Source organism: Centruroides vittatus, unplaced genomic scaffold (assembly GCF_030686945.1).
Source record: "Centruroides vittatus isolate TY-2023 unplaced genomic scaffold, ASM3068694v2 contig_749, whole genome shotgun sequence".
In the NCBI taxonomy this organism is placed as follows: Eukaryota; Metazoa; Arthropoda; class Arachnida; order Scorpiones; family Buthidae; genus Centruroides; species Centruroides vittatus.
Genome location: NW_027122485.1, coordinates 219,582 through 507,939, shown reverse-complemented (window position 1 = coordinate 507,939; position 288,358 = coordinate 219,582). Strand labels below are relative to the sequence as shown.

Below are 288,358 nucleotides of genomic sequence, written 5' to 3'. Positions count from 1 at the left end.
CTGGACCCTATTTAGGTGAAGAAAACTCGGAAAACTGCCCGTGGTCAACCCGTTTGCCATACCTGAACCCCCGACTAAATAATTACCAGAGTTCGGTGGTTTTATGCACTCGACTACTGGAGGGCGCTTATTAGAAAAAATTAAAAAATCCCGATGCTGTTGAAAAATGAAAAATCCCGAGTCGTTAGATGTGGAAAATTAAATACATATAGATTTTTCACAGGGTAACACTTTGATTGCACGCTGGAAAGTGCTATATGCTACCTGTCGCAATAATTATATAGCGCGTCTATTTTGCACTATATTATTATCGCAGTAATTAAGTGAATATAATATATATATTTTAAAATTATACTCTTTTTATAAGAATTATATTTAGTTTATTATTTTGTTAATATTTTTGTGAATAGGTGACGCTACGTGTAAATCAGCAAATCTGATGCAAGTCAGTTAATTTCTATTAATTGATTTACAGAAATCCAGTAAATATTTTGGGGTGGGATATTATCTAAGTTGGGATTATATAAACGTAACCGCCGAGTTTCATAGCAATTGGTCGAACGGCCTAGGAGTGTATAACAAACAAACAAACATTCTCGTTTATATATATAGATATAAGATATATACAGTGGTGCCTCGTATAACGTACGCCTCGAATAACGGACGCTGCGAACAACGGACTTTCCGTTCGGCAGTTACGTGAGGCGAACAACGGACTTTCTGTGAACAAGTGTGAATGATGTTTCCACTCTTTTGCCATTGCCAATGACAATCTACTATTTTTAAATGTTTTCCGTTTCTTGGCTCTCCAGAATAGCTTCTTGATATAGGTATATTGGGAGCCTTTGAAAACAGTTTCTCTTTGGCTGCAGAAGAGTAAGCTGTTTTTTTTTTTTTTTTTTTTTTTTTTTTTTCCTTCTTCACGAGTAGCCCCGACGGTCGAGCTCCCTCGCCCCCTGAAGTACAGAGCTCCCGTTGGGATTCGGCTTGCTCCCTTGTTTATTACGTACGGGGGTGGTTTTTTAGGTTCAAGAAAAGGTGTGAAATCCACAGCATGATCATGCATGGCAAGGCTGGCAGTAGTGACAAGGAAGAAGCAGAGAAGTTCTCTGTTGATTTTCAACAATTTCTCAAGAATGAAGGATACCGCCCGCAACAAGTTTTTAATGCTGACAAAACTGGTCTTTTCTGGAAGAAGATGCCCAACAGGACCTTCATTACCAAGGAGGAAAAGACTTTGCCTGGACACAAGCCCATGAAGGACAGGCTGACACTCTTGTTTGTAGCCAATGCCAGCAGAGACCTGAAGATCACACCCCTGTTGGTTTACCATTCTGAAAATCCCAGAGTTTTCAAGAATAACCGCATTGTCAAGTCCAAACTGTCTGTCCATTGGAAGTCTAACCAAAAAGCCTAAGTGACCCAGGTCGTCTTCAAGGAATGGATCCTGAAAACCGTTGCTCCTGCTGTAAAGAAATACCTGCTTGTCCAGTATCAACAGGGCTTTGAACTTCCGCTCAAAGCCCTGCTGATACTGGACAATGCCCCTGGTCACCCAAAAGACCCGGAGGAGATTTTGGAAGAAAGCTATCTTTTCATCAAGGTGCAGTATCTGTCAGAAAACACCACTGCCATCCTTCAGCCAATGGATCAGCGTCATTGCCAACTTCAAAAAACTGTACACGAAGATGTTTGAAGAATGTCAGCTTTGTGGAGACATGACTGTCTGAAAGTTTTGGAAAGAGAAGTTTGATGTTCTTGTAGCAATCAGACTGATCCAGAAGACCTGGGGAAAAGTCATGCAGAAGACCCTCAATTCAGCCTGGAAGAGTCTTGTTCCTGAATGGACCCAGGAAGAACCAGCTGAGGATACAGAAGTGGTGCAGGAGATCATCTCGACAGCCCGAGAGTTGGAATTGGAGGTGGAGGAGTAGAGGAGCTCATTGAAGAACACCAAGAAGAGTTGACAACTGAAGACCTCCAAGCACTTCTGGCCCAGGAACATGATGAAGCTCAAAGGGAAGCTTCACCTGACGAGGAGGAGGAGCAATCCAATCAACCAATTTCAACTGTTGCCATCAAGGACTTCCTTGTCAAATGGGGAGAGGTTCAGGAATTTACCAACACTCACTATCCAAACACAGCTGAGGCCAACAGGATCAATGATCGCTACAATGACGCCCTTGCTCGTCATTTCCGACAGGTGTTGAAGAACAGAGAGAAACAGACCACCTTGGACATGTTTTTCAAGAAGCCAGCTGCCAAAATACAAAGGATGGAACAAGAGGAGTTGACCCTGCAAGCATGGCCGGATCATCGCGTAGACAAATGAGACAAATGTCTAGGTCCCGGTATTTTCAAGAGCCCGGTCAAACTATCTATTTTGAAAAGATATGTAAATAAGATTATTTAAGAATTCAGAAAAGTAAACTAAGTTTATTCATTAATTATTATGCCTTTTTGTCTTTTTAACTCTATTTAAAATTTATTTTGTATACTAGTACTTTCTATATATTAACAGGACTTATTATACTGGAAATTATGGATGCAGATATTTAGTCTTACAGATCAAAAATAATGTTTTTTATTTAGTTCACCTGAACACATACACTTTAAACATGTGTTTCGGACTTGTTCGTCCCTTCTCAGCAGGCCTTTAAACGACACTTTCTACAATTAACAATAAAAACATTTCTTGGTACAATTATAACTAAAATTAGTTAAAAACACAAACATTTCCCGACAATAAATTTAAAAATTCTTACAATTTCTGTATTTCCCATCTTCTCTACATTTCCACTTAAACTCACGATCCACAGCAACCATACAATTTTACACATTCTTAATTTTTATACATTAAAATCAGTTTAAAACGATAAATTTAATTATTATCTAAATTATTATTATTTCAATTAACTTACTTCTTTTTGTTTATTCGTTTCTACTTAATTTCGATTAGAATCGAAATGAAGTAGTTTTCACATAGAAAAAAGAAACGTAAGACACGAGTGTATGATCTATGTGAGGGGGTTGAAAAGTATTCATATTATACTTTTAATTTTTTAATAATTATTTGTTAATAAAGTAATATTTTTATTTTATTTGTTTTTGTACAAATTATTTGCTGTTCATCGCTGTCTGTAATGTTCTAAATTTTATTTAATTTTGTTGATTTATCTAAAAATAGGAAAGAAAATAACAATGTTAACAAATCTCATTTAAGTTTTTTAAGTTTAAACAAACAAAAGTTTTTTTAAAGGAAACAAAATACATACATATATCCAAGTAATATTATTATATAGAAAATTAATTAGATGTTTTATAATACCATTATTTTTTGGTCTAAAATACAGTCAAACCTGTTTTTATGCGCTCTTTTTATGTGCGATTTTTATTTGTGCGATTTTTTTAATGCGAATTTTTAATTTATGGGGTTTTTTTGTGCGATTTTTTATTTGTGCGGTATAGTTGGCGACTAGTTTCGTGCGATTCGTCATGTCTCACGTTGACTTATTATAGCTAAATAAACTTATTATAGCATAAATGCACTTATTATAGTAATATTATTGCATGAATATGCGAAAAATGAAATAAGTTACTTTTTAAGTCAACAAAACACCACCTGGACAAAAATATGTAAAACAGACGATAGACCAGACGATGCAGTCAAGTGCTGACATCTGTTGTCAATAAATTCTATTTCGTACGGTTTTGAGTTATTTTCTATGTGAGACTTTTTTTATGCGGTCCCTGTTGACCGCATAAAAAAATATTTTTTAATTGTGTTGCGAAAACTATTATTTACAGCCATTCGTGAAGTTTCGTGCGATTTTTTTTAATGCGGTCCCTATCCCCCGCATAAAAACAGGATTGACTATATAACATTTAATAAATTTTTTAAACTGATGATATTTTGAATTAAATTAAACAACTTGTGATATAAAACAATTCGAACGTCACACGATTTTTAAGCGAGATATTGCGGTTTAAAAAAAACCTAAAATTAACATAACACAAAATATTCTGGCAGATACACAGAATCAATCTGGTAGGCTAAAAGGGGCACCATTTAGAACTTTGTTCCTATTTTTCTTGATAAGAAGAAATTCGTTTAACGTTACCTGTCAATAATTTACCTAGAATTCCTGGGAAAAAAAAGCATGTAAACAATTGGAAAATGGATTATTTTATTTCAAATTCAATTTTAGTAAAGGGATATGAGAGGATGTAAGGCAATGTAATTATTTCGGATAAGTGATGGAAGACTCATTGGGTCAACACGTTTGTACACAAAATTCGTTAGTGATTAAAGATAAAAGAGAATGAATATTGTGTAAACAAACATGTTTATATAAACGTGGGTTTGAATTTGGTATAAGTAAATAGTTGAGTGCATAAGATAACTTACTAATAAAATAAGAAATCCCTTTAAAATATTTTATCACTATCAAGTGAAATTAGCAATTTATGAAACCGATTATTCTCTTGTTTGTAGAGAGTACACGGAAAATAATCCTGTTTAAAACTGACAACGTTAATTTTAGTTAAAGTAATCATTTTTAAACGATTAAAAACCTACATATTAGGTGCTAAACCAGGAAGCGCCATTTTCCTTTCAATTCAGCGCGCCATCTAAAGGAAAAAGTTTATTTACATATTTAAGTTTTTTTTTTATTTATAAAATTAAAATATTTACCTTTAATTTTATTTTATTAAGTTTTAATTAATATTAATGTAAAAATATAACACGAATTTTTCTATATTTAATTATAATACGCTTAATAATTAATAATTAAGATTTAAAATTTATTAAGGAAATTATATAAGCCTGGTAACTTTGAGATAATTTTGGCATGAATCTTGAATTCCGAATTTTCCTGATTTTTGACCACTTTTTTGTAAAGTTATATATATATTTTTTTTTACGAGAAAAATATTGATAATTTTTGTACAAAAATTTCAGTAAATAAATTTTTTCCTCAAAGTAGACTTTTTGGTGTTGAATTTACTAACCTATTTAACGGTTTACACATACACGCGAGAAATGTAAAACGATAACATAATTATCATAATTATAGAGCCAATTCGATGTTTAAATAAATAAAGTATTTATATCAACCGAACAGTTAAAATAAATATATTTTTAGATTTAAACAATTATATATATATACTAGCTGACCCGGCCACGCGTTGTTGTGGCTCAAAATGTATCTATTATAAATTTATAACACTTCCCCCGTGGGGGGAATTTCAAAAAATCCCTTCTTAGTGTACATTCTCTTGACGTACCCTATTAAAACGCAATCAAAAACGCATCTAAAATAGTATAATAAAAGCCGAGTTCTTCACAGTAAGCTTTAATCCCGACCATCTCCCCCCACTGGGGAGAATTTCGACATGTATATTATATAAAAACACGTGCGTACTCGAATGCAACGTTGTGTCAAAATTTCAAAGGAATCGGTAGGAACAAACGAACATTATATTTTATTTATATAGATAGATAGAAAATAATCTGCTTCAGTCCATTCTCACAGAAAAGCATAATGCCGCACAGAAAAGCAAACTTAGGTCGTCGGAAGTTAGCGCCATCTGTTGGACATAAAAGCCTTAATCCATATATAAATATATTTTTGAAAGGGGGAAAATGGTGTAGGGGTATGAAAAATAGATAGTAGCCGATTCTCAGACCTACTGAATATGCATATAAAATTTGGTAAAAATCAGTAAAGCCGTTTCGGAGGAGTAAGGTAACTAACATTGTGACACGAGAATTTTACATATAAGACTAGCTGACCCGGCAAACGTTGTTTTGCCATATAAATTATTTCTAGGTAATTTCTAGCTGACCCGGCCACGCGTTGCTGTGGCTCAAAATGTATCTATTATAAATGTATAACACTTCCCCGTGGGGGGAATTTCAAAAAATCCCTTCTTAGTGTACATTCTCTTGACGTACCCTATTAAAACGCAATCAAAAACGCATCTAAAATAGTATAATAAAAGCCGAGTTCTTCACAGTAAGCCTTAATCCCGTCACTTTTCCCGCTGGGGAATATCGAAAAATCCCTTTTTAGTGTATATTCTGTTGACGTAACCTATTAAAACGCAATTAAAAACGCAAAAAACCGCATGTAAAATAGTATAATAAAAGCCGAGTTCTTCACGGTAAGCCTTAATCCCGTCCATCTCCCCCACTGGGGGGAATTTCGACATGTATATTATATAAAAACACGTGCGTATTCGAATGCAACGTTGTCAAAATTTCAAAGGAATCGGTAGGAACAAACGAACGTTATATTTTATTTATATAGATAGATAGAAAATGATCTGCTTCAGTCCATTCTCACAGAAAAGCATAATGCCGCACAGAAAAGCAAACGTAGGTCGTCGGAAGTTAGCGCCATCTGTTGGACATAAAAGCCTTAATCCATATATAAATATATTTTTGAAAGGGGGAAATGGTGTAGGGGTATGAAAAATAGATAGTAGCCGATTCTCAGACCTACTGAATATGCATATGAAATTTGGTAAAAATCGGTAAAGCCGTTTCGGAGGAGTAAGGTAACTAACATTGTGACACGAGAATTTTATATATAAGATTATGTTGGATCAACTTTCAGTAAATTTACAAGTCTTTCATGTAAGCAAGAAAAACGAATTTTTTTTAAAATAAGTACAAGATACAAGCAATTGAAAAATATACCAAACAAAACTACTAATACTTGCATATTAGCAATATTTTTTTCATACTTCTATTATAATAATTTGATTTTATACGAATTTTTAAAATAATACTAGTACATTGACCTTGATGACCTTAACATGAAATGGTCACAGATACTTGAGACCACGCCCCCGTGATCTTAGGGGGATATACATATGAAAAAATATAGTTATAGAATTTGTTTAAAAACATACAAAAATATAAAATTAAAAATTGCACGAAAAGTTGTAAAATTGTTGAAAAATTATTTATTATAGTACAAAAATTATATACCCTATTTTTCATCAAAACTGCATTTCTTGCAATAACATTAAATAAAAGAGAATATTGGGCAAAATATATCGTCGCTGGCATATATTCGAGCCCGGGCATTTTGGCTGTCTTAGTTCGTTCAAATATATTCGAGCGCAGCCGTTAAATGGTTGAGTATACAAAAATTAAAGGAAAATTGTTTTTTAATGAGGCGGATGTGCTTGCTTTTTACTGTATAACAAACTAAATCTTGGTGCAATGTTTGACACTGCTGGACGTAAAATCTCTTCAACATTTTTTAGTGAGGAACGATATTGGGATTTGATATGTGTTAAAGCTGAAAAAGTAATTTCACATAAATATGTGGTGTTGAATGGCAGAAGAACATTTTCAAACTCTCACAAATTATTTTCAATATTTTGCATTAAAATCTCGCGACCCCAAGATTTCGCTAAGCGAAGCCAAATGGGATCGCGACCCATAGTTTAAGAAGCCCTGACCTGCTCTAGATTAAGGAAGGACAGAATGACAGACAGTGGGAATGTATAGGTCTAGAATTTGAAAATTGCAGCCCAATAAGACATAGTCTCTCCTTGTTTTAGAAGTGATGAAATATTAGAAAATATAATAAATAAATAAATAAATCATATCAAATTGCTTCAAAACCGAAGAAAAATTTAATTTAAATAATGTAATGTTCAATTCATTAAAAGAGAAAGAAATATAAAAAAAAAAAAAAAAAATAAAAGTTTTGGTGTCCTTTTCTTGGAAAAAACATAGATATTAAAATTTAAATAAATTTAGTAATTTAATACATTCATAATGAGTGAATAAGTAAATGTATTCAACTTTAGCTGTCTATAATAATAAAATAAATATATATATTTTTTGTTTGTGTAAGTGTTCCATTTTTTCTCAATCATTAAATGTTTCAAGAAGGAAAAAACATAAGATAATCATCTACTTAAAATTCTCAACACGCATCCTTAAATTTCTTTGCAAGTAGTAAAAACAATAGTAGATAAAAAGAATATTATGTAAAATAATCTAAAATAACTTCTACGAATGTGTTTGCATTTTTCGAACTCCCAGCAATACAAATACATTTATAACCCTGTACAATGATTATTGTTGAATTTTTTTAATAAATAAATAAAACTGATTTTTTGCAACCTTTAACATTGTTTCCAACCTTTATTCTCCATCTCATGTGATAGGGAAGAAATGTTAGAGGTTGCAAACAGGATCCAATAAGAATAATGCTAACAGAACTTTTTCTAGAAGTCTAATTCATATAATTTGCATTCACCATACTTTCAACTTTTTTCAAATAATTGCACGAAATATCGGCAGTAGCAACACGTAAGACATCATTTAATGTTAATATAAACAAACTTGCCCTGTTCGCGACCTCCATTTTAAATATGTACAGCATCCTGTAGGCCAGTGGTTCCCAACCGGTGTTCCGCGCTACACTGGTGTTCCGTAAGCATCTTCCAAGTGTTCCGCAGATTTAGTCGCAAATCGGAAAGTGTACAATCGTATTCGAGCCGCCGAATATCAAAAAATTAAAATCATAAAATTTTCATAAACTTAAATATATATGTACGACTCGTACTTATGGAGTGTACTACTGTTTCGAATAAGATAAAGGCAATGATAAAAACTGAAGGAAATATGTAAAAAACATCAGACACAAGTTTCCCATTAAAGTTATTTAGGTATATTTTTTTCCTGTCTTAGAATTGGCGTTAATAATATGAGTAGAGATTTTGAATTATAACTGCTCAATTCTAATAAAATAACTGATGACAAGCTTACGTATTTCATATTAACTTAGGTAAGTGTTCCGCTAAAGAAAATTGCTCACAAAAGTGTTCCGCATCCTAGAAAAAGTTGGGAACCACTGCTGTAGGCAATAGTCTGTTGGAATAGCCAAGCTTAAGTGCATTTCCATTTCTATCTTTATAGTTGCATTTAAATCTATTGTCCGTGCATTTTGATGTAAGTGTATTTAAGTAAGTATAATGTCTGTACATTTTATTTAAGGTTAAATGAGCCATGCGTGGAAATACAAAAGTACAACCTGTTATATGATTGTCTTATTTTCAAGAATTTACGTTTCCATTATTTCATCTATAAATAATATCATGTGATATAATTTATGTTTTGCGGAATTAAATTGTCTTTATTCATTTACAAAATATATTAATACTTTTATCGTGCAAATAAATCGTAATTAGCAACGACACTCACGAGATATTTGAGGAAAATGACAATTTTATCTGAATTATGTTCTTTAAACAGGATGACTGCTATTTTTACTATTTCATCTATTTTCATCTTTTTTCATACACAATTCTTCCTGTTTTCATAAAAAAAATTTATGTGTATGAAAAAAAGAAAGCTCTCTTAAAAAACTCGAATTTTCCAAATAGTGTAATGTTTGCCTGCAAATTAAGAGAATTGGAAGGTCCTCTATCAAATATGGACTGCAGGAGCTTCAGTATTACAACTTCAAAATAAATTATATTTGCTTTACATAGGTATTGTTTGAAAAAAGTAAGGAAGAAAAATAAAGAATTAAGTAAATTCTAGAAGAGACAATTCTCTCTCTTGGAGAGTATCTAAATTGGACAGTAACATTATACAAATTATAGTCTACACTATTTTAAATTGCCATGAATGATCGATTGACCAGAAGAAATAAATTTATAAAAATGTGATCTATTGTCATTAATACTAAATCATCGATATAGAACCATATAATAAAAATAATAATAATAAATAAAAAAAGTCGAATTATACGAAAGTTTATTTTAATTCATAAATTTATTGATTCTGAAAAATAATTTGATATTACTCAAATTATTTTTAAAAGTATTACTATATGCCTGTATTAATTAATAAGCTATACAAAGGTTTATTTAAATAACAATTATATTTTTTAAACAATAGTGAATAATGAATCTAAGATTTGCAGAAATTTTTAAAATGATCAAATTTCTATAGGAATTTATAGGATTTTTATAGATTTCTATAGGATTTATAAAATTTTAAAATTAAAGATTAGAATAAATAGTGAAACTAAGGTATTCTGTTTCTTAATATAATAATAAAATTTTAATGCTATTTTTTCCTCTTATAATAATAATATAAATATAATTTAACATTAATGAAATTAAAGAGTTTGTTGTGAATGGAAATAAACATTTTTAAAGACTGTGAATTTCTGTAATGATAAGAAGCTTTTGTTTTTCCTGAAAAAATTACAAAATAATGTTTATTATGAAAATATATTTTAATGTTAAGGAAAAAACATCGAAAATAAAATAATTTGAAAAATCAAAACAGAAAATATACGAACAAATAATAAAAAATTTATGTTTAATTTTTTGGATAATGTTTTCATAGTAATCAATCTTTACAAATTCCAAAAGTGTAATAAATAAAGAAGAAATGCTGTAATATATTCAATCTTAAATACTATAATGAAACTTAGCACTAAACTTAATCTAGGTTTGAATTTAGAGAAAAGCATCTTATAATTAATCTAAATCAGTGTTTTATTAGGACTTCAAATACTTACCGATTAAAAAGCTGGCAGGGAAAACGAAAGAATAAATTTATTTTCTTCGACAAAATTACAATACTCAAAAGCTTAGTAATTTCTTGAATATCTTTTTAATATATTATTTATAGTTCTGTTTTCATTTCATTTAGTCGAGGCACTAAATATTATTTTGTTATTCTTAGTCATTTTCCTTCTATTTATCACGTGTTTGTAACATAACGACGTTTCGTTTTTATTTTACGGACGCATTTTCCTATTGGAGGAGCAGAACATTCATTTGTTTTTATCCGTAACTATGCACCAATAATCTTCAGTGGCGCAATCAGGGGAGAGAGAAAGTGGTGTGTGTCTACTAAAAATAATTTTAAAAAATATCAAATTTCAAAAGAAAATAAAAAATAAGAATAATAAACCGATGCATAAGCTTGGTTATTCTTGTATAAATGTGCTTAAATTTACAATACTTATAAATTATAGTATTGTAAAATAAACCAGCAACGATTTGTTCAACTTTCCCGGCAACATTTAAAATTTTGGTGGCGCAATCTGTTATCATATTTTACTAAAAAACAAACTTTTTATATTTTTAACTATTCTAAAATGACAAAAACTTAATTTTGAGGATAGGGTGAGTTTTATAATAAAAAAAGAAAAAAAATTGTAAATGCTAATAATGAGTAAAATCGTCATTAAGTCCCACCCTACTGGAGATACACACCATCCCATTATCTCTCCCACCGCTCGACCTTTAACCACTAACATCAACCCTTCTAATTAACAAACTGCCCTGCAAAGTTTCAGAAATTTTCGTAAATGACACAGAAATTATTAAGATTCAAAGAGGGTGAACAAATCACGCACCCCACACACACATACTAACATCCATATATACGGAAATTATCCCCGACTTTTTGTTTAAACCAAGTCCAAAAATGTAAAAATCTTGGGGAAGGTCATTTTTTGATCGATCGCCCTACTTTCCCTCTGCTATATAAACAGCGACAAAGTTAAAAGTAATTATTTGTAATATATATCTTATAATAAAACACCGCAAAAAAATTTGCCCCTATTGAAAGTTTCTGATTACGTTACTGATTTTCTTTGTCTTTTATTTTAAAATTTATGTCATTTCTAAAATTATATATTCCAAAAACTAAATTTCACAATATATAATTTATTAGCAAACCACACGTCTTTCTACCTTCGTTTTTACATTCATTACATTGTTATATACAGTTAGTAATATAATTTTAATGGATAATTTAGTGTATGATTATGTTATTTTTACGCAATCCGTTTTACACCTACAGGTTCTACAACACCGTTAAATGTTTCTGTATATACTTATGCCACTGAGTATTATTTGATATGTTTTAATTTATCATATTAACCATATTAAAATTTTAATAAGTTTTATTTTATGATAAAATTTCACTTCAAAAATTTATCATTATCTTGAATAATCAATCGAATTGATCGTACCTAGTCATTAATTGCAGTTCGTTAATAGTTGATCTGGAGATGGTCAGCACTGTGTAAAAAACATCCAAATTACACTACTGTAGTTTACCTTGACGAATAAGATATTACCAAGACATGAGACATAACAATAAATTTCTATATACAAATGACATAAAACGATTGTTCTTACTTCGGTAGCTACAGTCTTACCGCATATTTCTCATCATTGTTGCTGAATGGTGTTCCTTTAAGCCTATCTAAAATGTTTATTATATTAATCTCGTCTATTTTGTACGTTTTTCACGCATCATTTCTTTTCTTTCATTTTGAGTCCACAGTATGTTTTATTTTTAATTCTTTCCACTCTGTGGGCTTCGGTCAGACCCTTAATGAGATCAGACCCATAATAGAGTGAAAATCAGGGCCGAGTTCATAAGTATTGGAACTGAAAAGAAATAGTACGAATGGCACATTATTTTGCATGTTACTAATGTACTTTGGCTTATGGAAAACTAATAGTTTCTATAACATTTGACCTTGGCTTACGTGGAGCGATTAACTTTACAAATAGCCCTATCAGGATGCCAGTGGAATAATTGAAAAATCACCAAATCTGGCCCTGAACAGTTGCCAGTTTCGATGGATATCATTTTTAAAGTCATGTCGTCTTAAAGTGAATGTCGTTTTTAAAGTCATTTTAAGGTATTTAACATTTTTATAAAACGGCATTAGAAAATATTTTGATTGATTTATTTTTTAGTTTATGTTATCAAATAAGTATAATTATACAAGTTGAGCTTCTTATCTGTGCGCTATGCTGGCTATGGTTCCGAACGATTGCAGTTATAGTTATGAAAAATAAACGTTAAACTTGGCTATAGCTTCTGAATCTTACCTAGGTAAGATATAAAAGCAAATAAACAGAACAGAAAATTGGGGATGCAATTATTTTTAATTAGAGATCATGTGTCTACTTGTATGACAAAATTATTTATTATTACAAAAAGTGTTTAGTTTGCTGAATTCTCATTCAATTAAATATTTAGCAAGCCTGTGCGAACATCACTTTTTTCATTTCGAGTCGAATTCGAATAACTAAAAATAAAGCACAGAATTCGAGTCGTGGTATTACTAAAGTTTAAAACCTTTTTCGCACTTCCTTGGAGATTTTAATTAGTAATTATAAGCCTCGTATTATTTTTTAATAAAAAAATTAATTTTAACGCTGCAACTTTGTTTTTATTAACATTTTTTCGAAAAAAAAAAGATTTAAAGCGTACATATTTTTCGACTACAGACATAAATTTATTATATACTTTTTAAAATTATTTAATCTGTAGTACGTCTATCTGTTTACGATCTGAAATAATTCCTCCAGTTTTCACATCAACATCACAACTTTTACAGTTTTTGAAAGATATTCGTAGGCTTTTGTGAATTCTTCTATAAAATACAATAGAATGGGTTCGTAAGAAATTATATAAATTAAAAGAAAGATAAATTTCCGAAAAATGTCGAGAAAAGAATTCAACGACACCGCTAATCCGCATACAAGAATTTCTACAAAGATTTCGCACAGAAAGAAATGATCAAAGTTGTATTATCGGTGTGCACAGTTATTTTTCGTTCTGTGAGACCGCTGCATTTGCATATCATTAAGTAGAAGTAAGGTGTTTTTGTCTGTGCTTGGTTGATTTACTTTGGCCCTCCTTTTGGCGTTGTGGGAGACCTTGCTGGATCTCACCTAGGTATGCCATATATCTATACTGAATATTGCATCCGAATGCAGCCTCAGGGGAAATAGTTAAATAGTTCCGCATGAGCCTATGACAATTGCACTTCCCCACGTTTTCGTATTCCCTAAAAATTATTGCCATTCGGTACAAGTAAGAATACCCTAAACTCCGCCAGCGGAGGTTCATATAACCATACTATTCTCACCCACGGCTATCAAGTGACACTAGTGAAATGTAAACAATATCTTTGATAACGCGTGTGAATAAAGTTTCTCAATTTAAGCTGTGACTGACTTATTTGACTTACTAGATATTATATATATAAGACACGTTGAAAATGATATTTCAATGTTTTAGTTTTATTTCTATTTTCGTTATTTTTAAAATAAATTTTAGTAATTCACAAACCTACTTCCAGCCTTTTACAAAAGTATATTACTTTTATTCGAGCAAGCTTTTTAATTTTTTACAATCACAGGTAAGTAATATTGAAATCAAAACATGTGAAGCACGTTTATTAACTTTGATGATGACAATTTCTTCATCAAAACTTGAAAAGACAAAAATAACATTCCTGCAGACCTAATATTATATTTTGAATTTGAGTTTCTTTGTAATATAGTATGCCCGTATCTAATTAACAGTAACAAATTTTATTACACAAGATCAGTTTTATATGAATTCTTTATAATTCGTCATGCTAGTAAAGTTATTTAACAGTTAAACAGATACCTTTTATTTTTGGAGATTTGAGGAGCTAGTTTAGTTAAGATTAAGTAAATATACGTTACCTACTTAATCTTTACTAAACCAGGCAAGTAGTAGGTAGCAAAGCAAGCTTTTAGATTAATAACAGACCATAAATGATAACTGATAAACTATTTATGACAGTTTTCATTGCCAAAACGGGTAAAAAGTAAAAATTGTTACATCCATTTGTGACTAATTATCTAAACATTCAAATGTAGATTATCTAGGAGATAAATGTGCAATTCACTTCTCTATTATAGTTTCAGTAAATGAAAGACTAACAAACTTATGAACTGTTACATTGGCTGCCCGACAAGATTCACTTGCATTAGGCTGCCATTGATAACTCATTAAGAAAAGTAAAAATTATTATGAATATCATTTATCAAATAGCAATGTGCAAAATCCGTGACAAAAAGCTTAAAATAATTAAATAAAAAGTATGGCCAAGATAAGAGCACCAGCGACAACGGGTGGCTTTACTTTGTAGAGAATTATGGTGTTCACCACATGCTTGCTTCAGTGAATATCGTAATATTCTACGTTTATACGCTACGGTAACTACAAAAACACCTTACACATTATAATATTTATTCTTATCTTTAGTACAGTCTTTAAAAGTATTATCCGTAATTTCATAAACGAGCAAATTTTAACTTCGACAAAACATAGTTAACTTACTTGAATAGCGTCAACAGTTAAACAATCTCTTTTTTCAATGTTCCTATTTTACTCACTAGGAGACTAGGTTAGTGCTTCCTGTGGATGACAATAACGACGGGGCCCACCAGTAGCCAAGCGGTTCCGTTCCCTGAACACTAGGAGTTCGGTCGTCGGTCGGGCTCGCCTAGACGAGCTGACCACATAGAGTTTTCCGGGTTTTTCTCCACGTCTGTAACGCCTGAATAGGAGTCAGCAGTTATCCTTAAAAGATCTTCCAGAATCCCCGCGTAACGACCATCATAAACGTATACTACCACTATTATGTGACAATTACATCACACTTTACCACGGGGCGATATAGCCTAGAAGCTCATGCCCAACTAGCTGATACAAGACAAGACAATAACGACAAGTACGAGGTATATCCACGAAGCGCAAAAGTCTAATACTTGCTACTACCCAAGTATTAGCAGTGGGAGCATGGCTTACAACTACCGTACTGTATTTTTCACAAAGGAAAGCGAAGTAAAGAATAAAAGAAGTCGATATATCATTAATATTATGTAATGATTATTTCTACATTTAAATGATAAGAAAAATATCTTTTCAACAATTGTTTTAAATTTTTGATATTAGGCTACTGTAGACATAAAGTATATTGACATTCTTGATCACTCTAATTGCAGTTGAACTTCAGTCTCCGTTTTTTTCTATAGCTGTATGATTCATTTCTGGGTTCCTTCGTTTGAAAGCTGCTAATTTTGTTAGTTTTAAATTGTGCTTAATAAGAAAATGAAAAACATGCGAATGAGTTGCTTTTTACCTTTGTTGATTCATATGCATATAAAACTTTTCTTGCATATTTTTAATTTGTTACGAATGGGTGCATGAAATACTCATAAAGTTTTTGTCATAACTGGACAAAAATAATATAAAGTTTATGTTAAATTTATCACATACATAGTATGCATCATCTGATAGTCACAGTAAAATTTAATTGTTAAGTTACATGGTCGTAATCACTGTCATATTTCGGATTCATTGTAAGAGGACATAGAGATTTAATATGTGATCTTCAGAACCCTAGAATTGGTAGACAACGGGTTTAGAAGGATTGGGAAGGATTCACAAATAGTTGAAATTGTTTCGATAAATATTCCATTTTAATGGCTTACTTGTAAAATATACTTTTTCAAACTTGGACACTTGTAATGATTACAGAATCGCCTTCTATAAATTCGGTTAATACAGTTTATATACTCATACACTATAACAAAAATATTTGTATTTTTAAACTCGCAAAATTTAAATTGTGTTAAAAATAAAATTTTAAGTAATTCTATAAAAGAAAATCTAAAACTAAAAAGTACGTACTTACTGAAATAAGGTAAATTGTTTTTTTCTGTAATTTTATAACAAATAAAAAAAATTATTTTTATATGAAATTTTAAAACGAAATGTTCATGCTTCAATGATTATTAAATTAAAACGTGTTGATAATGCACTTTTTAATTAATAAAATCAAATAATAATTAAATACGTAGTATATTGTAACTAATGTGTGAAGACGGAGGGGATGATGGAATTATAGAACATGATTATAGACCTGCAATAGATATACGAACAGCTAATTTTCTAAAAATACGTTATATCGCGCCTCATTATATCCCGGATTAGAATATATCGCACTCTTTTATTTTAAATTTTTATACAGTAATAACTTATTTTGCTTTTTAGAGAATTTTTACTCTGTAATTTTATAAGTTTTGGTGTTTATTATGTTCAATATTTATTTATTTTTAAATTTTCAATTACTGTATTTATAATTTTTATTGAAAAATGTATATTACACGAATTTTTAATGAGCGATTTATTATGAAGTATAGTGCTGTATAATAAAATGGCACTGATATTTTGTTTTTCTTTTTTATCGACAGTATTTGTATTTAATGTAATTCAAGAAACAATAGGTAATAACAAACAATAAGTTTTGGAATATTAAAAGATGTGATTATAAAATCATTAGCTATTTAACTATTGTACAAATATCCTTTATTATACTTTTTATTATCAATATTATTTAATTTTTATTTAACATTATTATATTTATCATTGAATTTTTGTAACAATGGATTTCTATTTTAAACTTTCAGATAGATAGAGTAGATGTAATTGAACATATATATTAATTTTATATTTGATTCAAATTCTGAAAATTTGCAGATACTAAGAGAGGTTATTACCTTATTAAATGGAGCAATTGTTAATTAGCAGAAATTAAATTTATTTACACTTTGTATTTGGGATATTTTTCTTACGTATGAATTAAATTTTTTTTTCTTTTTTCTTGTATATATTTTTGTACAGAAGCGATCGATACCTTGTAGGAAATAAACACTTTTATTATTATCATCAATACGACTTCTAACATAAATTAATATACATTTTAAAAATTCTATGGAAAGATGAAAAATTCTATGAAAAAATTCTTATGAAAATGATAATTTTTTTATACTGTTTCTAAATTATTTCTCAATTGTTTTATTGGATTATTGCTATTAACATTAATTGGATTAGTGGACGCACTAATGATAAAATGTAAACGATTCATATAAGTTTTAATCTGAATTTCGAATTTTAAGCCAAGATAATATCTAAAATTATATACATATACATTATTTTAATTCTCAATTGCTGAAAAATATTTTAAAAATTGGCAACAGTTGACTTGTTTATTCTAATTTACAGCTCATTTCACTCACCGGGATAGCAATATCTTTTAAACAAACAATTCATTATATGAAAACAATAGATAAATTATAGAATAGTTTAATATAAATTACCTTTTCAAATAGCCTACTGTTGTTTTTTACAGAGCATTGACAAGGCTAACAGAATAGATCGGGGGAAGATGCCAAATTTCTTATAATTTCAACAAAGACCGCCAAGCGCGCTGGTGCTTAAGTTCTCTGAATCAGTACTGTGCTGGAGGGAGCGGAAGTGATCGGGATCCCGATCGAAATCTCAACTAATAATTGTCACAAAGTACGTGTTTTTGAGTGGGTCGTAGGGTGAAAGTGATTTATTTTCTTAAGTATAAATGAATTGAAACTTAAAAATTATGAACATAACGGCTAATCAGTTAATCGTTAAAATTTTTCGGATTGTTTTAACAATAAAAATCACCACCGCGTGCCATAATGTATTGATTGTATTTCATTTTTGTAAAGAGTAAAAGTTAGTAGAAATAAGCCCAGTGAGCCAAAAGCTCTAATTTGAAAGTTCGTTTTCATTCATTGTTTAAAAGCGATTTTCACAAAACTAAAACTGTTAATTAATTTAATTTGCATAATATGTAAAATGTCAATAAATTTTCATATAAAATTGCCGACTAATGAATTTGCTCGTGTAGCTGTTATTGACACGGTCATCTTGCCAGTGGAGAGGAAACTGACCAGCCAAATTAAAGGTAAAATATCAAATAATTTTAAGGTACACTGATGTTAATTTATGTTTCACTTTTATATTTAATTATGAGCCGAGTTAATGAACGTCTTGATGTTGAAATTACATCTCTCGGTTTGAATGACAATGATGGGAGAATAGAGTGGGAATCTCTGTTTAACTCATTTTTTGGTGAGAGGCACTGTTGTAATAATTTTGTAAATAAATAATATTTGTCTGTAAAATAATTTTTTTATGTATTGCTAATAACCACTAATATAAATATTTACTAATGCATATTTTATGAGTTTTAATTGCTCATACTCCTATATGAATGAGTCTTTGCCAATGAAATTTGAATGTTGATAGAACTCTTTATAAAAATAAAATACTATCAGTAGCTTAGGACCAGAACCTAGTTATGATTTTGATTTTGTTGAAGAAAAATTTGAGTTCTAACGTGGTTGACCTTAAATGCATTTTTCACAAATAAAAAGTGGTTTATAGAGCTATATATGTACAGACAAAATATTATGTTAGTAGATAATACGTCAAGACATAATACTATATGGGCTAATCGATTTTTACAAAACTAACTTTGTTTATTTTATTCAGAAAACAGATTATTAAACCGACAATTAAACACTTGTAAACTTTTTATGTTCTTTTCGCTGAAGCTATACAAAACTGTCAATAGAAAGTCCCTGAGATCTACAAAAATGTATTTATAAACAATAACAGTAACGTGCTTCGATTTTGTCGACATTTTGATTGTGTAGGAATTTTAATTTGTTGAGATTCCGATCGTGTAGGGATTTTTATCATGTAGGGATTCTGGTATAACACAACCGCACGAATAAACTGCACCCAAATTTCCATCAAAAGCAGAGTTAGTCATCTTTACCCAATAATACTTTTAAAATAATTTTTGAAATTATTTTGCTAAGTTTAGTAGGCTAATAATTAAGAATATACATAGTAAAATTTCAGAAGAGAAACTTCTGAAATTTTACTAGGTATATTCTTATCTGAAAACTTGTAATTGAGTTAAAACTTTTAACTCAATTACAAGTTTTCTGTCAAAATATGAGGTTTACAAAATCTTGTATGAAATAAAGTTAATTAAGACAAAATTACAAAATGGTTTATTTAGTGTAAACAGTGTCGATCTTTAAATAAATTAAAGAAAAACGAAATATCTCAACTAAATAGTATTTACATAAACAAACATCACAAAACCCGATAAATTTGTAAAGCCAAACAACCATGGGATTACATATGGCTACTTTTCCCAGTGGCGTAGCTAGCATGACACCCGGTGCGCTTATCGTGGCGTCACCCTTTGTAACTCTTTTATAAAACACTGTTGAATTGTAATATCTTCGCACTCCAGCAACTTGAACTCTATATTGAATATGCGATGTCGCGACGTCGCGACGTATGAGTTTAAATTTATAGAATAAATCACAGTAAGATTTTCAGCTGGTGCGAGCTCTCGTGGCGTCTCCTCATGGCGAAGAAATTGTCATGGGAGGCTTTTTTTTTAAGGTACAGGCCTACCGGGTGTCACCGCTACACGGGTGACACCGGGAGCGGGCCGCCCCCACCGCCCTCCCCTAGCTACGCCTATGACTTTTCCGCTATTATATTTAATTAATTACTAAATAATTTGTCACTAGAGGGAGGCGTTAGGCGTCATCTCTTATTAAATTAATATTAATTAAATAATTTATAATATTCTGGAAGAAAAGAATCGGCCCGCAGCTAGACTCGAGCCCGCAACTCCCGACGCATCCGCACGATAAGCAGGAGTTACCCTTAGCTTCCATATCTGTTCCCGACTTTCGTCTATCTAACTCCGTTCTCGAGATTAAGGAAAGACAGACGGACATACGCACGGACGACAGTGGAAATTTATAGGTCTACAATTTTTTCAAATTGCAGCCCAATAAGTATTTTAATCACAAGAATTAACGAGAATGAAAACAAGGATAAATTAAGTAGAATTAAAACAATAGGTTGTAAATAAATACGAATTAATTGTTGTATAGTGCAATTAATAAAATGTGAACAATCTTTTTATAAAAAAGACTTCCTATTTTATTAAATGTAAATTTTACTTTTTACCTTATGGAAAAAGTAAAATTTTACCTTACTTTTTAACAATGGAAAAGGTAATGCTGATGATAAAGTTGATTTCGTGGAACGAGTTTTTATACAGTTTAATTTTACATTGGAATTTATAAATCAAACTATAAAAGTTAAATAATGTTGAATAATTACAAAAAAAAGCGTTCGAAAAGGGTAAAATTAATGAATGATTCAAAATTTTAAATAATAAATAAAAATAAGAACTTGTTATTTATATACACTGTTTTTTATGTTTAATGATATGCGCAGATGGTAGATGCGTAGATTATAATTATTATTATAATAAATAATTATTATTTGCTACGGTTCATATAAATATTAACGTAAAAATTTAGAAAATATTTTTTATTTCAATTTGACAAAACAATAATAAATAAAAAAATTACTTATTTTTGAATTTTTTATGTTTCAGATAAATGTTTATTTAATATAAATAATCATATTCTTACATACATTTGTTACTGATGGTTTTATCGGAATGGTTTTCATAATTGAGTCCAAGAATTTTCAATTGGCTTCCCATAGTTAACTTCTTTGCATTTTTTATTGTTAAAACAGCGGCGCCTTATTATTTATTGCGCGAGGTGTCCCGATTCAATGCTTACCCCGCTTTTCGTCTAGCCAGGATCGCCGCAAGCGACGTGTAGTGTGTGCAACGCATACGGGAGCCAATTAAGTGCCCAATTTGAATTATAAAATGACGAAGAGGAAAAAATATATAAAATACATAGCAAATATTGTGTTGAAAGAGTAAAATTGCCAGCTTCGACGATTCAAGTGTCAACGCTTGCGTTATGTATTTATCTATATATATAAAAACGAATGTATGTCTGTGTGTGAGTGTGTGTGTGTGTGTGTGTGTTTGTCCTTCATGCATTACCACACCATTTATCCGATTGCCATGAAACTTTGGGAAGTTGTTTAATACATTCCCGCGAAGGTTTGTGGCATATGTGAAGATCACCATTTCCCCCTTTCAAAAATATATTTATATATGGATTAAGGCTTTTATGTCCAACAGATGGCGCTAACTTCAGACGACCTAAGTTTGCTTTTCTGTGAGGCATTATGCTTTTCTGTGAGAATGGACCTAAGCAGATCATTTTCTACCTACCTAAATAAATAAAATACAACGTTTGTTTGTTCCTACCGATTCCTTTGAAATTTTGACACAACGTTGCATTCGAATATGCGCGTGTTTTTATATAATAAACATGTCGAAATTCGCCCTACGGGGGGGAGATGGACGGGATTAAGGCTTACTGTGAAGAACTCGGCTTCTATTTATACTATTTTACATGCGGTTTTTTGCATTTTTAATTGCGTTTTAATAGGTGACGTCAACAGAATATACACTACAAAGGAATTTTTTGTAATTCCCCCCACGGGGGAAGTGTTACACATTTATAATAGATACATTTTGAGCCACAACAACGCGTGGCCGGGTCAGCTAGTATGCTATACAAGCTAAACTTGTAAGGATTAGTATATAACAACGTTGCCAGATCCAAACTCAATTCAAAGGAGTTTTGATGAGAATCAAAAAATAAGAATTCACGGTATATCTGCACTACCCTAGTGACGTTGTGGCATCTATCTTCGCTCCTAATTAAATAATTAAATAATTAGTATTTAAATCAGTAAAATTCTTTTTTTTAGCTAAATTCATGCAATTTCTTAAATTTTTAACACTAAAATGAGGTTGATATCATTACACATTACACAATACATTAAGCGTGACATTATGTATTTCATATAGTTATGCTTACAATTTTTTCAATTTTATTATTATTAATACGTCACTTTAACAATTTTTAATTTATAAATTAAAGTGCTATTATTTAAAAAATTAAAAATTGAAGCTTTGTTTCGGTTTTTAAGGAAATAATTAACTGTCTATTATCAGAATAAAACAAAATAAATCATCAAAATACTTGATTTATTTAGCCATTGTTTTAACAACACATGATAGAAAATTACCCGATTATCTAATATAATTTTCCCCAACAAAAATAAATAGCGTTTTTTGTGAACGAAATTGACTTTTTGGTACAAAATTTCGATTTGGTATAATACTTAAGCAATTTTTCTCTTTATTTTAAGACCAAAATATGCTTTTTTGGTATATTTTAATCTTAAGATAAAGAAATATAGATAAAGAGTACAACGTAATTTTACTCTTTATCTATTTTTATATACGTAATAATCGAAGGATCTACTTTAATGAATCCACCACTATAAATATAACATAGTGTTAAAATACTAGTGATACACGCGGACGAATAATAGGTTTTCTCATGCCTTATACTATAAATAGCGTATAGATAATTATTGATTACATAAGTTATACAGTACATAAATAAACAATATCAAAAGTTTTACAAAAAGTCCAAAAAATAAATAATTCTTTCACTTATTTTGTCAAATTTGCTTGAATGTTTTATAATTTTTTTAAAATTTTGTATAATACTATTTTAAAAAAAATTATTTTAATTCTTAACTTGTGTGAACCATAGCAAATAAAAACACCTACACATACTTATTATCAAAGTTTAGAAACATCCCTGAGAATAGCCACCTACTAAAACTTATTACTATTTTTAATATTAAAAATATTCTCTACCAAAAACTTGTAAATAAAAAGAAAAATTTTGTTAAATGCTGGTTTAATGTAGAAAAAGTTTTCATAGATATCGAATTAATAATATACAACTTCAGCTTCCATTACGGAAAATTTCTATTTAGAATGAAAGTTATGCGTAATTTTCATATGCAGCCATATCTTTACTCAATAAAACAATCCGAGAACAGAAAAAGGGAAATATTAAAATTGAGAAAATCTAGCTGATTAACAGAAAAATTCTAAAATTCGCTTTGAAAAGTTTAGAAATTAATTTCTAATAAATTTTCGACAATTATCGGAAATATAACAATACAATTATCATTAAGATGAAATTATTTTTCGTGATTATTACTGTTAATATATAAAAAAATATATTATTTTATTGTTGATTGTAATAATATATATATAATTATAATTATATTCCACGAACAATACGCAGTTCATAATTTGAAATTCTTTGAAGACATTTTCCTTAGAATGAGGAAAGTGAAGTTGAATTATTCTTATTGTTTAAATAATTTAAAATACTTAATTTGCGTCACTCGAAACTCTCCCCCCCCCAAAAAAAAATACAACATTCTATGATTATCTCGTAAAAACAATTAAAAAATTAAAACGAAATTTCATTCCTTATAGATTAATATCAAGGTTAACAAATCTATTTCTTATCGTTTATATTATATTTATATATTATATAATGTATTTTATATATGACTATATAATGCACAAAAAAATATTAATGAACAATAAAAAAAATAGTCACGTAAATCGTATTAACGTCCATTTTTCTTTTTTTTTCATTTATGTGCTTTAAAATAACTGTTTTTCGCTGTATAAAATCAAATAATTTATTAATTAAAACTACATTCAGACATGTCTTAAACTTACGAGTTAGTTAAATTACTTTCTTACAACAGAGGTAATGCAGTAAACCACTGGTTTTCAATCGAGTACCGCGAAATAGTGCTGAGCAGCACCAAGACACTTCTTACGGGGTGTCACTATTAAAAAAAAGGCTGAAAAAACTAGCGGTAGAATTTCGATTTAATAAATTTCGGATATAACGGACAAAAAACGGTCCTAAAAAAAATTTACAATTTTTTTCTTTTTATTCGCAGGTAGAACATGCCAACGATGAGTCAATGAATATGAATTACTTAATTTACTGTACAGTACATTATAATAATAATTCATACAGTACTTATAATAAGGTCATTTTCGTATATTTTATAAGATGTAAGTTATATTCTATGCAAGTTCTATATATGTTTTTAAAACGTATTCGATTTAACAGACTTTCGGCAATAGTGGGCATTCCTTCATCTAATTAGTTCGTTAAATCGAGAGTCTACTTTATATGAAAAGGAAACTAATATAAATATAATATTGAAAATGTACTATAAATTTCTTGAAATAATGTACATTTTCACATAAAATTATCAATTAATGATATCAAAGATGAAATATATATAAATTTCATGTCGTGTGTTCGCACAATCTGAATGAGAAAAGAACAAACGTGTAGAGAAATAGATTCTAAATTCTAAGAATTTCGTCTCCAAGACAGACATAAATAACACAGATAATAGCTTAGCTACTATTAAATCATGTTTTTTCCTGTAACGGAAAGCCGAACCATTCAGAAGTTCGTATGCTCGGGTCAATTCCAAGGTAATGGGGTTAAATTCACATATATTATTTTTAAAATTCATATAAAATCAAATTTTTATAATAGAAATATGAAAAAATAATGCTAATATACAAGTATATGTAGTTTTATTTGGTATATTTTTTATTCACTTGTATCTTGTATTTTTTTCACAAAAAAATTCGTATATTTTTGCTTACGTTAATGACTTGTAAAACAATCGCAATTTTATCTAATTTAATTTAATTTTTAGTGTAATTAATGTACCGTTTGACAGTATACTATTAATTCTTTATTATATATAAGTATTAGTATATTACAATTATTGTAAATTATTTTAATCTTAATTTTAAATTATTATTTTAAGAGTTCTTTGTTGTGAAACTATCGAATCAACCGTGCTGCCACTATACGTATATATTTACATTTACGTAAATTCTTTCGTATACATTAGGATTATTATAATATATAATTAGTTTATATAATTAATTGGAAGATATTAATAATATATAAATTGCAGATTTTAAGCAATATTATAATTTTTTTGTTTTAAATTTTATTTGTATTAAATTTATTTATATATTTTATTTAATATGTTTTCATTTTAAAGTATTATTAAATTGAAATTTTTATTTTATTACAAAAAGTTTTAAAATTATAACAGTGTGTTTGAAATTTTCTTTGTCCTTTTAAATGAGAGATTTAAACGTTACTGGTCAAACTAGTCCTGACGTAGGGGAAGTTCTGTTCACGTGACTGGGTTGGCGTCATGTTTCGTTCACGTCATTATAAAGATATTATATTCTTCCATAAATGTTTCAAATGATTTATTTCTTAACAAACAAACAAGTTATTATATGTTTGTATTAAAGTATATTAAAAACGCTTTGATTTATTTTATTTTCGATAAAAATGTCGTTTTTAATATAAATACTTTAATTATTTAAACATGGAATTGGCTGTATAATTATAGTAATTTTGTTTTATTGTTATTTTGTAAAAATGTAAGCAATTTTCTTATAAAAAATAAATTTTGTTTAAGACTTTCCGAAATACGTTTAAATAATTCAAAATTTTTGCGATAGATGGCGGTCATTACACTTACAGAAAGATTCAAAAAATACTTTTATAAATTCTATTTTAAACGAAAGATGGCGTTGCAGTTTGAACTAAAAAATTCAAGCTTACATATAAAATATTATTTTTGTGGAACGTAGTTTTAGACAAATATTTGATGTTATATTAATTGAAATACATTTTTAACATTTATTAATTATTTTTATTATATATATATAATTGTTTAAATATAAAAATACAATCAGATGAGCCCGGTGTTGCTCTGAAAAAAAATAACAATAGCAGAGATTAAGATTATTAGATTATTTTATACTTCTAACCTTTCTACTATATTATATTATAGTATTTGATTTATATTTACGAACGTTATCTTACGCAAGGGTTTATCACACAGAATGCCCAATCTAACACATTAAAAATTCTGTAAATTATGTACAGTAGAGGAATAAAGAATTTTTAAAATGTGTTACATTGGTCATTCGGTGTGATAAACTCTTATGTAAGATAACCTTTATAGTTATATAGCCGATCTTACCCGTTTTCATCGGATGCAAGAATTATGTCTCCTCGCTTCCGAGACTGATTAAAGAATTTTTAGATGCGTCTGAAAATATGTTCGACTCTTTGCAAAACGCAAAAAAAAAACGCATCTAAAATAGTACGGTAAAGCGGAGTTCTTTAAGATAATCCACTCTCCCTCTCCCTCTCCTCCGTGGGGAGGAATTTCGAAAAGTCCCTTCTTAGTGTGCGTTCTCATGATGTACCCTAACTGTGTACCCGTACCGTATTTCAACTTTCAAATTATAATCGTTTGGGCTCTGCGCTTATTATTATTATTATTTTCAACCCATCTGTATTATATTATAAAATTACGTCTTGTTACCTACAAATCTTACTAGCTTTGCAACTCATTTCTATCGTTATTTTATTTACCCTGTTTCAATAGCATGATAAGCATCATCATATTTAATCATTTTCAATGACCACCTTCGGTCTTTGCGAAGGACTGTGAATTTTTATTTAATATTTTTTGCCCTCGCATTATTTGAGTGTTGAGCAATGGTGAAGTCGTTGAGAGAAGTTGGTTGATTTATTGTTACAAACGACACTGTTGTTTGCTATTATATTTTATTTGATAATTTGTCCGGTATTAGTGACTGGCACAAAAAAAACTGTTCTGACTGGGGAAATCTTCCAAGAGCCCCCACAATGCACGAAAAGTCTGTAAATCATAGAAATGCTTTTAGAGCTTGGAAAGAATTGGACATTCGATTAAAACAGAAAAAAAAAAAACTATTGACGCTGAATATCGACGAATTATGGATATAGAAATTTAGCATTGGAAAAGGAGTCAAGCAGTATAGATGCGTTAAAACCTTTACGATTTTAACTTTGCGAAATATATGATGCATTATTCCAAATAATATTGATAGAAGACGTCAACAGAAATGTAGAAACTAAAGTTAAAGCAAAAAAAGTTAGCAAAAAAATTAATAAAAATAAAAAATTGCAAGTTTATATGCGATGTAATTCACTGGAATGATATTTTATTTGAAATAAATTCAGATTCGAAGCTATTGCAATCTGTAACTATAAATTTGTCAGATTGTGTAAGGATGTTATCAGAAACCATACAAAAAGTGAAAAGTTATAGACAATTTGGATACAATCAGATGAAAATTGCTGCTAATAAGATTGCAGAGGATCTCGAATGCAGTACAGAATTTCCTGCCGAAACTGAAGTTAAAGCCAGAAGGAAAAAAGCATCAATTTGACTATGAAGAAGCTGTCGATGAACCCGTAACAGAAGAGAGTAAATTTAAAATAAATTTTTCAATTATAGTCTGGACATTATCCTTAATTCTCGGAATAAACGATTCTTCTGGAAACCCATAGAGGAAATTTTCAGTATTTATATGACATTTTAAATACTACCATATTTTATGAAACTTTTGATGTTTAAATAATTTGTGTCAAAATAACTTAATTACTTTGTATCCGAATACTGTTGTAGCTCTGAGAACTTTATTAACACCCCCTGTCTCTGTAGCTAGTGGGGATAGAAGATTTTTCAAATTAAGATTAATAAAACACTATTTAAAAAGTTCAATAAGCCAAGCAAAACTTAGAAATCTATCATTAATTTCAATTGAATCTACATCATTGGCTGCCACTCTAGATTACACATCCCTAATTAACGAATTTGCTAAATTTAAAGGCAGAAGGGTAAAACTATAGTAAATTGTTATGGTTTGTTGATACTTGATATCATTATTTTAAAGTAGTTTATATTTTCAAAATAAAAATTGTATTCGTACAATTTATGCAGATTCTTTGAATCACAATCGAAGGTTATTTTAAGAAAATCTATGGCACGACCCTAAGAGCCGGTTCAGGTAAATCCCGAGGGTCGCTGATAATGGTTGTTATTGTCAATACCTCTGTTGTTCCATTACTAATCACTAACTAGTTACCAGTGCCTACCTACCTACCTAGTTACCTATGCACCCAGTCGTGAAGTAAACAATAAGGAAACACGACACGGTTTCAGAATAAGTGAAGAAAATTCGAATCAACATACAGACAGAATATTCTTGTTAGAATCATAAAGTCATATTACTTTTATAGATAACAGACAGCAGTATGTTTTACATTATCTATATATATAAAAACGAATGTATGTCTGTGTGTCTGTCCTTCATGCATTACCACACCATTTATCCGATTGCCATGAAACTTTGGGAAGTTGTTTAATACACTCCCGCGAAGGTTTGTGGCATATGTGGAGACCACCATTTCCCCCCTTTCAAAAATATATTTATATATGGATTAAGGCTTTTATGTCAAACACATGGCGCTAACTTCCGACGACCTAAGTTTGCTTTCCTGTGAGGTATTATGCTTTTTTTTTGAGAATGGACTAAAGCACATCATTTTCTATCTATCTATATAAATAAAATATAACGTTCGTTTGTTCCTACAGATTCCTTTGAAATTTTGACACAACGTTCCATTCGAATACGCACGTGTTTTTATATAATATACATGTCGAAATTTCCCCCACTGGGGGGAGATGGACGGGATTAAGGCTTACCGTGAAGAACTCGGCTTCTATTATACTATTTTACATGCGGTTTTTTGCGTTTTTGATTGCGTTTTAATAGGGTACGTCAAGAGAATGTACACTAAGAAGGGATTTTTTGAAATTCTCCCACGGGGGAAGTGTTATACATTTATAATAGATACATTTTGAGTTTCAACAACGCGTGGCCCGGTCAGCTAGTTAGAAATAAATAACAGTTTTGTTTTAAAAAAAAAAAAGCATGAATAAGACATTAGAAAAACATCCGATATTTGAAAAGAAAAGAAATAAATAAAAATAATTAATTTTTTTAAATTAAAAAAATTGATAACTTTTCTCTATTTTTATATTCACACAAAAAGTTATTTCATGTTTACTTAAACTTAAGCCAATAAAATAAATTTTATTTATAGTGACTTTTAAATTTTGTAAAACACTTTTATGAGCTTTTTGGAGTCAGTCATTTCTGTAGCAATAAAAATGTTTTATCCTAACATTTTAATTTTTAAATAATGTAATTTGAAGTCAAGATATTTAAGTCAAATACAATATATTAGTCCAGTGTTCGCGACGTTAAAAATTTAAAACTACAGTCTAATATTATTAATACTGTACTTTAAATTTTTTCTCTCGATATATTTTTAATAGTTCGAATATAAACCATGCATGCAACCTATAGAAAATTTGTTTCCAGAGCTTTGTTGTAGTTACAATCTTTACTACAAAAGTTACAAATTCCGAGCAAATGTGTCAATGTAATTCGTTTTTATAGATGTACAGTACAGCATCGATTATTCGATCCCCGATTAACCGACTTATCGGTTAACCGACCGCGTTCTAGTCGGCAAATTCGAATGTCCGCTAGTGATGTGGCGCTACAATATTTGGTTATGTCTTGGCTACTTCAGTATTATTTTTGTTAAATTTTTGCATGTTTTAGCTTACCAGCTAAACCATGAAAGGGAGGCTAGTATTTAAACCAGGCCTAATACACTACACTAATAATGTATTTTTTCATACTTTTCGGTTATCCGACCGAATCCCCAGTCCTCAATTAAGTCGGATAATTGATGCTCTACTGTATTTATTATTTCGGATCTCTTCTTGTGCATTATTTTTTAAAGATATTAAACACGTAGACTAATTGTTCTTGTCTGTTGCTAATCGACAAACTTTAGCTACTTCTAAATCAATTAAACGAAGGAAGATAATCAAAACACCTTTTAAAAGTTTGGAAAATGTCGTTTTATAACTGCAAATTTTCAATTCAATAATAAATGAACCTTAATTTAAAACCTGAATATGATCATTAGTTTAACCAGAATTCTGTTCGTATTTAAATATTAATACGCAATAAACAGCAAGATTCATTTTATAATACAGCAAAAAAACATTTAATAATATACAGAAGCTTTATACGATTGCCACATTTTTTAACTTGGGACATATTTATATCAACTCTAATAGTTGATTAGTGACGTGAATAAGTCTTTTCTTTATATAAATATTATTAAATAACGATATATAACAAACACTAAAATTTATAAAAATATATATTGTTTTGGTATTTGTAAAAAGAGTTCCTTAATAATATCAGTGGCGTGCCGTGACATTTGATGACAGGGAAACTGTGTTTCTGTAAGAAGCCGACTTCCAGGGGCAATCAGTTAATTGCACGTGACGTGCAATTAACTGATATCTAGTAGGCAGGCGGCTAACAGCCCAGAACCTGTCCGGAATATAAAATTGGTCTAGGGTTCATTCATATTCATTTGTTCGATAAGCCAGTAAAAACTGTAGCCTTCTCTAAATGTATTTTTAATATCACAATTATATTCCGAATCGCTAGCCACGCTATACCGACTAAAATTAAAAATAAATTATAAAAACTTACTCGGTGAAATAAAATGTGCGCTGGATATACATACCTGGTACAATATATTGTTCAATTGTATTAATATACTTTTAAAGAAAATTATAATTAAATGTAGCTTTGTAAAAAAAAAGTACATAAAAATAACACAAAATATTCTTTACTTTTTAAATTTTAAAACAAATCCACTTAGTCCAATAGCTCGATACGAGTTGCTAATGAATGGAATCGGAGACGGCTCAGGTAGGTGTGCAGTGTTTACATGCCAAATCTCGAGGGTGCCGATACTGGTCAATGTCAAATGCCTCTTAAATCGAATCACTAGTGCACCTCAAAGAACGCGACAGGGTTGTTGTAAATTTTAAACATTTCTCACCATAGCTGTAAAAATCTAAATATGTTAAACTTAATACTAAGTAGATTGTTCGTCATTTGCTTTCTAACTAATTCGTTTTAGGACCAGTGTCCACGAAAATTTCCAAAATTTACAACTTTTCAGTCACTCTCATTGAACTGGAAAAATTTCTGTTTTTATTATCTAATATTACGAAGAAATCAGTCCCGACTGTACTCGGCTAGAGATTGGTTGGGTTAAGCTTTTGTTTAAAATTCTGGCTCTTTTGGCAGGGTTTTATTTATGTCCCCAATTCCCTAATCTCTTAATTATTTAATTACTTTTTAAGTAGAAATAAGTTGAAACCAGTTACTTTGTACCTGAATATTTGTAGTCTTGGGAAAACAGTGGAAAGACAATTTTTATGACAACGGATACATAAATCGTAAATTTAAGGAAAATAAATTCTAGAGCTTTTTTTGTATCTTGTACAGTACGTCTCATTCATTAAATTTGGTTGTAAATGATGCTGCCAAAGTAACAGTTAACTTTTTAATATTATACAAGAATTGTACACGTTTTTTCTGCATCCTCTTACAGATGGGACATACTAAATAGTAATATCACCGGTTTAACATTGAAATCCATAAGTAATATAAGATGGGAGAGCAGAATAAACATATCAAATGTTTTAATGGATTATTTTTAACTCCTGTCAACTATACAGAACTATCATAAAAACATGCCAGTAAACTCCTATCGGTCGGGTTAAGTTATAAATCTAGTCTACTCATAATTCACATAATCGGGCAAGGGCGGCCAATTATCTAGTAGGCAGGCGGCTAACAGCCCAGAACCTGTCCGGAATATAAAATTGGAAGTTTTATACGTATATAGCTTCCACCAGCTAAACCGTGAGGTTGGTGCTCTGTAAAGCGCATGTGCCAATGCCTATAGTCTGGCTGCTTGGAAGCTGACCCAGTTTCGACATTCCTTCCGCCACTGATATTCGAATATACAATAGCAATCTTATCGTTTTTTTCACATGTAGTATAGAAATTTGTAATAAGATACATAATGCAGTTATAATAAAATATTAATTTTAATTAATTTAAAGTACGTTAAAATATGAAAATTTATATTTTAGAAAATACAAGGGAAGGTCATTGGAAGGTGGAAGCGGCGCTTTCACCGCTTCCAATGACGGCACGCCACTGAATAATATACATTATCAGTTTTGCAATCTTAATATATTTACGATTGAATGGTTGAATATATAGTTTATTATAAAGTAAAGAAAAAATATTTTATTGAAAATTATTAAGTTAGCATTTTAAAACTGTTACTAACTTCCTCCTTTCAAAATGTCACATTAATACAAGTTCAATATTTGATTACATTTTAAATATGTGAGAATAAATATAACATTAAATACACAATAGAAACTCAAAACAGAATTTATTTTGAAAATCAAATATTTTTATTAATAAACAATTTATCATTTGGTTTTCGATAATAATATATTATTATTAGTCTATGAATGTATACGTTACGATTTGCATGGATGTTACTGATATAGTGCATTAGTTATTGACACATTTGGATGGACGAAAACAGGAGTAGAGATTTGAAAGAAATTTTTCAGTGATGAACTGGCAACTGATTGAGATATGGGGACAAACATGTTAAATCGAACTGGTTAAAGTAATGAGAGAGAGAAAGAGAATAAACTTTTACATTTTACTTTACCGGCTGTTATAGAATATAACGTAGAAAAAATACGGTGATTGGTCAAATTCTGGTCCCCTTTTTTGCATTTATCAACGTTTGACAGTTAGAACCCAAAAATGTAAAATAAAGCCTCACAAAATTGTGTGTACAAGTTTATTTTGCATTATATTCCAAGATTAGATGAACCAAAACTTTTGAAATTTGGTAAGATTATATTCTATATATGGGCATTGCTGCTATTAAATATTGATGGTTAAAGGTCAAGAGGTGGAAAGATAGAAGGGTCATGTCATCTAGAGTGAAGTACTTAATGAAAATTTATATAATTTACGATAATTGACACCAAGACAAGAAATTTTGCCTTTTTATAATAATCGAATAATTTAAAAATTATTTCTTTAGTGTCCCCGTAAAACAGATGATGCCGCACACAACTTTTACTTTCCTGGTTCTGTTATTCCAGTAGCCACAAATTTTCATAGAAAGTTCGTGTATTTTTCCCATACTGTAGCGCCGCCATTACGACACTGCAGAAACTATGGAACTGAAGAACTATAGAACTGAGAATATAGTCGATTTTGAAATGACTAATAGAAATTCGTTCATAATGCCCATTTTGTTAGTAATTGCAATGGTTTTTATATTTTAAGTTATAAAAAGAGTAATCGTTTTTACACAAGTTTAAATTTTTTCTAATGTAAAGAAAAAAGCGCGCCTTGTGCATCGTGGGGGAAACATCTTTAAAACTGATAAAAATTAAAAGTAAAATTAAGAAAACATATATCTTTTTTTTATTTCTGGAAAATAATTGGGATTATACATGCATGGCTGGTTTCCCCTTCTCTTCTTAAATTTTATCACGTGAAAATGAATGTAACTGGAATGGTTGAATACATGGACAATATCGATGCATTATGTTTCATGTATTAATACATCGCATACAGATTCAAGTCACTTATAAAGAACTTTTTGGCCATTATGGCAACCAACCACTGCGCAATATATACATGAACTGGTTTAATACGGCATGTCGCCAATCAAACACTAAAAATTGTAAGCCTACACTACCATCTAGCAGTATCATAATGGCTTCCGAGACATGCACCCTCATGTAGCAGAATTCAAAAACACGTTCTAAAAATTTGTGGCTATAACAGAGGGAAAGTATGGCGATCGGTCAAAAAATGTTCCTTCGAGGTTTTTTACATTTTTGGACTCGACACCTTGAAACGTCGAAAAATGCAAAAGAATTTGAGGTTTTTTCTGTATGTATGGATGTTAATGTATGTGTGTGTGTGTGCACGCCCCTATACGACTTTGTTCACCCTTTTTAAAGAGCTTAATATAGAGTAATAAAATATTTACGGACCACCTATCGCTCTAGGAGACCGGGTTCGAATCAAGACAGACAACTCCAGGTATGTCGGGTCCCTAAAATTTTCCTTTTTCTTAAGGTGAGATAATAATTGTTTAATTTGCTGCAGAATTTCGTATAGACAAATAATATTCACAAAATTTTAAATATTAAAATCCGACCGACATTGTATATTTAAAATTGACAAATTTTATTATTGCCATTTTGAAAGCTTGTGAATTTTTGTTTACGATGTAAATGGACTGTAACACTAAATCACAAATATTTCAACAGTAAAACGGTCTATATTAATCTAACTCACGTCGTACGCAGGCTACACGGGTGGAATCAGATACCACCGAGGTCCTAGAACCTTGGGCAACGACAGGGTCAAAGCGCCCTCTCACAGCAAAAATAAAATACAAGTCTTCCCGTACAATAATAAATAATAGTTTACACATTTTTGATTAAGCAATAAATATTTGTAAGATATTATACATAGAATTGACATCACATATTAATAAAAATATGAAAATGTTTACATCTAGTAATAAATCGTAATCACTTAAATATAATAATATGAAAAAGTTGATAACAGATTCGTGTGGAACAATTTCTTAATGCCAATAACTCAGATTTCAAGAACAATTGTCGAAAGAAAAATGCCATCTCTCGAAAAATCATCACCCACGCGAAAGAGATGGTCTTATTCAGTGATTTGGTGGCTTCTTTCAGAAGATCGTATGTACCAAACGGATGCTATATTTTACATTCGTATTGATCATTTGTTACCTTCAAGCAAGATTTGTAGACATAAGAGGGTAGATAATTTATGCTTGAAGCAGGCAGGAAATCCTCCAATTTTCAAATTGCTACGGAATTCCTAACGACGCTTACTGTTAAAGAAGTGATAAGAGCACAGCTACGGCGATCTTCGTGCGATTCATTGTCGTGCTCACCTTTAAAACGACTTTTTTTCTTTACAATTAAAATCTACGTTCATTTTGCAATAATAAAGTGTAATTGTTAAAATCTATTGTAAACAAGTTAATATATTTTAACAGACTAAAATATGAATTAAAAATTATTCAGACATTCTGAAAGCTAAAAATCACAAGTTTAAAAAGCGTTTAATAATCTTATTTGAAACTAGTTGTTACTCGCGACTTCGCCCGCGCGGATTTTACAAGCAAATACCATTTATATGCAGTATTTCAACAACATTTGGTTAAAAAATCGAAATATATAAAAATATTTATAACAATGTCTGAAATGTTATCAATTTAATACACGTAAGTACAATGAAGACAACGTAGTTGAAAACAAAAAAATCGCATCTGAAATAGTACAGTAAAAGCCGTTCTTCAAGTTAAGCCTTAATGCTCTCCCCCTTCCCCACGGGGGAATTTCGAAAAATCCCTTCTTAGTGTGCATTCTCATGGCGTACACTACTAAAACGCAGTTAAAAACAAAAAATTGCGTCTGAAATACCGTATATAATAATAATAATAATAGTTTATTTGACATATAGTTCGATACAATATCAAAGGGGGGAAGAACAAAACAATAAATTCTCTTAACTCAAACCATCTAATTTCTTTAACATCTTGTTAAATTTTAACAAATCCACGAAATTGGAGTTAGAACCACCACGCAACATTCTTAAGCATTCCCCGTACATATCATTTCCACAATTACTAAACATATGGAAGCACCATTCACTATAACTACAAATCTGGTTGCAAATTATGCACACCAAAGAGGCACTTCTTGACATAAAACAGTTTAACCGCAGTTTCGCAATCTGTTTTTTCACCGCAATAGAGATTCCAACGTCTCTTAAATATCCTGCCATGCCAAAATCAGGTTTAACCAGACAATAATATCGTAGCAACCCAGAACTATTCAGCACATTTTTCATTTCCTGTAATTCTAGTTCTATACATCTCAATACTATGGACGGTACCGTTCTTTCCATCTATCAATTTGTTTCTCAATAACCATATCACCGAATCCCAGCCGTTCCAGCCAATTTTTAAAATCCAGCCACCATGAATTACTCTCCGCTTTCATCCACATTCTTTCGATGCTGATTCTAGGTAGCCTATCCCTAGGTAATTCCAATATTCTTACATAATATTTTAGAACTGCTTTAATAAAAAAAATTTTCAGTGGTACTCGTCCAGTTTCCCACAAAACAGCCACATTCGATGCGTAAAATCTGAGGTCCAGCATTTTCTTCAAAAATTCTCTATGAATTAACTCAAAATTATTGACATTAGCCAATCCCCAGACCTGAGCATCATACGACATAACAGATTTAACTGTTGAATCAAACAACCTAAAATGTGGAGCATACGAGGCTAACCCTGGGATATTAACGGTTTTAGATAATTTCACCAAAGCACCTTTTGCTTTTCCCGCAGTAATCTCAAAGTGGTCTCTCATGCTAAGATTATATTTGAACCAAAGGCCCAGGTACTTATATTTTTCCACTATTTCAATCTCTTGTTTATCCAAAAACCATTTAAGCTTACTTCATCTTTTACTACCATTTTGGAAAACCATTATTTTAGTTTTTTTATTATTAATCTGTAAGTCCATCTCAGTTGAGAAACTCATAAGACCATCAATTGCCAGCTGTAATTCAAACGGGCTATCAGCCATAATCACCACATCATCTGCATACAACAGAACCTTGATATAAGTATTATTGCCCAACCATAGGCCATTAAATCTTGGTATCTCATTCAGTCTATTAACCATCGATATATAAAGAAAACAGTAATGGACTTAGCGGACATCCCTGCCGAACTCCTTTGTTACAGTGGAAGGGTTCAGTAGTAGTACCATTAACCATCAAAAATGCTGACATATTCGTGTACATCGATCGCAATAAATTTAATATTTTATGACTTAACCTCAAATCAGCAAGCCTCCTCCATAATTTCAGATGATTCACTGAGTCAAATGCAGCCCGGAAATCCACAAAACACGTATATACTTTTCGGCGTTTTTTGATTAGCCTTTCTTTTAATAAATTCCACAAAACAAAAATATGGTCCACTGTGGAATACCCTTGACGAAAACCCGCTTGCATCTCTGATATAATATGCTCACTCTCTACCCAAAATATCAGTCTTTTACATAGGATCGTTGAAAAAATTTTACTAACAGTATTTAACAATGAGATTCCTCTGTAGTTGCTTGTATTGTTTATATCTCCTGATTTAAAAATGGGAAATATTCTCGCCAATTTCCAACCATCAGGGTAAATTCCGGTTGCCAGAACTTCATTAAAAATATCCAACAGCTTCTGTCGCAATCGCTCATCTACCAGTTTCCAACATTCCATCGGAATACCATCCGGGCCAGCTGCTTTACCTGACCTTGCCTCTCTCAAAGCAATGTCTAATTCTTCGAGAGAAATATGCCTGTCAAGATAACCTACCGTTATCATCTCCAAACAAACAATTTCTTTATCTAGGTTATCACTAAACAGTAAGCTTTTAAAATGCACAAGCAATTCAGTTTTAATCTCCTCCGGTATACGAAATTTACTTCTACCTTGTAATTTACGAATGCAATCCCAAAACATTTGACTTGACTTACACTTTGAAAGCAGTTGATTAAAACTGGTCAAATATTCCTGTTTCTTACTTTTACATAGCGCTCTGAAATTTTGTTTCGATAATAAATATTCTTCCAATCTCCAATCCTCTCCAAGTCTCCTCCATCTCCTGAGCCTATTTTTCACATCAGCCTTTTGTTCTACGCACTCATCATCAAACCACTCCGAATTACTCCTAGAGAAGTGTCTAACTCCTTTTTGTCTATATCTAAATTTATCCATTATACCAGACACCATATCAGTAAGATTATTTAATTTGCTCATACTATCATCAAATTGCCTGTCCCAACAGATACCTTGAATTTCGCTTACAAACGCCTCCTGCCATTCTTTCTTCCATCGTGTATTAAACTGGACCGATTGTCTAGAGTAGCCCTTTTTTTCCAACCCTTTGACAGAAACTTCAAGATGCAGCATCATATGATCAGACTCAATACAGTCATCTATACTAAAGTACAGTAATTTCTCAGCTGCCAAACCATTTATACACAGATAGTCAATTACACTTTTACCCAAGTGTGAGAAAAAAGTATATTTTCCCTGTACATCCTCTTTAACTCGGCCATTCACAATCATCAACCCTTTTGCTTGACACAATTCCAGTAACTTCAAACCTATCTTATTGATGCATTTATCTTGCGAGTTCCGATACACGCTATAATCCAATGATGGGAAAACACTACCTCCCCACTCCATTTCATTCAAAGTTCCAATTCTGCCATTAAAATCGCCCAATAAATATATTTCTTCATTTTGAAAAGAATCAAACAATGACTCAAGTAACTTATAACATTTAACATAAACTTCCACTCTAATATAAACAAAAATTAACTTAATATTTTCCCAGTGTACTTCAAACAACCAATCTTCAACGGGACGAACCACCACCTCTTTCAATTCTTTATCAATCATCAACACCATCCCACCTCTTTTTCGTCCTTTATCAAATATACTAGTAGCGTTAATCTTATAAAATTCGTATCTGTCGGTGGCTTTCTTGAATCTAATTCACCCAACCAGGTTTCCATCCAACAGATGATATGAAACTTTCTCACAATGCTCCAATACTCCATTTCATATTCCTTCTTCCATCCGTTCATGTTCCAACTGAGAACTTTTAATGCATCATGCTTACTCCTAAAAAAGAATCACTAACACAGCTATCCTCATCTTTATCCCTGTCAACCCTGCGAATGTTTCCACCTATCACCAATTTATCGCCTTTGAAATATGCAATTTTTCCCTCCTTTCTGGCTTGTCTTAAATTATCCATCTGTTGTTTTCTCTTCTCTCTACATTCAGCGGAAAGGTCCTCCCTTATGCGCACTGCCTTCCTCCAGTCAGAAACATCCAATTTGGTACAATTACTCTTCCAGCTGCTCAATATATCTCTTTTCGCTTGCATGGAAATGCAGGTAACCAAAACCATCGTATTATTTCTGGTATTTTTTGTAAGTCTGACACAGTCACAAAGGACATTTGATAAACCAACAACATCCCGAACCAACTTCGATACTGTATCAAAAAGATTTTCTCCCTCATTCAACTTCACATTAAACAATACAAAATTTCTTTTCCTTAGATTGCTTTCTAGTATGTTAACTCTTTTGGTTAGAGTAGTGTTAATTTGCATATTGTTACAGTCATTTCCGCAGTCGTGCACGGATTCTAATTTATTGATTCTCTCCGTCAGTATATTAATCTTATCGTTCATTTGCACAAAATTATCTTTTACTAAACGTAATTCCGTCTCTATTTTTAATTCTATAGCATCCTTCATTTCACTCAACATACCTCTTATCTCCTCCAAGAATAATTCTTGATCCAAATTCTTTCTGGTGTCTCTCGCTTTAACAGCACTTCCAGTGGAACAGGACCGCAAACGTTTACCTGGTGGTGTTCTTAATATCCTTGCGCTCTTCTCAAAAGCTGCTTCCCTTTCTTTGGCACTATCCCGATCCACATACTCTTTAGATTTAACAAATTTATCCATAATTAAAAGCAATTACGAAAACTTAGCCGCAACAGGTACAACTTCACTTCGAAACACGCCAACAGCCTCAGCGACTATAGCGCCCCCCCTCAAATACCGTATATTTCCGCGGATAAGACGACCTTCAGATAAGACGAGGTATAAATTTTCGGCAAAGTTTTATAGTTTTAGCATATATCTGTCCTATAAGACGACCTCCAAACTATCAACGGCCTATGAATTTAGTTTAGATCAGCGATCATCTTCTGGATAATAATACTGTATAGCGTATACGGAATTATGTCCTATTCCGTAATTTTTCGAATGAACAAATTTTATTTTCTGCCTTGCTATTGTTGCAAACGTTCGCACTGATTCGGGCATTCGGGTAATGACCTCGACTATTCACAAAAACGTCGTACGGGCTATTATATTTTGTGGACATGCCCTACTCTCTACTAGTAAATAATTACGGTTTGTCCGTTTTTTTAATAATTGTTTTAATTTATATAAATTTCAATCTAATTTTTTTGTATCTGTCCTATAAGACGACCCCAGATTTTCGGGGTCTTTTTTTATAATTCAACTATCGTCTTATCCGCGGAAATATACGGTAGTATAGTAGAAGCCGTTCATCAGGTTAAGCCTCGATCCTTTCCCTCTCCCGCTGCGGGAGAATTTCCAAAAATCCCTTCTTAGTGTGAGTTTTCATGACGTACCCTGTGTACCAAATTTCACCTCTTTAGGTTCAGCGGTTTGATCTGAGCGATGATGAATCAATCATCGCCCAGTCAGTCAGGACAAGTAATTTTATATATTTAGATATATGAAATTGAAATTATAAAAACGTAACAGTGTATTTAATTTTTAACTGTGCTCCGTGGGCTCTAAGAGAATTTTTATATCATACCCACCGTGTGCCTGAATTCGGCTAAGCAACTCCCTTTGTGCCTGGCCAAAGACCGACGTATACGGGCAGAATGTCCATGAAAGAATTCCTTGAGTCTTCCTACTGTCCGAATAGTCTCCCAGATCTCGACAGCAGTAGGCTGACATAAAGCTTTCGATCAGAGGTTCGTCAAAAATTTTTGACCGTCGAATCTTTTATAGATTCCTCCATCTTTCATCGACCTCTTCTTTTTGTTAATAATATCATGATGGGTACGGAAAAAAAACATTTATGCGCAAATTACTTTTGAAGCTTTGCTAATATATTAGACTTTTTTACTTTCCCAGCTGTTACATAAAACAGAAGGGAAAGTACGGCCATCGGTCAAAAATGACCCCCCAACATTTTTACATTTTTGGACAAAGGACACCCTAAAACGTCGAGAAATGCAAAAGAATTCGGGGTACTTTTCGTATGTATAGATGTTAGATATGTATAGATGTATAGATGCGGAGGCTGTTCGCCCTCTTTGAAGCTTAATTCCTGTGCTTTTTGTAGAAAATTTCTGAAATTTTGCAGAGAGGTTTTGCGTATCAGGGTGTTAATTAGGCTTACCAGACGTCCCGTTTTGACCGGGATTGTCCCGGTTTGACGATGTTATCGCAGCGTCCCGGCCAGTTTGTCATTTTGTCCCGATTATTTGGTAAAATTTTAAAAGTGTCGAATATACAAGTAAAAATAGTGCAGCCTCGGGTAAAATACCAATTTGGCAATTACCCCTCTGTTACACTCACTATTGCCAATCTAAATATTTCGTATCTAGATCTAAGTACTGTTAATGCTGTCTAGATGTTTTCCCCAAAATTTATAGCATATGGCCTAATGAATTTAGATGTTCTATTTTTTCACAGAATTTATAATAGCACGTAGCCTATGAGATCCAGATATTTTTATATCATTTTTTTTAGATATTTTGTTTCAATTATAGTTGGCAATACTTACACTGGCCACGTCATTGCTGCGCATGTCATATCTTAGTCGAGTTCAAATTCCTGGTTGGCATTTGTGATTATTTTGTACTGTACTATACATTAAATTCATTTAATCTCTAAAATGCCAAAAAGAAACCATGTTTTTAATGATGATTGAAAAAGTCTGGATCGTATTGACCAAGTGAAATATGAACTGTGCTTTTCAGAATTTTCAGTAACTCAAGATGGGCGTTCAAACATTAAATATCACTTGAAATGCGCAAAACATAAGGCAAGCAATAGGAACGTCTTCAAATGTAGTCGTATTTTAAATGTACCGATTTAAGTGACAAAGAATTTTTTTAAAAGTTCACACTAGTGATAAATATTAATAACTTCTTAATAATATGATATGTTTAGTTCAGTTATTAAAAATTGCTTTAACTCGTTGTTTTTGTTAACAACTACTTTATTTAGCCTTTTCAATCATGGGTACTTATCCTAGTAGGCTTAATTTTCTGTTGCGAGTATTTTCTCAAAATTGTCCCGGTTTGAGAAAAAAAATATTACGGTAAGCCTATGATTAATGCTATTAAATTTTGGTGATTAAAGGTCGACAGGTTGTGGAGATAAAAAGAATCGTGTGTCGTATCTCGAATAGGGTCGGACTTAATGACGACTTTACTCGTTATTTGCATTTACAATTCTTTTTATAAAACCCATTCCTACCCTCGAAATTAAGCTTTTTGCCATTTTATAAAAATTATAAATATAAAAACTTTTTAATAATAAAATATCGTAATAGATGGTGCCACACACGCAGTTTTAAATGTTGCCGGGTAAGTTAAGCAACTTAGAAAATCAGAAACAACCAAACACCTTAAGTTGCTGAGAAAATTTAATAAATAACAAACGTTTTCAGCCAAATCTGTTGGCCATCATCAGGCTAAACACATTCGAATACAAACACAAAATGGAACAAAAAATTTAAATACAAACAAATAAAATAACGGATAAAATATGCATATAAGAAAGTAAAAAATAAATATAAATAACAAAAAAATATAAAAAATATGTATAGGTTAAATAAATAAATATTAATAAACTACATGAAACTCTAATAAATGCAAGACATGCATTTATCAATAAATTATATGAAATTCTGACAAATATAAGATATGCAGTGATAACAAAATCAAGGCATTAAATTAAGAGCTATCAAACCTCTTAATTAAATATTTCCATGCCGAAGGCAACCCTTCAGCATCCCTGGCATTAATGCAGGCATTATGTAATCTGCTCTTAAATATTTCAATTTTTTCGGCGCAAAACGCTAAAGTCGGTGAATGTACAGGTTTAATAATGTCTGCTTCACCCCACTTGACTACCGAGCCTTCAACCTGCGCCATCTGAGATAGAATTGTGGCGTTAGATCTTTTGCTGATGTTGTATTTGTGCTCCCTCAATCTAATCCCTAAGTTTCTATTAGTAACTCCAATGTAGTTTTTATTAATGCCTAGTTCTTGGTTTTCATAAGGAATTTTGTACACTCCAGCCATTCTTTCTTTATCAATGTGGTCTTTGTCGTTCCTTAATAATTTGTACAGGTTGGGAGCCCTCTTGAAAATTAACTTGGTATTTTTGCGGGCTGAGATTTCCTTCATGATAGCTTCTTTCTTTCTGTCATACGTGAACTTTGTGAATTTGCGGACATCCCCTCTTTGAGCTTTTGTTTTGTTAATCTTGTAGTTTTTGATTAGTGCGGTTATCATATCCGCCCTGTACCCTAGAGTTCTAGCGATATGCGATATCCTGTAGATTTCTTTTTGTCTATCAACCACACTACTGCAGTAAAGAAAAGCCCTGTGAACAAGGGCACGGAAAGCAGCCATTTTGTATTGATAAGGATCATTCGAACGCGACGGAATGTACAAAGGGCTATGCGTTGGTTTTACGTACACTTTAGTGATCAAATGTCCTTCCTTGAATTCAATGTCAATGTCTAAAAAATGTATCCGTGAGGAACACGTCTGTTCAATCTTTAGCATGAGGCCGTCATCGTTGCTGTTTGATTCTATTAATAAATTCCTCGATTTTCTGGTCATTTTTCCATATTACAAGGACATCGTCCACGTATCTTTTAAAATACATAATGTCATTCATGAAGCCACAAATAACACTCTTTTCTAACCTTCTCAATAGAAGTTCACACAACAAACCTGACATAGGACTTCCCATTGGGACTCTCCTTTTTTGTTTGTATTGACGGCCATTAAAGGCGAAAAAAGATTCATAGCAGACAAGGTTAGCTAGCTCTATCAAATCATTATTGTAATTTGCCAAATCTGGGCTCTTGCTGTGCATGAAATCCAAAAGCACTACCTTGCATGACTCAATTTTTATAGACGGGTATAAGCTCTCGTAGTCCATTACGGTTCCAACCTCATTATCCATTAAAATTAGATCCTGTATCTCATTAACCACATCCCTGGGATCCTTTGCCACATATATGTTATTCTCGAGCTGAGAGGTGAGAAACTTATGTAATCTCTTTTCAAGAAAAAAGGTTGGTCCTCTGCATCTTTCAACTATGGGTCTTACTTCCTTGCCCTCTTTATGGGTTTTGGCAAACGCAAATAATCTCGGCATACCTGGCCTAGGATTCCGACAATTTTTGAGAAAAGGTAATAAATTAGTGATTTTAGCTTTTTCAAGTTTCTTAACTCTTCTGTCGACGCTATCGATAATCTTTTCGTCAACACGCTCGCATTCGGTTTTCTTAATATAGTCATCCAAAGCGTCATTATACGTTTGCCTTTTCATGATGTTTTGCTCTTGTCCGCTCTAGTAGTAACCAAATTTTCTCTAAGCCAGCATTTAGTAAGTTTGATGTATTTACCGGCATCACATCCTTTTTTCCAAGCCATCTGGTCTTTAATGACAGTTTTCCATCGGAGGTATTCTTTTTCTAAAGGATCTAGCCCAGATATTCCTCTTTCTATTTCTTGATATTGACGAGATGCGTCAGGTATGCCATAGAGTTTGAACTTTCGCCGTGTGCCATAGAACCCATTCACGCGCGGCAAGGAAGTAAGACCCATAGTTGAAAGATGCCAGAGGACCAACCTTTTTTCTTGAAAAGAGATTACATAAGTTTCTCACCTCTCAGCTCGAGAATAACATATATGTGGCAAAGGATCCCAGGGATGTGGTTAATGAGATACAGGATCTAATTTTAATGGATAATGAGGTTGGAACCGTAATGGACTACGAGAGCTTATACCCGTCTATAAAAATTGAGTCATGCAAGGTAGTGCTTTTGGATTTCATGCACAGCAAGAGCCCAGATTTGACAAATTACAATAATGATTTGATAGAGCTAGCTAACCTTGTCTGCTATGAATCTTTTTTCGCCTTTAATGGCCGTCAATACAAACAAAAAAGGAGAGTCCCAATGGGAAGTCCTATGTCAGGATTGTTGTGTGAACTTGTATTGAGAAGGTTAGAAAAGAGTGTTATTTGTGGCTTCATGAATGACATTATGTATTTTAAAAGATACGTGGACGATGTCCTTGTAATATGGAAAAATGACCAGAAAATCGAGGAATTTATTAATAGAATCAACAGCAACGATGACGGCCTCATGCTAAAGATTGAACAGACGTGTTCCTCACGGATACATTTTTTAGACATTGACATTGAATTCAAGGAAGGACATTTGATCACTAAAGTGTACGTAAAACCAACGCATAGCCCTTTGTACATTCCGTCGCGTTCGAATGATCCTTATCAATACAAAATGGCTGCTTTCCGTGCCCTTGTTCACAGGGCTTTTCTTTACTGCAGTAGTGTGGTTGATAGACAAAAAGAAATCTACAGGATATCGCATATCGCTAGAACTCTAGGGTACAGGGCGGATATGATAACCGCACTAATCAAAAACTACAAGATTAACAAAACAAAAGCTCAAAGAGGGGATGTCCGCAAATTCACAAAGTTCACGTATGACAGAAAGAAAGAAGCTATCATGAAGGAAATCTCAGCCCGCAAAAATACCAAGTTAATTTTCAAGAGGGCTCCCAACCTGTACAAATTATTAAGGAACGACAAAGACCACATTGATAAAGAAAGAATGGCTGGAGTGTACAAAATTCCTTATGAAAACCAAGAACTAGGCATTAATAAAAACTACATTGGAGTTACTAATAGAAACTTAGGGATTAGATTGAGGGAGCGCAAATACAACATCAGCAAAAGATCTAACGCCACAATTCTATCTCAGATGGCGCAGGTTGAAGGCTCGGTAGTCAAGTGGGGTGAAGCAGACATTATTAAACCTGTACATTCACCGACTTTAGCGTTTTGCGCCGAAAAAATTGAAATATTTAAGAGCAGATTACATAATGCCTGCATTAATGCCAGGGATGCTGAAGGGTTGCCTTCGGCATGGAAATATTTAATTAAGAGGTTTGATAGCTCTTAATTTAATGCCTTGATTTTGTTATCACTGCATATCTTATATTTGTCAGAATTTCATATAATTTATTGATAAATGCATGTCTTGCATTTATTAGAGTTTCATGTAGTTTATTAATATTTATTTATTTAACCTATACATATTTTTTATATTTTTTTGTTATTTATATTTATTTTTTACTTTCTTATATGCATATTTTATCCGTTATTTTATTTGTTTGTATTTAAATTTTTTGTTCCATTTTGTGTTTGTATTCGAATGTGTTTAGCCTGATGATGGCCAACAGATTTGGCTGAAAACGTTTGTTATTTATTAAATTTTCTCAGCAACTTAAGGTGTTTGGTTGTTTCTGATTTAATTTTGCTGAGTGAGTTCACTTCAATGTTAAGCAACTTGTTGATGGATTTTTTTAAATAGTAGTTAAATTTAAGTAATTTATACCCAAATAACGATATACGCTTCATGAATTTGGAATGTCTGAAACCCGTAAGAACACTACATAACATCTACATATTAGAGAATTAAGAAATGAACGTCGATCCACTAAACCACAGAGTACGAACAAAAAAGCTAAATATTATTATTATTAATTCCATTTATGATATTCTTAATTTATAAATAAAGAATAAATTTACGAAGATAAATTTAATAGCCATTTCAATAACCATTTGTGGTTAGTGAATGACTTTCAACACACACAAGTAGGTAAACACTCACACACAATATGAAACTGGAAAGAATATGGCACAGCCAATCAGAAACAGTCTGTCATGACCACACTATATCTAACCTTCTAGCGACTACTCGCGACTAAGTCATTCCACGTAGTTACTATACATTACGCCTATTTAAGTGTAAGTTCGCCGACCTTTAGGGGGGAATCGTTAATCCCGCGACAGGATGGTCTAGGGTCGTTCGCGTGTGAGTGTGAGGGAGGATGACACAGACAGTAAGTGTCTCACAAAGAAACCCGTTTATTTAAATATAAAACAACTCACACTATGCACAGATCGTTACAAGGGTGAACGTTCGAACGTTTTTGTGCCGATGTGTTTCCTATCGTCGCTCGATAGAAGGCCCCGGGGCAGCGGCAGGTGCAGCGACTCGTCGGTTGGCGTCGGCGGACCTTTCGATGGACACCTTGGAACACCTCTTGTCTCCCTTGAAACCTCTCGGAAAAGTCTCTTGTCTTTCCAATTCGGCGATTACTTCAATCTCCCTTTTTCGTATTGTTCATGTTGATTGGCTCCACGTCCTTCCTTTCTCTCTTCTCGATTGGTCCCTCGCTTGTTTCCAAGCGAAAAACGACCCCTGTTCGAGTCACGAGAAAGAACCGCCTATACAAATCTACTTGACACCCTCCGTTTACTCAGGATGGAAAGAATTGATGGAACTTTGAAACTTGCGCTCATATTTTCCCTATTGTCGTCTAGTCTGAGAGATTTTTGAAATTCAATGCTTTGATATGAAGTTCCTTTTTATTGAAAACTTTTCCCTTTTTCGAATATTAATTGATCTAAATTTCGTATACGAGCGACTTGTCAAAGGTCCATCTATACTGGAGGACATTCGTCTACAATCATTACTCATTACAATTATTGCGTTTTATTTTACATTAGGCTCTTTTTGCCTTTCGACATCTTTCTCTTTTTTTTCATGCGTCGCGGTTTCAAATGACTAACGCGTCTAATACGATCTTTGATCGGCTTTTGTCCCTTTTAATAATGGACGATTTTCTACATTCGTTTTAACAATTTTCTAATATAAATAATTAATGTTAACCCGTTTTTGGGACTTCACATAAGCTCGTAAAGAAACCAAAACTTCTATATTAAGCGTGACTAGATGACCAACTTCAAGCGTTCAATATTGTTATCCACTTACTATTAAAGTTATTTTTTACTTTTGCTATCACCTACAAAATTCTTGTTACATAAATTAAAATTTTAATCTTTAATTTCTACGTATTTTACAATATACTTCCATTATTACAAGAACTATGTAATAAAGTTTTTAAAATAACTTAAAAAGTTTTCAGATTAATTTTTTTGAACTTATATTTTTCATTATAAAATCTTATAAATTATTCATGTAATCGATTGAATTATTCAGTGATTACTATAAATTTATACGAATATAATCTTACGGATGATCTAAACACAACATATATAACGTAACGTTATGAAAGATGGAATAATAAGTTACTTAATAAGTTTTATTTTCCTGGCTGTTATGTTTACATAATAAGGAAACGTTTTGGAATCGTGTTAAATTTTGATCCTCAGAGTTTGAGACGACCTGAACCCAAAAGTCAAAAATGGGGGGAATTTTGTGGATATGTGTGCGTGCGTGCGTGAATGTGTTATCTATTTCGTTTAACTGGCACAGTAGCTTTGTGTGTAAGGGACATTAATGCTGTTAAACTTTGATAGTTAAAGGTCGAGGGGCTGGGGAGATAGAGGGGTGTGATGTGTCATATTTCGTGAGCGGTCGGACTTATGAAGATTATACTTGTTATTAGCATTTACAATTTATATATATAAAACTGTTTATATTATATAACACACATTATATAAGTTTATATTAGAAAAGTGATCACTACCATCAAAATTAAAGCTTTTTGCTATTTTACAATAATTAATAATATAAAAGTTTTTTAAAACAAAATCTCATAACAGGAAAGTTATGAAACTCGTTGCTAGCTTTTTTTCTATGAATTTTGTGCAAAATAAAGAATAAAATCTTTTACATGCGTCATTTCTTTAACTTTTGCTTCATCTCTGCATTACGATATCATTGAAAAGGGAGGTTAGGAGGCGGAGTTTCTCAGTTTCCACCCACCGCTGTTTCTAGCTTTATGAGGATTAAGCATGTCCACTCCTTATACTATAACCTCCCTTTAATGGTGCACGTTACTGTGAAAATACTTTTTGAATATTGTAGTTGATTAAAATTTTCACAAGTATGCCAATTTTCAAATAAATCAAAACATTAGAAATGTTTTGCCTGCAAGTTAGATAAATCCTTTTAAAATAATTTAAATAATAATTACAGTTTTTCTTTTTCAAACAGAATTGTTCCGAATTTTTATTTATTTTTAAATTCATATCAAAATATTACAGAAAGCTTTGTTATTAATTTTGTAAACATTGTATATTTCAAAAATAACAAAAATATACAAAATTTGTGTTAATATATACGAGGATTTATATAATAATTTAACAAAAAATTTAAATATGTAACATTTATAAAAATGTAAAAAGACTAGTTTCAATATATATCAATATAACAACTTGATTACATATAATGTATGTAAATATCTATTTATATATAGGGTTTTCGTAAGTCACACGCTATAGGAGATTATGCGGAAAAGCATCAGGAGATTGTAGGCAAAGCAAGTATACAGTATACATCATTTCAGGTCTGCAATAATGTCAAACGGAATTTAAATGTACAAAATTCATGCGTGGTCGAATCACTTTCAACTAATATAAGCCCAGCTGTTTAGTTCTATAATTAACCAGTGTGAAGATTGAATTTCTTTTCAATACTCAATATGCAGATGATAACAAAAGCACTACACATTACCAGTTTTTTAATGTTATTTTTAATTTTATTTAAATAAAGTTAAACATAACAAAAAACCAGTAATGTTTCATGTATTAAACAAAACAAGTTTCACAACACAACACTACTGGTTAATTACAAAACTATGCAGCTGGGTCTACGTTACTTGAAAGTGATTTAACCACCTATGAATTTTGTGCATTTAATTTCCGTTTGACAGAATCGCAGACCTGAAATGATGCATCTTATAACCAGTATACTGTATACTTGTCCCTGATGCTTTGCCTACAATCTTCTGATGCTTTTCTGCATAATCTCGTATGGCATGTGACTTATGAAAAACTTTGTATTAAATTTAAACATGTTCAATAAATTGAAATCACTTTTAACATTCTGCAGATTGATTAAATAATCAATCTACAGAAAATTTCTATTTGTTCCATTAGTTCTATCTGTTAACCTTGATTAGGTTCAACATCATATTTTCTCCTCCTGATCCCTAAAAGAATTAGTAATGACCAAAAAAAATAAATTTACAAGTAATTTTTAATAATTTCTAATAATTATAAAATTATTTAATATATATTCATATAAGATTAAATTTATTATCTAAAATAAATTAATAATTAAATAAACACTTTATTTTTAATCTTAAGAAATAATGAAACAAAAGTATTCTTAAAATTAAATATATATAGAAATTTTATATCTTTCAAATTACATATATTTAGAAAAATTGATATAATTATTTGTATATTTTTTACAAAACATATTATAATATGGTATATTTCACTTAGAACATTTTATCTTCATCACACAATTATCAAACTTAATCTTATTTATTGTAGAAAGGACAAATAGAATAAAATAAAATATATGCATTTCTTAATGTATATTTAAGACCTCACTAATTTGGCCTAGGTTTTCTTTCCCTAATTACTCCAAATTAGCGAGGTTATGTTGTTCATATATTATTTTTTAAATATATACAGTGTTTTTCACTTAAACATCTAGCCCAAGGTAAAAGAGATCTTCCAGTATTGCACATGAATGCATGTAGTACATGCATTCACTTGCTTGTTCCAGCACTAAAATAATCAAAGAAAATCAGTTTCAAATGATTTAGCACAAAAATGAAAATAATCTCTGAATCTAGCCTTCCTTTAAAGTTGAAATTGCAGAAATTGATACAAAAGAGAGCTTTATTTTTTTAGAGAATATGTTCAAAACAATTGCCTTCTGTGGCAATACAAAATGTAAGCAGTCAAGTGTGGTGTTATAAACAACACAACAGTGTTGTGTTGTCCTCTCTAATAGTTATTATATAATGCTATCTAGTGGGTTCCAATCTGCAAGTCACTGATGCATGTCTGTATAGGAATGAGTTGGCATGCTAATTTGCTGATAATAAAGCAGCAGTTTGGTATCAGCAAATTTGCATGTCACCACACCAATGGAAAGTCATTGAGCTATTTGTCCACAGTTATGTTTAGGATGTTCACATATTGGCCATTACTAAAAGTGTCACAAATAATACAGGACCAACAAGCTGTTCATCCCAAATTTCACACCAGGCATTTAAAGTAAAATGTGCTTGGTGTCATATATGTTGCATAAACTGTTAATACATACTTTGCCCAGTGGTGCACATTATGTCAGTTATACACTCCATTTTCGGAAAACAGTACTTCATTAGCCCATAAAATATGCTGAAGGAGTTTTAGTTCATCATGCTATAAATTTAACATCATGTTGCATCATTAAAATTGCTGTATGGCATCCTCTGCATGCTATACTGGTTGCAGATAGCAGCAGAATAGGTGCATGTCATGGTAATGTACATTCAGTGTATTTGTGTCTGCTGCAGTCTTTAACCTAATCTAACCTACGCTGGAAAAATTATTTTGCCCCTGAACAGTAAATGTTTAAGTGGACACCCTTTTCATTTCAAAATATTTAAGTATATAAACTTATATAATATATAAATTTTGAGAATGTTAAATGTGATATAAAGCATTAAAAAATACAGAAATTCCTTTTAATTTGTAAAGATTGTTATATATAAAATACAAAAATGCATTAATATTTATACTTTCTTAAATACAAAACATACAAAACAATTTCATTCTAAATTTAGTTAAAAAAATCAAAAAAAAAAAAAATATGAGTGAAAAACTTAAAAAAACATATTAATTAGAATACATACTTATTTAAACTTTTAAATAAATTATTATCATGAATATATTTGATTACACTATCTTGAACCAAATATTTTATGCTTTCCCCTCTTCGAATAGCTCTCCTATGAAAGAATATGTTATTTTGCATCTTTTATATCAATTTATATATCATTAATATAGTATTTACCTGATACGTGTAGAGCTTATTTCATTTGCTATCCATTCAGTCACGATGTGAATATTTTTCTATTTGGAAAAAGGTTTAAATTGTTTAAAAAAAATCATCTTTTCATACCAATAATTATAAAACTTATTTTCAGTTTGCTTGAATGGAAATTTAAGTTGTTTTATTTACTTTAAGTTTTAAAACTGAAAATCATATAAACTAACTAATTTTTGAAACTGTGTTCATAAGGTCACTAACAGTAAAAAACATTTTATGTATATAAATGTACAATATTTTCTAATTTCAAAATCCTAACTTAAAATTAAAAAATGCAAGTCTTTATAGTCCTATTAGTATTAAGAGGGTCTATTTTCGTACCCATTATAGGTATGGTCAGGTCTGCAATAAAGTGGTAGATCGGTAGAGACATTTTTATACATAGGCAAAGTAGGTAAATGCCTATGGTGGCAAATATTGAGGGACAGCAAATTATAGCACTATGAGATACATTTTATATTATAAATACTTTCTTGCATATTTTAAGGATGTATTCATAGAATATTCAGTATAAAAAGGGAAAAAATTGCTATAACTAAGAATGATTTTTATCTTATGTATAATCAAAGTATATACAAATGAGCAATTATTTATCGTCACATCATCATAATGCTTAGCTGCAATTTTTAATCCTATTTTTCATTTATTTAATTTTAAAAAATTGCTCAGACGAATTTACTTTTACAAAAATATATATTTCTTGAGACTATACATACAGGATGAGTCAATTTCATTTGGTCCCTTCACACACTGTTGAGGTAATAACAATTCCTTGGCTGAGTCGACCTTTTATTGTAGGTTACTCGTCCACCATCCAATGCAAAAAAGTTAAAATAGTCTTCTAGCGGTGGCACAATAATAAAATTAATAAATACATTTTAAAAAAGGGTGAAGGGACCGAATGAAATTGACTTGTCCTGTATGAATAATCTCCAGAAATATATTAATTTATTTAATTTAAAATATATGCTCTTCATCTCAAATTAGTAGTGGCTTGCCCCTATACATCATACTTTTCCTTTAACAATAGTCATGCCAGTCATCTATCTAACACTTTTCATGGAAAAATTTTTGAATTGAATATGACTTCCAGTTTTCATTGGAAGTTTTTATATAGTTAATTGGGGCAATGAGCTAACACATTTGTCTAATGGGAACAAATCGTATTCAAAACATAATGATCACATTGTCTGCTACCATCTAAAAGTGTAAAGCAGCATGTTCAATGGTTATATACAGTGTATACTTTGGAACAGTGGCATGCCGTGACATTTAATGACAGGGAAGCTGCGTTTCTGTAAGAAGCCGACTTCCAGGGGCAATCAGTTAATTGCGTGTCAGTGATGGTCTAGGGCAGGAATGGGCAACCTGCAGCCCTTGGGCCGCATGCGACCCGCATTCATATATTTTGCGGCCCGCGATGCATAAAATGTGAATAAATATATCAATTTCCCACCTTCAGGAAGTATGCAGCAAAAATTCAAATGTTATTTTTACAACTTATGTATGTGAATAGTTTTTCCATCAATGAATTTAGTAAAAATTAAAACAAGAAACCAGCTAACACACACATCGAAACTAATTTAAAACTAGCAGTGACGAATATTTAACTAAATATTTCCAATATATTATGTTTACATCAGTTCCAGAAGCTAAATTAAGTATACCTATGCTAATTTATAATTATATATGAATAAATAATTCTGATTTACCAACATTTTTTTTCTCTTTCTCTTGTATGCAGCCTGCATCAGTTCAAAAGTCTTAAAATGCGGCCCTTACATAGAAAAAGGTTGCCCATCCCTGATCTAGGGTCCATTCGTATTCATTTGTTCGATAAGCCAGTAAAAACTGTAGACTTCTCTAAATGTATTTTTAATATCACAATTACATTCTAAATCGCTAGCCACAATATAAGGGCTAAAATTAAAAATAAATTATAAAAACTTACTCAGTGAAATAAAATGTGCAGTGGCTATACATACCTGGTACAATATATTGTTCAATTGTATTAATATACTTTTAAAGAAAATTATAATTAAATGTAGCTTTGTAAAGAAACGTACATAAAATTAACATAAAATATTCTTTACTTTTTAAATTTTAAAACAATTCACTTAGTCAAATAGCTTGATACGAGTGGCTAATGATGGAATCAGAGACGGCTTAGGTAGGTGTGCAGTGTGTGCATGCCAAATCCCGAGTGTGCCAGTACCGGTCAATGTCAAATGCCTCTTGTCGCATCACTAGTGTACCTCAAAGAATGCGACAGGGTTGTTGTAAATTTTAAACGTTTCTCACCATAGCTGTAAAAATCTAAATATGTTAAACTTAATACTAAGTAGATTGTCCATCATTTGTTTTCTAATTAATTCGTTTTAGGACCAGTGTCCATGAAAATTTCCAAAATTTACAACTTTTTAGTCACTCTCATTGAACTGGAAAAATTTCTGTCTTTATTATCTAATATTACGAAGAAATCAGTGCCCCTGTACTGGGCTAGAGATTGGTTCAGTTCAGCTTTTGTTTAAGTAAAATTCTGGCTCTTTATTTATGTCCCCAATTCCCTAATCTCTTAATTATTTAATTATTTCTTAAGTAGAAATAAGTTGAAACCAGTTACTTTGTACATGAATATTTGTAGTCTTGGGAAAAAAGTGGAAAGACAAATTTTAATGATAACAGATATACAAATCGTAAATTTAAGGAAAATAAATTCTGGAGCTTTTTTGTACTTTGTGCATCTCATTCATTAAATTTGGTTGTAAATGATGCTGCCAAAGTAACAGTTAATTTTTTAACATTGTACAAGAATTGTACACGTTTTTTTCTACATACCCTTATAGATGGGACATACAAAATCGTAATATCACTGGTTTAACATTGAAATCTGTAAGTAATATAAGATGGGAGAGCAAAATAAAATATCAAATATTTTAATGGATTTTTTTTTAACTTTTATCGACTATACAGAACTATCATAAAAACATACAAGTAAATTCCTATTGGTTGGGTTAAGTTATAAATGTACTTATGATTCACATAATCGGGCGAGGACAGCTAACAGCCCAGAACCAGTTCTAGATAGAAACATCGGAAGCATTATATGTGTATAGCTTCCATCAGCTAAACTGTGTGAGGTTGGTGCTCTGTAAAGCGCATGCGTCAATGCCTATAATCTGGCTGCTTAGAAGCTGACCCAGTTTTGACAATACAGCGCTTCCATTTCACCACTGATATTCAAATATACAATAGCAATCTTATCATTTATTTCACATGTAGTATAGAAATTTGTAATAAGATACATAATGCAATTATAATAAAATATTAATTTTAATTAATTCAAGCTACGTTAAAATATGAAAATTTATATTTTAGAAAATACAAAAGAAGTGGCGCTTCCACCGCTTCCAATGACAGCACGCCACTGCTTTGGAATATTATGCACCTGACGTGCTATACTGTCCTTAAGGTCTGAGAGCAATGTTATGGGATCACAATAGACCAAGTCTAAAAATCACATGGATTTAAGTCTGGGGATCTGGGAGATCAATATGTCACCATCTGTACGTTTCTATATTCAATGGTTGACTCAATGGTGAGAAAACATTTCTAAATGGATCATTGAGTTCTCCATTGAGAATAGTGACATCAGTGCTGTTTCACCATCGAGCTCAACGATCTCAATGACCTGAAAGACCATTAAGTATTCAACAAACTAACATGGCAGCTTCCATGAAACAAGTAAATTTCACTTATAAAAACTATCAATTCACTCTTGCTGTGGATGTTATAATAGCAAACAGATTAATGAAGAATCTGTATATGATAAAACATGTGATTGCACAATTTTGTTGGATAATTTGGTCAATATTAAAATATTAAACTTTTTTTCAGAAACAACCTCCACGAAAAATTGATTACAACCAATATTTAGCCCTCTTTCAGTCTTCCTAATGATATAAATATCCAAGAAATTCAAATTATTAAAGAAAGACTCAGTATAGAAGAAAATGATAGAGATAAGGGTTCATTTGAATAAAAGGATTTATTTAAATAATGGTTAAGTGAGTTACTTTAATTATTTAGCAAAACAGTCACAATCTCCTTAATTAAGTCGTCCATCATGAAAGTGCCCTTTCAACGGAAACATTTCTTCTTTCTACAAAACGTGATGTCAGATCATTCAATGGAGGGACTCAATGGCAAACTCACCAGTGATATAAATGTTGAATTTAGAAACGTATGGTATTTCAGCTTGAAAAACGCCCTCTAGCGGTGGTTTTTAAAACTAACTTTTCTTTCCTCTAGAAAAAATTCCCCATTATCTCATTACAGCATTCCCAAACTTCACGACTCTCTGATGAATAGTTTTTGCTGTAGCCAGCTGGAAAATGTCATGTTTAATTTTGAACAACTGTAAGAAGTCAAAGTCCAATAGTTATTTTATATCTTGGGCATTATTTTTAGTTATAGTTATTTTCTTTTCAGGGTCTTTTTATTGAGGATAGAAACTCCTGAGAACACTCAATGTGCTAAATTTCAAAAACAAAGGCAAAAGATACTAATTTGCATCAGTGACTGATCCTGTGACACGAATGAAAGTAAGTAAGGCAGTGCAGAGCTACATGGAGACCAGATAAATGACGACACATACATCCAGCAGTGTGGTGTAGCTCCTGACAGCAACCGTTATAGAAGCGATTTGTCTGGCATTCTTAATAAACGATCAGCATAATAAACTTATACTTTGTTTGAGTACTTTTTGGGTGGAGATTTGATTTTGATTTGATTTGATATATATATGAAAAGAATTTCTTTGATTGTTGTTTATTTTTGTTACTTGACTTTTTCAACATTTGAAATATATACTAATTCTTGTTATAATTAATCATTGTTGTTATTAATTTCATTACTGATCAATTTAATAAATATTTATTGTGGGTTTGTACTTATAAGTGTTTTGGATTATTATATTTTGTTCCCATAGAGTCCAGGCCTGGTACTTAAATTGAACCTTAACTTGTGTAACCCCACCTTTTGCAGTATGCTACACAACCCTGTATAGTACAATTGAAATAATACAAACCTGATACTTGTAGAGAACATCTGATTCATATATAAATTGATGAGGATTTGATCCTTCTCTTGTTATTACTACCAGACCATATTTTTCAACAATTTCTTTAATCTATTAAACACATAAACTAAGTTAGTTTTAAAATTTAAGTACAGTACATTTAAATCTAATCAATAACTAAATCTTATAAGATTTAATTAACAGAAATAACATTTAAAATCATTGTAAGTTCCATACTTTTAAATGTAAACACACATTTTTAATGCATGTTGATTAATGCTATATGATCATATATCATAGGAAAATAGAGAAGAAATACTTACATCATTTTGCTTCCATATTTTAGCATTACCAAATGATTCTAGTAAATCTGCACCACATAACAGTTTTACTTGAATAGGATAATCATCATCAAAAATACAAGATTGGTTATTTGCAGAAATATCTACAAAAAATTTATAATATTGTATTTTATTTTATATTAATAATAATAATTTTATTAATATGATTTATTATAATTATTTAAATTCATTAAAACACCAAAATTATCTGGATAAATCCTATCTAGAGACTTAGAAACTTGGACTTTTTAATATAAAATTATAAGGCCAGATAGCCAAGTGATCAAGGTGGCAGTCTACTGCTCTGGGAGACCAGTAGCAAATCTGAATGGTCAAAAAACACCAGGAATTTTTCAGGTGGTGGTCTGTTCAGATATGTTGGGCCTCATCCCTCACCATCCTGCTACCCCATTGTGGGCCTGGCCAAACCATAATAGGGCTAAAACAGGCCATTTTAGTGCCCAAAGAGCTGAAAGAGTTTAAGGAAAAAAAATATATATATATATATAAAATCACAATCAATATTAAAAATAATGTTGCCAGCTTCTTTAAACAAGTAATAATTATAAACCAGAATTTTAGGTGCTAAAAAGTGCATTTTAGGTGCATATTATATGCTCTAGAAACCTCAAAATACGCACTAAATACCTCAAAATATGCATTTCCTTTTCTACCACATTTTCTTCATCACATCATCATGATTCATGAATACTTCATATATATATATATATATATATATATATACATACATACATACATACATACATACAGATACATCTATATGAAAACTAATTAAGCATCAGCTGAGTTATTGTAACATTGTTTACTTCTTCAAGTATTTTCATATTCAAGAGTTTAGGCACCTTATATTCATCTTCAAGAAGAGCTCCAGCTAAAATGGCAGTACCCATTTTTTGTTGCTCATCTGGTTTCATCCACCACCAAGTATATCTGTTCATTTTCAGACTCATTTTGTAACTTTTCCAGCTTTGTCAGAAACACATCTTCCCTGTAGGATTTTCTCAATGTTCATTAGGAATTGTCCTATGCATGTATTTCTCCAGAAATAATTTAACTGTTGGGCATGATAGTTTGGAAAATGGATTTCTGTTTCACACATCACTTCACAAAATTCAAAATTGAAGTTATTGTTTGGCACAGAATCAATCCTATTTTTCTGCGATTGCAATATAAATAATTGTTTACGCTTACACTCAGCATTTTCCCGCAGTTTCACATTCTTGTGTTTAGCTGTTTGCACATGCTGTTGAATTTGAGATTTCCTGTTGCAAACAATATGCGCATCACAATCATCACAATGCAGAACCTTCCCATCGGTGCTAAATATTTCAGGCCCTCCAAATTCAGCAATATAGGACCACAAAAGAGATGATTTCGATAATGATACTTTTGACATTTTCAATCTGTATCCAATAATGTAGACCTAACTTAAGTCTATAGCTGCATGTTGCAAACTAACAAAATGAAAGTGACCCCACTGTGTACATATTTTTTAGGAAGAAGAAGGAGGAGAGGCGTCGCCTGGATAACAAAGTCTTAGGTTAAATACCTTTTGGTATTTTTCTGTCAGTGTCTAATGGGTAGCAACAGGATGTTAATCATTCAATCATAAAACAAACCAATGAGAACCAGTTTGAAAAACGGGAGACTGCTGGGGATTGAAGATGGGAGATTAACCAGAGAAATATGTCAAATTTAGGTTCTTTTTATACCAAAATATTCTCAAATACGCATTTTAGACTTTATTACCAAAATATGCATTTTAGGTTTTATAACACGACCCCAGATACCCATATCAATGAAATAATTGCAAATTTGGAACTTTCAATGCAAGGCCATCATGCAAAAAAAATATATGAAAACCTAAAAATCTGGTTTTTAGTTATAATTATATTTAATATATTTAACTTCTATACTACTAGATTTGGGTAACTTACTACATTTTGAACTACTTTAAAAATTATTTGAGCTACATTTTGAGAATTCTGCTTTACTTTTATAAAACCTATCCGGCAAATTTTGAGGTTCTCATAGGATGCATGCTGTTTATATGCAGATTATAATACTGTATTAATAATACTTATTATATAAACTTCTAACCAAATACTGGAAGCAAATACTAATACTTATTACTTAATGAAAGTAGCATTTTCTATACATAGCCATATTCCATTTGCTTAATAAATTACATCAGTTACATGGTATTTGGCATAATGTATAAAAATATGTACACTCAAATCTGTTTTTGTACGGTCTTTTTTTGTGCAATTTGTTTTGTGCGGTATACCAATTTGATTGAAATTCATATACTGCACAATAAAAATCACACAAAACAAATTGCACAAATAAAAAATCGCACAAAAAAAGACCGCACAAAAACAGGTTTGAGTGTATATCTCAGATAATTTGAAATCACAATTATTTTGTCCCTTGGATTTCAAATTAATGAAGATTTCCTGTATTTATATGATGTTTTTTAATAGTATTTTTGTGTACTCTTTTACTTTTAAAATTGTTAATTTGTTTAATTTTCATATATTCTTACTATATTTAAACTTCTAAAGATGGGTTAGAAATCTTAATGATTTATTAATCATAATAATACATAAATTTACCATTTTAAAACTAACAGTTCACTGATTTTCATAATATCTAACTTATGAATAATCAAAAGGCTACACAATCTTGTAAAATTGGAGATAATGATTATTATTGATGAAATATAATTTAAGTTTATGGAAATTAAATGAAAAACAAAACATATTAGTAATCTTATTAAAAAAAATTCTTGCATAAATATCAAATTTATAGAATATGTACCAAGTGAATAAAATTTCCATGCAGAGTAAAAAAATATGTCATGCATCTTTACAAGTACAAAATTAACACATTACATACCTGAAAATGACATATATATATATATCTCATACACAATTAGTATTAATATCCTACTGCATAGGTAGATAATAACTCATCAATATATAACTTTAGTTGTTTAATTTAGATTTAGCTACACTTGCTAGAGACTTATCAGAGATGACGTTAATCTTTACAAATGTCTCTTTTACTATATTTATTAATGCTGTTGATAACCAGTCTTCTTCAATGATTTGTATAATCAGTTAATTTCTGTTAAGTTTACAAATCTGGAAAACCAAATATTTAATTACCAATGCTCTGAAATTTTTTTTGTTAACAGTATATAGCAATAGAGCTTTATAATTTTTTTGTTTTATTTTAAATTTGTATACTATTTTCTAATTTACTTACATCAATAATTTCTATAGATATTTTATTGTACTTTATAATATTAGTTTAATAATTATATATTTTAAAAAAGGAAGACATTTGAACATATTTCATATTTATTTTTTATTCTTTCTTTTATTAGAATATTAATGAAAAAATACTTTTAAATTTATATTACCAGAACTTTGTCCATGCTTTAGATTCTGAATCAGTTGAAAAAAATATTTGCTGTCTTTTGAGTTTACTTTCTTGTAATGATGATCTAATACTTTTACTGTTTCCGTCCAAGATTCTTTTTTACTCTCCCAAGTATCTAATCTATTTCAAAAATATCAAGAAGTATTAGTTTATTTACATTTAATTATAATTAAAAAAAAAACATAAAATTTTTTCACTAATTTCTACAATTACAAAATAAAGAATAAATAAATCAATGAGAGAACAGATTAAAAATTTAAAACAAATTAATATTAAAAAATATATTTGATCTATACATATATTTTTGAAAGTATGTGTGGTGTGTGTCTAGATGTTTGCTACAGAAATTAAGGTGTTTATAAATGGTGATATTCCCAACAAGCCATTTGCTAAAACATTGCATTATTTAATAGCAAATTATAAAAAGTAAAATTTAGAAACAATGACACATATTGCTAATTAATTACTTTTGAAGCTTAAACTTTTACACACACTACTTTTTATTTAAATGATTATTTTTATTTAGACAATTCAAAATTTAATTAATTTTCTATACTTACATGATCCAATCACTTGACTGTAGAGCCAAATCTACCATAGCACATCTATGTTTAGCTTCAATCAATCCTGTTTTGTTATAACCATCATTCACAGGTGAGATGATGCCTCCAATTACTATAAATTGCCCAGTACTGTGGAGATAATCTCTGGCCAATTCTAAATATGAGAAAAATTTTTAAATAAAAACTTTCTACATAAACAACAAATTGTAAAGATTTTATTTTTGTTGGATATCATTGAGTATTAAGACTAAGTATTTTGTTTGATAGTACTTGTATTAAGTATTAACTTGTAATTTATCCCCATAACAGGAAAACCCTAAAAATAATTGTACATTTAGAAACAAACTTTTGTATGATATTGAGCTGCAAAATTTTTCTTATATTCCTTTTAGTTTGAACAGATGCATCTTTGTTTTTTTTTTCAAAGATTTCTTTCAACTATTTGCTGAAAAAATAAAGTTTTTTTTCAGCAAATCTGTATTTCTATAAACTACGTAAAATGAATTCTGTATATTAACTATGTGTAAATAAATAACTTTACATTGTCAATAAACTTCACACCAGAACACCAGATAAACATTTTTAATTTCATTCTTATTAAGAGAAAAATAGTAATTTTAAATATTGCTTTGAAATATTGTCCCATTTGTTTTATTTTAAATCGTTGTTATCTATGATTTACAGTTAGCCAACAAATATTTATAATGAATGATTTATCTCTTATGCTTCTATTCCATTTTTTTAAATCTCAATATGTAATTGATTTAAACACCATTATTTTCTAGGAATTATCACATCCACAGACTCCAGTTGTGGATTGGATAGAATTTTTGGAGACTACAGATGTGATAATTCCTAGAAAATAACAATGTTTGAACCAATTACATATTGAGATTTATAACAAACTTTATATATATTCGCCACTGTACAATGTCAGCACATCATGATTTTCTGAACAAAAAAGTTGGTAACCCTAGTGTGACATGACCAAGCTGCTGATTCAATGATTTTGGCACTAAATCTAGTGTTTTTGGTTTTTTTTCTTATTTCTTTCTTTCCTGTGAGCACTAAGAGAACCTCTTTTAGCAAGCCCATCATGAGTTTGGCATGCCCACAATGGGGCAGCCAGGTGGTGAGGGACGAGGCCTGACATATCCAGACAGACCACCCCTCGAAAAATTCCTGGGGATTTCTTTGACCTATCCGGATTTAATCCCTGGTCTCCCAGAGTGGTAGGCTGACACCTTGACTGCTCAGCCATGTTGCTTATTGTCATGTTTGTAAAATTTAGCTGTGTGTGAATTTTGGTGTTTTTTGATAATATTTGGTGCTTTTGTGGTACTTTTTGATAGTACCATTTATTACTTTTAAAAAATCAGATAATGTGGATGCCATTATTGTCAATTTCTTACAATGTCCTCAAAGTCTTTTACTACTACGAATAAATTTGTATTTAATAGATTTGGCAATAGGAAAATTAATAAAAATAGTTGGGACTTATGGTTTCTAAGTCTCCCAGAATTACTAGGAGACTAAAATTTGACAAAAAATTTTAAATTTCATACTCCTAAATTAAAACCTATTCTTCCTGTATTTAACTTTTGGGTTATATACTAAAGCATAATCAAGAATATGCAACAATGTTTTGAAGGTTTCTGAGAGTAAAAAAAACATTAAATTCCCCATAATTTTCACTTCTAAAATGAAAAATTTCCAGAATCAACTCTTTGGGAGTTGGCAAGGGCAAGCTTATTGGATTGAACCTTATTGGTTTAAGTATTAAACATATGAACCCATAACCAACTACTAATGTTCGGTGGTCTTAGCCACTCAGCCACAGGTGGACAGCAAAATTATTGGAACTACAATCTGATTTTTTGTAGTTCCAATAATCTTACTGAAGACAGATCATTTTTTTCTTCTTACTCTTTATGCCTTGTGGACACTAAGTGGACTTGTTATTTTGAAAATGTCATGTGTCACGCTGAGAGTTTTGTTGTTTTAATGCTATTGTTGTGTACTAGAAAAACATTTTTATCATTAATATTACCAAATAAATTTGTTTTTTAAGTAACAAAAAATCTGGTGCTTTTCTGATGTTTTTAATATTTTAAAAATTCAGCCCTTTGCTAAGTAACTATTGACAACACTAGACATATCTAAAATATTCATGGAAATGGAGGTACAATTATACCCCTGAACGAGATGGTTCGACCTTACAAGAGCTGTAAACCATACCCATAGAAGCAAAGAAAAAGTCAAAGGAATACATGCGACCTTCACGAGATACAGCACTCCAAAATCAGCCTACTTCTAGGATTACATGATTGGGAGTCACATTCTGCACTTTGCTAAGATTTTCGCATTTAACTAATTTGCCCAGGCGACCATGCCAGCTTTGAGTAGACCAATTGACCATTTGCAGAGTACTTGATATTATTTAAGAGGTATGGGGACTTGCCCCCACGTAGGCACTTCAATTTGAGCAACAGCAAGCACCAAAGCACACGACTATATGTGGAGCATCGGTCAAGGCTCACCATCACTTGCCTTGACTGACATAGAGCTTGGAGAATAGGTAGTAGTAGTACTGGTTCACAGTAAAAACTGACCTTTGGAGGCACGTATGTCACAAAGGGTCATATCTACAGGTATGGTTTCATTAACTTTTTTTGTTCATAACAGGATCTACAATTCTGGGGATGGTTTATTTATTTATTTTGTTAAGTTACAGCAATGCAACACTTGGGGATACCTTCCAGGAGGTCTTTTTAAGGGTAACTGGTCTCTATTCAGGCATTACAGAGGTGGAGAAAACCCAGAAAACTCTCCGTCCTGGCAAGGCACAAACCCACAACTGAATTCCCAGTGTTCAGGGTATGGAACTCCTTGGCCACTGGTGGGCTCCGGGGATGGCAAATCCTTCATTCAGAGTTCACATCTTACCAAAATGGAAGCACTTAGGTAATCAAACTGGAGTAATGTTGCCACCTTTTCAAAATTGCCGGCCTGGATGGCAGGTCAGGTTTGTTCGAACAGAAGTCATTGACGCAAGCGCAATGTTATTTTACCATGCAAGGAATAACATGCTAACCAGTTCTAAACCAGTTAGGGATTTGTGTAGGAGCAACTTAAATTAAAAAATGAAATAACTTAGCTTTAAAGAGCTAAGAAGCAAAAAAAAGGTCGACAGGTTGCGACATACTTGGCATAAGATGGCGAATTAACTTTCGGTGAGAGTATGAAGTCTTTCACTGTTAAAATAAAGTAAATTTATAAAAATATTTGCTAGTACTTTGTTTCATCATAATTTCACAATTTCTATGAAATCCCGGACAAAATTGTTAATCCAGACAATGAATTAAAAACCAGACGGGTGGTAACACTACACTAGGAATATGCTGGATTGGCAAGTGCATTGTATTTAGATTCTTTTTTGTAAGCAGTATAACATCTATTAGAAATTAACCAGTGTGATTATAAATTAGGCCAGAGTTTATTACTGATAGAAGAATTTTAACAATGAATCAAACTATAAAATCATTTCTTAAATTGTATAAATTTATACAAGAAAAAAGCGATAAAGATAAAATATACCGAACATCCTCAGATGCATATTCGTAATAGGGTTGTAGGATCCACATGCTAAAAGCACAACCCAATAAGGGGGAGGCATCTCAAGCAGACAACTTCTACTGCAACGCCACCTTTCGGATATATTAAGAACAATTAAATCATTATTTTAGTTAAATATAAATTATACAAAGATAACGAGTCTTATAAAATGCAATTTGTTTATTTTATTTTCATTTTACGTTTTTCTTGAAAATATGTTAGAATTTTTATCGTTGGAAAATTTTTGGAGATTCAAAATTTTTTTGCATCTGGACCCTTTTCTGGGGAATGCCGGCCTTTCATCCTGTCACCGTAAAGCATCTAGAACATGGTTACTAGCTGCTATTGTTTTCACCCAAGGACTAAATAATATATGTAGTATAACGGCCGGATGGCCGAGCGTGATAGTCTACCGCTCTGGGAACCGGAGATCGAAAATCCGAATGGGTCGGAAAATCCCCGGCAAATTTTTCGGGGGTGATCTGTCCGGATATGTCGAGCCCCGTCTCTCACCACCCGGCCGCTCCATTGTGGGCCTGACCGAACCCATAATGGGCTTGCAAAAAGAGGCTCTCTTAGCGCCCACAGGACAGAGAGAGTTAAAAAAAAAAAAAAACACTAAAAACCGATTAAGTACAGCGCATACTTCAGATTGAAGCGGTCTCCACACAATCAAAATGATAATAGCGAGGTTGAGGCCGAAGGTTTAAACGCGAAAACGTGTACGTCGGACGTTCAGCACCGCTTTCCTGTAAGCCTAGAAGTTTGACAATGACGTTTGGAAAATCAGTGGAATCATGCTCGACATTCCAAACGTCATTGTCAAACTTCTAGGCTTACAGGAAAGCGGTGCTGAACGTCCGACGTACACGTTTTCGCGTTTAAAACTTCAGCCTCAATCTCGCTAATGAAGGGGATATGAATTTTGCGCAAATTTATTTTCTTGATGTCCTTTACATTGTTTTGGAATAGGTACTGTACAATTCTTTGTTTTTATATCGCAACGCGGCACATGAATGATGTCTCCGTAAGGAGTTTCAATTGGAAATTGATCCCTAATTAGATGTTAAGGAGCTCTTTGATTTTACAATATTCTGCTTCATTCTGTGTGTGAGAAGTACCGATGTCATTCAAAGCTAAAACAACACATTTTTTTAAGTGTACAAATCTTTCTATCGTTTTTCCGTTGTTACAAGATTTTTCTCTATTGTAGGGAGAATTGGACACCAATACCAGAGGTCACCGCTTTTGTTTTTGAAGTTAGTTTTATAAATCTTAGTATTTAACAATATAAACTTTTTATGCTAGAGACGACTTTGTGTCAAAATGTTGATATTTTTAATCAAATAATTAATTAATTCTTATGTTTAAGTCTAAGTTTAAAAATGGTTTTTTAGTTGAGAAAACCTGGTTTTCAAATTATGTAAATTTCTTCGGTTTTTAAAAACCGACAAACCCTACATTATACAGCTTTCATGAGCTGAATAAAAAAAATTCTAAGCTACTATCTTTCCTTGCAACATTTGAAACAATATTTTTCGTTCTTGTTCCAATTACTATTAAATCCTTGAAAATATTTTTCTAAAAGTACCAGTACAAGGGTCTATAAACAATATCTTATAAACAGCTTTATAGTGATTATTCCATTGATATGACTTGCAATTTCAATATTAAAATAATGTAATTGACATTATGATAACATTTATAATCTACTCATTTAGAAAATCATCTATAAAATCTTTCATATTTTGTTATAAGCTCTAATGGCCTTTTAACATTTTATAATACAAAGGGTCATTATAGTTTATTATAAAGTATGAAAGTATAAAAAGTTAAAGAAATTCAATGCTAAAAGTTCTCGAATAATGGAATAAGCTAGTATAAAATAAGTAATAAAGCAATGAAGTTTATTGCATTCTGAGCTTAAAATTCTCTTCAAACAATACCAGAGGTCACCAATTGATAAAAATGTGTACATACACTGAAATCTCATTCTGTATCAATTATGTAATAATCTATTATTTAAGCTACTCTATTTTATAGCAAGATAATTGAGGTCTTTTATTTTCATTTCTTTCTTTAAATTACTGTTTCTAATTCTTTTATCAATAAAATTATGGTTCCATAATTATTTTTGGATTTACTAAGAAACAAATTTTTCATGTTCATTTATAAATACCTGCATAAATTTTTTCATTATTTGAAAATAAAACCTATATACTGGTTAATGCCAAATATGAATCACCACTATAATTTCTTTTTTAATATTTAAATGTTTCAATTATTTTTATTGATTCTCATATGTAACTCATTTGACTGGAATTTAATATTCTCCACTAATGTCTGTATTCACAACCAAAGAGCAAGAAGATGAGTTAGAAGTTAACCAATAAGTAATCACATACTTATATTAAAGTGAATGGAAATTAGATTACTACTAACTATAGATCTATGGTTGCAAAAACAGCTGTAGGACTTAGTTCATTATTGTTGAAACCAATCTTGCAATTTTTATTTCATACAATTATTTATTTTACAAACTAGATAGTTAATTATATATATAAAAAAACTAATAAATACATAAAATTGAACTTCACAATTGTAAAATACTGAGTTAATTCCCATTCTTTGATGTAGCAAATTTAAATTATATTTGTATGATTAACTGAAATACTTTAGAATTTTAGATTTATTCATTCATTTTATAAAATTAATTTGAAACTGCCAGTCAAAGAAATTATACAGCTACAAAACTTTAACAAATTTGTTGTAATAAAATGCTTAACTTCTTTGTAAAATATATTAATAAAATTCATCTTCAAAAATAATATTACATGTAAATATTGATTTGCATAAATATTTAATTGTGTAATCTGATTATGAATACATTAAAATGAGAAATTTTATATGAACAAATGAAATGAAAATATTTAAAATTTAAGAATAAATATATATCTTTTTATATTAATTTAAATTTGTTATGTATTTACATATTTATATTCTTTACAAGAATGCTGATACCAACTGTAGTCATTTCTTGTACACAAAGCAATGATTAACTATCTGAAAAGGGTGCTGCAGAATATTTTAAAAAGAGAAAAGATACATCAATGCTTGTAATAAATTATTATTAAAGACAATTCACACTGTATTACTTCATACAGTAAGTGCAGATTAGGTCAAAAGAACATTTGACTTATTTGTCACAATTTTTTTTTTTTTTAACTTTTACATTGGAACACATCCTGCAACAGTTGTATGGACGAAAATGATGGTCCTTATTTTGTCTTTTAATTAATCAGATGATATAGCAATTGTTGTTGTTGTTGTTCTTGGTGAAAAAATTACTGCTGCATCATTATTTAAATTATACAATATAATGATTTTAAATGAATTATACAAAATTTCCTAATTCCCTAAATTTTTATGAACTGGTTACAATAGTAAAGAAAAATTTTGATTCTGCAATAATTTCATGTTTAAAATCACAATGAAAATAACACACTGCACTTATATATCCTTGTTATAAACTTGGTAAGAAAGGGAAAAAAGGAATTTGATTGCAAGCATTTTTCATTTTACTTTGTTATCAATATATTTTATTACATATCTACAATTATACATTATAATATTCTAGAATTTGATTTCTGCATAAAAATATTTTCTTTGGAAGTGTCTACTTTTTAATATTCATATAATAGGAGTGTAGTTAACTTTCCTTTGATAAATTATTATTATTTTTTCTTATTAACATACCAATAGGAGAGATAAATAATGTAAATGGTGCAAATTTGATCTGAAATCTTAATTTTACAGCTGCCACTATGCAACAAACACTAAACATTTCTATTTCAAATGAAATCAGATAAAAATCTTTCTCATTAGCTATACTATTGTTTTGTATACTAGTTAACAAAACATGATCAATTTTTTTTATACCTACAAATTTTTATGAAATCTTATGTAAATAATTGTATATTGCAAATTTGTACAATATTCAGTAACAAAAAACAAAACTCTTCTACACCCTTGTGACAATGTCAAACAAGATCTAGTGGGATGTATTAATTTATATAATTTACTAAAAACAAATGGATTAAAAAAAACTGACATTGTTAAAATTTCAGCTTATATAATGTTGCTAGCTTTTGTTATCACAATAAACAGTAAATAAAACAAATATTCAGATATGGAAGCTAGCAAAATATAATTACTATTATAAATAAGGAAATGACAAGCTCTGAGATGATGGTAAGATGTGAACAAGTACATTTTAAATAATGTCCGTATAGTATGATGAATTTATAATGCACAACTCATCAATATAATTACATTTCATTTTTTCTTCTGAAAAATCATTCTTCTTCAGAAACCAATTCTTTTATCTATTTACAGTTTTATCTATACATTAAATGTTCAAATTTCATATCTACACATTGTTAAATAAGTTCAAGGTTTCTTTTAACTTCTGGACGGGTTACTTGGCTTTGGTAACATCAAGCTATTGGAAGATAAACATAAATTAGTTATAACTTAATATCATTGTTAATACTTTTTTTATCTACAGTCTTTATAATTTTACAAATTAGGGATATATATATATACATATAAATTTATAAACAAAGTTTATCAAATGACTTAATATCTTACATATTTATTCTTGATCCGAATCACCATCGCTCGAGTAACCTTGTGTATGAGAATCTGGAGAGGGAGGTGAAGAAAGTGGTCTATGAGTCAGAGTGCGGTAGAAATCCAACCACTTTTCAAGCATCTGTGCAACCAACAGTGGTCTTTTAGGTATTTTTTGCTGGGCCACAAGAATACCACCTTCTGTTACACAGCAATCTAACCACTGTCGCATTATCTCCTCTTCACGTCCTACCTATTAATAGATAAATTATTAAAGAAAACGCTTTTGTTTTAAATTAAAATTTTGTAATAATTCAGTTTTACTTATTTTATTATAAATAATTATATACTATTTATAATTATTTACTATAAACAATTTAATAGAGAACAAATATATGATATGATTCTTATTTAAAAACTTTGACAAATTTTTTATTATTATAATAAATTAAACAAATTAATTGTATTATTACAGATATTTCTTAAATTTTGATGTATTTTGATTTTTTTATTTCTGGTAAAATAATTTATTCAAAATAAAATTAGTAACGTAAGAAATATAATCATCTATTGTTGATAACTTATTTTGGTAGCTATAAATATTATTTAATTAAAACTTAATCAATAAAAATATACTGCTTTATGTATCTCACAAGAATTTTAACAGTATTACAGTGTATGTAATGGGGGTCATTTTATGCAAAACTGATACTGAAACTAAAATTTGTTTTTTCATAAATGGCAAATAGTCAGGTTAATCAACTCATAGTGCCACTGAATTTGATTCTTACATCAGCAAATCTTTCCTCTCCAACTTCTGACATTCAAAACATGAAAACTACTATGCTATTCACAGTGGTTTGCACATAAATATTTTACTTATGTTTTTACTATAATGAATAACAATTATTCATCATGGTAAAAACATAAGTAAATTTTTTTATCATAATATGACATTAAGTTGTAACAAATAAAAACATGACTTACATAAAGCTTCCATAGAATGATTTTTTTATGAACAATAGTTTTAAACAATTCAAATGCCAACAAACAATTTAGCTGTTGTTTGTTGACAGCTTAAAACTGGAGTAATGAAGAGAAAATGCTACAAGTTTGAAATTATAATGATGTTCTATGAAAGCTTTATGTAAATTGTATTATTTTTGTTTTATTTGTTACAACTGAAGAGGGGTATTTACAGCAGAAATGCATTTTGTAACAACAAATGGAATAATAAATACATGTATTGCTAAAATAGTGAAGTAAAATTTTTAATTTGTTGCTGGAATCACACTGGACTTATTAGAAATGGACTTAATGGCTATAGAAAGAGAAACCCTGGCAGAGACCTATTTAATACAGTAGTATTATGATAAAATGATATTTACTTAGTCACCTATAGAAAAGACTACTGTATTTTCATAGAATGACTGGCATGCTGGTCTATCCAGGGAGACCTTGAAATCAGTTATTTCCATATGGTAAAAGCCAGCATGCCTGTTTATCCTGGGAAATGCCAACACGCTGGATTAAGTGAGATTATACATCCCTCTTCAGAAGATGCATAAAAAAAAAACGAATAAGTTAAGTCATGTAAAAACAAACAAGTTTTTATCCTAAAACTGTAAAATTGTCAGCATTACAATCAAAAACTACAATTTTATGTTTAATTTCTTTGTCTTGTCTTCTTTCTAATGACATAAAATACTCTTGGAATACTGAAAGTGTTTTTTTTTATATGTATTTTATTGTTAGTTGATTCAAACATGCAAAAATAAACATATTAAATTTAAGAAACTGGCTGTAAATTATCTCAGCTTACATTAATTAACCTCCACTTTGTGTGAAATTTGAGAAGGTATTATTTTTAAGATCAGGGTAGAACCAGTCAGTCAGTGTAGCCCACACTAACTGACTAACTACTACTAATACTAATAATAATTTCAATAAGTCATTAATTGTTTTATTGTTTTGTAAACGAAAACTGTCTTCCGATTTTAAGTCGATCAAATTACAATGTTGTTATTTTATTGTACTCCAAAGAATGTTTTCTTTAATGTTTAATTAACAACTAGTTTTGTTAGATCCGATTAATTTTATATTTTAGTCAAAGTTTAACTGGCATGCCAGGTAACCCTGGGGTTTCCAGCATGCTGCTCTCCCCACTTTTATGTGGCATGCTGGTCTTATATGGTGTAAGTCTTATTATTATTTTCAAAAGTAAAATGTTTTAAACACATTTAGAATTAATAGAAAATTGTTAGAATGATTTCATAAGTGTCTAAGCAATAATCTGAGAACTTATATGGCAAAATAAAATAATGGTTTATATATATAATTATAATAGTTTCTAAAAATGTAAAAATACTGTTATATTTATGTTTCTGAAAAGAATAATCATATTAGGTTTCTAGGAGTTATAGAGTTATATTCAATTATACAGTATGCACAGAGGACATTTACACATTTAGATATATATATATATGTGGTGCCCCCCACGCTGATATGATTTGGTTGAGTCCGGTGTTGTGTGCAGGCGGGAAAAAAGACAAACTGTTAGAGTTAGGAAAAAAAAGCAACAACGTTTCTGCTTCAAGACGATTAATATCCATTTAATGATTAGTATCAAGATGATTTGTTTACTGTTTAGTGTTATTCGTTTTGTAATGTTTTCTGTATCGTATTAAAATATATGTCATTATATGTCATAAGAAGCTCTTCGTATTCTTTCTTAAACTGCGTTCTGCATATGCTAACGCCCAGCCCAGCCATCTATAGACACCATATATATATATATATATATATATATCCAAAAGTCCTATGTGCATACTGTATAGCAGTATTTTTACAATTTTTATAAACTATCATTATCAAACAATTTAAGCTTTGGCTTCAGTTTCATCTAACACACATTTATTTCATTGTAGCAATACTAGTTTTAAAATAAATTAATCCAATAAATAAGATCATCAGAAAGTAACAAACGATGGTGAACTATATATGAAAATGAAATAAGAAAAAACTAGAGAGAGACATTTATTACATTATTAGATTGAAGATTTTGAATCTAAAAGAAATGAGCAATTATTTACTATGACATCATCACAATGTCAGGCTGCAATTTTTAATCATACTGTATTTTTAATTTATTTAATTGAAAATATATGCTCTCCATCTCAAATTAGTAGTAGCTTACCCCTGCACATCATACTTTTCCTTTAACAGTAGAGTTGTACCAATCATCTATCCAACACCTTTAAGGGAAAAATTTTTGAATTGAAATAACATGACTTCCAGTTTGCATCTGAAGTTTATACATAATTAATAGGGGCCTACTGTCCCTAAGCTTTCCATATCTGGTCTCATCTTTCAAATGAAAGATCAGATGTGGGACTCTGTTCTTGGGATTAAATAAAGACAGACAAATGACAATGGAAATTTATAGGTGTACAAGTTTTTTAAATTGCAGCCCAATAATAATTAACTTAAATTGAGTAGCATTGTAATTATTATTATTGTAATCTGCAGTTACTGGGCTACAATTTGAAAAATTGTATAGTCCTATAAATTCCCATTGTCATGTGTCTGGCTGATCTTCCTTCCTTAATCTCAAGAACAGAGTTAGATATATGAAAGTTGGTTCCAGGTGTAGAAGCTTAGGGGCAGGAAGCACCAATTAACTAAATATGAACTTCCGGTTTGCATTGGAAGTCACATTATTTCAATTCAAAAATTTTCCCCTGAAATGAGTTAGATAGATAACCAACACAACCAAACAACAATACTTTTCTTGTTACAATAGTTGTTATTGTAACAAGAAAAGTATGATATACAGGGACAAGACACTACTAATTTGAGATGGAAAGCTTATATTTTTAAGTAAATAAAATAAAAATATGATTAAACATTACAGCCTAGCATTGTGACGAGGTCACAATAAAATAATTGCTCATTCCATGATTAATGTATCATCATCAATTTTATTTTGCAATGTTAGCAATAAATAAAGAATAAATGAAATTAAATCAATAATTTTATTTATGTCACAAATCAAATCTTAATTTTAACATAATAATTGTTAATTTTTCCAACTTAACAGAATTATTCAACACTAAAACATTAAAATATCTTGAACTAACCTCATTTTGTGTAAGAAAATGCAAAGGTAATAACTGGTGATCAGCAGTCATCAATGGTAAGAAAACAACCTGTAAGTCATCACTGGTACGAATATTAGCACCTGCACCAAGCATATCACCAGAATCAGGTTCCATTGGTACTAAAGCTGAAAAGTGACCTCGAGTATAACCTAGAGAAATTGGAGATTTCCAGCAAAAGCTAGGTTCCCAAAGTAATGGAAGATATATACCTAAATTAAAAAAAATATATAAATAAAACTCCTGAAATAAGCATATACATAAAAATTTGTTTACAATTATCTTTTTCATCATAATTGTTGTTAATTATTATCAGAAAATATATATTTCATAAATCTTTTTCCTTACTTAAAGATTCTTAAATAGAATTCATAAAGTTTGTATATACTTTATAAGAATCTTAATTTTTCTTCAAAAATCTATTTTTTAAATTTTTCATTCATTAAAAACTGAGCTTTTGAAAACTGATGTAATTCTAATATATTAAATTAAAATCTATTTAATTGAAACAGATTATTCCTGATATCATTAGAAAATGTAGAATATAATGAGTGGTTTCAAATATATACATATTTGAAATCACTCATTTTATGTAGTAGAAAGATCAATTCTGTACAGTCAAATTAATTTTCCAACATGATTATCTACTATTTATTTAAATATAAATAAAAATATTTATGTTTGTTCATACTAATTAAAATGTTCTTGATAATAGAAACTGTGAGTCAGATGATCTATAACAAAAAAATAATCCAAAACAAAAAATGTAGAAAAACAGAGGAGAAGAAGAGAAAATCTAATGTATATAATGATCTATTTAAATCATGAAATAAGTGATATAAAGTTTTAATGTACATGATATTACAATGTAATTATTATTTTATTTCATGTTTGGGTGTGCAATCTCATAATTTATTGTAATATTTCTAAAATGTGAAATTCCAATAACTAAGAATTTAAATTTACAGATATAATACTCATTTTATTGTTAATGATTTATTTATTTGGATGATGGTAATTTGATTCTACATAGGAATACCTCATTTGATGGATTTAGCAGAGGATCTGCTATAATGTGATTTCAAATAGACACAAGGGATTCAATTAACCACTTAACCCTCACTCCTATCTGTTATCTTTTGGTATTGCACAATTTGGATTTCTTTTAGGTATATTTTTAAAAAGATCTACTTCTTGCATAATTTTGAATAATCGCCAGGAAAAAACACACACAGAGTGTATCTCTTCATTTCATCTTTTTGTATTTATGGTATTATCAAGCCTGTTTTAATTATGTTTTAAACAAAAAAAAATCCTTTTTAAACAAATTTCATTCTTCCCATAAAATATATACCTCCATTAGTGTGAGTTCACTTAGTGCAATAATTTTCTGGAGCACATTAATCTCTCTGAGCAAGTATTGTTGTATATCATTATAAATTGATAACTTTTTAATAATAAGACAAACCTTCAAATCGTGCAAATCCTAAGGCTTCACCTCGAAAACTTTTGACATATTTTACTCCATAAACAATTATCGGACGTCTCAAAATATGTGCAAGAGTAAAAACATGCATTTGCTCTAAAGCAGAGCCTGGCTGTGTGGCTAAGGACAAAAGCATAGCCCAATCTTCTTGCCACTGTGCTTCATCTAGTGAAAATTGTAGTAAATTTGCTTGCAAAGTTTCAGCTTCTTTCCATCTAGGATATAATCTAACAAATAAAATATGATATTAAATGTAACAAGAAAAACTTTATCAATCATTTTAATAAGAATATTTGCAATTCTAATTCTTAAAATTTGAGTACATAACAAGTATTACTCTTACATTGATGCAGCTTCACATAAACTGTCTCCTAAAGATCTCCTTAAAGTATTATCACGATCAAATACTCCCCAAGTAGCTTGAAGAGCAGAATCTAACAAACAATCACCAGCACTTCTATTCCACAAAGCATAAAGCCGTGAACCTAGCCTTTCCGTAAGCTCAAGACTCCAATTAATAATAGGTGACTCTTCTTCTAACTCTAAAAGATTTATTATTATTATTATTAAATATTTTTCTTTAGTTAATTTGTTACATAAATATGTAAATCTACCTTTTTGTACATCTCTATCTAAAAGTTCATCAAATAATGTTTGCTGTACAGGAGGTGAAAAATCTTCAATTTCTATTAAAAATTGAAAATCACATTAATATTTTGCATTTTCAAAATGGGGAAAAAAATTCTATTTAAGATTCAATATTTTAAAACAATTATTATTATTATTGAGTTTAGGGAGTTATACTCAGTTGACACCTGTGGCTGTGTACTATGCCAGACCATATGAGTCAAGGCATAGCAACCAAAACAAAACTAAAATTAAGTAAGTGTGTCAGTGTCAGTGTCAGTATTCAGGAATTTCCTAACAATATGGCATGTATTCAATATAGTGGCCTTCTGTAGTGTGATGTATGTGCTTCTATTCAATTGTAATGTTCCCAGGCTTTTGTGTAGTGTGTGTGGTATCACACCCGTACAGGAGAGAATGACAGGTACAATAAGCACTCTATCCATCCTCCACAGATGCCTTATTTCCTGGGCAAGTTCTGGGTACTTGCTGATTTTTCCAGTGAATATGTTTTGTACATTGTGAGTGTTTGGAATGGCTATGTCTATAATGTATGTGATTTTATTGTGTTTGTCAATGAGTATGATGTCTGTTATGTTAAGTGAGATATACTCGGTTAACACCGGTGGCTGTGTACTATGCCGGACCAGAGTCAAGGCATAGTAACCAAAACAGAAATTAAAGAAGTGTATCAGTGTGTGTGTCTGTATTCAGGAATTTTCTCACAATATGACATGTATTCAATATAGTGGCTTTCTGCAGTGTGATGTATGTGTTTCTATTCAATTCCAATGTGCCCATGGCTTTTGTGTAGTATGTGTGGTATGACACCTGTAGAGGAGAGAACAACAGGTACAATAAGCACCCTATCCATCCTCCACAGATGCCTTATTTCCTGGGCGAGTTCTGTGTACTTGCTAATTTTTTCAGTGCATGCGTTTTGTATATTGTGAGTGTTTGGAATGGATATGTCTATAATGTATGTGATTTTATTGTGTTTGTCAATGAGTGTGATGTCTGGTCTGTTGTGGTAAATTGTTTTATCTGTGATTATGGCTCTGTCGTAGTACATTTTGTGCGTGTTGTTTTCCAATACTGTCTGTGGGATGTATTTGTAGTATGGTTCGTGGATGTCTAATAATTTGTGTTTCTTTGCAAGCTCTTGGAGTATTATATTTGCTACTTGATTATGTCTGTGTAAATAATCTGTCTGTGCCAAATTGTAGTTGAAAAATTTTATGGGATGAGGCAATTTTATTAATCTCAATTATCATGAAAAATATTGAAACAATATTTTCAAATGAATATTAGAGTATAGTAATAACATTAATCTATTTATAGTTTAATTTTATAAGTTTTGTTTAATTTTTATATTATATAATTTTTCTTTGACATTTTGCCAATCAACTTTTCTTAAACAATCCCTAAACTGATAATGAAATTCTATTCTACCACTTGGTTATGTGTTAATTTCATGAAAATATTAAGGACATATTTAACATAATTATTGTTATCCAGGAAGAAAAAGAGAAATTAGTTATAGTGAATACTTTTTCCATATAATAAATTAAATACATCTTGTGTTAATTCTAATATAGTAGTTAAAAGTTCATTGCCTTCCATAAAAGTACTTGTATTTAAAAAGAGTGTGACATCAATATATATCATTGATATATAAGCAACAAAAAAATCTGTAATTTAAAAAAAATTATTTATAATCATGTGTATCGAAATCTAATTGTATTTACTAATTTTCACATCATTACTCAGAAATATAATTTTGTTGCTAGTGTTACTGTGTTTTTGCTTAAGGATATGTAACATCTGATTTATAATTTACTTTGCAAAAAAATAAATCATTGCTAGAGCTATTTACACTTTATTGCAAACTATCTGTAAAGACATCACTCCCAGACTCTTTCATTTTAAAATAACTAAATTGCTGAGAGAAAGTATATATCTAATATTATAACAATAATAATGTCACATGATTTTAAATATCTATTCATTTCTCCACATATAACACTGAAGTACTTTACTTTATACAGAATGCTGCAGAAGTTTACAGACAAGTATAATATAATCATAAACATGATATCCAGTCCACACTAAAATGCTTCAAAAGTACTTTTGTTTAGAAAGCAAGCAAATTTTTATATGATGCAAAAAGAATAAAAATTGTTTAATTTTGTCTTGTATTATAACACAAATAGAAGCTACTAGCATATTGGGAAGTATAATGAATAGCATCCTTCTGTGATAAATGGCGATAAATGTGTTAATTAAAAATGAAAATACTGGTTATAGAAATTCATTTATTATTGCATATCATATCTAATTTCAGTATATTCAAAAAACTTATTTCAGATTTAATTTTAAAAATTATTAATGAACTTAGTTCTTAAACAATTTCAAGAAATCATCAATTTAATAACAAAATTATAATACCTGCTGGAAGAGCAAAAGTAACAAATTCAGTTACAAAATAACATGAAAAGTCTCCTTTTCGCTGCTTTAAAGAAGCACTTATATGTCGTCTAATATCAGCTGCAATGTCTTTACTCATGTCAGATGGTACTCGTTTGGCTATAGGATGTGAAACACCCGAATTGGAAAGAAGAATTGGCAACAAATCTTCTCTCTTTAGAAGTATATATAAAATTTTAATTTGTTAAATTAAAAAAAAAAAAACAATTTTTAAATGCAAAATTTTTTACCTGAAATCTAATAGCAAGATGAATGAGAGTATGACCAACATCAAAAGCTGATGGTCTTCCTAATAATGAAACTTCACTAGCTGTCAACTGACGTGTGGGATCACCACTCAATGATAAATATTGTATCACAGGTTCTGCATCACCATCAACAACACCAGTACAGGCATTTAACCAAGCCCAGTCAATCTCCCTTGCCTTCCTGCGTAATTGGCGTAATCTACGTTCCTCTAAATAATTATTAGGAGTATGACTACTAGAGGTAGATGATAACTAAAAATATACATATAAACAAACATATATTATCTTTCATTCAATTCAAAACATATATATTTACTTTCATTTATTTTCAGTAATATGAAGTTAAAATTACATATATATAAAATAATCTGCAAAATAAAGAAGACATACAAGATAAAAGATTCAATAAACTTTTTCTACTTTATTATTCTTGTTGAGCCATCCACAAACCAAAATTAACTCCCTTACTTATGCAAAAAATGTAAAAACAGTATATCCTTGAAATAATCTTTATATTTTATATGTCATTAGATCAGAGGTTTCCAATTTATTTTTATCACAGAACCCTTTTCACATGATTTTAAATATCTATTCATTTCTAATAAAAAAATGTTGGAACCCTGAAGATATCAAGGAATTAAAGCATACTAGGTATTACACAGAAACTGAAAATAAAACTATAAAAATGAAATCAAAATTAATTAATTAAAATTGAAATCAAATATATTGAAAATTAAAACAATGTTTTTAAAAACTGCTTAAAAGTTGTTTTGAAATTTTCAAATTGTAAATCAAATCTATTTTTAAATTTACATAATTTGCATGTAGTGGTGACAGAACAATTCACTTTTAATATATATACAGATTTGACAGTTGTATTTTTATTTATATATTGGATCGTTTTTAAGATTGATTTTTTGAATGATTTTCTAGCTTTATGTTTTACTGTTTTTATGGTTTCCATTACCAATAAATAAGTCCCCACTGTTTATAAAGCTATAAATAAGTTTAGCATGTACAGTACATAGTCTCGAATCAAGTCCTCATATTGTCATACAAGGACTCAATCTGAGACTAGAACAATTACACCTCATGTTCCAAATCTGCATTGGCACATTCATACATAACTAGACTCAACAGATTTTATTGTGAAACCCCATATTTTTACCATACTCTTCCACAGAACACAAGTTGGGAACCCCTGCGCATTAGATAAAACCTACATCTGTAATAATACATTTTAAATGTTTATTTAAACTTAAATTTTTAAAGGAATTTTAAAAAAAAATGTATATTGTTTTATCAATTTCTCTACTCTTTGTTTTGTGAAGTTAATTGATTTGGCAAATGGCAAATATATGAACAGTAGAACTGCTCCAAATTTATTGACTACAATTAATTCAAAAATTTCTATCTTATATTAAGAAAATGTAGTAAGACCTAACATTAAAATAAATAAAAATTAGCATAAAATTTAAAATTTAAATTTGAGACTGCTTATTACCATAGAGAAAGTATATTTGTTTCCAAACTAGAAAAAAACTTTTTATAAGATTTTTTTTCTTTATTTCTGTATTTTTATACTGTATTTAAAGTTATATGAAAATATGAAATAATGATTTCCAAACTGGTTAATAATATTTAATGAAAGTATTTGAAAAATATTTCTCATTTTTCATTTTATTTGCAAATATATTATATTTATAACATACTAATAATAATAATAATTTGTGTTTTAAGTTACTATCTTTTTTCCAATTCTTTTTGTCCTGTGGAAACTAAGAAGAGTCAAACAAGTCAATCATGGTTTCAGGTAGACCCTCAATGAAAGTGACCACTTGGTGAAGGACAAGACCTAACATATCCAGCACAAACTGTCTATGAAAAATTTGAACATAGGACTTGCTAGAACAGCAGGCTGATACCTTACCTCTTCAGTCATCTTGGTCATCATTCATGCTAAGCAATAAGGATACATATGTCCAAACAATGCTTGATAAATATTTTTCCAGAAAATAGCAAATCAATTTTCACTTGTTTTGTACTCATTTCATTAATAATTTTTAGTCTACTTGCTTTTCATTATTCTTTATATTTCTAAATATGTAGTTAAAATATATTTTAAAGGTAAAAATTAAGTCTCTTGACAAATATTCCAAAATTTCATGAATAAACATTATAATTTTTCTGATTACTTTAAAACATCAAACCTTATATATATATAATATATATATATCTTTGCAAGTACTCTTTGTGAAATAATCAGAAAAATAAATTTCTGTTATCAATAAATTTATTTTTTACATATATATAAAAAAATTGGAATATATCTGATATATGAAAAAATATTTATAGTAAAAAACAGACTAATCAAAAACTGGTATCATTCTATTAAGATATTTTATAATGTATAAATTATAGCAGATTAAATAAATTGATATTTAATTAAATATTTTTATAAGAAGAATCAAACTATTCTGAATTTAAAGACTGCCTCCAATTCTGTTTATTGTGTAAGAATCAAATCACGCATTAACAAAAAAAATATAAACTTTGTAAATTTCATTATAATCAATTTTTAAAATTTACTAACTTGTCTTTCAGTTGCTTCAGTACATCTAATATTTCGGCGATTGCCATTATTAGTATTACTACAGGTACTTAATGTTCCTGGTGGAGATAAGTGCTGATTATTATCGTTATATAAGATATGAGTTCTGCCTTTGTTTTCGTCATCAGGAGAAATGTGTCTTGATGTAGTTGAATCTATTTTAGGACGATTAGTATGGCATAATATACACTGAAAATAAAATTAGAATTTAATTGAAATATTTGTAAAAATCACTGTTAATAAAAATATGCAGAAAATTTAACAATGATATAATCAGAGACTTGCAATTAACTATTCTAAAACAACACTTACAACTACAAAACAATTACAAACAAATTAACATTTTAAAATATATTTGGATTATAAAATAAGTTTAGATAAAACAGAAATTAAAGTACATAGAAAAGAAATTTTATATCAACTTATAATTACTTCAAACCAAAAGTATCATTTACATTTAAAATGATCATATTTAGATTCAAGATCAAAAAAGCAAAACTACAGAATATCAACTCAGATCTAAATAATACTTTCCTATATATGGAAAATAGCTGCTGAATTTTGATATAAACTCAGGATCATTGAAAAAAATTATGAAATATTAGTTCACTCTATTTCAAGACTTTTTTGAAAACAAGCTCCAAATGTTTCTTTTGTTGTAATGTTTCTTGTTCTAAGGTTTGTTTGTTCTGAAATTAATAGTTATTTAAGTTTGGTTTATTTAATTTATTGAACAAACATCATCCCTATTCATAAAGCATTATCTGTTGCTGTGTGGATTTATTAATAATTAATAAATAAATAATTAAACTGATCATCAGGTTATTTGCTTATTTATATGTATGTATATATACATACATACATACAAACAAACAATTCAATAATCAGTTTAATTCAACTATTCAAACTTGTTATAAATAAATAAGCCACTACACCCACAACCAATATCCAGCAAGAAAATACAAAACTATTTGAAAACAATGTTTTAATTTGTGTTGAATGGTAATTGTCAGGGTAACTGCAGTTTGCCTGACAATGACTGTTCACAACACAGATGAAAATGTTTGCTTTCATATAGATTTGTATTTTCTTGCTGGATATTGGTTATACATATGGTGTTTATCAATTTAATTATTAATTTAGATATAACAATACTGATTATTTCTAAATTAATTGATCTTGAAGAGCATAGATCAAACAGAGGTTATGGTAGCATAACTGGTAGCATAACAATCTGCATAGTAAGCAGGAGTTGCAAGTTCAAGAAACATTCTGGACCAACTTTTTCCTCCATAAATTCTAAATTAAATTAATTAATTTATTTCTAATTATTAAATTAACATAAAATGACAGCTTAACTGTCTAGCTCCAACCAAAGTATTTAATTCCTTAATAGTTTTAAGTTATTAGCTATTATGTAGTCCAATAAAATTCCAGTAGTTTGTTTGAATAATTTATACACATATATACTGCATATGTACAGTACATGCCATGGCCTAATATCTCAAGACAAAAGAACTGAACTGAACCGCTTGAGAGAAAAGAATAAATCAACAGAAAATGGTGTTAAAGGGCTTTTAATTCTTTTCATAGTGCTTTTGATATTCATATAAACATTGTCATCAGGCAACACTCAAATTGAACACTTTTTCAGAACAAAACTTTTGACATAAAGAATTAGAACAATGTTAATCGAATAAAATACAAAATTTTGAACATATGTAATGAGGTGTTGCTGGTTCCCTTCTACAACTACACAGGGGAGCCTATTCCTTCCAAAGTTTACTGGATGTTACAGCAGGGACCTAAGTTCATGCCCCTCCTCATGGTTCAGGCACCTCGGAGTTAGTTCCAGCATCTCTAGTGGCATTCAGGAACTGTCAAGCAGAGTCCAAGTACCCACAAATGAAATTCTCAGTTATCTTGACACTGGCCATTGTGAAACAACCTTCCATCAGTTCCAAAAATCGAGCAAATGGTCGATCTGTGAATTGTTACTTTTTTGCTGCCAATACGAGGCTCTTACTGTGTTTCCCTGAAAATAAGACCTAGTACAGGTTTTGCTGAATTGCTAAATATAAGGCCTCCCTGGAAAGTAAGACCTAGCAAAGTTTTCGTTTGGAAGCATGACTGCCAAACAGAACACCAGAGCATGCAGCTGTGATTCTTTTTAGCCTGCTGCCGTTATCCCCTACCTTCACTATCAGAGCAGCTGTATGCAGGACATGATGATATCCCCTACCTTCACTATCAGAGCAGCTGTATGCAGGACATGATGACTGTCACCTACCACCAACCCGGATAGTCCCTTCTGCAGTCGTCACTTGTAAATGTGCAGGCAAGGCATCAAGAGGTCCGTTGCCTGCCGCCATACCGTACGCTGTCCCTGCTGTGCTATACAAGTGTGCTGTGGTGAGCTCCGCCTGGTGGCCGGAAGCTGTCATACCACAGGAAAAAATATGACATCCCCTGAAAATAAGACCTAGCGTATCTTTGGGAGCAAAAATTAAATTAATATAAGACATTGTCTTATTTTCGGGGAAACAGGGTAGTCTCAGACAAGGATAAATGGTTTATGCTGTGTAAGGAGGAGGATTTTCTTCACAGAACTGCCAAATTCCTGGACCAGTCTCACACTGTGATTCTAAGAGAGGATCCAACGTCAGCTGTTTTAAGGAAGACAAGGAAAATAGTGACTCTTCTGGGATTTAACTACAATTCTTTCGAGGCAATTGGACCCTCCCTCCAATGTTGCTTGCCCAGGCCATTCTTTGATGGTAAGACACTCAAAACAAGCTGGTTTTTAAGGCCACTGGTCAACAAGAGGTCCACCCCACCCACTACCTAGAAAAAAGACTTGCCAAGCTGCTTGGTGGGCTTCTTCCTCCTTCCCCTTATGTCACACCTTCGTCTATCATGGCCAAGGCGGAAATAACCACAACCCTTTGTGCTTTGTCCCAAATACTTACAACCTATATATGGAAGTCATTGTATTATATCCTTCTGTGCCTCACTTCGATGCAGTCATGCATGCTAACTCGTTACTTATCAAGGAGGTTTCACTGCATAATAAGTTCTGGAGATCTGTGAGGCTTTGCTCTTTATCACAGAGAATAATTACTTCCATTTCAGTGGAAGGATATACCTCCTAAAACAGGGTGTCCCAATAGGTTCACTATTGTCTCATCTTAGCAGAATTAATTATGAGGCATATTGAACACAGGGTTTTGACTTCCTGTTTTCCATATTGCACCCATTGTTATATCTGAGGTACGTGGATAACATCCTGTTAGCACGGTAGAACACAGAGGACGCATTTCTAGCATTAGAACATTGTCTTGCTAGTATATACTCCTCCATCAATTTCACCTGGGAGAAAGAGATCCGGGAAAAATCTCATTTCTAGATCTAGACATCTTCAGGTCACAGGAGGGGTTGGTTTTCTGTTTTCCACAAATTTGGCAGTATTCTCCCTGTAACCCCTGCCACAGCATTCCAACCTCTTCAATATATCAATGTGGCTTTAGCTCCCTTTATCAGAGAAGCTTTCTTAATACCCTCTACTCAAGTTATTACCAATATTGAGCCTGATTCCATCCATTCAGCAGTATGTGTGGCAGGTTACAGTATTGCCAAGTACAACAACGTCCTAAACAGGGTCAAAAGGTCACTCTTCCCCACACCAATTTGCAGAACAGAAGGGAATAGACTGTAGTCCAGCCTTCTTTACCATATTTTGGACACCTGTCAGCCCGTATAGCTCATATCTTCAGACAAAATTCCTTGTAATTACCCATCTCACCGTGCCCAACTCTACGGAGACTATTTTGCAATAATAGGAATGCACTTTCACACCTGGAAAAGCCAGGAATGTATTTGGTTCCATTACAAAATACAACTGAGGCACACACCTGCTACATAGGGCTACCATCAAAATGCTGGCATCTCAATTAGCTGAGCAGCAGCATTCCAATGGTTCAAGGTGTGACACTGAATTTGTGGCATGGTTCCATGGTTCAAGATGTGGTAAGGTGTGACACTGAATTGTCCAAGATGATCTTACAGCAATAGTCACACCCCACTTTGGGAATGCTCTATATTACTTAGAAGCTGTGGTGAAAGGAGCCTAGTGTTCATTTGGGAGTCTCTCTTCACCACATTATTGGCCCTGTGCAACTTCAAGTTTCCTGATATTTGGGTTAATTTGTACAAGCATATAAATAACAACTGACTGCTTGTCTCCACTTCCCTACATTTTTCTGTGGTTGTCTCCACATCTCTAAGTGTATGCACATAGATACTATGTGATTTTTAAAAAATGTTTTATGTTAAAAATTTTGTATTCTATTCAACTAAAGTTGTTCCAATTCTGTACTTCAATAGTTTTGTTCTGAAAAAGCATTTGATTTGAGTGATTGCCTGATGACGATGTTTATATGAATATTGAGAGCACTAGCAAAAGAATTAAAAGCCCCTTAATGCTGTTTTCTGTTGATTTATTCTTTTCTCTCAAGTAAATATGTTGGCATGACTTCAAAACTACATTTTTTTGTTATTTTATGAGATGAACTAAACTGCTACTGGCTTTTATGAAAAGGAGGTGTCCTTTTCTACCCCCTCATCTAGCCTGCCCTTGAACAATGTTTACAATGCTGCAGGTACAGGTGTTTCATTCAATAATATATATATATATATATGGGTGGGAAGATTATATATATATATATATATCATATTTATTGAATGCAAGATGTAAATTTTTTTCAGGCATTAGTCTGTGAAAACTGAATGTGTCTTAGATTCAATGCCATCTTAGATTCGAGGTATAGATCATATTAGCAAACTCTAGTGCCATGCATCCTATTTCTCTGCCACTAATTCCCATTGTATCATTTTCATGATTTTATTAGACCAATATTCATAACAGTAAATACTTAAGAGGACAACTTAGCTCATTCTAGTTAGTCTATTATAGTAACATCATAAATACTTTAATAAAAATTATTTTATAAAAAAAAAAACTAAGTATTTTCTAGGAACATGAAACTAAACTCTGTAACATAGAAATTTAAAACTGCAAAAAAGGGTTTAAAACTGCTCTAAATCTAAAATAAAAATTCATTTGAGAGAGCAAACTGACAGAAATCAAAAACTCAACTGACATGTAGCACCCGACCAGATTGCAAATGGCAGCTAGCACACAAACTTTATATGATGAATTTTGACCACAAATACCTTGGCCCTGCCGAGTTATATATACAGTCAAACCTGTTTTTGTGCAGTCTTTTTCTGGAGCGATTTGTTTTGTGCGATTTTTTTTTTGTGCGGTATATGAAAATTTCAATCAAATTGAAACATAATTGACTCCTGTAAAATTTTTAAAAACTCTATTGGTTGTTTTCTATGACATCAGCAGGTTTTTTCATTTTTTATTCAGTAAAATTTTTTTCTCATACGTTTATTTCGGTCCCCTCTTATTTTAATAGCATAAAAACCATAAATATTATGTTATATTTGAACAGATGCAGGTAAGTTAGCTTCCCTCCAGCTTTAGACTGCAGGTGTGAAATTTCACGCCTTGTTAAATGAAATAACACTTCCTGCAGCTATATTTATCAAATAAAATCATTATTTAACAATTATTTTTAACTTTTTAATGTTAGATTCTTATTTAAGTGGAAATAATTAATTAATATAAAAATTAAAATTCTTAGAGGATTTTTTTCCCATTAGGTGTTGCAGAAAAAGGCCCAAGGAGTTAAAAAAGCAATTCCTAGTTATTTTGTACGGTTTCGAGTATTTTCTACGTGAGACTTTTTTTATGCGGTCCCTATTCACCGCATAAAAAAATATTTTTTTATTGTGTTGCGAAAACTATTTTTTTATAGCCACTCGTGAAGTTTTGCACGATTTTTTTTTATGCATTTTCTTTTATGTGGTCCCTAATCCCCCGCATAAAAATAGGTTTGACTGTATTTTAAAAAAATCTTGTTTAGTGATTGTGCAGTTGACTTTACACTTTGATCAAAGACAAAATGCTTTCTGACTTATAGAGCTCCACTCAATAAAACAGTAAAAATTAATTTCTACATACAGTCAAGATCATTTCAAAGTTGACATAGCCTGTTTTTTTGATCTTTTGAGTTTATCATCATCTTATCAATATGTAGAAATGGAATTAATTCTTCTACTTAACCTTAATTCTACTTGTCAGACTTAATTTTTTATTAAATCCAACAAAAACTTTTGAAGAAAATATTATGTATGTTTTACGAATTGTAAATTTTTGTTGTATGGCAAAACCATTTCAAAGTTGACACGAAATAAAACATTGAAAAAGAGTCAAATCAGAACTTTGTTGGACCACCTTTGGCCTGAATGACATGAAGAAGTTGACTTTGCATACTGTTAATTAATTTATCAATGATATCCTGCCGCAATTTCTGACCTAACCTTAAATAATTCTTCTTTGTACAACAATAAAGATTTTCTATGGCTAAGAGGAATACAGCGGTCTAATTGTCGTCCCACAGATATTCTATTAAATTTAAGTCTGGTGACTGCAATGGCCATATCAAAAACTTTGATATCATTTTCTTTGAAATATTTTCTGAGAAGTAATGCTGTATGTTTGGGATCATTGACTTGTTGAAAGACAATTTCATTTTCAATCCCCATTTTCCTTGCTGATAGCACCTAAATTGTCTTCAAGTATCTGTTTGTAATCTACTGCTTTTATGTGATCATAAATTTGAACGATATTGCCCATTCCAAATCCTGAAAAACACCCCCAAACCATTATGTATGGTGAGTGTTTTATTGTTTCCACAGTTTTATTATTCTCAAATGCTTCATTTTTATTCCTCCAAATAAATTTTTGTCATTTAGCATCCTGCAACTCTCATTTTCACTCATCATTCCAAATAACATGCTTCCAAAACTGTAGGGGCTTGTCCACAAATTTTTTGGAAAAAGCTAGCCTTTTCTTCTGACTCAGTGCTGAAATCACTGGTTTTCTACGAGCCACTCTTCCGTGGAGACCCTTTTCATTTAATCTTCTCTTAATAATTGAAACACTGGCTTCAAGAGTAAGCTGTTTTTTTATTTCTTTAGCTGTTATAAAAAAGTTTTTGGTGGCCTCATGGTAAATCATTGCATCTTCTCTTGATTTTCTGGCCTTAGGGCGGTGTCCTCATGGTAAATTTCTCACTGTATTGTTATTTAATTATTTGACCACTATTTTTCTGACACCTTTTCATGATATTTAATGTTTTTTGCAATGATAGCAAGAGAATATCTATTTTTACACTCATGTACAATCTGCACTCTTTCTTCACGATTCAATTCTTTCATCTTTGGCATACTTTCTTATTGATACTAAAAAACTATTTAATTGACAATTCTGGAATTAAATTTTGTGTTATACCCAATTTGAAATTAATTTCTTACTGTACTTACAATATTTTCTTTGTTGTCAACTTTCAATTGATATAACAATACTTCACTTGTCACTCTTCAATTATTTATTGGTGAAACAAACTAATCAGTTATCTATTGCTTTTATGCAAATTAGCAAGGCTATTGCAATATGCAAAGTAGTTAACAGACCAAAAATGCATTTTTTTCCTTAAAATGTTAAAAAAACCACAATTTTTTCAGTTGTCATCTTTGAAATGATCTTGACCATATGTTTTTAATGTTGTTAACAGTCAGATTTTAATATTATTATCACTTAGGTTTATGACAATTTAGCTAAAAAAAAAAGTCAAATACTGCACAAGAAATATGCAGGATACAAAAACTGCATTCAGTTTAAAAAGTGCAAAATCGCACAAATAAAGACCGCACAAATAAAAAATCGCACAAAAAAAGACCACATAAAAACAGGTTTGACTGTAGTTTTTAATCTATTTATGATATATTTGATATGATATACTGTGGTGACTTTTAATTACAACATTTTATGTAAAATTTAACTATTGTATAAAATGTTAAGTTTTAACTATATCAATCTGCATATTAATTTTACAAAACTAATTTCTGTTTGATTCTTAGTCAGTTTTACATTCATCTCTTATTATGCTTGCTTAACTTAATACCTAAGATTCATTAGCTTTAGATATAAGATGGTCAACAATTTTAAACACCCAGGATCCCTGTTTACTTGAAAATTTACTGCTTATGAAGTTCAAACAAGTCCCTTCAGTCTAACGGCCCTTCCTTATTTTAATTGTACCATATAGTTCCCACTGCATTGTCAGCTGTATCCAGTACTTTTGTTCATGGGCTATCAATCCTGTTTGTCAATTTTTAAGTTTTCTAAATTTATAAGGAATTTGTTTTTTTTTTTTAGAATTTATATATTTAAAAATTTTTTTTTAAATTTAAGACTTCTAAAAATAGTAAATACAAATAGTTGATCTGCAATCATTCAAAAATTGTTTAATCTGATGCTCTTCAGTAACAGATCATTTTTCAACTTTTTTGAGATAAAACTGTTCTCAAGAAAGAACAAAAACATTTCTCAATAAAACTTTTAGTATACTGATTATTTCAGGATACCACTTGTTTTCTCTTTATAAAATTTTGATTCAAGTAAACAAAATTAAAGTTAAAACATTTCTTGAAATCTCATGCTAATATAAAAATAGAAAAATTTTTTAAATATATAATTTTAATGATAAAATCTGAAGTTTAAGTTTATATAGAGACAAACAATTAATATGGAGACTGAAAACTTCTGAAGTAGCAATCAAGAACATAAATAATGAACAAGTGAAGACAATGAAGGACTTACTAATATGTAATTTTATAAGATAATCAAATAGAATAATATTCATTTATCAGTGATTATTTTTCTCTCAATATCAGACATTTTGGCAAAATTTTAGATATCCTAGATAAATATCCAATATATTTAAATGATTGATCTTAAAAAGAAAATAACTGTGGAGAATACGAACATTCCTTGAAAGCAAGTCATTTTGAGTCTGTCAACAAAAAAAATATATTCATGATATTAGCTATGAAAAACACACATTTTTAAAATTTATTCAATTTTTATCTAACATTATTATAAAACAAAACTGAAGTTATAAAAAAACAGCTGAGAATGATAAAAAAATAAAATTTTTTATTAATAATCTATTGCCACAAGACTTTTCCTAATGTAATTGAAATAAATAAATAAAGTTTTTATTTCATAAATTTAAACATATTAGAACAGCGTTTCTCAAAGTGAGCGATAACACCCCCTTCTGGGCGGTGAGTAAATCTAGGGGGCGCTGGAGGCAGGGTACTGAATGGTGACCAAAGGCAAACGTTGGGGTCACTGACAGCCGTTCCCTTTCCTCTGTTAAACTGATAAGAGGAAACGTTGCGTTTAATGGTTTCCAGATGTTGAGAACAATGTATGGTAAGGGCACAAAGTGTGAGATTCATAGGAAGGTTTTCCTAAGAATATTTCCAATCTTTTCTCACACAAGAGAAAATGGGTTAGGGGGAATTGGGTATAACTTTATGGAACAAAGGGGGTGGTGGATCAAAAAATTTGAGAATCACTGTATTAGAGGTTTGCATATAGTTTGTGAGAGAGTTATACTTATAACATGACATAATGTTATGACTGTTCATAATGTTTTGAGTATAAACAAAGTCTCCTATTATAAGTTTACATAAAATAAACTAATTCCAGTAAGCATTTATTTATTTGTTTATGAGCTTACATTATAAAGTTTTAATGGTAACCAATCAGAGTAGCTTAAAATGGGACCAATAAAGCATACAAAATACCTCATTACTTTTTCAAACATACTGAGGAAGAGAAGGACACAACTTCATTTTTCTGACACAAAAATCTATCAATTATAATCTGAATATATATATCTGAAAATAATGTTTGAAACATTTTTGATATTAAATCTATTAATTTGATATAAGCATTCCAGTTCCTTAGCACTTTTCTGCATAAATTTATATAGGCCTACATAGTAATTTTCCAATTCTTCTAGATCAAAGATTTCCAAGACTTGAATGATATTCAGATTACTGTAAGAAATTCTGTAATGATCACTGAATGATCATTACAATCTTTCTTAGTTAATAATATAATTTTTGTTTTGTTACTTACTTAATTTGAAGTTATAACTATCATCTGTAAAAAGCCTCTATTTTCAAAATGTATCATCATAAGTATAATGTGTACTCATACAAATGTCCTCTATAACATTTAATATTACACTATATATAAACTTGTAAAACATGAAAAAAATATCATTGCACAAACTCTCTATTGAAATAAATAGCTCAATAAAATATGTTTAATTTATTCACATTTCAGGGAGTTACTTCTGCTTTATAAATAAAACCATAGTAAGGCCTCTGTAAATTTTTTAAAATTTTAACTACAGTCCTGGATAACTGAACATTCTGCAAAACTCATCATGTTGTTAAAAAAAAAAAATAAGTGATCTAATTTCTAACTCTATAACTAAACACCAGGATCAAATAAGTTATCATTATTCACTGGCATCACTTGAAAATAGCATCAATTTTTCATATTAAAGCATATACTGTAGATACTCAAGCTATTGTTTTTGGCAGAACTTGGGGAAAAAATGATTGATGCAGGAAAACAATTGACACGGGAAATTTATGATATTGATGTTTTATTGTTTATCTCACATGAAATGTGTATTTTCCAGTGATAGACGTATGTGATGACTTTCTGTAATACTAAACAATATGGAGCATTTGCACAGACATTTGTTTATTCTATATTTTAAAAAAATTGTTAATACTGAAATTTGTTCTATTTTCTTTTGGTAAAAATACAGTGGGTGATTGGTTAACAAACACTTTCATGAAAGATTTTTATGTTCAAATAACAAACACCTCACAGAACAAACACAAGAAGAAATGATGTAAAATAATGAATACTGATTAGTCTTCCCTTTTCTCCAGGCAACAATTCAGAACTTTTCGGAGAAGGAACAATGACATTGATGCTCATATATATAATAATATATATGATGCCCGGTATATAATGATTGGATAGTATTCCTCCGAACTTTGAAACTCTTCCTTGTAATTCAAGCCTTTTATTTTTCTGACAGAAACAACTCTTTTATAGTATTCGCGAGACTGTCAGGCGGGCACTCATTAAGTTTTGTGTTGATTTTTATTTTCAAAAGGTGGGAGTATAATAGAGTGGGCAGAAGATGTCTGATGTTGCTGGGCGGTATGGCTTGAACAGGTCTACAGTAAGCCATAGTTCAATCTTACCTAAAAAAAATACAGTATAATCAAGAAGACTCAAGCAACTAAAGGAGTAACAAAACTCACATCTGAGAAATAAAGAACATTGAAGAGCTCATAATGGAACCTGAAACTGATATGACGACAGAAGAACACCAAGAACTCTTGAATGAAGAATGCCAAGAATGCTTGAATGAAGAACACCAAGAAACTCGTCGAGATATGTTTTCTTCTGAAAAAGAGGATTAATACCAATATCTGCTATTAAAGATCTTTTGAAAAAGTGGGAGGATATCAGAACAACAGTCTTAGAATGGCATTCAAATCTTGAGGTTACTAGGCTCTAGGGATCTCTACAATTACAATGCTATTAATTACTTCTGAAAAATCCTGAAGAAGAGAGGAAAAGCAATGGACATTAGACAGATTCTTTAACCCACAAATGGAAAAAACATAACTAATAAAAATGCAAGACTGTGTATATATGTATTTTTATTATTACATATAAATAAATGTAGCAAGAAAGTATATATTTATTTTTTGGGGTCTCCAGAACGGATTAATCAAATCCCCATAAAAACCTATGGTAAATCGATAATTGGTTAACGAACAATTCGAATAGAGAACAAAGTCTTGGAATGACCACCCACTATACTTAATGTATTGACTCTTTTCTTGCACTTGAAGATGATACCATAGAAGTGTTGAAAATATTAGTGAAATTATAAATTTTTGTCACTTATGATGTGTTGATTCTCTTACAGAAAAGGGTTCTGAACTTTTCTCACTTGTCCAGACATGATCTCCCCTACCTCAAGACAATGCAGTGTTGCCAATCTTACAGGAAAAAATCATTGTATTTCCTATTACCTTGAAATTATTGTATTTCACTTAAATTTATTGTACATCCATCTTGATCCTTTATACTTGCACCCTTTATCCATAGAAATATTATCAAGGTTCTCCCTATGTCAGAATCTCGTAAACTTTTCATCTGCAATCCCTTCTTACAACAAAAAAGTTTTTAGACCCCATTTAGCAATGAAGTTTTCATGACTCTCCCTTATAATATATGATGCAAAACAAACCTCTGAATGAACATAGCTAAAATTTACATTTTTTCATACAATTTCAACATACCAAACATTAACAGATTATTACTAACAAATATGTAACACATTCCTTTATATACTGTACTTATTTCACATGCATAAACCTTAGTTTTCAAAATTTTTGTGACTGTCTAAAATTTTTACTATCGCAACTCTCTATGCTAAAAAAGTTTTAGTTCTAGACAATTCACTAGATGTAAACTACTCTATAGATACTACATTAATACATTTTATTACATTTTGTACAAGTAGAAGCATAATGGCATTTCAAGAGAATGTTTATTTGCACAAATTTTATTTTCATATCAATTTGAGTATTTTATCAGTAGGTGTAAAAGTATAGCAGTTAGTGGTCTCGAAAAGTATAACAAAGGTGCACCTTAGAATCAAGAATATATGATAATAGCCAATCTAAAAACTTCCAAAAATTTAGTAGCCCTCTGGCAGCAAAAAAAAGTCACAAAATATCAATGAAAACGTGATATGTATAAAAAGTGATTGCAAATTGGTTATTTCAATAATTAACAGTTGTTTTTGGAGTAAAGCATATTACATTTGAAGATGGCTTATTCTATTAAGTTGAAAACATTAGTGTTTTGTTCAATAAACAATTCTCAGCAACAGAAGGTGTACTGATAGTTCATTACATATTTAAAAAGCTGAATTTGATATTTGGTTAGTAATATAGCAGCACTGGCCAAGAATTATAAGCAGTATAGGAAATTGGCATTGAAGATCGTAAAGGTAAAGCATATTTATGAAATTATCGTACAAAATCCTATTATCATTCAGACATTATCATACATCATATGGTACCCAAAATAATTCTACATATATGATAATTATCATACAGATGACAACCCTGAGATAATGTGTTAATTTTACCAGTATTGCCAGGCTTTAAGAGTAAATGTCACCAATAAAGAACTATTTTGTAAGTAGTAGACAAAAAATAGGCAAAAATCACAATAAAAACTAGTTAGCTGTAGTCAACGGGTTTAAATTTTAAATTTGATACGTTTTTATTTTTAGTACATAAAAATCTGTATTTCAATTTAACGCCCTCTATTGTGAGTAAAAAAACTGACGTGGGATATCATTTTCCTTTCAGTTAAAATACAGAACAAACATTGCAGGAATGAAGAATATGGGAAAAATTAACATTATGTATGTGAGTCCTTATTTGGGAATGAGAAAACAACCAGTAGTTGCAGGAAAACAATTGGTATGGAAATGATAGCTCGAAAATCCACTGTAATCCTTTTTCCAAGATACCACTGCAAAATGCACATGGCAAATGTCACTAACTTAAAAGTAGCCAGTAAATAGCCAAAAATTTTTAAAATTAAAATTTAACTACAAGTAGAAAAAGTCACTATTGATATGTAGTTAATGTGTATATGAATTTTCAAAAATAAAATACTTTTACAAAAATTCTGCTATTTAGAATAACAAAATCACTATGCCATAAAACCTGTCATTTTTCATAACTTGTTACCTTCTCAGTCTACATTAAATTGAGTTTGCAAGACTCTACTATATATCATTCTGATGTTAAAAATGAATTTTTCTATTAGAAGTACAGTACTTTCAATAAAGAAAACAATTGCAAAAAGTCATGATATCACTATAATCATATTGAATTAAATTTTGAAACATGGAAATAATTTAAAGTTTCATTTAAAAAGTAAATTTTAAAATCATAATAAAATACCTTTTGAGATTTTGGCCAATTTTCATAAGTACATGTTGCACACGTCCATTTTATAGATCTAGTCCATGATTTATTTCTATCATTATGATAACTATCAGATAAAGTAGATTTAGGAGATATTAAACCATCATCTGTAAGTGTCTGCCCAACCATCGAACTTTCTGCCTCTACATTAAAAATCATAGATGTTGGGCTTGTTGGAGAAATCCCATTGCGAGCTGTGAGGCACTGAGTACACTTGGTTGCACGAGGCCAGTTCAAATAAGTGCACCCTGGACATGCCCATTTATTGTAGGGATTGTTAGAACTGAAGGCACTACTGCTGTCTTGTTCATTCTGATTAGATTTATTTTCAGATTCTGTTATAAGAGGTGCCATCTGCAAAAAGATATGTTAGAAACTTTTTATTTTATTTAAAAATATTACTGTTTTATTATGCTACTTATTAACAAGAAAAACATGGCAACTTACTTAACACATCTTAATAAAAATTAAAGCAATATACATTAATAATACATTCAAGAATTTTAAAAAACTGGTAATAAAAACTTTTGTAAACTTTCTGACAAGAAAAAATATGTAACAATGGATTATAGAAGCTTGAATGCTTAATATAAAAGTAAAAATAAATTTTTATATTAATTAATGGAATATTAATATAAATTAATAAAACTTATGTTAATATATTAACAAAATAAGTTTAATGTAAATATGAATAAATAAATAAAAATTTAGGTTTTCACAGAATTAAACTTGAATTAAATTTATTCTGCAAAAAATACTGGGGCCAAAATCAAACAGAAACATTGTAAATTCTACCTCAGATGATAAAAATTTATCATTCAACACTAATACTAACGTGTAAATATCTAAATATTAATATTCAATACCAATACCTAAAAAAGTTTGAGAAAAATTGAATTATCAATAGATCATATAGATTATGGTCTCCAACCGTTTTCTGGAAAGGTCCATATGAGCTCTAAAAGACAAGTCTGGAGCCAAGTATGAAAGATAATATGCTAGTCAGAGATTAAAACTAAGACATTTTTACTTCTGAAAAACAATGGACATAGATTAATGTAAAATATGCAACTGTTTTTTCAAGGAGATGGTATCAAAAATGAGAATAAATTTTGTGGCACCCAATATTAAAATCTCCTTTGATATTCATTCAGTAGTGATGTTTAATTTTATACATTTCATTTTTGAAAAGATTTGTTTGCAAAAATACATTAAAGCAAAAATAAAAAATATCTCCCATGAAAACTTCTTAAGATTTAAAATTCTCTGGCAGAGGATTTGTAAAACTGTAGAATTTTTAGAAATTTAACAAACTCCTTTAAACAGGTTTTTATAAAAATCATTTGCAGAAAGATCTATTAATTCTATTTGGCATTTAAAAATTTGTGTGTTTTGAACTAGTTCAAATGTTGATAAAACATGACTGAAAACAAACTATGCTGATAAATGTGAGTTGGATAAATATGCTTTGGGGCCATAGATCTATATTTTTGATTAAGGCTTGTCTTGGTCAAAGAGTGAGTGAGTTAATACAACAAATCAATTGAAGCAGTAGTAGTAGTATTTCAGTAAGTCGACTCCCAGTAATCAGCTGTTCTGAACTTCTGCTGCCCTCTACAATGTGATTGGTAACCATTACACACCGATTTATTCTGGTGACAGTTTTACTGCTACATAGCCAATCAGAATCAAAGTTTCATCTATGGCACATGATCTATATTCTGTCAACCATACAAGTCCAGGACTGTTGAGGGAGAGCTGGGGACTTTTCTCCTGGACCAGAGAAAACTTAATAGTGATTTCAAATCCTCTAAAATTAACATTATTTTTACTAACAAAAAAAAATATATACAGTCAAACCTGTTTTTATGCGGGGGATAGGGACCGCATTAAAAAAAACGCATAAAAAAAATCTCACGAAACTTCACGAATGGCTGTAAATAATAGTTTTCGCAACACAATTAAAAAATATTTTTTTTTATGCGGTCAACAGGGACCGCATAAAAGAAGTCTCACATAGAAAATAACTCAAAACCGTATGAAATAGAATTTATTGACAACAGATGTCAGCACTTGACTGCATCGTCTGGTCTATCGTCTGTTTTACATATTTTTGTCCAGTTGGTGTTTTGTTGACTTAAAAAGTAAATTATTTCATTTTTCGCATATTCATGCAATAATATTACTATAATAAGTGCATTTATGCTATAATAAGTTTATTTAGCTATAATAAGTCAACGTAAGACATGACGAATCGCACGAGACTAGTCGCCAACTATACCGCACAAATTAAAAATTCGCATTAAAAAAATCGCACAAATAAAAAATCGCACATAAAAAGAGCGCATAAAAACAGGTTTGACTGTATATATTTTAAGACTGCTTTTTATTAATAAAGAAATATTCTATGAATTTCATCTATTCAAAAAGCAAACGGCTAAAGGAACCCACTTTATGATGGGTCACATTTAAGCTCTCAAGTCTCGACAGGCCTTTTTTGTATAACTATAGTCGAACCCCATTTATACATTTCTCAGTAGCATGTTTTTTGCAATTATACATCAGAGCTTTCATTTACTTGCATTTTTACATTTTAAATTTAATATTTCTACGACTTTGACTCTCAGACATTTTCACTAGCAAGTCAGTTTGTGACTCACCAAAATTTGATGTTGCAACTATCAGCATGCTGTATCTGGTATATGAGAATACAGAATCGAGAATGCAAATATCATATGACATAGTGGCCAACAATCTAACCAAAGTTAGGCTGTACTCCATTGGGTAAAGAAGTAATAGGGTAAAGGGGTAAAACCATAGGGTAAAGGAGTAAAACATGCATGACTTGAAAAAGTATAGGCTTATCAGATTGATCCTGCAAATTCATAACCTCATCAACAGGTAGGAAAGCCTGAAGGGCATGAGTCTTATCAAGACTGTCAGATAGACATATAGATGCCTAAATTTCTAAATTCTAGGCAAATAATGACAAGCTTATACATACAAAAATTTATTTTTTACACTCAGAGCAATTATGGGCAAATTTTCACTTTTCTGAAAAATATGGCTAAAATTGCAAAAATTAACATATATATATGAGAATTTAGCCACAAGTTTTCCAAAATATAGTGTAAAATGTGCATAACAGAACACATTTTTGGGCATGGAACAATGAAAAAAATCTGACTTTCCTGAGTCTTATTTATAAGTATGTACCAGCACTTTATTTCTTAACAGTTGTAATACCTGCAATATATTTCAACTCAATGTTGTAGAAAGTACACAAGAAATGTTTTTTTCAAAACTGACTGATATGACTCATGGATTACTTAATGTTTATCTTTCCAGTAATGCTTGTGAGTAACGTTTTTATTTGAAACTATTAATAATATCTATATTAAACTAGTAATAATATTTGAAACTATTGTTTTTAATAAACAACTAAAAGCTGAAGTAGCTAATATAAAGGTGCAGCTTATCTATTGATCAGGTTACAACAATGACCTATATTTACCAGTGGCTTATATCCAGGTACAGCTTATACTCCAAAAATTACAGCATTTCATTTCATTAAATTTAACAATATGTCAAGCATGTAATACATTTATAATTTATCAGTAGTTTCAAATTTAATTTTAACTTTTTAACTTAAACTTATAATATGTAAGTTGAAGTAAGCCCTGAAATGCACATTACTTAACATGATGGAATTACTAAACTAATGGAACATTATTATTAGATTTGAAAAAAATCAATAATAAATTTTAAATTGATATAGTGATAAACAAAGTATGTATGATTTTAAAATAATAAATATGGAGTCATCAACTGACAGAATATAAACAAAACTAAAATAACTTAATGGGTCAATGGGTGCATCTGTGTCCACTCAAACCATTTGCAACAGGTTGTATGAAGTCAGGCTGCATCTACAACTGAAAATGGAGGTGCCATTAATCATTGGACAAAGTGTGTAAGTTAGGGCTGCATGCCTAGTGTAGTGTTATCATTGCAACTGGACCACTGAATGGCATCAGGTATTATTTACAGATGAATTCTGCTTCTGTCTGTGGAAGAATGACAGCCTTGGACGAGTGTGATGGTATCCCAGGGAACACTATGTGCCAGCCCTTTTTGCTGAGTGTCACACTGGCCATCATAGGAAAACACCATGTTCAATCACTGGACAGCCTTTCCAGTACTCTGACAGTGGACCAGTAAGTTGCATGAATTGTGGCCTGTGGTTCAGCCAGTGGTGCATCTGACACAGTGTTTCAGCAAGACAATGCCTGACCACATATCTCACCAACCTGAATGGAATTCATATTCTTCCCTGGCCAGCAGCCTTGCCAAGATCTCTTTCCCATTGAACACCTGCAGAACCTCAACCAACTTGAGATGCACAGGAGACCACTGCCACATACCGTAGATGACATGCATGCCACAGTAGACAATGCTTGGGAAGGCTACCTCAGGCAACCATTAATCTCCTCATTGAAAGTATGCCTCACCATATAGCAGCTTGTATAGCTACCTGTTAGTGCCATATTCATACTGAATAAACAGGTGTCTGTTGCATATCTTTGTTTCTTCTTTTAATCTAAACTATACGTGTTAACAGCCCGACAAATTGTGTTAGAATGGCGAACAAAGCGAATACGTGCCACTTCTCTAGCACCATATGTATGGAAATGATTCGATGCAAGTCGGCACGAGTTCTAGTGATCAAAATGAGCTGAAATTTATTGTGGGAGTATTTAAGGGTAAAATAAACAAAACTAGGCCCTATGCATTAGGAAAAAAAAATATTCAAAAAATAAGGAACACCCTAATATATATATATATATATATAATATAAATCTTGAAATATATATATAATTTATTTATATTTCTCCCCTCCAGCTTTAAAAATTTTAAATGCATACTTCATACTGCATACTTTACATACTTCATACTTTGAATGCCTCAGAGTTTGAACTGCATGCAGTGAAAAATGCACTGAATGCTTAAAATAAGTTTGTGAACCAAGAATACAATCTTCAGATTAGCAATAATGTGTTAAATTTCACAACCATTATAATTAAATCACACTTCTATGTTAAATACGAAAACTGTTAAAAACACACTAAAACTTTTGGTTCAACCAGATATAATCTTTACCTATTAATCATGGTATCTGAGAAATGTGTGGAAGCAACAAAGTTTAACAAGTAGAGGAAGGGTGTAATGTAAACAATTCAGATGAAAAACAAACTTATTGCAAAGCATTAAAGCGGTACTTGTTTGGAAATCTGGAGACAATGCTTAAGATGCCCAAGTTGACTATATATCAGTAAATGCAATTTTCATTTTATTATACAGTATTTACATATTCTATTTATTGTTTTCATGTTTTAATTTATTATTACGACATTTAGTTGTATTATTTTTACCTTAAATTATGTGTTAGCTGTTTTAAGTTTATCGAAATAAATATGGCCGTGTTTCTTTATGCAGTGAGAGTATAGCTAAATGATGTCACAAGCAGTGTTGGCCAATTAGAAATCAGTTTCAGTGTGTTCGCTGTAAAGCGCTTCTCAAGCGCTGCATAAAGAAACGCAACCTATCATTTAGGGTCTAGGAATGGATTAATTCATTTTCCATTGTTTCTAATAGTAAAAACTGCCTCTTACTTTGAATGATTCAGAGTTTGAATGTTCTCCTAGAATGAATTAAATTCAAAGAATGAGGCACCACTATCTTATTTTAAAATTCAAAAAAGTAAGTAAAGTAAATTCATTCATTTGTTTAGAAAGAAAAAGTTCCTGCATAGTTTAGATTTTCAAACATTTACTCAATTGGGATTAAACACTTTTGAAATTTAAGACACACAATACACACACACACAGAAATATTATGCTAATCAGCATCTGTATACCCGTGTACTCATTGACAATAAAAGTTACATACTGAGGATAAGAAGCTGAAGTTAAATGAAATTTTATTTGAGCAAGTGTAATGACCATGATAATACTTGATTACAATATCATAGCAAAGGAATAATTTCTTGTGAACAGCAGCATAATTTAAATGAATTTTTAATGCCTTGTAGTACCTGCTCTTGCCTGGATAGGCACAGTATGATCAGCAATGAAGGCAAACAAGCACAATATACTATCTTAAACAGATTTGTCTACAGATATCGCAACTGTGCATGCAGGATCTAGACCCTTCAAACTCAAAGAAATTCCAGATTAAAATAGCTTAAATTTATTTTTGTATACTAAGTACATTTATCAATTAACAGGACTTATTATACTGGAAAATTATGGATGCAGATATTTAGTCTTACTGATCAGAAATAATATTTTTTATTTAGTTCACCTGTGGACACAGGTGAACTAAATAAAATTATTATTATTGCTATTATTATTATTAATTACTAATATTATTTCTGATCAGTAAGACTAAATATCTGCATCCATAATTTTCCAGTATAATAAGTCCTGTTAATTGATAAATGTACTTAGTATACAAAAATAAATTTAAGCTATGATAAAGGACACAAAGGCATAATAATTAAATTCCAGATTCTTCAATCTCACAGATCAAAGCTGACATACCACTTGGACTAACAAATGCTCATTGGGCAAAAAATCTGAAGATGGCAGTCAAGAAAATGTGGTAATACAATAAGAACATTTATGGAAAATGCTAGCTGTGTAAAGCTTAGCATTATCTTGCTGAAAAATGGCTGCTTGCAGTTCTGCCATTAAAGGCAACACATTAAACCTCAGGATTTCCTGAATGTACTATTGCCATGTGCAATTTATCTTATGCCACTCATACTTCATACACTGATTACTAGAATGACCAACTGTTATATGAAATGGTTCTCCAGAGCAGAATGCCAGCAGTGAAAGCAGTATGTCACTCAACAGTAAAGACTGAAGTTCTTACCAATAGTCTGCTACACTCTAAGGCTGCATTTACATTGCCAACGGCAACAACCACAGATCCTAAATGATAACGATGGCTTGTCTTTCATCATTTTTGTTCATTGCCAAAGCATTCACATTGTTCATTTATTTTTGTCTTAGAGTATATGCAATGTACTGTACATTAGGCTTAGTGTTATTCAGTGGCTTTCTATGCTTTTAGACAGGACTCATCTCTTTTAAAATTAGATATGAAGAGTAAAATGTTAATTCTTCAACTTCGACAGAGGAATTTATTACTTTTGTTAAGGAAAATATCAAAACAAAACGGTAATCATAACCACTCATATTGAGAGAAAAACAAAGTTATTTCCATGCTCTGGTCCAGGAATTATGATTAAAAGATATCAAAGAATTTTTAAAATTATTTTAGTGTGTCTCCAAATACTTTAGACAATTTATTAAGCTTCATAGGGACTCTTTCTTTGACACAAGAAATTAGCAGTTCCTCTATCTTGTTCAAAAAATTGTGGAAAGTTCATGTTGATTGGCCAATTCTGTTACAACAATGACAAATATTGAATCTTGGCTAACTTTGGAATGACAAACAATTAAGATGAAAGACCGACGATAACGACTGGTGTAAACATTTTACAAAGACAAGTGATAAAAACATTAATTCTTGTCGTTATCAGCAGTGTGAACACAACCTAAGTTGTCATCTATTTCCAATCAGAACGGGATTCATTACTGAAGGCAATATATTTGTTGCCAGTTTATTGCAGTCCTTACTTCTCTATCATAATACTCATTGTTTTCTTTCATTGTTTTATTAGTCATATTTCTTTCATACATTCCCTGTACCTGTCTATGGCACAACCAGGGAGAGAAAGAACAATGAGATGAGATTTACAGTATGTTACATAGATGACTTCAATTGTAGTCAAAGAGTGGATGAATACATAAACAATTAAGAGAAAACTTATGTACATACATAATTCTACGCTTTACTTGTAGCCAGGAAGAAAGCACAAAGGAAATACAATGCATATTTGGCAGTACTTGTGCCAGCAAGAAGGGACCCTCCAACAGGATGATGAGGGGAAGAAAGGTGATGAGATCCCCCCTCAGGCACACATGGGTGAACCAAAGACCCCTTTAAGAGTGTTATGGGGAAAGCAAGGGCTAGTAGCCCTCACACAGAACCCATAAAGTGAACCAGTGAGCCCCTCTTTAGAGAAGTTGATGATTGGTCAGAATAGTCTTCTTGGCTATCTTTTTGAAGATGTGGAAAATTTCCTGGTTTTTCCAGATTTCATGAAGGCCACATGGCCAGTTAGTGTTACTCTCATTTAAGAGAAGCTTTAATTCTGTTCTTTCACTGGCAGTGATTGCACAGTTGTAGAAATAATGTCTGGTGCCATCTCTGACCCCATAAGTGGTACATAGGTCATTGTTGTGCTCGGTAAATCTGGTCAAGTAGCTTGCAAACTTGCCATGGTCACTCAAAAATTGTGTTGTATAGTGATCCGGAGTGAACCAGGTTATTTTGAAGAATTGTCTTATATCAGAAATAAATTTATGGGGAATGTGATCCTTGTGCTCAGCCCACCGGTTTGCCATTTATCAACAGCTTCCTCCCATAGAAGGCGCTTTAAAGTACCGATGCTAATCTTGCTGTAGTGAATCGGGGAGGACTGGTCAAGGGTTGCCTCCTTTGCAAGGGCATCTGCCCGCTCATTACCCTTTGTACCTTGATGGGATCGAACCCACTCAATCTGGATGTTATTAGTTGAGGTACTAATTTTGTTTCTTATATCCACTGCAAGCAGGTGGAGCTTGTCACTATTAATTAAATTGATGGCCGACAGCAAGTCGGTGTACAAGGCAGTCATTATGTTCGAAAAGGAGTTATTGATCCAGTCTAGAGCCTTGCCTATGGCCAGCTGCTTGGCTTGGAACACTGTACAGTTCTGATGGAGCCTGTATTTCTGATGATCTATCATAATACTATTGCAAAGCCTGCAAACAATGATGTTGGCATGGAAGGACATGTAGAAGTTGTCGTGCATGCAAAATCATCTCTGCTAATTGCCTGCCAATAATGCAAAAAAATGACAGGATTCTATAACAAAGCTTCCACTTGTCTCTCGATGATGAATAAATTGCAAATGTACATGCCTGTTTCACAATCAGATGATCATCTCTCTTGGTGTGTTTAGGGCATCCAGAGCCTGTTTGCATGTACATTATGTGTACCCTCACACATCCACACAGTCAGGTCACTAAGACCCAGATGGTAGCAATTTAGTAAAACAGCCATCTGCTTTTCTTAGTCTGATGACATGACATTTCTCAAGATTTTTGTCTATGAGTTTGTGTATATGTCCACTATAAAGCAAATCAGTTTTTTTTTCACTTGCCATTGCATATAAATACCTAAAAACATGTTTATACCATAATTTATTAAGTGCACAATAGCACTAGGCTTAAAAAAATATAAAAGAAAAAATAAATTAAAAATAATCCCAAAATCTACTTAAAAGCAAAGAAAGCACCAAAAATAAACATGAATATAACAGAAAAGTACAATTTTAGCAAAGTGCTTTAAAGTGAGATATACCTATATACAAGAGCGGATTTTTTTCAAGCACTAATGGTCCATAAAACAAAGACAAGTGTAAATATAACAAAATAAATTTATTACCAAAAGTTAGGTACAAACATTGTTACTTTTTGACATAATAACCATGAAGATTGAGGAATTTGTCATATCTGTGGACAAGCTTTTCCATCCCCTTGTCATAGAATGTTGCCACCAGTGAATTCAGATGGCCTTAACAACGTTGTTTTGAAGATCGTCATTAGTCTCAAACTCCTGCCCTGCTAACCACATTTTCAGTTCAGGAGTCTTCACTCAGTCAGTCAGTCAATGTCTTTATTATGTACAAAAGTTGGTACACGCCTGGCTCCGCATGGCACTATCGGAAATGAAAACCAGATACAGTAATTGTTAACATGTTTACAATACAGGTAATTACAGAGATATCAGAAAGTAAGTTGGAATAGTATACAAGAGTTAATACAATTATGTTGCAGGTAATACAAATATTTTGCATAAATTACGATGATAATATAGTTAATTACAATTTGTTTACAGTAAATAGGTACATACAGAATTACAAAGTGATGGATTTTGAATGCTATACAAGTACAGACACAATGTAATAATACAAGTGTTAATACAAAATTAAAACATGGAGATGTGTATAAATAAATTACATAAAATTGAGGTATAATACGAAAAATCAAATAATGGTACAATATAAATGAGTTGCAAGAGCAAGTATAGAGTGTAAATTACATTTAGAATATAGAATACAATACATAAGAGAAGTAATACAAGCCGATACATTACAACATTGAAAACAGTATCAGTTATGGTGGCATATGTACAATATTTACAAAAGGTCCATAGCAGCGGCAGAGGCAATGAAGGTCTTCACACATTAAAAAGTTCCAAGCTGGGTGAAAGTCTGAAAGGTGGAAGTCTGCATCACCATTAAACACCCAGCATATAGCCCTGATTTAGTGCCAAGCAATCTCCACCTCTTTCCTGAACAGGAAAAATGGCTAGGAGAGCAGAGGTTTGAGACTAATGACGATCTTCAAAACAACGTTAGGGCATCTCAAGTCATTGGCGGCAACGTTCTATGACAAGGTGATGGAAAAGCTCATCCACAGATATGACAAATGCCTCAATCTTCATGGTGATTATGTCAAAAAGTAACCATATTTGTACCTAACTTTCCGTAATAAATTCATTTTGTTATTTACATTGTCTTTTTTTAATGGACCATCAGAGCTTAAAAAAAAACAGCCTACGTATATATCATTCTGAAGTTGAGATTTTAAGTCTCTGAAGAATATTAATTCAGTAAAAAAAAATATATATATATATATATAGACTTCTTAAATTGCTGTATTGTGTGTGATATATTACAAGAATAAATTAAACTTAAAAACATTTTAAGTTGAACCTTTAAAAAGTCTTACCTTATAAATATCTCTTTCACTTGGCTGAGCTACATCTGAAATCAAATGTTGGGGACGTGGTGACAAACAAATTGTACACTTGATAGATTTGGGCCAATTTTCATATGTACAATAACTACAAGCCCATTTTTCATCTTCCTGACTCATGGTAAGGAAGAGAAGAAAAAAATGTTAAATGATAACTCGTTTGAGATACTATTTTCAATTATGTCACCACATTTTATCTGAAACAAAAAAAAAAAAATTTTACTATAATATCTAAATATTAGAAGAAAATTTGTAACTTATAATTACTCAAAATAGATACTTGGTTATTAACATAAAATATCAAGGCTATCTAGATTAATTAAATACAACATAAGTATTTATTGCATTAACATTGATGTTCCTGAATATTTTTTTGACTTTCAATTTATATACCTAGATACATTACTCATTCAGATGTCTCCTTCAGGTAAAGCAGAGACATCTGGATTAAGTAATAAGTATCAAGCAATTATTAAATAAGTAATAAAATGTTTTCATTTATAATAATATAATTTTATTTTTATATATATTGTTTTTTATATTAACATAATCATACACACTTAATAATACTAAATACACTAAATACGCATGCTAACAATCTAGCATCAACATCAATACCAAAGATATTCTCAAGGTTGTTCACCCACATGAAAAAAAAAGAAAATTGGCTAACACATACACATGTAAAAACTTCTAAAGTAAAGGTTAGTTTGTTGTTAAAACAAGCATTTTAGCTAAATTCAAATAAATATCTTAATAAAAATATATTCTTTAAATTTATCACCACCAAATGATCACAAATTATAAGGAAGATATCCTATTAATTCTATCATCATTCACAATAAAAATGTATCATTTTAATTTATATTTAAATTTGAAATTTCACAAGTAAAACTGAAAAATTTTTATACATTTTTATTACGTAAATAGATATATTTGTTTTACTTTTACTCATAAGCTACCTTTGAAACTGCAGACTTTATTTATATATTACCAGTAACAGTTAAATGAATTTAAATATAGATAATCAAGTTACACATAATGTTATTTTTCTGTTTTTTCAAATCATAAAAAACATTACAACAATAAATAAAATTAATACATCTTATTTATGTTATGCTAACTAAGAAACATCTAATTTAATTTAAGATTAGACAGTCCTTGACACACATAAATTAACGAAATTTATAAAAACATTTAAAAGTATCCAACATTTCTGTTAAATCTTAGTTTAAACTGTTAAACTATCAAATACAACTGTGAAGTTTATTATATTTAATATAAAATATTATGTTATTAATGTATTATCATTTAATATACTGTATGATAATTATGTATGTTTTACATAAGAACAGATTTTAATTAAATTTATTAATAAAAAATAATACATTAAAATTTCATTTTTATAACATACATAATTAAATATAAATGAAATTTTAATGTAATTATTTTTTATTAATAAATTTTAATTAAAATCTGTTCTTATGTAAAAGAACCCCACTAAAATATTATTCAACAAATAAATTTATTTCAATAATATGGTCATAAAATTAAATTTTTATGTGCATGTATATACGTAAAATATCAAACAAAATTTTAAAATGAAATTTCTAAAAAAGTTAAAATAATTTACACAATAGAAATTTACTTAACATTAAATAAGCTTGATAATCTTGATAAGCTTAATAATCTTGATAAAACACTTCATATTTAGAAACCAATCTAAATATGATTACATGATTCAATAATACTAGATAATTTTTAATGTAAAAAAATTATTATATCAGTCAGACAGAAAAATCTACTGATTTCTAAGAATAAAGAAATATTCTTTTTGAATATTACAATCCAAAACATTAAATCAAAATAATAATCGTCACAACAAAACACAAGTTAAAAATAATTATTAAAATATTCTCTCTTAAAGTTTTGTTTTTTCTTATTTTGTTACTGTATATATTTTTCAAGGTTGTGACACTTTTGTATCTATTTTTAATTTCAGTATGATTTCAGCACACAAGTTATTTTAAAAACTTATATATTAAGGAGAAACTGATCAGATTTATCTGTTGTGGACTACTTACTGTTTTACAGGCTTCTGTTTAAATACACAAATAATTCTTTATTGGTTTAATCTATTACTAAGATAAATAGTGAAAAACTGTTTATTTTTAAACTTGCAGTAACAAACCATTTTGCAATTTAACACTTTTAGAATAAACAAGTGACTGAACTAAGTTTTACTTTCTCAGCTTTCTGTTTATTTTTACTATAAATTATAATTCAATTATGCTATCAATATTTAAATTTTTCTCTAGTAATCAACACACCATTGTTTTTGCAATTATTAACATTAAAAATATTTAATTAAATTCTCTTTAATTATCATAAAACTGTTTGCATTTGCTTGCATGTATATATGTATTGATAATTATGTACAAAATTAGAATATTTCAACATGTGTAAGTATATACTTTTAAGTTTATGCCAACATATAAACTTCATAGTATGGAGTTCAAACAGTGTAAGTTTCAAATGATAGAAAAACAGAATACAGATTAAAATAGTATATAAAATTCATCTAATATACATAGTTAATAAGAAACTATTCTGAAAAGTATTTTTCCAATTTAATGAAGTTTTTCAAAATTTATTGTAATATTTTACATAAAAAAAACTATTATAATAAAAAATTTTACAACAGCTTACATGAAAAAGAAGAAAACTCAAAAATGTCTCTATAGTTACATTGAAAATTAACTTTTAAATGATTAGTTTAGTATTCATATACAAAAATTTTGATATATAAAAAAATAAAAGTAAAAAATTTCATTTAGAAAACCCAGCAATATAGCATTTTAATTATTCTAAGTATTTTTATATAAATTTTATTTGGTTAAGTTTGTTTACAAACTTGCAAAAAAATAATGTGAGCAATAACATCAAATATTTGAACATTCTAAAGCAGTGGTTCCCAACCTTTTCTAGGATGCGGAACACTTTTGTGAGCAATTTTCTTTAGCGGAACACTTACTTAAGTTAATATGAAATACATATGCTTGTCAACAGTTATTTTATTAAAATTGAGCAGTTATAATTCAAAATCTCTACTCATATTATTAACGCCAATTCTAAGACAAGAAAAAATATACATAAATAACTTTAATGGGAAACTTGTACCTGATGTTTTTTACATATTTCATTCAGTTTTTATCATTGCCTTTATCTTATTTGAAACAGTAGTACACTCCATAAGTACGAGTCGTACATATATATTTAAGTTTATGAAAATTTTATGATTTTAATTTTTTGATATTCGGCGGCTCAAATACGATTGTACACTTTCCGATTTGCGACTAAATCTGCGGAACACTTGAGAGATGCTTACGGAACACCAGTGTAGCGCGGAACACCGGTTGGGAACCACTGTTCTAAAGTAATAAAAACAAAAAATGTTAATTTAGAGGAAAAGAAAATTCATTTAGAGACTTTTTTCTTTTAAAAAATTTCTTTTGTGAGAAACTAAAGGACACTATCAAATCTGTCAAATCATCTTTATTTTAAAAACTGTAGTAAGAACTTTTTTCAACTTCATGTAGTAATAATAACTTTTGTTAAAAATTAGTTCCTTGCATCAAATTTTTAATTGATGTAACTTGTTATAACATTCTACTAGTTATAACAGATTAGCAACTGAATGAATATTAATATAGATGATATATAGATGAAAACTTATCTACCAGAATATACATATTTATGTATATTATGCATTATGGTATATAAGTTTTTATCTATATAGTAAATAAGTATACAATACATATATTTCTTACTTCACTTGTATCACATAAGTGAGGATTCGAAGATCAGAAATAAATACAACAGAAAATTTATGATAAATATACATTTAAATTAAAGTTCTGAAATTTTTAAAATAAATTTTCCTTCACTTTACTAATGCAAAGATATATTTTACACTTATAATAATGAAATATAAGAAAAAAAAATAAAATAGAGACATTAGAATAGATTAATTTATTAATAATAAAATCATTTTTACATATTATAAAATTTTGTAAAAAATTGTTTTCCTATTAGCCCTAATTTACAGTTAATCTACTTTTTTAACAGCATATTTTCTGTATTACAAATTGTTTTTATTTTCTATGTCTAATGTAAATAATTGGCTAAATGTTTCCATTATTTGGAAAAGTCACAATGAATATTTGAAATGACTACTGCTGACAAACACACTATAACAACAGATAATAATTCAATGAAACAAAGAACAATATCATAATTACTTAACAGATATAATGATTAATAATCATACAGAATGAATAATAATAAATTGCCTGAAAGTAAAGTTGTTAATAAGAATAAATTAATCATGAAATATATTAAGATCTTTATCAATTTTCATTCAGAAGATTATTAAAAGACTAAAAAAAGTTTAATAATCTCAAATGCATGTCTAAAATTATAAAATAAAGTTCTCAAATTTAATTGTTCATTATGGTTAACTGTAACAAGGAACATTTACACAAAAGATATTTATATAAATTATGCTTTTGAATTAGTTAAACTTTAAAATTTTTTATTAAAATTATACTTTTAAAAAAATTGAATCATAGTTTTATAAAAACAATAAGTGGTTTTTAAAATTAGATTACTGACAGTAGTATTTTACTTCAATTCATTTTATAATTAAAAAATTTTGGTTAATGTTGCCAATTCTTCGACACTATTGGATGATAAAATAGTTTATAAATAAAAAAGCACTGTTCTTATAAAAATTTCTTTCCATAAATAAAGATTAGAGCCACTTTAAATGATTGTATTTTCTTCTCATTCCATCTCTACCTTTTATCAAAGGGAAACAAGGCCACAGTAGAAATTAATCATTTTTATTTTTTCTTGTTAAAATATTTTTGATATTTGTAATGTTTTTAATAACATTCCTTTATCAGAATTATCATCATCATCATACCATACTTTATCTGATTATTAATAAAGGTTATTAAAGACGAAATGTACAGTATTTTCAAAATCTGCAAAAATATCAAAAAAGTAAAAATAAATATGACATCTAATAGTCTCATAAAAACTTTTATTTAAATATTGCCATTATATAATGTATATTTTAAAGATAGTGATTATTATAAAAACAATATTTATATATTTCTGAGGATTATTAAGACTAAAAATATCATCAATGCAAATCTGGGTAATTTTTTCATTAGATAAAGACTAATTTCCTTAATTATTTTAAAAAATTAATTAAGTACATTATTTATGACTAAAAACCATTAGTAACTATGATATATTTTATTTTTACACTAATCTCATTTATTGATTTTAATCTATCAAAATTTATATTAACATTTTTAATAATTTGAAATTTATTTTAACAAGTAACATCAATTTCAAAAGTGGTAAATTAAATCTTTAATTATTATTAACAATCATAGATAATTATTTTTCAATACAAAATATTAATCAATTATCAAATTATTTTAAACAGAGTCTAAATTGGTATTGCAATATCCAAAGATGTCACTTTTTATTTGTAAAGGTATTGCAAAAACTGAATATGACTAGGTAAGCAATTCTTTTGTAGTTGAGAAAATTAATGACTTTACTATTGAAGAAAAAATTAACTTCTATTTGGAATGACAAATTTTGTCATTCTAACATATTTTATTTTTGCTTTTTTACTGGACTTGAATTTACAATATTTACCTTCTGATTTAAACAAACAATTAAATAGCATATAAATTAACATGTAAGAATAATATTCAAAATAGTTAAAATAAATAAAATTTTTTACTTATTTAAAACTACTGCATTTTTTTTATTTGTAAAAACTTACAACAAAGTATTTATAGAAGCATTAAACAAGTTGCCTGATAAAGCTGTTTAAAGCAGCTTTATTAAAAGACAATTTAGTACAGTAAAATTCTGATTATCGGAATTGATTTGTTCTGATGGTGATTCATATAATCAAAAATTTAGAAAAATGTAAAGACTGAAATTACAGGGTAACAGCACAATATTGTACACATACAATATTTATTTATTAATTAATGTGTGAGTAGAATCCTACAGATCATTTGGATCTGTCACAGCAAATAGGAATCACTAATCATTTAGTCACATGACAACAGAATTGCAGTGTTATATCAGTAGGCAAGAGGGAGGGCAAGCAGTAGTTTTAATAATTGGATATTTGAGTAATCAGCATTCAGATAATCAGAGTTCTACCTTCAGCTTTAAGATAGCCACTGCAGCATTAATGTAACAAAGTATAGAAGTACTAAAGACAAAAGACAAAATTTACACTGGTTGCCACTAATGATAAAGCATCAATAAAATATTTTAAACCTGAAAATACTTATTATTACAGGTAACTGTTGATACGTCATTTTTATAACATCAGATACAGTTTGAATCTTTGAGTAAATATTTTGATTTATACAAAAAATAGTATTTACATACATATCCAAAACTTCAAATTGGACAACATTTGTACATTAATAGAGAGAACTGTAGATGAATATAGACAAACATGACAAGAACTGTATTACTCAACATCTAACAGAAAATAATACACATCTTATAGGATATTACAAATCAAAGCAATAAAAGTCTTTGATGAAAAAGATACATGCAGCAATTAGACATAGGTGGAGAATGGATGGAAAGTGCTTACCAATACTTAGATAGAGAGATCTATCAATATGGAATATGTCCACCTCAAACTGCAATGCAACACATTCAACATCATTGTAGGTTTGTCACCAAGTGACTTTTTCTAGCTTTCACCGCTAGCAGTTGTGTTCATCCTTAAGTTTTGGATATGTGTACAAACAATGAAGCAGCTTTAGTAGAGCTGCTTCCTTTGAAAGCATAAATCACTTAAAGCAACCTCCAGCAGCCTAACTAAAACAGCCAATGTACCTATTGTATTATAGTAATCTGTTTCAAAAAAGTTGTGAACAGTGGAACTTGGTTTATTCACTTAATAACAAAATAACTAGATAATTCTTAAACTTTTGTTTATTACAAAAACAATTGTTAATAAGCAATATTACATTTTTTGATATAATTTGGGATATTATTTTAAATTTTTAAATGATAGAAAATTTAAATAACTTTAAATGCAAAATATAAAAGCTGCTTTTTAAGTTAACCAATTTAATTATCATAATGTTTTTGGCTCTTTTTGAGCCTTTAGTTACAAAAATTACAAGAACACCTTTTTGAACCTTTGTGGTTTGAAATTGAACAAACATCATTGTAAAATCAAATAATCTTTAAAAAAAAGTAACTTTAAATATTCATCTCATTTCTTTTGAATTTGAAACTATTTATAATACTACAATTATGAATTTACATTACAAATAAAACTAGAGTTAAATTACGTAAGAAATACAAAAATTTTTAATCTTTCTTTCTAATAAGATATTAATATAGATAATGAGATATTAGTAAGATATTCTAATAAGATATTAACAATATACACAATTAAAAAAATAAATGAAAAATTATACCAAAATTTTCTAAAATGATTAATATAAAAATCTGATATGCTGTTAGAGAAAAAACAAACTGAAACAAATTATTATGAAAATCAAAAGTAGTTTGGTTTAATTCTATATTTACATAACAAATGAAATTAAATCTCTCTACAATAAAAAGAAAATTTTAATTATGCTGGAATATCACAACTCTAATTTTTTATTCTATTTCAAACACTAATCAATACTTATTAAAACTTATTATTCTTGTAAATACTATACACATTTATTCAGTAATCAGCTGATTGATATTTCTAAAGTTAAAAAACATATTTTTCCACAAACATGACTAAACCTGTATAATCATACAATACTGTTATAAAATACAATAAAAATCATGTGGTATTTTTAGATTTTATAAAATTTTTAATTAATCTGTATTAAAATTTATTTAATACAAACATCATGCTCATACATAATTTGCTCTTTAATTCTTCAATAAACTATTGTGATCAGTAGAAGTGCTAATAATTATGTTTTTATCATAATATCTCAAATGAAATCAAAAAATACTCCATTTAGTTCACTAAAAAAACACATTTCATTATATATTGTTCAATGTATATTGTATTTTTCATAAAATACAAAGGGAGCAAAAATCAGTAATTTATATATCTTATTATATATATAGGCCTATATATATACACAAAATAAATTTATTATTGGACAATTGAATGATATAATGATATCTTAAAATTAGGTTTTAACAAATATGATTTATGGAATATGAACTATTCCATAAATGATTAAATTTAGACAGTGATTACTATTTAACTAAGAAAAAATTAATCTTTTAAAATATTTTCAGAATTAAAATTTCAAGAAATTTTTTATTCAAAGTTTTTTTTATTTGATTGATTTGATTAACTATTACAAAGAATAAGAACAAAAATTTCTTCTTTGAAAAAATTTCATAAAAAATACTTAATAAAAATGTAATAAGCATTTTAAATTAGTTACAATGAAAGTGCCATTATATAGGGTTGGCTGAGGTAACTGCAAACTGTTCCTGTCACCGTACAGCACAATTTGAAAACTGCTGTAAACTCTTTAAAAGTACAAGGGGTGCTTTATTTACATTATGATCTTATGCTTGTATTTATAATTTTATTTTGTTTACTAAAAACAAGATGTCTATTTTTTTTATTTTAGGATTAGGAAGTGTCATCGACAAATATAAATATTACTATCATTAGTAAAATTTTATACCATATTTTTGTATTAATTAGTAAAACAGTACACTAAGGTAAAATTTTTCTCTCTTTATTTTGACTGTGCACCATAGAAACTGTAAAATTTGGCATTTACAATTATCCCACACCAAAAGAAGAGAATGGGGTAATTGTATATGGTATTTATAAATACAAACAAACAGTATAGTGACAGTCAAGAAGCCTATTAAACTATAAGACCTAATAAAGACTTTCATTTCAAAATGCCTCAAACATACATAAAGAAGAAATCCCTTATATTTTGAATATCTCCTTTAATATTTTGTCTCTAGTTAAAATACAATTTGTCTTTTTTATCTATTTTATTTTTGTTCTTTGTTATTTTCTCTTGTTAGGTATGAAAGTATATATTGGCCTTAAGCGTTTCAAGCAAACTACTTATTAATTATGGATGTACTTCTTTTCAAGTTTTCTTATATATTGCCTATTAACACAAATAGTTTACAAAGGGCTCAGAGATCTACATAATAATAGTTACATGATACATTACTGATTTTATTAAAAAAAGGCATGTAACAACTTGTGACCTTCCCTTTTATTAGACTAATTTTTATAGGATGTAAACAAAAAAGTTTTGGATCAAATTATTTCATTTGAGCATATTCTGATGTATGTCAATGCAACTTTTTATCTATTTTTGTTCTGTTTAGTAAAATAAAACTGCTCAATTTCATTCATTTTTCATCTTAAAGATTCGTGTTCACTTAAAATTTCCCGACACACAACACCGATATGTAGAGTTCTAAGCACAAAAACTAGAGAATTTACAACTACTCGTCACAGTATTTAAATTTACCCAGCTCAACGGGGTAAATGTAAATGTAGATTTTTTTTAAACATTTTTTTTTATTATGTCTACTAAAACAACCTATTAGGAATAATTACAGATATATATTTGATTAGTATTAGTATGATAACAAAGCTAATAAAAAGAAATAACCAGCTGTACTTTCTTAAGTTAAAAAAGATTGTAAATAGTGTGAAATCAATACAGACATTTAAAATTATCCCATTCAACCCTAACGTTTAATTTCATAAAAACTATACTGTATATACATAGAAACTGATGTCAAAACTTTCAGATTAAAATAATTTTACTACATACATGCACATCATTGACTAATAACATTATATAATTAAAAAATATGATAAACCATTTTAATAATTACATCAGATTCATTGGAACTATTCTTAATCATTTGATAAATATTAAAACATTCAAAGAATGTAGGTCTTCATACTAAATTTACAGATGTACTCAGAGGTTATCCTTAAAGGGATATTATATTTATGATAGATTTAACCTTTAAGTTAAGTTCGTATTAATGGTTAATTTAAGATACGAAACCCGTAAAGAACGGCAATAATGGTACTTACATTTAACAGTGTTTATTTTTGATTTATAACTGACAACAGTAGCAACAGAATAATCAATGAAATACATTTAAGCATAATAATGAAATTGTTTTAATAGTTTATAGACGGATAAATACTTTTCACTGTGTTTTTTATTGAATAATAAAATCGTATCTTACCTTAACAGACGGTTAAATCTCTTTGCCTCACCAAAATTCAAAGAAACTAAATTTTTTTACAATTAAAAGAAAGGAATTCTGTTTATATAATGCATCCAAAAAGGAAGACAGTGTGGTATAACGTTACTTATATTATGCATAATTGGGTTTTTAGGTTTCCAAAACCGTTTTTTCTACAAATACAAGGCGAAAATTGAAGCAGAACATAACTTAGGCCTAATTCATTGCTAAAAATTCAATCAAAACGACGCCATCTTGGCATGTGACGTAAACGGCTCGATCAAATCGTTTCCGATCACGTGATCGAGATATTTCGAGAAACGAAAAACAAATTAATGGCGAATAATTACCTGTTGATTTATTTGATTATTTCATAATTTTTAAGTATATTAATTAATAAAATTTCATTTATTAAGATTATTTATTAATTATGAAATGCATTAGTTCTATAGAAGAATGATGTGTAGAGACTCGGATTAAGGGGTTAAAGGTTATATTCGTTAGAGGAATGAGTGTATGTGGTCGACAAAAGCGTAAAATTGTTTTTTTTTTTTTTTTCCTTTGTTTAATAAAAGCATTAAACTTAAGGCTTGAGATTTTTTTTCTGAAATTAAAGTTTGTAATGATAAATTTGTATGGGATAAAAGGGGTGTAGCTTATTGCATCTGTTATTGAAAGGATAAATGATGTCACGAATCTAAGATTTAGAAAGAATCGAAGAATGAATTAAATGATTAAATACATTCTGTGCTTAAAATACATTATTTTAAAATCTTTATTCTTAAATTGTGATCAAGATGACAAGACATTAAAAATTTTACGTATTAAGAGAATATATTAGGTCTACTTATTTAATATCTGTGTGAAATCTTTCAATTAGATAAGTATCGTTTGTATTAAAGCACTGGTATTCGAGTTAAAATCTTTATTCGTAGGTTTTTCCAATAAAGAATTCACCAAGAAGACAAAATGAAGGATAAAAATTCAGGTTTCTTTATGGTGTAAATGTATGATTAAACATATTTTATTCTTCTGTAATCCGTTTACAATCAAATCAATTTTATTATTGTTAGAAAGTAGAACAGAAGAATAAAAAAATAAAAATGCGCTAGTTTTATGAATAACGCATGTTGTGATAAATTTTTTCACGTTGATTTCATGAATTGTGAAATTTTGAAAAGTAACATCTTAATTCACTCATACATTATCATCATTCAATGAAGCAAAACGAATTTAGTATCCAATATAGCGCAATTGAACTAAATACAAAAGTATAATTGACCTAAATTCATCAAAATATGAACTCCTGGGTATCGATACCCTATAAATTAACTTTATCATATAAAATACCTATAAAAAGACATATTTAGTTTCGATTTTCAGATGACTAATCGATAATTTTTGAATGGTAACGTTTAAGCTGTTTCGATAGATATGTTTTTCTTGTGTAATTTATACAACTGTAATAATTTATATTCGAGATATTTAATCTAATTTCCCAATAAGAATCAGCATAATTTAATAAGTGAAATTACTTTAATCGTAGTTATATTTATATTTTCAATCGTTTTGTATTGTTAATATTATATTAGAACTGGAAATGCAAATCATAGTATATTAGAAACAAAAGAAGTTGAGTGAAGAAATTATTTATAATTACTTATTCAAATAATAAGAAAATCATTTGTTGACATTTTTCAGATTTTCTAAAATTATAAAATAAATTAATACGAAAACACAAAGAAAGAAAGCAAGATAACAATACTTAAAATAGCATGAAATATAAGAACAGATAAAATACTGAATTTTTTGTTTTTCATTGTAAAAATTATATATAAATTCTCTAAAGTCATGTGTAACTTTAATGTAAAAACTTGCTAATATAAAATATAATTTATTGTTTTTAGTACTGCAATGCATACATTCATTATACTACTTACATTTTATAATTCGAATATTTGAATTTGGAAATTTAATTTTCAGAATTTCCAAAATTTAAAAATTTCTGCGAATAAATATTTGCTTATCAACAGTTATCAATGCTTTATAATCTACAATGATAATTTTGGAATAATAGACTTAAAAATGCGATTTTTCTATTTTAAAATTTAGAAAAAATTTTTAAATTGAACATTTATCGAACTATAAATAAAATATATTCATACAATATTCAAGTTTTCACATTATTTAGCATTTTTTTTCTCAATTTACATCTTTTTAATTTACTTTGTAATGAGTCATCTCATTGCATGTTTCTACTATATAATATGATCAAATTTTATTACATGTACACATATATATATATCTTATTTAATTGTTTGACGTCGTAAATTTTAACGTTGTGAAATAGTTGCATAGAAGTCATAATTGCTCATTAATAGTGCAATAATTAGATATAGTAGTCACGCCTGAAAGATCGAAAAGTGACGTCATTATTGAATAGATAAATATAAAAATAAGTACGAAAACTAATTGTCTTTCGATGTAAATTTGATTTTTATAGGTATTTTATTCCTTATTTAACGGAAATATTAGTTTTCAATTTAACTTTTAAGGCTATGACCTTCACAAAGAAATAGAAAATGTTTCAATTAGTCATGGTAGTGTTGTTAAAGAACATATTTTTATTTATATAAAACCGATTTAAAAAATCTGAAGTTTCTTGATAGTAAATAAAAATAATTATTTTACTAATTATTACTTTTAAAATATATTTGTTCTTTATTAAATTTTATAATATATATTTTTTAAATTTTGTTAATTTAGTTATATTTACAGAAAATAACAAAAATTTTGAAAATTATTTATGTAATATTCATAATCTCATATTAAATTTTAAAGTCTAAAATTAAGATTAATTTAAAAATAAACAGATTTTTTTAAAATTATCTCGGAATCTTATAAGTTACATTTATATGAGTTCAATTCTTATAAATCTAAAGAGTCTGTCATAGTTTCAACTGCAAACATCCAGTCGATTGTAGAATTCAACGTTTTCTTTCAAATAAAAATTCCATAAACGGTTATACAATTATATTTTAATAACTGCAACTTTCTAGCTTAAAAAGATAAATATTTTAATCTTAAAACAGTTGAAAATATCTTTTTTACGAGAAAAATTCGAAGATCAGGATAAGTACAGTACATAAAATTCAAATTCTATAATATTTTATTGTATTCGAAAAAGTACCTTTATAGTCCTATAATTTTGGCGTTTAATAATAGTTTTACTGCGCTATTTTAAATAATTTTAAATCACTTAATAAAAACTTTAATTTCTTTTAATTTTTGGACTTCTTTAAATTTAAATAAATTTTCTATCATAGTAGTAAGTTGAATTTTGTGTAAAATAATTATGTATTACAAAAATAGTTTTAAATTTTATTCTTATTTTTAGAACTGTTTTCTAACATTTATTTGTATTTGACTTAGTCATTGCTTTCTTCAAATAATAAATTATCTTCAGTAATGTCAGTAATACTAATGTCATACTTCTTAAATGATTTAATAATAATCTCTAATTTTATTGTGTTCCATGGGATTTTGATCCGTCTACACACTCAACTTTGGAGTATAAGACGCACTCTGGCTTTGAGACAAATTTTTAAGGAAAAAAAAAAAAAATGGTATTATACATTGGCTTATACGGTAAATTATAATGGAGTGGCAAATTCTTTTGTATTTAATATTATAAGAATATTCGTAAACTTGCATCATATTATTAGTATTATTACATAATACTAAATACAGTAGAGTCTCTATTAATCGAAATATATTTATTCTACGAGTTCTTTGACAAGAGAATTTAGTACAATACAGTTCGTTTCATGTATCTATAGAAGATGCGCAATACCCAACATTTACTTTAAAACACAGTTGTCAATAAAATTAAATGTTCTTTATTTTATAATTTAAGTTATTACGTTCAATAAGTATTCTACGTCTAACCTAAAAGTAGAGTGAATAGTATAGAGCAATATACTACATAAATTTTCATTTTTCTCTACTATAGAACAGATCAAATTGATTTCTGGCATCAATGAGATTTTTACTTTTTTTTACTTGTATGTTCAAATTTCTTAGTAAAAAACCAATACACGAATTACACGATACAAAATTTCCGAATACTTGCACTTAATTAATTTCTGTCACAATGAGATTTCAGTTATGCAATAGGCTAGCTTGTAAATCGCTTTAGATAACTGACGAATTCATAGATCCCTATACAGGTATATCTCGACTTACGTCGGTAATTGGTTCCAGGAGAGGCGACGTAAGTCGAAAAACAACGTAAGTCGAATTTACTTGTGTAGGTACGACGTAAGTCGTAGTTTCGACTTACGTCGTAACTAAACGCCAATAATGAGCACTTAAAGACCGCTAAATAAGACGACAACACAGGAACACAGATGTTTTCATGTTTCGTTCTCTAGGATTTATGATGATTATATTAACATTTACTGTAAATGTACATATTTTAATATGATTTTATGTGCTTTTAACGCTTTTCTAGTGATATTACGACTTCAATGTTTGTGGCAGACGGATTTAAAGTCGAATAAAATGACTTAAACTTGATTTTTATTTTTCCATATACTTTTTTGACAAACGACGTAAAATCGGGAACGACGTAACTCGAGAGGGACGTAAGTCGAGGTATACCTGTATATAGGCCTACGGAAGGTCGGTGTATGTAGAGATCCACATATTCATGAGTTATCGTTCGTTAGCTATCTTTTGATAACTAAATTATATTGCGCCGGCTGTTTGTAATGACATTGCAGTATTTGGTAGTTGGAAAGATACCATTATAACATTCGGGCTGCCAATTGGTTATTACTGTTATCAACAATAAAAAGCTGTTTCTAAATTTAAATGAATTATTAAATATTTTATCTCAGCCAAATTTTTATTTTATTATTTTATCTGATAATAGCATTATTGAATTACAGAACGATTTGCAGCTATACGCATTTTAAAAGAGCAAAAATTTCATCAAATTCATTATTACCAAAAAGTTTAAATAAATATAAAACAAGAAAATTTGTCAATACACTGCAAATATGAATTAATTAATAAAAGTATAACATTTCTTTCAGTCATTAATAACGGAGCTTATATATATTACTTATTAATATTGTATTTTTCAAATACAATATTTATTAAAATAAATTTTAGATATTTTCTCTCCGAAACTTTATTGAATGAATAAATTCTACGTGTAATTTTATACTAAATATCTTTAGAAAATTCTTAAATATTCTAAAATATTTACTGATTTTTTCACTTTAGATAACTTCAGAAATTCCTTATTCATGTCATAATATGATTAAAATGCAAGTCAGATGGTCGAAGAGGTAAGGAGTTGATTCTTCATACAATATACTATTAGTATGTTACTTTTTAAAATTAACTTATAACTTTAAAATTATGATTTACTGTTTGAATCTTATGTGAGTATTAGTAGGCAAATTGCTCGCATTATGATCATGCTAATAATATATAAATGTTTTTTTTTTTTAAGTTTCACAAAGTCATGAACGAAAGTTACCTAAGTAGAAGTTGAATGATTTCCAGAATTTTTTTCATTCTATTATGTTTAGAGTTTAGTTAGGATCAAACAATTAATTTACCAACCAAGCATAACGCTTTGATTTGCAGATAAATAAAGTATTCAAGCTGGTTAACCCTGAAAAACACGGTTGAATTGGTCCGTGCAGGGAAATAGAAACTTCAGATTTCTTCATATGTATGTTCTCTTTGTGATATACAATGAAAAGTATTTTATATTTTATATGTAACATATAAAATATGTCACATATAAATAAAAATTAAAATAAACAGTAACTGATTTTCTATAATCTATATGACAAGTAGGCTTTTAGTGTGTTTTAGGCATAACATTTTTAGCTTCTAATTTTAACATATACATTTGTTCAATAATCGATATAAATTCAACGTTATCGTCATTATATCGTGAATACTACTGTAATGCAAAAAAATCCGTTCGGATAATTTCGAGTCTTCGTTTTGATATTTTGCTATTCTAAGAAAAAGAATTAGAATCTTCAGAGCAATTCGAATTCAATTTAAATGACTTTGTAAAATAAAATTATAAACAGGATTAAGTAGAAAGGGTAGTTTTAAATAACCATTAATTTAAAAATTGTTAAAATTGTCTTGAAGTGTATGCATTTGATCTAAATCAGTGATTTTAAAACATTACTGAACCTTCTCTTAACTTTCAATATTGATTTGTTAAAAAATAAAATTTAAAGAACTTGTGAAAAATATTTGTTTTGTTGTTTAAGTAATAAAACTTCTTACAAATACATAAGATATAGTCACTTCTATTTTTCAATATTTTAATAAAAATAAAAATTTCTCGTGTGTTTGCAAAATTTCTAAGACTTCGAGAAACAATTTGAATGCCACAGATCTAGAATTTTGAGATTCAAATACTTTTCTTTTACTAGAAATACTTTCTTCGTTTGATTTTTTTAACTGTCATGTAATAGGTTTTCGTGGACGGCCTGTCCCGGATATGTCGGACTCCGACTTTTCTAACCCGGCTACCTTCATTGCGAGCCAGATCGAATTCGGATGGATATGGAAAAAGGCCCCTTTAATATCTACAGGCCATTAATATTTAAAAGTTAATAAATAAAATTAATTGTCTTTTAAAAAGTATTATTTGTTTTTTTTAGTATAGTTACCCGACGGCCGGATGGCCGAGCGGTAAAGGTGGCAGCCTACCGCTCTGGGGGACCCGGGATCGAATCCGAACGGGTCGAATAATCCTCAGGAATTTTTCGGGGGGTGGTCCGTTCGGATATGTCGGGCCCCGTCCCTCACCACCCGGTCGCCCCATTTGTGGGCCTGGCCGAACCCATAATGGTCCTACTAAAAGAGGCCCTCTTAGTGCCCACAGGGCGGGAAAAGTTAAATAAAATTAATTGTCTTTTAAAAAGTATTGTTTGTTTTTTTAGTATAGTTACCCTATTTCAGCGCATATTCTATCGTTCAACTGACACAAAATGTGTAACGAAAATTTTGAATTGTGCAATGGTAATCTCATATTTGTGCAGTAATTAATTGTCCGATTCTGGGTTTTATAAGTATTTTTTTTTTCTGGTTATGTTAAAATATTTACCCAAATTACACAGTGTACGATAAAACTTGCGAAAATGGAACATCAATAAAGAAGAAAACAGCCGAAACTAAAAAATTGTTCGGAACAGAGCGATTTTCTGTGTTAAAAAAGAACCTGTTCAATACGAAAACCTGCCAAACCGGAAAAAATTCGTACCATGTGATTCCGGTTTACTGAAGTTTTACTGTATATTTTATTCGGTCAACGAAAAAAAGCTACGGAAGGAATGTTTCTAGGATTTATCATTTGTATTGAATATATATAGTAGATACTGTATTTTTTTATGCAGCCGCAATATCAATACAGTAGAGCGTCGATTATCCGACCCCCGATTAACCGACTTATCGGTTAACCGACCGCGTTCTAGTCAGCAAATTCAAATGTCCGCTAGTGATGTGGCGCTACAATATTTGGTTATGTCTTGGCTACTTTAATATTATTTTTGTTAAATTTTTGCATGTTTTAGCTGGCAGCACTGGCTCGACCATGAAAGGGAGGCTAGTATTTAAACCAGGCCTAATACACTATACTAATAATGTATTTTTTCATACTTTTTGGTTATCCGACTTTTCAGTTATCCGACCAACCCCAGTCCCCAATTAAGTCGGATAATCGATGCTCTACTGTATTATCATTTAAACTAAAATCCACAGCCGCGGCGACTTGTCACACACAGTAGGCCTAAATTACGTCAATGTGGGCTCACTGTTCACACTGTGCATGTCTAATGATTAAGATTTAACGGTGATTAAAATTATAAATAATTATACGGATTTGTGTTATTGTTCTTATTTTCAATTTATGTTTTTTAGAACAGTTTATTAATGCTAGGATTTATCGGCTTGGCCAAAACAAAACTGATATTTGTGCAGTAGGAATGGACTGCATGCATGGACATGCGTTGCATACACGTAAAGTATGTATAATGTATAATAACATACTAGAACTAATGAAATTCTGGTATTTTGTGTAGTTATACAATATAGCAATATTCAATAATTTTGGAATTGTTATTCCATGTATCTGAGAATAATACTAGCCTAAATTATATATTACTACGTGACCAAAAGATGTATTTTTGTTAATTTGCATAAATAAATGAACATAAGTTTACATGGTTTTAATAATAAATCCTTTTCATTTTATAAAATTGCAATTAAAAATTAAACTATCTTTTTTAGTTCGGGCAAAACAGTGATCATGAGCACGCCGGATGAGGATCATTTTGTCTGACGATCTATTTCGTGTTGCGTTTAGTCAGCTTGTTTTTCGAATCTAATCTAAACTTATCCTCATTTTTAAACTTTTTTTTTAATATTATTCCTGAAAATGGTCGTTAAACGAAACTACCCATCCCGTGCCTGTCGCTTGTTGCGTCGATACGAAGTAGCTTAAATGAAATTAACACCTATAAATAAATTAGAAATGTTATATGCCTTTTCATTGAATTCTCGTCTTTAAGTTATATCTGTTTTTATTTTAAATATTTTGTTCTATTTACTTTCGGCAGATGATTCAAATAGTTTAAAGTCTAGCAGATGGCAGCAAATACCAATTCTTTCGACCACAATTCATTGCACATCTCTTCGTTCAAAAAATTTCGTAACTAGAAAAAGTTTAACTTTGTTAGGTCAGTAGCATAGCGAGAGGAGGGCATGAAGGAAATAGTAACTATTCGTAATAATTTATAGATATTTTAAGGCAGGTACTACATTCTATTATTATTTGTATAATATTCTTATTACGAGTATATTCTATATATTATATTACTATATGTGTTTCTGGAGGGGGAGGGAGGCGCCAATAAAGTGTCGTGCCCTGGGCGCCGGTTATGTTCGTTACGTCACTATGTTAGGTCCACCTATTTTGACGATTAATTGCCGAACAGCCCTTCGTACGAAGGCGATACATGCAAAAGAATAGGCTATACTAAAGAGCGCTTACACGACACAAAACTTACGGTAAACGCGACGCGAGTCGGTTATTTTGGATTCAACATGGCGGATGTGTCGGTTTCCCTATTTAGAGGTCCTATCGCATACGACGAAGTACTCGAAATGGCTTCATCCTTTACTACGGCGAAACGGTGGGAAGTTCGTTACACAGTTTTTGAAAAGTCTTGCAAAACTTTAACAGCGTGTTCTATGTGTCTTAAAAATGAAAAAATTTCATACATTCAAAAAACACCCTATATATTATGTTTGTCGCTGACTTAGAGTTACCGGTTTCGTGTCACCAACTCATTTTTTATATTATTATTTACAATGAGTAACATTTTAGTAATACAGTATGTACGGTATCGTGTCCACTACTTCAGATAAATACATGCAAATCACACCCATGCTATTCACCAATAAGTAGCAGTCAATAGTTCTTCGTGTTCGGAATGTCAAGCTGGAGAAACAACAGTTTACTGACTGAAGAGTAAGATTCACGACATTAGGAACATTACGAATCGATGTGGTTGTTTTCGGAGAATATAGTGATGGGAAGCCGCTGATATTTGATATTTGATATTTTTTCTAAAAATAGACTGCAGATAATCGATTCTAATTATGATATTATTTTTGCTTTACAAGATTTTCATTTAAAAAATCAGTCATCGTGTTTATATACGATGACTGATATACAATGATCACTGCAACTATTTTTATGTTATGTAAATTATTTTTAATCATATTTTTAAGAAAAAAAATAACCATGGAAGACCATTCTTAGTTCCGAATATTAAAAACAGCGTTCTGTATTGATAAAAGTTTATATCAATACTATGCTCATAATTTTTGAAAAGGTAAAGTCTACAAAAAACATTATTTTTTCATAACGTAGTTTATTAATTTCTACAATATAGATAAATAGAGTAACATAGCACAGTCGACTGAGGAACTAAACAGGTACAAATTAAATATAAGTTATTCCTTTTATTTAATATTTTTAATTCTTCCTAAATGGGAGAAGTTAAACCTCCAAACTCTTCATGTACACGACCTTGGTGTACATATATTATAAAATTTCTGTACTTGATAGGATACTATTTATTTATTTATTTTTATAGTGTTCAAGAGATGATTTAAAGATAGGCTACTATTACATTATCCCTATTTTTTTACTTTAAGCCGATCAAAATTCTTTAGTATTTAGCAAATCATTTTGCCATTCGATTACTTTTCTAAAATGAAATTCGAATAGTGTTACTGATATCTCAGTATTAAACCTTTTATACTTACATTCATATAAAAAAATATAGGTTAAAAAGTATACTTGCATCTTTTATACCTTTGAACGTAGCATATTTTTTAAAAATCTTTTGAAATTGAGAATTGGTTAACACCTATTACTACAATTGATTTGACTCCAAATCCGCCTACATATTTACAGAATCTAGGAATGCTGTGTTGATTCATTTGGAATGTAGACAAGAAATCATTTGCTTCTCGCCATTCGATTTAAAAAATAATGATAATGATTTAAATTTAAAAAGTTTAAATTAATTCCGTTTAACAAAATTATAGATCTAATCAAAGCTGTTGCAAAAAGTGTTATAAAACATGTCAATAAAAACAATTTAATTAAAATTTATTATAAATTATTTATGACGTGCAGGTGTTATTAAAACCAGTTTCTAAATAAAATATATTCAGATTTTAATGTCAAATGAATGATTAAATATTAAAATAACGACAACCTTGAACTCTACGTAGTTTTAGAGGTTTCCGACGGTTTTACGATTTTATGAGGAAAAATTATCGTACTTATTCTGATTGGAAAGATAACTGTTTAGAGGGACTGACTTTCTTGTTGTTAAGCTTTAGGAAAAAGTCTATCTTTTGAATCTTGAATTCCCTCTTTTTATAAAACTGTACAAAACCTATCGTAATCGCTGTTTTCTATTACGTACAAACAATGAATGTAGTGTTAGTGCATTAACATAGATACTAAATATAATACTGAAAAAGTTATAATAATTGCTGAACACAGTTTTACATAAGTTTATTTTAATAAACCTCAGAATAGGTAAAATAGATCTCAGAATGTGCAAATGAAGATGAAAAATAAAGAACAGATGTATAACAATGTTCCATTATTATTTTTCCGTGGATATTGTATCGATATTTTCATTACATTTTACAAAATCGTAATTATAAACAATTTGCTGTTTGTCAAATTTTTATTATTCTATATTTTTAGAATTATGAAAAACAATTTTCAAAGTTTGATAAATATTATTTAGAATTTAAATCTACGGATAAAAAAATTGCCTATCATATTTCTTTCAAATAACGTATTTATACGCGTTTGTATTTTTCATTTTTACAAATGTTTTATTTTATATCACAATGTGGAAATTCTCTGGTAGTATTTTTTTTATATTTCTCTATACAAATGCTTACAGCAGGCAAATTTACGTATGTGAACTTACGGAAGGTCGACTTGTTTTAGCCGTTGTATGCAAAGATTTCTTAAGCGACGAACAGATAGGTAACACACATTTTTAATTATTTTCTAATTTTTAACCTGTTTAAATAACATGTAGAAGTAATTGCTCAAATGTTTTAGATAACCAAGCAAAGACCCTCATAAAATCGTGCTGTTTAAAAAATTGTTCCGTTGACAATCTTGCTGACTATTGTTACACATCTGTAAATCCTCGCAAAAAATTAATTAACGTCGAGGCGAATCCAAAAGTGGTAATTTTTATATTTTATTATTATTAATTAAATGTGTCTTTAAATTTAAAGTTTAAATTCTACAATTTTAGGTGTTTTCGAAGGTTTCTGGTTTCATGAAGAAATGCTATCCTAAATGGGAAAATAAATGTATAAAAGAACTGTCTTTTTTGTTTCTCGGGTTTGGAAAAATCTTATCGTATGAACAATGTGCTCCCGCTTTTAATTTAGGTTGTACATTACAACGTTTAAATATAATGCTTCAGTCGCTTCCCGAAATTGCATTATTAAATAAAGCATTTGCAAATTTTCATTATTATGATCAAAAATATATTTTCACCTATTAGTGTGTGCAAATAAAATACTAAGTGTAAAGAAAATGCTAATTGCATCATAGTAATAAAGTTTCTTATAATTGACATATAGAGCAGTTTAATTTAACTGTCATTTCATTGTCAATCATTGGGTCGCGAGTTCACGCCAGACCAACGGACTGGTCAAGCGGAATTGCCGTGTTTTCTTTTCACGTGTGTAACGCCAGGGGTCGGGGTACCGCCGGACCTACTGGGAGGCGGTAGGTCCTAGAACAGGGGTCCCCAATTTTTTTGTACCTAAGAGCACATTTTAGAATACCGGTCGGACGGCGAGCACCATTTATTTTTTCAAGGTGAATTTAGAATTGGACATAGTTAATAATACATACAAATAATATACAAAAAACATTTAATTCCAAAAATGTAATTTAACATACACAAGAATATTAACAATAATTTTTATAAAACAAGTAATTACTAAACAATGCATACAAAATCTACAAAGTATAAAAATTCTTTATAAAAAAATGTAAATCTCAAAGTTAATGTGATTTTTGGCATTGCATTTCATTGGCCATTGCTTCGTAATTAGAAGAGTATGATGTTATTTCTGCTCGTAAGCAATCGTCAAGGTGTTCATCTGTAAGTCGTGATCTGTACAGTACTTTGTTTTCGACATTGAACATTATAAAATCAATGATTCACACAAGTATGTGGAACCGAAAAACTATTTTATTTTATATGCTGCTTTTTTCAAGAATGGAAATTTGTTTCTTTCAACTATATTCCAGAACTTCTCATCTGATACAATGGATTTTAGGATAATGTCGTTCTGAAGATCCAGAATTTTTATCTCTACCATCCAGCCTACCCCCTCTGGAGAGACCCGGGATCGAATCCGATCGGGTCGAAAAATCCCCAGGAATTTTTCGGAATGGTCCAAGCGGATATGTCGGGCTCCGTCCCTCATCACCTGATATAGATATATTCATTTATTATAAAAGAGACAAAGAAAAATGTATTTGAAAAAGGCATAATTTGAAGAACATAATAAAACAAATATTTGTTTTATTTGGGTCTGTAATTAATCAAAAACGACAAAACACCATTTTAAAGTGATTTTTATTCAAATAATATATTTATAAATAATATGTAGCCAAAAATGTAGCCACGTCAAATTTATGTAACCCAAAAGTAGCCAATGCGCCAAATGATATTTTTTACGCCAAACTAAAAAAAGGGTAGCCAAATTTGGTGCAAAGTGGCCAAATATGGCAACGCCGGATGAGCTCCAGACAAATGTCTGCGTTGTCACGGCAACCATAGAAACGGACTGATTCGTTTCATTTTAGGTATGGGAAATTTGGTTGGCGAAGATTTGGCACGAGGGGAAAAAGAGATCGGTCGCGTTTCGCTTTGTGCTTTTATCTGTGTTGGATGCCGTATCTACTTTTGTGCGGTTAATCATTAAAAATGAGAAAACTTTTACATAGCATTTTACTGAAAACTGAAATAATTTTATTTTTATCGTGGTCGCACAGCGGCGGGCACACACAAAACGATCGGCGGGCGCTATGGTGCCCGCGGGCATAGGGTTGGGGACCCCTGTCCTAGAATATATTCTAGGACCTTGACCGGGAGGTACCCCCCTTACCATATCTCTCAAGTGTTGTGTTACCTTATTTCATTCATTTATCGAACCATTGTTGTTATGTTTTTATAATTATAAAAATATCTTATAAATAAAATATTAAATGCTCGATTTTAATACATTACGACATTCGAGAGATGGACAGAGATTTTAATATTTGTCAGAAAAAAGTTATTTTTTTATAATATAAATTATTATTAATACTGTACATTAAATGAAATAACTATTTTAACAGTAAAATATTTTTTTCTAATTAAAATACAATAATGTTTTCTTTAATACAACAACATATTAAAAAAAGCATTATTGATTTTCAAAAAAACGTAACTATTATATTTTTATCAAATAGCTTTAACAATTATGCAATATTAAAATGTTCTGTCTGCTAATTTACAAAAGTAATTTACTTTAAAGTATAGGCTAAAAGAGTAGAAAAGCTTATTTTAAATATAGTCGAACTAACAATAACGTCCACCTTCCAACAACGGCAACATCTAAACAACGATCATTTTTTTTGTTTTCAGCAGTGGCCGTTATTCAGAGGTTTGACTGTATAATAAAAAAATCGTCATTACAATTAACTTTATACAAATTTATTAGACAGATATTGGTCAGCATGCATAATAATTATGCATCTGACCAATTCGAACGATAACTTCAATGGAAGCCATATGAAATTACTGCCTATGGCTTCGATTAGAGTTATCGTTCGAAAAAATCGTTTCTTTCAAATATCAAACCAGATTTTATGAATTATTTGTGTTATAAACTTTGAATGAGTAGAATGATCAAAATTTGATTTCATAAATATTTTTTCTGATAAATGAAAAATTGCATAAAGATTTTTAATTAATTAATAGTGTTTTCACACAGAAATAAGATTGTGTACAGAGAAGATTCGCCATCTTTCAACAGAGTAATCGGATATTTGATAAGAAATTTAAGTAATAATTAATGTTTCTATAGTATAATTGGATATAATAAAAAAGTAACGATAACTCGATAACTCAATTCCAGTGAGACCACACTGTTCATATTTCCTTTCTCCCCTACTGAAATCAAATATGTATCCTGTTCTTTTTTTGTGTGTCTGTTTGAGTAATTTTTACTTGTATATTGTTTAATAGTATCTGAGCCAGCGTTTCAAGAAAAATCTACCTCCAGAGATACGCAAAACTTTTACAAATTTGCAATTTCGATTGCCTAAATATGTCAATTTCTTATAATTTATGTGATCAAGACCGTTCGCGGAGGCACAGAATGTAAGGTTTAGATTTAAGTTTTTTTATTTACGGCAACGCAACACATGAGCGATATGCCGAGGAAAGATGCCTCCCGGACGTATTTTGAGGAGAAACTGGTCCCTATTTAGGTGTTACTAAAGTGAGGAAAACCTGAGGAAAATGGCCAGCCTGTGAACCCAGTACCAACTTTGACTGTTCAATGGTTTTAACCATTTGGCCACTGGTGGGCACCACAGAATGCTAAGAAAAAAATATAATTGGCTACTTGAGAGAATTGTTCTGAATATCTAAAAATGGTATTCTGAGTAATCGAATCAGACTAATTACGTTTAAATAATTAGAGTCACGATCAAGAGGAATAACTGCATCCACTTCGCAACTCAAAAATCTCAGCTTCTTAAATATTTCTACACGAGTCAAACGTCATGTTTTCAAAGTTATTCTAACAAAATTGCTGTTGCAGTCCCAAATTCAGCTGCTGAATCGCTAATTTCAAAACTTTAACAGTGTTAATGAGTGACATTTGTGATAAAAACAACAAATGCACTGACTGTAAAAAGACTGTGTGCTTCTTTTCAATTTTCTATGCTTTAGAGTTTTCTATCTGAAGTAGACTATTTTTCGACGCTTTTCTTCCAACCAAGACTTTTCTTTTTCTATTATTTATTTATTAATAAATAATAATAAAAAATTTACGATATAATTATATATAGGCCTTTTAAATATCTTTTATTACTGTATTTTCGAGGAATCATCGGCATGACGCATAAAAACGAGGGAAACCAGCATGCCGGCATGCTGGTTATAATATGACTAAAATATAAAATTAATCAGATCTAACAAAACTAGTTGTTAATTAAACGTTAAAGAAGACATTCTTCCAAGTACAGTAAAATAATAACATTGTAATTTAATCAAAACTCTCTTCTGATTTTAACGGAAGAGAGTTTTCGTTTACAAAATAATAAATGATTTATTAACATTAATAATATTTTTTCAAACTCTTTCCGTTTTATGGGCACTAAGAATGCCTCTTTCAGCAAGCCCATTATGGATTCGACAGGCCCACAATGGGGCGGCCGGGTGGTGAGGAACGGGGCTGGACATATCCGGTCGGACCACCCCCCAAAAAATTCCTGGGGATTTTTCGACCCTGTTCGGATTCAATCCCACCTTCACTGCTCGGCCATCCGGCCTACAATTAACAGTAGTAACTAGTAACAGTAGTAGTAGTAGTAGTAGTTAGTCAGTGTGGGTTACACTGACCATCTACCTTGACCTAAAAATAATACCTTTCTCTCAAATTTCACACAAAGCCAATGTTAATCAGTGTAAGCTGAGATAATTTAGCCAGTTTCTTAAATTTAATGCGTTTATTTTTGCGTTTTTGAATCGAATAACAATAAAATACATATAAAAAAGCACTTTCGGCATTCTAGGAGTATTTTATGTTCTTAGAAAGAAGACAAAACGAAGAAATTAAACGTATAATCGGAGTTTTTGATGTACTGCTGACAGTGTCACAGTTTTAGAATAAAAACGCATTCGTTTTTTAATGCGCCCTCTAGAGAGGGATGTATACCCTCACTTAAACTGGCATGCTGGCATACCCCCCGGGATAAACCGACACGCCAGTTTTTACCATACGGAAATATATGTTATTTCATGGTCTACCCCGAATAGACCGGCTTGACGGTCATTCCGCGAAAATGTGGTTTTATTGTTTTAAAGTTTACTTACGTTAATTTTTTACTACATGTAATAAATTTCAGATTCTTGTCATTTTCCTCTCTTTGTCGCTAAAAGCGTTCTCCGCAGCTGAAATTATACCATATGCTATGTCAGCAGAAGATCTATTCTAGAATGACGCATAAAAATCTTGAAAATAAGAGTTAGCTCAAGTGAACAGACTTGTAAGTGACAAACAGTTAATTAAGCAAACCAATAGCATACTCCGTTTCTTAGTAGAGATTTGCAGAGTTCTAAACAGTTTGCTTTTTGTGCGGACAATTAGCTTTTCGAGGATTCTGTCCACGTCTACGGCCGGGTGACCGAGTGGTTAAAGTATTAGCTTACCGTTCTGGGAAAACCCGGGATCAAATCCGAACGGGTCGAAAAATCCAAGAATATTTCGGGGGTGACATATTCGAACGAATCACCCGTCCGAATATGTCAGGCTCCGTCCCTCGTTGTCCGGCTGTTTCGTTGCAGACCTGGCTGAACCCATAATGATCTTGTTAAAAAAAGACCGTCTTAGGGTCCACAAGGCGGAAAGAATTAGAAAAAAAACCCGTTGTCTGAGGTTTGTTGTGTTTGGCATTTGTCTGCTTTCTGTCGATGCTTTCAATTATCAATCTTCAAAAGCGTTGTTTCGTTTTATATTTTGCTTTAATAAAAATTTTTAAAATTTTTTTGAGGGAGTTGGAAATACACAATAGTGTATATTGAAATATACACTAATAGCTTTCTCGATGTGCTGGGCATTAAATAATTTGTTTCCAATTATCTTTAAGAGCTTGAAACCGGCGAAAGTTTCGTTACAAATTATACAAAACAATAGATGTTTTCCATTAAAGTTCTTTCATGGAAATTCATATTTTAAAAATTCTGTAACATGTTTCTTCTAACAGTTGTGTGTTTTCGATAAATTGTTTTTCCTATTTTATAAATTGTTATAAATTGTTTTTCGGGGATTTATCGACCCGTCCAAATTCATTTCCGGGTCCCCCAGAGCTATGTTGTCAGATTGAGCTACAAGTAGCGGATTAGGCTACTTTTTAAGTGCCCTCGCTACAAAAATTTCAAATGGCGACACGTACTTTTTGGGCTATTTTTAATTATCTTCAGGCTACAAATCTTAAAAATACGCTACTTTTTTATTTTCATATATAAAATCGCAAAACATTTATTGTATTATACAAAACTAATAAAGTTTTATTTAATTTCATTACACTTAATTGTATAAATAAAGTTACAATGTTTAACAAAGATAAAGATACAGTATTTTGCTTCGTTTTCCATCTGTCGTTCGCTCCAGTAGAAAATACACAATTTCACAAGACGGAGGCGACCTTGCTTGCGAAATTGTGTATTGTCTACTGGAGCGAACAGATGGAAAACGAAGCAAAATATCTTTATCTTTGTTAAACATTGTAACTTTATTTATACAATTAAGTGTAATGAAATTAAATGTATTACCGTCGGCCATGGTCCGTCGGTTTTTATATTTTTTTATTTTACTTACAGTTTTGTTTGTTCAATATTTCTATCTGCAATGAATGATAGTTTTACTAAAATGTAACATGTTTGATATTCGTTTAATTTATGTTTTAGTACTAAAAAGTACTAAAACAAGAATTAAACGAGTATCGAACATGTTACGTTTTAGTAACTTCAGATCTGGCAACACTAGACATTTGTTGAGTTCGCGCCATTGCAGTATAACGGATCGTGTTGTCTCGGTGAGTCCCTGGGTCTAGTAATTGCACGGTAATTTATAAACGTGAACATTGCAAATATAATTGTGTTACTGTATTGCTCATACCAGCATAATGAGTAAGTGGAGTAAGTACAATAAAAACTTTCGAAATTCATGACTCACAGATAAAGAATTTAGCAAATGGATCGAAGAAGTGAGGTATGACTGAAAAAGCATACTGTAAACTTTGTAAAGAGTATCTCAGAGCCCACAAAAGTGACTTAAGCAAACACACATCTACTGCAAAACATGCTAAGAATGCTGCGTGCATAACTTCGTCGTCTCAACAAAGGTTGACAACCATATTTTCTGAAAAGTGTATGGTCACTACACTTGAACTCAAGTTAGCCGCGTTTGTTGCCTGCCATACAAGCATTAGAAATGTTGATCATTTAACAGAGTAGGTAAAAAATGAATTTTCTTCGTCGAGTTCATCATCGATGGCGATATACACAAAAAGTTTAAAAATGCATAGAAGTGCTCTGCTATTATTAAGAATGTCATTTCTCCTGCACTGCTACAAGAACAAATTGAGAATATTAAGAATCACGTTTTTCTCCTATCATTGATGAATCAACCGACATTTCTTGTGTGAAACATTTATGCTTGTGTATCAGATATTATAACTGAAAGGATAATCGAATAGTGTCTCAATTTCTCTGATTAATTCCTGTCACAGTTACTACTCAGAGGCACTGCATGATGTTGTTACACACTGTCTGATGTTGATATTGATATTCAACAATGCTTTGCTATTGCAACTGATGGTGCATCTAACCTGTGCGGTATTAATAACTCTACACACGCATGAAGAAGGATAACCAAAATGTATTATTAATAAAGTGCATCTGCCATTCTAGCCTCTTCAACCTTAAAATTCCCGGTACACAAGACGAAAGTTAACAAATAAACTAACGTTTTCGATTCTCCACCGAGATCTTCGTCAGGTTCGTTGACGGTTTTGATAATGGAATGCGAAGAGAATAGAACGCTTTCAAAATTCAAAAGATCGAACATCTCCAGCGTGCAGTAATGATGAATGATACAACGTAAATTTAATAGACAGGAGTCTACCATAATAACGGCGCAATTTATCCAAACAGGAATAAAACATGACTACAATGTGGATGCACCTCAGAGATATATCGCCACGCGTACGATAATACGTTACTTTCCTTGAAATTAATACATTTCCCCGATTTGGTAGCCTTGTAAATCTCAAGGGTCTCCAAAGCCCTGATGTGGTCCGTTTTAAACGACTTCTTAATGAATCTGGTGTTATCGAAGTCTGCTCTTATATCGGGGTCCGTGGGGGTACGTCGGCGCCATGCCGACGTACGCCACACCGCCCTGGTGGCGTGTCTTTTTTTGGCAACGTCATATCTATGCTCTGTCACCGCCCTGTCGACGTCTATATTTCCAGGCAATTCGCCTGGAAATATAGATTATTTGCTCAGAGAAACATAACTGGTTTCACAGATCTGCATTGCGCTGTGATCCCTATATGGAGCTATACAAATTGATAAATGATGGTGAGGAACCCCTAAAAATTCTTCCTTTTTCTTCTACACGGTGGCTAGCAAGAAGCAACTTCGTAAAGAGAATTCTACATCAATGGGATGCTTTACAATTGCATTTTAAAATGTTTTTTTTCAACTGTGATAGATATTATGCAAGAGAACTATCTGCTATGTATTCTGATGCTGCGAACAAATTGTATTTAACATTCATGGAACCGGTACTGAGTGACTTTGAAAAAATAAATTTATTTTTCCAAAAGGAAATGGCCGATAGCTGCGGTGTATTAGATTTACGCAACTTTGCTTCATCGTTGTTAAGAAGAATTTTACCCCCCATCTTATGCAAATGTTGAAAGTATCATGAACAACGTTGATGAAGAGGACTACGTTTCATACGAGGATGCTGATTTCGGTTATGAATTTTCCAATTTTTTAGCGGAGAACTTAGCTTTGGGAAAGATTCCAAGAAATATAGAGATTCATAACTTTTCTCCTAAGATCTGCTTGTTTCACACACGCCGACCATTTTCCGCTCTACCATTAGAATTATCAGATTGGTGAGATAGAAAATCAGTGGTGTTCTCTGCTAACGATCAACTGGAAAAATGTTTTTCCTGATGGCATACCGACAGATGGAACAGATTTCTGGTGCAAAGCAATAACTATTAAAAATTCGGCTGGTGATTTTGTTTTGAAAGAATTGTCTCAATTTGCATTGACTATGTTCAGTTTGCCAATTAGCAATGCTACTGTTGAAAGAGTGTTTTCAAGAGTAACTGCAACAAAAACAAAACTCCGAAACAGAATGGGGCTAGAACTTCTTTCTTTCTTCAATTCTCCGGGTTAAAATGATGTTTGAAGACAAATATGTGCTGTTATAACTTCACATCATCAGCAAAAATGCTCACATTTAATTCGTCAATATATCACAAAGAATCATCTAAAAAGGAAGATGAGGAAACTGTTGAGATTTTTTCTGTTATACAATTTTAAATAGAAGATGAATAATAAATTATTTTGTACTTATTATTATTTTATTTACCAAAAAGACACTGGCCAAATAGGCCTTTTTCAAGTATCTTCAAACAACAAATAAAGCAAAACAGTAAGGCCAAGAACACACGTGCGTAAAATTGTTTGGCAGAAAACTGAATCAGAAATCAGCTTTCAGTTCAGTTTCTGTTTTATGCTTTTATGCCAGAACACAGACACGTAAAAATTTGGCGGAATAGGAAACACCACAGCCACCAACAGTTTTCCTCTCATATATCTATCAATATGCGTCTATTTTTAATTCTTTTTTTAAACGAAAATATGCTATTCACAAATTTATCTACTTTTACTTCGTTTTCCTGTTATTTTTTTCCGCTTGACTACTTGATTCTACTTCTGTTTTAGAACGTTCTTTCTTTAATTTGACGATTTGACTACATTTTTAGTAGACGTTTTCCTTTTTTTCTTTTTTAAAGTATTCCTTTTTTCCATTGCTGGATTCGGGGGGGCAGTAGGGACCCACGTTCTAATTTAACCTAAATAAAAGTAAAATGTTTATATATATACTAGCAGATAAGCCCAGTGTTACTCGGGCAAAAAGTAACGATAGCGAAGATTAAGATTATTACATTATAGCCAATCTCATCTGTTTTCACAGAATGCAAGAAATTAGGTTTCCTTGTTTCCAGACTAATTAGAGAATTTTTAGACAGGTCAAAAATATGTTCGATTTGCCGCAAAAATGCATCTGCGCCTATAAATATTGCACGTCGCTTTCTCTTAACACTTCCCTGGGTTCATAACAGGACTCCGTGATGGTCAAACAATTACATTAATTTTTTTTTCAGCAAACTAATTTTTAGTTAACTTTGATGCATGAATGGAAGCATTATCCTGTTGGAATTGCCAGTTTTCTCTCCCAATAAGTGATCCAAAAGTTATTAAATTTTGATACAACAGTTCTTGATACAATGGAAACGGGGAGGCCTTAAAACTGAAAACAAAAACCGCAGTCGCTATGTCTCTAAGTTCAAAAAATGAATCACCTCGCCTAGAAATGACTCGCTTTGATTTAGAGAAAATTGATGCAGATACACCGAATGTCCACATATATATATATATATATATACAGTCAAACCTGTTTTTATGCGCTCTTTTTATGTGCGATTTTTATTTGTGCGATTTTTTTAATGCGAATTTTTAATTTGTGCGGTATAGTTGGCGACTAGTCTCGTGCGATTCGTCATGTCTCACGTTGACTTATTATAGCTAAATAAACTTATTGTAGCATAAATGCACTTATTATAGTAATATTATTGCATGAATATGCGAAAAATGAAATAATTTACTTTTTAAGTCAACAAAACACCACCTGGACAAAAATATGTAAAACAGACGATAGACCAGACGATGCATTCAAGTGCTGACATCTGTTGTCAATAAATTCTATTTCGTACGGTTTTGAGTTATTTTCTACGTGAGACTTCTTTTATGCGGTCCCTATTGACCGCATAAAAAAATTATTTTTTTAATTGTGTTGCGAAAACTATTATTTACAGCCATTCGTGAAGTTTCGTGAGATTTTTTTTAATGCGTTTTTTTTAATGCGGTCCCTATCCCCCGCATAAAAACAGGTTTGACTGTATATATATATATTACAAACTTATTTTATTAGTAAAAGTGCATAGTTGCAAAATAATTCATTTTTATTGTTTCGGCTACAAACAGTTCAAATCCACTACTTTTGGATCACAACCCCGCTACTTTTTAACCTTCAGATCTGGCAACTATGCCTCAGAGCGGTAGGTTGCTCCGTTGACCGCTCGGCCATTCGGCTGCAATAGCTACGAAGGTGTAAGAACGATGTCTGCTGTGTTTTAGAAAATCTACGAATGAACTTTTAAAAAATCGAATGTTGTGACTAGATTAAATAAGAGATTTTATTTAAAATACCAATTCTAAATGAAATCTCTTCTGGTTGAAATACGCATTTTTCTCACGAAAGCAGAAATGTGAAATAAAAAATAGAAATTTCTCCAAAAATAAAAAAAAATAAAAATAAAGGAAAACAATATGAGAAAACTTTTATTGGCGGAACGTTTCTACTATAATTACGTTCAAATTCAATTTTACTTTATTTTATTTTTTTAACAGTTAAATTTAAAACGTCAAGGTAACGTCATACCGATAATTAAAATCTATGTAACAGCTCTCCCTGTCGGCTATATTTTGTATTTTTTGTTTTCTTTTTTTTCTTTCGCCGTTCTAGAAACTTCGAAATATATTTTTGAGATATAAAATTGATAAAATAAAATAATTTTCAGATATAAACTATAATTAAATTATAATTAATTTTAAATATTCTGCTTATATTATATTAATATTAAAAAACTAAAAAGTTAGCAGAAAGTTCTTTCGTTAGAGTACATGCGCAGTTAGTAGAAGAACATTCTATTTTCCGACGCATTGATGCTTCGAAATTCGTTCTACGTTGTCTGAAAAATTTACTGGTTAACGATTTTTTTTGTATTTAGTTTTTTTTTGCGAGGAAAAAATGGTCGATTATAGCAAGTGGAAGGAAATCGAGGTAATGTTAATTTATCTATCTCTATAATTAAACGATTGCTTATAAGCCTAAACATAATCCCGTTACGTTATGTATCATTAGAGCTGTCAACATGAGAAATTTTATAATATTCAATTTTTCATATATTAAAACATTCTTGCATTAAACAATTCGTAAATATAATGTTGACATTTGTTAAAGTTTCGCGGCAAAACAGCTGGTGGAGGTTTAAAAATCCTTGCCCTGAATTCAAATGATGCTAATTTAAACATGTGCCATAATACAAATGAAATAGTCTTTGCTCTGTTAATGTAATTAAAACAAATGAATTTGAGAGTTGATTCTAATTGAAAAGTGAAGTTATTTTTAGTACTTTGTACATATATAAAACAAATAATGAGCTAAAATAAACATTACCAAAAAGTATATAGATGTGACCGGAGGATTGGCGCTTCTTCGATGCCATCGGGATGACGATGCTGTGTCCTGTTCGACACAGAAGCCGCGACGGCAAATCGTTTTAGAAATTAAGTCACGCCGGCAGTTGCATGCATAAGCAATCTGATTCCGGATATCAGATTATGAGACTGCACAATGGAAATAATGCATTTGGAGACAAGCTATACAAACACGTATACACATTTATTTATTCTGGTTTACAAAGTACTAAAGTTTGCATTTTATGGAAACTTGTGTTTTCAATGATTGTGATATTACGCGCAAGTTTGCCAACTCCTGAAGAGTTTATTCTGATTTTCAGTTCCAAGAGTAGAAAATTTTGGGAGATTTGATTTTTTTTTACTCTTGGCAATATGAAAATGCTGTTGCATTAGTTTGTTTTAATATAACATATAATATATATAACATATATATATATATATGTTATATTGTTATAACTTTTAGGATATATATATATATATAATCCTAAAAGTTCTTGTTGAGTGAATATAGGAAGAACAGGCTATATGGGAGTTGAAGAATTGAAAAATTTTTGTCAATTCTGGAAATTGCCTGGTGATTCTTATTATGTAGAAATGATAAATTTTAATTTCAAAAATATTGTATAGAAATCTTGTATATTGTATACACTAGGTGATGTGAATAATTTAATTTAATAGGTTTTTTTTGCATAATTTTAACTTACAATATTATTTGAAGACATTGTTTATTATTGAGAGTTGTAGATTTAGAATTTGATATTGCAATGTAATTTCAATTTAAATTTCTTTTCTTGAAGTCAAAGAGTATTTTCAGAAAACTTAATTATTTTTAGATTTTATATCTATTCTTAAGAATCAAAGAGAGAAATAAAGATTGAGAGATGATGTCAGATTATTACCATTAATGTTTCATACCAGGAAAACAAATAAAATAATGAATTCTTGCATCAGCTTCTGTAATGATATAAATAAGAAAGTTAACATGTACAATGAACACTGTATTAAATATGATGAAATGAACTAAAGAATGAAATGAGAAAAAAGAGAAATGTTGTTAGTATATTTGGTTTAATTCTTTCTCTTCATTATTGATGACAATAGTCATGATTTTTGTCCTTCTGGTTATTTTGTTTTAATATGATTATACCATTTGGTGTGCATATTAATTAGGGTTTGGGTCCCGGGACGTCTTGTGTTTCGAAGTCCCGGGACTTTTTCTAAATTTAATTGTCTGGGGTCCCGGGACTTTCGGGTCAAGACTTGAGACATGCTTGTCGAAAAATGTATTGAAATAATTTTATTTTCAAAAGTTTATAATAAAGTTTATTAGCTTTCCGCATTCCGTCATTGAGAGCACCATCTGTTAGCTTAATGAGTAATTACTTGATACGCCTAAGTAACTTACTGAGTGAGTACACAATAAATACATTTGTCGCCATATTGTTATTTTGTGACGTTTGTTTATGAGATCATGATATTTGTGACTGTCTGTGTCACCACTGTCAGCTTAGTCAATCAGTTGTCAATTTCACTTTATGAGGTGTGTCCCAGTGAGATGATCCTATGCTTGAACCATGCAATACATCTAGGAGTTATAGACACATTTTATAAAAATAATCAGGCTACTATCACATCTGCAGCTTCTACCTCTAAAGATACTGATGATAGTGATGATGAAATCATGGAGAACAAAAACTCTTCTGATGAAGAAGCTGCAATGTGCCAAAACTACAAACAAACTACAAAACAAACTGCCCATTACAACCAATTGATGAAATTAAAATAGTGCTTGATGAAACTCGATTCCTAGTGAAATTATTGACAAAGAGTCCACTGAAAAACAGCCAATTACATAAAATATGTTAAATCAGAATTTGGAAAAGAATTCAGTTTACTACTGGATGTCGAAACGAGGTGGAATTCTATAATTGTAATGGCAGAAAGGTTTTTGAAGCTCAAAAATTGCATAAAGAAAGAGTTAATTGATTTAAACATATTAGACAAATGGAATGAAGACAATCTTCTTCTTTTGCAATCAATTGTTACTTTACTGCAGCCAGTCAAGATAGCTGTAGAAGCCTTAAGCAGACAAAACTCTTCGTTACTCACAGCCACAGCAATAATTGATGTTTTACTGAAAATAATTCAATTGACAATGACAAATGATAATCTGGCGGTAGGGTTCTTTCAAACATTGAAAGCCTGTCTAGAAGAAAGAAGATCACAACGAGTTATATGTTTGTTAAAATATTTGCACACTGGCCTACACAGCTCACAGTCGCAAAATACGGATTTTTTTACTTCGAATTTGAATAAAACTGCACTCATTGCTTTTGCAGAAGATCTGTATTGCAGACTTTTTGAAAATATCCCTCTTTATCCCAGATTTGAAAATAATGGACGCTGAATCCCAGTACCAGTAGCTCTACAGTACACAATGAACCTGATGAGTCATTTCAAAGTCAAATGGAAATGGCAATCAAAAAAATTAAAGAAAATGTACTCAAAATTCTTGCAAAAATTTTTGCATCAAGAACAACATTAAAAAAGGAGTTCTAGTTATTTGATGCAACCAGAAAATGTACTGAAAGTTTAGAACTACTTTATAAAGCTTTAAACACAATAAAACCGACATCTTGAAAATGAGAGAGCGTTCTCCTTGTCTGGAGGCATTATTACAAAAATCAGAAACAGATTGTCAGACAAAGCTGTTAATGCTCTGATTTTTTTAAATGCCTATTTTATTAAATCAGAAAAGAAGTCTAATTGCTAGTTTATTATATTATTTATATGACTAATGAATAGAGACTAGGTGATGATTAGTATGATTACTAAGTTGGTTTTATAATTATAAGATTTTATTGTCAAAAATGAATCTATGACTATAAGAATTAAACATATGACTTGTTTAGACTTTAATTAACGTTATAAATGTTAGGATTTGATTTTATGTTCAATAAATGTTGATTTTTACCAAAATTGCTTTTTTATTGATACATATTGCCAAAAATGAACTCGATTCTAATTTTATTCTGAGAAGTCTCAAAGTCCCGGGATTTTGATCGTGGGTTGTCTCGTGTCCCGGGACTTTGAGATGTCGAAACTTCCCAAACTCTAATATTAATCTTCCCATTTGTGTTGCAGGAAACAGATACAAAGACATTCATTTGTTTTTATTTTTGTTTGTTATTTGTCTTTATGTGGTGTCTTTCAATCTTTGATTGCTGGTGTGATCATAAAGCCCTGAAATCATTTGAATTGAATTCATTGGTAAAAAAATTTAAGAAGAAAAAAAAACTTATGAAGTCTTGTATTAGAGTAAGAAAGTTTGTTTTACAATAAATGTTACAATGCATAAAATATTATTTAAAATATTAAATCATAGATTAAACAGAATTAAACTTAATTTTCACAAATGTATCTGATGCTATCAAAATTAAAACTAGCAAATAGCTTGAAATTTTTGTTTTTGCTAAAAATGTTCAAAAAACAGAATGAGGTATATGAAAGGCAATTTAGGGGGCATCAAAGTACAGTGATACCTCGGTTTTTGTCGATAATCCGTTCGAAAACAATCATCAGAATCCAAAACCGATGAAAACTGAGGCAATTATTTTCATATGAATCAATGTAAATCCAATTAATTATTCTAGACACTCTAAAATACATACCAAAAACACATTTTATAGAAAATTAATATAGCATTATATACTAAAAGGAATAAGAAATTAATATAAAAGACTAATCTAAAGGAAAGCAATGGAATTGTTTGACTAGATGCATGGGGTAATGTCTTGTCTTGTAGAAGCTAGTTGGACATGAGCTTCTAGCCTATATTGCCCAGTGGTAAAGTGTGATGTAATTGTCATGTAACAGTAGTTGTATGCATTTATGATGGTCATATCAAGGGGAATAATGCCTTCCGAGAGGTTTGTTTAAGCGTAACTGGCCCCTATTCAGGCATTACAGACTGGGAGAAAACCCAGAAAACTTCACGAGGCCAGCCCGTCCTGGCAAAGTGTGAACCCATGACCGAACTCCCAGTGTTTAGGGAATGGAACTGTTGGCCAATGGTGGGGTAATGCTCACACAACAAGAAATAACACCACACTGAGCCGGAAAATGCGTGGGTCGCCCTTTGTTTTCACCAAATTAGCAGCAAGGTCACTTGGGCAAGCTGACAAAATCCTAGGCAACTGACGAAAACCGAGGTATTACTGTATTCTAAATGAGATGTCCAAATGTTGAATGTCTGAGAATCAGACCACATGTATTTACATTCTTTACTAATACTACTACTTTATTACTATGCTGATTATTTAATGCAGTGGTTCCCAAACTTATTATGTCCAAGGACCCTTTCTCATAGCAAAACCTAACCATGAACCCCAACTGAAATAACTGTATACAACTGCATTATAGCAAAATTTCAAATTTAACTTTGATGTCTTGGATGGTGAATGGTGACGTAAAAATAAAATATAAATAAAACATTTTTATATTTAAAATAGTATTTATTCAAATTATAAATTTTGTTTTAAAATGCAAAAGTACATTATTTTTTAATGAGATGAGTGAATCTGATGGGATGATATGAGATTATTTATGTTTGGCTTGATGTTTGTGAGTAACATTCGTAAGTCTCTGCGAGTACTAATTTGCAGTCAATTTTTTTTTCTCTTGATGAGGTTCATGACTGCACGAAATCCATGCTCTACTAAATAGGAAGACAGGAAAGCAATCAACAGCTTCTGTACAGTGGCCCATAATGCAGGATATAAAATTGGTATCTGTTTTTGTAACCAGAATTTGTGGTATCCTTGTTCAAACATTGGTTTCAGCTTTTGTGGATAATTCAGTAAGTTTCTGTATTAGTATGGCTTTACCTGAGTTTGTGGGTCTACCTGCAAAAGGTTCAACACCCAATCGGGATGGCCAAGTGAAGAATATCTTTAAATCTTTGGCTGAGGTCAGAATGAAGAGCCATTAAGTGTTGACAATAAACAAGCAAATCATCATCTCGTTTTTGTAATTTTGAAAGATTTGGAAACTGAGAGCATTCTCCTCTCCCCAAGTTTCGTTTGTATAAAAAAAGTTTTGCAACAAATGCAGATATACTTTTAGTTTTGATTAAATTTAATTGATCACCTCGTAACTTCAAATTGGTTTCGTTACATTTGGGAAATAAGTCAGTCATATATGCTATGTCATTTTTTGAATTAATTAAATTGAGCTGCAAATCATTGTCTTTGCTGTCCACAAATTTCAACACTGAATCAAAGAGTGCATAAAATCGATCCAAACATGCACCGTTAGATAACCAATGAACTTCTGTGTTAAGTAGTAAACGATTATAATCTTCATCATTTTCTAAACAAAGTTGAGCAAATAATCTCTCATTTTAGGCATTCCTTTTGATTTTATTAACTGCCCGAATGACATAATCTAGTGAGCCATGCAAGCGTTCACTAAGATTTTTGGCAACTAAATGGTGTTGGTGAATGACAATGTACAGATAATATATTTGGTTTAGCTTGTTTCAAGTATGCCGGAAAGCCTTGGTGTCGTCCTACCATTGCTGGAGCACCGTCAGTAGCAATGGAGAGGATATTACTCAAGGGTATATATATCTTTTGCATCAAAAAATGTTTCTAATTCATTAAATATTGTTTCACCTTTTGTATCAGTTTCCAAACATTTGGCAAATAACAATTTTTGGGAAATATTCTCATCTTTTACAAATCTTACATAAGCTAAAAGTAATGCTTTGTTTCCTGGCAAAGTTGCCTCGTCAAGCTGTTCAGAGAATTCAGATGTTTTTAAGTACTCACATAAAGAATTTTCTATGGACTGAGCCATTTCGTCAATCCTTTTTGCACCGTATTATTACTCAGTGGAATATTGGTAAATATTATATAATGAAACTATTAAATAAATTAACTTTAACAAAAGTATTGTGGTTATAATCTATTCTATTTCGTCAACCTCTACGGCTTTCTTGGACTCTGAAGTCCCCATTTCCCTTTCTCAAGTCTGGAGCGCTGCCCTGTCCTTCTGTCTGCTCTGAGATCTTGACCAAGAATGGCTCTTCCATTGGCATTTTTGCCTCAGGCTTTCTCCTGTCTTTTGTTTTCTCCAAAATTCAGAGAAATGATAATCCCCCTATCCTTTTGTTCTACCAAGAGTTCTGAGAAGAGATAATCCCTCCTTAAGGCAATAAGAGTTAATAAAGAAGTTTCTAGAAGGAAGTTATGACAAAAAGGGAAGAACAGAATATAAAGAAAATATAAAATATAACTAAAATACATATAACAATATAGCTGATAGCCACAGTATTTGCGTTTTTCATGAACTATAGAGAGCGCTGAATTTTTACAAAATGGCTACTTCATCTGGGTCGCTTGTAAGTAGTCAATGTAAAATGAATTATATATTACTATCTGAGATATTGAAATATGCTGCTTGTAGCAGTTCATCGAGAAATTTTATAGAAGGAGAACAATTATTGCTAGCAGGACACGTCATTTTATGTGGTATTATCGAGAAAAATTAGCAAGATCGTTCTGTACATTTTTGTGCTCTTTGTCTGCAAACATCAGCTTTGACTTCTGTCCCACACAGAATTACTGGATTTTTAAAGTTTATTGATTTATCATATAAAATTGACAGCATAACTTGTTCCTGTAAAGCTGGACAATCGGGAAAATGCAAACATTGCTTGGCAGTATTATTGTTTCTTAACAGGTAAGCTTGGTTTTTTTACAACACTATACGTATTTTAGTGTAATATAAGTAGCTAATTAGTGCTGAAGGTTAATTAATTAGGTTTTTTTAAGATTTACTAATGTTTATATTAATTTTTAGATTCAATATATCTTAATCTAGCAATTCGTTACATTTTAGTTATTATGCTAAATTCTTTCTGCTTGTTTTTTTTTATTTTACCTTTTTTTGTAACAATAAATAAATAACTAAAATTATAATGAATTTATTCAATTATATCAATTAATATATGATTGGATAGTTGCTTAATTAACAATGAATTATCATTATCTTTAGAAATAACATAGAAGGACTTGAAAAATTATCCAAGACAGATTTGGAATGTTCTTGGAACAGATTAAAAGAAAATGTCCAGTCTAATTATGAAATAATTCCAATAAAGAAATTTTGCCATACTGGATCTAATAATAGCAGAATAGCTTTAAATATTGATTCTGAAAAGTGCTTAAACATTTTAACAGAAGCTATACCAAATTCTTCACTAACAAAACATATGTAAGTTTTATCTGTTTTAATTTTTAATTATATGAAATGATTGGTATATAATATATTAAGTTTATTATTATTATTGTAGGAAAGGACAGAAAAGCCTTGCATCTTTATCAAAGATGAATAGAGAGATCAACAGAGTTGATCAGAATAATGATGTCAATGCTATTTTCTCCCACATTCAAAACTTTAGTGCAATTGGAGTTTTTAATTGTAATAAATTGTATTATACAAGTATTATAAAAAAAGAATTAATATTAACTTTTAAAAATATTGGTTTAGAAGACTTGCCAAAAAGTCTGATGGATTATTATAAAAATAAAGTTATGGTGAGTATTGAAGAATGTAAAAGAATATGCCTAGAAAGCAAAGTAAATAAAATATTATGGAAGAAGGAGAGGAGCAAAAGAATTACAGGCAGTATATACTATAATTTTTATACATATCATTTCAATTTTAATCCAAATTGGAATGAAAAATTTTCAAAACGGAATATTTTTTGGGGAAATGAAAATACAGCATATGGCCTTTTGCACGAAAATGATGCAAGACAATTATACTCTTCACATTCTGGCAAGAGAATTGTAGAATTTGGCCTTATTATTTCACCAGCTTTGCCATGGTTAGGATATACCCCTGATGGAATAATAATGAAACAAAATATTCCAACTTCTCTTTTAGAAATAAAGTGTCCAGTAAAGGGGAGGAATGAACCTATCCAAGCCTTAATTCAAAAGAATGTGTTGAAGTTTATTACCATTAATGGTGAAAATGTTGAATTAAGGAAGAGAGATAAATATTACGGTCAGGTTCAGCTAGGGTTGTTGTTAACTAATTTGCCAGTATGCGATTTTGTGATATATTCATCATTTGATAATTCATTTATTTCTTTTGAAGTAAAAAAAGATGATGAATTTTTAAATAAATTTATTTCAGTACTAAAAGAAATATATTTTAATAAAATGCTTCCATTTTTATTTACTGAAAGTAATGAATAGTGTATAAACATTGTAAATATAAACATTTAAAAAGTTTTTTTCTTTTCTAATTCATAATTTTTATTTAATATGGATGTTCTAATTATTGAAATATCTTGTTGTAAATATCTTTTATTAAATGAAAACTGTAAAAAAAAATCTTGTGTGAGATAATGTATTAAAAATATAAACAATTACACAATTATTAAAATAATTATTATTTACAATATGGTAATTTTGAATTAAAATTTGTCATCTGACAGTATAGGAGAAGAAAGATTTCCTACAGCTGTTGCAATAATTAAAAGTTCATCGACAACAGAAGTCATTTTCCAGGGAAGTCTTGCTGAAAATATTTTAAACTGTTTAATTCTCTGGATAAATCTTTCAACGTGCACTCTGGCACATGCAATATCCTTTGTTCTCACTGCTTCACATTTATTTAATTGTTTATTTTTTTTCAAAAATGGTGGTTGAATTACTTTATTCCTTTTTCTAAACAAAGTTTATCAATTAAAAAGCCTTTATCAACCATCACTGAATCACTATAAGGTGTTAATAAATTCAAGATGTCACTCTGTTCAAAGATTGCCTTGTCAGAAGTTCTACCTCCATATGCACTACTTAAAAACGTTGCAATTTCACCTGGTGAAACACCTATTAAAAATTTTATAGTTGTGTCACCTTTATAGTGAGAGTAGCAACATATTCGACACTTTAAACACTTTGGTCTCTGCACTCTATATTCTGAGCAGTCCAAAATTACTCTTACATTACGAAACCTGTTAAAACATTTAGGCATATTTTCTAAAATATTTATTTTTGATGGCCAAACAATTGCACACTTAAGTACTGAAGCAAGGATTTTCACACCTGAGTAAAATATTCTACTTGCAGTTGGTACAGAACAATGAAAAAATAAAGATGTAACAGAAAAATAAATATTTAATTTCATTTTGATTAGGACCATAAAAAGTTTATCTTCGAAAGAAAAATTAGTATTACAAAACAGAAAACAACTAAACTTTTCCAAAAATGAACTAGATTTTTCAAGAATAGTTTGAAATCATTTGTAGATTCCACAAGATTTGAATTTCTGTCAAGCAAAAGTATTTTGAAAAAGAATTAGATGAGTCAGAAGTTAAAATTAGTCATAGTTTTCTTAACTTATTCTTTAATTCAAAATAATTTAAAATGGAAGTGTTTGTCATACAAAATTGATGGTGCATGAATGATTATTGTCAACAAATGGAAACAATATTACTGGAGCAACTTTTAAAACTTACAATGCAGAAGATATTTTTAATTTTAATGAAACATTACTGTTTATCAAAATTCATCACAACAATCCAGAATGTTGTGATGAATTTTGATAATTTGTTTAAATTTTGTAGGTAGAGTACTTTTATCATATATAATGGCATATTTCTACTTCCATTGGATCCAACATCAGAGACAGAAATGTTATTAACAGTTTGGCTGTAGTATTGTAAAACCACTGGCCTTTCTTCAGCCTTTGTTATAAAATTAACATTTTTTAAGTTATGCCATTATCAAAGCAAAGCAGCAAAATATTTTTTTATTAAATAATTTTATTGTATAAAATCTTGAGAGTTCAGTTTTATTGAATTTTATACATAATTGAAAGTGTACAGAATTACACAATTTTTAAAATAATTTCTATTTACATTATATACATTACAGTAAATCTTTTCAAATTTACCATATGAGAGGAAATTTTTTTCTATTTTTTTTTTTCTATTAAAAATAATTAAAAGTTTACAACAGTTTCTAGAAAGTCTTCTGAACAATTTTTTAAATTGATTAAATTGAATGAGTCTTTCTTTATGAAATGACCTTTACTGTTATCATTTCAAATTGATTCAATTGTTTATCTTTCTTCAAAAGCATAGTTGAATTATTTCTAATTTATTTCCTAAACAGATTTTATCAATTAATAAGCATGTATTAACTCTGATAGAACTCTGCTTTAAGAAGTTAATAAATGTAGAATTCTACTCTGTTAAATGTTGCTATTCCACCTGATAAAACTGTGTTTAAAATTATACTGTGTTACCTTCTTTATTTGAATAGCAGTGTATTCTGCATTTTATGTGTGTTAGTTTCCATTCCAATTTTTTTAACTCTCTAAAGTAACTTGTAAAATTTGGCAAAACATTTAGTCATATTCCATATTTATTTACTTTTGATTAACAAATAATGAATATTTAAATGTTGAAATAGGGGTACTTTTACAGTGTAAGTTAAATATTCTACTTGAAGTCTGTGCTGAAAAATTGAAAAAATAGATATAAGTCAAAATGAAATATTTAGTTCCACTTTGCTTATAAGATAAAAATTTTATCTTCTAATTACCATTTCCCAAGCTCTTTTTCATGTACTGTTCATTACCAAAAAATTTACAATAGTATTAGATATTTGGAAAATAGATTTACTAGTAATGCTGAATAATCTAAAATATCTTGTTAAGTATTATATAGCATTAAAATCTTAGATTGTTTTAGTAGCATCTCTGTCATTGCTTTTTCAGTTACAATGGTATAAAGTTTTTTCTACTTGCTCTTTTTCTGTAAATTGTTCCCTCTTTGGTTTCTTTAGAATGTGTTTTGTGAGTACTAACAAAATAAACATGATACAACACTTTTCTGGCTGTCTGTCACAAGCATATGCTACAAAATAAGATTCAGCAAATATCCTAATGTGTTGACAATCTTTCAAGGGGAATCAAATAATCTGTACTATTTAACAAATAAAAATGAGGTAAAAGAAAATCTTTTAAATTCATAGAAAAACATGTGAAATCAATACCAATAATTCATATTGTAATAGAAACACTGAGGAGATAAAACATTAAATAACTTTTTAATGCAAATACTTAACCAGGGATCAACAACCTTTTATGAAAGTTATGCCAAAGTAAAACAATGCAATGATTTAGCTTGCCAGTTTTAAATTTTGCAAGAAGTCTTATGTCTAATTTTTTATAAAATTCAAGATGGTGTGCTATATTTGGATATAGAACATTCTAATCTATTTTCACAGTATTTTTAAACCATAGAAATAAATTCATTGGTTTTATTTTATGAATTATTATTATTAATACAAACTATTCTGCATGAAAATACATAATTCTGTAGAAAAGAATATGCATTACATATTTTTGTCAATTACTCAGAAGGAAATTTAAAGTAATATCTAATTGTACTTGATACTGTTCTTTAGTCAATAACTTTTGTAGGTAGTAATAAGTATGAAAGAATAATAAATAGTCTATAAATTATTTTACTGTTGTGTTCTACATGCCTACATGTTATGTCATGAATTATGAATATTATGGGGCTTAAAGATTTGTCTATGAATGATCATATTGAACAAATCTCTAGTGTACCTAAATGCAATAAATAGAAATTTGAAATACTTATTAAGTGGCAGAGATTTACAATGAAAATAACAATAATCAAAATTGATGGATTGATGTTTATTTTATACTGTCAGAGAATTAATTATGAATATAATAAAGTACAATAGGTTAATTTGGCACCTGATAATCCAGAATGTCTGGTAATTGGCACTTTCTGGCAGTGTAATTCAGTAAGCTATATAATACATAGTCTATATTGTATTTTAGTGTATTGCACACATTTTCTGTATTTGGTAATGTGCATGACTGATGCATTTTCTTATGGACCAATATGTGGATAATGCATCTAAAAATTGGTTTTTTATGCTCTGAATATAGATCGGCCTATACATTGTCTGGAAAATAAATATGGGGTGTTCCTCTTGAATGCCTCTAGTTTGGTGGATTAATTTATGGAAAAGAAACATGAAGATAGTACTGTAGATAATGGTAATAGAAAGTACAGTAATCCCTCACTACTTTGCGTTTCATTTATTGCAGCCTCAGTATATCGCGGATTGTTCAAAAATATTCGTCAAAAACTCAAAATTGAGGAATTATGGTGCGAAAGTTGCTCGCATGCTAGCAGAAGGCAGGGAGTGCCCACACAATTCAAAATCCACGTCTCTGATTGGCTGGCTAGCATCCCGCCATTTGATATCCCTCCCGACTCGGGAATCTTGCAAGCTGATTGGCCTAGACGTTTCTTCCACTTCGCTTTCATACCCAGCGAAGACGACTGTGCTCATTCAAATCAATGTTTGAGTGATGCTTAGTCTCAAGGTGTGCTAATTTTTGTTGTTCTCTTGTGTCTTTTTGTTCAAAATAGTGCTTGTGACGCCCTTGAAAATGGCTCCTAAATGTCCTCCACCCTCTAAATCCTCTAGTTAACCCAAGAAGAAGAGAAAAATGATGACATTGAACAAGAAAGTTAATTTGTTGGACATGCTTAAGGCAAGCCATAGCTATGCGTCTGTTGCTTGCCATTATGGATTGAACGAATTGATGGTTCGCTACATAAAAAAGGATGAAGTGAATATCCGTAAAACTGCCTCGATATCATTCTCCAAGGACACTAAGCGAGTTTTGACTTCTCATAATAAGTGAATTGTGAAAATGGAGAATGCCTTATCAGTGTGGATATCGGACTGTCGGGAAAAGAAGGTTAGTCTCGATACCAATATGATTTGGACTAAAGCCAAAGCCCTGTATGATAGACTCATTCCTGAAGGAGAGTTGAACGAAGACGACGAAGGTGATGACGACGATGAAAATGAACCTCAGCCTAGTACCAGTGCCTTGAGTGATCCTACCCCACGAGAAAAACGTGATTTTGTTGCCAGCAAGGGCTGGTTCGAGAAATTCAAGAGGAGATTTGGCCTTCGCAGCATTCCTTTGTATGGGGAGGCTTCCTCGGCAGACCAAGAGGCAGCTCTTCGTTACGTCGAGGAAGAGTTTCCGAAGATAATTGATGAGGGTGGTTATCTCCCGGAGCAGGTCTTTAACATGGATGAGACTGGCCTCTTCTGGAAGAGGATGCTGTCCTGGACGTTCCTTTACAAGGACGAATTGAGAAGCCAGGGTTCAAGGCCCACAAAGATCGAGTGACTCTCCTCATGTGTGGGAATGCTGCGGGCTTCATGCTCAAGCCCGGCTTAATTTACAAGTCCTTGAATCCTCGGGCTTTGAAAAACAAAAACAAAGCCTTGCTGCCCGTCTACTGGATGCACAACAAAAAGGCATGGATAACAAAAGCCCTCACACTCGACTGGTTCGTAAACTGCTTTATCCCGCAGGTGAAGCTGTACCTCGCTGAAAAGGGGCTTCCCTTTAAGGTCGTTCTCTTCATGGACTATGCGAGAGGACATGCAACCAGTCTCCATTATGACGGGGTCCAAGTGAAGTTCCTGCCCCCCCCAACACCACTTCTCTTATACAACCCATGGATCAGGGGGTCATTCGGGCCTTCAAGGCCTCTACACGAGGTCCACGATAGAGGGCCTCATTTCCTCCATCGACGAAGACAACGTAGTCTTCAGCCTGAAGAACTATTGGTGGGGATACAACATTGCAACGTGCTTGGTCAACATTCAGAATGCTCTTAATGAGATGAAAGAACAGACACTGATTGCAAGTTGGAGGAAACTGTGGCCAAAAAACGTCACCCATGACTACGAGGGATTTACGCCTGACAAAGTTCACCACTCCGCCGTAGATAAGGCTGTGAGGCTGGCTCGGTTTGTAGCCAATGAAGGGTTCTCCGACGTGACGACGGAAGAAGTGAACACACTGATCGAGTACCACTCGAACCCCTTAACCGACGAGGAACCCGTCAAAATGATAAGATCGGTGAGTGAGGAAGAAGAGGAGGTATCTGATGATGGTGACGACAATGAAGCTGAAGAACGTGGCCTTACCTTGGAAAACCTGCAAGAGCTCTGCAACATAGCACGGACTCTGCAACAAAGGGCCCAAGAAATCGATGACATGGTCAGAGCCGTAGAATTCAGTAACTGTATTGACGGTGTAATGGTGTTGTACAAGGGCATCTTTGCTCAGAAGAAAAAACAACAGTCACAACTCCCCATTGCGATGTTCCTTGTGCGCCGAAAATGTTCTGCAGAAACTCCTTCTTCTGCCTCTACACCGCCTCCTGCAGCTACCCCAGTTCTATCCGAAGCTGCCCGCGACAATCACGTTAAAAATGAGAGGGTGACACTACTTTGCGGTTTTTCACTTATCGCGGCCGGTTCTGGTCCCTATTAACCGCAATAACTGAGGGATGACTGTACATGTAAAAAAGTTAGTTACTACAATAAATCAGTATGTTTTTGACATTGGCAAATTTTCTGATGTTTATAAAACAAAATTAAATGAATATGATTGTTATAAACTGGATTACTTTGTGTAGCTTAATAAGTAACATTATTTATTTTCTTTTTAGTCAATAAGAATTTTATATGTAGAACAATTTCTATTAAATATTTTTACTGTCTCTAAGAATATATTTATTGTCATTATTAATTAACTATTAATTTTTTATGAATCAAATTTGGATTTTTTAAAAAATTTTATATAAAGATAAGTCTAAAAATTATTTTCGTAATTATAATAATTTTATTTTTTAAATGTTTTAGATTTCAGACGATGAGGATGATACTCATCCAAACATAGATACTGCAAGTTTGTTCAGATGGCGACATCAAGCTCGATTGGAGCGAATGACTGAATTTGAAAAAGAGAAGACTACACTAGAAAATAGTATCGCAGAGTACGTAATTTTGTATTGAATTAAATATCTACAAAATTAAATCTTATAAAATTTGAATGAAAATTGTTTTTTGTAGGAGCCAAAAAAAAATAACAGAATTAAAAAATAAACTTAAAGAAGGTGAAGGAACTGGAATAGATTTATGTGCAATTAAGAAATCTATTGCAGAATTAGAAGATGAAGAAAAGAAATTAAAAGCAAAGAATACTGAATTGCTAAAAAAAGAAAAAGTAAGAATATATTTATTAAATTTCTAAATATAACAGTTGATTTCCCATTAAGGAATTTTCTTAAGGCTTTTTATTTTCTTATTCTACTTTTGAGTGATATAGGACTCTTGATTTTTAATAGATAGTTCTAGTCAAGCTTTGTTTGCAGTTTCTCCATCTACATTGATAAATTTTATTATATAATTAGAATTGGACTGATAAGTAAGCCAAAGTGCTCTGTAAATAAAACCTCATTTCAGTCTAGATCAGGAGTCTCCAACATTTTTCTGACAAAGGGTCATATAAGTTGTAAATGACAAGTGTGTAGGTCAAGAGCAAAAGATATATTCAAATTATTTATGAGTAACAACAGACATAAATCAATGTAAAATTTGCAGCTGCTTTTTTGAAAAATGATCAGAATTGAGGATAAATTTTGTGGCACCCAATCAGTTGTGGATTCAGAAGTACCCGAAAGATTAATTCATTCTAGGAAGCAATTTTTCCCATTAGAAATAATGGAAAGCGAAATAATCCATTTCCAGACCCCAAATAATATGGCAAATACACATAACTTAAGGTAAAAATAACACATTAAATGCCCTAATAATAAAATACAAAAACAATAAATATAATTCATAAATAATATATAATAAAATGAAAATATGCATTTACTGGTCACACACTATCAATGTTAGCATCTTAAACATGGTTGCCAGATCTGCTACACGTGTACCGCTTTCATGCTTCATGATGAGTTCCTTTTTCATCTTAGCCTTTTTCAGGCCTTGCTCATACTAGTTAGACTTCATTGCTTCTACATGCTTCTGGGATGCCATGATTAATAGGTAAAGGTTATACTGTGTTGAACAGTTAAGTTTTTGTATATTTTTAACAGTAAAAGTAACAGTCAGTAGCCTGAAGGGTAAAAATAATTCTGTATTCAGGTATACAGGAAGAAGAAATTTTTAGGATTTAAAGAGTTAAACTATTTTCTCAGTTGCTTGGAAAAGGAAGTTATAGACATGCAAGAACTGAAATTTATAAAATTTATAATATTCAGTATGTACAGGGTTCCTACACACCTGGAAAGTCAGGGATTTTCATTGGTGTTTGGAAAAAGTCAGGGAATTTGTCGAAAATTGTCAGTCAGGAAAAATCAGAGAATCTGTCTGCTTAGCTGCCTTGTTGATTTCATTTGCGGAATATGACTGACCAAGTGTAGTCTTCTGCAAGGCAGCAAGAAGTAATGCTGCAACCTTTATTACAAATATAACAGAATCTGTTTTTCTATCAAAACATTTTTAATATTAGAGGACACCACTAGATGTAAAAATCCATCTTTTATTAAATTTTTATCTTTGTTATGTGCTTAACTGCTTTCCTTATCTGATATCATCAAAACCATTTTCCAAAAAATCTGAAAATTTTACTGGAGCACTTAATGCTGAACCTTGCATGATCACACATAATGAGCTGTAAGATAGTCTACCAGAATTCTTGTAATTTTTTCAGATTAAAGAGACATGTATTTGTTGTAAGAATAAATTTTAAAATCACATCAAATTGTTCAATTTTTAAAAAAAATTTTGTTTTAATGTTTTGACAGTTAATACTTTTACTGATAGATGCAGTTTACTTTTAAAACTAACATTAATTGTTTAGTGTTGCATTTTATAATTCTTCACATAAGGATAGCATTGCTAAACTCCAGGGATAAGCAATCCCTAATATACTGACAGATCAATCAGCACTTTTTAAATTTTGAACATTTTGAGATTTTAAAAACAATTTATTGTGAATTTAAGAGAATAATCTGCAATACTCTTGATAATTAACATGGATTTAAAATATTTATAACCCTTTTCAAACCCCCACACAATTATCTTTCATACCTTCAATTTGAGGTAAGGTGTTAATGAATTGATTTAAAAAAATAAGAACAAAGTGTGAAAATTGATAAATAATACCAATAAATTACAAATATTTATCATTTTTTATTTTAATAATTTTTATTGTGTAACAAAACATAGTTTTCAATTTCTTTTCAGAATATTAAAATTTTATAAAATTTATTAAGGTATAAATTTATACTTTTGTAATGGACTACAGAATTCATTAACGATCAAAAAATAAATAATGGCTTTTTTTCACCATTTTGAAGCCAATTCTATGGTTGTGGTTTAATAATAGGATAAACTACTTTCATGTAATAGTTTTTATTTTTAATAATTCAGCAATTATAAAAAGATGAAATTGTTAAATTAGAATAAAAAACAACTAATTAAAAATTTGTATGAAAACTTTTTAAAGTTGAAATGGTAATTTATTAGAATGTTCACTTCAAAAAAGCTAAATAGATCAATAAAAATTTATAATTTAATTGTTTTTCACATTTATAGTTTTTTATGTTGTGCAATAATGTTTTAAACACTTACCTGACATTTACAGTAAAAGATATAAAATGCTTGCATCGACTTATGGTCGGCACTAGCATTTTTACATCTGTTATTATGATTTACCTTAAAAGTACTGTACTGCAAGCACATTTCTCTCTCTCTCTCTCTCTCCTGTTAATTTCCTGCACTTTGATACTTAGTTTAATAATTAATTTAATAGAAATAAAGTTGGTTAACAAATAGCACTGATTTTGGCAAATTTAGGACTTAAAAACTGTCAACATCGATCATACCTGTAATAATACTGTAGTATTTTATAGTTTTCAATATCAACTAGGTAGTCTGATTGATTTTTTTACATGAGAAAAAATGTTTTATTTGAAAATTTTTAAATTTAACTTTTGTTAAAATTATGTTGCTGTTTAAAAACATTTAACCCTCTTTGTTGAAAGATTGGTTTTAAAATTACACGTTTCTAAGTCAAGAGTTCATCTTTTTTAAGCACAGTACAGTACTATTTGTATACAGTTGATTTTATGCTATCTTGTGTTTACTAGATTTACATACAAATAATAATGATAAATGATGATAAAGTAAAAAAGCTCAAGTTTTGTTTGTAAATTGCTTGTTGATTGTTACATTAAAGTTGTGGATCCTAGCAAACATTTTTCTACAGGATGTACATAATATACTTTTTGGCACAGTCTTTGGAATGTATCAACTGTCCAAAAAGAGGGATAGATGTACTCAATGTTTACAGGTAAAATGATTATAAGTAAGTAAAATGTTTTATTATGTCAATATTCCATACTGTAATAAATATGAGGATCAGGGAATTGGACAAAGTTGGTCAAGGAAAGTCATGGAATTTGAAATAAAAATTTGAGTAGGAACCCTGTATATATTATGTTGCTGTGATCAATAAGATTAAATTGATTGTAGAAAGTAGAGAAAATCTTTCATCATCATCATCAAAACCATATAAAGATATATCTAAGTTGAATAAATTATAGTAAGAATTTAAATGTGCTATTTTAATGTGTGTTAATAAAAGAGATTGTAATAAAACTTTTTACAATTGTTTTTATTTTGTTATATAAAATTATTTTCTTATTTGCAACTTGTTAAGTTTTACAGAAATTATTAATTTATTTTTAATTTTAATTGGTCTACTTTTCTTTTAGCTGATGCCCTGGAATGTTGATACTATTAGTCGTGATGGATTTTCAAAAACAGTAGGTTTTTATAATTTTAATGAATTATATTGAAATAAATGAGTATTTTAATCATTATAATTATATGTATTAAAAATTCAACTTCATAAGTTTTCAATCTGAAAATATTATACTTATAAGGGGCCTCCATTTTACAGTATTAGTTGGTTCCAGAAACACTATCATATCATTTAATCTCAACTCAATTATTTTTACATTAATTGCAATCAAAAATTTTATTTTTTATAACTTATTCTAAGATCTCAAAATCATCACAGTACTAAGCTGTTTTCTTTTCTAAAAGTAGTAAGAAGAAAATTAATATTTCCAATTTAAAATAGAAAAAAATAAATATTAAAGAAAGATAAAAACATTTAAAAGTAGGCTGTGGAGAGATTTTTGCATTTATATTAGAAATCCAATTATCTGAAATGACATTCATCAAAAACAAACAAAAAAAAAAAAACTAGACAGCATTGTAAATACTACAGAAAAACACAGTAATTTCTATTTACATGGAGAATTTAGTCATCTGTCAATTTTAGCTTTATGAAACTCGGTCATATATATAACATTACATTAGATTTTGAGTAAATTCATTTACTTTCGAATACAGTTATTGCATTACAATATTTTATAGTTCATGAAACTTTAAATGCACAGTGCTTGATGTATTCAAAATACAAAAACAAATGAGTTTCTTATTAAATTTTTATGGTAGCTGTATTATATGTTGGTCTAGTAATAGTCTCTTTAATCCGAAAAATTGACGGTAGACTGCCTCACAGCTTAACAGGTTTAAACTCCTTTATTGCCGTTTTACAAATGCATTTCAGATCTGTATTATTTTCTCTGACCCCTCTTCAGTGCTATAAAACACTGAAGAGGGGTCAGAGAATAAGAATTTGAAGAGGTAAAAAAATGGAAGTAATGAACAGGTTGGTAACCCTTACTAAGAAGGTAGAAACGTTGGAACACGACATCAACCATTTCCGGTGCTTTTTGAGGAAAGAATATACTCCAAATACCTTAAAATTATAGGTATAAAAGGAGTGTATGAAGAACTTAAGGTATTGGAAAAACGGTTTTTTAAAGTGTTTCTTGTTTTTTCTTCTCACGTTAGTTTTTGTTACATATACAAATTTTGTTTTATAGCACTGAAGAGGGGTCAAAGAAAATAATACTGATCCGAAATGCATTTTTAAAAAGGCAATAAAGGAGTTTGAACCTGTTAAGCTGTGAGGCAGTCTACCGTCAATTTTTTGGATTAAAGAGACTATTACTAAATCAAAATGAGTTTCTGATTATCCAAAACATCGTGGTCCTGTAGAGGTAGAGTTCAGATAATTAAGTTTCCATTGTATTTATTTTTTACCAAAATGTAAAAAATAAATAAACTCTTTCTGCCCTGTGGGCAGAAAGAGTTATTATTATTATAAAAAAAAAATAACTCTTTCTGCCCTGTGGGCACTAAGAGGGCTTCTTTAAGTTTTAAGCAAGCCCCATTATGGGTTCAGCCAGGCCCACAATGGAGCGACCAGGTGGTGAGGGACGGGGCCCAACATATCCGGACGGACCACCCCCTGAAAAATTCCTGGGGATTTTTCGAACCTGGGTTCCCTAGAGCAGTAGGTTGCCACCTTGACCGCTTGGCCATCCAAACACCATTGTTAAACTTCGGTGCTGCTTTCCTGTAAGCCTAGAAGGTCCGACATAACGTTTTCGCATTTAAAACTTTGGCCTCAACCTCACTATTTTTTTAACGTAATAATTAGTTTTATATAATTCATATGTTTCCTTTATCATTTAATTTTCTTCAATCTCATAAAATATAAGATATATTTGAAAAATATAAATATTCTATGCTGGAGTGGGGGTTTGTGTATTTAAGCCATTCTGTGCTTTTTGCACTCACCTCAAAAGTTTACTATATTCTGATTTTAAAAAATAAAATTAGAATGCATACTTTTTAATTATTGGGAAGTAAGAGGAGTTTAAAAGAAGACATTTACAATTAAAATATTCAACACACATACCTGCAAAAACTACATAGCTGTAGTAAGAAATATGTCGAGTAAATACGTTGCTGTTTAATTATTAATTAGAGTTAGACTATGTAGAGATTACCTGTAGTATATTGAAGACTGTTTGGGGAATTAAGTTATGGGGATCATAACTTTATACTTAACACACAGGGTGATATTTTTGTCAGTATGTCATATATTCCAGAAAATATGAGGGCTATTAATAACAATACTAAGATATAGGAATTCAGTTTATATATGCAAATGAAAATAAATATTATCTATATTTAAATTAGTAATACAAAAAAACTTTATTTATGAAATTTCTGTTAATGACTGTTAAAAAAATCAAATATATTGACTATAATTAAATTATATAAACTGGATAAATAATAATTTACAGAAATTTTATGTTAATTCACTTTTTTTAAGGTTTTAAATAAAAATACTCCAAGAGTAAAAGAAGAATTAACTGAGGAAGAAAGAGAAGCAAGACAAGTAAATATAATTTCAATATATTTATTTAATAAATTATTGATAGTTTCTGACTATTATTTTATATTTGGTAGAAAAAATTTATAGAAGAGAATGAATCTTTACTGAAAAAGTTTGGAATGCTCCGTAAATATGATGACAGCAAACGATTTCTTCAAGATCATCCTTTCCTTGCTTGTGAAGAAACAGCAAATTATTTAGTCATGTGGTGTATTAACTTAGAAGTTGAAGAAGTATGAAAATTACTAACTGTATTTTTTATTTAAGTCATTTTAGTTTATTATTAAATTATACTTAATTATAATATTTCTAGAAACATAAATTGATGGAACATGTTGCCCATCAATGTATATGTATGCAATATATATTAGAATTGGCCAAACAGTTGGATACCGATCCTAGAGCTTGTGTGGCTTCCTTTTTTAGTCGGTAAGCATGCAAATTTTATATTACATTAATTTTAAAATTAAAACTTATTCTGAGTGTAATTAAAATATATTGCATTAATTATTTTAAACTATAAAAAATTATTTAAACAAATACTTGCATTAAAAAATTTAAGAATCCAACTGACTGACCAACAGTATAAAGACGCTTTTGATGATGAACTACAAGCATTTAAGCAAAGAGTAAAAGATCGGGCCGAAGCATGTATTCAGAAAATTGCAAAGGAAATTGAAGAAGTAAGATTTAATTGTTTTACTAACCAAAGGATGGAAATTTTATAACATCTCATTAATTTGAGAATTAACTGATATATTTTGATTTAGGAAGAGAGAGAGAAGAACTTAGGACCTGGTGGATTGGATTCTGTTGAAGTTTTTGAATCTTTACCAGAGGTAATGTAATCAAAATAAATATTTTTAATTTTTGATTTCTAGGCAACATGTTGAATGATTAGTATTATGTTGAACATACTGGTTATTCAACATTAATTTTGTCATGTAAAACTTATATATGTGACACCAAAATATTATAACTGAATTAAAACTGGTTAAAGCTGAAGGATCTTGTAAAATTATTAACTAAAAAATTGTTTAATTATTAAAATTAAGATAATGAATTTTGTATTCCTTACACTAGAAAGTAGAAAAAATGTAGGAAAAAAAGAAGAGAACCATTGTTTCAATGATTCTCTTCTTTTTTTCCTACATGTTCCCTTTTATATTTAAAAAATTTGAGGAAGAGAAAAGAATATTTATTCTCCACTTTTCCTGGGAATTTCATAAAGATAATCTAGCATCATGGATTCCTAGTTAATGATAAAACTTATTCAGAAACTGCTAGTGAAGTTATTCCCCTAACTCCGTCTCTTTGAGTTGGTTTGCCATATTTATGATGACTCAATTAGATGTGATCCAGGTTTGTTAGAAGAATATCTCCACACTCAAGTTAGACAATATTTACAGTTTATTTACAAATTCTATATGTAGAAGATTCAAGTTCGAAAACATAGTATATACAGAATACACAAAGTGTGGTGTCTCACGTACTAGATTGAGGCATCTCTGGAGTCTAATAGTTCCCAAAAGCCAGTCAGCCTATGGAGTGGCTCAACTGCATGGTTCGCCCAGTCTCTGCACTTACCCATCCCTGAGATTGCTCTATCTATCTCCTCTGGTAAGCTCAGCGGGCTTCCCAAATGCCTGAGACTATCGTGTTATCAGTCTCTTGCCCTTCTCTCCTCCCTCTCCCGTTCGCTCTGCATTTTAAGGGTTTTTTGGATGGAAACTTCCAACCAATTACAAACCTTTCTTGTGCAAACAGCTTTCATCCAGGTCCGCTTTTATAGGATGAGAGTGTAGCTTACACTTGCGTCCACCATTTGTTTACGTTCAATAGTTCACCATATGGCAAGTGGTCTATCATCGACCACACGTGGGTCCAATTGACAAAGTCGGTATTTCTTTTGTTTTCTCTCTGTTTACAAGTCCATACTTTACACTGCTGTTAAAATTTTGTCTTACATTTCTTTAAATTATTATATGTTTCAGATATTAAAAACATTTTATTTAAAAATAATTGTTATGTGTATGTTTTCAGAAAATGAAAGAATGCTTTGAAAAGAGAGACATAGGCATGTTACAAGAAGTTATCGCTCAAATGCCCGAAGAAGAAGCACGATACCACATGAAAAGGTGCGTTGATTCCGGACTTTGGATACCGGATGCAAAAGCTGCCGAAAAAATCACAGAAAATCCTACCAAAGACGAATGAACTCTATCCTCCTAATATCAAATGTTGCCATGTTCTTAAATGTAGTCCATGTATATTTGTAATTTGATCATAGCATTATGATTTTGGCCACAGTGCTGTAATGGCAGAAGCATTGAATCCATTAATTAATCAATCTCTATCAAAATTGTGCATAAAAATTTAATATTCAACATTTATTAAATATCAAATGATGGATTGTTAATTTTTGATAAAAAAAAAAAAAGAAATAAATAAATAAAAGGGGGTAAAGGATGTAACTTTATAGCCTAGGATTTCTTTTATAGCTGATATTTTTACTTCTACTTATGTTTAAAATCGTTTAGTAGCATGCCATAATACTTATTTTGATGTGTTACATCTTTAGTTCATATCTTACACACAACAACAGATTGTGTTAATTTTAGGATTTTAATACTGTATAAAGCACAATTTTATGCATTTAATTATCAGATTAGATCTTAAGCCTTTACAGATTCAAGAAAGTTGTTATTTACACTTACGTGACTGTAATTCCGAAAAAAATTATAATTAAATGTTATAATCTTTATTATATAATGTAGTGTGATATTTGATTTATTCATTTATTAAATAAATCCTTTAAATTTGAAGTAAATGTTTATTGTAAATTTTTATCATTCTTGAATCTCATAATGCTACATTTTATAAAAAAAAATAAGTTTCAAGAATGATAAACAAGAAAATAGAATAGGAATTGGCCAATTCTGTATGAAACAAAACTTGGCAATTTGTCTAAAAAGATTGAAAAATTTGTTTTGCAAAACACATTATGGAAGGAACTTAACATAAATTTGTAAATTTGCTTTTCTGATGCTATGATGCAGAATAAATTATTTTTGCTATGCTTTTGATATATAAAGAATATTAAGGAAAAGCCAAATCTATCATTTAAAATAGTTATTTCATAAAATATTTGCATGTTTAACTGTGTGTGTGTAATAATTTACTAATTTAAATGTTCTTGAACATGGAACATGAGGTAGATAATAAAATTTGTTAGAATGGAAATGCCTCATGATGAATAAACAACAATCTTAATAGTATTCATTGAAAAAATTAATTAACAATGAATAAAAACTATAATTTATGCAAGATTTTTTAAATGGTAATGAATTATTCAAAATGATTTAGAATTAAATTGTGGAAATATATTTACATACCTTCATTGCAGTATAACAATTTTATAAAAAATTTATTAAAAGGTTATATATTTGTACATTTTAACTCAAATCTTTAATTAACTTAACAAAAACATATTCATCTTAAAGATTTTTTTGGCATTTTTATCAGAAATGAATGAAATGTTGCAAACTTATTATTTTTTCTGAAAGTTAATGAATGCCTATCAATTATGATGAATATTAGTCAAAATTGGAAGTTAGAATCTAACTTCCAATTTTGACTAACGAGAACTTATTTCTAATTGGGCTGCAAAATTTGAAAACAGATCTATAAATTTCATCCGTCCTTAATCTTTAGGACAATGTTAGGTGAAAGCAGAGATCAGATACGGAAAGCTTATGGGCAGGCGGCCCTGATTAACTATGAACTTCCAAGTCATGATTTCAATTCAAAAATTTTCCCCAGAACAGAGATGACTGGCATGACACTGTTGTTTTCAGGAAAAGTATGATGTACAGGGACAAGACTACTAATTTGAGATCGAAAGCAAAAGATATTTTTAATTTAAAATATATGATTAGAAATTGCAGTCCGGCATTGTGGTGATGTCATAAAATTTACACCAGCAAAAATAATTGTATCAGATGCTTGAAAATTTAAGTTATTCCTTAATAAGGACAAGATGAAAAAATTATTGGTCAGTTGTTCTTTGGTAGTCAGAAAACAATTACATACAATTTTTGATAAAATTAAAATTTAATATTCTATTTGGTTTTGTCAAAATCACAATGTTCAGTAAGGACATACTAAAAACATATGTCCACTGATATAGATTTTTACCCTTGTTTTATAAAAGCATACAATAAAATACGAATTTCTTGTAAATCAATTTTATATTATTGAAAAAATGTTAAAGAAAACTAAAGTTCAAATATGTAACACCTTAAATAACAGATACATTAAAATGAAATGAATAACATGATTTATTAATGAGTTTAAACTATGAAAATATTTACTAAATTACAAATCACAGGCACTTGCATTGATTGATTACATACAGTAATTTCATGGTTCTTTCAACCTTGAATTATCACAATCTAAACTACACTAGTCTGGCATCCTTTGCCATCCCATAGAATAAAGATTCTTTGTTCTGAAGAAGATTTTCTGGATTATCAAATTCCTTGATGATTCCCTGATCCAGCACTAAAACTCTATGTTGAAAATAGTTGTGTTATATCATCTCAAAAAATAAAATCAAAATGCTTAAGATTTCCTTTACCTGTCATAATCCATAATAGTATTTAAACGATGAGCAATTGTGAGTATTGTACAACCTGCAAATTCCGTTCTTATGGTAGTCTGTATTAAAGCGTCCGTTTCTAAATCAATAGCTGCCGTAGCTTCGTCTAGAATCAATACCTTAGTTTTCCTGAGTAGAGCACGAGCTAGGCATACTAACTGCCTTTGGCCCACACTAAAAATTTTACATAAAATAAATATAATAAGATCAAAATTTTTATTATGTGCATCATTACTAACCTGAGGTTTTCTCCTCCTTCTGAAATCATATGTTGAAGACCACTTTCTAATGAGCTAACGTAAATTTTTAAATGAGAATGTTCCAGAGCTATCCACACTTCCTCGTCTGAATATTTATTGAATGGATCCAGATTCATCCGCAGCGTGCCAGAAAATAATACAGGATCCTTAGAGAAGTTCAGTGTTATAAGCATATGACTATTTTTTCCAAAAAATATTCAATAAAACTTAATTTACTTGTGGAATGATGGTGAGTTTTGATCGCAAGTCGTGAAGTCCAATTTTGGATATGTCCACGCCATCAATAATAATCGAACCCGATGCTCCTTCAATGATTCGGAAAAGAGAGAGTGTCAAGGATGATTTTCCAGCACCAGTTCTACCAACAATTCCGACCTAAATATTCAGAAATGTTAATTTTCTTGTTGACATTTTTGTACACGCATATTACTTAAATCTACAAATATGTTAAATCCAAAAGTTGTCATTAATAATTATTTTTGAAACTTCACATTTTATGCAAAATACATATCATTAACCCTATACTAATCTTAAAAACTCTAATAAAATTCCAAAATTATTTAAAAATTTACTTAATATCTTTCAAATATCTGTTATGGTAGCTGTTTAACTCGCAATACATCGTACTTTATAGTGTATGATGTTTACATTATAGGGAACTTTTCGTCATAACGCCCTCTATCAGACTGTACTATTGTCGATCTATTTGCATACCATTAGAGATACTGATTAAATTTTTACTATTATATTTTATAATTTCGATGTGTTTATAAATGTTTTTTTCAAATTATAAATGTTATAATTCGAAAAAATTTAATTCCTTAATTCGAAAAAATATAAACGTATCGAATTATAAATGTTATAATTCGATACGTTTATAAATGTATTTTTCAGAATGAAGGATTTTAATGTTTCTATCAATCTGACAGTTACTGTTTTAACTGTACTAATTTATAATTAGTACAGTTTACTTGCTTTGTTAAACAGCTAAATTAATATTTAAAAAATTTATGTGAAAATAAATTTATTAATTAAAATACCAAATATTTCAAAAATATCTATATTAAAAGAGCAGATGACTGAAAATTTTAAAATATAAAACTGTTGTTGAAGAATGCAATATGCTCTTACCATTTATTTAGTAATTAGTTTGGTAATAATGCAATGAATACAGAAATAATAAATACTGAACAACAAGCTAGTGTGTTATAATGAGTAATTTCATCCAACAAATTAACTAAACTAGAGTTTTAAGATGAAAAATTCTAATTTAATTTGTTTATATTATTATAAAATTATAAAATCTCAAATTTATCATTATAATAAATAAATTGCTAAGTTAAAAGAACCTATCAAAGACACAGTAAAAGTTGCCCCCTTCTCTTTTAATAACTTTAGTATGAGAGAGAAAACTTTTACTTCTACATGTATTACAAGTCATTTTATAGAAGTTTCATAAAACTTTTTATAGAAATTAAAAGTATTATAAAGAATTAATATAAAATTATATAAAATTGCTTTAATTCAAGTTACTTCACCTTTTCTCCAGACTTTATTTCACAACTAATACCCTTTAAAACCAAATTTAATCCTTGTCGATATCGAGTGGAATATCGATCAAATACCACTTCACCATTGGTTGGCCAGGACAGAGGAGGTCGACTATTTTCTATTTCCCATTCTGCCTAGAAAACAGCATAAAAAAATAAATAATTCTCTAATATTTAATAATCACTTTTCAAACAAATATTACCTCTTTCTCTGCTAGTGTGTATTCTGCCATTCTCTCCACAGAAACTATGTTGGTTTCCAACTCGGAACTCATCCTCACTAACCAATTTAATGTGGCAGTTATCTAGAACATATTTTAACATTCAGTATATAAAATTTTTACATAATAAACCAAATAATTTTAAAATTCTTCCTCTCATTGAGCCTTTTATCTTTAGCAGGTGGTACATACTTTACCATTGTGCTTCCTTAGTAATCCTTAGTAATCACTAAAATATATCTGTATCTGTATCGTGTCATATGCCATCATGGATTATCTACCTATCAATTTCTGTTTCTCTGACTGTAATGATAATTATACCTTACAAGGTTCACTAATGCATCCAATCCTAACTGCTCCCTGTGCGGTGTCAAGGACGCAGTTGACACTACTTCTTCGACTGCCCGATGCTAGAACCAGAGAGGTTTCACCTTAAGCTCACTATTGAGGCACATGGGGGAATATGGCCCACTGACTGTACGAGAATCTTCGACTATGAGGACACTTATGATGCTTTCTTAACATCATCACTAACTTCGAACAAACCACGGTCAATGCCTACTCCTAGCCTCCTCTGCTCAAAGATCACCTTGTCTTCTCTGCCTCACCTCGTCCTATTCATGCCCCTCTGTGCTTGTTGCTTTGGCAACAATCATCTCATCAATGTAACCATCCTGTGTATCTTCAAATTTGTGTCAATTTACCATATTGCTAAGACATTGTAATCTGTATTGGACTGTAAACTTGTTTGTCAATGCATGTATATACTGTAAATAAGTACTTGTAACTAATTCCTTTTGTATTAATTGATTATTTGTACTGAATTGTACCTGATATTTAATTTAATTTTTTTTTTATTATATCTTACTAACTATTGTACATAATCATCAATTGTAAATATCTGTAACAAATTCCTTGTTAAGCCACTCTAATAATTGTAACCAATACTATATATCTAGCATGTTGTTATTTTCACTGTATCAAACTGGGTTATACCCATATGGCACCCAGTGTGTTGAATAAAATATATCTGTATCTGTATCGTGTCATATGCCATCATGGATTATCTACCTATCAATTTCTGTTTCTCTGACTGTAATGATTTGATAACTACAAACTGTCTTATGGTGTCAAACTAGCTGCTCTTAACATATTTAAGGCTTATAGATATAGAAGAAAGCAGGATTTAACATAACTTTTCCTATCAAGTATAAACCTCATATATGCATATTCACATATTTGAAATCTATATGGAAGACAAGTTGATTAATTAGTCATCATTTTTTCAACAATTTCTTGAACAACAGTTGTGATAAAAGAGTGAATAAAAACTTTACTCTTTTTTTTTTGTCTGATAATATTCTTCATTTATCATTAAATTATCTACTTTGGTTATCTGTCTTTTACTATATACTTCAGCTTTATGTTCCAATATTACTGAACTATAAAGCTTGAGTTGTTGGCTCCTATATGAAACACTCTGCAGTTAAGGGCATCTGCTGCAACTTTTCCAAGGAAGCAAAGAAATATACTCCCACTATCACAATTACTGCTTAAAATTATAGTCCATTATTCATTATTTTAAAATTTAAAAAATAAATATATATTATTTTATTTTTTAACATTATAATATATATTAATAGGTATATGATATGGAGTTTATTAGCAATAAATTCAATATCAATATACCTAACTCTTCAAACACAGTGTGGACAAATGACCTGTTTGCCTCCAAGTGAACACCCATGTCTTCAGTCTTACATATGTTACTTTTTTGAGACAAATTCCATGTATCTCTATCATTTATTATTAATTTTTCCAAAGTAGGACAGAAAACAACTGACAAGTTGTCATCTTTGTTACTTATTACACATACAGATATCTTTATCTCCCTACATAGTAAAATTTCTTGACACCAAAAAGTTGATCATGAAAGTACAAATGGAGAATTGGAACAAAATCAGCTTTTTTAAAACATTAAATCACACTTTCAATACCTACCGATAATGCATAGCTGACAGAAAGCCCAACGCTTCCAGGATTTAGGTCATCTCTTCCCATAACTGCAAATAGTGCAGCAAAAAACACAATGCAATTGCCACAAAACTCTAGACGAATTGCAAGCCATCTAAAACAAATAAATATAGTTTTAGATAAAAATAAAAAGCACTTCAACGTAATATGTATATATATTTACCTATTTGAAACATTACTAGGATAAAAACAGCAGTGATTTGTATCGACAAATTCATTAGAAATCTGAAGAAATTTATTTTGTGCATTGTAAGCACGTATTGTGTTAACACCAGACAGAGTTTCAGAGAAATGAGAATAAATTGGTGACCGTGTGACTGATTCCAGTCTTTTCAATTGTCGCGATGTAGATATGTAAAATTTCTGTCAATGAAAAGAGAAAGTCTAAATATGAATAAGTGAAAATTATTATGACAAAAAAAATTAAGTTTACAAACCTGTATAAAATAATACAAAAACCCAATGGGAACAATGACTCCTAGAAAAATGGGGGTTTCAAATGATATTACTAAGATTGTTGCTATCACTTGAAGAAAGCATAATAACCAAGATCGAAAATTCATTGGTATATTCAAGTCCATGGTATCGATGTCTTTAGCAAATCTGTTCACTATTCTACCCAGTGGCACAGTCTCAAAAAATGACATGGGGCAGTGTAGAATATTAGACAGAAGATTATAATGTAACAATGTGGAAGCCTTCATTGAACCTAATGCTAATGCTACTGATCCCAAAATTATACTGAAAGCTACATTTAAATAATAATGAAAATGTAATAAAAATAATAAATTATTTATTTTTTAATAAATAAATTAGACAAACCTTCTCCAATTCCAAATGCACCATAAACTCCCAACCGTAAATCTCTGAGTTTGATATCCTGAGTTCCATTGACAGTTGGTTTGTCATTGCTCCAAACACTAAGCCATATATTTGAGCCAACTGTAAAACCTTGTAAACCTACATATCCAAGAACGACTGAACACATCCATACATATCCAACTGATTTGAAGTAATAAAGGTATATTTCCCATTTTACCTATATTAAATTAATTTATTCTCATTCATATTTTGAAGAATTTACTTTCAAAGAATTATTATTATTATTGTTAAAAAATTAACCTTTCCTGTTTCCATTGTTTCAGTCTGAATAAGCTTTGAAGGATCAACTTGCCCATTAGCTAATTTTTCATCTTTAATATCATCTAATTTTGATTTACTATCAGTTAATCTTCTAAGTGGACTAGATCTATTGCTACTTGTACTATCTTGTGACATCTGACTGGAGAGAGATCTTAATAATGCACGACGTTCAGCTATATCCCCATCTACTGAAGTTCTTGATAACTGACTGAAAAGTTTTCAGATTACATAAAAGATAATTTTAAATCACAATCATTATCAAATTTATTCACATCATCCTACCTCTCTAAATTTGGAGTGCCAACTTTCATCATGATTTCTTCCATCAGTTCTACTTCAGAAGCATCCAATTTATCAATGTCTTCAGTTTCTTCTCTTAAATACTGGAGTAAAAACTCAGCAAAAGCACCTTTCTTATTCAACAGTTCAGAATATGAACCCAATTCATGAATTTCTCCATCTTTCATTACAATAATCATATCCATTTGTGTTAAATAAGTTATACTGTGAGTAACTAGAACTCTGGTCTAAAAGAAAATCTCTACTTAATATTTTTAAATTTATATACAACAATCTAAATGTTTTTTACTTACTTTATCTTTAAGAATTCCTTTTGGCCCTATAGCTTCTTCAAAGATTTGTTTGCTAACATGAGAATCCACAGCACTTAAAGGGTCATCTAATAAATATATATCACTGTTGCTGTAGACTGCCCTGGCTATACTCACTCGTTGTTTTTGTCCTCCACTCAAATTAATCCCCTACACAACAGTCACAACAAATTAAATATCAAATTTAACTGTACATATAATTACAAATATTACATTTACAAATATATAAGCACTTTAAATTGATTTTGAGAATTTTACTATACTGTTTTCCTCTAAATATTCTAGCAAAAAAATATTTTAGATATACAGTAAAAGTTCATTAATCCATTACTCAATAATCTGGAATGCAGCTGATAATCTAAAATTATCCAATAATAAACTAGAATGCTAGAACTTCACAAATCAGAGTTCAAACACGTAGTGCTCTATACACCGTGTAGTCTATATAGTTTGTGCTGAATGAGCAAACATATTGTGTGAAAGTTCAGTAATGTGCCTGACATATTTTTTCTTTCCATAAGCCAATGTGAAAACAGCACACCTAAAAGCAGGGTTTTTAAAATTTTTTAAAAATTTTATTTAGTACAATTGGAAATGTCAGAAGACGATTGTATTCCATCCCCAATTTTTCATACTTACAGCTTATGTGCTTTCAAACGAACACCAAACAAAAATTGACTGTGTGCATGTGCTTTTGTAAATCACATGCACACAGTATATTACAAACAAATATTACATATATTATTGTAAAATTTTATTGTATGAAATAAAAATATTCATTAACATTTTTGAAGTAATAAAGGTTTTTCGATCAATCTTAACACATATGGTCAAGTACTGTATCATTTTCAGATTGATTTTAGAGTGCATAAAAAATCAAAAGCACACAACACTGCATACTGGTACAAAATTTACAGCATTATCTGAATGTTCAGATTGCAGATGTGAGATCCAGTGCTGTCATTACTGTCAGAAGAAAATAGCATCACTTTTCCAAAAACAACTATGTTTATAAACTCAAATATAAGACCTGTTTTTCTGTCTGAAACCTGACTAGTGAAAATGGACTAAGTGTCCAAATGATTGGTCATGCTGAGATTTGGAAATTCTAACACAGATTAGATGATTGTTAGAGAGCACAGTCTTCTGACAGAGTTCATAGCCTACTGGGTAACCAATCTACCAACATTCAACATGGGAGTAGAACTAAAAATTCAGAAGAATGAGAGCTAAGGAAATTCCTAAGAGAAAAGAACAGCTAACCATTTTGAGCAGAAGTGGAATTCCCTGATACTTTGAAGGTATTTAGCTGTTCAACTATAACTCACTTACTCACTCCACAAACCAGTAACCTGATAACCAAATGTAACTACATATGCTACTAACTGTATTTACACCACACAAACTTCTACTTTACATATATTTGCTACAGTTTTTTTATTTTCCTTTTCTATATATATAATAGGGGATATATATCCCCCTAATCAAAACTTTTCACTTTATAATAAATAATTTAGATCAGTAAGATTGTATTTTATTTCTACAAAATATAATTATTTAAAAAACAAATTATAAATTAGAAAGTTTATTTTACTCAACTCTTTCTCCTATTTCAGTCATATCTCCTCCAGGAAGAATGGTCAAATCAGTTTCCAGGGCACATGCTTTGATTACTTGATTATATTTCTCATGATTCATAGCATGATGGAATAGTATATTATCTCTCAATGTGGCATTCTGAATCCATGCTTGCTGTGCTACATATGCAATATTTCCCTAAATAACAAGTTTTAAATATTAAATTTCTAATACATTGTTTAATTTTAAAATTTAAATTGAGTGCACATACTTTTATATTAACTCTTCCTTCTAATTTGTCCATATCACCCAACATGGCAGAGAGTAGAGATGATTTTCCAGAACCAACCTGCCCAACTACAGCTACTAGAGATCCTTCTGGAATGTTGATATTTATCTCTTTCAGTATTGCAGATTCATCTTTTGACCAAGAGAATGTACCATGTTCAATAACTATTGGATTAACTATAAAAATGCATACATTTTTAAATTACATTTCAGTAAAGTTAAAAGTAAAATATTTATAAAAAAATTAGTCAAAATCATAAACTACTTGAATACATCATATAAGTGATGTTTTAATTTCATATAATTCATAAAGTTTATAATTACTACAATTAAATATGATAATAGATTTATATGATAATGATAAATATGAATAGATATATATTCATATTCATATAAAATTGAGAATACAGTGCATTATGCTGCACAGTAAAATAGTGTATATAACTATAGGGGGGTCCTCATTTAACATGGTTAAACGAGGACCCCTAGGACCAAAAAGTTTTCACTAAGTGAATCTACATAAAACTGGGATCATAAATTCATAGAAAATATAAAAAAGGTTTAATTGCGACTTCAATAAAGCAAAACCAAATGAAAAACATGAAAGAAATCTTTATTATCCCTATTTACACATATGTAAAATATTTATTATTAATATAATTATATTAATAATAAATATTAATATATTATGTAATATTAATAAATAAGTGTGTGTAAATAGGGATAATAAAGATAGAATATCAGAAATTATTTATAATTATTATTTATAACTGAATTTCAGAAGGGCCTGGCTGTGTTTCATCATTTTCACTGACTACATTCATTTTTTGTATAACAAAATTCAGCAAAGTATGCTATTTCCTGCAGTTTATCTTTTCATTTAATACTGTTTTATAACAAGATAATAAATCTTTCATCCCGTGCTCAAATTTTTCTGCCTGTTCATAAACCGGATCATTTTTAAGAAAATAATTGACAATTTTGTTATACTTCACAAATGTGTCACGTAAACCATTAATGGGCAGCCCATTTTCACTGGAAATTTTATCAGAGTCCTCATCACTGTCTTCAATTTAATCAACTGTATACTTATATTATATATTATAATGCATAATATACTCTGTTATTATATTATATTCTAGACTGTAAGAGGCCCACTTCCTTTCAGGAACTCTATCATCAGTTTTGGTACACTCTATTGACGTAATTTTGATAAGAAAATCAGAAAAAGAAACAGAAAAACCAGTCAAAATGGAACCAAAATGACAAACACATGCACAATAATGCAATGCATCTTGTGTATGGTGATATGTATCAATGCATGTGTAGATTACATGATACAAAAGGAAATTACCATCCAGCAGGGAAACCTCGTAAGTGCAGGGAATTTTTAAGTGGTGTTCTAATTGAATTTTTTGACCATGTAACTACAGGGGCTTGAATAATGAATACTCATTAAACAACAACCTCCTGTATACTATATACACAGGAAAACCTAAACCATCTTTAATAGCCCTTTTAAAATGAAAAGAAGTTTCATCAAAAAATCCTAAAAACTTTGATAAATAAATCTGATATACTCTATTGGATGCTGATATTTTCATTTTCTGGTACTGGCCAGAGATGGGCTATCCAGGCCAAAAACCAAACTTTTTAAATGAAATATGATAGTTCTTAATTTATATTTGAATTACACTTAAAAAATTTTTGTCTAAAAACATTTTTTAAGTGTAAGATATTATATTTAAATTTAGAAAATAAAATTTCAAAGTAATAGCATATGAATATTCTTTATTTATAATCTATCAAAATTTGGGATCACTATTCATAATTAAATATTAGTTTACATAAAAATGCCAGCACATACAAAAAATCATTCAAAGATTAATATTACTAGATTAATATATTTTTTTTAGTTCTCAGATATCATAAGTACTTGAGATTTAAAAATAAAAGAAGACTCATAATGAATGAATTTGTTGTATTCAGAAATCATAGATGTGACTTTAATAATAATAATTTTTATCACAAGTTTGAGAAATGAATCTATTATAGAAAAGTAACCTAAATATTATATATTTCTTTTATGTGCATACCCATCACTATAACACAGTAAAAGTTTGAAAATCAATACTCCAGAAATACATGCCCATAGGTAGCTCAACGGATAAAACCACTAAAAAGTAATCCGTGATCATCTCTTTCATTATTGTAGAATCATCTGATCATGTTTAAAAACTATACATTAGTAGTTGGTCTAGGTTTTGACCAGGCCAATGAGCTATGATACAGATTTTTCTATATTTTCATTGCATGTCTAACAACTAAATAAGCACCAATTTTTCACAGAAAGATCTCCTGGGAGGTCTCTCCTTGGCAGATTCACTTCATGTTGCATCCAATCAAATCAAACCAGAAACCTGCACTTTTTAAAATGTACACTTTTATGAATTTTGCAGTTTGTTATTTGCCAATGTATTTGGAAAATGCAGAGACAATAACAATGAATTGTGGACAATTCCTTAATCAGTAAATCAAGTAAATAAGTATTATACTAGTAGATTACATTCATTATGATTACTCTAAATTTCTAAAACAAAGAATAGTCTAATTGTTGTTGTGTGCCAACTTTCAACAACATAAACAATCATCATATTCTCTACATAAATTTTCATCTAACAGAGCATTATTTCTTTTGTGAATATAATTTCCAGAATAAATTCATACTCAGTATTCATGGTAGTGGTTTTGCTATGAAATAATAAAAATATTATCATAATTTAATTGTTTTCTTTTTCTTCATTTCTCCTTAAATTTGAATCTTATAAGTTACCTCCTGAGAATTCAGGAAATCCTGAAATCTGGATCATCCCATCAATCCCCTAGGAGTCCAATTTCCAAACCTTACTCTGATATATATATATATAAATTAAATATAAATAGAAACTGACACTATAAGAAGAAATATTAATAGCATAATCATCATACAAAATGTGAAATCATAGAGTATAAAGTAATAAAGAAAATACAATACCAACAAATATATTAATGTTTCTCTCTCAAAACAATTACAAATGCAGGTAAACAGAACACAATTTTTCGATTTTGAAAAATTATAAATAAAACCTTTCATATAACAAAAACAAATTAAATACAATTAATTGAAGAATAGCAAATGATAAAACAAAATTAGCTATCTTCTATACTTTGGTATCTTTATTAATTCATCAAATTAAATTGTCATAAAAATAAAATACAATAATAAAAACCTTACAAACATTATTACAGTATAACAGATCAATACACCAGCAATGTCATTTTTAAACAATGAAAAATCAAATATTTGGAAATCTTTTAGTATGAATTAATATTAAAAATAATTCTTCCTATCATATAAATCAAATTTTCTCATAATATAAAATAAACTCAAATAGTGAGAAATGTCAGTTTTTTAATAATATGAAAGAACCCTATATCTTCAAGTTGCTTTTTCAAAGAGTAATGAAACTCATTGTATCATAACACTGAAAGACTAAAAGATTATAGGACACAAAAATTAAAATATAATGATAAAAATTTGACAGAAAAGCATTTTTTTAAATCAACAGTTTTTTACTTTAGATAAGAATTACATATGATGTCCCATAATTCATGCACCATTGACAAATTAATGAAATTTGCACATCTTGATATATTTTGGGAAAGTCAAATAAGAAATGAAATCAGTTTATTATGTATATAAATATATATATATATAAACTTTTTATAAATTAAAAGAAGTATCATTGATTGGAAGAAAGAATTTATTGTTAATAAAAACATCAATAATCATAAACAGATTTTAATCATGTTTAAAGACAATTTTCCAAGAAAATAATTATCATAAAATACATTTTGTCTAAAATATATATTTATAATGAAAAACTTCATCTGTCTTTTGAATTTAAAGACCATAAATACAATCACTTCTCATTTAACAGCTAATTCCAACAATTGATAAAATCTATTCAAAGAACATTACTCTTGTTCATCTAACTAATGTTGTGAAAATCTTAATTTGTGACTGTATTTTATATAATTTATTATTATATTACATTTCCTTTTTTTAAGAAAACAAAATCCTTATTGTTAATTTCAATTTCTTTCACATTTTTTATCAAAATTGCAGTTCATTACTAGTAGTAAGCAATGGAAAAATTTACTGGTAGAAACTATGATTTTATGTTAATGATAAAACTAAGAACTGTAATTTCTACCACCTGAGAAAAAAAATCCAGCAACAAGTTGCTTAATTTCCCAGCAACATCTGGAAGTACCATCTGTTATCATATTTTAAAAAATACTTTTTATATTTTTAACTATTATAAAATGGCAAAAACCTTAATTTTGAAGGTAGGGATGGGTTTTATAAAAAATTGTAAATGCTAATAATGAGTAAAATCATCATTAAGTCTGATCCTACTGGAGATACAAATGACTTCCTTTACCCCTACCCCTTGACCTCTAATCACCAAAATTTAATAGCATCAATCCCCTAATAAACAAATCTACCTGCAAAATTTCAAAAATTTTCAATAAAAAGCACAGGAGTTATTAAGCTTCAAAGAACGTAAACAAAATTGTGCCCCGTGCGCACTAACATCCATACATATGGAAAGAAATTCAAATTTTTTTTTTTTTGTATTTCTTGATGTTTCAAGGTCCAGAGTCCAAAAATGTAAAAATCTGGGTGGGCCATTTTTTGATTGACTGTCATATTACCCTCTGTTATATATAACAGTCAGGAAAGTAATAAATAATTCAAAATAAATTATAAACATTTATAACTTACTTGACATTATTTATTTCTTCTATTCACTAAAAATAACAGTTGAGTGCATCAAATTATTTTCAACATATATCTTTTAACAACATTTAAAAGAATAATTTATTGTTATTTTAGGAACTGATGTTTAAATTTTGGAAACATGATCACTAACAAGGTTACAGAAGTTATAACTTATATAATAAGCAACAAAAACTATTTCTATGATGATAATGTTTAACTAAAGCTTCTCATAAAGCTTAAGTTTATGGTCGGTTGTTAAAACACTGTATTATTATATTCTATTTGCTAACGAATTTAAGCCCTATCTATCTCATTATTATTTAAGAATCCCTAGCTTATTAAAATAAATCAGTGTTAAACAAGAAGTGATTATAATTATTGTTCTTATTCAATATATTCCACTTTCATAACATTAATTTTCATTTAACTAATTTATATATAAAAGAAATTATTGAAATTAAATAAAATAATCAATAATTTCAAAAATATAACTGCTGTATATTAAAGTATAATTTCTAATATAAAAAAAAAAGATCATTTTCCTACAGTAGATATTTGACTCACCCAAATCAAGACCAAGACATGCAAGGTTAGACTTTGGAACTTGATTTTCCTCCTATAGTACATGAATTATAGAATATCCAGTAAAATCTAAAGAAAAAAGAATTAAATTCTGCACTCAATATAGCCTCAAATCATTTCATATCATCATAATACATAAATTTCATATATTACTTAAACTTTATAACTGAGATGTAATGAAGTTTCTATCAAAAGGATAAGTTACTTCTCAAATCATAATTTTTATCATCATGTTATATCTAATTTTTATAATGCATGTAGAAATACATTGTATTTCTACATGCATTTATTTCTTGAGATTTATTTATAAATGTAACAATGTGTATTTTGAGAAACTTGTATTTCAAATTTATTATATTATAATAAATTATGCAGTTTTTGTGACATTACACTGTAAATAATTTTCAATGTAAAAGATTGTAAATTAACTTTAATATATTAAGAACTAAAAACAATTTTGGTAATCTATTGATTTATATATTTATTTCTGGAATAGTTTTGTTTGTATTTTGTTATTCAAACACATAACAGTTTATTTCTTGAGATTTATTTATAAATTTTGAAATTTATCATTTAGATAGCTAGCTTAAACCACAATAAAATGCACATGTTGCTTATTAAAGATGTTGAGAATTAACTTTGTTTTTAAACTCTTCGGTACCAAGGAGGCCTTTTTGACATGTCTATCATGGATTCAGCCAAACTCTCAATACTTTATGATCTATATAACATTAACTAAAGATGAGCTTCTTTATATGGGTAAAGACATGGTGAACTGTAATGGTTAAGCCATCCAGCAAGATACTGAAATTCTGTCTCATTCAATTCATTTACTGTTTAGAAAACATTATGGATAGGTTTATTTATTAATGTCTTCTAATTTGAAAGTTATTTAATAATATTTTAAACTGTATATGAATACTATTTTAATTAATATAATATAATTATTTTCATATTGTAGATTTTAAATATGAAACAAATAAATCAAAATAGTAAAATTGTCATATTTAGTTCCAATCTTTTTTAGCAAAATGATCACTGACAAAATAGAAAATAACACTGTTGAATATTAACAAAGTAAAGCATTGCATGGTCAAGCTAACACTCATTTTAAATGCATATAATTATTTTAGTCGTCTAAATTCGATTTACATGTTATTAACATGACAATTATCATATCCTGACCATCAACAAAACTAACAATTCATTAAAACTGGCCTTGAAGAATTCATTACATATATAAATTTTAATTTTTCCACATTTCCATTATTTGAAATCTTTCCAAGTTATACTATTCAATTAATCACTATTTATTTATTTAATTGATAAGTAATGGTAACTAATGTCAAAGTTTCAAATATATTGAAACATTTTTGGTTCAAAGATATTTGGATAATTATATGCTATTTTGATGATAAAATTTAAATTAAAAACAGTAGCTTGTTTTTGTTATGAAAATTTATTTTGAAATCATTCCTAATAAATATTGTCCTATTATCTTTTTATTGGTTACTACTTATAAACTACACAAAAGGTATTTATACTTCAAAACTACATTAAAAAGTAGATATACTGGGTAATCATAATTAATGTAACCCTATTCAATGCCATTTATAAATGTATTTAGCAGTTCAAACACAATTAAATTTGGTATTCTGTTGACATTTTAAGATGTTCAGAAGATATTTCTGAAAAAAAAAAAATTAATACCAAAACTTATCACTATGGAGCACTTGACACTGCAAACAATGAAAAAGGAGTTTCCTTTGCATAAGCATAAATGTACTGTATCCTTTGCATTGTATGTTGCACTCAAATTCTGGATTTAAAACTGGCTGCATTACATTTGATCATTCCACATTTTAACAGGTACAATGGTCAAAATGTGCAGTTCTTGTAAAGCTATTTTATAAAACAACACCAATGTTGTGGTGTTTGGGAATGTTCTCTTATTTCAAGGAAACTAGACCTCTGGGAGTTCAATCTTGTCAAGGGTGCAAACCTATCACTTCACAAGTCACTGAAGACTCTACCACAACTATTGTTGAACAATGATGTTCAACTGCTACGATACTATATGTTACGTGTCATGTGGCACAGTGCACAGAAAAAAATTGGTGCATTGTTATCTGTACAAGATTAGCTGCAACTTGCAATTACTTACCAGCGATTGGAAAATCTAACTGATCTTTGCATTCCCCCTCCTTGACACATTAGAAATAAATATGTCTTTAGCCATGAAAGATCCTATGAAGCAACAAGACATCTTTACATCAATGAAACAGTCAACGACCATAACTATTATATTTGAACCCTTATGTATTCCATCAGATTTCATTGCATTTGTATACCTGAAGTAACAGTCTAGTATGCATTCACAGCCCCATTCATTCTTGGTCCATTCTTCTTTAAAGAAACTAGTCCTAATGAGCCTGTGACAGGCTCCATGGCCCAGAGATATTGAAAGATACTCAACACTTTTGTATAACAGCAACAACAGCACACAACAGGTTTTCGGCATCATCATCTCATCAATAACAGAACAATTAGTTGTGTGTTTCATACCACCTGGGCACCTCATTTTCTGGATCTTAATCTGCATGATTTTTGGTTTTGAGAACACTTAAAAAGTTTAGTTTATCACATACATTTTGAAAATGTTTTCATATATTATAAACATATTTCATAATAATGATTCACCATTTTAAAAACTAGCAATCATAAGAAAATTATTATTTAAAACAAAACTGAAATCAGATTTCAACGATATAACAGCATGAATCAATTTACACACAAACCATAATTACAATCAAAATCATTACACATTTATTGTTTATTTATCTATGTTCATAATCTTGTTACAATTATCAAAATTATTTGATCAAACATTTCTAAGAATTAAATAAAATTCAGAAATTTAGTTTTCAGTTAAGTATAATGGAGTGTCCCCTCACAAAAGCATTATTAGATACTAAATTTGTCTAGTAATTAAGTAGCATTCAAGGTTTTTGTTCTGCTTACAGGCAGCAACAATTTTTCTGTTTTAAATACGATTTTTCAATAATTAAAACTATTAGGAGAAAAAGCCAAATGTTAATTTTTTCAAATATGAACCCATAAAAGCTGATCTCCAAATATTCCATTCCTAAACTTTCTGTATTTTATATCAATTCAGAAAGCTGATGATATTTTAGACAAAATACAACAAATCTACTTACTTTCATATTTATCATGAGTTACATATTGCTCCAATTCTTCATTAGTCAGGAATTTGTTAAGTCTCTTTACAGAAACTGTTGCCTGCAAATTTAAACTTCCTGTTACATACAAATTTAATTTACATTAAATGTTCAAAAAAGTTCATTTTTATTTTTAATTAAAAAACTTTTTTTAAACTCAGACATTATAAAAATAATTAAATACCATATTATTTAGACTTTAATTTTAAAATATTTGACTATTTTTTCTAACAAGTTATCTTCGTCATCATAACAATTTTAAAGCTACAAAACTGAAGTTTGGCAAACACTATCCTCATAGAAACAAAAAGTCTTTAATTTATTTCATTACTTTTTTATAAATGTAAGCAATTTTTTTAATTTATTTATACTTTAGGGAAGTGTGATGATTATTATTAATTCATTTAAATTTTAATTATATTTATTATGTTAACAAGATTCTAAACTTAAAAAAAATAATAACCAATTTGAAGTAATCAATATACATTCCTTTTTTTCTTTATTTCATGCCAAATAAAGCATCAATGGTTTTCTTTTAATTATACACTAATTACTTTTAATATTTAGAAATTCATATAACTAACATTTTAAATGTCATTTCAATTGTGGGTCAACTTCCTTAAACGGATTAGCTAATTTTAAGACACAAAGGTTATCTATCTAATATACGTATATATATTCTGATTAATGCTAACATAGTTTTATCATTTGATTCTGAAATAATATTTTCAATAATACAAGCTTACCTGCACAATCATGGAGATTAACATAGGAAGCATAGTTAGAGGAAAACGCAAAATATGAAACAATGTCAGTGCCACAAAGGCTTTTTTTGCATCAAGAATATTATGTTCACTGATCATGACAAAAGTCGCAAATGATGTTAATGATACCTATTAAATAAATTTATATAATTAATAACATAAAATATTCTATTAAACATTAAATTCAGTGTAAAACAGGACCAGACCAAATGCAATATTGGATATAATTATATACAATATAGTCAAGTTATTTACTTTAATTTGAAGGTAAACTAAATATGGATAAGTATTATAATTACTATTATAGATAATTAATCACTTCTTATTCAGGGTTTTTTGGAGCTCTACTGACCATCATATTTAGTACATATGCTATTCAACGTACCAGAGAAAGGATTCCATAAAAACTTTAGTTCCAATATCCACTGATAACGAATGTTCTTGTAACCCAAGAAACAGAAAGTTTGTATAAAAGTACATTTGTTTATTTTTCCTTTTGGTAGGTAAAAGAAGTAAATGCACAAACATTACAAGTACTTTTCTACTGACAGTTGTGCTGAATAGGCAACTCATTTTACCTAATTGTGCATTAATTATAAAATTCTTTACTCAGATATAATGCAGCAATTGTCAACTTCTACAGTTAAAAGGATGACTTGAAGTTTAAGAAAACTTTAGAAATGGGGCCTAGAAAAAGACTAAAATTTGTATCACTAACATTTCAACTGTCATCATTTCCATATCACTGACTAATGTCACTGATACTAGCAGCATATGTTAAATAGCAAGACAACTGAATATGCATTATTACAAAGTAACATACTTTTAGCCATTCAAAACTGGTCAAAAGATGCAACAAGAAAACTTTAAAAAATGACTGATTCCTAACAGGATTTTTCTGAAAAGATGAGAAGTCAATATCATCAGTCCTTGAAATATTCTGTGAAAGAATAAGGCCTTTTTTTTATCTGAAAATACTCAAAAATTGTCCAAAATTTAGACTTCAGATGAACCTCATGCTATCTAGCAAATTCCATTACTTTTACTGAATATCAACATTTAAAGTGGAATCACTAAATTTTATAACAAGTCTACTCTTTTCATGGAAATCCATCCAGCACCAGCAATAACCCATTTCATTACTTCACAGTATTATCTTCATATGATGCACAATTTTGTTATACTGAAACTGCAACAATGAGAATGTCTGAATAAGACAACTTTTATGCAAGATAGATCATCATCTTATATTGCATGACTAATGCAGCAGTTTTTATAGCATGACTTCACTGAAAAAAGAGTGATTAGTCACTCTTTTGTGTTGAGTTAAATTAAGTATTTTGAACTGAGAATTCAAAAAAAGATCAGTGTGTGTTATTAATGCATTATTATTTAAAAAAAAAAATATCAAATTTATCACAAAAGCCTTTTATAAATTTAATTTTGTTAAATATAGAATTTATAGATAAAATATTAATTAATTTTCTTACCACAAATGGGGCACATGTCCATATAAATGCTGTAACAGAATGTAAATAAGCCATTCTTCTTAAATGTTGAATTTCCTTGTTTCTGATATCCAATACTTGTTGCAGAAAAGAATTTTCCCAAGCATATAATTTCAGGACTTTAATTCCTCCTAAAATCTCATTCATCAGCTTCACTCTTTCATCTTTTTTCTTCATTTGTTTCACCTAAATATTTAATAGTATCAATTATTTACAACTATTTTATCATTTAGCAATAATCTCTCTTTAGATTTTGAATTTTAAAATAGTTTTATTATAATGAGTCAAAACTATTTAAAGCAACCATAAAAAAAATAAATTTTCTATAGATTTATTACAAAGTTTATGTCAAATATGGTGCTGAATTTATATATATAATTAAAATCCATTTTATGATTACAGTATCTGTGAAATTAATTGTCATACAATATCTGTGATTTTATCTAACTTATACTTAAATCTGTAAGACTATAAATTATCAAAAATTTTAACTAAATTTTATAGTCTTACAAGATACTTTCTACACAAGTTTTAAAAAATATATTACAACTAGCAGATAGGCCCGGCGTTGCTCGGGCAAAAGTAATGATAGCGAAGATTAAGATTATTACGTTATAGTCACAGAAGAAAAAGAGTAATTTCATCAACAAACTAAATATTTTTAATAAAAGGTCGAATTTGAAAATCGAATATTGTAATATTGTTCGATTTTCAACGTGTTCTGATTATATCGTTCGATTTTCATCGAATGTTCTAAAGAAGAAAAGTCGAGAAAAACCGAATTTATCTGTTTAAATTTGAAAATCGAATATGTTCTAACATATTACTTTTTTTTTCTCCTCCAGCGCCCGTAAATCTTGCATGTCGCCTTCTCTTGTTCTCCATTGTTACTTAACACTTCTATTGATACTTAACACTTCCATTGTTGATGGAAGTGTTAAGCCTTAATCCTGTCCCTCTCCCCGTGGGGAGAAATTTCGAAAAATCCCTTCTTAGTGTGCGTTTTTGTGACATACTGTAACTATGTACCAAATTTCAACTTTCTACTCTTAACCGTTTGGGCTCTTAACATTTCCATTGTTACGTAACACTTCCATTGTTGACACTTCCATTATTACTTCATACTTCCATTGTTGCTTCACACTTCCATTGTTACTTAACACTTCCATTGTTGATGGAAGTGTTAAGACTTAATCCTGTCCCTCTCCCCCGTGGGGAGGAATTTCGAAAAATCCCTTCTTAGTGTGTGTTCTCGTGACGTACCCTAACTGCGTACCAAATTTCAACTTTCAACTCCTAACCGTTTAGGCACGTCTCGATAATGTATATAGAAGCTTTAATCCCGTCCCTCTCCCCGTGGAGAAGAATTTCGAAAAATCCCTTCTTAGTGTGCGTTTTCGTGATGTACCCTAACTGTGTACCAAATTTCAACTTTCAACTCCTAACCATTTGGGCTCTGCGCTGATTATTATTATTATTATTATTATCAACTCGTCTCGATTATATATATAGATATAGAATATATTTATTAAAAATTAATAATAATTCAGTTTATTCAACACATCTTGTAGAAAAATATTATAAATTCATTCTTTATTTGAATTTTTTCTATATTTAATTACAAAAAACTTATAGTTTAAAGCTAACTATTAGACATCTCTCATGATTGACACTCCTCTACCTCATCCTATACAAACAAAGAAGAAAAAAAACTATAAAATGGAATCTTGGTTATAAAGTGTAATAATTAGTCTTGTTTAATCCATTTAGAAATCAATGTATGCATGATAATGATAATGTTAGACTTTCATTTCTGGAAAATAAACAGAAAATAATATTTGTGTATTAGAAATCACAAATATCATCACTGCACAAATTGAAGTAGCTTACAGTAGTTTCACTTGTCTTCTTGTGTACTGTAAAACTAGTAATACATTTTATTTCTTTCTTAGATGACAGTTATTCAGGGGTTCAAAAAACTCAGTAGTCTAGTGGTCAAATACTATCAGAGAATTTTAATTGGTTATCAAAGAATTACAAACGGTAACCAACAAACTATAGCTATCAGTCCAAAACTATTATCCTGCATACCTGCATCCATGGGTATTTGTCTAAAAAATTAGTTATATGGTGTGTGAAAAAATTGTAAATAAGCAAATTTTAAAAATTATTGGTAAAAATTGATTATAATTTACTTTATTTTTTAAACAAATAAACTTTTAGATGAGCTAAAATTATTAATTCTGAAAGAATTAGATTGAAATTGAGATAAAGTTTTATAAAAAAACATGGCCATTTAATTAAAATATTCTTAAAAACTTAATATAGTACTTAAAATTTACTATAAAATGATGATACTATAAAACTTTTTCCTGATTATGAACCTTGCAATTTTAAATTAACTTAAATGTAAAAAACAGGAATAGTGGTTTCAGTTTTTACATGTTAATTTCTAGAAAAGTTCATTTTCACTCCCACAGAAATTGAGGTATGAAAGAGAACTGAGGTGTACTCCAAAGAAATTATAACATATATTATTATTTTAAAAACTTATTTTTATTGTGTGATTTTTAAAAGGTATGTATGTAACCTTAAATACAGTTAATTCACAAAATTTATTAAAATAAATAAATGTCTAAAATCTAATAGTGCTATACAGTGCATCACTTTTGATTTGATGCAACAATGGTCAAATGGTTATAAACTGATTCCAAGATGGTGTTGTTTGTACTATACTATGCACTTCTAAATTTTAGTTGAATTCTTTCAGTTATGTATGCACTAACAGGGTCTTTTCCTCCCTCCACTATGAGTTTGGATAGACCTATAATGGGGTGGCCAAGTGTTGAAAGAAATGACTCAAATAAAGACAAGATAAGGAATCAGATAGTAATTAATACATTAAATAATTTGATATTAATCAAGACTGAAGAAACAAGCATAGAACTACGTAATAATGAAATAGACTTATGGTTCAATCAAGTGTATCTACATATTCAGCACCCTGGAGCAAGTAGAATCGATGTGTTCCTTTGTTCCTCAGAAGAGATCTCACAAAATTTATTTTGAAGATTTAATTTAAAAACATACATCTAATTATTTCAATTTAAAACCTTACTTAATAACAATTTATTTGAAATTCAAGGCATTTCAACAATAAAATATTCAATTTAATAAATAAAAAAAAAACATCAAAATTGTTTTCTTGATTTTTTGTTTGCAAATTGGTCAATTACTTTTTCCAGATCAAGTTGATAAGTTATTATTTTTTCAATTGATATAGTAGCCAGAGCTAAGATGATGTTGTGACACACTACTTCTTAAATAAGTTTTGATTAATTTTAGCTTTGAAAAACTTCATTCTGCTGTCACTGTCATTGCCAGTAAAGTTAAAAAAATGAGGCATGCTGCAATAATGTCAGAGAAGCTACTTGAGGCTGCAGTGTGAATTAACAGTAGTTCAGCAACTTCGCATATAGAAGTGATTTCTTTTACCTAAGTATAAAAACACATTTAAATCAAAGCAGTTGAGTCCAAAACTAGGTGAAATGTCGGAGGGATATGCTGATTCTGATCCTTCCAGAATATTTTTATCAGATGATGCAACAAGATATGCAGGTGATAAGCACTTAAAAAATGTACATAATTGTCAAATGGATTCAAATTTAATAGTTAATTGATTAATTATATCCAAAAAAATTTTTTATATATGTTTTTACAAGTTTTTATTTCACCCTTTCTAACTTGGCATCCTCATGATTCATGTGCCTGGAGCTGTTTGCTCCAACCACTCACAGTAGCTACGCCTCTGGTTCAATTCACCTCTGAAGAGACAAGTTGAACCATAAGTCTGTACATAAGAGCAGACATGTCTCTTATATACATCCATAGTTATTCTTAATTAGTAGACTGTTATTATTAACAGTGAATATTAATTAATAAATTCAGTGTCTCAAAAGATGTGTAATGTTTTATCATATTTGCTATATTATTGATATCACTATAGCAGTGCCCAAAAGGTACAAAGAATTAAAACAGTTCCAAAAGTTTTTGAAAATATATTAGTTTTACTTAAATTAATATTTAAAAAAAAAATACTAAAAAATATGGATAAACTCACCTGTAATTTTTTACTAACATTAGCTGCATAACCATTTAGAGGAATCACAAGAATCATTACTACTACTCCAGTCAAAACAGACACACCTAAAACATCCCATAAAAAAAATAATGCCAAAATGATTTGCAGAGGAGCTGACCATAGCATATTAATGAAGACCATTAAATCCATAAATCTCTGAGCATCCACTGACATCAAGTTAACTATCTCGCCTACAGTTGATTCACGACGTGAAAAATTAGACAGCACCAATGACTGAAAATGAATAAATATATTTTTCATAAATTCTTTAAATATATTTTAAGCAAAAGTATAATAAATCTTCAGTATAGATTATCATCGTAGGAAACATTAGCTTTTAATAATTTAAATCTTTCATAACTTCATCATTCATACATTTTTTACCTTTTTATAACCATCTAGTTTTTAATAAACTTGTTTTGTGAAGAAATATAATATGATCCGAGTCAGTTAACCAAAATATATTTTAAGATTGTATTAAGAATAAGTTATAACCAATTTGGATTAGCTGCATGTTATTCTGTCATTATTCATGAAATAACTATAATTACTATAATTACATAACTATAACTATAATTATATTTCACAAGAACTAAAGATATACAAATGTTAAAATTAGGGTTGGAGAGGTGACATTTCTTTGCCAACTGTGACTGATTTTCAACTTGATTACTTTCAATCCTTAGTATTTATATACACTGTCTATCATCTCATCACTGACACATAATTCATTAAGCTAATTTACTAATTAGCAATGCATTAGTGGTCCACTGACAGAGAATTGTAGCTGTGGATTTTATTCTATCCAAAAAATGAAAAATTACATTGCTCCATTTATAGAAATAATTCTGCCAAGTTTCAAAATTTTAGGTTTATCCAGTCCTGAAATATAATGCAAAATAGATGCCAACAGATATACACAAAATTTGTAAGTGTTTTACTTTCCCAACTGTTATGTATACACACAGTAAAGTACAAGTGCTCACCTACCTAAGAACAGGTTAGGTTCCTGAGGTTTTGTTGTAAGTTGAAAACTAATGTAGACAGCAGTGTTGTGGAGTTGGAGTTGAGCATTTTTGGACTGAATCAGTAAAATATATTCGACTCTGGGTACTCCGACCTCAAAGTTTACTATTAGTAAAATGTGAAGTAAGAAAAATACTTTTTAATTAAGTAATATCTAACGAAATTTCTTAGTAAACAGACACTTCAATAAATTTAGATATCAAAATGATATTAACCCATAAAGGTTGTTTCATAGCCAAATTTTATGCATATCTCACACAACATGCTCTATACTTTTTAAATTAATAAAACAGTTTTTATTAATTTACAGCCCATCAGTGGCCAAGTGAATAAAACCACCTAACACTTGTATTTAGTTGTGGGATCATGACTAACTACAAGTAAAACACTTATGATATCGCTTCAAAAAAATACCAAGCTTATCTTTACAACAGTGAAGCTCCCAAGAAAAAATTTCACTTTCATTTCTGGTGTTATAATTTTTACTTGGAGCAATATTATTTTATATTTCAGATGTTTTACTTTGGATGTTTTTTTGACTAATTTCACTAAATTTTTCTCTGTCTTTCTATTGGTTTTTCATTATTTATGACTATTATAGAGTTTTCATATCGTAGTTTGGTCTTAAAACAGTCAATAAAAAAAAGAAAAATTAAAATGAGATCAGAATCTAACTGCAACAAACTAAAAGAGGAAGAGAAAACTGCAAAATGTAATTAATAGGGTTGTTTCAGCTTAATTTCCTGGTTTAAGTTCTTAGAGCCAATTGCATCTATTTGTTTGAGATGATTGAATATTTTTTCCAAATTTCATATTTTAAAATTCTACTGTATACTTCACTTTCATTCAACCATCAGTAGGAAATTAATTATTCCCATTGTATATGGAGCAGGAGAAACTATTTTACAGATCAATTTATTACATCATGCATCAAATCATTATTTTTTGTGTTTTATTGTATTAATTTTTTTCTTGAAAATAATTAAATTTAAATCAATTAATTATTTAACTAATAAAAGTGGAATTCTTTTAGTTATTAAGATGTAGTTTGTTTTCTTTATGTATTCAAAGGTTTTTCCAAAGGTAAATTTATTATATTCATTTTTTGATTCTCACCACAATTTTAGTATAACTTTTTATACAGAAATTTTACTGATTGATTTGCCATACTGGGGGAAGAACTGGTATGTTATATATGTGTAAATGTTTATATAACTTGTCGGTAAAAACGCTGTATACATTATTTTATATTATTTTAGTTGACTGATGAGGGGCATAGGGCCCAAAACGTGTACCGTATCAACTAAATAAAGGTGGAAAAAAGCCATGTGATTGTTATTAACATGATTTTGTGTTTGACACTTCAGAGAAATTTTACATAAAAAAATACTCAGTGTTATCTTTTTTTATGAAAGAAATCATAAAGTGACATTTTAAAAAAGAGTAAGGTCGGAGTTAGAGTGGCATATTGCAAATTTGCTGGAGTCGGACTTTTTGTTTACCGACTCCACCATACTGGTAGAAGGTATATTTTTTACATTAAATAACCACTTACTATTGGTTTTTGTTGTTATTTCTTAAGTTGTAATAAATTAGATTATAAAATAGCATTTTATAAATATTATTTTTCAAATATACTACAAATTCTAATAACTTTTTAAATTAATATTAATCAAAAAACTTGTTTGGAATAATAATAAAATATGTCCAGATAATATATAAAGTTTCTTAATTTTAACAAGTAAAACAGCAAAGCCATTTTTGGGACAAGATGCAATCAACACGTGTGCAAATCTCGCACTCGCACCTGTTTGTAGAAACAGTTTCAGCATTTCGTATTTTCTTTTGACCTGTTCTCGGTCCCCTGACTACCTACAAGTCTGGTTTATTTTGTGCGCTGATGATTTGGGCACCAAATACTCTGTGCCATATTGCAAACCCTGACATGTAATCCTTCATACCTCTAAATACCTGTAAGGTGTGCGGCCATTGACAGCAGCACAATTTTAGAGACAAGACATAGTCTCATCAATAATAATTATAAATTTAAAACTTTAAAAAATATATTTCTACAAATATCAAACAAACAGCTGTATTTCTTCCAGCTGTTCATTTGATATTTGAAATAATTATCAGGTTGTTGTATTTATTGTATAAAAAGTATTTCTAAATCATTAATGATGAGAAGTGTTTTAAAGTTACTCAAATATATTGAAAAAGTCTATGTATTTTAATTACTAAAATTTTACAATATAGCATATTTTCATCAGTTAAAACAATAAAATTTGAATATATTATTTGTTTGATTAAAATTTTAATCAACTCATTCTTTAATAAAACTACATTTAACCAGTTCTAAACATGAAAATGTTTAAAATTTAAATTATATAATTATTTTTATTCATTTAATAGCTACAAAAATTCTTCAGAAATGTTGGAAAACTTCAATCCCATTTGATTGTTTAAACTGAGTAGAATTTTAAAATTTCTACATTCTGAATGATTATTTCCAACCTTAATTAAAGATCTTTATATATAATATCATATTTAAATTTGAAAAAATTGACAATGAAAAATTTTAAATTTAATTCAGTAAGACTTCTCTTACCTTCCTATATATACTTGAAATCAATGCAGTACGTATTCTCATACCAATTATATACATACGATGAAAATATACACCTAACATGAGTGACTGTAATGTGGCAGTGATGAATATTATAACAGCATATAAAATTCCTTTCCAAACAGGATCATTACTGGTAACAAATGCAATTAATGACCTATAATATATATAAAAAAATAATTGTATTATACAAACACACACACAATATATATTATACATATAATTTACAATAAATACTAGTATTATTGTTATTACTATTGCTGTTGTTGATTGTCTTACTTCATTGATATTGATAACTTGTACTATACTGAACTAAGAACAAGCAAAAAACTGAGAGCAAAAAGATTATTTTGTTTATGTGTTCAGGTATGTATCTGTGTTTAATCTATTCCATGTTGAAATTGTATTCTGTTGTGTGTCGCTCCATGTTGAATTTTTGTTGATGTTAAGCCTAACGATTCCACGCTTCAGAAAAAAATAATCATGGCTATTGTATTGTCAAAAATTATTTTTTTTATTTTGTACAAACAAAATAGACATATTAATAAATGTAAAAACAAAAAAACTTATATTTCAGAAGTTAATATAAAAATTATGCTGACTAGCAACATCTAGTGTCAAAAACGTCCTGATGAAAAAACGAGATATCTCGGGTCCACAGGTCAAGATCATTATGTTTTGATCCAAGATAGGTTGGGAATACCAAGGAATAGGTTAAAAGCTTTATGACTATGTGATATGTATTTAATATGAATCATTTCTATAAAATGATGTGCATGCTGTTACTAAATTCTAATGCTTCTGGACTTTAATAACAACATATAAAATGTAGTATACCGTATATAACATGATGCCTGTATATGACAAAAATAGATAAGGCACAATAAGTACTTTGCCCATTCTCCATATGTATTGTGGATGAGTTCTAAATATTTACTAATATATTAATGAATGTATTATTGTGTGATACTGGTGGAGTGTATCCTACTTGACATATACGTGGTACGATCCAAAAGTTCAGGGACTGCAGTAATCTATGACAACAAAAGCATGTATTTGAAGTTACAGCATATGAAATGGATTCTACCAAACCACCTCTATGTGTTTTAGGTTAATTTCACCCATGTCATGTGATTAAACCTCGAGCGCTGCTGTTTTTTTCCGGAGATAGTTACCTTTGTTCTGCGACATAATAAAAGTGGAGTTTCAAGAACAACCTCCAGCATTTTGACTTTGCCATGATAGAATCACCGTACACCTTTATTAGCAATTTTAAAGTCTCCATAGGTGTTTTACCTAAATGCTGACAAAATTTAATGTTGGAGGTTGTTCTTGAAACTCCACTTTTATTACGTTGCAGAACAAAGGTAACTATCTCCGAAAAAAACAGCAGTGCTCGCAGTTTAATCACATGATATAGGTGAAATTAACCTGAACACGTAGAGGTGGTTTGGTAGAATCCATTTCATACACTGTAACTTCAAATACATGCTTTCATTGTCATAGATTACTGCAGTCCCCGAACTTTTGGATCGTATCATGTATAATGATGCTGATATGCTGGACCAGGATCAAAAGCTTAACCACAGAACAAGTTATTATTATGTTTAAGTGCTATTCATGTAAGTGTCTAAGAATTTTCTGACTATGTGACATGTGTTTAGTATAGCAGCCTTCTGTAGTGTGACTGACATATGTGCTGTTCTGAAGCACTAATGTTTCAAGATGTGTAGTTTGACTCCTATGTATTGAATTTGCATTTAAAATGACGTTTATTTTCATGCATATTTTATCTCAGAGAATAATTATGTTCTGTAAAACTCTACAAATTTATTTTATAGAACTAAACTATTTAATCTGCATTGAAATATCAATGTTTTTTTCTATCCTCTATTCAATATAATTATTTATCCTATTCTTATCTGTGCAATTGTTTTATAACAAATTACAATGAAAATATAAAACAAGTCACTACGGTAATTCAGCTGAGTTACCATATTTTACATGCCATAAAATATAAATATCCATTTCAGCTCAGACTATTTAGGAAAAGTTTTTAGTGTATTTAAAACATCTAGTGCCTTTGGCACTCAGCCTAAAAAAAATTTTTACTATATTCTGGTTTCAAAAAAAAAAAAAAAAAAAAAAAAGTAAAATTGAATGCACACTTTTATTTACTAAAGAGAAATACTAAAGCAATTTGGAAATTCATTAGCCTATAAAAGACTTCACATATAAAATGCAGGAAATTTTTGAATCCCCTTTCTTACAGAAAAGTTGGATCTTACATGTCAAACTAGAACATTGCGTAATTTTGTCATATTGCAATAGAATTGAGAATTGAGGTGAAGCTGGAAAGAAAGTGGCAATTCTTGCACTTGCCACCACACAGGAGGAGATTCCTGCACTTGCTGACATGGAGAGGTGATCCAAGGAGCAAAGCAATCAGCATCAATGGCTTTGTTCTTGTGTTTTATTTGTTTTTCACTCCCATTTTCTGTTAGACATGTGTAATACTTTATTTTTGCCTCTTAAATTCCATTAAATACACTCAATTGCATCAGGAAATATGGATATTATTACTGTAACATCAATGTGCCTCGAAAACAAAGTCATAAACTTCGAATTTTTATTACATTTTTGCCATTTTCCATTAATTGTAATGAGGAATCCAAAGTTTTATCAAAATCAATCAATCAAATTTTGAGAACAAATGCAATTCTGTAAGCCACACAGAAGAAACTTTGTTAATGCTCCACCTCAAATATTGTAATTAATGCATATTTAACAGTGGATGAAAAGTTGGTTAATGGGCCATCCTCATTCCATTTTCAACTGGCTCATGAACAAGGTAAAAAATGTTAAGTGTGGTTTAAGCTTCACCCACTATTAAGGGTGCATTAATCAATTCAGCTCAACTTACAATTGGTTCTACGAAATTAAAATTCTTTTTCTAAAACAAATTTAAATACATCAAATTTTATGATCCATTTTGGTAATATTTTTCTTTTTTACTTTTCCAACTCTTATGTACACTATATAGCCAAAAGTCATGGTACACCTAATTCTTTTGGTTTGGAAGGTCTAGACCATGTACTTAATAGAGGATTGGGCCTCCTTTTGCTGCTATAATAGCATTCACTCTTGTGAGTAGCATTTTCATCAAGTTTTGATACACTGCTGATGGAATTTGTCTCCATTTGTCCCTTAATATGATAAGTTCAAAGGTGTTTTTTAGATGAGTTGGTCTGGCACATTATTGGTGCTCCAGCTCATCGCAAAGATATTCAATGTTCCATTTAATGGGGTTGAGGTTGAGACTTTGATCAGGCCAGTCAAGCACACCCTTGTGATTTTCCTGAAACCATGTTGTTGTAGACTTTGCTTTATGGGCTGGAGCATTATTGTTCTGAAACAGAAAAGGATCAGTTTCGAACTGCTGCCACAATGTGCGAAGCATATTGTTAATCAAGAATGTCTTCAGTAAACACTGGCATTCACTGCACCCTTGATCAGAACCAGTGGCCTACATCCATACCAAGAAAAACAGCCCCAGACCTATTAGTTATGATGCCAATACCACCACATTTTACAGTTTGCACAATACACTCCAGTAAATCTTGTTCACCTGGCATCTGCCACGTCCACATGCGTCCATCCAAGTGCCAGATCATGTATCATGATTCATAACTCCACAGGACCTGTTTCCATTGCTCCACAGTCCAATCACAGTGTGATCACGTGCCCAATGCAAGACATCACTTGGAGTGTTGCTTGTACCATTTCAAGTGATGTCTTGCATTGGGTATGTGATCAATAGTTTGTGGGCAGAAGTATGATTATGAAATCTGACTCTTTATCACTTCCTGTCCTGTTGCTGGCCTGTATGCCTGACCTGTTCCAGAAATACTCAGGTGATTGTAGTCAAGGCTGATTGGCAATTAGCTCACACAACACATCACAATGCTCAGCAATTCTGTTTGAACAATACTCTGGGTCTACCAGTGAGAATCAGGTCAGTAGTTCTCTTTTGTTTCCATTTCACTGTCATAGTGCTGACAGCAGACTTTGAAATTTCTAACTGCTGCGAAATCTCCCTTACAGAATTTCAGGGCTCCTATAATTATTCTTCTCGTGAATGCATCCAACTCTCTCCTTCACACCATGTTGGAGGAAAATATGCATATGATGCAACCACACATCTTAATCAGCATGCCCTAATTTGCATACAGTCACTTTGTTTCGAGCAAATTCTTTCTAATCATGACTTTTGACTATATAGTGTATACATAACAAGGGAAAGTATTGGAATCATGTCAAATTTGACCCTCAAAGTTTTTTGCAAATATCCATATTTTATGACTTCCTGAATCCAGAAAAGTAAAAACAGACAAAACTTTAAACCTTTCTTTTTTCTATTTTAATTCATACTTTTAATTTTTAGATCCCATTTCTGTATATAAAATCTGTAAGTGTGGTTCCCTCCCAGGTAAATTCAGTTTGGTTTTATTTTTTAGTATTTTTTGTAATTTAATAATCACATATTTAGTACTTGGCAAAGGATATTACCGTATTTTACGGACTATAAGACGCACCTTAATTTTGGAGGCAATTGTTCGAAGAAAAAAGTGCATCTTATAGTCCATAAAATACGGTGTATATTCCCTTTATTAATTATGATTAAATTTTTAAAATATGTTTTTCCTTGTGGCTTTGCTCAGGACCAATTTTTTAAAGAACTGTCAACAGCTGAAAAGGGATTTAGACCAAAATGCATTCAAAAATGACAATTCAAAATGATTAATTTTGCTACATTCCTTTAAACACACATCCTATATGATAAGTCCTACATTTGTCGAGTTTAAGACTTAAGAAGCACAACAATAGAATAGGACAAGAATCTTTGAACACAATGAATACATATTACCATCACTATTTTTACTTATTTTTAATAACAACAATTATAACAAAATTTTAATATTTGACAACAGATTTAAACACAAAATAAAATATTCAATATAAAGTTAATTTTAAAACATTTTAAATAAAATTTAACAAAGAGATTTCTTCTGAGAACAAAATATTAAATTTTAAATAAGCAATTTAATAAATACTTCAACACATGTTTTAGTAAATTTTTAATAATTATAAAAACAGAAAAAAATTACCGTAACAACAATGGACTTGCAAACTGCAGAAGATCATGGAATAACTTGAAAATAGCACCAGAAAGAAAATATGGACCAAATGTTTTAATCAAAGCCTTAACTATTGATGGTTTGCTTTTTCTCTCACTCCTAATTTGTACCTCTTCATTTGATCTTTTTGGACTGTAAGATGCTGATCTGATATAACTGAAAATATTCAATTTTATAATTTAAAAATATATATTATTTAATTCTTAGTATATTTATTAATTATACTATTATGTTGCTAAACTTATTGGAATATGAAATTAATGAAAAATCAACATTTGTAAAGTACAAATTTTAAATTAAATATTCTTTAACATTATTTTTTACACATTAATTTAAATAAATTTAATTTTTAAGCATATTTAAAATTTTATTAAAAGAAATATAAGAAATAAAATCTGCATATAAATACTATCTTCAGTTCAATAAAGATATCATCAAAGCTAGATTTTATTATGTGTTTGATACTGAATATATTTTACTTATTTATTTGAGATAATTAGAATTGAAAAAACTTTAATTCTATTTGTGATTTAAATTTTTCTTACTACAATAATCATGTAATTTTACTTCATAGAAAGTAATACTGAAAATTCAGTATTATATTTTACAAAGAAAATTACATAAAATTTGTCCTAGATTGTAAATCATTATTTAAAAATGATCTAAAGATAGATAAGGGCCAAAGTTTTCATTGGTTTATATTTAACTATGAGATAATGAATACAACTATTACTACTTGTTTTCAACAGGATTGTCATATTTGGTTTAAAAATGTATCATAAGAAAAATCAGAGTGCATTAAATAAACATTGGAAAAAAAGATAAAAACTTCAATCAAAATGTGTTAGTTAGTTTTGCTAAAGTAAAGCACATTTTCATTACAAACCTTACAAATATTAAAATTATATACACTACCACCTGATAGCAATTATATTGTACTAGAATGTAATACACAACACCAATAGAAACTATTAAATTGATTAATTATATTTATCAGTTAGTTTAATAAATGCTTACATTTCATGTTTAAGAAGTTCCTCATGCCAATACTTGTCAAAAACTGGTGCAACATTCTCTGTTAAGTCTTCTTCATTCAGAGACCATAAATCTGCCTCTGTTAAATTTCTCTTCCATCCAATAAGCACTAAACTATTTTGGATAAATAAAATGTAAAAACTACAACAAAAAATGCTGACTATGTATTACATGTTAAGATATTTAATCAAAATAATAATTTTATCAGTTAATATCAAATCATATAAAACATAACATAAATAATATATTCAATTATAAATTATTATACTTTAAAAACAACACATTTAATTAAATATTCTACAAATAATCTAATTTCAACTAGTAATAGTAACTGTTCTAAAGTTATATATATAACTACAAGCCAACCAATGCCGTATGTCATTGGTTGGCTTGTAGTTTTATAATGTTTTATAAGGTTTTAGTGATGTTGTTTGTTTAATATATATAATATATATATATATATTATACTTTCATATTCTTTCTCACATATATATGAGAGAGAATATTCAAATAAATATTATTTAGATATAATCAATATTGTTCACTATAATCCTTATTCTATGAATAATGTAAGACTGTATGAATAAATATTTATCTAATTATAACCATCATTTACTATATGTAAAAATTACACAGAATGTGATTTTATAAGATCAAACATTTTAAATACAACATAAAAAAACTACACAGAAATATTTGTTAAAGCATTTTTAATTAAAACAATGTTTTGACATAATACAAACAAACAATATAATACTGACCGATTGAACCACCAATACAGCAGTTTTGATGGAAAAGATGATTGCTTCTCTGGACATTCTTTCTATATTAAAAAAAATTATCATCAATACATCATGTATATAACAAATACAACAGAAAGTTTTTATTATATTTGAATAATTAAAATTTAATTTAAAATAGAAAAATTCTTGTACAGAGTAGTTTGCTAATATTTTTGTCGTTTTTACTCATATCTATGATAGTTATATTAATAAAAAATTAAATTTATTTGAAAAAGTACAAGTATATGAAAAGTTCATAGCCAGATGGCCAAGTACATAAGATAAAAATTTGCTGTTCTGAACCTAATTCTGAATTATATTCTCAGTTTTTGTGATTAATCTGGCCTGAACATCAGATATCATCCTTATCTTTTGTCAATCTGGTTATAGGTACAGCCAAATTTGTGATGAATAAAGAATTTTCAGCATTTACAGTATGAGAGAGAATAAAATTTATATGACAAAATCATGACATATTTAATTATAAATTACAAATATATGTTAAAAATTAAATTATGTAGTGATTGTTATAAAAATCGCAAATCGGGATTATGTTGCAATCCCAAAAACCAGCCATACTTTATGAGATAAGCGGAAAAAAAAAAAGAGTACTCTACAGGTAAAGTGACACCTGAAAATGTATTACTGTAAAAGCAAAGCCATATTGACCAGATTAGAGTTTGTTCTTAGTCTATTGTTCTCTTATAGCATGGAGACACTACAATCTAAATGAACAAATTAACATACATGTGTATCACAGTTCAAACAGAATTTTTGCTTGAATTTTGAAGTAGCCTTATTTCAAACTAACCAAATTCCTTAACATGTAAATCTCTATATCTCCAGCCAGGACAAAAGTAGGGTTACATACTCACGGGATTCAAACTATCCAAGTTCAAATTAATGAGGACTTCTTGTAATAATCATAAAAATGTTTTTACACCTATAATTACTTTATAATTTAAATTATTTAAAATATCTGTAATTTAACATTCAACTTATTTATTAAAGAAGAACATTACTATCTTGATTTTTGTTATTTTTTAAATTAAATCAATCATTTTATTAATAATGTAATTCCTAAAGATGTCATTAAAAAAACTAACAAAACTGCCTTTCTAATTCTCTTTACTCTAATTCAATATTAACACTTAAAAATACAAATTTAAAACTTTAATATTTTCTATTAAAAAATTCTAAATATTAATATTTTCTCAATCATTCTTTCTTTCTAAGTATCTAAATAATAAGGTAATATTTAATAGAAATTCATAATTGTTATCATATTTTACAAACAAATTCCCAAGTTTACCTTTGTAAACCTCCATTTTTCTTGGTATTCAGGTCTTGCATCAGCAAACCAGGATAATATAAACATACAAGCTACTAATGGATAATAAAGCATAAATATCACAAATGGTGGTACTTCTATAATTTTATCCTAGGAAAAAGATATCCAAAGCAAAACAAAATTAATTTTATGCCAGTAAATTTCCATATATAAATATATAAAACATATGCTTACATTATGTAATGCATGTGAAATCTTTGGAATATAAGTACCTAATTCTGTTATTGTAAGGAATGTCCAAAATATAAATAAAATTCCTGAAGACTGTATCCCTCTGATACGACCTGCTACAATGAAACCTAAAACTAGGAGCTGAAAATATTGATCTGTTATTTGTAAATTTTTACAAATAATTTTTTTATTTTTTCATGAAACCATTTAAGAATAATAAAATAATAATAATTAAGATAAAATTGTGATATAAGATCATGATCATGAAACTACAGTCGAGTCCGCATAAGTTGACATCCGGATAACTTGACACCATTGGTTAAGTAGTCAATTTTCTGTGGTCTCGGCCGACTTACATAGGCATTAATGTTAAAAAAACTCTGGTTTACTCGACACCGTTTAACTCGTCACCACTGGATAAGTTGACATACTTTTGTTGTCCCACACTCTGATAAGTCGTCACTCCCTCCTGAAAAAATGAATTCACTCCTCAAGTGTGGTGCAAACTCATTTTTTTCAGGAGGGGGAGTCAATTTATTTATTAATAATTGATTTATTAATATAATATATATATATATATATATATATACATATTAATAAAAATGCCTTAACATTTTATGTATTTTTATGTATAAAATAATAACAGATAAACAAAAATATATACAATCTACATCAACATCACACCAGAATTCAATTTTGCATTTTCTCACACTAGAGGCATTAAGAATCCTTAGACGTTATTTGCCAACGATTGACAATTGCAAAAATGACGTTTTCAAGGCGTTCATGATCGTTGAAAAAGAAAACAATAGTTAAGTGCTCAAAACAAACAACACTAAATGAATTTTTCAGTTTTTCATATACAGAGTAATTGTAAATGGAGGACACAATGTATCCTAAGCCTATACTACTGTATAACGCACTACTGTATTTTCCTACTTGTAGTTTTGTGGTTTTTTTTCCAACTTCGCTTTAGTCGTCACATCAGATAACTCAACACATTTCCACTTTCCCTTGGGGTGACGACTTATGCGGAGTCGACTGTATTTTACATGAATCTATTTCATAGCAATTTACATTATATTCTTATCCAACTCTTACATTAACATAAAATTCAAAAAAACAAAAATAAATTAATTCTTTACACAGAAGAAATCAGCCAGTTTTGCTTAAAAAGTTTTTCAAATTATATCTAAAATTCCAAATTCATCAGTTCTCAATTTCTGCAAAAAAAATGCTGCTTTCAAAGCATGAAACAGTAAAAGATGAACAGTTAGTTTTTTAAATACATGGCTTTAAACCAATCTCAATCTCTAAGCCTTTAATATTAGAAAAGACATCAGAAATTGCAAAGGCCCAAAATGCAACTGATTTTTGGACTAACCTAGTACTGTACATTGTGAAGAAAGTGCTTTCAATGCAAATCTGGAAGCTCCTGTTTACAAATGTAAGCTTACAGTGACAATTTTTTTTCAAATGTTACCAAAAAGAGAGATATTTTTACAGACTATATGGTGAGGAGACAATGAATAAAGAACAGACTACTGTAATGCTATGTTGCAATCTACATGGCACAGTTGTAATTGGCAAAAGCCAAACACACACAATTTTTTACATTGTTGCATCTCTGATTATATAGGGTCTGTACTGAGTAATGAACAACATGCAATTTATTGCCAGATTTGTGATATTTTAAGCCAGTTGGCAATTTGGTAATGAGTTTCTCAATCTGGCAATTTTTCTACAATATTATAAGTTTATTTATAACTTGCTCCAAATTTTTTTCCTAAAATCAGGCCTAGGCAAACTAGACAATTACAATTGTCTGAGGGTCTGAAAGGAGCAGTAAATTTATTTGTAAACTTTTATTTCTTTGTACTTAAATTTAAATGGTTAGTAAATGTTCTTTTAACCAACAAACTTTTGAACTTTCATTATGCACCACCCTATATAGCAGTGGAACACTCAGGATGTTGACCAAGGGCACTCCGCAAAGTAAAAGGAAGAGAAACACTAGTAAATTTTCCAAAACTATTTTTCTAATTAAAATTAATTTTTTATTTATTTATATTGTATCATGTGTTCTATTTCTATATTATTTACGAATTAGTCATATAAGGTGGGAATTTTATTGAGTTCTTATTAAAAATTTTTTTATCCATTCAACTCTGCTCCCCCTAAGATTAAATCTTAAGTGTGCCACTGCTGTAGAGTATAGATAGAAGCATGTATTGGACTAGATTACTTAGAAAATTACCAGTATCAGATTTTTTCAACAAAATTCAATATCACATCATCTCTATTTGTAATATTGAAGATAAAATTTTTTAAAAATTTACTTATTAAATCACAAAAATGTTTGTATACAGTAATAACTTACCATAAAATTTTTTCTAATCATGTAGTTCTATGGAATAAGATATCCAAGTTAAATTTCAATGTTTTGGGAGTTCCCAAAAAAAGTGTTTTTTTCCATGTAGTTTGTTGTAAAGTTAGTAACGTTTAAATGTTAAATGTGCTTGAGTAAAGTGCACATTAGAGCAAAGAGAATATCCATATCCATAAAACACTTTGAAGTGCATAATAAAACACTTAACTGAAAAAGGTATCTAAGTGCACTTAGGTACCTTATTCCACAGAACACCTCAATTATAATGTTAATATGGTAATGATCAAATTTAAGTTTATAAATAAATTAAATTCAAGCATTTTGGAATATTTTCATAAAAGTTTTGCATTCAATGCATGATATATGTATTATGATTATGATGATAATAATAATAATTAAAATTATTATTATATTATGAAATAAAAAGAATTAATTACTATGTATACATTTTAATGAATGATTAATAAAAAAAATTCACACACAACATAAATTAGCAAATATTTATATACTCACAAAAGAAACCAATCTTATGAATGAAACATAATAATCAGCAGAAGGCACATTTTTCAAGTAATGTAATGTTTGTATACTACTATATGCAAGATCTCCTAAACACAAAATGCACAGGAAACAAATTATAATCTGAAAAAATAAAATATAACTTTAAATTAATTTCACAACTAATAAAAATATTATTTTGTAAACTTAGCTACTATCTGTTTATTTACAGATTCTCTTATGAATAAAACAATAAAATTTGGTGGAAAAATTATCGTTAATTAATATAAATGAATAGTTTCTTATCTATTAAGCATTAAAACTTATATTACATAAAAACTGAAAAATTGTAAAACTTGAAAGTTAACAATTATTAATACCAAGTAATAAATTTCATGATATAATTTATTTAGACACAAAAGTTTAAGATTTTTGAGTCATGTAAAATATTTCCATTTTAAAATTTATTCCTACACTTGATATTAACTAGAGAAAATAGCTTTCATTTCTTTGGATTTTATTCAACAATACTTTAATTATATAATATGGCTTATTCCAGAAAGATTTTTTCATAGTATTGAACCTTTTCTGATACTGCTGATAATGTAATACAGTATTTCTGTATTACATTTATCAGCAGTATCAGAAAAGGTTATAATTTGAAAAAATTGTATCAGAAAAGGTTGTAATTTGAAAAAATTGTATCAGAAAAGGTTGTAATTTGAAAAAATTGTAAACCTATAAATTCCCACTGCCATCTGTTTGTTTGTCTTTCCTTTATCTCAAGAACAAAGTTATATAGATGAAAGATGAGACTAGATATGGAAATCTTAGGGGCAGGACGCCCCAATTAACTATATACAAACTTCCAATGCAATCCAGAAGTCATGTTATTTTGATTGAAAAATTTTTCCCTGAAAAGTGTTAGATAGATTACTGGCATGACTATTGTTAAAGGAAAAGTATTATGTACCATACATGGGCAAGCCATTACTAATTTGAGGTGGAGAGCATATATTTTAAATGAAATAAATTAAAAATTTCAGCTTGGTATTGTGACGATGTCACAATAAATAATTGCTCATTTTATTGTATATTTTATTTTATAATATGAGTACTTTGTTCTTTATATCTATTTTTATGTTTGAGTCAGTTAATATTTAAAATTTTGGAAACAGGCATCTGATAACATATTGAATAATTTGTAAGATGTCATAAATTCTACCTACTTGAACCTGTAACCGGTGCATATGAAGTTTATTCTTCCAAAACAAACATTTTCCTAACCCCTGTTCTTCAGGTAAAACTAGCTGGATAGAAATTGGAATAAGAAAATTTGAAATAATCCGAACTGTGTTAGTTTTCGAATTTCTGGTTCGTTTGCGTATTTGGTCACGTGACGTGTTGAAAAGCATTCGATGTCATTGCATCATTGTAAGATGTCATTGCACATATAAAATATTCCATTTTTTAAATATTTTGTATCTTGTTTCATGTACAGAAATGGATCTCTCACCCAGTGAAGACCCCATAAACTGGCTACGAACATTTGTGCATCCATTAATTTTTATGTTCTGGAGTAAGTATACAAGAGTGTAAAGGGTTTCTTTTTTTTAAGCTGTGTAAAGTGATTTTATCCACTTGGCCAATGATAGTCAGGAGGAAAAAAGTAAAATGATGATGTACGAACATTAATTATGACAAAGCAAAGTTCCATCTTTAACAGAGTTCCTTTTCTTTAACAGAGATATTTCCAATTCTATGGATATATCAAAGGATTTCATATATCAAGAATTTTTAGCACAAAAGGATCAAGAAAAAGAAAATCATTAAGTACATCTGATTTCAACTTGAAAATCATTTCCAAGGTCTAAATCAGATGTATTCAATGATAATTTTCTTTTTCTTGATAATCATGTTAAAAAACTTTTATTCCTTCCTCATAAATTTAAAATTGCAAATTTTGCAGTCCTAAAAGTATTTATTTGAATCCAGAAAATGGTTTTAGACCAATTAAATAGTACTCTCTAACTTTGTCATTAGAACTTTTACACTATATCTGCTCATTAAAATGTTACAACATAAACGATTTGAAAAAGCCAGCAAAATGTTTCCATCAAATTTCTCCATGCATGATATTAATAAAATGAATATATCTTCAGTATTTTTGAAATAAAAAGAGTACAAGAAACTTTTGACTCACCATGTACTGTACATATATATTCTAATATGAAAAAATTCAGCAATGAGTTACTTAACTGTGTGTGTGTGGTGCTGTCTGCTATGATGCTTTTACTTTAAAAACTTTTTACAATTTTAACAATTATAAAATGGCAAAAGGCTTAATTTTGGGAGTAGGAATAGATTTTTAAAAAATTGTAAATGCTAATAACAACTAAAATTGTCATTAAGTCCAACCCTACTCAAGATATAGCACACAACCCCGTCATCCCACCTTCATCAACCTTAAACTATCAAAATTTAATAGCATCAATCCCTCTAATACACAAACCTTCATGCAAAATTTCAGAAATTTTCAACAAAAAGCACAGGAGTTATTAAACTTCAAACAGGGTAAACAAAATTGTTCCAACACACACACAGAAAAACATCTGAATTTTTTTGCATTTGTTGAAGTTGATACAGAGTCCAAAAATGTAGAAACCTTGGGGGTCATTTTTTGACTGATCATCATACTTTCCCTCTATCATATATAATAGAGCCAGAAGTAAAAAGAGTATGAATATAAAATTATGAAATACAAATCTGGTTGTAGAATACAAATCTAGTTGTAAAAGAATACTATAATGGGTGCATCTTAACCAGTCTTGAAACAATTGGCCACAGCTTTAATCCAGCCATTAACTTACCATGTCACTGAAATAGTGTATGTGTTCTGTTGTAATGAGTACTAAATGTGATACTGTATTTTACGGAATATAAAACGCACTTTTTTCTTCGAAAAATTGCTTCCAAAATTCAGGTGCGTCTTATAGTCCGTAAAATACGGTAAGTGAAATGAGTGGTGTAAAATGTAACCATGTTGTTGCTACAATGCAAATACAAGTGAGAGCTTTAGAATGCCCTGATAAAGAGGAATCTGAGAAAAATTTATGCTGAGTTAGATGTTGGAAAAAGTACAGTAATGGAAAATGAAACAGACAGTCAATATAGGATTTCTGCAACATTAGTCAGAAAAATACTTTCAACTCAACATACCTTGAAGAAACCAAAATATGAAATTGGTGATGATATATTTTGGTTCTAGTTTAACAGGCTGATTATAAAACAAAGCTATTGTTCTCCACTCAAAACTTGAAAATGCAGGTGAATTCTCTGCAAATGATGAATGATTTTTAAATTGGAAAAAATTACTTAGTGTTTATCATTTAGAAAAAGTGAAGAAAAATTGCCCACTGAGCTGTCTGCAGCCATTAAATTTGCACAGAAATTTTAGAAAATTGGGAAAAAAGAAGACTTACATTTACATCCTGAACAAGTTTATAATACATATGAGACAGGTGTAACTTTAAACTTTTTCCAACAAAAGTGTTTGTTTTGGCACAAGAAACATCAGCAGTTGGATTCAAACAGAACGAACAACAAACAACAGTAACATTTCACGTACATGCATCAGATACAGTAAAACCTGTCTATGATGACCACCCACAGTTCTTTCAAAAAGTGGTCTTTTAGACAGGTGGTCGTCCAATACAGGTGATGCTGTAATACCATATTTCCATACGTATTTTGCGCACTTTTTAGCCATTTCTACTAAGTAACATCAACACAAGGCAGCTCAATTGGCCATCGGAACCTCAGCAAGGCAATGATAAACAATCGGGTTTCATTGTTGTATATTTGTTTAATTCATTAACACCTGCACCTAATTTCAAGGGTGGGAGAAATGCCCAAGGTGGGTTCGAACAATAGTTTAGATCAGATATATTCTTGGAGTAGTTGCTTATTACAGTTGTTGTACGTTGTTTTGGACCAAAAATCAATGCTCGCAGCCACGTTACACAGGTGGTCGTTTAATACAGGTAACTTATACAAAAACTCTATGTATAAACTATTTGGTGCCAGAAATTTTTGCCCGTTTTGATAGGTGCACGTCGAATGCAGGTGGTTGCCTAAGCAGTTTTCACTGTACTCATAAAATGCCACTGTTTGTAATTGAAAGTCTGCAAAACATCATGCTTTTTAACATTTAAATCTATCTTCTCTTTTGGTATACTATAAAGTTCATAAATCAGCATGGCTAGACTCATATCTGTTTAAAGATTGGTTTAGTTTTGAGTCCGATCACAAAGTAAAGAAATACTTAAAAGCATTAAAATGTCTATGATATTCTGTGTATTGATTAAAGATAACATTCCAACACTTCCTGATGATATAGCTTGAGATAATATTAAAATTGTATTTTTACCATTCAATGTGACAAGTGTGATATAATCTATAGACCTGAGTGTAACTAAGTTTAAAATGACAATACAGACACAAACTTTTCTCTCAAATTTTAAATGTACTAGTGACAAAACAAGTTTACTTAAAGCCCTTATAAAAATCAGCAAGAAGGACATTATCTACATGTTGGCAAGAGTTTTCAAAGAAATGCCTTCTACAACATTTGTGAAATGAAATCATGGCATAAAGTTTGGCCAGATATTGAAAGATGTGTCTGAGAACTCAACTGTATCCACTGATTCAGCATTAGATATCTCTATGTTAAATGATCTTAAGCTGATACCTGGTTGCAAGATATCTCAAGATGATGTTTAGAACTGGGTGAAGGGTGGTGAAGAGCTCTAAAGGAAATGTTTAACAAATGAAGAAATAATCAGTGCTGAATGCATAGAGGAATCTGAAGATAAAACAGCAAATAGAGATGAAGAGAAAAGAAGGAAAAGTGACTCATAAAGAAAGCAAAAAAGCAATGAAAGTGGCAGTAATTACATTAAATAGCAATGTGATTCAACTGCTGTTGATGTGATATTTATTAGAAATTTTGCATTTAAACAAGCAATAATTGCCAAAAAATATCATTTTTTAAGTGAGTTTAAGTAAGACTGTACATATAGTATAAACAGTAATTTGGTTTTTTATTATACCTACTGTATTAGTGATTTAAAGCAATGCACATTGGTACAATATATATAATGGATAAAGTAAGATACATATGTATTAAATTATTTTAAAATGACAATGTACTTAGGAGTTTTTATTTACATATTGAGGTAGTACAGTATTTTATATTCTTCTGATTAACTGACCACAGGCCAGTTAAAAGAACTCCTACTGTATATACTATTTAATGTTGTGTTTTATAATCCTTTAAGATTCTACAGATGTACTGTACATGTTGCTTTATGAATATATTTTTAACGGGCCTTTTTTTTGTATATTTGTTCTATTGGGAGATGCGATTATTACCTTCATGATATCACCTTGCATTTAAAAATAAATAAATAAAGATATACATACTATTTTTGATATTGATAACCATGTCCAAGGAATATTTCTGGCTGAACTTTTTAAAAGGTAGTATGTTTCTAAAGGAGCAAATAACCATAAAAAACCACATGGCATCCAAACTAATACTGTTTTCTGAAAACATGGCGTAAACTCAGGACTAGAAGTATTCCATGTTAATTGTGAATCCTGAAATAAAAAACATTAAATTTAAATTAACTTCTTATTTTATCATAACAGACTTAATAATAATAAATAATAAATAATAAACAATAATTATATTCTGATAAGAAAGTTAATAAGTAGACTTTTTTCAAGTTAAGACACTATTCAATTTCTGTACATAAATGCATCAATGTAAATTTAATTCTTTACCAAATTTTTTCCAGAAGTCATTAAGTAATTTAAATAATAAGTAATAAGAAGTCTGATTTATATATTGTATTTTTATAACATATTTCACAGAACATTTGTATTTTAAATTACTTGTATTCTAGAACCTGAAAATCCTAATTTAAGATTAATAAAAATATACTATCATTAAAATTCTATAACTGGATGAAAAGATTTCTTGTTTTGAATCAATTAAAAACTTTATTCAGTTGAATTTATCTGTAAGACCAGGGGTCAGCAAACTATGGTCTGTGGGTTAATATTGTATTTACATGATTTGCAAAATGATGATAAGCTAATAATGTTGTTTAAAAAAATTGTTCTAATCCAATTCTATAAATATCTTTCTGAAGATAAATACACACAATTAAAATCATATGAACAAGAATTTATATATGTATTTGGGAGTGCATACTTATGTGAAAAGACATTTTCTAAAATGAAGTATGTAAAATCCCAACAAGGTCATTATTAACTGATGATCATTTACAAGCAATGTTAATTATAGGAATTACTAACTTGGAAATCCAGTATGATGAAATATTGTCTCAGAAGAAATAATTTCATTCTTCACACTAGTACAAATTTTCACCATTATATACATTCATTAAAAATGTTTTTATTTGTTCTTAAATATCAGCAATGATGTGTATAAATATTATGTAGGTAAAAACATCACTTCCTAATAAAAAATAACTTATTTTTGTTTTTGCTTTATGAGTAGAAGTACCTATTAAAAAAATATACCTATTCGAGTTTACAGCCTGGCCTGCTGAACCTGATTTGTTTTACAATCTGGCCCTTTCCTGAAAAAGTTCACCAACACTGTGTAAGACTCACAGACAAAAAACAAAATTCAACTGATTAAACCTTACCAAATATTAAGTTATTTTATAATATAAAATGCTTTATTTACTAGGATAATAATTCTTTAGCTGTTGTCATAGCTTTTACTAATTTATAATAAAATTAAAACAATTTCAAATAAATACAATTAAATTTCTTTTATCAAAAATTCCAATAGATAAGCTAGTGATTTTTAATATTATAATCATAACAACTTATATATTAAGCTAGTGATTTTTATGAGAATTTACACAACTTAGCAATGAAACAGAATAGTGTATTGTAAATAAAGAATATTTAAAGAACAAATTAAAAATATTGTAAAAAACGAACTATTCTGTCCATGTGATTTCATTAAATATTATGTTAATTAAACAAAAATAGCAACATAAAGAGGTCAATGGATTTTAACAGAATATTTTGAAGTGGTTTGCATGATATCACCAATTTCTCTAAACAATTTTAAAACAAATGATAATGTATAAAATTTATTAACAAACAAATCATTCATCAAAATAAACTCTAAAATGTATTTGTTTCCAAAAAGAAATCTCAATTCAAAATACAGTATGAAATCTCCAAATCTTCAAACTAAGTTTCCAAACCAGCAACAACACTCTATAAGGCATTATCTCTTTACTTCCTTAACTACCCAACAGAATTACCAGCTTAGAAATGCAACAATGAAAGGGATTAATTTTTTCTTTATAAATTATAATGATGTATATTATTAATACAAAAAGTTAATTAATTTCTTTATATTGAATTTTATATAAAGTTCTTTTTTTGTATAAAGTATTCAAACAAGTACATACACAATTTTTTAGAAACAAAATGGTTTAAAATCACCCAAGAAAACTTACAATGAAGAGCAAATTATCTCAAATATTTCATCAATTATAATGAAGCTATTTCTTTCAAAACTATCTTATTTATTAATTAATTTCTTTATTATTTTTAGTTAAAAGTTTTTAAACACAAATGCATTTTTGATTGTGAAAATAGATATTTTTTAATAAAAGTCACTATCATTCAGAGAATAAATTTATTTAAAAATTAACAAAAATATAGATTAAAAATATAGATCTCAATAAAGATTTGTAACAGAAGTTGTCAATTAATATTTTTATCTAGCATAAAAAAAATCAAATAATGTATTTGTTATCTCAATTTATAAGAATTTATATTACTATAAGAAGACCTTGATCTAATTATTCTAAATAATTAATTCCTCCATTATGTGATTATTAACTCATTAAGCAAATCCAACTCAACTATAAGTAATTGATTATCAAGTTAAAAAGAAGATTTTGTGTCCTATCTACTTAAAACATTCATGTTCTTATTTATATTTTTATTATTATTATAATAATAATATACTTTTACAATGATAAACTTACAAAAATTAATATATAAAAAAATTTTAATCTCTTTTTTAAATTTATGAAATATAATTTATAAAATAATTTTGTACCTATTGTTGTACCCTCTATCTCTTCATCCCTTTGACCTTTCATAACCAAAATTTAATAGCATCAATGCCCCTTATATACAAGCTACTATGCCAAATTTCGTTCCTTGATCTTCACCCCACTCTGAGATATTAAACAAAATAGATGCCAATATCCACAATATTTTTTTGCCTTTTTTTGGGTTCAGTAGTTCTCAAAATAGAGATTTGCAAAGAACTTGTAGGGTTAAATTTGACACAATTCCAACACTTTCCCTTGTTATGTATACATAATAATTGGGAAAGTAAAACAGATAAAAAAAAAGCATTGTAAACATTTTTATAAATAAAGTTTCATATTTTATTGTCACTATAAAATTGTAACTTAAAAGTCAATCTAAAAATAAGTCAAATCTTATCACTTCCTACAAGAATTATACAGGAAAAATTTATAAGCCTATATGTAGAGTTTCCGGAAATAAAAGTTAAGATAAATGTTTAATGTTGTTTAGTTTCTGCATTTGATTGAATATTAAATCTTCAAAAAAATTCACAACATTAAAAATAGAAAAAAAAATAATTTTTCTATTTTCATAACAAAACATTCTTCTTTAGTTTAAAATCAATAAGTTTTGAAGATTTAAATAATTCACAGATCGTTATAGGAATTTTTAAAAACTAACCAAACATATTTTTGCTATAACCTCAAGCAATTTTTTAATTATTAACATTTTTATAATTAGCTCATTTCTGTTTAGTATCATTTTCAGATACATTCTTTCATATAAAGTTTAAACATTTTTTCTATAAAATTAGTTAAGGTTACTTTAATTCCTTATATACAAAGTGAGTTGAAAGTCTATTACACCCTTTTCTTTCCAAAAGCACTGAAGATGTATTGGGTTTGTTAATTCAGATGGAAATTTTCTGATGACCTTGAAAATCATTCTTCAACAAAAAATGTCTCATTTGATTCTCAATACGAGATTTTCAACGTAACTTACATAATCAAAATTAATATATCTTCAGTACGTTTAGAATGAAAAGGTTGCAACAGACTTGACTCACCCTGTATATACAGTGTGTTTGTGTTGTATGTATATATGTATATAATGCCATTGCAATTCATATGATTATCCAGTCTTAAAATGATTCACACTGTCTAAAATTTTATATTTTATGAATTGTAAAATGTTAGATTTCCAAAATATTAGTGCTAAAATTATTTTCTGGAAGCTCTTTAAAACATATAACAAGATATCTCATGGAGAAAGCTAAACATTTTAAAAAATATAGAAGAAAGTAGGTTGTCTTCAATTCTGTCACATTTAAACATCAGGGACAAAACAGTTTTTCTTTCAGAGACAACCTTTTATTATAAGCTATGCCTCAGCAAAAATGTGTAAAACAGTTAAAATGTTCACTAATAATAAGCCAATAATTAAAAATATATATATATATATATATATATATAATTTCAATTAAAATGGCAGATGGTATTTTTACAAAAGCGATCATTGAACATGGCATAACTGATGACAACTTAGCTTCGTCTATATTTTTTAAAATTGTAAAAATACCATCTGCTATTTTAATTGAAAGCTAAACATGGTTATGAGTTACGCAGATTGTTGAGTTTATAATATTTTGGAAAATTTTAAATTTTAACAGTTGGCAATGTCATTAACTACAGTACTGCATATGCAATTAGTCACACTTTTTGTGTTATTTGACTTTCTATCTTACTACAGTATATAACAGGGGTGGGCAAGCAACAGTTCAGTGGGAGCCAAAATGTAGGTTTTGCAAAATGCATGGGAGCCGCAGTTCTGCACTGTCGTGGCGGATAGTATGGTAAGGCACACGATTTTATTATATAATATAAATATAATATAAAACAAATATTGAATTTGAAATTTGTAATGACGGCTGTTAATATATTAAATATATAGAAGTCTCTGTAATCCGAACAAAATATACTTGTAAATCGGTAGACTATCTTTCAGCCAAACTGCTAATAACTTCTTTTATTTAGTATGGTATACCATACTAAATAAAAGAAGTTATTAGCAGTTTGGCTGAAAGATAGTCTACCGATTTACAAGTATATTTTGTTCGGATTACAGAGACTTCTATATATTTAAAATATTGAATTTTTTTAATAAAATATTTTTCACAAAATTATAAAAATAAAATTGTAAAAATAATAATAAAAAACAGAAATTAACACTCAGCAAGAGCTGCATTTGCCCATGTCTGGTATATAAAATAGCAAAATTAATGAAATTGCCCAGCTAATGAAAATTTACATAAATAAAATAATTTTTACATACATATAAATTGCTGTACTATATTAGAGTACTGTAATATGTAAAAAGAAACTTTGAATCTTTTGCAAAAATTTTATTAACAAAAACAGCTTAACAAAAAGGGATCATTTACAATATTCTATATGAAGCGTGCAATGCCATGTTGTAAATGCCAAAAAACAAACTTTTCAGGAGAGAGAAAAAACACTTTTTCTAATGAACAAACTTTAATCAAATGCTATAAAAATTATTTTAACAATTTACACTTTGGAATAAAACATTGGGTTTAATTTCAAACACCTAAGTATGATGGTAAGGAAACAAAAAAAGTTTAAAAACAGGGTTAGAGCCATAACGTTGTAAATGCCAAAATTGTGCAAGTGCATAAAGTTGTAAATGCCAAAAACAATTGCAATCATAAAATTAATGTTTCTACAGCTGAAAAACAGTTTTGAATACCAAAAACTTACATTTAAATTATTAAACACAATTTACAAATTCAATATCAATTTTAACATTAAAAACTAGCAATAATCTATTAGTGACTGCTTCCTGGCTTCAACAATGTTGGGCCCACAGTTTTGGTACTTGAACTGGGCTGTAATCTTTATCAATTGTAATATAATTATGATAAATAAAGGAAAATATAAACAATAAGGTATTAATTTAGTGTAATAAAAGTTAAAATGTATTTAAAAACTTCAAATTTGAAAGATTAATGGAAGTCCGAATATCATTTTGAAATATCAAATAATAAGGTGATACAGGTTAACTATTAATAAACTGGGATTCAGTTATCCAGTTCTGCGTAAAAAACTCACTGCGTTACAAATTGGAATAACAAAATGATGTAAATGTAAACCATAACATTTTACGAGCCAAAAGTCACGTGGCTTACACTTTGGCACTTAAAACATTATGGCTTGCACATAAATTCATCTTCAAAATATAGCCATTTAGAGTGCCACTATCACCACAATATTTTTTTGTAGGGAAAAACATTGCATTTAAAATTCATTTCTTCAATAAAACGTATTTTTAGAAAAATGGCCTTTACAACCTTATGGTATTGCACGCTTCATATATTGTAAATGAACTTCTATTCTATTCTAATATTTGCTTCTGTTTCAATAACTCATGTTACACTAGCTTCTTCAACAAAAATGAAGTCAAACATCTACATGCATTTTCTCATATGTTCTGAAATTTGAAAGCCTTTTTCTTCTTATTCCTCATTAACGTTGTACCATTGTACCATGGAATGCCATATTCTTTCTCAACATTGGAATGCTTATGGCATCTTTGAATTTTCTTAAAATTTCTAAGATTTGCTTTAATGTTGATTACTGTAACTTTTGTGAAGTCATTGTAAAAATGTATTTTATACTGCCAGCTACTGTACAAAACTGAATGAAATGAACTTTGAGCACTTATTACATAAAACTGTAAGTAGACAGTACCATCTAGGATTTTTTCCAGTTGAAAGAATTGAGATAACAGCTTTTGTGGGGCAAAACAGTTGGGTGGAAAAAGATAAAGGAAAAGTAAGCTGTATAGAGGTGCTATTCACACAATAGGAATATAGATTCTCAGAAAAAAAAATTTTTTTTTAAATACATGGAACTTGGTGGAGTTAATGGAGTCATCTATTGACAATGTTGACTTAATGGATTTTTATCTCACAGAATAACACATTAGACCAACCAAACTATAAAAAAAATATCAAGATAGTGGGGTTCCATTGCATAAATAATTCATGTTTTATAGAATATTTTAAAGTCAAGCATTAAGAAAAAGTACATACAGCCTTCACTGTAGGATGTTTTAAACTGTTGAAAAGATATTCACAGTGTATATCAACTTAAGTTTTGTATTTTTTTCACATTAAAATTAAAACAATTTGGAAATTCTGTAGATATATAATAATTATTATTATAAATTTAAAATAGGGTTTTTTAAATTCAATAGGGAATTTTAAAGTGGAAATTCTATTTATGATAATTCTATATTTAAATTTGTTATTCTAATACAATACTTATGCAGAATAATCATTTATCAGCAAACTTTTAAATAATGTTTAAGAAATAAAATTGCACTTTATTAAAATTAAATTTGGTACAATCGAAACCATGTTGTTATTCATATTTGGTATACTGGCACAATGAAGTGGCGCTTAATCAACACTGGCCGAGTTTTCCATCTTTATTTAGTTAGTAAACTCAGTTTAAAACACACACCTGCAAACAACATTTAACGGATTGGCATGAGACAAAAAAGTGCATGACAATTATTATGGTATCTATAAATACAGTCCTCCTATGACAGTCATAGCAGAACGGTTGTTTTCCTCAAAATAGCCCAACCCAAGCACTAGCATACAGGTAAAATATCTTTTGCAGGGTGGATGAAACAAGGATTGGTTTTACAAAGTTATGCTTAATAACAGCATTAAAGTAACAAGTTATAAAATTAAATAAAATAAGGTAAAACACAGTACAAAACCGTAATAATTGTCATGCACTTTTTTGTCTCATGCCAATCCGTTAAATGTTGTTCGCAGGTGTGTGTTTTAAACCTTAGCTGAAGAGGGGGGAAGGCCCGAAACGCACATGTAAAATAGCATACTAACTAAATAAAGATAGAAAACTCGCCCAGTGTTGATTAAGCGCCACTTCATTGTGCCAGTATACCAAAATTAAATTTATATATCAAATTGTGTTACAAAGTTAGTTTTGTATAATATGAACAATAATTTATGCTATTTTATAACTTTACTCTGTTAAAATGTTTAAAATAATTTTATGAAGTATTCAACTGGTTCATGTTTCAAGGCTTTTAAATTATATTTAAAAAAAAAAAAAAATCGATTGCAAATGAAGATTATGTTCATTTAGATTACATTGTTTTACAGCTTCATAGCAAGGTCACTTCTACCATTATTATTATTCCTTATAAAGAAAAATCGAATACTTTTGTGCCGAAAATAGCCAAATCTGTCTATAATGAAACCCCAAGGAATCAAACAACTCTTCCGTAGTATGAGGTTTCCACTATATACAGGTTACCTATTACATGTATCCCTTGATTAATGCAATTAATAAATGTTACTGCGTATATCAAAATTGCATTAATCAAATACAGTGGTACCTCGGCACTCGACCAAACAATCATCACCCACTAGAATCTTTAACAATGTCTTCCCACAATTTCTCTTCAAAAGTTTTTGGGGACCCGTACGTCTTGTATTCTTTAGTTCAAAATTTCCCAAACAAAACTTTCAAAACCACATTTGACACATTCGGAGTTTAGGAGTATCTTCCCTGTACGGGATACAAGTATTTTTTACTCTTTGTGTAACATGATATCCTTTACGAAACTTAAAAAGCATGAATAATATGCCTGATGTGCATTTTATCTGTAGATATTTCGACTTAATTTTATTCAAAGGAAATGTGATATAAAAAGTTTAAAAAAGCTTGGAAACAAAGAATACAATGTCACATCGGGAGTAATGTGTTAAATTTCACAACTTATAATTACATCATACGTTAAAGTAAAAACAGCTATTAATAAAAATAGGCAAAAACTTTCCGTTCAAATCCCAATAAAATTACTGTAATACAGTAGTGGTATTTTGCTATTCTGTATTGGGTATGTGTATTTTTTGACTTTTTTTTATGATTTATACATTTCTGATTTATACATAAATTCTTGTTAAATTTGTATTAAACCGGATAAAGATACCGATTTTTCCATTATAAGGCCCGACTTTCCTTTCCGTTTCCGCGTTGGGCAGGTTCCTCTATATACAGGTTAATTTACATTATTTTTTTGCAAAAAATTCAATGCACCGAAGAAATTGTCCGTTAATGACAGGTTTTCGCTATATACAGGTTCCGTTATAGACAGGTTTGACTCTACATGTGCAAAATTAATATAATTCGTTTCACAATGTTTTTAAAATGATACAAATAATACTGAAATACGAAAGTACAATTTTTCCCGACTTTCTAAACTGTAGCATTTGTTACGATGAATCACGTGGATTGGATTGAATATCGTACACATTTTAATTTAAAACGAATTTTCGGTTTCAATTTTATTTAGCTGTTAAATTGAAATTGATCAATAATTGCTAGCTAATTTTAAGTTGACGATTTAGGGGCTGTCCATAAATTACGTACGCATTTTTCTTGGAATTTTTACTCCCCTTCCCCTCTTCGGAAGTCCAACAAAATTCGAACCCCCTTAAAACCTTTATTACTTTATGAATGATAAATACCATAAGTAGAAACGAAACACCCAATAAACTTTCAAATAAATATAATAAAATGCATAAACCATGTAAAATTTAATGAAATAAACAGATTTCCACTGAAGCTCCCCCTACGCCTTCCAGTGTCGACGTCATTTACGGACAGCCCCTCATTTTTAACATGCGATTATTAAAAATAAATCGCTATCTTTTAAGTATGGCCGATATTATTTACTACTACTCGTACACTCAAACTAATTTTAGCTTTATTTATTCGCTTATCTGTAAATAGCGATTACAGTAAAGCATTTCACTTTCTCGGCTGTTATGTATATACGGCGATTGGTCGAGAAATGTCCTCCAAATATTTTTACATTTTTGGACTCGGGGCACCTTGAAACGTCGAGAAATGTTTAAAAAAATAAATAAATAAAAATTCGAAGGTTTTTTTCTTTATGTATGGATGTTATTGTGTGGGTGGCACGATTTTGTTCATACTCTTTCAAGCTTAATAACTCCTGTGCTTTTTGTCGAAAATTGCTGAAATTTTGCAGGGAGGTTTGTTTATTTGGTTTTGATTGATGCTATTAAATTTTGATGGTTTAAGATCGACTGGATGGGAAGACGGGGTTGTGTGTCATATCTCCAGTAGGGTTGGCTTAATGACGATTTTACTCGTTTTAGCATTTACAATTTTTTTTATAAAACCTATCTATCCCTCCCCTCAAAATTAAGTTTTTTGCCATTTTATAATCATTAAAAACATAAAAAGTTTTTAAAATGAAATATCTTAACAGATGGCACCACCATGTTTAAATGTTGCTGGGAAAATTAAGCAACTGACTCATTGCTGGATTTTTTACATTTAAATAGACCCACATTACATTTCTGGATTCCTCGTCTCAATTAACAGCAAAAGACAGTTTTATCAAAATCGGCTCATTAAATTTTGAAAACGAACACGATTCTATAAGCCCATACAAGACGTGGTAGCGACCGTAAAACATTGCACGATTCGTGTGATATTAGCGAGGTTGAGGCCAAAGTTTTAAACGCGAAAACGTGTACGTCGGACGTTCAGCGCCGCTTTCCTGTAAGCCTAGAAGTTTGACAATGGCGATTGGAAAGTCAGTGGAATCATGCTCGACATTCCAAACACCATTGTCAAACTTCTAGGCTTACAGGAAAGCGGCGCTGAACGTCCGATGTACACGTTTTCGCGTTTAAAACTTCGGCCTCAACCTCGCTATTGCTCTGACACTCCGCTCGTGAAACGATCTTATATCTCATAAATGAAGTCATGGACCAACATTTTTTATTATTATATTTTCGGATTCCTCATCGCAATTAATGAAAAATGGCAAAGTTTAATCAAAATCGATAGAACTGATTTTGAGAACGAACACAATTCGCCAAAATTAGTGTCTTCACATTTCGATTCTTCTAAACCTGTTTTAGTGTAGTCTAATTTTCATGAATAATTTAATTGTACTTATCGTCCCGGCAATTTTATTGATATATTTTTATAATTAGCTAGAGGGGAGTTTTTAACGTTTTGCATATTGAGGCGGATCAGTCTCAATATAAAGGTCGATTCTACCTTGTAAAACTTGTGTTCCTGAGGTGTAAAAAAACGGGCGAAATGTGAAGGCACTTTTAATTTATTTTAGTATATTCTAATTTTTGTGAAAGTAAATTATATTTGATAACAAATGTAACTATTACATTGTAAAGTTAAGTGATAATATCACCAATTTAACTAAAGACGAATTGTCAAGGCCGTTTTATAACGATTAACCTTCGAAAAATAGTAGAATGTAAGAAGAAACTCCTACGGAAATTCCTGTTTTAAAGAAAGGCGGCGATTTTCGCCATTCCGCTTCGCTGTTCATTCATGAGAATCAATTTTCAAGTTAATGACAACTGGAATTATACAATGACGACTTTCAACTTCTTTCTGTGGCATGAGTTGCGTATTCAAGCTTTTCATTTTTTATACTTTAAATATATTTTCTCATCGTTTCGTGCGACGGCAATACGATTTTAAATACATAAGTAGAGTTTATTTTTATTAATTTGAATATTTTTAAAATATTGAAAATTTATAAAATTTTATGATTCAAACTTCCGATTCAAGTTTAATGAACCACAGTCGTTTTCATAGATGCATAACAATGAAACGAGAGAATTTACTAAAGATTCAACTAGAAAATGAGAATAAGGTTACAAGATAAACACTAGACAATCTATATGGTTAGGATTATATCAATGTTTTGAAAGATCATACTTTTACTACTAGTTTATACCATGAATGACATTTCAGTCATTCAACATTGGATACTTATGTAATAAGTGAGAAAATAATGCTAAATTTTTATATTTCCCTAAAAGAGTAAAATATTCAAAATTATCATTTGGTATAAATTATAAAAATTAGTAAAATATGCATTGTATATGCTTGATCTAATAATAACTTTTAACAGGTTCCAATTTAAAATAATGAATAGTTTTATACATAGGCTATATAAAATATTTTTAAAATTTAAATCTAAAATGTAATTTGAAGAAAAAATTTGCATGATGTGATAAAAATTTGATTAAAATACAAAATTTAATTTTAAATACCTGATAAATTAGATATGTCTTTCAGATTAAATTGATATTTTAGTAAGAATATTTGCATTTCATTTATTACAGATAAATATATCAAACTTTCTTCTAATGAAAGCATTTGGAATATAGTCTTTTTATTCTAAAATTATTAATAAATTATTATTATTATTACTACTGATGATTAGTAAAATGACATCAAAATTACTCTCTTAATCTGTTTATTTTGCAAAACTACTTTGCTTCTTCTACAATTATTTTTCAAGAATATTGTCAGTTATATCAAAATTTATATTGAAGTTATTTAAAAAATTATAAAATTTTCATCAAATTTTCCTTGAGTATATTAAATTGTATTCACTCTAATTTTGAATAATTTCACATAAATATCATTGGTTAGACTCTCTTTCAAACAATAAATCACCATTTGGAAGATTCAAATTCATTCATGAAAAAATACCTTTATAAGGCTACATCATTAAATTGAAATATCACACAATAGTTATATAAAATTAAAACAAAAGAAAAATCAGTTAATACTATTCAGGAAAACAATAAATTTATTACTCTTTTCCTGGATTTTTAGTTTTCAATATATAACTGTAATATCTTTAAGAAATTTCCCAAAATGAAATTTCAGAATACAACAGAATTAACTGCAAACAATAAGTAAAGAAATAATTGCTTCTTTACAAACTGAAACATTTCTTCTGGAATAAGAAATTTAGCTGACTTATACAAGATTTATGCAATATGAAGAACAGAATCAACAACAACCGAGTCCAGGGCTGCCCTGAGGGTGATAAAGGCCTGGAGCAAATTATATTAAAGTAAACAAAAAAATACATTGTAAGGGCTTAGGGCAATTTTCTTCTTTTGCTCCCTCTAGCATCCCTCTTGGGTCAACATATATGAACTAGAATAAAATCTTAAATACTATTAAAAAAATGCCTTTAAAATAACTATTTTGTGTTTAGTAACATCAATATTTTAGATTTTATTTGTTAAAACTAATAAGTCTTGCATTGCAGACTATAATCAAGAAAAATTATAAAGGCGCACACTCATTGAATGCAATAAAGTTAAAGAGTTCCGATCTTCTCTCTTCTTGTCAAATATATATTTGTTAAAAATTTCACAAGTTCAGAAGCAGCACTAAAAGGTAAAAGTCTTTTCATAATTAGTCCTTTTTCACACCCAGGATCATATAAAACAGTCTGAAGAGGGCAACAGTGAATTTTGCTTTTATTTTGAAGCTCATCTGCTTCAATATAAGTATACTGTCAGCAAAGGTATTTTTAATATCTTTTGCATATTGAGGTGCACAAGAACCTCAAAATAAAAGTTGATTTTGTCATAGCTCTGTCTTTAGTCTATTTTATCCAATCCCATAATATGAAAAAAAATGAATTATGAAGAGATTTTTGTTTTAGTCTTTTTTTCTGCTTATGAAATTTTTACTATAGTTGTATTATTGGACCAGTTTATATTTTTATCAATATATTTATTGATAAATGTAAACTGGTCTTCATAATTCATTTCTTTTTCATATCATGGGGTTGGATAAAATATTTAATTTTAAATTTTTAAGATGTAAGATTATATTACAAGTTACACATAAAACCAATATCCAGCAGGAACTGCAAAAATCTACAAAAGCAAACCTTTTCACCCATGTGAAATGGTCATTGTCAGGCAAAAAAACCTTTGCAGTTCAAATGTAGCTGTTAAAACAAACTATAAGATTATAAAATATATAGGAAGAATTGGGGAATCCTAGACACAAGATAAATTTTAATCTTTATCACAAGACCTGTAAAAATCTATCTCCAATATCTTTTTTCTTCCAAAAAACAGAAACAAGACAACTATGCAGCATCCAATATTCCTGTATGGTGCAAGGAAATAGTGCATAGTACCTGGGATATCAGATAGCTAGAAAGATATTTTGCAGACAAAGGAAATAAAGAAATGAAATATAATTTATTTACACATCTTCATTAGAAACTAAAACATAAAATTTGTCAACTCAAAAAAAAACAAAAAAAGTGGATATCACAAATTTTAAATCACTGTAATTTTAGTTTGCACAGTAAGGATCATGGCAACTTAAAATTGTAGGTTATTATGAGAAAAACCAAATAAATACAGGTACCCCTTGTATAACAAAGTAGTTACATTCTGAAAAAGTGCCATGTTATGTAAATTCATGCTACATGAAACAAAGGACTAATACAAAACATGGGGTTAGGTTCAAAAGTTAACGAAAGTATACTATTCTTTTCATTACTAAGAGAAATATGTTTATTAATGCAATTAATAATATATTTCCAATCAATAATTAACTAAAAATCACAATTAAAAGTATTGCATGACATGTTAATACTAATTTTAGTTAAACTAGGGCATTTTCTTTTTACAAAGTATCGTTGTCATCAGCTTTTTGTTGAACTTGATCAGAAATATCAACAATGTCTTCATTTTTTTTATTTTTATCATAAAAATTTTTTACGTATGACAAAATAAAAGTATGTTATTAATCAAAAATATGTTCTTGTGCAGGGTTGTCCAACCTTTTTTCTTAATGGGCCAAATTAGAAATTTAGGTATATTCAGTGGGCCACAAGGGTAATTAATATACCCTTTAAAAAGTTCAAAATATGAATATCGCATTTTAATAACAAATATAATTACAAAAAATACTGTATTATTGACAGTAAAAAAAAAATTATACTCGCACAAAATAACAATAAATTCGACACTATTTTTGATTTTTGACATTACTTTTCTTTATAATATTGTTAATATCTGCTTTTGTGATACTTTTTTTTAAAACTCTTTCCACCCTGTGGGCATTAACAGGACTTCTTACAGCAAGCTCATTATGGGTTGGGCCAAGCCCACAATGGAGCGGCCAGGTGGTGAGAGGCAGGGATCGACATATTTGGATGGACCACCCCGTGAAAAATTCCCGGGGATTTTTCAAGCCGCCTGGATTTGATCCTGGGTCCCCTAGAGCAGTAGGCTGCCACCTTGACCGCCCAGTCATCCGGCCACGGATTTTGTGGTACTAGTCTTAATTCTAACAACGTTAGTTAAATAAGAATCAACTTATATCTTTCAGCAGCTTTGATGTTCTTCACACACAAAAAAAAATTGTTCACAACAGTATGTACTACCCCACATGAACATTTTTCTAGATAAATTGGCAATTTTATCAAATTCATTGAAAGAATGAACTATTTTATAAAATTCAAGAACTGAATGTTCTCTATAATAAATTTTCAAATATTTTTTGCCATGAAAATCAATGAGTGCTAACTGGTATTTGGCTGCTGCTTCCACATAATTAGATGAAAATGGATCACTAAACAACTTTAATTCAGTTTTTATTTTCTGAAGTCAGAAAATCTCATTGTTAACAGAACTTTACATAATTTATTATACTTTCAAAGTTCACAGGAAATTCTTCTTTTCTTTTTAATAAACTCTGAGAATGCACAATTTCACATGGTAATTTTATCATGACAAATAAGGCAAATATTATTACATGTTTCAATTACAAAATATTTTTCTGACCAAAAGAATGAATTTTCTCTTCTGTTATTTTCTTTTCATAGAATTAGATGCCATGATCAAATGCTGGGTTATTAAAAATATAAATTTAAAGTTGATGAAATAATTATGAATATAATTGGAAGTTGAAATTATTTAAATTACAGATGTTATGTTAGGTCTATCTGTATATTTCTTTTGCTATGTCTGTATTATATACCCATAATTAATAAAAATGCCAAAGTGGTAGGGTATAATTTATTCTTTATAAAGAATAAATTAGCCCTTTCCACTTGGCATTAGGCCTAGCCTCGAGTCACTAAAAATGGACGACACTCTTTTGAAAAGAGGAATTGTGTCTTTTCCATCCACCTAATAAAGGTACCCATTCTTTATCACTAACAACATCACTTCATTACAAAAATCTTTGAAACTGAAACAATCAAAATGACAGACCATGCCAGCAATATTTTTGATTGGACAGCATTATGGCACCAATTACATCATTATAACATCAAAGTGTATCCAGTAAAACAAGAATAATTTTTACGACATACTTTACCAAAATAAATGAAAATGTATCTAAAAAATTGAGGGTGCAGTGGGCTGCATAAAAATATAAAGTGCAGCCTGCGGGCTGGACATTCCTGTTCTAATGGATCATGTTTGTTCAATTGAGGACCGAGCAATATTTTTTTCCAGAATTTATGTTCGAATACTGAATTGTTAGAGTTGGGAACAGTTCAAGTAGAGATACATTTTTATTTCATTTCATTTTTATGAATGATTACTTACCTACAGTTAAAAAAAGTTAATAACACTTATCTAACAATGTTTAAATACACTTTACCAAATATGAAGATTAATCTATAAAAACAAAAGACAGTGACAGTCTTAAAGGCTAAAATCTGAAAGTAACAATAATGATACCTGATTGATAGGAAAGCTAGGACAAGGAAGAAAAATAATTGCACTATCAGTTTTCATTAAACAGCACAAAACAAATTGAAAATTTCAATATTCCATGGGCAAATCTGAGATCACATGCATGCTTATTAGAATAAAAAAAATATCAAATAAGAATTTGTATTTAAAAGTTGAGAAATTTTGTATGGAGGATTTCCCAAATTCTCAAACCATGTTAGAGTGAAATCAGAGACTGTTATGTGGGGAATTTCCCCAATTTTCAAACCACGTTAGAGCAAAACCTCATGTGTTGTAGAAGTGCACTTCTGCAACACATGAGGGATACCTGTATATCTAAAGCAAGCCCAAAGACAATTCTGGACACTGTAAAGCTGTCTATGATTGCTCCAAGAAAGTGTCCATGGTTACTCGAAATAACAATGTTTGATTCTAGCTTCTGAAATAGAAATATTACCCTATCCATATTTTATATATAAAGTAACTGACTAACACAAAACATATTACTATCCATGTTTATACAAATATCTAAAAACTTCAAAGGATAATACTTATAATAAATACTCAATGAATGAGTAAAATCTTTCAAAAAGAAGTTTTTAGCTGCATGAAACATGGACAAAAATGCACAAACTTAACACACAGCATAACATTACTATATGATGACAGGAATCATGACATGATAACACTGCCAACCTTTTAGTTTTTACACTATTTCATGTCAAGCTTTTCCCAGTATATGCAATATCCAGTGTAGTTCGCCTATATTTTTTTACAAATAATTGGAATATTTAAAACTTCTAAAAGTTGTATGTTGTCTAATTTTAAACGATTAGTACTTTTATTGTAAAAGTTATAAAAGCTATTTTAAATCAAAAAATAAGTGTCAATATGTAAAATAGCTTTCCATCAATTAATCTATACAGTACTTATTTCAAAAATTATTCACTTTCATTAGTAAAAAGAATATAGAAATTTAAAATAATTGATGATACAGATCTCTAACAAAAACATCTATTTAAATACAGTATTATATATCTTTAAAACATTTAATGTATTTATAAAAGTAAAAAATGATTAATTGTAATCATAAATGTAATAATTATTATTTAAATTGATATTGAATTCTTAGAAAGTAAAATTTCATAACGCTTTAACATTTAATGTTACATTTAAAATATATAGTTAGTAGCATTTTATATTTTCAAATACTATTTTTAAAAACTTTTATGGAAATTTAATGAAAAAATCAATAGCAATAAATAATTTCACATTACATAATTAGAAGAATCAATCATGTTATGTAATTTTCTATTGCATCATTTTATTTTGACAGACTTGTTTAGTGATGCATAAATTTTAAAGGTCATAAAAGTCAAGATTATTATTCTTAAATTTACCAGAGAACTAAAATCATCATGAATTTTACTTATTTCTTTTTTTTTTAATAAACTTAATATTAACACATAATTTTCAATATGATCATAATAGGAACTTTGGAATAAAATTACTTAAGAAAAAAAATCATTAAAAAGAATAATTCAAGGTCTATTGCACTACCTATAAAAACAAACAATAGAAGACAAAAGATTGTCCTTTATGCCTGAAATAACCTTGATATAGACATTTATAAGTGTTTGAAGATTTATCAATCATAATTCAGTCCAACTTCAAAATTTTTTTCACTAAATTAGTCTAGAATTTTGATAAAACTTAATAGTTCTATCTTATTGACTGAAACTTGATTAAATATTTCTGATATTTTTCTTGACTTTTTTTAATAATTTTGAGTATTTCACACTGTATAGTCTTTTTAATTACTGTACTGCTATTAATTTTATTCATTTATGGTAGTTTTCAATTTATTTTTATGAAGGTTTTATATTCTATTTTTTTCCATAAAAATGTGAAAATGTGATGTGAAAAAATATGAAATGTGATAATGTGAAAATTATATTTTTAAAACTACTTTAAAAAGTGAATTTTTTCAAATCTATATGCTTTTTACATAAAACTGTTGCTTATCCAAATTATTTGATATGTAATAAAATATAAACAATTCTTATAAAAATTCCTCTGTAACTAAAAATTTTTTCTAGAACTAACTATTATTCTTCAAAATAAATCAAAAATACAAAATTTTTTACATTTCTTGAAATTCTGAAGTTTATTTGGAAACATCCACTATTCTCATCAGGCAACAAATTTAAGGCAATGTTTTTTTGTTTCTTAGACTACATTTTAATCTCATTTCAGACAGATATTTCAGTTTAATGGTTTTACAGCATTATTGTTGAGAGAAGCATTATAATCATAGTGATGTGAAGCATTATAATCATAGTGATGTGCAATGTTGCTCCAAACTAAAACTAAATAAAATAGATTTTATGTAAGAAATCACAATACATTGTTTAAATATATAGTAGATTCCACTTATTATAGTCAAAGTGTTATCAAAATTACAGAATTCCAAAAGAAAGTAATTATAATATAATTATAACTCTATATAAAATTAATAAATTCATGAGTCCTTCTGTCTGTCCATCTGTTTGCTTGAGTATCACCTGAGAATGGCTGAAACAATTTCTATGAAACTTTACACATATATTCAGGACAGTCAAGGGAAGGATACAGACTACTATCAAAATCTCATCTACCTGTCTCTCTGTTCAAGTATCACATGAGAACAATTGTGTCCTTCTCAAAATATAAAATGCATTTAGAATAAAGTTTGATATAATATATAAGATCTAATCAAAAACAATTTTACAAGTTTATTATAAGTTTGTTACAAGTTTAGTTTACATATTTTTTTTAGGTACCTCAGCTAGTACATTATAAAAATTTCAGTTATTGTAATCGGTATTTGGTTACCATCATCATCATCTTTTATGCCATTTTATGAATGTGAATAAACAGAACTGAAAACAAAACTAATATAAACACCACCATGTAATTCTAACTAGGATAAATATAATTCAACAAACACTTTCAACCATACTTTAAAAGTCATCATTAGGTAATGAATTTAGAATTTTTGAACAGTTATTAGTTTAAAGAAATCATTCTTTTTTGTAGTTTGCTTGTTTTAACTTTACTGTTTTCATCAAAAATTCTTGTTGTTTTATAATGTTGAATGAATCTTTATTTGCTAAGATTTAATTTATGAAAGAATATCTTGCTGAGTCCTTGACTTTTAAGTTTTGAAATTTCTGATAAATATGAATTTTTATACATTACTAAATCAAATGATTCAGTCTTTCTCTCATAATTGGGTTTCTTGTATTGTACATACAATCCTAATAATCGTAGCATTTCTACTAACATATAAAAGAGATCAACTGACCCATGATTAGGGTTTCTCATTTCCCAATTTTTTGCTTGTCCCGGGATTCCAAAAAAAAAAGTAAACTGTTTCCCAGGATCCCGGGATATAATTATTTTTAACATATAAAATAAATCTTAAAATCAAATGATATAATTATTTTTCATCTTTAAGTAACTTAATACATCTTGCAGCCTCCAAAATAATAATATTAATAATGCTTGTGTAAAATATGTATAAAAAAATTACTTTTGAGTTATGTAGAAATTTTCACAAATAGAAAGTTTATTAAAGTCTGTTGGAAACTGCTTACAAGAAAAAAAAGCCTTTAAATTGAGTTGAAAATTTGAAGAAAAAAATAAACTTAGATCAAACTTCTAACTTAGAAGGTAATTTTCGCTATTTAAATAAAACATAATACAAAATATTATTATAAATTTTTATCATATGATTTTAAAAAGCAAAGATGGTTAATACTCTGATAACTCGATTCTTATTTTACTAAACAAAAGTCCTGCGATCGAGAATGCTTTATTCAATTCAATTGATACGAGTGAAATTGTCTTTTATGCATTTAACAGAAGACAGATGTTATGTGTTTTTTCACCAGTAGCCTAGAAGATTCCTAGTTCATTTTCGAGATGCGTTATAGTACTTCTTTTGCCATCTAGTATTCTTGATTCGTCTATCTCAAGTACTTTATTAAAGGCATCAAGCTTACAGATCGATAATTTGGCAGTTCATTTGGCTTTAATAATCAGGTTTTTGAAGAAAAACTTTATACTTGCATACTTCATACTCATTTGTATCCTTGCCAATTTGTACAATCTGGAATAATGCAGTTATTGAAGCTACTGGGCATGGTTAAAAATTAAGACAGCATAAGCACAATTATTCCAGATATTACAAGTTCTGACAAGTAAAGAATTTTCAGATTCCTGTCACAAATGCACTACATATTAATTATTGACAATCTGTGATGTGCATAAGAAGAAAAAATTTAAAAAACTAATAAGCAAGCTTAAAATTAATAAACACAGATGTATTCTGACGGTTTATGAGTTAATTATACTTTCTATTTGCAAAATTTTTCCTCAACTTTAACACAAAATAAGAAAAAAGTAAATTTCTACAAAATTTGTGGGATTTTCCAAGATGAGAAGAATTTACTGGGACATTTTCTGGGTTAAAAAATAGCCGGAATGCCAGGTTTTCCAGGATCCCGTTGGAGAAACCCTACCCATGACTGATAATTTTAAAAACTGAAGTGTAACTTGTATTATAGAGGAATTTATTTTATCAAATGTCAAAAATTTGTAAGAGTAATGATAGTTTAAATTTCTTTTTATTTTTTACTACGTATCATTATAATATGTAACACCTGGATATCCTTCTACATAAATCATTTTTTATATTATTTAAACAAATCTGGCAAAATTCCAAAATCAATTTCCTTTTTTATCATCATTATAATCCAATTCATATTAATAATAAACAGAATTAAAAATACTAATGTATAATTTAAAAAATTAGTTTTTGAATATAATTTCAATAATTATATTATTTATACTTTTTTTAGTTTATAAAATGTTTGTACACAAAAATAGTTTATTCTCAAGTACTCCTGTCTTTATTATAAAAATACTACACAACTGTTCTAAAAAAATATTCTAAATTGCTCTAAAGAATTGAAAAATAAAATGTCATCATAATTCAATTAACATCTATAATAATAAAAATGCTAAGATTTTTATTACTATAGAATTTTATAAATGTCAATTTTGATATTAAAAGAAAATTAAAATAAATAGTTCAATGACATTTTAGTTTATGAAATAATAATATCACATTACAATGAAATAAAGTACATTGAAATTGATCTTGCAAAAGCTTAAATTCACTTTTATAGATTAAATCTTTTTATTTTATCAAATAAAGAAATATTTATTATTAAATAAAATTATCTTCATAATCATATGAGTAAAATTAACAATGACTTATTTTCAATCACAAAATAAGATGACTGTTTATATACATATTTTCATTTTAATTTACTAAAATATGATGAATGGTTCTACATAATGTTTAAAAAATATTGATATAAAGCTTCATTAAAAAAATTCACATTATTGCAAAATTTTAATATAAAAATACAGTAATTTGTTTATTTTCTATTTAAGAGAAAATTATTTTTAAAACATTTGAATGCTAATAAATTAATAAAAAAATATTTTTAATAATATAAAAAGTGATTTTCTTAAATTAATTAATAAATTAAAACATTTGATAATCATCTTATCAATTTATGTTATAAATTAATTTTTAAAAAGTTAAAATCTACATTACTAAACATCTAAAACATTAAATTTTAATGCTTTTTAATATATAAGTGAATTTAATAATAATCATCATGAAATGATAATTACTTTTAAGATATTATCAAGTACAGTTTATAACGAAAGTAAATTGTATATGATTAAAACTTGTATATGTTATTAGGCTATATCCTTTAAGTATATATTCCTCTATTTATAGTTATTAAGAAAATTTAGAAGGCTATAGAGGAATAATAAAGAAATAAAACATGTATTTCCTTAAAAATAAAAATATTTTTAAGGATATAAATTTATTATTTCTTTATTATTTCATTTTTTTAATAGAAGCATTATAATTGAAAAATAAAGATTTAAAAAAAATTAATGCAGTAATTTTATCATTATAATAATTTTTTTTTTAAACTGTTCTGTCCTGCAGACACTAAGAGGAAAGAAAGTTTACAAAATATACTGTATATATTGATTTTTTTGTGTTTTTCTTATTTTTATCAATATCTAGTTTATTAAATACAGTATATCTTTTTATTGACAATTAACTTATTTTTATAGAAAAATAGTGCTATGCTTAACTAAATTTAGTATGTATATATATATATAATATATATATAAAATCTTACTCTTAATAAAATAATACGTTACAGTCATGGATCTATAACTACAAAATATATTTCTCAATAAAACTGAAATTTTTATTCAGTTTGAAAACAATTACCATTAAACGAGACAAATATATTTTTGCATTCGATTTTTACATTTTTCTCTAAATCGTATCAAATATGATTATAAAACCAATTCAGTCTAACACACTTCCAATACAATAACTCCAATTAATTAAATGGTATCCAAACAATCCATCAGAGACATAAATTAAAATCCACTCTTGAATTTTTCATATTTGCATAGGAAGTCTTTGCAAACCAGAAACCTCAATTTGTTCTTAGAAATGTTTTTCTATGTGGAAAAAAAATATTGCACTCAAAACACATCATCTTATTTCCTCAAACAGGTTTAATTAAGTACCAGTTCATTAAAAAAGGGGAATTATTTCTAGCATAAGAGGAAATATACATATTTTTTTTATTCCATTCATATAATACCTACTCAATAGAATAATGTTATTAGTAATTTATATATCAGTTGTAACTTTTTTTTTCGTTAACGATGAATTTAAGCATATATAAGCCTATATAACTCAATAACAAATCAAGAAAAGATAATATAAATATAGCACTTGTGAATGAAGAATTGAATTAAAGTTAACTTCTCCACTGATAACAGTTCTTAAAAATAAACCGCGCGATAACCTCTAACTGATAACTTTGTGATAGCTAAAAGTGATGACAGTAAATTAAAGAATACTACGAACGATTCCCAGATTATGTTTTCGTGCTGTATTAAGTAAAAATACTCACCCAAAACGTAGAGCCACAAAACACTTCTAAAGCACTCGACGCCATCTTGGTAATGAACTAAATTCACCATATCAATATTTACGAATTTCCCATATTATAAACAAACCTTTAAAAATAATTCTGATAAATTTTATTATAATATCTTTATTAATAAATTGTCGTCATTTTTAATAATAGGTAACTTCTTAATATTTTAATATTTTTACATTTATTTTCGTTAATTAACAGCAGGTGGCAGAGTACAAATTTTAAATTTGTACTGTACAGTACTTGATAGAAGTCATAGTGAGTTTCAATCAAATATATTAGACCATTTGTTTAAGAGTGCATGTTTATGTTTGTATTTTATCCGATATCGTATTACAATAGCGTATTTTATTGATAGAAAATAATGTGTCGTACAACGAGTATTTTTGACCTGAATAAATATGACAAATAGACAGTAGAAATATTTGATACTTGCTTAAAAAATAAGTTATTTTAAATAAAATTTAAACTGTTTTAATAACATAATTAAAATTTTTAGTTTTTTTTTTTTTTTTTTTAGCTAGTGTAAGAAAATATACAAGGAATATTAATTAATACTAGGGTTTCTCAAATGGGATCTCAGTTATTTTTTAACCTGGATTTCTTAAAAGTTCACTTCTTATTTTATGTTAAGGTTGTGGAAATTTTGCCAATAGAAAGTATAATGAACTCATAAACTGTCAGAATACATTTGTATTAATTTTAAGCCTGCTTATTCGTTTTAAAAATGTTTGCTTGTTATGGCATGCCACAGATTGTTAATAATCAATATGAAGCTTATTTGAGGCAGGACTCTGAAAATTCTTTACTTGTCAGAACCTGTAATATCTGGAATAATTGTGCTTATGCTGTCTTACTTTTTAACCATTCCCAGTAGCTTCAATAACTGTGTAACACCAGGTTGTGCAAATTGGGCAAGGATACAAACGAGTACGAAGTCTGCAAGTATGAAGTTTTTCTTCATAAACCTAATTATTAAAGCCAAACGAATTGCCGAATTATCGGACTGTAAGCTCGAAGCCGCTATTAAAGCAGCCTAGGCAGACTAATCAAGAATACTAGAGAACAAAAGAATTACTACAATCTCGAAAACGAATTAGAAATCTTCCAGGCTACATGTGAAAAAACACATAACATCTGTTTTCTCTTAAATGTATTAAACACGATTCCACTCATATCAATTGAATCAGAAAGAACATTCTCGGTAGCAGGACTTTTCATTACTGAAATAAGAATCAAATTGAGTAATGGGAGTATCAACCATCTTTGCTTTTGAAAATCTTATTATAAAAATTTACAATAATATTTTGCATTATTGTAAATTACCTTTTAAGTTAGAAATTTGATCTAAGTTTTTTTTTATTTTTTAAATTTTCAACTCAATTCAAAGCATTTTTTTTTGTTGTTGTTGTTGTCTTTGTTGTTGTATGCAGTTTCCAGCAAACTTTAATAAATTTTTTCTATTTGTGAAAATGTCTACGTAATTTAAAGGTAATTTTTAATATATATCTTACACTGCATTATTAATATGATTTTGGAGCTTGCGGAACTATTACCGTATTTTACAGACTATAAGACGCACTTTTTTCTTCGAAAAATTGCCTCCAAAATTCAGGTGCGTCTTATAGGTATTTTTTTAAAAAAATTGCTTAAAAATTAAGGTGCGTCTTATAGTCCGTAAAATACGGTAAATTAATTTAAAAAATAAAAAATAATTATATCAATTGATTTCATGGTATTTTGTATATCTTAAAAATAATTAATTCTATCCCGGGATTTCCCGGGATCCCGGGAAACAGTTCACTTTTATCCCGGAAACCCGGGACAAGCAAAAGACCTGGAAATGAGAAACCCTAATTAATACAATTCGATATAATGTGCGTTTTTATATAGGTAATCAATTACTGGCTGTTTTGCTGTTTTAATGATAGGAGCTCTGCATAAATCATAAAGTGTTTTGTCTGTGATAGAAGTTTAACAACCACTAAACATGATTATTTTGCAAATACAGTATCCAAACAAAAACATCTGAGATTTAAAAATTTGCGCCAAGTAGAAAACTTATGAGAATTTACATGACAGTCAAAATTTTTCGTAGTTTTACTTTGGTAAAGATAAGCTTGGCACTTGGAGGCAATTTCTAGTAAACAATTATACAGATAAAAATCTTTTGGGTATCGCTTCGAAGCGCCAAGCTTAACTTTACCAAAGAAAAACTCCAAGAAAAAAATTTGACTGTCGTCTAAATTCTCATAATTTTTTACTTGGAGCAATTTTTTTACATCTCAGTTGTTTTAGTTGGCTAGCAATTCTTTTTTCTTTTTTTGGTTAGTGATTGTGTTATTATGTCAAGACCTAAGACGATGACGTACAGGGCGCTCGGTGACGGCCGCCGACCGAATTCTCTCGATATACTGTTTAGCAAAATCGTTATAAAAAGTTTTAATTCGCATAAATTTGAGCTTTTGTCATTTTGGATAACATTTTGAATAAAATTCATTGTTTCGATGCAATTTTATTCTTATAAGCATAAAATTAAGCTATAAAACTGAAATAGTCTATGGGGAAACCCGGTAAACTTTGACCTATCGACCGGAAAGTTGCGCCAGCATCTTACTGATAACGAGAAAGGCTTAAGTTTAAAAGTTGAGTTTTCTAGACCCAGTAGTTTTTCTCTACGAAGCGTCTGCAGTGCCGTATGAAGAAAATAAGAAGAAAATATAGCTTTTTTTGGCGATTTTTGCTCTTCTCCATTACTTATATTTTGGCAACCGCTTTACAGAAAATCTTTAAATTTTGCACACTACCTAAGAAAACAATTATGTTTCGAACGAGATATGCGGAATTACTTTAGATGTTTGGGGGCGAAGAAACTGACCCCCAAAATCGGCAACTCTGATTCTTATATTAGGCTATAGTCAATCAGTAATTTTTTTTTTTTTTTTTTACTTAGCAAGGAGTCACTGTCGTGACTTTAAGAAAAACTTTATGAAAAGAAGGATCCATAACATTTCAAAAATAGATGAAATTAAGAACATCAAGAGTTTGAATGGAACAAATCCTAAGTTCTAAATCAGAATTATTCACGATGATGGTGATATTATTTTAACAGAGAATTAATCGGAGATTGAAAGTCTATTATTTCATTACAGAATTAATTTACGTTCATAATCTTAAAAATAACACTAAAAACAAGAGGTGTTTAACCGATCAAATAACGCATAGCGTTATAAAATGAAAAAAAAACAAAATTCTTACAAAAATTTAAACTAAAATTCTGTATTCAGGTTATCAGCTTTACAAACAATTATTTGTCTTGGATTAATATTAAATAAGTAATAAGAAAAACGAAGAATTACAGGATAACTTATCTTTACCTTGTTTATAGAGCTTACCGCAGCTATCTTCATATCTAAAGTTATGTAAAATTCAAAATTGCCTTTCTGTATATACTACGTACTTTGTATATATAATACGATGAATTATTTATATATTAACAAATGTTATCATATAATCTCGATGACAGACAAAAATTACGCAGCATTTAACGGTTTAGTTTTACGTGCAGAGCGGCACGCTTAACGTCACGTGCGGGAATGAAATTTAAATTAAATGATAAACATTTATGTTAAATAAATAGTATAGTATATAGACTTAAAATTTTTATTAGGAAACGTTTTAAGTTCCAGTTATTTAAAATTGGTACATGTTCTTGAGAATATTTTCAATTTAATGAGAACATTTCTCAGTATTGTTTAGAGTGATGGAAAATACAAAGTCGGGCAATCTGCTAAAGGATCTCCAAGGATGCTTCCCAACAGGACTTTCTATGAGAAACCGGCCCCTACTTAGGTATTAGACATTCGAAAAAATCCAGGAAACTCCATGATAAACTCGTTAGTTAAGTGAAAACCCAGGATCGTTAAGTGGTTTCATCTACTCGATCATTGGTGGGCCTATTTGAAATATGAAACATATTTGTTTGATTTTTTCAGTTTTGAGTAAAACTATTAAAATTTAAAATGTACTGATCGAAGGTTATTACATTTTTAAACTCTTCGCTATCTAAGAAAATTCCTGAACTACCGTATTTTACGGACTATAAGACGCACTTTTTTCTTCGAAAAATTGCCTCCAAAATTCAACTGCGTCTTATAGTCCGTAAAATACGGTAATCTGAGTTCGATTCCAGATTTTCTAGAATGGCAAACTAGCGCCTTTCATTGAAAATTAAAAATAAATATTTTATAAATACAGTATTAATAAAATATTATAATATTACAAATAATTGTATTACTAAAAATACTGTATGAAATAATAAATTCTCTTGTTACGCAAAACAACAAAAAGAAATAAAATTATTGTTTAAGAATGGAATTTTTCAGACATTTCTGGTATAGTGGAGAGAAAACAGTATCCAATACGACTTATAAAAAAACAATAGTGAAATTAAGGAGTGAATACGGCTTCAGTTGTGAAAAGGAACTAAGGAGAGGAGATCACGAATGCGTTGTATCATTAATAGATCCTAGAAGAAAAATTAAAGTGGTAGCTAAAATCGTGAAGAAGCCAAGAATGGAGTTAGAAAAGTGGCCTGAACTACTACATCCTAATATTTTACCACTATATGAATATATAATTATAAGTAAGCATATAGCAGTCTTCATCACTCCTTTAAAAGTAGGTACAGTTTCTGAGGAGTTAAAGAAAAAAACATTTACAAGTCGACATGATAGCTTCTTTTTAGGTAGAAAATGGATCTATCAGATTCACTGTGCACTACAATATTTACATAAAAGACAACTTTACTATTTAAATGTAGGGTTGAGTAATACTTTACTCTCTCAGAATTTAGATGTAACAATTTGCGGATTTAAATATCTAACTTCTAGAAAAGTCATTCAAGATCCAAATTTAATCGGATGCAAAAAGAAGTATAGACCTCCTGAAGTGTTTTTATTCGAAGAGAGAAACATTAAGAGAGAATTCAGCACTGAAAAAGTAGACATTTGGTCTGTAGGAATGCTTTCCTTGTATATCATAGCAGGAGAAGGGTTAAAAAATAAGCCACTGTATAGAAAAACAATTAATATTGAATGGAGTAATTGGGAAATTGAAGTTGGAAAGATGTTGAAAATATTGCTTAAAGATAAATGGAAACTGAGAGAACTAATGAACTCTACTCATCCATTAGCTAAACTTACACTAGGTAATTCTGATCTCTGTTTAAGTTTCTTGAATATGTTTTTGCAAACATCTCCTAGTAAGAGAATAAATGTAGAGAAAGCCATGAGACATGACTTTTTATATCCTTTTAACAAAACAACACTGATAATGAACATTGCTATAACAGTATGCAAAGGTAGGAACGATGTATTTTTAAACTTCATTTTTTTATCCCATCTCTTTGAAAGAAAGAATCTAGATTATCAAATTATTTTTCAAAAGTTTATCATACCATTCAGATAGCAAAGTTAATACACTTTTTCATTGTATATATGATAGTTATATTTATTTTTTCAGAAGTTCTGTTTTCCAACGTCCTAAATCTCAAAGTTAACGTTTAAGAAATTACTGTAATGTCGAGAATTTTTTTCAATACTTTTTCCTATTTAAAATTCTTTCTTTTAGAGAGAATAAAAAAAAAGCTAAAAATCAAAAATTATCATAATTCTTTTTTAGATCCTAATAGAAGTGCCTCCACTTCTTGTATTAAACGAAAAAAATTATTTGACACTTTTTTGGAGACTCGACGTTCAATGAATGATATTAGTAAGTTCTAAAATTTCAGTTTTTTCCCAAAATTAAAAAACTTTACAATTTTTTAAATTTTGCAACAGCAGGAGAATCTCTTTCGGACGATATTTGGAATTCTAAATCCATTCAGAAGAAAACCTACGGTGAGTTTTTTAATAAAATACTGTATAGGGCTAATTTGCAAAGTATACACAGGCCTAATTCAGACTAATTGGACACTGTGCCAGTTAGATCTTCATTAATTTTGCATTCGTCAAATTCCGGACTAGTATTAAATTAGACATTGAAATAATTAACTGCATCCCCCATTTTTTACTCTGTTTGCTATAAAGGCACTAGGACGGCCTTTTTATTTAAATCGTTTCCATCGCGAATTCGGCTGGACCTACAAGGGGATGGGCCTGACCGTCCACGAAAAATTCCTTGAGTTACTTCGTTCACACATTACGTCCTTAATCTGTGACTTCGCTCGGATTCGATTTTTTGCCCAGAACGGCAATCTGATGCCTAATGTAGTAGATGGCCTTCTACTGCATTACTATCCTCTTTTTAATTAATATGAATTGACTGCAATGATAAATATTCTAATTAAGTGATTGACTACTTTTAAAATACTCATTTTTGTGTTTTTATTGTATTGTTATCAAATTATAGCGATCAAACTATAAGCGGATCAAGGTTTATTATAAGTCGTATAAAAACCAATTACTAAGTGTCCAGATTCCTCAGTAAATTAATAACTATTTGTTTCTAAGAGTCCGCGATTATTAATAAGTAATTGTAAACGGTGTATAGCAAAAAGTTATATTTGCTTTTCACAATTGTAAAGTTCATGTGAGAGTCTTGGGCTTCTAAATCTGCCACTGCAAATTCTCATATTTTATAAAACTTATTACATAATTTAAAGTTATAAAAAATAGGAGAAAAAAGCCCTCAACCTGTTCTGTCTTCAGAGATGATTCACGCATCCAAACAACACTTACAAGGAAAGGATTGTTTATTCTTACTTTCGTCATACGCGCCTCTTCATCATCATAGACGCTTTGGCCTCACTGCAGAGGCCGAAGTGTTGTCACTTTAGCGAAATGCATTTGATAGGTAACTTATAATTGTATAATGACAGTAAGAATAAATAATCCTTTCATTGTCATAAGGGTTATTTGAATGTGTGAATCACCTCTAAAGTCGGAACAGGATGAGGGCTTTTTTCTCGAATTTTTATAGTAGCGAGGTTGATGCCGAAGTTTTAAACGCGAAAACGTGTAAGTTGGACGTTCGACGCCGCTTTCCTGTAAGCCTAAATGTTTCGCAATGGTGTTTGGAATATCGAACATGATTCCACTATCCAAACACCATTGTCAAACTTCTAGGCTTACGGGAAAGCGGTGCCGAACGTCCGACGTTTTCGCGTTTAAAACTTCGGCATCAACCTCGCTAATTTTAAATAAAAAATTATGATCCCATTAAATAATTTTTTTAATTTTATTATTTTTATTAATACATAATTATTTTGTTATTAAAATAAAAACTATAAATGAAAAATATTAGAAAATGTAATACAATATAACTATAACGAAATCCCAATTTGAAACAATTCATATTAATTTTTTAAAATAGACTTCTGCACTTTAGCTCCATCTAGTGATAAATGTTCAAAATATTATTACTTATTAAATGTGTTTTAAAATTAAATCTGATATACTATTTAATTTATAGTATATTTTCTAAATATTTTGCTTATCAAAATTTTTATATTTTTATTTAAATCTGATTTAAAAAGAATATATATATATTCTTTTCAAATTTATCTTCAATGTTTTACTTATATATATATAAGTAAAATATTAAAGATATAATTATTAAATATTTTAAAACAATATATTTAGCTTGATATTAATGTAATATTATTTTTTTATGAATTATGAATTTTTATTTATTATTTTAGGGAACTTACTTAGAGAAATTTGTTTCGTCTCGTAATTTAAATTAAAAATATTGAATATATTGCAAACACAAAAATGAATTAATTTTTGTAAATTTTCTATAATAAAATTATATCAAAATTGCTTATTGATTTTAAAACATTTATTTTTTTTCTTTTAGTTTTTTTTAACAACTTTTAATCTATATTATCAAATAATATATACAGTATATATATTTTAATTCATAACTTCAAAATTATAAACATAATTTAATAGCGAGCATTTGCTGGATTAATAAATAAAAAATTTGTTATTTAAAATTTTTATAAAGTTGATATTTAATCTACGTAATTATTGCGTCAAAATATTTACGAAACTAAAAACTATATCTGATATAAAATCGTGACGCCATAAGTTATTTTAGAATTTAAAATTTGAATTTTTGAAATTAAATCGGTTAAACTGTTAAAGGGAAGGAGAAAATTTCGCAATAATATTTCGCTTTTAATTTTTAATCTATATATATAATCGAGACGAGTTGATGAAAATAATAATAATAATAATAATAATAATAATAATTATCACTCTCACATATATTTCAGGAAACACTCACTAAATATACAGGCACAGATCCCACACAGAGACCACGAATACCAAAAATCAACACGTCGAAGGAAGTAGGAAAAACACTAAATTACGTAAACACTCACTTACTACCACACTACATTCATTCAATTTCTACACTCGCAGACATTCATACATTAGTTTATGCTGGAGCAGTCACAGTAGTGACACACCATGGACTGAAAGTACAATCACAGACAAATACACAGAAAACACAATTCTATCACAAGCCTGCCTGGCAGAGAAGAATAGAAACACAAATAAATGACATTAGACAGCAATTAGGCAGGCTAACACAATACACTAAAAACAACATAACACCCAAATTAAGGAAACAGCTCAAAAACATTTTCAAGAAAATAAAAACACACACAAAACACGAACATCACAACACACACATTACAGAATACATTGATACACTAAAACAAAAACTTGCTGCCAAAGCACGTAGACTCAAACGATACAAAACATGTACACTACGAAAACAACAAAATAAATTATTTACAAACAATGAAAAACTCTTTTACAGACAAATCAATAACAAAGCAAACACTGTTACACAGCACAGTGGCACACCAACAGAAGAAGAACTCACAACATATTGGTCTTCTCTTTGGTCCAGTGCTGTCACGCATAATGCTGATGCAGGCTGGATCGAGGAGGAGAACAGAAACTTGCACAACATACCAACTATGCCCTGTGTTGAAATAAGCATACATGATTTCCAATACACTGTTAACAGAACACACAACTGGAAGACACCTGGTGTAGACAACATTCACAATTTCTGGTACAAAAAGTTTACATCACTGCACCAGGAACTAGCTAAACATCTAACACACATCATCATCAATCCACAAGACATGCCAAATTTTCTTACCCAGGGCATCACCTACATGAAACCTAAAAACAACAATACCACAGACCCCACACAATACAGACCAATTACATGTCTTCCAACACTCTACAAATTATTGACATCCTGTATCGCAAACAAAATATACAAACACGTTGAAGAACACGACATTCTAACAGAACAGCAAAAAGGTTGTCGTAGAAACCACAGGGGATGCAAAGAACAGTTACTCATAGATTCAGTCATTCTACGGCAAGCACACAAACAACACAGAAACATACACATGGCATATATAGACTACAGAAAAGCATTCGACAGTGTTCCACACAGTTGGCTGCTACATATTCTACACATGTACAAAATACATCCATCACTCATTGCATTCTTTCAAAACACTATGCAGCACTGGAGAACAACACTACATCTCAGGGTTAGTAACACTTCCATACAAACAAACCAAATTTTTATTAGGCGAGGAATATTTCAAGGAGATTCCTTGAGTCCTCTCTGGTTCTGCTTAGCCCTGAACCCATTATCCAACATGTTAAACAACACGCAATATGGTTACAATATCAGACACGAAAAAACAACACAGTTTACACTGTCACATCTCATGTACATGGATGACATAAAACTTTATGCATCCACACAAAAACAACTTCATCAACTCCTACAAATCACACATTCATACACCAAGGACATACAAATGGAATTTGGCCTAGATAAATGCAAAACAGTTCACATAGAAAAAGGAATCCTGAAGAAAGAAGATTTTGCACTTGGAAATGGAGACATTATTGAATCCATGGAAGAGGGCGAGTTCTACAAGTATTTAGGATTCCAACAGGCCAAACTAACAGAACATACACAAATAAAGCAAAGATTAATTAAAGAATACCAAAGTAGGTTAAATGCTATTCTCAGAACACAGTTAAATGCAAAACACACAGTTAAAGCAATAAACACATATGTCATCCCAGTACTCACATATTCTTTTGGAGTTATACATTGGACTCACACAGATCTCGAGCAACTCCAAAGGAAAACAAGAACAACACTTACTAAGCATAAACAACATCATCCTAAATCCGCCACAGAAAGATTAACCCTTCCACGTAAAGATGGCGGACGTGGCCTGATTGACATAGTTAACCTTCACTACAAACAAATACAGTCACTGCGAGAGTTTTTCTACAAAAAACAAGAAACATCACAATTACATAAAGCAGTAACTCTAGCAGACTCGAATAACACACCATTAAACTTACACTCACATCATATGGACACAACACAACATATAAAAAGCATAGACACCATTAAGCAATCGTGGGCTCGAAAGGCACTCCATGGCAGGCATCCTTATGATCTGGCCCAGGATTTTGTTGACAAAACTGCGTCAAACAGCTGGTTAGCTCGGGGATGCCTCTTTGGGGAGACGGAAGGATTCATGATTGCCATACAGGATCAGGTCATAAATACTAAAAACTACAGAAAACACATACTCAAAGATGCAACACTCACAAATGACACATGCAGAAAATGTCACGTCATGCCAGAAACTATACAACATATCACCTCTGGTTGCAAGCTCTTGGCACAGACAGATTATTTACACAGACATAATCAAGTAGCAAATATAATACACCAAGAGCTTGCAAAGAAACACAAATTAGTAGACATCCACGAACCATACTACAAATACATTCCACAGACAGTATTGGAAAACAACACGCACAAAATGTACTACGACAGAGCCATAATCACAGATAAAACAATTTACCACAACAGACCAGACATCACACTCATTGACAAACACAATAAAATCACATACATTATAGACATATCCATTCCAAACACTCACAATATACAAAACGCATGCACTGAAAAAATTAGCAAGTACACAGAACTCGCCCAGGAAATAAGGCATCTGTGGAGGATGGATAGGGTGCTTATTGTACCTGTTGTTCTCTCCTCTACAGGTGTCATACCACACATACTACACAAAAGCCTGGGCACATTGGAATTGAATAGAAACACATACATCACACTGCAGAAAGCCACTATATTGAATACATGTCATATTGTGAGAAAATTCCTGAATACAGACACACACACTGATACACTTCTTTAATTTCTGTTTTGGTTACTATGCCTTGACTCTGGTCCGGCATAGTACACAGCCACCGGTGTTAACCGAGTATATCTCACTTAACCCAACATAATAATAATAAAACACTCACAAATGACACATGCAGAAAATGTCACATCATGCCAGAAACTATACAACACATCACGTCTGGTTGCAAGCTCTTGGCACAGACAGATTATTTACACAGACATAATCAAGTAGCAAATATAATACACCAAGAGCTTGCAAAGAAACACAAATTATTAGACATCCACGAACCATACTACAAATACATTCCACAGACAGTATTGGAAAACAACACGCACAAAATGTACTACGACAGAGCCATAATCACAGATAAAACAATTTACCACAACAGACCAGACATCACACTCATTGACAAACACAATAAAATCACATACATTATAGACATATCCATTCCAAACACTCACAATATACAAAACGCATGCACTGAAAAAATTAGCAAGTACACAGAACTCGCCCAGGAAATAAGGCATCTGTGGAGGATGGATAGGGTGCTTATTGTACCTGTTGTTCTCTCCTCTACAGGTGTCATACCACACACACTACACAAAAGCCTGGGCACATTAGAATTGAATAGAAACACATACATCACACTACAGAAGGCCACTATATTGAATACATGTCATATTGTGAGAAAATTCCTGAATACAGACACACACACTGATACACTTCTTTAATTTCTGTTTTGGTTACTATGCCTTGACTTTGGTCCGGCATAGTACACAGCCACCGGTGTTAACCGAGTATATCTCACTTAACCCAACATAATAATAATAATAATAACTCTCCCAGTGGTCACCACCTGGTCGTGGTGGGAGAGCCCAGTAATTTTACTGATCCATAGGGCAATGCAGGCTGGAGCACAAGCTCCTGGTAGGGACACCCATGCCAGTAAGGTCTATGGGGAGAAATGAAGCTAAGAGTGACCACACACCCACATTCTGTGGAGATATGTATCATGGTAGTAACCAGATCAAAGTGTGATACCGGCTCGGACGTCGCCCGGGTTAACAAGGTCCGCGTTCGTGGGTTAGGCAGAGGCTCACGTTCGAAAAATAGGCCACAGTCTCCCTTGGTTACCGGTGGCGAAAGCAGCACCGGCCCAAGCATGGCTACTGCAATGCCCTCAACAGATGTGAGGAACCAACCCAGCCTTGGTGTTTCTGTGGCAATGCATCCACAGACCACAAAGGCTGGAAAACCACGCCAACGGATGAAATGGACAGTAGAAATGAATGAGTTTATCATCCGTAATTATTACACCATCACAAAACTCGAAACAAACATGACAGCATACAGACAACAACTACACCATAAATTCACACAACAATATCCTCACCTCACTGTTACCGAACAAAGGGTTGTTGATCAAAAAAGAACAATTATACACAACAACCTTATTCTCACAAACAACACTTGAACTTATCAAACAACAGGTTGCTGATCAAATACATCAACAGACAGAAACATCTAACATTAATGAAGATCATGTAACCTGTCAGGATAATCCAGCAACAAGCATTGATAATAACACACATACAACAATTACCACTAATGATACTACAGACACTTTCCTCATCCATCACTGATAACATAGACATGGATTTAGTTAATACGCTCTCACTTATATTTCAGGAAACACTCACTAAATATACAGGTACAGATCCCACACAACGACCACGAATACCAAAAATCAACACGTCAAAGGAAGTAGGAAAAACACTAAATTACGTAAACACTCACTTACTACCACACTACATTCATTCAATTTCTACACTCGCAGACATTCATACATTAGTTTATGCTGGGGCAGTCACAGTAGTGACACACCATGGACTGAAAGTACAATCACAGACAAATACACAGAAAACAAAATTCTATCACAAGCCTGCCTGGCAGAGAAGAATAGAAATACAAATAAATGACATTAGACAGCAATTAGGCAGGCTGACACAATACACTAAAAACAACATAACACCCAAATTAAGGAAACAGCTCAAAAACATTTTCAAGAAAATAAAAACACACACAAAACATGAACATCACAACACACACATTACAGAATACATTGATACACTAAAACAAAAACTTGCTGCCAAAGCACGTAGACTCAAACGATACAAAACATGTACACTACGAAAACAACAAAATAAATTATTTACAAACAATGAAAAACTCTTTTACAGACAAATCAATAACAAAGCAAACACTGATACACAGCACAGTGGCACACCAACAGAAGAAGAACTCACAACATATTGGTCTTCTCTTTGGTCCAGTGCTGTCACGCATAATGCTGATGCAGGCTGGATCGAGGAGGAGAACAGAAACTTGCACAACATACCAACTATGCCCTGTGTTGAAATAAGCATACATGATTTCCAATACACTGTTAACAGAACACACAACTGGAAGACACCTGGTGTAGACAACATTCACAATTTCTGGTACAAAAAGTTTACATCACTGCACCAGGAACTAGCTAAACATCTAACACACATCATCATCAATCCACAAGACATGCCAAATTTTCTTACCCAGGGCATCACCTACATGAAACCTAAAAACAACAATACCACAGACCCCACACAATACAGACCAATTACATGTCTTCCAACACTCTACAAATTATTGACATCCTGTATCGCAAACAAAATATACAAACACGTTGAAGAACACGACATTCTAACAGAACAGCAAAAAGGTTGTCGTAGAAACCACAGGGGATGCAAAGAACAGTTACTCATAGATTCAGTCATTCTACGGCAAGCACACAAACAACACAGAAACATACACATGGCATATATAGACTACAGAAAAGCATTCGACAGTGTTCCACACAGTTGGCTGCTACATATTCTACACATGTACAAAATACATCCATCACTCATTGCATTCTTTCAAAACACTATGCAGCACTGGAGAACAACACTACATCTCAGGGTTAGTAACACTTCCATACAAACAAAGCAAATTTTTATTAGGCGAGGAATATTTCAAGGAGATTCCTTGAGTCCTCTCTGGTTCTGCTTAGCCCTGAACCCATTATCCAACATGTTAAACAACACGCAATATGGTTACAATATCAGACACGAAAAAACAACACAGTTTACACTGTCACATCTCATGTACATGGATGACATAAAACTTTATGCATCCACACAAAAACAACTTCATCAACTCCTACAAATCACACATTCATACACCAAGGACATACAAATGGAATTTGGCCTAGATAAATGCAAAACAGTTCACATAGAAAAAGGAATCCTGAAGAAAGAAGATTTTGCACTTGGAAATGGAGACATTATTGAATCCATGGAAGAGGGCGAGTTCTACAAGTATTTAGGATTCCAACAGGCCAAACTAACAGAACATACACAAATAAAGCAAAGATTAATTAAAGAATACCAAAGTAGGTTAAATGCTATTCTCAGAACACAATTAAATGCAAAACACACAGTTAAAGCAATAAACACATATGTCATCCCAGTACTCACATATTCTTTTGGAGTTATACATTGGACTCACACAGATCTTGAGCAACTCCAAAGGAAAACAAGAACAACACTTACTAAGCATAAACAACATCATCCTAAATCTGCCACAGAAAGATTAACCCTTCCACGTAAAGATGGCGGACGTGGCCTGATTGACATAGTTAACCTTCACTACAAACAAATACAGTCACTGCGAGAGTTTTTCTACAAAAAACAAGAAACATCACAATTACATAAAGCAGTAACTCTAGCAGACTCAAATAACACACCATTAAACTTACACTCACATCATATGGACACAACACAACATATAAAAAGCATAGACACCATTAAGCAATCGTGGGCTCGAAAGGCACTCCATGGCAGGCATCCTTATGATCTGGCCCAGGATTTTGTTGACAAAACTGCGTCAAACAGCTGGTTAGCTCGGGGATGCCTCTTTGGGGAGACGGAAGGATTCATGATTGCCATACAGGATCAGGTCATAAATACTAAAAACTACAGAAAACACATACTCAAAGATGCAACACTCACAAATGACACATGCAGAAAATGTCACATCATGCCAGAAACTATACAACACATCACTTCTGGTTGCAAGCTCTTGGCACAGACAGATTATTTACACAGACATAATCAAGTAGCAAATATAATACACCAAGAGCTTGCAAAGAAACACAAATTAGTAGACATCCACGAACCATACTACAAATACATTCCACAGACAGTATTGGAAAACAACACGCACAAAATGTACTACGACAGAGCCATAATCACAGATAAAACAATTTACCACAACAGACCAGACATCACACTCATTGACAAACACAATAAAATCACATACATTATAGACATATCCATTCCAAACACTCACAATATACAAAACGCATGCACTGAAAAAATTAGCAAGTACACAGAACTCGCCCAGGAAATAAGGCATCTGTGGAGGATGGATAGGGTGCTTATTGTACCTGTTGTTCTCTCCTCTACAGGTGTCATACCACACATACTACACAAAAGCCTGGGCACATTAGAATTGAATAGAAACACATACATCACACTGCAGAAAGCCACTATATTGAATACATGTCATATTGTGAGAAAATTCCTGAATACAGACACACACACTGATACACTTCTTTAATTTCTGTTTTGGTTACTATGCCTTGACTCTGGTCCGGCATAGTACACAGCCACCGGTGTTAACCGAGTATATCTCACTTAACCCAACATAATAATAATCAGCGCAGAGCCCAAACGGTTAGGAGTTGAAAGTTGAAATTTGGTATACAGTTAGGGTACGTCACGAAAACGCACACTAAGAAGGGATTTTTCGAAATTCCTCTCCACTGGGGGAGGGACGGGATTAAAGCTTCTATATACGTTATCGAGACGTGTCCAAACGGTTAGGAGTTGAAAGTTGAAATTTGGTACACAGGGTACGTCACGAGAACGCACACTAAGAAGGGATTTTTCGAAATTCCTCTCCACGGGGGGAGGGACGGGATTAAGTCATAACAGTTCCATTAACGATGGAAGTGTTACATAACAATGGAAGTGTTAAGAGAAAGTGACGTGCAAAACGCAGATGCAGTTTTTTTCGTTTTGCGGGAAATCGAAATATTTTTAGACCCACCTAAAAATTCTCTAGTTAGTCTGGAAACAGGGGAACCCAATTCTTGCATTCTGTGAAAAGTAATACTGACTATAACGTAATAATCTCAATTTTTGCTAAAACGGTTAGGAGTTAAAAGTTGAAATTCGGTACACAGGGTACCAAATTTAAGTACCAAAGTGTTAAGTAACAATGGAGAACAAGAGGAAGCGACGTGCAAGATTTACGGGCGCTGGAGGAAAAAAAAAAAGAAAAAGAGTAATATGTTAGAACATATTCGATTTTCAAATTTAAACAGATTAGTTCGGTTTTTCTCGACTTTTCTTCTTTAGAACATTCGATGAAAATCGAACGATATAATCAGAACACGTCGTGAAAATCGAACAATATTAGAACATTCGATTTTCAAATTCGACCTTTCTTTAGAAATATTTAGTTTGTTGATGAAATCACTTTTTTTTTTTTTTTTTTGGACTGTAACGTAATAATCTTAATCTTCTCTTTCGTTACTTTTGCCCGAGCAACGCCGGGCCTACCTGCTAGTTTTACATAATTTAATGTGTCGTGATGTTTTTTTGTTGTTATAAAAATAATATTAAAATAAAATTCTATATTTGCTAGGTTAGATAACTTATGATAAATTACTTTTTTCTTTATAAAATATGTTAACGTTTATGTTAAATTAGCAAACATTTGCAATAAAAAATTATCGAGAAGAATTTTAGTAATTTTAATCTGTAATCGTCATACAGTATTACGTAGAATGTGGTAGCGCTTTATAGTAGTGTGTGTAAAATATTAAAGTGCCAACTTTGATCGTTAATATCTCCAAGATCAATGAACCGATTTGAATGAAATTTGAAACATTTAGTGTTTACGGTGAATACTATGAACTTCTGAAATTTTGAATAAACTCGTTGGATCATTTTGGACTTACGCGGTAGGCATTTTGGCGCTTTTTTCGTCTAGATTTACAACGAGAGAAAATACAACCGAAAGGTACCTATGAACAGGATCGTGCGGTAGATTTTCTTAGTATGATGCAAATGTTTGAAATGCCGCTCTTTAAATGTTTTTTATGCCGCCGCCTCTCTGCATCATAGCACGGCACGGCCCTGCCTAAGAATCTAAAATGAGCCTGCATTAGTGCCCTGCGATGGTATCGATGTTCGATGATTCATCGATGGATTTAAACGATCGATCATCAGTCATCGATGTTTCAAATCCATCGATGATCGCTCTACAACATTGATTAACGCAGGTTGCAACCATGGAGAAAATCAAAATATAGGTGAATCTGTGAAATGTAAAAGTTTTTTAGGATGTTATATAGATTACTCCCCATGGAATTTCGGGACTGAGTATATATCTGAACTCAGAGGACCGAGACGAATCCAACGATTCCCTACTTTTGGACCAGAAACCAAAAATAAGAAAGTTATATTTACGATTTCTTGCCTTTCACAATTCATTCTATGCCATTTTAGTGTTTTCCAGTAGATGGCGCTGCTTGTAGTTCAGTATAGGCAAGGTCTACATAAGGTCAGGACACGCATACTGAAGCCGCCATTTTGGGCCTTTTTGAGTCGCAAGTTTAAAACAAACTTGTACGAGCAGTCAGTTTTATACGACATTAATTAAACTAAAATTGCATAAATTAGTTTAATTAATGCTGTATAAAACTGACTTCAAAAGAACAAGAATGAAAAATGAGTAATAACAATGCTTTCATAACTCGTTTAAAAATGGCTATCGGATTGCCGAGCGGTTAGATGTCGGCTTATCGCTTTAGAAGGCGCAAGAATAAATACAAACTAGTCGAAAATCTCCAGAAAATGTTCAGGGTAGTCTATCCCGGATATGTTAGGCCTCTATTATTTACTACTCGACCTCTCCATTGTGAGTCTAACCGAACCCATAAAGGGTTTGATAAAAAGGCCCGTAGGGCGAAAAGAGTTTTAAAAAACCCTCGTTTAAAAACAATATCCAGACTCTAAATCATTTAGAGTTAAAAAAAAAAAATTGTAGCGAAATTCAATTCTAGATCGGGTGAAAAATTTAACGATTTTATTATTTTTTTATTAGACTTGTCAACTCGGGGAAAAAAGAATTAAAAAATAATAATGTTTTAAAATAATTATTTCAATTATAAAGTATACTTTAATTATCTTCCATAATAAAAATTGTCTTAGAAATGAATGATGTTTGAGAGTAATAAAATAAATAAATCTATTGCACATCTATAACTTCTGTAAAATATAGAAATTATGACTCTGAATTTCGAAATTTCATCTGTTTTTGTAAAATTATGTTCGATGAATTTTTCATTTGATTATAGTCGATGATTACAACTAGTTGAAAAATTGAATAATCGCGCGGTATAATTTAATAATAATATATTATAAATTATGTTTAATTAATTAATTAATTAATAGAAAAAGAAAAATTTTAATAGACTAATTTGGCATGATCATCATTTCATTCAAATTATATACAATGAAGTCATTATCAAATAATTGTCACGGTTTCAGAAATTCTGAAATCGTGTCAGTTACTGAAAAGTAACTAAGGATGAAAAATTCACTTTTAGTTGCTTTTATCTACGTATTCGCAAAATATTCTTGAGTTATTATACCCGATTAAAAAGTTCGAGAATAAAAGAAGTTTAACTCAATACAGATAAAATTTCTTATGGTCCATTAGTGGCGGAGTACATAAAATAATTCAATGCTGGCAGTTGGGCGCGAATTTGCATGTGGGGATGGCCACATAAAACCTTTCGTGTTTTCTTCACGTGTCTAACATTTAACTAGGGGTCAGTTTCTAATAAAAAAATCCTTCCGCGAGGCACCTTCTGGTAGATGGCCTACTGTTATGTTGCCTTACTCCATCACCCAATCCAATTCACCCCTAAATGAACGGGAAAAGAGGACATATAAAATTTGAATTTTTATTATACCATATTCGAAATTACAGTTACACGTGAAATTGTTTACAGTTAATAGGAACGTATGAGAATTCGAAATATTGATTACTAAATAACGACAAAGATCGTACAAAAGTTTTATCTGGTAATGAAAAGTGTTAATGAGTTTATTTACACTTTATCGCAATGTAAACTATAATAATATGCTTAAAATATTTTTAAAACTATTCTAATATATATTTAAAAAGTCAAAAATATTTTAACAACGATATTACGAATTAAAACTGAAGATATTATTCTGAAGTTAGCCGGCCGACTGCGTTAGTCAGGATGTCGCGCGGTCACGACCAACGCGTGGGAGTAGGAAAAACTCTCAGAGACGGGTTCCCCATCGTCAAACCGTTTAATAGTAATAAAAATTCCTTACAACAAAGCCGACAAAGAGGCGTAATGCCAATCCAACGAAAGGAACTAAGTCCTTCAAAGATATAAAAAGTTCAAATGTCCCGACAGTCGTTTAAATTCCTCCAGCGAAGGTGAAGCGGAGATCGATGGTTCCGGGGCGCACAGTACTAGCAGCGATTACCACTGATGACCAGGTGCACCTGAGTTAGTTCTTGACGGGACGGGAACACAAATCCTGGGACGTCGAACAAGCCTTCGGTGTGGATGGACAGGAGCACAAAAATTCCGGGAGAGGAGCGCTATGAACCAAATACCAAGAACTTCACATCCTTTTTTCGGATGGTTTATATAAGTTTCTCTTGGGTTTCAGACAGGGCCGGATCATCGCATAAACAAATGAGACAAATGTCTAGGGTCCGGTCAAACTGACTATTTTGAAAATGTTTGTAAATAACATAGTTTACTTTTCTAAATTTTTAGATAATGGCTATTCGTATTTATATACAGTAGAGAGTCGTTAATCCGAACCACGGTTATCCGAATCGCCGGTTATTCGAACGATTTTCAGTCGGACTGTGTCGTGCTGAATCGAACGTTTTTGATACTAGATTTACTTCTAAAGTATAATTTTTATGTTTTTATATTCTTCAATATATTTATTTTGTTTGTACAAAATAAAGAAATTATTTTTAACGGTACAATAGCCTCGATTAATAAGCGGCCGGATGGCCGAGCGGTTAAGGTGGCAGCTTACAGCTCTGGGGGACCCGGGATCGAATCCGAACGGGTCGAATAATCCCCAGGAATTTTTCGGGGGTGGTCCTTTCGGATATGTCGGGCCCCGTCCCTCACTACCCAGTCGCCCCATTGTGGGCCTGGCCGAACCCATAATGGGCCTACTAAAAAAGGCCCTCTTAGTGCCCACAGGGTGGAAAGAGTTAAAAAAAAAAAAGCCTCGATTATTATTATAAAAATTTTCGTTAGGCTTAAAATCGACGAAAATTCAACACGAAGCGACACGCAACGGAGAAAAATTTGAACATCGGACAGGTTAATATATTTTTTTGTACATAATCGGTTATCCGAACAAATCAGTAATCCGAAAATCCCCAGTCCCCAATTGATTCGGATTAACGACTCTCTACTGTACTTACTTTTTAAAAACTATATTGGCTTTTATTTACATTATTTTTTTCATTATTCAATTTATCTTTCACGGGTAAAATATTATATTATTTAAATGTTAACCAAAAAGGATAAATTAAACAATTAATATTTTAAGGTAATACTCGTATTGTTATAGTATAACAACTTTTGTTAGACATTTGATAAAATAAATGCAAATTTTTTTAAAATTTATAAACAAACTGTTCAAACTTTTCTAGAAAAACTAAAATTTATTGTTGTATATTAAATATTTTTTATTAATAAAAATTTAAGATTTGTTTTAGTTTTTCACATTATTTAGTTTTGTTTTATTTATTGTTTTATATTTTTTGGACGCGCTATTTCTTGTGGGAGAGGGAGAGGGAGAGGGCCCGGTAAGAAGAAAATGTCTAGGACCCCAAAGTGGTTTAATCCGGCCCTGGTCCCAGATCGAACATTCCGATAGATCGATGCCGACTTGCCCCCGCTCTCTAATTGGTGCCCCTCCTCGTTACGAATTGTAACGAGATCGGATCCCAGATCGCGGGATGAGTCAACATCGAATGACAATTCGATTCCTACCGAAGATGTTCGATCTAAGTACTCAAATTCATCTATTGTTTTAATACGAGTAGTTCGACTTAGAAATTTTTACAGACATGTCCTTATATGGACATAAAATATTCATTTTTCGTTTGGTGGTTTCTTTTTACGACATTAAAATAATTATTAATATTATTTTCTTCTATACAAAAAAAAAAATTTCCCTTTTTCTTTTTGCACAAATTCTAGGCCCACTTCCGAAGCTTCACATTATTTAAAATTTTGATTTAATTATTTGCTAATTAAAATTTTTTTTTAAAATGTAAACCGAAACGTACTGTACCATAAATAATTTACAAAATTATTATTTTATAAATTTTTATTTGATTTGATTTAGTTAATTTCTAAGGAGAATTCTTGAAAATATAAATTTAAATATCAAAACAAAAGAAAATAAACAAATTGCCAATATCTATCCGTCAGATGGCGTTAAGGACGAGAGAAGCAAAGTTGAAAAACCTCTAACTCTAATGAGATTGTAAAAAGTTCGAGATTTGTACAAAAAAGGTAGGTATTTTATTTGTCTTAACATTATATATAAATCATATGGTATAAACACAAGTGATTTTTTGCGCTTTACGACCGATACAAATATTTACACTCATAACAAAGTTTAGTCCTAAATCAGTTGATGTTTTTCATCAGTTTTTATATATCATCTCAACTGAAATGAATTTCTACATATTAAACTGTTTCAACAAGAAATTCAAGTGGTTTAAACTACTTTATTTCAATGCTTTACAATGAATATTATATTTATCATTGGCATCCATGTAACATAAATGAAGCCATTTTTTTCAACAAAAGTAGATAAATATGCTCTTTAAATTAATCATAATGAACTCTGTCTCACATTATATGATCAAATTACTATGGACAAATATGATGTTAAATTTAAAAACTTGTCTGAAGTTCGTATACATTCTTACAATATGTTTTCTAAAAAATACTCTTAGTTAACGTAATGACAAGTACTTTATATACTGATTGTGTCTCTATTCGTGTTACATTATGGATGTTTTTTTTCAATTTTTACCTGTTGCTTTTTGTTTTGTATGGTATAATTGTAGTTAAACATGTATCTTTAAACAGGTATACATCTTCTGTTTTATTTAGTTTACAATTGCTGCTAATAAAAAAGTTTACAATAATGTAACACCTTATAGAACGTTTTTATTTTGTTTTATTGACAAATCATAAATTATGAATCATTAAAGATAATTTTCTGTCATTTTTTAAAAGTCTGATAGTTATAAAATATACAAATGAATATCTTTTTGGTCTATATTTCACTTAAATAAATTAACGTGCATTTGCATTATTGTTAAACCATTCTCTAAAAGAGATAATTTCAAAAAATATTATTTACCATTTGTAATTTTGTTATTTAATTCTGGTAAACTGAAACAAAATGATGATAATAGAGTTGTAATAAAAAATGATGCCATTGAATTTAATCTGAATCTAATCTGGTTAATTATAATTAATCAACCATATTATAGCCTGATTAAAATTCAGCTGTATGATTTGTTTATTACTATGTTAGGCTTGATTTATATGTAATTATAACAGAGTAGTGTCAGTTTTTCAGTGAATTAAGAGTATCAGTCTAGATGAAAGGATATTGTTTTTCTTCCAAAATTCCTTTCCCCAAAGGAAAGGATGTATAGAAAAGAGTGACTGATTTATATATTATGTCATATAACAAAAAATTGGACTCACTTGAACCTTTAACTGGTGCATAATATGTTTAATCTTATAAATCAAATGTTTTCACAGGTTCTTCCTCAGGTCCTTCTGATTTATATTACTGAAAATTTTTTAATAATATATTTAATATTTATATATCTAGATAATATTAACATAAAGTATTGTGTGTTGGTTTATTTAATTAGTTCATTCAATTTTTAAATGTAGAATGTAAGAAAATATCTCTAATCATAAACTCATGCACTATTTTACTTTTTATTTTTTCATTGTTTTAGATAATTTGTAAATTTCATTAATGTAAAACATTGTCTTTTATTATTAAAAACTAGGACATGTGGTTTGATATCTTCCAAGCTATTGACTATTTTTCTGTTAAAATAATTTTGCAAGAATTAACACTAAGCAATATCTAAGGATATAATATCTAATAAATATGATGGTAGATTAGAACATCTTTTTCCAAAAAACAGTAATTTTTATCAATTAGTTAAAGAAATATGTAATCTGACATTTTAAGAACTGGATTTAAGAGCTGGCTTTATATACAAATAACACTTCAGCTATCTAAAATTTGATATGTTTGTACAAATATATCAAATTTTGTATTATGTATAACAGTATATATTTGTATTATAAATATTATCATTAAAATAATCATAAAAGTGTGTGAATCATCAAAATCCAAACTTATTACACAATCTAAACACTGAAATTTTACATAATGTGAAATTGTTGTAATGATTATTGCTAGGTATATATTTTACCTCAATTTACATTTAGTTCACTTCAGAAATAATCTGTTATCTTTATCCATTAATTAAAAACATAACAACTGTTTAAAAATATTTTTAATGGAAATACAGTGACAGGACTACTAATATTAGAGAGTGAAAAATATAAATTAAATTACTACAGTTAAAACTTGTTTATTTTTTCTTCATATCAAATATTACATACCAGATTTTATCTGGTAATATTTCAAATAAAAATATATCTGGCATGTTAAGATACTGCGTTATTTTTAATTTTCTGTTAATATATAATAACTTTAAATTTTTTAAACTTATTTTTGGTAGTATTAAAATGGTTGCTTATTTTATTCTATGTTTCTAAATTATGAAATTAAAATTAAGTCACATTTTTATTTAAATACAATAAAGAGCAATTCAAAAAATGCTTGATTACACATTTAAAAATATTAAATGTGTAATCAAGCATTACTGTTTTTTCTTGTCTAAACTTTTGAGCAAGATTTATTATTTTAAAAGAGCAAAATAACTAATCAATGTATTATGTGTATTTTCTATAGTGTTTAAATTTACTTTTTTTATACTGTTTAAATATATATATTATATTTTATTTTAAATAATTAGAATATAAAAATAGTTTCCTATTAAATGATTTTATTTGCATGATAAGCATTATATCAAATTGTTGCATATGAAATGGCCACTTTTACAATGTGGCAACTTTGAACCTACTTCTTGATATGAAACAGTCTTGTATGCCTGATAACTAGTGGTGATCTGTTCTGTATACTGTGCAGTAGTATAGTAAATTAGCATATGGAAGATATATCTTTACCTTGAAAATATTATAGTGTGCACTAATTTTTTCATACTTGTCTGTAGTCACCAGATTTGTTGTAAAAAACTTTTGGCAGGATTATAATTCACTAGCTCTATTGAGTAACTTGACACTTTGCTGCATATTTTAAAAGCATCTCCATTACCTAAAAATGGACTAGTCTAAATTAACAGCTCTAATCAGCCCTGCATGAGTGAAATTAGTCACTGGTATATCTCAAAATTCCTCCATGAGTGAGCATTGTTCACTCTGTTTGACATTTTAAATTAAATTATCAAAAAATTGACTTTAATTGTTAATATACTATGGAAAATCAGTTTAAATAAATATTTTTGCAGTTATTCATTCATTTAATCCATTTTCCTTAAAAAATTTCAGCAACTAGCTCTAAATTAAAATTCTTTTCAGGCTCTATTGTTCTAGATTCCTGTTTTCCTGGAGTACCCATTCCCTAGACTCCACTGAATGAATGGCAAATCATCTCTGTTTCCATTTCTTGATCCCTTATATCTACTCACAAAAAATGATGCAATGCCACTAGTACTGTGTACACTAGTTTCATTCAATGTCATATGAGAAGTGTGTAAATGGCTTTGAAATTGACCATTTAGTCAAATTGTATAGTCTTGTTTTGAAGCCAAACTAAAGCGTAATGTAACTGAAATGGTTTGAAAATTAATAGAGTATTTAGAGAAGAAACAGCAAACAAAAAAAAATACTATAATACTGGTTTCAAAAATTCTGTTCAGGAGACATAAGCCTGCAAAATGAACAATATGTATGCTAAAATTATTGACAATGACCAATTGACCCATTCAAAAAATTTTTAGGAAATGTCTGTAATGTAGGAAAACAGGATGTTCATTATTCAGCAGTGTTCAGACACTTGATTGCTCTAGAGGGCAAAAAATTAAATAAATGGATGCTCTATGAGAGACAAACAAGACAAACCACTTGGAGTTAAGCAGTTCTGTCCTGGAAAGAAAACACAAAATGATAGTTTTGCTTTGCATTGTAACATGCAATGAGAAGTAGGTCCTATATGGATATAGACTTGACTTCATCTCATAAAGGATCTATCAATAGACATATTATCTTGCTGCTGTATGTTTTGGAATGTTTTGTGTTGCATTCATCCACTTGTCACAAAACATTCCAAAAAGTACAGCTAGTGAGATTCCCTTATTCAGCACACTCACCTGACTTTTTACTAACAGACTCATTTTTTTTAAACATAAATATTATTTTCTAGCTGAGAAAATACTCATATAAGAAACACTCATACATTAGACTTTTGAGGATTTCTTCTTTTATATTCACATTCAAGTATGGAGAAACAGATCTGTTGGCTTTAACAGCAAAGCATGTAAACTTGGAAAAATTAAAAAAAATTTACTATGGATGAACTTTAAAAGTGTTCTCCTTCCTTTTAGTCTCTTCCGTATGTCCAGAACATGACCATTTTACTGTTAAAAATCCAAAAGAAAGATTAATGAGATTACTCTAGATGGGAAAGCTGCAGTATATGCTGATGATACAAATGGAAAAGCTTGACATGTGGGAAAAGAAAATACCTGAAATGGCAGAAGCAAGGCTTAATCCTGATGGAGGGATACAGAGCTGAAGTCCAGGAAGGTTAGGCACTCCTTGTTCATTAAACTAATTTCCCACAGTTGATTGGCTACTTTAAACAGATCAGTGACATTGAAAGTATAGTCCAGTAAGTTAGAATGAATAAAGTTATGTAGGCTTCACTTCAACAATTGCATGGGAGAAGAGGTTTTGAACTGTTGTAGAAGCCTCTCTAGTTTATGGGTTTTGGCAAAGGCAAAAAGCTCAGAGTGGATGGGAATCTCACAGCACAGCTAGATATCCTAATAATTTTGCAAACTTAGTGGAAGAAAATCATACAAACTGTCTGTAGTTTGCCCAGAAAGTCAAGTAGCTAGTCTGCTATCTCTGTGCATTCTATAGGATGTACCTATCCAGTTCCATTTGGTATGTGTCTTTCCTTAATAATCACTGCCACTTCGGTTTTATCTACACATAGAAAAGGTTTGATTGTACTCTAAACTTCCTGTTCTAGTTGCATATATTTGTATATAATTTTTCACATTAAAACAAATTGATTAAAATTTGGAAATTCTTGTTTTGCATCTAAAATGATTCATTATCATTTTGTATGCAAAACAAAATACTTTCATATTCATATTTATAGATTCAATATATTTATAATAAATGAATGATTTATCAATTTTCTCTACAAACTCATTTATGTATGTAGTCACATTAGAGATGTCACATAGCCAGATTCTTTACCAAGTTACTCAAGGTGACTTAATTATTAAATAATTAGGCTTGAGATAGGAGTATTAGGAGATAGGTAATATTCTTTCATTTCATTTCAAATTAATCTTGAGATGGCTGCTTAATCACCTACCTCTAGCCAAATTTCTTTGTATCTGATTACTTATTGGCCTATATTAAGGCTAATTAATAATCTGGTAGATTGTTTGATAATGATTAGAAGTAAATTAATTTAATTTAGAGTATCCTCTATTCAAAATCCTTAGTAAAATTACTTAATTATTGGGTTGGTTGCATAAGTTGTTCCATCAGAGATTTGTATTGTGTAAATTATTATGATTGACATAATGATGAAGCAAGAAAAAAAACTAAAGTTTCTATTGTCAATTGAGTAAAAATGTAATTAAATACTTATCAATGGATAGAGTAATATATGGTGAGAACACATTTTTCTCACTTATTGAGCTGCAATTTTCAAATTGCACCCCTCTAGATTCCCACTGTTGTCTGTCAATGTATCTGTTCATCCTATGTTATTTTCTTTATTTTATTGCATTTTTAATCTTTTTTGGGCTAATTGTGTAATGGGGTGGAAATCAACTGCTGATAGCATTTTCAAAATTCGACGTAAAATAAATAAATTGCAGCTTGGCATTGTGATGATGTCACAATAAGTAATTGCTTGTATGTGGAGAATTTTTTATTAGTGTTTTGAATGGCTAATTTGATTTGAAAATGATAGTTAAAACTAAAATACAGACAATTCCTGCTTAATATTAGTAATCCATTCCTGAAAATCATGTTTTGTGGGAAAACATTAAATGGAAGCCTAATTTCCATTATTTTAAATGGGAAAAATTTATAACTTGTCACAATATTAATCCAGAACTCCCAACTAATTTCCTAAAATTAACTAAAATTCAATAAAATGTCTTCAAATAAGTAACAAATTATTGTATTAGGATATAAAGTACTTAATACATTGCTTCCTTTTTCATCAAATAACTAATATTGTTAAAAAAATACTGTTTCCCCAAAAATAAGACCAGGTTTTACACTAATTTTTGCTCCAAATAATGCTTTAAGTCTTATTTTCAGGGGATGTCTTGTCCAAAGGTTCTCACTTGGGTATTTACAAATACTTAATTTATATTATCATTTATTTAGTATTAATGTCAATAATAATATTTATTTATATTTCATTATGTTAATATTATTATTTTATAATTCAATATGTTCACTGTGGGTTGCAATGGACATATTAAATATGACCAACTGGCTGACAATCTTAACTATCTTAACTGGGGCTTATTTTAGGGGTAGGGTTTATATTATGAGCATCCTGAAAAATCATGCCAAGGCTTATTTTTGGGGAAATACAATTCTTTTGTAATGTGTGCAGACTGCATGCCAACACAGCAATAGAGAGAATTGTTTAAAAAATTGCAGACAAATTTACAGTAAAAGCAAGAAATAAATTGCAATACATTTTTAAAAGTATGTTTGACACTTCTGTAAATTATAGTAACAATACCTATTTCAATAAACTTAAACATCAAATAGACATAATTTATTGTTTTCATATTTTAACACTATTTAATAAAATAAAAATTGCATTAACTGGTTGCACACTGTTGACTTTGGCATCATAAACATGGCTGTCAATCTGCCACACACATACTGCTTTCATGCTTTGTGATAAGTTCCTTTTTCATTTCAATTGTCAATATTAGTCTTTTTAGACACTGTTGATTCTACATGCTTCTTGGATGCCATGGTTAATAAGTAAAGGTTATATTGGGTTGAACAGAAAGTTTTTACCTATTTTTAACAGTTATTACTTAACATAGATGTGTGATTTCATTATAATAGTTGTAAAATTTAACACATTATTGCTAATGTAAGATTGTATTTTTTTGTTTAGAAGCTTATTTTAAACTTTTTACTGTATATTTTGTTTGAATAAAGTCAAATTTGAAATGTCCATATAAAAAGCATATCAAGCTTTATAAGTTTCATAAAGGTTATAAAGCAGTAAAGCTGTATACAAGCACTAAAAAAAATTTGTAATGTGTATAGAGAAGATGCTCCTAAACTTCAAATATGTTAACTGTGGTTTAAAAAGTTCCATTTAGGAAATTTTGAACTAAAGAATATAAAATGTAAAGAGCACCCAAAAGCTGTTGACAAAGAAATTGTTAAAATCAATGAATAAAACACAATGTGTATAGTAAAACAAACTAAAAATAAAGTAAAAAAGTGCTGAAAGCACATGAGTGTAATGAAAGAGTGAGACAACTTGGGTGCACAACAGATGGCATTTATATAATGAGTGCATTTTTTCTCTTCATGCACAGTTTAAACTTAGAAGCATCATTTGAACTCCAGAGCAAATTTCTGTCAAATTTAGTGTTTGAAGTTAGTTGTATGAAGTACTACTGTACTCTCCTTTGTTGGAAATATTCTGACAAATATTTACATTTAATTAATGCAATATTTGTTGAGAGAGAGAGAGCTCTGATTTCTGTTTTTTTCTTTTCTGAAACTTAATAAAGGTTTCTATTAAGTATAATAATACTGTGCATATATTCTTGAGTGTATAAGAAGCTAACATCTTATTACAAATATCATCTTGGTTATTACAACTATTGATGAAAAAGTGATATATATTAGGGCTACAAGTAGAAAATTGCAAAGCTATATATTAGAACATCAAGATGACAGTTGTATAATAATAGAATTTCCACAGAACTATCTAGAAGGGTTCTCAATCATTACTTTACATCCCTGTAGAATGAAGTTAACATCTTTTTTGACACTTGAAGTACTTTTCTAAACATCTATATTCAATTCTGACATTTTGGCTAATTATATTTGGAACATAACTACTTTTTCTATGTGTTGTTTTGTTAAATATGTTATGTTTAAATTTTTGGGGCATAAATTTAAATTTTTCGTATATAAACTGGCCCAAAATGTATATTGAGGATACATACATTCTATGAAGTTTGAATGTTAACAAACAAAAGACATTTTACAGAAAGACATTAAGTAGAGGAGTCTTGTAATGTTCTTTTATCAAAATAACACCTATTTACATGAAATTTTTACTACCAAATCACTGTTAATGAAGATTACTTTGTATACATTTTTTAATTGTTTTGTTAAATGAATTCACTAAATAAAATAGTTTTGGAAAAAATTGAAATTGAACTTCTGGATGAATTCAGCCTCATTCTTCAGTGATTATAAAATTTTTAACAAAATATGGAATTGGAAAATTAAACTATGTTTTTCTAATCTCTCTAATATATTATTTTTTGTCTTCAAAATCAAATAAATACTTGAAAAAGGCCATTTGAAGATGTAGATGATATTAAGAACAATGTAATAAATTATGGTAAATTTCATTTTAATTTATAGCAGTGATTAAATTTTATTTTCCATTGTAAGTTTAAATGCATTTAAAAAATAAATTTAACAATTCTATATGTGAATGAAAAATAGTCTCAAGAAGATTATTTTGAAAATATTCAGTTCTTTTTATTTTAACATTATATAACATAGTTATCAACCTTTGTTTATTAAACATGGCATGCAGCCAAGCTGCAGAACACAAAGGGTGGTACCTATGTCTATTTCCCTAAAGTACAAGACGTTTCCACCGTGCCTACGGCAGTACCTTCCGAGTGTGGAAAGATCTCTACTCGTAAAGTTGATCAGGAGTAAACGGAAGTGTCTCGCAGAAACAGAGCTCAACCTTTATGCAGTGCACCTTCAGTTCACCAAGGTGTCACCTAACTTTACTCTACAAGCAGCTGGATAAACTCCACAGTATAGCTTCTTATTCTGCCCAGATGTTAGAAAAGAAATTAAGCAGCAAGCTCCTATGGTTAGCACATTCGGTGCACAAGCAGAACAAGGTGGAGACGAGTACCCCATATTACAACTATACAGATGAAAATGTGCCCAACGATGTGCACAGAGTTCTACAGCGGGGACCTAAGTGCATTCCTTCCTCCAGCAATAATCTTTCCTGATTGATCCCAGCCACATTAGCAGCACTTAAGTCCTGCCAAACAGATGCTGCATGTCCACAAATGGAGCTATCTATACTCTCGAGTCTTGCTACGGCAAAGCAAAGCTCTGGTAAACCCAATGGCGTCGTTGACTGTCGAGCAGTGGAGCATTTTCTCGACAGAGCCAGCCTGAGACTTCTCATCTCTGACAAGGACAAGAGGTTTGTCTTGTGCAGAGAAAGTGACTTTCTCACCAGGGCCAACAAATTTCTAATGCAGTCGCACTCCTCGGAATTGAGTGAGGACCCCACTCCAACGACACTACGGAAAGCAAGAAGAATCATCGTACTACCAGGAGTTTCTGCAACCGTAACTGGGCCTCTTGATCCTCCCCCCAACATTGCGTGTCCTAGGTTGTTCTTCCAACCAAAAACCCATAAAGCAAATTGGTCGCTACGCCCGCTAGTAAACAAATGGTCTCATCCTACCTACTATTTAGAGAAAGCGCTTGCTAAATTTCTGCGCGCCATAGTTCCGGATTCCCCACACGTTACTCCCTCTTCTGTTATTGCCAAGTCCACCATCGCGTCAAGCATCGGAGTTTTACCACATGACTCCTACACCTTCTACAAGCTAGATGTAATTTCTTTATACCCTTCTGTAGCCACCTTTGAGGCCGTAATGCTGACTAACTCTCTCCTACTAAAAAACGGCTTCAGCATTCAGCAGGTACTTGATTTACGAGATGCGCTCGCTTTTGTCACTGAGCATAACTACTTCCATTTCAACCAGAGAATTTATTTACAAAAGCAAGGGGTCCCCATGGGCTCTCCTTTATCTGCCATCTTAGCAGAACTCATCATGAGAGAGATAGAGCGCAGAACGTTTGATTCCCCACTTGCTATCCGCTACCCGCGCTTGTATCTGCGCTATGTAGACGACATCTTAGTAGCGTGGGAAGACACAGAGGAGGCCTTTCTTATCTTTAAGCAACACCTCTCAAGCATATACCCTTCTATTAATTTTACCTGGGAGAAAGAGAACGACGCTGCAATTAGGTTCTTAGACCTGCGTATACGTAAGTCTCCGGAAGGTCTACAATTCTCGGTACACCACAAGTCCAATGTAGCTCCGTACATCATCCCGGCAGAGGCCTTTCAGCCTTTTCAATATGTCAATGCAGCCATCACCTCCCTCATAAGGACATTTTTGCTTTCTTCCATGCAGGAGCTGGCCAATATCGAGTTAGATAACATCAGTTTGGCAGTATGCACGGCTGGCTTCTCATGTGCAAAATTTACACATGTGCTCAGTAGGGTAAAGAAATCATTGTTTCCAAGCACCAAGCTAAGCAGCAAGAGGGAGGTTTCGGTGATTCAAACATCGTTGCCGTACCTCGGACCCCTCTCTATACGTATCTGCAGATTATTTAGTATGCGCAACCTGGTACTACCATTAGCTCCACTTCCAAGCTTACGCAAGCTTCTGTGTAACGACAGAGACAAGCTCTCCATACTCAAGAAGTCGGGGGTCTATGCTGTCCTACTGAAAAATCTAGCAATGGGAGTAAGCACACGATATATCGGGGCCACCACCAGAATGCTTGCCAGCTGCCTTGCTGAGCACCAAGACGACGTGGTGAGGGGTAGGCACACCACAGAGCTGGCAAAAAAGGCTCTTGAACAGGGTTATAATCTGCTATGGTTGCAAGCGCATATGCTCAAGTGCTGCAATGATAGAAAAATAGTTTTCATCTGGGAATCCCTCCTTATCACCATGCTAGAAGCATGCAACACTCCCACTCTTGATCTGGCCAATATTTGGGTCACGTTATTCAAGCGTTTAAGCGTGTTTTAGCATTATCTAATATACGATTAGCGTGAGCGTGTGTCTGCGCATGCGCAGCCTCGCTAGTTGCGGAGCCAGATGCTCGATCGGCTTTCGAACGTTTTGAATTTTCACTTTACGTTCGTAACGGCTTTAGTAAAGCTTTGTGTTTTATTCTGCATCGGATTTGTTCCTTTTTAAAGTTTTTTGGCAAATTTATGCACTTGCCTGAAGATGACGACAGTAAGGTTCGTCGAAAGTACTTGCGACAAGCAAATGTGGATATAATGCTGAACTCAGTGAACTTTTTGCAACGTCTCTTCAAAATTTGTTTTACATCAAACATGTTTAAAAACAAGAGATTATCTTGGGACAGTAAACCTTTACTGTCAAATCTGCTTTTCATTTTATATTTAAGAAATGTTATGTATTACAAGAAGTTATATTAAATAATGTGGCTATATGAGATCAATATTTAAAATATGAGAACGGTTAGTTAATGAAATTAAATCTGCTTCTACCACCTGGTAATTGCTTTTTTCCATCTTTGTTAATTGGCAATATATTTTTATATCACTACCAAATTATTTCTAAATTTTAAATAATGTTTACTATATGAATTAATTGATAAATTTTGGTTTAAATCTTATGTTGAGAAGTAACACAGAATTTATGTATAAATAATGTTGCCATTATTATTATTATATACTAAATCATCAGCAATTGTTAGACTAGATCAGCATTTCTCAACCTGGGGGTCGCGGTGATGTTAAAGGGCAGTTGCAAACAATAATGAAATCATTTTATGAGAATAAATCATTTATTATAAACATTTTACTTATGGTAAGTACACATGTAAAGAAAAGAAATTAATGTGATGGTTGCATTTGCTTTTCATTTAAAATTTTCTCCATATGTGGATCTACGTTAGAAATACACAAAAGCAAATTGTTTTCAAGCAATAAAAGACAATTCCTGTATTTAGTTTTTAACGCTGTATTTAAAAGAATTTACATTTATAATTACAGCCAAAATTCAGTTAGTAATAGTAAGGCTTACTGTTGTTATTCCTTTGGGTGAAGGGTCGCGAAATATTAATTTTATTTATATTTACTATTTGGGGATCGTGGAGCTAAGAAGGTTGAGAATCACTGGACTAGATGAACTCAATCAAGAGAATCATGGACTAATTCTCAAATATTGGCAGTTCAAATGATCATTTACGTGATTGCCTTTTTTACAGTTATGGAAATTTGTTCTTATGGACATGATTCATTTTAGAATTTTATCCTCAGATATATATCTAAGATATTTTTTGCTTATTCTCAAATATTAGATGCTTTTAATTCCTGTGATTTGGACAGTTTTCCAATTGCAGACCTATATATTCTCACTGTCATGTGTGTGTTTATCTGTCCTTCCTTAATCTCTAGAATGGAGTTAGGTAGATGAAAATTGAGATTAGATATAAAAAGCTTAGGTGCCACAGGCCCTGAATAGCTATATATGAACTTCTAGTCTGGACATCACATGATTTTTTAAATTAAAATATGATTAAAAATTGCAGTTAGCATTGTGATGATATAATTGTTCATTAGAATTATTTTACTTTGTTATATAACATTTTCAAAATTTTAGTAAATTAGTTTACATGAAAAAACAAATGTAATGATGTAGGCTAATTATTTGCTTTTAAATATTATTGTCAAACTGATTTTAGTAAAAGAATTTTTTTTTTGTGAGAAATATTAATACTATAGTTTTATTTTTAAAATCTTTAATCTAGTCTTATGCTTTTTTTTTTTTTTAAAGAATATTATTTTACAACAGTTTCTTTGAATATGTAACAAATATTCAAAATACAATTGACATAAAAATAAAAATTAAAAGGTAGAGGCTAATAAAGTTGTATTATAAATTTTTTAAATATGATGTGTAGATAGCTGAATGGTAAAGACCAGATTCCTTGGAATGATAGGCTGATGAAGTTCCAATTTTGTCCTCAATTTTCTTGGGTACCAATAGTTTGTTTTGAATATATTGGGTCCTGTCTCTCACCACTCAGTACTTCCATTGCGGGCTTTGCTAAACTGATGATCATGAAAAAAAGAGCTTTCTTAGTACCTGCAGTTTTAAAAATATATATTTTTAAAATGTTAGTATAATTCATTAATGTGATCAGTATTGGCAGATTGTATAATACAAGGTTGATGAAAATTGTTTTGATAGATGATAGTGTTTTAATGTAAATTTTTTTTATTTAAGGTAATTAAAAAATTTCTTTCACATTTGTATACATAATGTAATTTCCTGCATATATCTTGCAGGTTATCTCTGTTTTAAGGTCAAGTAGATGGAAGCTATGTATTCTAGTAATTTTTGTGATAGCACTCTTATACTTGAATTAAAAGTGTGTTGCATTTTCCTATATATGGGTATCTCTCATATAAGACAGTAGTTACATACCAAAAAAGTGTCATCTTACGGAAATCTGTGCTATGCGAAACGAAGGTCTATTGCAGAACATGTGGTTAGGTTCCAAAAGTTAGCAAAAGTATACTACTACTTTCCATCACTAAGAGAAATATGTTTATTAAAGCAATTTTCAATCAATAATTAACAATCACAATTAAAAGTACTGTGTTATGCATTAATTTTAATTAAATGAAAGCCTTTTCTTTTTACAAAGTATCATTGTCATCTCAGTTTTTTTGTTGATCTTGATCAGAAGTATCAGCAAAATTTTCATATTTTTTATTTTTATCATAAAAAATTTTTATGAATGACAAAAATGTTATTGATTGAAAATTTGTTCTAGTGAGTCACATTTCTTCAATTGAGGATCAAGCAACTCTTTTCCAGAATTTGTGTTTGAATACTGAATTGTTTGAGTATCAAGATACCACTGTATTTTGTTCATCGTTTTACAAATGATTGCTATCTACAGTTTAAAAAAGTTTAGTAGCACTTACCTAAAGATGTTTAAATAAACTTTACTAAATATGAAGATTAATCTATAAAAACAAAACACACTGGTCTCAAAGGCTAAAATCTGAAAGCAATGACATTGACACCTGGTAGATAGGAAAGTTAGTGCAATTTTTTTCTTCCTTGCCCTATCAGTTTTCATTAAAGTAAACCTAATGAAAAGTACAAAATAATTTGAAAATTTCAATATTATAAAATCCATGGGCAATACGCATGCTTACTTGAATAAAAAAATATTGAATAACAAAGTTTACACTTAAAAATTGTAAAATTTTATATACAGGATTTCCAAAACCACATTAGAGTGAAACCAGAAGTCGTATTGTATGGAGGATATCCCCAATTTCCAAACTGTGTTAGATTGAAATTGTGTTGTACAAGGGATACCTGTATATTATCCTTTGTTCTTCTAGTGTAAAAACACTAGAAAAAACAAAGGAATTATTATCTAGAAGTATCTTTTTATTTTTCACTTTTTATTTGTAAACTAGGACATCTTAAACAAAAATTTAGATTTGGAAATAGTTTAGTTAAATCTCAGTTTGATTGACTTACTCTTAATGAATTATGAATTAATTTTTAGTATCATATGTTTTATCACATGCTGTTGCATGACTTACAATAGTAATTACAGTAGAGCAGCGCCTATCCGAATACCGATCAACCAAAACATCAATTAACTGAAAGCCTTCCAATCGGCAAATTCAAATTCCTGCTAGTACTGTGGCGCCTCAGCACTCTCCCCCTCCCTGCCAACCTAAACTGTAGGCCTACTTTAATGTACTACTTTATGTAAGGTATGTATTTGTAAGACGTTTGATACAAAATATATACAGTACAGTTTTGTGTTTAATATATTTTTTCATAAATGATCGGTTATCTGAACAACCCCAGTCTCAAATTTTTCGAATAATCGATGCTCTACTGTATTCATTTCATTTTTTAATATTTAATAGAAAAAAACTCTGAAAGTACTTTATTCACCCTCAATGATAGGCTTACCTTATATTAGGAAATGCTATGATAATGCTTAGAAAGAAATGGAGAATTTAAAAATATGCAATCAAAATGAAAGATTGTTTATGCATAATATACATTTTATGTCATTACTGCATAATAAACAAAATGAATTTAAATAAAGTTTAAGTTTCAAAACTTTCAAGAAATAAGATATAATTAAAATGTTAAATTTTGAAATTCTCAATTTATGTTAAAATTAATGAACATAAATTTTAAATAAATACTCTTACACAATTAACTTAAATTATAATTATTCAAAAATCTTTTGCATAAAATAGTAAATGCAAAATTGAAATATTGTATTTAAATACTAATAACTGTCAAATAAATTTCACAACACAAAAGATAGTATTAAAAAAAGATTTGTGTGAATTGAAAATTCAACAAAATGTGTTACTTAATATTAAAAATAAATGGATGTGATATTTTTTATATAATGTGATTTTCTGATGTAAAAGAAGAAATTTTTCATAGAGGAACTTTTATTACATTAAATTTATGTCACTAAACCAATAAACCAGCAAAAGAACAACTCACTTTGGAAAGCGAACATTTTTCTCCATTTTTAAAAAGACATCTTCAGACTAAATTTAATGTATTGTTGATTATTAAAATTATAATTTTATTGAAGAGAAACTGTTTGAAATGATCAAATTTCAGAAATATATAATTATTTTTTAAAAAAATTCTTACATTAAGGATTATAGAATTCATAAAAATTTTCAATTTACATTTTTGTTATTTCAGGTGAAGTGTTCATGTACATATGTATATTTGTATACATTTCTGTATCAAAATTTGTAACTAAATAAACAATTTTACTTATTTAAACAAAGTGTATCTTGATATTTTAACATTTTATATTTATAAGAAATCTATGAAGTTTTCTTATTTATCAGTTGTAGAGAAACCGTGTTGTGCTAGATTGCTTATTTGAATTGTTAAACACAAGATAGTGTTATTAACTCAATCACTTGGCTTTTGACTCCACCTTCTTTTCTTATTTACGTAAAATGTATAAAAAGTGTTTTAACTACATACCAATAAAACAGATTTAATCTCCATTTTTAAAATATTGTCTTCTGAATTTTATCAAAAAATAATAAATAGTAATAAAAATAATAAAAGATCATTGAGAAATTTCCTGATTGCTAGATTAATAAAAAATATTTTGTTGTTATATGCATATTAATTAACAAGAACATTGCTTAATTATCATCCAAATAAATCATTTTTTTTTTTTTTTTAAAGAACAGTAAACAACTTTTTTAAAAGATAAGTCTGAGTTCAATATTTTCAAATTGAGATTTAACTAAAAGTATTTCTAAATCTAAATTTTTGTTTAAGGTATTCTGATTTACAAATAGAAGATCGAATAGACACTGCTAGATGATAATTTTTTTCCTGTTAGATTTTTAACCTATATTTAGGAAAATACAACACATTTTTAAATATAAAAGCTTAAATTCATTTTTTTGGTGATACTAATTGTTTAATTAAAGCTAGAATGCTTGTATATTATTAAAAAGGAAAGTTTAACAATATTGTTAAAAATATACATATTTCAAATATGTATATTTTTAACACTAAACATCTACCAAAACCCTTAGCAAATAGACATCCACAGTTGCCATAAATAATCAGGCTATATTTTGGAAATATGAATTATGAATTACAAATAAATTTGGCACTAGAGGGAGGTGTTGGGTGCCATCTCGTATTAAATTTAATATGAAATTTAATAGCCCAATTATTTACGACAATTTTGGGTGTCTATATACATATTTCATACTGTTTTTATATGTATACATGCATTAAGTCCAGTAATTTTTTTTATTTTTATTTGCCATTTCAATTAAATAGCAGAAAAAGGATTTAACCTATCTTATAGTACACAAGTTAAAATTATAATAGCAATATCTCTTCTTAGAAAAAGCAGCATTATATATAAATTCGTGCACCACCCTATACTTAATTTTTTAGGATAACATTTTAACATCAGAAGTCAGCAAAATGTAGAAGATATTAGTTTTTAAAAACATTTTAAATCCTTTAACTACTAAAATTATTTATGAACAGGAATGTAGTTTTTTTTTTTCATTTTAAACAGTTTGAAAAATAATTAAATTGTAAAAATGTTTATAAATTATAAATTTTTAAAAAAGAAGAGAAAAGTAAATAAATATAACTTTTGATAAATATATTTCAAAATAAATATCTGTATGTAGATATCACTTTAAAAATGTATGTAAAAATACTAATTGTTAATTTTAAATCAAGTCTTCACTGATGTATCAGAATCAGAATTTTTAATGTTTTCTTTTGTATGTATGAAATTATTTTACAAAATTTTTTTGTTTTCATAACAAAACAAAAAATATTTTATATTTTTTTTGTTGTGAAAATAATGTTTATTTGAAGAATGTTAAGTAGCATTTTAAATTTAATTTGATGTTTTTATTTTTAAAACTAATAATTAACTTTCAATTTGTTACAAAACATTCAAATATTGTTTTAAAAATTCATTCTATTTGGGTGAACTCTATAAAGGTGGGAAAGAAAAAATTTATTACAAAAGTATCTGTTAATTATCACTAATATAGGTCATAAGTAAAATTAGCATTTTAAGGATAGAGTGTAAATAAAATGGCAATTTTACTTAAATATAGGATTTTTAATATATTTTTTTTTAATTTTATATCTAAAGTCATGATTTAAACATATTTATTCAAACACATTTTATTGTTTTGAAATACAGAGTCATGGGTGATTTGAGTTTACTATATATTATTTTCTTAAAAATGTATACTTAATACTAATTCATAAATTAAATAGGTTTAATATTGCAAAATTTTTGTTATTTACAAAATTTTCATTAATGAATTAATTAATAAACAAAATTACATATTTCTAAGTCTGAATTTGCATTTTTGACCTTGACCACTTAGATCATGAAGCATTTTAATTTATTGTTTTTATTATTACTTGTAAATTTGCTATGAAGAATTTAAAATTGCTAGCATTACATATACAATAAATCTGGCTGTATTGCTTGAATTGCTAAAATAGGTTTAAATGTCTTAAATAATTGTACATCTTAGCCCAGGATTATTATTAAATTCTAAAATGAATTTAAGGTAATACAAACAATGTTTGAGTCCTTATCCTTACATCCTTTATTTCAACCAGGAACCACTAAAACAGCAGGAGACTTTGAAGCAAAAAACTTCTAAAACAACAGACAAACACTATCAGACAATTTAGTGCACACTGCTGTTTAGTGGTTCCTGGTTGGAATAAAGGATGTAAGAATAAGTACTCAAACATTGTTTGTTTGTATTACCTTAAGAAATTCATTTTAGAATCTTAAATAATGTTAATTTTTATCAATATTACTGTAATCTTAAGTTTTGCTTGAAATTTGTTATCATATTAACATTTTAGATTGTATATTGATCCATTGACCTCTCAAAGTAAATTAGGTAGTTAATAATAACATTTAGAGCAGTGGTCAGAGAACTGGGGTAAATTACCTCAAATGGGGTAAAAATGAAAATATTTGGGGTAATAAGAAATTTCTCCAAAACCTAAAGAGTAAAAGTTTTCAATGAAATTATTGTGTTCCAAAATGATAATTTTATTTGGTTTGTCTATTATTTATTATTTTCAGTTTAAAATGATTCAATAAATAGTGTTTAATTTAAATTTGTATCGATTTCCTCCTTGTCAAAATGAGGGAGATAATGTCGACTTAAACAAATATATTTTGGGGTAATGGCTAAAAAAAGTTCCTCATCCCCTGATTTAGAGTGGTAATGATTAAAATAATTTGATCTTAATCTAAAATAATTATTTCTTTAGATCATGACTTCACCTTCATCATCTCATCCATTCGGTTATGGGCAACCGACGAGTAATTCTCTGGGTATGTTATGTTTTGATATAATTACATTTTTTCAAAATTATCGATGCAGATATAATATGAATTCTGTTTTGCAGGTATCAGTGGGCTAAGCTTACAACAGACTTCAAGAAGTCTAGGAGGGCAGCAGTTTCCAACCAGGCTGGGAAGCAGTGGTAGTCAGCTGTCTGGGCATGTGACTCCTACCAGTTCGGGGGTTCCCATTTTTCCATCATGTTTGCCTAGCAGTCTACCTCCACAGCAACCATCTCCTAATAGGTTAAATATTGATGATTGTATTATAAAGTATGATTTTATATTAGGATTTATTTTTACATTATTGCTAATTATAAACTACTATTTTTTTTTACAGTTCTTCTCATAATCGAAACATCTTAGCTATGAATAGCAGAGCATTGCCAAGTCAACGACATCTAACGCAAGATGTGAAAAGGATTGTAGGAATGGGTGCTCCATTAGGCAGGTAAATATACAGGTTTTAATTTGATAATATCTATATTATCATAATTAAATCTTAACCTATTTCATATATTTAAATTAGTTTAATATGAGAAAGTGTATACAGAGTTATTTAAAAATATAACTATAAAATTTATTAATTATCCAATAGTTACAAAGTCTGAAAAACTCGGTTTATGACAAAAAATAAAAAATTATTTACAACCCAAATTTTCATAGATTAAAAATTCAACATAAAGACAAAGGAATAATGGTCTTTTTAACTGCACTGGTACAAATCTGGATAAGTATTTAAGTACAAAAGTTGGTTATATTAATGCAATTAAGCATTAGTGCCAAATTTCCACTTTATAAAAATATTTTATGTAATTAATATCAAATATTAAAGTCCAAGCAAATTACATTATAACTAGTGTCCAGATTTATGTGCACTTTAAAACCCTAAGGTATGCATGCTAATATGCTCCCAAAACAAGTGAAGTATACAAAGTTATATGCAGCCTTTTTATTTTGATTCTTTTAAGTAAAATTGTTTACAGAGATGATATAAACATTTGAAAACACTATGCTCTGCTGCAACAGTGTGAAACCAAAAGTTGCTTCATATGTTCAGGAGTAATGGTGTGCTGATTTCCATTCAGAATGAGTCTGTACTGAAAGGTCTCTCGACATTGCAACATGTTGTAGGTGCATACTTGAAGTTGATGATATTTTATGAGTAAATTTCTACTGAAAAAGGAACCTACAAACTTTGTTTCCTGGTACAATGGTATCTATCTTAAGTAAAACATCAAATCCCAGGGTTTTTTCAAGCACAGATTTTAATTTTTTCTCAGCTTTTCTATCACTCTGAGCAGGGACCTGAGATAGTGACTCTTGGACATTTCTTAGTTTAATATGACGATTTTAGTCTCTGTAATCCAAATTCTTGGTAGACAAATCTCACAGCAATTGCTGTGAGATTTGTCTACCAAGAATTTGGATTACAGAGACTAAAATCGTCATATTAGCTAATATACAGCAAACCATTTATATATATTTCTTAGTTTATGAAATGTTTTTGTCAGAGCTAATCCAGTTATTTCCAATTTCTTGATACTTGAAACTAATAAGTAAAAATGAGCCAAGATATATGCACTGCTGAACTAGTTCCCTATTTTCAAAAGCATCCTGACAATTAACAATGCAGCTGGATGAATCTTTACTAAGACTTTGAATTACCTTTACACTGTTGAAATGATCATTGTCAAAGTTGCACATCTTAATCAACCTTTATCAATACATTAACACAGGCTCTGGCTGTAGAGTTACTCCTGGTATCATGTTCTTATATTATTGAATCTTCAAAGATGCTTTAACAAATACATTGATGATTGGTTAACAAACAGTTCAGACAACAAACATCTCACAAGAAGCAATGCTGCATTTAAGATTTGTAAAACTATATTTTATTTTACTGGCATCTGTGCATGATTTATGGAACGAGACTTTCACAGTTGTATATATAACCTTTTTTGCAGTAGTTAATTTCTGTTCTCCGAATTTTTGTAAGTACTTTTCTGAACTTTTTATTTAAAAAAACTGATATAATTATGAGGCCTAAAAAGAGTGGAGTGTCAAGAACTGTATTCACTATAGAAACTAATGAGACATTCCAATTTTCAATGCTAAGTGCTGATCTCAACGTTTAAAAGTCGTTCCTTTTTTCAATGTTGAAGTGGCACTGTTGTCAGCGCTGACTCAAGACACTCAGCACTCAATAGATATGTTGACCACTGCTTTCCAATGAATTATGGGTAATTGGTATGATATTTGAATGAAATCCATCTTGCTGAGAATGGAATTATGGGAACTAAGCACTTTGTACTCAAAGTTGGAACGTCATTGATGATGTCAAATTGTTGGTTTCAACACTCAACACTCTTGTTGAAAATTGGAATGTCCTGTAAGCAAGAGATAATAGCCAAGGTAGAGAGTGAGCAGAAGATGTCTGATATTGTAGGCAGGGGCGGATCTAGGTTTTTCGGGGCCTAGGGCTTATTGAAGTCCAATGGGGCCCCATTTTTTGTTAGATTAAGAATCTTTAAATTGGGGTGTAAAATTCATTTATATATCATTATTATTATATTATTAATATTTAACTATCGTTTACTAAACAATAAGTGCTCATTGTTAATGAAAAAGTATTAAAATTTTATGAAAATAATTCAATTTTTGTGGGCCCTTGACACTTGCCCAGGGCTTAAGCCCTATTAGTCCCTATATAGATCTGCCCCTGGCAGATGACTTCAACAGATCTACAGTAGATAAATCTTAGCTAAGAAAGATGTAATCAAAAAGACTCAAGCTGATAAAGGAGTAACAAAAATTGCATCTGAGAAACAAAGATACTTCATCCATGAAAAAATGGACAGATTGCTTTTAGTTTATTACTTGTAAATAAACATAGTAAGAAAGTATATAATTTTTTATTTATTTTTGTGGGTCTCCAGAATGAATTAATCAAATTTCCCAAAAAATCTATGGTAAATCGACAATCGGTTAATGAACAATTCAGATAGCAAACATAATCTTTGAGCAGATTTATGTTTGTTAACCGATCACTTACTGTACTTTCTTGGTCTTTGAAATTAAATTGTTTACTTTAGGAAATAAACATAGTTTCTTCAAATAAAATCAAAGAACAATAATCTTAATACATATTTAAGACTTCTAGAAAATCAGTACAAATTTCATCTCTTAATTTAAAATGTGTACTGATTGTAAATTTGAACATACTGCTACTACACAATGTCTTAAATAGTATAATTTAATAATAACAGAAATGATTAACTATTTGTATATTTATACTTAAAAATATTTTTAATATTTAAAATCCAAAACTTACAAAAATTATTTAAATTGTTAATGTATTCAGCATACTTCCTAATGCTCTTAAGCATCTTTAAGTGAAACAAAACAGAATAACATTTGACTAATACTGTACCAATAAAATTGAATGTAAAAAAATTAATTAAAAAATTTTTAGTCTTTTTGGAATATTTTTTTATAACTAGCATTAAGATATCAATTTAAATAATTTTATAAGTTTTGGATTTCTAAATATTGAAAGTACTTTTTTTAATATAAAAATTATTTATAATTTAACAACTATGTAAATTTTAAAATTATAATTATATTAACATTATTTTAATCATTAATGTTATGAAGATTTATGGGATGTTTTGTTGTAGTTCAGTATAATCTAAAACATAGGTTCTTATTTCTTCTATCTTTCATGATGCTCATTCTTGACCAAATAATCAGGTATAAATAATTAATAAAATAATTATTCTAAATTTGATTATTTTTGCCTATCAAAAGAAAATAACAAAATTTTAGCATTTTTTTAAAATTCTAATAAAAAGTTTTTGTTAAAATAAAATTAAAGGTTTCTTTTTTAATCCTTAATGTTGTCCAAATACTATTTGAAGTGAAGTTTCAACTATTCACATAGCTAAATTAAATTAAATATCTACTAATGTGAGGTAGATAATAATAAGGGCTTATCACACCATTGATAATAGGCACAAACACTCAGGAATCAATATAGAACATCTAATAAAACAAAAAGAGTGTACAGTAAAAATGATTACATGAGTATGAGTAATCAACATAAATAACCAAAATGCATTTCGGACTATTGTAAAGAGTCTCTCTTCAGTTGGTATTAAATTAAAAAGGTTGTTATACTTAAAACTATACAAAACAAGCAAACTGTTATAACAGTATGAGCAGTAAACTTCAAAGGAGACAGGCATAAAATGGCTTCATAATATAACAAGGTGGCTTGACATAAAGGGTACTAATACAAACAATTAAAAATTAGTGGAACAATAGGTTAACAGTTATGGAATAATGTTATACAAACAAATTATATATATTATATATACATACCACAACAGTAAAACAGTAGAGTACAGTAGAGAAGTACAGTAGAGAACAGTAGAGAAGGTGGCATTACAACAAGGTGCAGAATGGTTACAAATGAGGTGTAACTGCTTTGTAACCATTCTGCATCTTGTATAATTAAATAAAATATCTAGTAGATATTTTATTTTATTATACCAAGGGCTAAAAGCAATCTTTGTAATAATTTCATTATTCACATAGCTTTGCATAATACTTGCTAAATAATCATTACTATTACATGCTTACTTAAAATTAATACATATGTAGAGATTTGACATTGAGTATTCATATAGTATGTTGATCAAAAAATAATGTCAAATTTTTCTTAAAATACACTACTATGCTTATTTGCTTGCAAAGAAAATTTTTTTATGTTGATGAAATCCTTATGCAAGCTACCAAGTAGAGATCTACTTCTTCAGTTTTTAGCATCAGTTACAACAGAGAAGTTCACTAGCAAACATATTTGTAGATTTGATGATTTACATTAGTGCAGCTTTCATAAGTTTCTAAAATGCAACTGTTGTGACTAAAAATTTGGGTGAAATTTTTAGATGATGCTGTTTTGTAATACATAGTTCATAGGTGGTTTAAGAAGTTTTATACAGGCAACTTCAACCTATAGGATGAACCAAGTAAAGGAATAAAATCTACTGTAGATGATGAGACTTCACATATGGAATTGAGAGCTGCTCTACTTGGTATCCTTCAGGTTGAAGTTGTCTATTGAAACATCTTAAACTGCTTTGCACTATGTATTAGAAAACAGCACCATATCTAAAAATTTCACCCCAAATTTCTAGTTACAACAGTTGCATTGTTGCCTTTTAGAAACTTATGAAGGCTGCACTGAGGTAAATACATCCAATCTACCAACATGTTTGCTAGAAATGCATGAATTTCTGTTTTAACTGGGCTAAAATCTGAAATACATGTCTATTTGGTAGACCACTGTAAGGATCTTTTCAGGTAGCATAAAAAATTTATTTTGCAAGCAAATAAGAATAGTAGGATATTTTAAAACAGAGAAAAATTGACATTATTTTTCAATTAAAATTCCATCAGAGTCATTGCTTCTTCAGAATTTTATAAATTTATTTAAAATTATTGTAAATTATCTGATAGAAATTACTATCTTTTGATAAATTTATCTGTAGTGATAAATAGTTGGAATATTTAAATAAGCATCTATTCACCATAATTTCAATAACAAATTAACTTTGTAATAATTAACTGGATTGAATTTTTATTTATTCACTTTTTTAATTCCAAAATTTTTTATCTTACAATACAGTGGTGCAGGATCAATGAGTGGGATGTCAGGTTATGGCATTTCTCATAATTCTAGGAATTTCATTTCTCAAAATTTATTAGGGGGGAGTTTACAGAATACCTTTTCATCGAGTCCTGGTAAGAGAAATAGATTTTTAATACATTGAATATAAATTGTTATTCTTTTAACAGATTATCTTATTCCAGCTCTAGATCTATCAGAGTTTCCATCACTTACAAATAGAAGTACTCAGGATACAAATTCCAATCCTTCACTTCCACCTAATCCTATGGCAGGGAGACCTCAGTATGGTGTGTACAATTCTTTTAATTAATTTTTTTTTTCCTTCAAAAATAAAAATAATAATAATCTTTTGTAGTTGGGATGGTGAAACAACCCACTAATGAGTCAAATGAGTTTCAGATTCATAGTGAAGATTTTCCTGCATTACCAGGATCTCAGAGTAAGATTTATTATATTATTGTTATTTTCATGTTATGTGTTTATTTGAATTTGTTTTTGAATTTTCAGATCAAGACAATAGTCAAGAAGCTCTTAACAAATCTGTAAGTTTAGTTTTTTAAAAATGAATAAAAATCAAATTCAGAAATTAAAACTTTATTTTAATTTAGTCCTGTGGAATATCTCTGGAAGCGACAAAGGAGGGAAGTCGTTTTCTTGAGAAATCTGCTACTCAATGTCAAAAAAGAGGAATCCAAACATCTAAAGAAGGTAGTTTAGTACTTGGATTATTATAATTACAGTAGAGAGTTGTTAATCTGAATCAATTGGGGACTGGGGTTGTTCGGATTAATGATTTGTTTGGATAACCGATTATGTACGAAAAAATATATTAACCTGTCCAATGTTCAAATTTTTCTCCGTTGCGTGTCACTTCATGTTGAATTTTTGTCGATTTTAAGCCTAACAAAAATTTTTATAATAATAATCAAGGCTATTGTATCATTAAAAATTATTTCTTTATTTTGTACAAACAAAATAAATATATTGAAGAATATAAAAACATGAAAATTATACTTTAGAAGTAAATCTAGTATCAAAAACGTTTGATTCAGCACGACACAGTCAGACTGAAAATCGTTCGGATAACCAGGGTTCGGATTAACGACTCTCTACTGTATATTGTATAGATTTTAATTAGTGTAAAATTATTTTAGATTGATAAGGAAATAACTATTACCGAGCAATTGAAATTAGTTGTTTTGTTCAATCCTGTGCTGTGATTAATATACTGTATTAGTCAAAATGGCATTCTCTCTCCATTTGATGATAATCAGTTGTAAATTATATATATATATATATATATATATATACACAAACACACATCGGATGGTCCATTTATAATGTCCCTAACAAATATCTTGTAAAATGTGCATTTAATTAAAAAATTGATCATAATAAACATTATGTATTTTTGAAAGGCCTTTTCAATTTAATAAAAATTAAGCTGCCCCTGAAAGGAGGATGGGGGAAACTTTTGAATTTCAAATGGGGAAACCCAAATGGAATTTTTTTCTATTTATGAATTTTTTCATTAAAGAATAATAATGTTTTATTTTAAAAAAATTTTGGAAAAAATGTTAATTTCATAAGTCAAACATTTTCAAAAAGTATTTTTGTTAAAAGATGCTCCAAAACTGGACAAAATTGCAATAAAAGCAGCAACTAACATCCGTAATCCAGCTAAAATGAACAAAATTGACGACATCCAAGTGGACTTCTCCTACATAACACATCTGTTCCTGCACAACTTAAATTTCTTGAATTGAACTTCAAGATATTTGTGTTGTGCAGGAACTTAGTTATGAAGTGACTAAGAAAGATTTCACCATTAATTTTAAGGACACATCAACAGTATTGTTTGCATGGAAAGCTATTTACGAACATTTATAATCTTATTTATATTTTTAGTTTGTTTTATTTTATCTTTTTATATTTTTCTTTTTATTTGTACTTATAACAGGGGTTAAATAAAGTACATATATATGTATTTTATTTTGATTTCATTTTATTTTTCTTTAACTTTGTTTTATGCATGCAATCATCAGCAAGTGTTTAACAAGTTCTATTTTAAATTTTGTTTTTTAAATTTTATTCTATGTAACATTCCATAACCTGAATATGGCTGTTAAAAACAGTTGAAAACATTCATTCATATAATAAATTTTGTTCATCTTAACTAGATTACAAGTGTTAGTTGCCGCTTTTATAGTATTTTTGTTTTACTTCAGCAGTACAAAAAACTTATTGCAAATAATAAAAAAAACAAATGCTCAAATTTTCTATCATCATTGTTTTTTTAATTATTTCATACTTCGTTACATAACTCTGGATATCTTCTATTTTCGAAGTTTAGACAATGAAGAAGGACTTGACGGTATGGTAAGAAGATTATACTTCCGTTTTTAATGTAAAAACGTCAGATCCTCCATAGAAAGGCTGACGTTGATATCGTTTTAATCATGTGAATTTTCTACTTACTGTTTGTTTTTTCGTGAAGTTTATCTTTAAACGTTTTTAACTGTTACTTCTGTGGTTGGTGAAAAATGGATTAAAATATAGACTTGAAAATGTGAATAATTTTCTTCATTGTCTAAACTTCGAAAATATTTCATACTTTTTAATTCATTAAATTTAAGAATCAAATTATTTAACAGAATTGCCATTTTGATTTTAAATGTTAATAATTTCATAGAAATAGATGAAAATAACATTATTTTGTTCCTTCAAAAAATATATATATATATATATATATATTCCTTCTTTTAAGATGATTACCTCAATTTGCATTTAATCAAAAAAAATTCTGGATAAAAATGATTTTTAATTTTTTCTCAATTACAAAATTGATTATGTAATTATCTGCATATTGACCATTAAGATATTTAAATGTCTTAGTTACTTTTTTATCATCTAAGTTATTGTATTTCTTTATAACTGTTAATTTTTGAAAAAATATGACTAAAAATACTCATAACTTTTAAAATTAACATTTTTGGAAAAATGTTTAAATAAATTATTATTTTTTAATTAATAATCCTAAAATAAGGGGACTTTATTTGATATTCTAAAGTTCTCTTCATTCAATTTTTATTAAATTGTGTGTTTTGAAAGAGTTTTGGCATTTTTGTTTGAATATAAGGTTAAATTTTATACATTTTTCCATTGAATTACTGGAATAGAAAATTTTTTAAAAATTTATTATTTTATTAGAATTAACATATAGATACTTTTTATTATTCCTTCTATACTAATTATAATTCCAAACAAATCATTTCTTACTAGTTGAAAGATAACAAGTTAAATAAAAATTGATTTATTCTAAAAATAATTACAGTAGAGCATCGATTATCTGACTCAATTAGGGACTGGGGTTGGTTGGATAACTGAAAAAACGGATAACCGAAAAGTATGAAAAAATACATTATTAGTATAGTATAGTTAGTATATCGCTATTAACCTACTTTGCGTTAAATTTTCATCGATGTTAAGCCTAACAAAATTTTTTAAAAATAATAATTGTTGCTATTGTATCGTTAAAAATTATTTCTTTATTTTCTTCACAAAATAAAAACAAAAATAAAAACAAAATAAAAAATTAAGTATGGTTTAAATACTGGCCTCCCTTTCATGGTCGAGCCAGTGTTGCCAAGCTAAAACATGCAAAATTTAACAAAAATAATATTAAAGTAGCCAAGACATAGCCAAATATTGTAGCGTCACATCACTAGCGGACATTTGAATTTGCCGACTAGAACGCAGTCGGTTAATCGATGTGACGGTTGATCGGGGGTTGGATAATCAATGCTCTACTGTACTTTTAAATTTTCTTAGACTTTATTTATTTTTGAATACAATCCTTGTTCCTTTTTATAAACAAAAATGTTTTACTGAATTGGGGAATGTTATTTTGTTGTTTATAACAAAATAATATAAAAATAAAAAAAGCCTAAAATTTGATATTCTTTATTATACTATGTTACTTGAAATCACAAAAATATTTGATTCAAAGCATTTACATTTTGTATTAGCTGTATAAATATCAAAATTAAACAGAAATTATCTCAATAAGAAGTATGGTCATTTCAAACAACAATGATGGACTGACAGCAATGTTTCACACTGTTAATGATAATGTCAATGAGTTCCATAGGGAGCAACACTCATTTTCTCATAAAGCAGTTTAAAATCCCTGCAGGGTTTGGTGAAGGCAATAGAATGCAGCAACACACCTATCAAGAGTGTTTCAGACGTGCTCAATGAAGTTTAGGTTGGGAGAGTGTGCTTACCACTCTATATGGGTGATGGTCTCCTCTTCAAGATATTGCTACACTAGGTGAGCTGTGTGAGAGTGGACATTGTTGGTTTGCAGTATAGATGTATTGCCAATTGCAGCTGCATACAAAGAGGTATAAATTACATCTGTATCTCTGAGCTTAGTAAGTCCACCTAAAATGCCTTCCTGTACACATACATTATCTCCACCATATATGTCCCTTTTGTGGATATGAGGATATCAGGTCATTTCCATGATTTGGCTATCAAAATACAAAATAGCTATCTTGCAATCTTTTTTTTGTTGCCCCACACACATTTTTGGGAAATTACAATGTAATTTACAACAGTAATAATAAAATTTAACTAGTTCTTGAAAAACTTTAATATATCTGCTTTTGACCTAATAAAACTTAACTTTACAAAAAAAACTATATAAAATAAAAATAGAGTTTGGAAATTCATTGGAGACAATTTCAAGAAAATTTTCTCTTCTTTTTTTTTCCAGAATGTTTTGCAATAGTGTATATTTGCAACAGATGTTTGCTAATAATTTTTAAATTTTAGTTATGTTAAACTGTACAACAAGTTTAATAATTGATACTTATCATTTCAGGAAGGGTGACGAACATTCCTGGAGGAATGGTGATGGATCAATTTGGAATGGTGGGTTTGTTGACGTTTATTCGTGTGGCAGAAACCGATCCAAATCTAGTGTCTCTAGCTCTAGGGAGTGACTTAACAACATTAGGGCTCAATCTTAACACTCCAGAGTAATTTCATCTCCAGTTTTTAACATATGCACTTTAATTTTTCTATTTACTTAGATTTTTTTTTTTATGTATATTTTTAATAGAAGCCTTTATCCAAATTTTGGAGGACCATGGTCTGAACAGCCTTGTAGGCCTCAAGACATAGGTAAACTAAACTGTGATTGGAATAATTTTTATTTTTATTATTTTTTTGTTGTTTATTATTATTTAGTTATGATTTTCTTTGTTTTCTAGATTTTCATGTGCCATCGGAATATCTGGTCAACCAGAGCATAAAAGAGAAATTAGCTCCAATCAAGCTAAATCGGTATGGTGAAGATCTCCTCTTTTTTTTATTTTATATGTTCAGTGGTGATATTCTTCAGTTGGCAGCAGCAGCAGAATTGTAAGTGGAAATGACAGCTGTCTGTTTTAGTGCATGTGTAACTCATGTTCAATCTGACTGAACTCTTTGCCCCATTCAGGTACAACCGAGACTGGAGGTACCATAAAGACGAAAGAGTGTGGATCACCCGTGCTCCGGGTATGGTGCCTACAGAAAAGACCAGCACGTACGAAAGGGGTACTTACTACTTTTTTGATGCAGGAAATTGGAGAAAGGTGGCCAAAGAATTTCATCTGGATTATGATCGGCTAGAAGAACGTCCCCACATGCCTCAAACTCTACACTACAATCCTGCCCAGTCAATGATGGCATAGGACAAAAAGAATCATTAGTCTTGCAGTGATTTTTGTCATTTTGCATTTGGTTCTACTGCTGCCGGATGGATCCAGCTTGTTTTTTCTTTCATAAAGAAATCAACACCAAAAGAGGAAAACTAAATTTGGTAACAAAAGTGCAAATAATTATCTGTATTGTAAGATTCTTTTGCACTATCTGACAAGAATATTCTTAATCTCATTCTGAGAAGCTTTAGTTTCCACAAATATTTTTTTTTTTTTTTGATACTTTATGTTGATTGTAATTTATATAGATAGAAAATTTAATAAGAATACAAAACAAAAAATGAGTCCGTGTATATAAATAGATAAAAAAAATTTTAAATTTTCAAAGAAAAACATGAAGTATTTTAACTGCGACATTGTCCTTCTAAAATTCTCTATTGATAGCCATATATCACCACAGTTTGTAAAATTATCATGTTTTGTAATTAGAATTTTGGTGAAACTTTCAAATTCTATAAAAATATATATTATATATATTACTATACAGATAATTATTATCGAAATCGTTCGATATACAAAACTACATATTTTTATCTGACAGTCATGTCTGTATTAAATTAGTTACAGAGAACTTTTTAAATTGGCTAAGTGAGACCGTATTTATTTCAAACACAATTTTCAATTTTGAAAATTTGATCAATTTAAAACAATCATATATTTAACTTAAAGGAAGAATGGCAATCCAGTTTGAAGTCTGCAGACAAAAGAAGCCTGTAATGTCAGTTGTGCATCACTGTAATGTATATGATAATTTTGTTACATCAACTGCAAATAATTCACTGCACATAATTAAGTTTTTGTAAAATATTTCATCTTGAACGTCATTAGAGCTCATTTGACAACAGTGGAAATAAAAATTGGTATATTGAATAAAGTTTTAATTTCTTGATTTTTGTTTCATTCAGGATATACAAAATTTATTTAAAATGTTTTTTATTTAGATGACTTATTCAAAGAATATTATAGATCAAAAATATGTAGATTATAATTGGTCTAAGTACATATAATATACATAATATATATACGCTCATGTCCAAAAAAATCAGCATAATTATCAATTTGATTATATTTCAGGAAGTATGAACAGAGCAATGTAAAACTTTGCAATATTCTACTTTTAGATTAAATTTTTGCTTTTCAACTGTTTTGTTGCATAAAGAATACATAATACTTTTTCTTGTTTTTGATTTGACATAATTTAAGCATTGTCATAAAAATTTTTGCACAGAAAATGTTTAATATAGCATTACTTCCTGCAAACACACACACTGCACAGTGATTGCTCACTCTGATTATAAAATTTGCTCTTGATAGAGCTGATAAATAATGTCAATTCTTGTTCAAGAATATCTTGAAGTTCCTTTATCATTATTCTTGATAGAGGCTGACAGAATGTAACTTGTCTCACTAGAGTATCCCACATATTCTGTGGAATTTAGGGCTGAAGATCTTGCTGACTATCCTATGTTTCAATTGTCTTTATTGTCAGGGTTGTATTTGCCAATAGTTTTCTTGTGTGTGCAGGCATTATTGTCAATGAAAATAAAATATGCATCCACAGCATCTTATATAAGTCTCACATTGGGTTCCAAACATTGTGTCTGTTATCTTGTTGCAGCAATGTACTGTACCTCTTGCAAGAATGTGGAGTGCAGTGCAGTGAAGCCATTAAGCATAATGCCATCACTCCAAACTAGTCTTTTTGCACTATTCATCAGATTATATTGAATTCTCTGCTATCTCTGGATATCATCTACAGATCAGAATTTAGACTTGTCAGTGTCAACATTGCCCTACTCATTCAAAGTGTTAAGAAAATTGATATTGGACAATCTTAAACAAGTTCTTCTGCACACACAGGTCAATGAACCACATACAGTGGGTTCTGGCAAAATCATTCACCTGAAGCCTAGTATAGACAGTTTGTTTTGAAACTAAAACTGGTGGCCATAGACAGTTCTAGAGAGAGTTGCCTTCAGCTAAGGAGACATTCTTCTGTTATGACACATCATCAATGTCAAGTAGTAGTCCTGAGAGATAGTAACTTTTGGACATCCATTTTCTGGTTGACATGTAACCTAATTTCTATTCTTACACTATCCAAAATAGGAAT

General features: G+C 29.7%; 7 protein-coding genes and 1 pseudogene across 11 annotated transcripts; 4 read left to right on the top strand and 4 right to left on the bottom strand.

Annotated features, from left to right (window-relative positions):
- Positions 1-52,167: 52,167 nt before the first annotated feature.
- On the bottom strand, positions 52,168-65,538 carry LOC136981233 (nicotinamide/nicotinic acid mononucleotide adenylyltransferase 1-like). Its single transcript, XM_067277510.1, has 7 exons — positions 65,443-65,538; positions 61,843-61,999; positions 61,263-61,402; positions 57,797-57,918; positions 57,483-57,584; positions 52,358-52,416; positions 52,168-52,292 (listed from the first exon to the last, which is right to left on the bottom strand). The coding sequence occupies exons 1-7, from the start codon at positions 65,519-65,521 to the stop codon at positions 52,184-52,186; spliced, it is 768 nt and encodes a 255-aa protein (XP_067133611.1). The 5' UTR covers positions 65,522-65,538; the 3' UTR covers positions 52,168-52,183.
- A 3,033-nt stretch (positions 65,539-68,571) lies between these two features.
- trbd (trabid) lies at positions 68,572-119,126 on the bottom strand. 2 transcript variants are annotated; one of them, XM_067277541.1, is made up of 12 exons: positions 119,096-119,126; positions 106,785-107,008; positions 95,788-96,165; positions 81,691-81,897; positions 79,080-79,349; positions 78,811-79,003; positions 76,350-76,421; positions 76,079-76,277; positions 75,718-75,962; positions 74,232-74,461; positions 70,111-70,345; positions 68,572-69,961 (listed from the first exon to the last, which is right to left on the bottom strand). In XM_067277541.1, exons 2-11 carry the CDS (start codon positions 106,929-106,931, stop codon positions 70,115-70,117), a joined length of 2,172 nt encoding a protein of 723 aa, XP_067133642.1. In that variant the 5' UTR covers positions 106,932-107,008; positions 119,096-119,126; the 3' UTR covers positions 68,572-69,961; positions 70,111-70,114. The 2 variants fall into 2 exon arrangements, with proteins under 2 accessions (XP_067133642.1, XP_067133641.1); XM_067277540.1 differs by lacking the exon at positions 119,096-119,126 and adding an exon at positions 117,156-117,446.
- Positions 119,127-140,593: 21,467 nt separating this feature from the next.
- On the top strand, positions 140,594-165,285 carry Cdc37 (cell division cycle protein 37). Its single transcript, XM_067277535.1, has 10 exons — positions 140,594-140,762; positions 155,989-156,122; positions 156,199-156,352; positions 159,915-159,965; positions 162,401-162,466; positions 162,538-162,696; positions 162,777-162,892; positions 163,026-163,146; positions 163,234-163,302; positions 164,507-165,285. Exons 1-10 carry the CDS (start codon positions 140,730-140,732, stop codon positions 164,678-164,680), a joined length of 1,077 nt encoding a protein of 358 aa, XP_067133636.1. The 5' UTR covers positions 140,594-140,729; the 3' UTR covers positions 164,681-165,285.
- On the top strand, positions 147,561-149,451 carry LOC136981277 (uncharacterized). Its single transcript, XM_067277580.1, has 4 exons — positions 147,561-147,584; positions 147,735-147,925; positions 148,241-148,459; positions 148,539-149,451. Exons 1-4 carry the CDS (start codon positions 147,561-147,563, stop codon positions 149,449-149,451), a joined length of 1,347 nt encoding a protein of 448 aa, XP_067133681.1.
- LOC136981241 (uncharacterized) lies at positions 149,630-150,385 on the bottom strand (annotated as a pseudogene).
- Positions 165,286-166,785: 1,500 nt separating the features above from the next.
- On the bottom strand, positions 166,786-233,949 carry LOC136981254 (multidrug resistance-associated protein 1-like). The gene is made up of 28 exons (XM_067277539.1): positions 233,834-233,949; positions 210,431-210,607; positions 204,962-205,090; positions 202,063-202,200; positions 201,850-201,978; positions 200,517-200,578; positions 199,738-199,869; positions 198,691-198,876; positions 193,505-193,679; positions 189,850-190,104; positions 185,712-185,915; positions 184,204-184,350; positions 183,437-183,518; positions 174,792-174,985; positions 174,542-174,718; positions 172,925-173,092; positions 172,614-172,858; positions 172,311-172,539; positions 172,011-172,227; positions 171,626-171,936; positions 171,352-171,551; positions 171,156-171,282; positions 169,137-169,238; positions 168,922-169,068; positions 167,600-167,758; positions 167,363-167,529; positions 167,103-167,297; positions 166,786-167,034 (listed from the first exon to the last, which is right to left on the bottom strand). The coding sequence occupies exons 1-28, from the start codon at positions 233,876-233,878 to the stop codon at positions 166,923-166,925; spliced, it is 4,611 nt and encodes a 1,536-aa protein (XP_067133640.1). The 5' UTR covers positions 233,879-233,949; the 3' UTR covers positions 166,786-166,922.
- A 4,227-nt stretch (positions 233,950-238,176) lies between these two features.
- On the top strand, positions 238,177-241,629 carry LOC136981231 (uncharacterized). 3 transcript variants are annotated; one of them, XM_067277509.1, is made up of 5 exons: positions 238,177-238,607; positions 238,683-239,222; positions 239,543-239,632; positions 239,701-239,760; positions 241,563-241,629. In XM_067277509.1, exons 1-5 carry the CDS (start codon positions 238,232-238,234, stop codon positions 241,595-241,597), a joined length of 1,101 nt encoding a protein of 366 aa, XP_067133610.1. In that variant the 5' UTR covers positions 238,177-238,231; the 3' UTR covers positions 241,598-241,629. The 3 variants fall into 3 exon arrangements, with proteins under 3 accessions (XP_067133610.1, XP_067133609.1, XP_067133608.1); XM_067277508.1 differs by having other exon boundaries at positions 238,177-239,222; positions 239,704-239,760; XM_067277507.1 differs by having other exon boundaries at positions 238,178-239,222.
- A 14,175-nt stretch (positions 241,630-255,804) lies between these two features.
- On the top strand, positions 255,805-287,134 carry LOC136981249 (CCR4-NOT transcription complex subunit 2-like). 2 transcript variants are annotated; one of them, XM_067277534.1, is made up of 13 exons: positions 255,805-255,894; positions 274,707-274,770; positions 274,845-275,025; positions 275,120-275,230; positions 280,472-280,587; positions 280,657-280,761; positions 280,830-280,913; positions 280,982-281,016; positions 281,083-281,182; positions 285,363-285,519; positions 285,603-285,664; positions 285,754-285,904; positions 285,984-287,134. In XM_067277534.1, exons 2-13 carry the CDS (start codon positions 274,710-274,712, stop codon positions 286,216-286,218), a joined length of 1,398 nt encoding a protein of 465 aa, XP_067133635.1. In that variant the 5' UTR covers positions 255,805-255,894; positions 274,707-274,709; the 3' UTR covers positions 286,219-287,134. The 2 variants fall into 2 exon arrangements, with proteins under 2 accessions (XP_067133635.1, XP_067133634.1); XM_067277533.1 differs by having other exon boundaries at positions 274,845-275,052.
- The last annotated feature ends 1,224 nt before the right edge of the window (positions 287,135-288,358 follow it).

Excerpts from the sequence above, each read along its gene's own strand:
- LOC136981233 (XM_067277510.1), bottom strand. The coding sequence starts at position 65,521 with ATGCCTCCCCCTTATTGGGTTGTGCTTTTAGCATGTGGATCCTACAAC. Across the intron at positions 52,417-57,482 it reads ATGTTCTCTACAAGTATCAG|AAAAATATTCACATCGTGAC; the intron begins GTTTGTATTATT and ends TTTTCCAAATAG. Across the intron at positions 52,293-52,357 it reads ATAAGCTCTACACGTATCAG|GAGAGCTATTCGAAGAGGGG; the intron begins GTAAATACTATA and ends ATTCTTTCATAG.
- trbd (XM_067277541.1), bottom strand. The coding sequence starts at position 106,931 with ATGAGTCAGGAAGATGAAAAATGGGCTTGTAGTTATTGTACATATGAA. Across the intron at positions 79,004-79,079 it reads ATCTTGCTATTAGATTTCAG|AGAGAAGATTTGTTGCCAAT; the intron begins GTAAAAAATTTT and ends ATACTTCTAAAG. Across the intron at positions 75,963-76,078 it reads TTATGTGAAGCTGCATCAAT|ATTATATCCTAGATGGAAAG; the intron begins GTAAGAGTAATA and ends TTTATTTGTTAG.
- Cdc37 (XM_067277535.1), top strand. The coding sequence starts at position 140,730 with ATGGTCGATTATAGCAAGTGGAAGGAAATCGAG. Across the intron at positions 162,467-162,537 it reads AAGAAAGAGAAGCAAGACAA|AAAAAATTTATAGAAGAGAA; the intron begins GTAAATATAATT and ends TATATTTGGTAG. Across the intron at positions 162,893-163,025 it reads GTGGCTTCCTTTTTTAGTCG|AATCCAACTGACTGACCAAC; the intron begins GTAAGCATGCAA and ends AAAAAATTTAAG.
- LOC136981277 (XM_067277580.1), top strand. The coding sequence starts at position 147,561 with ATGGCTACTTCATCTGGGTCGCTT. Across the intron at positions 147,585-147,734 it reads CTACTTCATCTGGGTCGCTT|CAAGATCGTTCTGTACATTT; the intron begins GTAAGTAGTCAA and ends GAGAAAAATTAG. Across the intron at positions 147,926-148,240 it reads GTATTATTGTTTCTTAACAG|AAATAACATAGAAGGACTTG; the intron begins GTAAGCTTGGTT and ends CATTATCTTTAG.
- LOC136981254 (XM_067277539.1), bottom strand. The coding sequence starts at position 233,878 with ATGGCGTCGAGTGCTTTAGAAGTGTTTTGTGGCTCTACGTTTTGG. Across the intron at positions 169,069-169,136 it reads ACACACTAGCAGAGAAAGAG|GCAGAATGGGAAATAGAAAA; the intron begins GTAATATTTGTT and ends GCTGTTTTCTAG. Across the intron at positions 167,298-167,362 it reads GAAGGAGGAGAAAACCTCAG|TGTGGGCCAAAGGCAGTTAG; the intron begins GTTAGTAATGAT and ends TAAAATTTTTAG.
- LOC136981231 (XM_067277507.1), top strand. The coding sequence starts at position 238,232 with ATGGAATTTTTCAGACATTTCTGGTATAGTGGAGAGAAAACAGTATCC. Across the intron at positions 239,223-239,542 it reads TGCTATAACAGTATGCAAAG|ATCCTAATAGAAGTGCCTCC; the intron begins GTAGGAACGATG and ends ATTCTTTTTTAG. Across the intron at positions 239,761-241,562 it reads CATTCAGAAGAAAACCTACG|GGAACTTACTTAGAGAAATT; the intron begins GTGAGTTTTTTA and ends TTATTATTTTAG.
- LOC136981249 (XM_067277533.1), top strand. The coding sequence starts at position 274,710 with ATGACTTCACCTTCATCATCTCATCCATTCGGTTATGGGCAACCGACG. Across the intron at positions 275,231-280,471 it reads ATGGGTGCTCCATTAGGCAG|TGGTGCAGGATCAATGAGTG; the intron begins GTAAATATACAG and ends CTTACAATACAG. Across the intron at positions 281,183-285,362 it reads AATCCAAACATCTAAAGAAG|GAAGGGTGACGAACATTCCT; the intron begins GTAGTTTAGTAC and ends TTATCATTTCAG.